The 284,102-nt window shown below is 53.0% G+C and overlaps 6 protein-coding genes and 1 long non-coding RNA gene across 8 annotated transcripts; 4 read left to right on the top strand and 3 right to left on the bottom strand.

Moving 5' to 3' along the window:
- Positions 1 to 41,399: 41,399 nt before the first annotated feature.
- LOC309446770 (coiled-coil domain-containing protein 42-like) lies at positions 41,400 to 46,058 on the top strand (the record flags this gene model as incomplete). The annotated part of the gene is made up of 7 exons (XM_082066816.1): positions 41,400 to 41,476; positions 41,790 to 41,895; positions 42,019 to 42,123; positions 43,014 to 43,214; positions 43,970 to 44,191; positions 45,301 to 45,459; positions 45,915 to 46,058. 7 exons carry the CDS (start codon positions 41,400 to 41,402, stop codon positions 46,056 to 46,058), a joined length of 1,014 nt encoding a protein of 337 aa, XP_081922942.1.
- Positions 46,059 to 79,221: 33,163 nt separating this feature from the next.
- On the top strand, positions 79,222 to 85,442 carry LOC309446958 (growth arrest-specific protein 7-like). Its single transcript, XM_082067185.1, has 4 exons — positions 79,222 to 79,348; positions 81,624 to 81,703; positions 84,025 to 84,123; positions 84,824 to 85,442. The coding sequence occupies exons 1-4, from the start codon at positions 79,264 to 79,266 to the stop codon at positions 84,935 to 84,937; spliced, it is 378 nt and encodes a 125-aa protein (XP_081923311.1). The 5' UTR covers positions 79,222 to 79,263; the 3' UTR covers positions 84,938 to 85,442.
- Positions 85,443 to 99,871: 14,429 nt separating this feature from the next.
- Positions 99,872 to 105,179, top strand: LOC309446742 (growth arrest-specific protein 7-like; the record flags this gene model as incomplete). Its single annotated transcript, XM_082066742.1, has 5 exons — positions 99,872 to 99,910; positions 100,092 to 100,215; positions 101,869 to 101,948; positions 104,268 to 104,366; positions 105,066 to 105,179. 5 exons carry the CDS (start codon positions 99,872 to 99,874, stop codon positions 105,177 to 105,179), a joined length of 456 nt encoding a protein of 151 aa, XP_081922868.1.
- Positions 105,180 to 113,665: 8,486 nt separating this feature from the next.
- Positions 113,666 to 116,651, bottom strand: LOC309446741 (coiled-coil domain-containing protein 42-like; the record flags this gene model as incomplete). The annotated part of the gene is made up of 4 exons (XM_082066741.1): positions 116,432 to 116,651; positions 115,455 to 115,676; positions 114,265 to 114,423; positions 113,666 to 113,809 (listed from the first exon to the last, which is right to left on the bottom strand). The coding sequence occupies exons 1-4, from the start codon at positions 116,558 to 116,560 to the stop codon at positions 113,666 to 113,668; spliced, it is 654 nt and encodes a 217-aa protein (XP_081922867.1). The 5' UTR covers positions 116,561 to 116,651.
- Positions 116,652 to 125,570: 8,919 nt separating this feature from the next.
- On the top strand, positions 125,571 to 130,748 carry LOC309446821 (large ribosomal subunit protein mL38-like). The gene is made up of 7 exons (XM_082066942.1): positions 125,571 to 125,652; positions 126,881 to 127,056; positions 127,483 to 127,605; positions 127,687 to 127,879; positions 128,277 to 128,349; positions 129,124 to 129,353; positions 130,614 to 130,748. The coding sequence occupies exons 1-7, from the start codon at positions 125,573 to 125,575 to the stop codon at positions 130,615 to 130,617; spliced, it is 879 nt and encodes a 292-aa protein (XP_081923068.1). The 5' UTR covers positions 125,571 to 125,572; the 3' UTR covers positions 130,618 to 130,748.
- Positions 130,749 to 134,000: 3,252 nt separating this feature from the next.
- MAP2K4 (mitogen-activated protein kinase kinase 4) lies at positions 134,001 to 228,911 on the bottom strand. 2 transcript variants are annotated; one of them, XM_082066939.1, is made up of 11 exons: positions 228,262 to 228,911; positions 197,065 to 197,167; positions 178,381 to 178,555; positions 168,073 to 168,192; positions 159,058 to 159,177; positions 156,138 to 156,189; positions 155,618 to 155,745; positions 140,677 to 140,754; positions 139,535 to 139,683; positions 136,280 to 136,325; positions 134,001 to 134,951 (listed from the first exon to the last, which is right to left on the bottom strand). In XM_082066939.1, the coding sequence occupies exons 1-11, from the start codon at positions 228,455 to 228,457 to the stop codon at positions 134,838 to 134,840; spliced, it is 1,281 nt and encodes a 426-aa protein (XP_081923065.1). In that variant the 5' UTR covers positions 228,458 to 228,911; the 3' UTR covers positions 134,001 to 134,837. The 2 variants fall into 2 exon arrangements, with proteins under 2 accessions (XP_081923065.1, XP_081923066.1); XM_082066940.1 differs by lacking the exon at positions 228,262 to 228,911 and adding an exon at positions 227,753 to 228,135.
- LOC309446822 lies at positions 210,391 to 211,649 on the bottom strand. Its single transcript, XR_014185505.1, has 2 exons — positions 211,342 to 211,649; positions 210,391 to 211,216 (listed from the first exon to the last, which is right to left on the bottom strand). It is a non-coding gene; the product is annotated as an uncharacterized lncRNA (long non-coding RNA).
- Positions 228,912 to 284,102: the final 55,191 nt, after the last annotated feature.

The following is a 284,102-nucleotide window of genomic DNA, read 5'->3' as shown; positions in this document are numbered from 1 at the left end:
TCTCTGAGCCCGGATGGCTGTCTCCTCGAACCAACATCAGTAAACTCTGCCTTGCAGTGTGTTAACAGAGACCTTCTCAGGTTGGCCAGAAGCATCCCCTGCCCAACTAGTAAAGCTAGAACAGTAACTAAAGCTTTGCTACATGAGACCGTACCCCAATTTGGGGTACCCGCTCTGTTGTCCTCTGCTAGGGGCCCCCATTTTGTTGCACAGGTAGTGCTGCAAGTCAGTAAAGCCTTAGAGATCGATTGGCAGTTGCAGACTCCCTACAAGCCTATAGCAAGTGGGCAGGTAGAAAAGGAATCATTTAATGGAACCGCAGATAAACAGAATTTGCCAGGAAACTAAGTGGAAGTAGCATCAAGCACTACCCTTAGCGCTGCTCAGAATGAGAGGGAAGCCTCGAGCCAAGGAAAACTGAAGTCTTTTCTTTCAAGCCAATAGATGAAGGTTCTGTGAAAGCTTTTTCATGTCAGCCTTGAGAAGAGAAGTGGAACGGACTGTTCCAGCTGTTGCTGACGGCCTTTACTGCCATCAAGATTTAAAGAACAACCTGCCTGGATTCACTGTTCAAGGGTGAAGAAAGCAGCAGATAAACAGATGTCGGAACCAGAAGGACCTGCCGCTTTCCAGTTCTCTTAAGGCTGATCTCAGTGACTCTAAAAAGTTATGCTCTTTAGTGCGTAAAGATCCAGTAGAAGCTGCTGTGGCTTGAACTTACCTGTCCTCTATCAGAGGACAGCAGAGCGGGGACCCCAAATCGGGGTACGGTCTCATTTAGCAAAGCTTTAGATACGTTTCCAGCTTCACTGGTTGGGCAGGGGATGCTTCTGGCCAACCTGAGAAGGTCTCTGTTAACACCAGCAAACCCCCTTTTCCAGGGAGTTTGGAGAAATCTAGTTGCAAATGTTGTCCTGCTACATTTCCTGTTGTAATTGTTCGCATTTGTACCATATTTGTTATATTAAGCTTGTTTTCCAGACATAGTTCACATTGCTGGGTCACTTGGTTCCAAATACTACATAAATTCACTCTTTCCTTTTAATCAGATATTGGGATAGAGCATCAGCTCCCCAGTGAGTTTTGCTGTGTTCCGATACGGTTTCCCGTAACGTACTGCAAGACAGAGTTTACTGATGTTGGTTCGATAACATAACCATAATTTGGTTAACAATGTGTAAGGTTTCATTTTATTGACTCCTCTCCAATCCTGCACTAACTCCATAGCTTTACCATCTAGTTTCTTTACTCGCATTCTATCAGCAGTCCAAACTGCAGGAAGTCACTCGTCCTTCTCGGGAGCCTCTGCTTCCTTCAGCTTTCCAGAAGACATCCTGGTGTTTTCCAGCACATCCTCCTTTCACTGCCCTGCAGAAACTCCTTTTGCCTCTGTGCCATCCCCAACACCGACACCGTTCTCTTGGTTAATAGGAACTCAAAGGAGAAGATAGTGATACTGCTCTGAGGACAAAAACAAGTAGTACTAATGAACCACATGCTGACAGTAGATGTTCTGCCCTTCTTTCAACTGCCTCTATTTTTGTAGCACTATCTCAAAGCATTTTGCAACTGTTAATTACGGAGATTTGATGTGGAAGCCAACATGCAGTGGTGGTAGAAACTGGAAATTTGACCTGGAATGATGGAGTTCAGCTTTGAGGGCAGAAATCAGTTGACCAAGGTCGCTGGGTCTTCATCGAGAACATGGAGAACTTGTGCAGTGACCTGCAGACCCGGGGGCGGTTGCTCTGCACGGAATCCTACACGTGCTTATGTGAAAGCACGGGAGGAAAATACACTCGCGGTTGTGCGAGGATTAATTTAAAGTACCCGTGCAAATGTGCACGGAAAATACATGTGCAAATGTGCACGAAAAGTATAAATGTGCTCGCAATCCTGCGAGAAGTTTTACTTACACACGTGGCGGCAGGGCAAGCGGAGTCTCCATCCCGGGGAGCGGGGGGGCCCGTGGCTCCCGGCGGCAGTGGCCAAGCTCGTGCTCCGAGGGACCCGCACAATGGGCCGAGTCACCGACGAGAATCCCGTTTATATACTGGCTGATCAGATCTGACTTGTAGGCATTCTAGAAGCTTCTCTGCACCCCCACACTGGAGTGGGTGCCCCTGAAGCCTCCAAAACATCCCCCACACTGGCCGCAGGCACCCAGCGGCTCAGTGGCGCCTCGGCACTCCCTTCTCCTAATGGCCCTGGCCAGGGTGCTTTGGGGCCAAACAAAAGAAGCTGTTAGCCTCAAGTACCAGAGAAAGAGGGAGATGCGCCCACTCCTTCCAAACTGAAGGGGGGGGAAGGGGAAAGAGGGGGGTTGCATTCCACCACAGGTCAGGGTCAGGATTAGGGTCGGGGTCAGGGTTAGGGTCAGGGTTACGGGAAACTGCGCTTGTACCTGTGTCTCCGGAGGCTTGGGATGCTGGCAGGTGAGCTAAAGCCCGTTTGCCCTGGCTTTGTGGTGTCCCCATCCTGTGCCGTCAGGTCCCCGCTGGGTCTTTCTCCAGGCAGGGACGCTCCTGGAGGCTTCCCCTGCGGGTCTTGCTCAGACTGCGAGGCTCTGGGCTCTGGAGGAGCACGGGGAAGGGTCCCCTTCATGGGGTCGTGGCACGAGTGAGGCTTTGGGATACTTCTCTTGTTGGTGAGCAACACCCTGGACTGTGATGCTGTTTCTGTGGCACTGCCTGGGATCCATCCCACCCATCCTTCCCCTCTTCTCAGGGAGGTGATTACTTAGAAAAGGAGAAGATCCTCTTGGAGTCCCTGAAGAAAGCGCCATACAACACTTCACGTCTGTCAGCATCCATCTGTCCTTCTGCCCTTCTCCGGACCACGATTTCTTTGAGGTTACGCGGTTATTTCTGGAGATCCCGAGGAAAGTGCCCTACTGCACTTCACCTCTACCAGCGTCCCGGCCGTCCTCCCTGCTCCTGGCCACCATTTCTTAGAGGGTTTCTTAGAGAAATGGGTTTAAAAGCCCAAGTCTCTTTTGCCTTGTGTTCCCTCCCCCTGAGAGGCCCCAGCCTGGACTGTTTCTTTGCTGTACCTTTTAAGTTGTTTTTTATCTCATAATTAAAGTATCTTTCTAAAGCGCAAACGTCTGAGACTCTGAGACAGGGAGCCTGGGGTCAAGAACATTTCTGTGACAGTTTGTGCGCATGAATCCACGTGTGGCACTGCTCTGCTGATGGAGCTGGGAAGGAAATACTCGTCCTTCTCTGGAGCCAAAAACCACACGCGGTGGTGGGAGAAACCGCCAGTTTGACCTGGAAGGATGAAGCCAGAACTTGAGGGCAGAAATCAGTTGCCCCAGGTCCTTGGGGCTGGAGATTGTTCCGGGATGTTCTTCTGGTGTTTAAAGGCCTTCTTCCAGAAAACAACAATCCCAGTGAAGTGTCCAGGCTGTTTTTCCTCCCCACGCGTTTCCCTGTGTGATCTGCTCTGTGACCCTGCGTGAGCAGGGGTTGCACTGGGGGATCTGCAGAGGTCCCTTCAGCCCCCACCAGGCCGGGATTCGGTGACTCTGCACTGCGGGTCCCCAGCACCCCCAGGATGTTCCACAGCCCACAGGAACTGCAGCTTTTGCTTTTTGGGCCGGTTTCTGAAAACCCCCCGGCTCTTGTGCTGGGCTTCACCTCCCGCCCGGGTACCCCGGGGTGACAGCGGGGCCGCTCCGGTCACAGAATCACAGAATCACAGAATCGACTGGGTTGGAAAAGCCCTCAGAGATCATCGAGTCCAACCCTTGGTCCAACTCCAGTCCGTTTACTAGATCATGGCACTAAGTGCCATGTCCAATCTCAGTTTAAAAACCTCCAGGGACGGCGAGTCCACCACCTCCCTGGGCAGCCATTCCAATGCCTGACCACTCTCTCTGTAAAGAATTTCTTTCTAATATCCAGCCTAAATTTCCCCTGGCAGAGTTGAAGCCCATGGCCCCTTGTCCTATTGCTGATGCCTGGGAGAAGAGACCAATCCCCACCTGGCTAGAACTGCCCTTCAGGTAGTTCCAGAGAGTGCTGAGCTCAGCTCTAAGCCTCCTCTTCTCCAGACTAAACAAGCCCAGCTCCCTCAGCCTCTCCCCATAGGGCTTGTGTTCAAGTCCCTTCCCCAGTCTTGTTGCTCTTCTCTGGACCCGCTCCAGCACTTCAATCTCTTTCCTGAACTGAGGGGCCCAGAACTGAACACAATACTCCAGGTGTGGCCTCACCAGTGCAGAGCACAGGGGGAGGATCACTGCCCTTGTCCTGCTGACCACGCTAGTTTGGATACAGGACAGGATACCATTGGCCTTCTTGGCCACCTGGGCACACTGTTGGCTCACGTTAAGCTTCCTGTTCATTAGTCCCCCCAGGTCCCTTTCTGCCTGACTGCTCTCCAGCCACTCTGTGCCAGCCCGGAGCGCTGCAGGGGGTTGTTGTGGCCAAAGTGCAGCACCCGGCACTTGGCCTTGTTGAACTTCATCCCATTGGAATCAGCCCATTTTTCCAGTCTGTCCAGATCCCTCTGCAGAGCCCTCCTGCCTTCCAGCAGGTCCACACTCCCTCCCAACTTGGTGTCAGCAGCAAATTTGCTGATGATGGTCTCAATCCCCTCATCTAAATCATCAATAAAGATGTTCAACAGGACTGGACCCAACACTGACCCCTGGGGACACCACTAGTGACTGGCCGCCAGCCGGATGCAGCCCCATTCACCAGCACTCTCTGGGCCCGGCCCTCCAGCCAGTTCTTAACCCAGCGTAGAGTACACTTGTCCAAGCCACGGGCTACCAGCTTTTGCAGGAGTATATTATGGGAGACAGTGTCAAAGGCCTTGCTGAAGTCCAGATAGACCACATCTACAGCTTTCCCCTCATCCACCAGGTGAGTTACCTGATCATAAAAGGAGATCAGGTTGGTCAGACAGGACCTGCCTCTCCTAAACCCATGCTGGCTGGGTCTGATCCCTTGTCCATCCTGAAGGTGCTGTGTGATTCCATTCAGGATGATCTGCTCCATAACCCTGCCAGGCACTGAGGTCAGGCTGACAGGCCTGTAGTTGCCAGGGTCAGCTTTGCAGCCCTTTTTGTGGACTGGGGTAACATTGGCCAATTTCCAATCATATGGGACCTCCCCAGTGAGCCAGGACTGTTGGAAGATGATGGAGAGCGGCTTGGCAAGTTCTTCTGCTAGCTCCCTCATCACCCTAGGATGGATCCTGGTCGGAGCAGCAAGGCCGGCGGTGGGGAGGGGTTCCCGGGGAGGGCAGAGCCCGTCCCGCGGGGCTGCGGGGACGTTTCTAGGCAGGCTCCGCGCTAAACAGCCCCGTTGCTAGGGCAGGGGGGCATTCCCAGCCAGGCGCTGCGGTGGACAGACCCGCGGCTACGGCTGCGGGGCCTTCCAGGCCGGACCCCGCGCGGCGCAGCCCCTGTCGCTATGGGAACGGGCCCTTCCAGTGCGGGCGGCGCGCAGCATGGCGGGGCCCTGGCGAGCGCGGCGCTGTGCGGCGTCCGGAGCGGGCGGCGCTCGGCTCGGCCGGTGAGTCCCGGGCCGGGAGCCCCGGTTCCCCGGGGGCAGCGGGAGCCGCTCGGGGCGGGCGGGGAGAGCGCTCGGGCGGCTGAACTCCTGGCGTGGCCGGCCCGGGGAGCGGGGGCGGCTCCGGCTCTGCCCGGGCTCTCTCGGCCTCGTCTCTTGCGCTCTGGAGAAAGCGGGAACTCTGGAAACGGAGAGATGGACGGAACAGCAGAGGCGATGCTGCTGTTGGGCGGCATTCTTTATTTCATCGGCGCTGGGCAGCACTGGGAGAGTCTGGCATCTGGGCAGGAACAACCCAGGTTGCGGTAGAAGTTGGGGAACGAGCTGTTGGAGAGCAGAGTAGGGGAAAGGGAGCTGGGGGTCCTGGGGACAGCAGGGTGACCATGAGCCAGCACTGGGCCCTTGTGGCCAGGAAGCCAATGGGACCTGGGGTGGGTTAGAAGGGGGTGGTCAGTAGGTCAGAGAGGTTCTCCTGCCCCTCTGCTCTGCCCTGGGGAGACCACACCTGGAATATTGTGTCCAGCTGTGGCCCCTCAGTTCCAGCAGGACAGGGAACAGCGAGTTGAGAGTGCGTGGGTCAGGATCGAGGGGCGGACTGGCAGGGGTGACACTGCTGTAGGTGTCTATTACAGGCCACCGGATCAGGCTGAGGAAGTTGATGAGGCCTCTATGGGCAGCTGAGAGTGGCCTCACAGTCACAGGCCCTGGTTGTTGTGGGGGATTTTAACTTCCCTGATGTTTGCTGGAAGGACCATTCAGCCAGCCAGCCACAGCCCAGGAGGTTCCTCCGGTGCACTGACGAGAACTTCCTCATGCAGATGGTGGAGGAGCCGACCAGGAGAGGAGCTGCTGGATCTCATCCTCACTAACAAGGAGGGTCTGGTCGAAGCGGTAAAGGTTGAGGGCTGCCTGGGTTGCAGTGACCACGAGATGGTGGAGTTCAGCATCTTGTGTGGTAGGACCAGGGCAATAAGTAGAATTGCAACCCTGGACTTTAGCAGGGCAAACTTTGGCCTTTTCAAGCAATTGCTGGGGGAAATCCCAGGGGCAAGGCTGCTTGAAGGAAAAGGGGCCCAAGATAGCTGGGTGGCATTCAGGGATTGCTTCTTCCACGCTCAGGATCAGAGCATCCCCACACGTAGGAAGTCAAGGAAGGGAGCCAGGAGGCCTGCGTGGTTGAATAGGGAGCTGTTGGGTATGCTCAAGCAGAAGAGGAGAGTTTACAGGTCATGGAAGCAGGGGCTGGCCACTTGGGAGGAATATAAGGCTGCTGTCAGAGGATGTAGGAAGGCAGCTAGGATAGCCAAGGCCTCCTTAGAATTACAGCTGGCGAGAGGGGTCAAGGACAGCAAAAAGAGCTTTTTCAAATACATAGCAGATAAAACTAACACCAGAGGCGATGTAGGCCCACTGATGAATGGGGTGGGTGCCCTGGTGGTGGAAGATACAGAGAAGGCAGAATTACTGAATGCCTTCTTTGTCTCTGTCTGCTCTGCCGGAGGCTGTCCTGGGGAGCCCTGTACCCCTGAGACCCCGGATGAAGCCAGGTCAATGGAGGAGTTTGCTTCAGTCTATGAGGACTGGGTGAGGGAGCAATTAAGTAGTCTGGACACCATAAATCCATGGGTCCAGATGGGATGCACCCGCGGGTGCTGAGGGAGCTGGCTGAAGTCATTGGTCGACCGCTCTCCATCATCTTTGCCAAGTCTTGGGAAACGGGAGAGGTACCCGAGGACTGGAGGAAAGCAAATGTCATTTCAGTCTTCAAAAAGGGCAAGAAGGAGGATCCGGGTAATTATAGACCGGTCAGCCTCACCTCCATCCCTGGGAAACTGATGGAACGACTTCTCCTTGGTGCCATCTCAAGGCATATCAGAGATAAGAGGGTTATTAGGGGCAGTCAGCATGGCTTTACCAAGGGTAGGTCATGCTTGACCAACCTCATAGCCTTTTATGAGAATGTAACAAGGTGGATGGATGATGGCAGAGCGGTGGATGTGGTCTACCTTGACTTCAGTAAAGCCTTTGACACAGTCTCCCACAGCATCCTAGTTGCTAACTTGAGGAGGTGTGGTCTGGACAATAGAGTAGTGAGGTGGGTTGCAAACTGGCTTAAGGAGAGAAGCCAGAGAGTGGTGGTCAATGGTGCGGAGTCTAGTTGGAGGCCAGTATCTAGTGGAGTGCCTCGGGTCAGTACTGGGGCCAGTATTATTCAATATATTCATTAACGATTTAGACGAGGGAATAGAGTGCATTATCAGCAGGTTTGCTGATGACACCAAGCTGGGAGGAGTGGCTGACACGCCAGAAGGCTGTGCTGCCATCAGAGACCTGGACAGGCTGGAGAGATGGGCGGGGAGTAACCTGATGAAATTTAACAAAGGAAAGTGTAGAGTCCTGCATCTGGGCAGGAACAACCCCAGGTTCCAGGATAGGTTGGGAAATTACATATTAGAGAGCAGTGTAGGGGAAAGGGACCTGGGGGTCCTGGGGACAGCAGGGTGACCATGAGCCAGCACTGTGCCCTTGTGGCCAGGAAGCCAATGGTACCTGGGGTGGGATAGAAGGGGGTGGTCAGTAGGTCAGAGAGGTTCTCCTTCCCCTCTACTCCGCCCTGGTGAGACCACATCTGGAATATTGTGTCCAGTTTGGCCCCTCAGTTCCAGAAGGACAGGGAACTGCTGGAGAGGGTCCAGCGTACGGCAACAAAGATGATTAAGGGAGTGGAGCACCTCCCTTATGAAGAAAGGCTGAGGGAGCTGGGGCTCTTTAGTTTGGAGAAGAGGAGACTGAGGGGTGACCTTATTAATGTTTATGAATATATAAAGGGTGAGTGCCATGGGGATGGAGCCAGGCTCTTCTCAGTGGCAAACAATGATAGGACAAGGGGTAATGGGATCAAGCTGGAACACAAGAGGTTCCACTTAAATTTTAGAAGAAACTTCTTCTCAATGAGGGTGACAGACACTGGAACAGGCTGCCCAGGGGGTTGTGGAGTCTCCTTCTCTGCAGACATTCAAACCCACCTGGACATGTTCCTGTGCGACCTCACCCGGGCGTTCCTGCTCCAGCAGGGGGATTGGACTGGATGATCTTCTGAGGTCCCTTCCAATCCCAAACATACTGTGATACTGTGATAGCTCCAAGTTTTTTCAGTACTACAGGAAGTAAAAAGCCTTCACAAGGCTCCATTATTCTGATCTTTTAATAAAGAGAAAAAGAACAATATCAGAGAACTCTCTTATGGAAACTTTTTCCGGGTAAATCAAAAATCTTAAGCAAAAACATATGTGAGGACACTTTCAACTCTTTTCTAGTGCAATTTAATTGATGACATCAGAGACGATGTAATATATTTAAGCAGAGTCACCCTTACATTTAAGAAAGTGCTAAAATTGCAAAGACGAGCACTCATAAGTGCAAGTGCAGCCAAGAACATCCAGAGCCGTCCCTGATGTGCAGGGAGGTGCAGGCCCTCAACACGTTTAAACGTCAGCCTGGATATATGGGCGCTGCCGCAAATCCTTGCAAAACGTGACATTTTGTACAACTTTTGTTACAAGCCAGTGACCAACTGTACATCACATCTGGTGAGGACAGGAGATCATCCAACGATCAGCAAGATATTGTTTCAACATTAATTAGCCATTGTTCAGGGGCACTCATTGACTGCTTTTCTTGTGTAAACACTGGCAACTAAATATTTTAAACACTGCACGGGGAATGCTGAGTACAAAATCCTGCTATCAGGAGCAGAAGTGACGCATGTGGGTCCCTGTGTGCTGCTCTGAAAACATATTGTTACATGGAGAACAAGCAGAAATGCCTTAAAGGTACAAGCTGACGGATATTCATGAGTCCATTCAGAGTATAAAGAAACAACACAAGCACACAGTTGCTTAAGTTTCCTTGTAGTTAAATAAAGACTCTTTGTAAAAGGAAATAGGGCCAGGGGTTCTCTCGCTCTGTTCGTTCCTCTCAATAAACCCTTACTTTCCAGCAGTGACAAACATCTCGTCTCTGCAGCTGGAGCACAGGACGACGTTGGCATTGCCGGCGCTGCGCGGCGAGGCCGGGCTCCCGCACACAGCCTCTCTCTTACTGACGTCCCACACCGTCACCCTGCAGGAGAAGAAAGCCTTGAAACAGCTTTGCTTTTTGACATTGCTTGGAAGTCAATTACTAAAAAACAAAGGCAAGACAAAGCCTATTGTCCTGCAGTCTGTTCCTACCAGGACACACAACAGAAGTAACTTTGTAGAGATTCTACCCAAGAAAAAACTTATCACCAAAGTGTGGAATTGCAGTTTACATCCCCTGCTCCTGAAGCAAGGCTACGTGGATTTATCAGATTCCGTCTGCGGAGCACGACTCAAATCATATAGAATCACAGAACAGTTTGGGTTGGAGGGCCCTTCCCAGCTCCCCAGTGCCCCCCTGCCATGAGCAGGGACATCTTCACCAGCTCAGGTTGCTCAGAGCCCCGTCCAGCCTGGCCTGGGATGTCTCCAGGGATGGTTCATCCACCACCTCTCTGGCCAACCCGGGACAGGCTCTCACCACCCTCACTGGAAAACGTCTCAGGCCGCTCATAGAATCCGATTCTTGTCAAAAATCTTGTGCCAAGAAGCGGAAATCCTTACCTGCCATCATCCTGGCCTCCCAGGGACACAAGATAAATGCCTCTGGGCGAGAACGAGAGTCCCTCGACTTTGCCCTCGTGCAGCGAGAGCCGAGCAAGTAACTCCTGCTTTGGGAAATCCCAGAGGATGATGTCTGCCTGCGGGGCAAAGCAGAAGGGGGGATGGCAGAGCATGAGATGTAACTCACAGGATCAGGGAGAACAACGTTCTCTGGCAGGAAAGTTGTTAGAAGGAGCCCAGCCCAAGCTTCTCTGCAGCCCTGGGCACCACTGACACAAAGAGGCTTCAGACTGGGTGCTGTAAGAAGCATTATTCCAGTTGAGCACTTGAGTAGCTCTGCTTCATTTCAGCACCTAAATTTACCCTGAGACATGGAGTATTTGACTTAGATTGTAAAATACTGAAAGCACTAAAACCTGTTTCCTTCCAAGTGTCTTGGGGTCTTTCAGATAGGCAAAAAATGAAACGTAAAGAACTTCAGAGGTCTAAAAATGCAGGTAAGGTACCTGTCAAGGGCTTTTGAAAGTCCTAAGCAGCTCTGGAACTCAGGTCTCACTTGAAATAGAACAGCATTTATTAATTAATGTCTAATGAGATTTCGGCTGCCTCACGCCCACAACACTTTGGATAAAAGGGACTGGAACTAAAAATCCCTCAATCCTAGGGAGACTGCTTAATGTTTTACAAAAACATAAAGGCACATCCAGCACTGGAGTAACTACAATTTCCCATTCCCTTCAACATCTTCCCATTGCAGATATTTGTTTTCCAACAAAAGAAAAAATAAACGAAAGGTGTTCCCACCACTGGCAAGCCAACTCCAGTTTCTTTGGTCAATACTAAGCGGTTAAAATCAGAGCATTATCCACCTTGAACCCAATGCAGGTGACTTGCCCTGAAGCGATGTACATCCCATCCCTGGACACGGCAAAGCAGGACACGTTATCGGTGTGGCCGTGCAAGAAACTCTGTTTCTTAGTGTCCAGGTGCTGAATCACCACCGTACAGCCCAGGGGGTACAGGATGTGCTCCTTGTCGGGGTGGCAGATGAGGCCACTGGGAACATGTCCTGCAAGAGAAACGGGTGAAAGATCCGCTGGCTGCCAACAGTTCAGGGGCTGCAGAAATCACTGTCTAATGAGATTTAGGCTGCCACATGCCCACAACACTTTGGCTACAAAGGACTGGAGGGTTTTCAAATAGCAGGTCTCCCGTTGGGCTGGCCCCAGGCACTCGGGGCGTTGGTCAAAGCTCCTGTGTATTCACTGCTCATCAGCCCTTTGTGGCGAATATAGATCTTCAGTTTAATACAAAATGACACAGCTGGGGGTTCTTGTTGGGTGCAGGTGTCTGAATACCAGATTGGTCTTTGCTAGTTGCGGATGAGCAATTTGAACCGCGAACAAGGAGTCTCTCGCCCTGTGCTGGATGGTGATCAGCAAGTGATCCCAGGGGACTCCTGGTATTCTGCAGAGGCTACAAAATTCTGCATATGGCCTGAAGTGTGTTGCTGGGCTTGGGACCACGGGGAAGCGGGGGCTGAGAGTGTTTCTGCTGAGCTTCGTACCTCGGCGTTGGATGTTGCCTGGGCTCCAAGTCCCTGCGGAGTCTGCTGTGCTGCAGCACCGCTGCTTTGCTGTTGAGCCGCAAGCCACAAACCGGCCAGGGAGGGCTGAGAAATGCTGGCCTGGCTCACGTCCCCTCAGCATCCGCAACTGGGACAGAACAGGTGGAGCGGGCTGGGATCTGCTCTCCCCCTTGCTGCCCCAGCAGGGGCACTGGCCCAGCCCACGAGGTCTCTTGGGACCGTGCCCATGTCTCAGGTTTCTGTGCTTTGGCCACAGCACAGAGCTGGGCTGGGGACGCCCTGAGCTGCTTTCTCTGCTAATTGGGACTCGGCGTGGAGGCCGATCTCCCGGAGAGCTCCGTGCAGGGCGCCTGGTGCGAGAGGTTGCCCCGGCAGCACCAGCTGAATGATTAAAGTGCTCGCAGAGCTGGAGAACAAGGACATCTCGTTGCATCCCCGCAGCCAGACCTGCCGCGATCCCGCTGCCCAGGGCGGGAAGGGAGGCAGGGGCGGCCGTGGGGGCATTGCTGACGTGCTGCCTCCCGGCAGCCGTGTGGCACACAGACTCAGCCCCCTGCCCCAGCCTGAGGGCAGCACCGGCCGGCAGCTGGCGTGTCTGCTGCTGGTGCCTGTGCCCAGGCTGGTCCCCACCTGCATCCCCTCCCCATTGCGCCCAAAGCAGAGGAGGGGGCTGGGAAACGACACCCCGAGGGTGCAAAGCTGGCTGGGGGGTTTGGGTGCTGCTCCCTCTGGCTGGCAGAGCCCCTCTGGGGCGTCCTTGCTCTTGGGTGGCTTTGCACTCCCCTGCTGATTTGAGGAAGACTGTGTGGCCCACGTGGCCCCCAAAATCCCCCCAGACCCAAGGAGATGCCTCCTCCTCCCTCAGCCCTCCCAGCAGCCAAGCCTTGGTCCCCACCAGGGTGGCCCCAGAGCCGCTGTGTACCAGGGCAGCCACCAAACACCCAGGAGGGTATTTAGAATCATAGAAAAGACCCTCTAGATCATCGAGTCCAATAGGTAACCTGTGGGAGATTTGAGTGATTTTCTTGAAGATAATGGACATTGTATGGAATTGAACTGAAGAGGCCTCTCAGGCCTCTGTGTCCAGCAAGAGAGCAAGAGTCGAGCAGCCGACGTGTCTTACGTGACTCTGTACAACCTTGGGTAAAACAAGAGAAAGACTGTCTAGTGAAGAAAAGAGTCAGCAAGTCAGCTATAATACAGATGCATTTTGTATAATATTAGAGCTTGTGCAGAATTGTATAATCCAATCACCTATTTGCAGCGCGTCAACAGCAGCTATTGACCATTACAAGCAGCCTTCTGATGCGTGGACAGCGCATGGACAGGTCAAAAGATATTGAAGGAGAGTTATAACAAGTAATAAATGGCTTCGCTTCAGTTCACATTGGATTGTGTGGAGTCCATGATTCTTTGCCCTCGCAGTAACCCCCCCCGGCACTGCCCCATGTCCTGAGAACCTCATCTCCATCTGTCCAGCCCTGCAGGAACGGTGACTCCAGCGCTGCCCTGGGCAGCCTGTTCCAATGCCCAACAGCCCCTCCTGAACCAGGACGGGCACATGTGTGCCCAGCTCCAGCCAGGCACTTCAGAGCCATTTACTCATGCTCGTGGCCCCCACAGGACACCACATCCCCGTGGACACAAGCACACGGGTGACACTTGGGTGGCACCCCCCAAAAGGGGACAGGACCACGATGAAGGGCTGGGGGAGGCTGAGCCAACCTGCGGATGCTGGGGGGACACAGAGTCCCGTCCCTGGAGCCAGGCGGGCATCTCGGGCATTGCCACGGCACCGCCAGTGGTGTCACACCACAGCCCATGGCAGCTGGTGACACCGCGCATCAAACAAGCTGCTCGCTGCCCGGCTCTCCCTGAGAGCCCAGGGGATCCACACACCCCCAGGGAAAGGCGGGCAGGGCTGAGAACAACTCAGCTCAGGGCACGGACGCTGCAGACCCTGCCCAAGGAGCTCTAGGAGCCACAGGGCTGCCCCAGCCCCAGGGTTTGGGGACGGGCACCGCAGCTGAGCTCTCCCATGGGGACAGAGCCCAGGCGAGGTGGGGTACGGGCAGGGGCTGCCGCGGGGTCCCCGCCCCCGCCCCTCAGCCACAGCCACCGTGCCCCACGCCGGGGACAGGGAGCACAAAGATGGTCCCAGGAGCCCTGTGCCCCAGGGGGGCATCACCCCCAAAACGGGGACAGCACTGCCCAGCACAACCACCCCCAGCACAAACCCATCCGCTGCAACAGGCGATGCCATGCGCGCAGATGGACGGAGGGAGACTTCATTACTGGGTTTGCCAGCAGCAAAGCTGCCCAGCGCTGTAATTACAGCTGAGCTGGAGGTGGGGAAGCACGGGGGTGGATCTCCTCCCAGCCAAGCAACCCCAAGAACTGGGGTGCCCACCGGAACTGGGGCTCACCCGGACAGACCAGCTCCTGCCGACACCCCCGCGCTCCCCCAGCACCCAACCACCCTACCCAGCCCCGCAGCACCCAGATCCCAACTGCCTCCCCCCTCCCACACGGGCCAAACCACATCACCCGCATCCCCATTCCATACCAGTATGGGGGACAACTCCAGCCTGGCCCCTCCCAGCACATCTCGGCTTCCCCAGGCCCAGGCCCAGCGTGGACATCCCCCCCAAAGCCAGGGGGTGCGGCCACCCTGTCAGGGCCACCCACCTCCTCGGGGACGCGAGGGTGCTGGGCGGGGGACGCAGCACCCAGGTCCTCGTGCATGCGGTCCAGCAGCCAGAGCAGGAACTCGAGCGCGTCGTGCTGCGCGTTGCCCCTGAACTGCGCGCTGTGCTTGGAGACGATGTTCTGCAAGAGACGGGCAGGGAGGGCGCTGAGCCCGGCGCTAACGAACGGCAAGTTCATCAGCACCCGTCACAAAAACCCGTCCCTGCTTCCTGCCTCCGCAGGGACACTGCGGCCACCCTGGGGACAGCTGAGCACGCACAGCCAGAATGGCAGCTCTGTGGCCCATCACTGTGGTGTCCCAGCTTTCAGCTGCTGGGACAAGGCCAGGAGGGGACAGCTTGCCACGGGCAAGGGGACACGGCACATCCCAACAAAGCCAGACAAGTCCAGCCCGCGGGGACCCAGCAATGTCACCTGCCCTGCACGCCCTGACGGCCTGAGCTGGGCCAGGGGGGGCCATTCCCAGCGCCGGGTGCCCCAGCGGGCAGCAGCTCTGCCCCAGCCCCTGCCTGCCCTGCCACCCCGGCACCAGCAGCCAGCCCGGTGCCTCCCCGTGCCTCAGTTTCCCCAGCCAGGCGATGCCGGCGCTGCCAGCCCAGCCACCCAAGGCCCTGCAAGAGACAAGGGCTGTTCATACAGCCAAGCAAAAGTGTGGCCCGTGGGCAGGGGAGCTGCCAGCCCTGCCTGCCCTGCCTGCACAGGCAGGAGGAAAGCCCCTGAGCAAACCTCCTGCATCCCGAAGCCGGGGATGCCCAGCCCAGCAGAGCTGGCACCCTGCACTCTCCAACTGAAGCGGAGCAGCTGAGACCGGGGAGTGGACCAGACACGTCCCTGATGGAGCCACGTGCCAGGGGTTCCCACCAGCCCCCCAAGGGCAGTGCTGGGCGCTGCCTGCCCTGCCAAGCTCTGCCCCTCCACCCAAAGCCCTGCCAGCTCCCCCTCCCCGAGGCTGCCCCTCCTTGTCCCCTCTCCGCCTTCCCCCCAGCCCCTCAGGGGGTCCCCAGCTGCTGACAGGGTTCCCCAGAGCATTCTGCCCCCATCTCCCCCATGGAGCTCCCCAAAAGGCAGAGCTTGGGCTCCCCAAGGACCTGTCTCCAAGCCTGGGCTGGCAGCAGCTGCTCAGAGCCAGCAGAGAAAGCACAAACCAGCACGTCAGGGCAGGGGCCAGAGCTCCAGCGCCACCGGGACCCCAGAGCCAAGACCCCTCTGGCCACCCCCTCGCCTGTCCCAGCCCCGCTCCCCTGGCAGCAGGGGGAGCAAGGCCACCCCATGGCCTCCAAACAACATGAGCCACAGACTCGCTTCTGGTTTTTAAAATCTTGTTTAGACAGATTAAATAAAATTAAAATAAGGTGGCAGTTCATGGCAGATGCAGAAAACCACCTGAAGGGAGGAAATTCAAACCAAAGGCTGCAAGTTTGGGGTGTTTTTTTCTGTTTGGTCGGGTTTGTTTGCCTCTCTGTGCCTAAGGAACCTGCGTGTTTGGGAGCAGAGCGCATGGAAATCCTGTGCCCAGTGCTGCAAGAGCTGGTTACTCTGCTACAGGGAAATTAAAGGCAATGAGCTCCCCCCGCAGCACCAGAAACCCTGACCAGGGCAGGTCCAGCCCCTCAGCAGCTCCTCTGAGCGCTCTGCAAAGTTTAATGGCAGCAGCGGTTTAGTTGCAGCAGCAAGTCCCTGGGGAAATGTCACCCACAGGCGTGTGTCCCTGAGCACAGGGGCTGCCACGCCAGGATCAAAGTGCTGTCCTGTCCTTGTCCCTAAAATGGGTGCAGGTCTGCAGCACACTGGCCTGTGCCCTGCAGGGATGTGACATGCACTCAGCCACAGGGCCTGAGGCCACTGCGTTGGGAGATGCAGGTGGGTGCCAGAGCTGGGGGATGCTGGGAGCAGGAGATGCTGGTGGGTCCTGTGAGCTGGGGTGCCAGTGGGTGCTGTGGGGCAGGGGCTTCGAGTAGTGTTATAAATGAAGACGAGTTTTTGAGCTAATCAGTTAATTTTATTAAGCAAGCGAATTTAAAGCAAGCGGTAATTAGGCAAAACAGCGCTGGGTGACCGGGGGAACTCGGTTCCGCCAACGGCACACAAACTCAACTTTTCGTGTGTGCTTATATTTGTTATGCACTCATTCACGCACTGGGACACCCTGACGAATTAGTTCCTGGTTGGCTAGTCGACAATGTCCACACGCTACCGGGCGCTTTGTTATCTGATGCACCATCTGGGCGCTCTGTCATCCGGTGCACTATCCAGGTGCTCTGTCATCCGCTGCAACATCCGGGCGTTCTGTTATTCGGTTTCCTCCAGATGTTGACCTAATTACTATTACAAAGTTCTACAAAACATCATCAATCCTGCACAAGCGTAGTTATTGCTTACAACAATATGCATAATATAACACAACATACATAATACAACTGAGTTCCACTTGATTTGATCAACAATAACAATTTTGATCATTTACTTATTACAATCCCCCCTTTCCTTTTTACTCATTTATTTGTTGATCAAATCGAGTTACCGCTTCTCGGGCTAGTAAGGTAATTTCAGCTTCTTTATCAGTACCATGTTTCTGTAGCAGTATAAGGTGTACCTGCTCTACACGGCTTTTAACTAGTCCAATAAGTCGATTTAGGATACATCACATCTTCTGGATGATATAATATCTTTGGAATAATGGTAACTGACATGCAATACTCTCGGGAACTGTTAAACACCTTTGAAGACACACATGGAGTAAGTTCCGTCCTGGAACATATGCATTTTGTTCCATTCGGGGGAATAACATATCCTGTGGTTTCATTAAGGCTCGGTATGATATTCCCACAAAGTGACCTCTTGGAATTTGGTACTTTACCTATACAAGTCCCTATCCCAGTTACATGTTGCATAGTTATCCCTCTTTTCTGCTTTTCCCAAAGACACTGAATAGGTGCATACTCCTGCAGGTCCCCATCCGACCTTTAAAAACTTATCAGTATTTGCTGGAGGAATTGGCCAGTTTGAGGCAATTGTTTCACACCCCCAGTAAGCGCGGTAATAGTATCCTGGGGTATTACAATATGAGGGCCCTGTGCTAGGGCACATATAAAACCCTATTTTGTTAAGGCATGGCTCAACCTGAACTAATTGGCATAAGGTTGGAGTAGAAGAGGGTGACCCTGATGTGGTCTGTTGTTGTATTATCGTTTGGTCCTCCCATCGATAGAGGGTCCATTTAAAAGGTTGGTGGGAACTCTCCTGATTTATTGTTATTATTACCGGTAAGGTAGGGAGGATTAGGGAGAGCGACCCAGCCCCTGGCTGGCTGAAAATCAGCCAGTGGAGGTTCATTTTGTTGAGGGTTGTTTGCTTAATGGAGCTGCTTTATTTTAGAAGTTTTCGGAGGCACTTGCCAACCCCCACAAGGATACCCCTCTGCCTTACCCTGGGCCTATTCTGTTGCTTCAGAATAGCCGGGTAGGTTATCTTCTCGGCAGCAGTTGTAGTCTTCAGGGGACTGCCTCCTGAATTCTCTCCTTGTTCTGCCACAACCCACTTTCCAATACTCAACCCAATAGGGCTATTTTCAAATACAAGGTTTCGGCCACTGTCCTGAATCCTCGCAGGTTTTGGAACACTTCCTGTATCTTTTCTTACCAACACGCTTCTTTACACTTCCTTTTGGTTATTTCCCAAATGTCTGGACTTACGGTTCATACAGAAAGTACTGAATATTTGTACTACACTCTATGTTCTTAACTATAAGTTCCTCTCCTAACTGTGCAACAGTTTTGTACCAATCTCTTCTATAATGTCTGTATCTAGGCCAATCTTCCCGTCCAGTAATTCTCAATATTTCCACAGTCCTTATGGTTTCTCCCAAACACTCATCACACTATCATTTAACCTGAGAAAAGCTTTTTCCACTGCTGTACCCTGCACCCTCTACACACACGACATACTCAAGGATCACATTGTTTGCATACAGGACACGCGATATGTGACTTCCGTAATTCCTTACAGTTGTCCATACGAAGCTTAGTGTCTATGGTTATACGTCACGTGTCTGTTTCCTCCTGAAGGTCAACTTTAACTCGTCCGGGTTCCCGGCGACTTCCCAGTCTGTATGCAGGATAGGACCTTTTACTCAGCTAGCGTGTGTCCATCCTCTTTCCGCGGTGTGGACTGCGGTATCTGTGGTGAGTAAAACAAGGAAAGGTCCCTCCCAGCGAGGGGTTAACGATGATTCTTTCTAGGTTTTTACGAGCACTTGATCTCCTGGTTTAATTCTATGTATTGCTATATCTAAAGGTGGTCTTTGAACCACCAGGCCTCGCTTTAACAGTTCTTGCCTCCTTTTCATGAGTTCTATAAGATATTCTTGTAACATCTTTTCTTCCACTTTAGGGTGTTCGATTGGTTTCTCCAAATCATAGGGCATTCCATATAACATTTCAAAGGAGGAAAGTCCTGTATCAGCCCTTGGTTGTGTCCTTATGTTCAAGAGGGCTAAGGGGAGGCACTTCACCCAGTTCATTTTGGTTTCTATCATTAATTTGGTCAGGTGCTTTTTAATTTCTCCATTCATCCTTTCAACTTTTCCTGAACTTTGGGGGTGCCAAGGAGTGTGATACTCCCATTTAGTTCCCAGAGCTTCTAACGTTTCTCTAATTATTATGGAAGTGAAATGGGGCCCTCTGTCCGAATCGATAGCTAACATGATCCCATATCTAGGTATGATATGCTCTAATAATATTTTTACTACTGTCCTTGCAGTGGCCCGAGCTACCGGAAAGGCTTCAACAAAGTGAGTTAGGTGGTCTACCATAACTAGAAGGTATTTATATCTGCCCACCTTTGGTAGCTCCGTAAAGTCTACCTGAATCCTTTCGAATGGCTTCTTGGCTATTTGCCTCCCCCCCAGGGACTCTTTCTCTAAGACGCTGTTTATTTATTCTTTGACATGTTAAACATTCTCCAACAATTCTTTTTGCTAAATCGTATACCCCCAGGGTCATGTATTTATTAGCGAACTGATCTACCAGAGCTTGTACTCCCCAATGGGTTTGCCTATGAAACTCTCTCAAAACTCGCTAAGCTACTCCTTTCAGGAGCATTTCCCTCTCATCAGGTAGCCACTACTTTCCTTCTCGTTCAACTACTCCCATTTGTTCCAATTTTCTTTTTTTCCTGATTTGTAAATCTCATAGCATACTTAGTTTGTACAGGATCTTGTTCCACTGCTTTTATTACCAGTAACGCAGCTTTCTTAGCTTCCTCATCTGCTAAATTATTTCCTCTTATTTGCGTGGAGGTTCCCTTCCGATGGCCCTTTACATAAACTACCGCGATTTGTTTGGGCCCTCTTAATGCCTCCAAAGTTTGCTTTATTAAGGTCTCATGTATTAATCCCTTACCTTGAGAATTCATTAGGCCCCTCTCTTCTCAAATTTTTCCGAACGTGTGAACTACCCCAAATGCATATTTAGAATCCGTAAATATTGTTCCTCTCTTATCTTTTAACAATTGTAATGCCCTCAATACTGCGAACAGCTCACAAGCCTGCACCGACCATCCTGAGCTAAGGGAACCCGACTCCTTAGTTGTCCAGCTGTTTCCTTCTATTATGGCATATCCTGATTCCCTTTTTCCGTCCACTACCCGCGATGATCCATCTACAAACAGTTTTTCTCCACATAGCAACTCTTCTTCCTCTAAATCCTCCCTTATCTTGGTTTGATATTCTATTACCCTGATACAGTCATGGGAAAGGGGTTCGCTCGGTTCTCCATACAGAAATTGAGCTGGGTTCTGCAAATTAGTAGTTTTAAGCTCTAACTTGGGAGAGTGCAACAGGATTCCTTCATATTTCAGTAACTTAGCATCCGTAATCCATTTATCAGCTTTCTGCTGTAATACCTCGTATATTATGAGGGGTGTACACTTTTAACTCTCCTCCCATAGTTATTTTCCCAGCTTCTTCGACTAGGAGGGCAGTAGCAACTATAGCCTGTAAACAGGTAGGCCAACCGCAACTGACTGGATCTAATAACTTGGAATAATACCCCACGGGTTTCTTTTTTTTTTTTTTTTCCATTCTTGCATTAGGACCCCGAAGGCTGTTCCACCCTCCGTGTTAACAAATAGATAGAAAGGCCTCCGGGTATTCACTAGACTCAGTACTGGGGCATTTACTAAATCAGTTTTTAAGTTTTCTAATTGCTCGTCATCCTCTGTACTCCATTTCATCAGACCTTCCCCCACTAGCTTCTGATATAAGAACTTAATCTTGTTGCTATAATTTCCAATCCACTGTCTACAGTAGCCGAAAAGACCTAAAAGTTATCGCACTTGCCTTTTATTCTTGGGAGGCTGGAGGGACAAAATAGCGTTTACTCGTTCTGGATCTAGTCTCTTTGTCCCTTTACTCAGCTAGTGCCCTAGATATTTTACTTCTTCCTCAGTAAATTGCAGTTTAGATTTTGATACCTTTAAACCCTTTAGGCTCAAGAAATTTAATAACTTAATGCTGGTGCTTCGCACACTATCTTGGCTTTTGCCAGATATTAATAGGTCATCTACATATTGTACCAAAACTACTCCAGGTTCCAGTTCAAAATCTTCCAGGACTTGTTCTAGGGCCTGCCCAAAGAGGTTTGGTGATTCAGTAAATCCCTGTGGAAGAACTGTCCATCTAAGTTGTTGCTTCTAATGGGTATCAGGGTTCTCCCACTCAAAGGCAAAATAGTCCCGACATTCTTCTCTCAAGGGACAGGCCCAGAAGGCATCCTTTAGGTCTATTACACTATACCAGGTCAATTCTGGGGACACTTGGCTTAATAGGTTATAAGGGTTGGCCACTACCGGAAATCTAGTTACCGTTCTTTTATTTACTTCACGGAGGTCTTGTACTAGACGATAGGACCCATCCGATTTCTTTACGGGCAATATGGGGGTATTATGGGGCGACATGCATGGTTCTAGCAACCTCTGCTGTAATAATCGATCAACTACCGGTTGCAGCCCGTGTCTCCCATCCTGTGATATAGGGTATTGTTTAACACGTATTGGTACTTCTGGATCCATTATTGTCACTGTAATCGGTGAAATATCTAATTTTCCAACCGACTCGGGAGTGTACCATACTTTAGGATTGATCTTAACTTCGTCTTCGGTTGTTAAAGCGTACAGTTTTACCTTCAATTCTTGATCTTTTACCTCTAAATTAATTCCCAATTCAACGATTAAATCCCTTCCTAATAGGTTATATTCGGCTTCAGGTACTAATAAAAAGGACCCTACCCCTGTCTGGGATGGGGATTCTATTTCTACTCCTCTCATTACGGGTACAAAAAAAAAGGTTCTCCTTTTGCCCCTATTACTTGTATTTTCTCCGAGGAGGGGGTGCATCCCCGGGGCACAGTTTGGACAGTAGATCTTTCTGCCCCTGAATCCACCAGGAATTCTATTTCCTGATGCTGGGGACCTAACTTCAATTTTATCAAGGGCTCTGTTGTTTTAGAAGTCCCCAGCAGATAGAGCCCCTGACACCTCTACTCCACGTGATACATCTTTTCATCCTGTATACGTTTCCTACAATTCATACGCATATGTCCCTTCCTCTGGCAGTAAAAACATTCTATTTCTCTCAAATCCTTCGGTCCGACTTGGCTCCCCTGAGGCGGCCCGTTCCCACCTAGGCGTGGTGGCCCCCCCCTTCTGTGGAGCCGTCCTCTGTCCCTCTCGAACTGCCGCTACTAGAATTTTATCTTGTCTCCTCTGGGTCTCTTCCTCTCTTCTCACATAAACCTTCTGCGCTTCCCTTAGCAACTCGTCCAACCCTTTCTCTTGCCAGTCTTCCAACTTCTCTAACTTCTTTCTAATATCCGGCCATGACTTCGCCACGAACTGAGTTTTTAGAAGAGCTTGCCCGACCGGTGTCGCAGGGTCTATCCCGGAGTAAAGCTGCAAGCTCTTTCTTAATCTTTCTAACCATTCTGTGGGAGTCTCATCTTTCTTTTGTTGTTCATTAAAAACTTTATTTATATTCTGCCCCCGAGGGACCGATTCTTTAATCCCTTGTACGATTATAGTGCGGAGATCTCCCATATGGCCCCTGTGTTCCGGGTTTTGATTGTCCCAATTACGGCGCTGCTGGGGCCACTTAATGTCAGCACCCGGCCCTTGCTGGTGTTTCTGGTCCCAGACTCTCATTCCTGCCCTCCTGATCATTTCCCGCTCTTACTGGCGGGGGATCATAGGGAGGGGGAGGGGGTGGAGGTTCCTCAGGGACCCTCTTTTTGCGGCTAGATTTCTTTCCGCCTAAGGCGAAAATCCCAGCGCGAGTGGCAGAAGGTAGCCAACAGCGCGCATACTCGCTCTCTTCAGGATTAAAGGGCTCCTTATCATTTACATAAAGATTTAGGGCCTGACAAATCCAATCTTCAAATGAAACAAAAATTGGCCAAAATAAATGATCTGGTCTAATCTGCTGGTTATCCCAGACATACATATAATAATATACCATTTTCTCTTTACTCTTATTTCTCGTGCAAGATGCACCTTCCCAATTTTTGAGCATAAAGCCCATTGGGGAATCCCGGGGAATATCCGGAAACCTCTCCTTGGGTCCCTTCCCCATGAGATCAGAGGGCTTGCTATTCCTCTGTCCCATCTTCCGGAGTGCCTTCTTTCACACACACACACGCACCCCTCGTTCGTGGCTCACGCCCTCGCGGGCAATGAGAACCGCACTACTAGAAGGTCCCGCTCTGCCTTACGGCAGAGTCCACACTCGCTTCGCTTCCCCCCCACAAGGGGGGGGGGCGTCTCGTTCAAGCACACTCCAGGAAACCCACGCCAACCGAACGGAATCACTTTCTATACTTACCCTCCCTCGGGTCTTCGTCCGGCTCTTTGTGCACAAAATTTACGGGGTTTTTATTCTTTTGCCTAATTACCTGAATTTAGGGTTCGGAGGTTAAGGTTTCAGGGCGAGCCTTCGTCCACTCCAGGGCCGTCTAAAAACGGGACGGGGCGCCTCCCCGAAGTTTAGAAGGCCCTCCTAGAAGTCCTTAATCCGAGTCACGGCACCAAAATTTGTTATAAATGAAGACGAGTTTTTGAGCTAATCAGTTAATTTTATTAAGCAAGCGAATTTAAAGCAAGCGGTAATTAGGCAAAACAGCGCTGGGTGACCGGGGGAACTCGGTTCCGCCAACGGCACACAAACTCAACTTTTCGTGTGTGCTTATATTTGTTATGCACTCATTCACGCACTGGGACACCCTGACGAATTAGTTCCTGGTTGGCTAGTCGACAATGTCCACACGCTACCGGGCGCTTTGTTATCTGATGCACCATCTGGGCGCTCTGTCATCCGGTGCACTATCCAGGTGCTCTGTCATCCGCTGCAACATCCGGGCGTTCTGTTATTCGGTTTCCTCCAGATGTTGACCTAATTACTATTACAAAGTTCTACAAAACATCATCAATCCTGCACAAGCGTAGTTATTGCTTACAACAATATGCATAATATAACACAACATACATAATACAACTGAGTTCCACTTGATTTGATCAACAATAACAATTTTGATCATTTACTTATTACAGTAGGATGCGCAGGGCAGTGGGTGCTGATGGCAGGGGATGCCGGTGGGTGCTGGGACAGGCGATCCGGGCAGGATGCGCAGGGCGGAGGGGGCCGGTGGGTGCGTGGGGCCGGGGATGCCGGTGGGTGCGGGAGGTGCCGGTGGGCGCGGGAGGTGCCGGTGGGCGCGGGAGGTGCCGGTGGGCGCGGGAGGTGCCGGTGGGCGCGCGGGGGTCCCGCCGTGCCGGGCCGTACCTTGAACTCCGCGGAGAGCTGCGGGGTGTAGTCGCGGGTCCAGAGCGCGCGGACCAGCGCCGCCAGCCGGTGCGTGACCTCGGCGCGGGCCCCGCGGGCGCGGTACCGGCCCAGCGCCAGGAACTCGGCCAGCGGCGCCGTGTTGCTCAGGCACTGCACCACCGCGTTCATGAAGCAGGTGTTCCCATGGTTCCGCAGCCCCTGCGCGCCCGGCGGCCGCTCCGCTTCGCCGCTCCCGCCGCCCCACGCCGCCGCCGCCGCTCCCCCGGGCCGCCGCCTCCGGCCCCCCACCCCCGGGCCGCCGCCCCCCCGGAACCCGCCTTCATCGTCCTCCGGCACGGCTCGGCGCCTCCCGCGGCCCCCGGCCAGGCGCGCCCAGGTGCGGAGCAGCCGCCCGGCCAGGCTGCCCAGGGAGCGCAGGGCGCGGCGCCGCCGCCCGCCCCCCGCCCGCCGCCCCGCCGGGCTCCCCCCGCCGCCCCGCCGCCGCCCGGGGCCGCTTCGGCCCCCCGCCGCCGCGCTCATGGCCCCGGGCGGCCGCCGCCCTCCCCCGGCACCTCCGGCCCCGCCGCGGCGCGCATGGCCCCGGGCGGGCGCTGGGCACCCCCCGCCGCCGGTGCCGGTGCCGCTGCGGGGGCCGGAGGGGCCGGCCGGGCGGTTTTGTGCGCGCCCGGCTCCTCCCCCGGCCGGGCTGGGGCTGCGAGCGGGGAGAGGGACGGGAGGAGGAGGACGAGGAGGAGGAGGGAGCGGGAGCTGCTGCTGCCGCTGGCGGCGGGCGGCACCGGCTGCCCCCGTGTCCCCAGCATCACCGCGGGTACCCCAGCCCCCTGTCCCCAGCATCACACCAGGGTGTCACAGCACCGCTGTGGGGTGCCCTGATCCTGCCACCTCGGGGTGCTCTTAGCTGGGACAGTGGCCACCTCTGCACCCACTCTGGTTTTGACAAGCAGTTTTCAACCGGATCAGTCCCATGGTCCAGCTGGATCCGTCCCACAGCACCACACATGAGCACCGGCTGTTTCTGCAGCAACTCGCCCTGGACGGCAACCCGGTGGCAACGTGTGGCTCTTCACACAGCTCTGAGAGACTCGCAGCCCCAACCAAGTCCAGCCATGTGAGGCTGGGACCCACCTGTCTGTGCCAACAACCTGGAGATGAACCCGGCCCGGGTTGCTTTGACAGCTCCCAGCACTGCTGAGATAACAGCCCCAGCGCTGCCCTGTGCCCAGGAGCCTGGGCACATCTCGGGCAGAGCTGTCCTTAACCAGGGCCAAGGGGCTGGAAGGGATGGAGTGGGAAGGAGGTCCCTGTGCCAGGCACGGGTGCCACTGAGTGTCACCTCGCTGCAGGGCAGGGGGTGCTGCAGAGGCCCCATTGCGGCGTGTGGCTCTTCTCTCCCCGGGGAGCTGCAGAGGCTGCTGATGTTGGGGGCGCTCCCAGGGGATCTGAGCTTGGCTGTGGGTGCTGCGGACTCTCCTCCATCCCTGCAGGTCTTGGCAGCATCCGGCAGCATCTGCCTTTCCCCCCGGCAGGGACAGCTGTGCCAGGCAGGCTCTGCACCGCCTTCCCTGCCCCACACACACCCTGGGCACGGGGATGTGCTGCAAGCCTGGCCCTGGATGCAGCCGGAGGTGATGTGGGTTCAGAAGAGATGGGGCAAAATGATGGAGGAAGGGCCAGGTGGTGCTGCTGGATGTCACACTCCCTCCTCCCATGGGGCAGGGTGTTGGTGGCAGGGACACAGTGACCTCCCCGGGGATGCCAGGCTGGTGGCCGCCAGCGGTGAGCATGGAGGAGGGCAGAGAGGCCGCGGGAGGCGCGGGCAGAGGGCTGTGTGCTGCTGCTGGGGCCAGGCGTGATCTCAGACAAAACCCGTCATGGCCCGGCCATGCCGAGCAGATGGAGGGGGCTCAGCTGCCCGCGGATCCTCCAGGGACGGCTCTGCCGCGGGTGCCCAGGGTGCCGGCAGCTCCGGAGCTGCTGAGCCAGGGAGGAGAGAGGCCTGAGCCCAGCTGCAGTTTTTCTCCCCACCGCAGCGAGCCCTGCTGGGTACGGGATGTCCCCTGAGAGCCCGGTGCTGGTGGGGGACACCCCTTGCCTCCCTGCCAGGCGGGCTGGGGGTTGTGGGGCGAGGAGGCCCAGAAGGGGCTGAAGCTCCCGGGGCACAGGCCATGGAGCGATGGGGCTGTTGCTGCTCTGTGGCTCTCGGGGGTTCGCAGCTTGGAGAAGGTGGCCAGAGCGTCGGGGAAGTTGGGCGGCGTGGCCGGCGTGTTGCTGGGGGTGCACATCTGCGGGGGTGTCAGATCGGCCATGGATGGTTTTTGGAGTCCCATCCTGGCAGCCTCCCCATCACTGGAGATCTGGCTGCATCCCGCACCAGGGGATGCTCGAAGCCCAGCTCTGGCGGGTATTGGGGTACCCAGCGCTGCAGGGTCTGGGTGGCACCCCCAGAACGTGGGGGCTGCCTGGGGAGGATCTCCAGCCCAGGAAGGGCCAGCTTGGGCTGCAAAGGACATTTTGGACCATCCAGGGTGCTCAAAGCGCTGGGGTGCAGCGGGTTTGGGGAGGGGACACTGCTCTGATACCAGCTGCCCCATGCAGGGAGCGGCAGGGACGGGGTGATGCAATGAGGACCAGCACGATGGGTGGGGAGAGTTTTGGGGTCCCACAGGACCCTCTTCACCCGGCTCCCTGTCCCCTGCTCCGCTTCGCACCCCATTAGGGCACAGAAAGTCAGGCAGGGCCCCCGGGACACGAGGCGCTGGCCGGGCCCCTCGCGGTTCCCGGTACGGCCCCTGCTTTCTGCGCACTGAGCTGAATTTAGTGCCCTCCCCACCTCCCCCCAGGACAGACTCGGCCCTTTTTGAGGCTGATCTTACAAAAACCCCAGGAGCTCAGGATGAAAAGGAGAAGTTAAATGATTCCTCACAACCCCATTCAACACAAGAACTGAGAGGTTTTTGACACCTGCTTTCTTGTAGGTGTCCTACTGAGCACTAGCAAAAAGCCAAGAGTGTTGCTCAGCAGCACCAACCACGTCTGCCAGGAATGAGTCTTCAACATGAACCAGGGGCAGCAGAAGGCAATCACCAGCGCCACAGACAGCAAAGGAGAAGTCTGCAGGATCCCGTAAGGCTGGAATAGACTGTTGGCATCTGCTCTCCACGGCAAAACCAGAGGAGAGCGTAGAGGGAAAAGAAATGAAAGTCATTGACAGTGAAAAATGCGTGGCGAAACACAGGAGGTTCTGACACAAAAAGACCCTCCCAGGAGCAAGCCATGGCTTCTGGATCCAGCATCTCTGGCCCGGATGAAGGCTTGTCCATTGCAGTCCGGCCACTTGGGGTGCAAAACTGGGGTGTGAGAGGGGCTGTTGCCCCCCAGTGTCTTGCTCTGCCTGGAGATGTCTGTGCAGAGGTCCCTGGACAGGACGCCTCTTCCTCAGTCAGCGCTGGCAAAGACCATCTGGGGACACGCTCTGTCCTCTGGAACTCTTCCTTGTGTGACTCGCAGCTCACGTGTGACAGCGCTGCTCCAAACTTGGCCATCTCTAAGGACCGGCTTTCTTTGGGATGTGGGGTTCACTCTCAGAGGAATCATGGCAGCCCTGCTTTCTGTGTTGGGGTCTCCCTTTCAGCTATGGAGCAACTTCAGTTCTCAGTGCAAAAGGATCCTGCAATGGCTGTGTAGCCAGCAGCACCGTTTCTGAAGCATCAGGGGAGATGTCCGAGCCATCAGGCTGAGGGACGGGAACGCCAGCAAAAGATTGCCCGTGTTTCAAAAGGGGGGCAGCCGTGCCAGCTGGAGAACCTCTCTTGCAGCTTCAGCCCCAGCAAAGAGCTGTCTCTAGAGCAGTTCGTGCTGCTCACAGGCAAGATCAGCCTTTGCATTTGAACCACCTTCTTGCACAGTGACAGGAAACATACTCTGGTTTATGTCGTTATAGCTGCAAAGGCCAGGACAGTGTTGATGAGGGAGCAAGCGATGAGCACATTTCCTGGTCAGCAGCCGCTGGCTCGTGCCAACGGTCAAGAGAGGCAGAAGAAATCCCTTCAGAACAGCTCCCTCTCAAATGACATCCTTCTGCTTGATGAACCGCGGGGAAAGGCATCCTAAACCAGGCACCTTGACCTTGTTTTCAGCCCAGGTTCCCAGGTGCTGGTGCACTCGTGAGCCAGTCACTGCACATCTGCCACCAAGGGGAATCGCCTCCGAGGCCAACTGTGCCATGGGGAAAGGAAAGGGTGAAACGTCGGGAGAGTTTGATTTAGTGCACAACACGGATAAAGCCATTCTCTCTGCAGTTAAAAGTGAGGGTATTTAATTCAGTGAAATGAGATTTCATTCCCCATGACCTGTGCGATTGTATTTTGAATCTGGGCACGGGCTGCAGTGACCTGCCACAACATTTGAGGTGTCACCAGCTGCACTGTAGGTGGTAAAGTGGGAAAGGCAGGAGGGACCCTCAGCATCTCCCAGCCCGTGGATGATTCATCACAAAGGACCAGGGCGGCGCCCGCTGGCTCCTGGGGCGGCTGTTGCCGGGCAACAGAGACACTATATTGTCCCCTGTCACCTGTGCCCCTCGCCCATTTGGTCACTGGCCGTGGTGGGATCACTTGCCGTGGTGGGATCACTGTGGTGGTGGACTCATTTTGGCAGTTGGATCGCTTTCGGTGGTGGGATCGCTCTTGGTGGTTGCATCACTTTTGGTGGTGGGATCGCTTTTGGTGGTTGCATCACTTTTGGTGGTGGGATCGCTACTGGTGGTTGAACCACTTCTGGTGGTGGGATCACTATTGGTGGTTGAACCACTTCTGGTGGTGGGATCGCTACTGGTGGTTGCATCACTTTTGGTGGTGGGATCACTACTGGTGGTTGAACCTCTTCTGGTGCTTTAACTGCTTTTGGTGGTTTGATCACTTTCGGAACTTGGATCTGTTTGGTGACTGGATCACTTTCATCACTTGGATTGATTTTGGAACTTGGATCTGTTTGGTGACTGGATCACTTTCTGTGGCAAGAAGGAGGAGGAGAAAGGCTTCTGGCTGCCCATCCCTCCAACACCATCTCCGGACAGAAAAGCTCCCGTCTTCCCACATCCAGTTCAGTGTTTTCGGGCAGAGCAGCAGCGATGGCCACACTCGGTCTGCTGGAGATGCTGAAGGCCGCCATCGGGACACCCCATTTGGGGGTTGTCGACTTGGTGGCACTGCACAAGTTGCTCGAGGCCATCATCGGGCAGCTGGGCCAGCAGGAGCTGTCTGTCCTGGAGCCAGGGCAGAGCCCGACCCCCAGCCTGGCAACGGACCAGGACAGCAAGGACCAGCCTGGCCAGGAGAAGGAGGAGGAAGGAGCCCTGGGCACGGGGCAGCACCTTTGGAAACCAAAGGAGCATCTAGATGAGAAGGACATGCTGGAGGGGACCGGGAGCAACTCCGAGGTCCCCTCCATGGCCAAGGAGGCCATGCCAAAAAAAACAGAAGAGGAGGAGAGAGCTGTTTCCAAGGTAGATGCTCTTGCTGGTCCCTGGGTGCTCCCCCACGAGATGCCCCCTCCTCCGGGCTCCGCGCTGCCGCCGTGCCGCCCTCAGCCCAAGGGCTGGGTTAAGCCCGAGCTCCCGCAGCAGAGCACAGCGGGGTCCAGGTCCCCAGGGACCCTCCCCTGGGCTCACCCCCCACCCGCTCTCCCAGAAAAGGGCTTCGCTCCAGGACCTGTGGGAGGAGATCAACAAGTTCAAGGAGGCGCAGTCCGGCCTGGCCGAGGACATCCAGGAGATGAAGGAGTCGCATGTCAGCCTGGTAGAGGAGATGCGGGCCATGCAGGAGGCACATTCTGGCCTGGCCGAGGACATCCTGGAGATACAGGAGACACTTGGCCTGGTGAGCATCCCCTGGTGCCCCGGGAGGGAGCTGGGCCCTCGTCCCTCCCCGCTCCTGCTGCCCTGTCACACTGTGCCCGTGTCCCACGGCCATGGGTGTCACCAGCGTGAAGGGCAGCAGGAGGGAAGAGTGGGAAGGGTGTCCCAGGAGTTGCTAAGGCACTTTTGAACTAGAGAGCCCTCAAAACAGAACCATGGGAGGGGAAGGAGGGGAGATAAAGCTCAGCCCGTGCAATTCAGCCACGGCCCCCAGGCACAGCCCTGCCCGGCGTCCCTCTCTCTCCTGCCCCAGTTCACTTGGGGATACTCTTTAACTCCGCTCCCACATCTGAACGGGTGTCCCTCTCCTCGCCCAGCTCCAGGGGAAGCCCCAGGACGCTGCCGGGCTGCGCAGGGACAGGAGGCGGCTGCGTCCCCCGCTCCCTCGGGGACACCAGCCCTCCTGCCTCGGGGCACAGCCTGTGGGTTGGGGTGCTGGGCAGGGATGCTGGGGGTCCCATCCCTGGGGGTCCCATCCCTCTGATTCCATGGCCGGGCTGACCCCGTGATCCCTTTGCATTTGGGCTCTCGTGTTCAACACGAGTTGGGCCCCGCGAGGTGGTGGTTTGGGGACAGGGACTGGGGACATGGCGGGGGGTTCTGGGGTCTGTCCTCATGGCTGCCCAGCTGCCAGTAAACCTGCTGCCCTTTGCCTCTTCTTCCCAGGAAGACGCTTGGAGCCATCCTGCCCCCGCCAAGCCCACCCAGGTGGCCATGGACAGCCAGGCCAGGAAGAGCTCAGCACTGGGGCTGAAGGGACGTGGGACACAGCCTGGGATGGAGACCAGCAAGGGGACTGCAGGGTTTGGCTCCCCGGGGATGCAAGCAGGGACACAGGGGGAACCAGCGACCCCAGTGAAGTTATCAGGCGCTCCCTCTGATCACAGGAGGTCTATTGATGCCGGCGCCACCACCCTGGGGACACAGCCAGGATCCCCGGGTACCCAGGCCGTCACCCACCTGGGGACACAGCCAGGGGCCCCTGATGCCCAGGCCAGCACCTTGGGGATGCAGGCAGGATCCCCTGGGACCCACACCACCACCCCTTGGGTGCAGCCTTGGTCCTTCAGCTCCCAAACCACAATCCCAGGGATTGCCCAGGGGCCGGCCAAGCCCTGGGGCTCCATCAGCACATGCACCTATGAGTCGGAGATGCGGAGGATTTTCTACCAGGCTGAGCAACTCGGCCACCTCTGTGCTGATCTGAAGGAGCAGGTGGAGCAGCTTAAATCCGCAAAAGCAGACCGTGCAGATCTTGAGAACGTGCGCCGGCTGTTCCCGAAGGGAGGTGAGAGCACGGGGCGGCTGGCGGGGGTTGTTTGGTGTGGGGGCACCCTGGGCCAGGGGCTCGTCATGCTCAGAGCCTGGCCCCACGGGTGAGACCCCGTCACCGACAGCACATCCCCTTGCACCATGTCCCTCTAGGCCGGCAGAGCATCACCAGCATCCTGTCCGACCTCAAGAGCCAGGTGTCCTTCCTGCAGGACATGGCCAGGACCCCCCACGGGGAGAAGGAGAAGGTGAGCCGGCAGCAGTCCCCGAGGGGCTGCGGGGACGCCAGTTTGGGCAGGGAGGGGGCAGCCGAAGGGTCCCCGTGCCGGAATGACACAGGGGGCTCTGCCCTCACCGCCCCCACTGCCGTTCCCAGATCAGCGAGGTGGAGGATGCTCCCAGAAAGACGAGTGGGGCTGGAGCCGGCAGGAAAGCAGACGGCAGCGGCCAGATGACCCAACAGCCGCGGTAAAAGGATGGGAGAGGGTTTCCTACCCTGCAGGGCTGCGAGGGAGCCTGGGGTCTGGGAGCATCCCAGTTTGGGGCCGAGGGACACCCCCAGGAAGGCTAAGCCTGCCCCTGCCCCCGTCTCGCTGGCCAGGCCCGAGGGACAGAAGGTCAAGGCAGAGCAGAAGGAGCTGGGGAAGCAGCAGGAGCCGACCCAGGCCGAGCTGGAGCAATTCGCGGACGAGTATGTGAATAAGTTTGTGATGGAGACAGCGCAGCAGCTGCAGGCAGAGGTGAGGCCCGGGGGCAGCGCTCCCAGCCCCCGCTGGCTCGGGGGGAGTCCTGGCGGGGTCTCGGCCACGTCCCCTGGCTGGATGGGGCCATGGAGCCTCCACGGCACCTGGGCTTGTGGGCGGCATCCAGCCCGGCTCAGAGCTGATTCCTCCTCCCCTGCCAGCAGCCGGACGAGCCGAGGGCGACGGCGCAGAGCGGGGGACACGAGCACGCAGGGTGCCCCGTCTGCAACACGGACACCAGGGTGCTGCTGGGGAAGCTCCTCCAGCGCTGCGAGAAGCTCGAGGAGCAGCTGCAGTCCCTGGCCCAGAAGGCGGGCAGCAAGGTGGAGAGTTCTCCAAAGTGGAGGAGACAGGTAAGGAGATGTGGTGTAGGGGGCTTGAGCTGCCAGGACCCCCCAGGCATTTCTGCTTTGCTGTAACGTGGGGGAGCCCCTCGCTGCCCCCCTAATTGGCTTGTCGGAGTCAGCAGCATGGAAGGGAATTAAAGGCTTGGAGCAAATGTCCTGCTTGCACTGAGAGCCCGTGGCCACCAGCCAAAATACCCTGGGTCTGTCCCCGTGGGGCAGCCACCCCCTTGCTCAGCACCGCCTTGTCCTCTTAGTCCCTGCAGCAGGACGAGCAGCTCAAGTGCCTCCAGGCCAGCATCATGCAGCTCCAAAAGGACTATGAGAAGTTGAGCTCGGCCCTTGCAGACCTCCAGCAGGATCGCCAGCAGGAGCAGAATGACATCAAGGTGGGCGGCTGTAACCCGCAGGCAGAGCCCAGGCTGGGACCCCAAGGGGTCTGTCCCCCTGCCACCCTGCTCGCAGCCCTGCACAGCTTCCCGATGCCTTTCCTGGAGGGTTCTGATGGGGTGGGGAGGCAGGGGGTGCTCGGCTGGCCGGGGGGCAGCTCCGACCCTGCCGTGGCATCACGGGCTGCTGTCTGCCTTGGAAGGCTCTGTCCCAGGCCCTGGGGAGGCTCAAGAAGCAGAAAGCAGACAAGGAGGAGCTACTGGTGCTGGGAATCGATGAGGTACGGGCTCGAGGGGCCCTGGTGCCAGCCAAGGGTGTCCCGGGCAGGGTGACAAACACCCCTTGTCCCTTGGGTGCCGGCTGGCAGAACCAGCCAGGGGGAAGGAGGATTTCCAGCCTGGCTGCGGGTCCCTTGCCAGGTCCCTCTGTGGCCCTGAGTCCCTTTGGCTGGTGGGTCCAACCCCACGGGGGTGATGGGGTGAACGGGGCCACGTAGCCACTTCTCCCTCTCCGTTGTCCCTCCATCCTGTCCCCACCCTCTCCTGCCTTTCCCTGTTGCTAGAAAGCAGACAAAGCCGCCCTGGCTGACAAAGTCAGTCGCAGCCAGCTTGAGGCGTGCGAGGAGCGGCTGAACAAGGTGATGGAGGAGGTGACGAGCCGGGTGACGGGCCAGGAGAAGGGCTGGCAGCAGTTCCAGAAAGAGCTGCAGAGACAGATGGACTGCAAGGTGAGGGCTCGTCCCCTCCACGCAGAACTGGCACCTTGGGGGCCTGGCAGCCTAAGGCAGCATCCTTGCGAGGGTCCCCCCTCCCGGCTGTGCCCCCGGGGACCGCCATGTCCCATCCTGGGGTAGATGGCTGAGGGTGTCACCCGTCCACAGCTGGACCGCCGGGAGCTGGGGGCCTTCCGGCAGCAGCAGGAGGAGCGGTGGAAGAGCCTCAGGGGGCAGCTCCGGGAGAAGGCGCTGCAGCCAGAGCGTGACGATGCCGCTGGGATTAGGAAGTGAGTGCGATGGGGACAGTGGTGGCTTTGGCAGTGCTGGCCCTGTCCCTGCTGGCTGTCCCAGCTCGTGCCGGTGTGGTACCCTGGCGTGGGAGCCATGTGGGCAGCGCCCCTGGGGACGCTGAGCAAGTGGCTGTGCCTTGTGCTCCTGCCAGCTGCAGCTTCCCAGCGATAGAGGCGGCACAATGAGGGGGCACGTGTGGGAGGAGCCCTCCTGAACCAGTCTTGGGGGGTGGGTGCAGAGGCTTTTTGTGGCAGGGGATGGTGTGCAGGTGGGGCTGCGCCCCCCAGGAGCTCCCCAGCCCTTTTCTCCCCCCTCCAGGCAGCTGCTGCCTGGTTTCCATTGCCTGTCCTGTGACCGGCCCATCAACATGCTGGCGCCTGGACCGTGAGTAACTCCCCCCTGAACAGGGAGCACCCCCCGACCCCTCCCTGGCGTCGAGTGACACACGGGGTGCCACCTGCCGGGCCCTGAGCACCCCCATGTCCTGTCCCACAGGGAGCGGACGGGCGAGTGCAGGTACCCCACTGTTCCGCGGAGCTGCGGGGGCCCACACACCGTCACGCCCCCGCGCTTCCAGCCCCAGCCGCCCAGCACCCCACGGCCGTCCCCATCCAGCGCCCGCAGCCCCAACAAGGTAGAGATGATGGAGGTGGGGAGGGGGATGCTGAGCCTGCGGGGGGGATCTGTGCCTCAGTTTCCCCAGGGAGAGCTGGCTGGGGGAGGGTTGCTGGGGGATGCGGAACGGGGCCCCGTGTTTGGGTCACACGCTCTCCCCTTCCCAGAAGGACGCGAGGCAGCTCTTGGGCCAGGACGGCACTGATGGGAACCAGCAGGACAAGCAGCTCTCCGTGATGGGGGGCTCTGAGCTGCCCACAACGCCAAGGGCCACCCCGGAGACCTCGACCTCGAGGAGCCGGCCAAGTATGGCCCTGTCAGGGCACCGGGGGGCAGAGGACACCCTGCTGTCTGGGGGGACGGGTCTGTGCCCACAGCTGGGCGGGTGGGACGGGGGTCTGGGGTCTGGGCTGGGCTGTGGGGGCAGCACTGGCTGCTGGGGCAGCCGGTGCTCGTGGTGGAGCTGGAGGGAGCTGGGGGGCCATGGGGGGTGGTGCTGGGCAGTGTGGGACAACAGCCTGTGTGCTTCAGGGTGGGGGCAGGACCCTGTTGGTGGGTGTCTGTGGCTGACCCTGCCCCTCGCCCCCAGGCACCCCCTCCTCGCTGCTCTCAGCTGTGCTGAAGCACCAACCAGCCTCATCTCCCAGACGCTTCACCCTGGCACCGAAGCTGCTGCTGCACATCCAGCCCCCCCGCAGTGATTCAACCCCCTGACAGCCGGGCAGGACGGGGGTCCCGGCCCCGGTCCCACCGCCCCGGGCGCTGAGCAGGCAGCGGCTGCAATAAATGGCGATGGGCAACCAAGTGCCGGTGTGGTCTGAGTGGGGGTCCCTGGGGCAGGATGGCAGAAAGCGCCGCTGTGTTTGCTTTTTCAGGAGAAAAATAAATGCTAAAAAGGTGCTTTGGGGGTGCCCAGGTGGATCCAGTGGTATCCAGGGCCCCCCCAGAGGAAGCACGGGGAGCAAACCAGTGGGCACCAGGGCAGAGCCAGCAAAGGCCCATCCTGCACCTGGGTGGGGTGAGGTGTCCATGGGCTTCAGAAACACCCCCTGGCACTAACTGGGGGGACGGGGTGAGGGGGGAACCAGGGGGCTGTGCAAGAAGCCGGGCTGGCTGTCGGCAGCCGGAGGAGGGGAGCGCTTTGCTCTGGGTCGGGGGATCCAGAACTGGGGGGACGCAGCAGCTTCGTGCCCCCCCGGGGCGCCCACAGCCGCCCTGTCGCAGCACTTTGCGGCCGCAGGAAAGCACCGGGCAGGGCTAGTTGATGGGCGCTCTGGTCGTGCCCACAGCCCTCGGCTGACAGACGGGGCCCTCGTCTAATGAAACGCCTCGGACCAGAGAAGCTTCTAGAGCACTGACCATATACGGGCCCAGCTCGGAGTCCCTTGGGCTTTAAAAGGAGCCCGTGGGAGCTTCTGGCAGTTTGTGTGCGGGGCTGTGGGGTGGAGTGTTGTCTTCAGACAACAGGGAATAGAGAACAGGGAAAATGGTTTACTCACATCTGGGAGTCCTAGAGCAGGGGCTGACATCAAAGCCTTTTTAAGTTCTTAAAGGCTCGTGTGGCTTCCTTATTCCATTGCAGGTGTTTCTGGTCCACAGGGTCGGGGTCATGCACGTCTCCTTGGTTCTAGTAGTGATTAAAATGTCATCCACATATTGTAGCATCTGTCCCTCATCAGACGGGGCTTCCAGGCCAGGTGGCGACTGCCCCCCCGCTTCATCCCCCGCGGGCGGCGCCCGGAGGAGAGGAGCTGCAGCTCCAGCTCCAGCAGCCGCCGCTCTCCCCCCCGACACCTTTTTCCGCCGCTTTGGCAGCCACTCAGCTTTTTACTTCTTTTCTTCTGGCCGCAGCTTATGGAGGGGGAGCTGCCGGGCCTGGACTTCATGTTCAAACTTCACAGCACAGGCTTGGGCTCCTCTTCCCCTTTTTCTCTCTTCATTTAATTCCTGCGACTATAAACTTTATATGCAATTTCAATTAGCTGAGCAATAGTTACATCCCTCAGCTCCTACCTTTTGTAATTTCTTACAGATGTCAATAAACAGCATATTAAGCGTCAATCCCTTCCATTAATTTTAGATCCAAATCAGTCTGTCCACAGAACAACACCAACTGCGATACAGCTAACCCAGAATTTCACATTCAAATCACTTCCCCCACTAATTTACTCGCATGTGTACAGATGCATCTGAAGGGGGAGCAAGGTGGTACTTTAGTAATGGAACCGGTTCTCATTTTGTAATTACCTCCCCAAACAAATTCTTTTGATACCAAATATAAATATACAAACTAAAATACTGAGCTCAGACACGCAAACCAAACACCAAGTTCAAATATGCGAACAGATCACAGTTACACTAATTCAAGACAGTATCTCGATGTTTGCGTCGCACCTTTGAGCCGCTCACTGCTCAGCAGCTGGAGGCACCGCTGGGTCTCTGACAAAACAGGTCAGTGCGGCTGGAGCCCCATCGACACCCACCCCCCCGCCGCAGCGAGCTGGACCGGGCAAGGCTTTTATCAGTGTCCCATCTGGGGTGCAACAACTGTTACCCCAAAACCAGGATTCTTTATCTGGTGCGCATACAAAAGAGCCAAATTCAGTACACTGAGAAGAGACACAGCGTGTCACAGAGCTGCACAAGTCTGGATGCTGGAATAAAGCCAGCGTGCTGGAAAGAAAAGTAACAGCTACTACACACAAAATTTTACCATCACATTAATGTAGTAAAGAACTAAATTACTCGTGGTCTTCTGTATTATCACAAAATGCACATTTTGAGTCAACAGATTGTCATGATTTAACAGTTTGTGAACTTATCATACCATATAACAGGCAAAGACTTATTTAAACTATAATATGCTTAAACAGATACCTAGAAAGAAAACAGGTTAATGAGGAAAACATCGTGCAGACTTCAGCAAGTTTACTGTGACCTGTGTGTTATCAGTTAACTCTCTCTCAGCTTGTTGAAGTTCAAACCGCCCCGCTTGTAAAACTGTCTGAAATGATTTAATGATCTCTTGTAGAGATTTATTTTGTCCTGCTCTTCTTGCCTTAAAAACAACATTAATTGCAACAAAGTGTTCTACTTCAAGAGTCTATTCTCCGGACACTTTTCCCAATCATTTAACTTAAACAGCAGCCAACACTAATTTCGATATTTAACAAGATCGTATTTTCTCCTATTTCCAAGTGCTTTCCTATGTTCTAAAACACCTCCCAATACCAATTACTTAGGAGTGCGACTGAAAAACAGTCATTTCTGACCCCATCTCATAAGTAAAAACCATGAGAATAGGGAGGGAGGGGGGAAGCACAGGGCTGCTGGCAGCGCGAGTGGGAACCGTGGGGAGAAGGTTTTACAGTGCACTTAAAAACAACTAGTGAAACAATTAACTCACATTCCTGACAAGCTGCTTGATTTTCAGAGAGACAACACACAGGAGCACATAATATGTACTGTAAAACTCGCAGATAACATGTTGATAGCAAACATTAGCATTCTCTACTGCAAATTTCAACACCAGTGCTTCCTTAGCTTCTAAGTTTTCAACCTGCTTATTGATGGCCTCTTGAAGATGGTCAATAAATTGCACGTAATTCTCACCGGGACCCTGATAATAGTTGTAAATAATTTGGCTGCTTTGTTGGTTTCAGGCACCTCTTTCATAGCTTGATATGCAAGGTCTGCTGACTGCCTCGGGATTTCAGAAACTAATTGCACCTGTAATTGTGGTGGGTCAATTAGTGTCTGTTCCAAGAGTTGGGGGATACCTGCCCCTTTCAACAAGTCCCCATCGTTCCATCCTAAATGATCGAGAGCTGTTACATTGCACAGGTCTAATTTTGCTTGAGTCTTTAATGTTTTTTATCTGATCTCGGGGCAACACGTACACATACTCCTTTTCCTTTCAACTTTTGAAGAAAATGCTGCAAACCCCCATACCCATCCAAATCATCAGATAACACGGACTTGAGCGGTGCTGGAGAATCGTTGGTATCGGGGTTCGGAACAGTGCACATTCTCGCCAATACTTTCTAGCGTCGTAATTATTCGTATAACCTGAGTCCCCAGGCGCACCCCCTTTCCCGTCACGATCAGCGTGACCGCATTGCCCACTGCTGGATTCACTCGCTATTGGCTGATCTGACCTGTCACACAGTTCGGGTGTCCAGTTCTTACCCAGTGACTCCTGCTCTCTCGTGGAAGTTGGAGGGTTAAAAGGCAGTAGAGGCAGACACAAATTGGTAAAAGGACTGATAGTACACTCGTTTATGACTTCAGCATTCTCAGCTTTCACAGGTTCTTTAGGCAAGTTGTCTGACTCCAATCCTCTGGGCTTGCTGTTGTCACCAGGGTTGGGCAATGGTACAGGAGCCACCCGCTCGGCATTGTTCCTCCCCCGCCCCGGACTGCTGGACCATCGGGGTGCCGAAAGCACGGCAGGGGATGGAGTAGGGAGGGTATCAAAGACACGAACCGGGTAACTTCACAGCGACTTTCAGGATGCTGATCAGGCTGCAATGCTGCTGAAATTCCGGCAGCAGCAGACCGTTCAGTCTTAAGATCTTTTAAGGTGGTAATTAAAACTTCCATGTAGTTGCTAACAATTTAGCTTCTTTATCTCCATTGCTGACCTTATCCCATAATTTCTGCCCTGTATCGTCCCAAAGCTCAAGTTTAAAAGCCTTCCCGGTTTCTGCCAGGTAGCTGTTAGTTCTACACCAAACTAACAGTCTACATATGTTACTTTGTTAATATTTAAGTCCTCTCACAGAGAGAATATCAGGAGGAACTTCACTCTTCCCTCCTCCTGCCCCAGCCGCTCACCTTTTCCGGTGATTTCTTCGACAAACTTGTCCGCGGAACGTCCATACGCCTGCGCCCGGTTCTCAGTCCAGCTGATCCGCCTCCGGCTGGGCCGCTCCAGGCTTTTCCCCGATCGCAGTGATAATGCCGTTCAGGGCATCACGTCGGGGTCACCATTTGTTGGAGTGAGTAAAGGACTCAGCATTCCGATTCAATGTGCATCACGCAAAGCCATTTATTACAGAAACAAGCCTCCTTATATACGCAACTATTTTCTGATCACGCGCCCACGCTCCAAGCACGCATTCACTGATTGGGTATCATCTGTGTTCACGAGCTGTCCACGCGCTGGAGTCTCACTGATGATGGGTCCGTTGATTTACGTCATGTTGGGGCCCTGTTGTTATGGAGTGGCTTCTCTGCCATGGCAGGTCCTGTTTTCAGCCTTTGAGTTGGCCTTGAAATTCCTGGCTGGTTCAGTAACAAATACCCATCTAACAGCAACCCCTGCACAGAAGAGCATCCCACTGCCGCTTCCCAGACAGACTCTGCCCCAGCGCCAGCTCTGCAGCAAGCACTTGAAATTCAGATATGCTGAGAGCTCCCTGTTGCTCATGCGGTGGGTTCCCATGCTCTGCTGGGGACCAGCGTCTCCTCCAGCCCAGGGGAAACAAGGGTGGGCAGGACTGTTCCGGGAGGGGCCCTGTCTGCTGCCGGGAGGGCTGAGCCCTGTTCCCAGGTGAGACTTGTCCCTGCCAAGGTCCAGAAACTGCTCCAGAAGACCAAGTTTAATCTGCCTGACCTGTCAGGGTGGGAATGGCCCCATGAAAACCTCGGGATGGACGGAGAAGAAGTCACCTGCCACAGGCAGGACCAATTTGAACCTCAATAATGAAATGCAGGCACGTTCACTGCTCCGCCTTGGGTCATTTGTCTCTACATGAAGCATCTCAAATAACAAACGGCCCCTTCCTGGCCCATACATCTCCTTGTTGTTTAAAGTGCCAGATGGATCTGGCAGCCCCTCCCCAGCTCCTACTGGTTTATAATGAGCAAGGGGTGACGTCTGCCTGAAAACAATTTCCCTGATGAAAGTCAGGGCTGAACAGACAGGAAGATTTCTCCCCCAGAGTCACACACCCTTTTGCACCGAGGCAGGCGTTTCAGCTTCAGTAGCTCACAGAAACACTCTTGTGTGTTAAGCCAGAGACTGACAGAAGGGAGCATCAAGGGTCAAACGTCCTGTGGAAGGAGCCGAAAGTTACCGTCCTCTGTAGGGTTTCCCCCCCTGGCCCATGAATACCTCCGCTTTATTTTGGGCAATGGACCTTGTTCAAATGCCTTGTTCGGGGGAAAAAATAAAATGAGTTGTTTTAAAAAGAGTTATTGTTTTTTAGTGAATGATAGACCTCAGGGCCACACAGGGAACCGTGGGCAGTACAGTGATCAAACATCCCTGAGGACGTACCTCGGTTTCCGTGTCTTTCCACCTGGTGTTTTGGGAGAGAAGGAGCAGACTCAGCCCTGAGCTCTGAGACCGTGGGACGTGGATGGGGGGAGCGCAGAAATACCTGCCCAAGACAGCAGAGACCACAGGGCACTGGGGCTGGTTTTTAGCAGAGGAAAAATGGGGAAAAATGAGAGGAAGGGAAAGAAATCTGCATTTGTTCAGATTTCCTTCAGTGCTGAAGGGTCCTGGTGCTGGACGCAGTGGTCGGGCCCCCTCGCTGCTGAGTGGGCACCACCCGCTTCGGTTGCCGAGGAACCACCCGAGCGCAATCCAGCTGCTCCTGGCAAACGTTCCGCACCAGCTGGGCACCAGCGGCTGGTGGCCACAGGCAGGACCGGGGCGAGGAAGGTCCTGGAAAGCAGAGGGAAGAGGCACCCAGGGGCCCATCCCCTGCCCGGTGCCGCTCCCCGGCTGGCAGAGCAGCTCCGGGGTGACCCGCCAGAGCAGCAGTGCCGGGAGGGCCTGGGCTTTCTGGGCCCTGCTGGTGGCTGAAGCGATGGCCGCCAAAGGCGAAGAGGACCTGCCGGCCTATTTCCTCAAACAGTACAGGCAGAACCTCCTGCCCTTGCTCAGGTGAGGGGACTCCTCCACCCACCTCCATGCCCTCCATCCTCTTCTCCTGTTTCCTCCATCCCTCCTTCCCCCACGGTGGCAAACTCCCCGATCTCCAGCACTTCAGCCTCCTCTCCTCCCTCCCTTCCCCACCCTGTTCCTCCTGTGCCCCCCTTGCTCTGTCAGAGCGTTCCCTGCTGGGGGTGCCACGCTGCCAGACGGGATCTGAGATGGTGCTGGGTTGCTCTGGCCCGTCATCCCACTCTGGACACAGTCCAGACCCTGCCCAGGCACCAGACCCAACGTGTAACCTTGGTGGAAACTTCTGTGGCAGGAAGCACAGGCTGACAGAGGAGGGCTCCCTGTCTCCATTTATTCGCCTCCAGGAGAAGAGGAAAGAAGCCAAGCAGGTGCAAAAGGCTCTGGAGGAGAAGCAAGAGGTGAGAAAGGTGGGAGGGTGCTGGGGCATGGTAGGGGTGTTGTGGTTTTTTGGAGGGCAGCAATGGGCAGGTGAGTGGCTCCAGGGGCGGGCGGCCACGTCACGCTCGCTCTGGTGCTGCCAGGCCTTCAAGGAGAAGATGGCCGACATGGCCCAGCGGTGGAGGGAACTCCATGCCAAGGAGGACCAGCTGAAAACCTACATGGAGAAATCTATGAGGAGGTTAAAGGTACGCCTGGCCCTGATCAGCTCCTCTGACGTGACCCTGAGCCACAGCGCCACCTTCTCCCCTCCCCTGGGAGACTGTCTCGGGCCAGCACTTGTGTCCAAGCCTCCCCTGAGCCTGGAGGGGTGAGGAACAGGACTGGCAGGGCATGGGGGTTTGTGCTACAGATGCGGAAAGCCCTGATAGCGCTTTGGCAGCAGAGAGCTTGTCCAGTACCAGTGTGATCTCCTGAGGGCCCCAAACATCCCCCAAGGAGGATCTCAGCCTGTCCCCATTGTTGACACGCAGGTGACTCCCAAGGGCAGATCCCAGTAGGTCTGAAAATCAGAGTTCTGTCCCAGGTGCCTGTCTCCAAGAGCAAAGGGTCAGTGCAAGAGGGGTGGCCATGTGGCGTGGGGGAGTAATTTAGGGTTCTGCTTACTGCAGAACAATGCTTAGATTTCCCAAAGAGAAGTGCGACTTGAAAGAGTTCGGTGGCAGGTTCACTCTGTTATTTACTGCCTGGGGAAATATGTCAAGCCGAATGCTGCTGACCTTCTCTCCAGGAGCCTGTACCCTGATAACCGTTCACTGCGGAGTCTGTGTCTTGAGCTCCAGAGGTGAACTTTGAGGCGAGGCCGTATCCGTCACAGTGCAAACTCTCAGGATTCTTCTCTCCCTGATAACAGTTTGCTCCAGAGTCTGCATTTTGGAGCTCTGGAAGCAAAGTTTCAGGGCAGGCCTGTACCACACCACGTTAAACAGGGAGTGAGGATGTTCCCAGGGGTGCTGCAGCACTGGTCTGTCCCCTGTCAGTGTTTCTCCTCCCAGTGCTGCTGGCTGACCCAGCTCCATCTTCCCTTGCCTTCCTTTCCTTCTGTGTGTGTGTGTATTGGTGGGGGAAACATCACTAGGAAGATGATAAGCTGCGAGTCCAAGCTCTGAAGAAAGCCGTGAGAGAAAGAGAGGAGAAAACACAAAAGGAGATGGAGCTTTTGAGGGCTAAGAAGAAACTGGAAGCCCTGAAAAAGGAACACGAGAAGCTGAGCAAGGAAATGCAGAAGTACTCAATCTTCAAAAAATATCTGGAGGATGTGGTGAAGATCTCACCAAAGGTGAGTCTGGACATGAGAGAGACAGATCATGGCCTCAGGGAGGGCTTTATGTGGATGTTAAACCTGGAGGAGATAAGGCAAGTGCAGGGAAATCACGACACTTGGTCAAACCCAGAGACCTCAGGTGGGATGGGAGGAGGTTCCCTGCAAGCGAGGTGAGCCAAGGGGACCAGAGTGAGGGGAGGAAAAGCAGAGAAGGAGATGAAGGCTTGAGAAAAACAAAGAAAAAGTGTTATAAGGGGGAAAGGCACAGAGCTGAGGGGAATGGGGACCCCTTTGTGTCACTGTTTCATGTGACATGGATGGTTTGGGGCAAGTGCAAAGCTGCCCGAGAATGGGAGCCCAGGCAGCTGTCAGAAAAGCTGTGGCTCTCTCAAGGGTGTCCGGGCGTCCCTCCCTGCATCGCTCACACTCCTGCGGTCCGGCTGCCCCACTCCCATGGCTGGGTGACCTGGCGCTGGCAGCTGCAGTTGTGCTTTGTTTCCTCTCAGAGCACTTCTCACCTGGGCAGTGGTTCAACATCTCCCCTTGCTGCTGGCAGTGGCAGCTCTGGGACCGGCACAATGGGGTGTCATCAAACAGGGAATGTGGCAACGCTCACAAACCAGCTGGGGCAACAGGCTCGCCAAGAGGGGAAGATATTTCAGCTGGGGGGGGTGTTGTCCCTGGTCAGGACAGGGTGCCAAACAGCATGAGACTTGCAGTCATGAGGGGAGGGCAGGGGGATTACTAAACCCAGGATCCTTGTGCTGCAGTTTGAGGACATCCAGGACGTCATTTCCCGCTACAAGCTGCTGCTGAGGATGCGCAAGGACCTGCAGCAGTCACAAGAGAAGGACAAGGAAATGATTAAGCAAACCGAGGTGCTCCTGGATCAGTACGAGGCAGAGAAAGAAGCCGAGACCCTGCAGTACCAAAATGAGCTGGAGCAGCTCCAACAATGTTTTGCACAGGCTCAAAGTGATGTCCGCTTCTGGGTGAGGAACTGCGGGATGGGCGGGGGAAGATCTACAAGGCCTGGCTGTGTTAAGCCACAGGGTCATGGCAAGGCACAGTAGCAGACTTTGTAATTGGAGGCGATGCCTCATTTCATCCCTGCAGGGGGCTGCAGAAGGACAAATGACAGACAGGCCTGGAGCAGGTTATGTCAGGGGTTAAAACAAGGCCCTCACAAAACCGCCGGGATCTTTCCCTTCTTGTTTGAACTCACAGTCAAAGGAGATCGGCTACCCAGGCTTGGGGGAGGTTTGCCTTGGCACAAAACCCAAGCATGCTCCATCACATGCCTGTTGGGTTTGTGTAGCCCGGTCAGACTCATTTCCATTCACCATTCCTTGCAGCATCATCCCTGTAATGGGGCTTCAGTGTGGAACATCTCGTGGTCTCCACTGTTCATGGCTCGGGCCTCAGAGTGAAGCTGGTTTTGCTGATTTGTTATTTGTTTTCATCCTTTGCACAGCACCTGCACACCAGGGCTCGGCCCTTCTCCTCCCGCCTTACCAGTCCAAAAATGACCAAACTGGTGGTCATCTGGGCTGTAACAAGGCACATCAATGTGTAGAAATGCCCGCAGCCCTGCTGGCCTCTGTTCCCTCTGCATCACTCTGAGGGGGCCTTGCCAAATTCCCTTCCTGGATACTCCCAGCTGCAGGAGTTGAGTCCCACCAGGCAAAGCTGGAAAGCGCCTGGTCCGGGCGGGTGGTGGTGGGATGTGCTGCCCCCAGGGTGTCAACTATCGGGGTATCTGGAGGACCCGCTAGAATGAGGAGTGCAGGAGCTGGCAGAGAGATGGGGCTGCTCGAGGAGCAGCTGTGGTAGCTCCTGGATCTGCTTCCACCACACCAAGCTGAACCACCTCCAGCATAGCCCTGGGCAAGGACAGGTTCTTCCTAGCAAAACAAAGGAGTGTGGAAGCCAGGGTCTCCAGCACTGAAGCAGCATCTTTGCTGGGATATATCACCATGCTGTGTGTCTCTCCTTCTCCTTCTCCTTCTCCTTCTCCTTCTCCTTCTCCTTCTCCTTCTCCTTCTCCTTCTCCTTCTCCTTCTCCTTCTCCTTCTCCTTCTCCTTCTCCTCCCCTCCTCAGACTGCTCGCTGGGCCGACATCCAGAACAGGAATGCCAGGAATGCCCTCATGCTGACGACTATGAAGATGGCCATCCACAACCTCTTCCAGTGCGTGAACACGGAGCTGAAAGCAAAAGTGAATGTGCCGGAGGATGACAGCCTCAGACAGCTGGACATGGTAGAGCCAAGCCAGACCCCCCTCCCTGCCCAGAAAGAGGAGCAGTAATGACCCTCAGCTGCCCAAAGGGAGGGGAAAGCCCAGAGAAATCAAGGTGCCCAACAGACACTTTCCGTTCCACCTGGGCTGTCTCTTGGGCACGGGGAATGGGCGGAGGACACCAGGCAAACCTGTCTCATCCCGGGAGGCAGAGCAGGGGGTGGGTGCCTGTTGGGAGCTGGGCAGGCTGGGGCAGGGGGTGCAGATCCACCCATGGCCACAGTCTGGCTTCATTCACCCCTCTGACTCACCTGTAAAAGCCCATTCTGGTGGTGCAGATCCAGCAGGGCAATTGCCTTTATCCTCCTGCTCACTTTGGTTGGTGAAATTTGCACTCCAAAAGGGCCAATGGGCTCCTCTCTGCCTCCTGTTCCCACCCCTGCTCTGACCTCTACCATCTCTCTTCCCTACCTTAGATTCAGCAGTCTGTCCTAGGCCTCAAAGACATCGTTACGGAGGTGAAACGAAGGACATGGAGAGCCACTGGCGAGCAGCTAAACACGAGCATTAAGGGCAAGAGGAGGACAGAGAGCCCTATGGGTGTTGTGTTACGTCCGTGAAGGTTCAAAACCTTCCTAGCTCTTTTGTCCTGCCCAGTTGCTGAGTCCCTTTCATACTATTAAAATAACCAAAGATTTTGAAGTGTCTGTCTGTTTCCTGGGAGGGTTGGAAGCATCAGAGCATCTTCACCCCAGAGGCCATGGGGTGCCTTTTCTGGCAGGTGGGATTCTGGTTGCAGGGGACAGTATCCCAGCAAAGCAGGCAAAATAGGGAGAGCAGGCCGGGACAGGAGTAGAGTTTCAAATCAGCATTAGTGCTGGTGTTCACATTCGGACCTTCCACCCAGACTAAGCTCTGAGATGTTTAAGAGGGACGTCACAGCAGGGTGGGGGCTGGTGCTTTGGAAGAGCTTCAGAGATCTTCCACCACCACACCCAGCACATCTACAGATGTGGATTTTGCTGCACAGCCATGTGCTGCGTACTGAAACTCACCTTCCCCCTCAGGATGTTGGAAAGTGTGGAGAATGGATATAGGTGAAGGTTGAACCAGCCAGGCGGGTGTACCAAGCATGTGGCTGTTCATGGTGAGTGCTGACCTGACGAATGCAAAACAAGAGGCCTAAAAACGGCTCTGGAGTCGCACTGTGGAGTTCAGGCTGGGCTCAGAGTCTGTTAGGGAGGACATTTGAATGGACCAAAGACGCAATGACATAAGCTTACAGATTTGTGCATCAAAGAGACCATTGATCACATACTTGCTCCCTTCTCTCCAGTGGTTTTTCCTGTCCTGAGCCCAGAGAAGTGGATTCAGCTAATGCATCCTCCAGGAAAGTCTGAGTGCAGCTGGTCTGTGTTTATAATGCCTGGAGGCTGCTCAGGCACCTGATCCCTTTGAGAGTGAGGAAGACACAGATTAATCCCCTCCCTTCCCCAAATCTGCGCTTTCGTGAGCGACAAGGAAAAGAGATGTACTGCAGGGCTGGTGCTGCTGCTCGGTGGGGCAGCAGAGGAAGGGGGAGTTCAGGGTGGGAGCACTGGGTGCAGAGTCAACTGAGGACATTCCCTCTGTGTCTTTGCTGTCACTTTCTCTACAGGCTCGAATTGATAGGAATAAAGTCAATTAGAAACACGGTACTTTGGTTCAGGCCTCAGCAAGATCTCATCCTGGAAACCCAATTTCCCTCGAGCCTCTTGAGCTCAGCCCCATGTTGGGCCACTGAAGCTCAGCGAGTTACCACCCATCAGCAGAAAAATGACCCTGTGCAGTGTGATGCCCGTGCAGAAGAAAACAATAGTGAAAACCTTTGTTGCAGAGGCAAGGGCAGTAATTGTTTCTCAGCTGCTATATGTGGAAGCGGAGCTCATTTCTTTCTGAAACCTTGACATGTAAGTGCAGTGTGGGCCACGACATGTCTCGTGTTCTTCTGAATAGATCCCCGGAGCAGTGGGAGATGAGTGACAGTTTGCACTTCAGCTGGCCAGGAAAAGTAAAGGCTGATGCAACTTTCTGCAGCCACCATGTGCCTACACTTTAATGATTACACTGTATTCAGTCTGTAAAGCGGGGATAATAACTGCCAGGGAGGGGCAGAGTGGGCTGCTCCTCAAGGGAAGGCGCTGAGGTGCCAGCAAAGCAGGCAGGAGGATGTCCCCGCCGATGGGATGCAGCCCCGTGGTACACGAGCAAGAGCAGAGAGGTTCAGCTGATGCCTCTAGTGACCAGTAACAGAGCCCAGGGAACGGCAGAAGATGGGCCAGCGGAAGGTCAGGTTGAACATGAGGAAAAGGTTCTTCACCCAGAGGTGCTGGACACTGAACAGGCTCCCCAGGAAGGTGTCACGGCCCCAAGAGTGAAAATATTCAAGAAGCGACTGACTGGACAACGCCCTCAGACACGTGGTGTGAATTCTGGAGTTGTCCTGGTCAGGGACAGGAGCTGGACTCAGTGACCCCTGTGGGTCCCTTCCAGCTCAGGGCATTCTACGGTTCTCTGTTTCTATGGCTGTGTCCAGTGATTTCCACGCTGGTCTGCAGGCACAAGGCAGGTCTCAAGGGACCGGCCTCATGAGGAGCGTGTCACCTCCTTGGGGACAGCAGCTCTCTGTGCCAGGGCTGGATCTGAAAGCCTCTGCTCCCCAGCCAGCAGCATCCTCAGATGCCTTCCTTGCTGTTCTGTCAGACCCAACGCACAGCAGCAGAAAAGAGAAACCAAACAAGCAGGAGAGAGCGAACTTTGCTGTGGCCCTCAGGTGTCCCAGAGGTTGGTAAATGTCTCATAGAGGCACCGTTGATGAAACCGAGAGCTGCTGCCTGCGCTGGAAAAGTCAACTCAGGACTCATCCGAGCAGAAAAAATGGGCGTTTGTGCCCTTGCATCTCGTCTCGGCACTGACATATTCAAAGGGACTGGGAGCATTTACACCTGTCCTGAGAGGTGACTCAGCTGCCCCTGCTCCTTCCACCCACAGCTGCCCCTCATTTTGATGCATCTCACTGGTGGCAGCTGATGGGAGCTGATGGGAGCTACTGGGAGAGGAGCAGCTCTGCCCAGTCCCTGAGGAAGACAGGGGCTGCAGCTCTGAGCCTGACGCTTGGTGGGTGATGGCCTGAGGACATGGCTGTCTTCAGGCTGGGCTTATGGAGAGGACACACCGATGGGTCAGGTTTCCTGAAGTCCTTTGGACACTGAGCACTGGCCATTTTGGAGACTTGCCTCTTATCTGGATGCCTGAGCTGAGCTCTTGAGGAACCTTCAGCATGGGACAGAAAGACAATGAGATGCATTGGTCCAACCAGGCAGGCGCTGTGCTGGTCCTGAAGTCCTGCTCCAGAGACGGGACAGCACAGTTGCCAGGGTTTCCCGGACCATCCACCATGCACCCTTCTCCTGCCTGCCGGAGCCATCCTGCTGGCCCAGGGTCCCAGCACCAGCAGAGGAGAGGGCAGGACCTGCTGCTGAGCACGGGGTGCTGAGCACCGCAAAGGTGCAGCTCCTACCAGCTCTATTCGCTTCTTGGGCAAAGAGAGACCGTGTGACTCATGATGCCACTGGATATGGAGAAAAAGACTAAAATTACCTAATCAGGCACCGGGGTTTCAGTTCTGTGATGCTGTGTATAATAATTGGTTTATGTTAATAGCCTGCCTTCTCCTTGGGGAGTTGCAGAGTTTGAATTTGTTTGCATGATATTTTTTGGGCTTGGGTGGGGGGCATTTTTTGCAAGATTTCTTTTTCTTGGCACAGAGAAGAGATGATTAAAGCATTGGCTAAATCTGCAGCCTGTTTTGCCTGTTGATGGAAAATCCCCAGCACATTGAGAGGTTGTTTTTGGTTCAGTCTGGACCCTGTCAGCGTTCCCCGCGAGCAGCCTGCTCTGCCGTGGGTGCGGACACGAGGCAGCGAGGCCGGTGCTCGCTGCTGCGCGCTGCCCTGCCCAGCACCCACCGTGGGATCCCACTGCAGGGGCTTGTGCCCAGAGCAGCCCGAGGGACAGGGACGCGCTCTGCCCCAGCACGGCGGGACGGGGGCACTGCAGCTCCAGAGCCTGTAGGATGGTCCCACCTGCAGCCCTGCCAGTTCCGCTCTTGGGCACGTTGCAAGGGGGCCCGGGGACAACCCTGGGCCAGCACCAACCGCTGTCTTCTGCAGTGACTTGAGGAGACATGGCTGGCTGGCTCACACCATGATCAGCACTTATCCAGGGCTCAGCATGCCAAGAACTATCGGCTGCCAGATGGCAAAGACACGGAAGTCATTAAACTCAAATTAGAGCATTGTTTTTGTACACGCAGCTTCCAGACACCTGATCCAAGGGAGGGTGGGGGTGCCAGAGCTGCCTGGTCCCTCTCAGCAGTGCTGGCGTGACAGCATGTTGCATCTGAGAGCAGCTGCAAGTTTCCCTGGCCCTGCACAGCCAATGAGACCCAGCAGAGCACAGACTTCATCCTACTTCTCTGCCCTTAGCCCATTTCCCTCCTCCTTGTCTTCTCCAGCAGGTCCACCACAAGGTGCTTCTCCTATGTTCTTTAATCACCCACCCTAAGGACAGGAAACACCAAAACCCACCAGACCCAGCAGTTTGCAGGCCTGGCTGTCCTGCTGCTCCACCTGAGAGCACCTGGGGTGGGATACAGGTGGGGGAGAGTCCAGGGGCCAAGATAAGAGATGGTACAGCCCCCTTCAGTGCCCCTTTAAGCAAAGTGCTACATGTAGAAGACACTGGATGTTCCACAACTCCTCTATAAATGGCAGTGTTGAGGCTTGGTGAGGACAGAAGGCTGCTATCAGTGAACAAATACATCAAGATTTCAGGGCTTCGAGCATTAAAGAAGATTAACCCAGGGAGGCGGTTTCTTGCCTTTCCAAAGATTTTTCAGCCGGGCCCAAAAGGGAAACATTAGGTCAAGAGCCAGAATGGAGGGGCTGGATATCTCGCTGCTCTGTACTCTTGCAATACCAGGGAACTCCAGAGGATCTTGTTTCTGTTCCGCTTCACCCACCCTGCTGTGGCACAGCCTGAGACATCTCTCTGCAAAGGTCAGAGGTGCAGAAACCATCCACGAACCAAGCTTCCAACAGACATTTATTTGTTTGGGTTGAAATCAATGCACATGAACAGTGTCGCTCCTGTGTGCTGCGCACCTTTGCCATCAGTTCAAACAGGGGCCAAATAGCATCGTACGAGCAGGACAGCAGCCTGACTCCTTCTCCACAACCAGCCACACAAACACAGCCAGGAAACAGATCAGAACAGGCCAGGACCGTGCCCATCTCCCCTGGCCATCCTCCCTGCCTGCCCAAGCACTGGAGAGAAGGAGACTTAGACCTTATCACTCTCTACCTGAAAGGAGATTGTAGCATGGAGGGTGTTGGTCTCTTCTCCCAAGTAACAAGTGCCAGGAGCAGAGGAAACGGCCTCAAGTTGCATCAGGGGAGGTTGAGGTTGGATTTAGGAACAATTTCTTCCCCAAAGGGCTGTGGGGCATTGGAACAGGCTGCCCAGGGTAGTGCTGGAGTCGCCATCCCTGCAGGGTTGGACAGATGGACATGAGGTTCTCAGGACACGGGGCAGTGCCAGGGGTGGGTTATGGTTGGGCCCAATGATCTTGAGGGTTTCTTCCAACTAAAATGATTCCATGTCTGGCTCTTAGGGCCTTGTGGGGTGGAGGTAGGGATGAATTAGAGGAGCAGGTTTTGAAACATGGGCCCTTCCTCGCCTTTGGCTCCCTCTCAGTCCAACCATATAAACTATTTTAGTTGATCATCCCTCCCAAGGCCCTGGGGAAGGCAGGGACAGTGAGGGGGGGCTTGTAGGTCTCAAGCCTTTGGTCTCTGTGAATCGAAGCAAACACCTGCACTGCACCATGTGTGTGATGCAGACACCAGGCACAGGAGACACCGCACAGTTTCTGGAAGAGCAAGGAGTGAGTGGCCCAACCTGTCCTGTGACTCCAGGCTGGATGCTACTGATGACAGCGTGTCACCCCTGGTGGACAACAGCCTCAACTGTGTGCTGCACCTCACCCCGTTACACAGGGTGGGCAGCGCAGAGAGGAGCTTTATTCGCCTCTGTGATCTACAGGGCACTCCTCCAGCCCACGCTGAAGCCTCTCCCAAGCACGGAGAGCACCAGGAACCGGCAGGTGGTGGTTGTAGGATGCTGTAGGACATTAACAATAAGCAGCACAAATCCGACTGAGACCATTGAAGTCAACTCAGAGCTGACGAGAACCAAAGCACGGTCTGTTTTGCTAGAGATGACCCTCTGAGCCCTGCACCCTGGTCTGTGAGTGCACAGAGGGACTGGTTTAGTTTGTGGACCTTTCTGGCTGCTGGTAAGAGCCATGTGGGAGGAGATTGCTCAGGAAGGATGAGTGGAAACCCCTTTGCAAAGGTTAGAGAGCAGGTTCCCACACACTGGGTTGCTGTGCTGGTAAAGAAATGCAGGAGGGACTTGGATCTGCTTATGATATGGCACTAGGAAGGATCCCACCTGCATTGTGTTTTATAAGGATGAATGTGCTATTAGGTACAGTGGAAAGAGTCAAATGGGTTGTGACCATCTCACTGACATGTGCATGTCGGACAGTGACCCGGGCAGGAACACCATCTCAAGACCCCACAGCAACTGCAGCAACTGAGCTGGAGGAGTCGGCGTTTTGGCCAGAAGGCAGCCAGAGCTCTTGAGCAGCCACCCAGATGGGAGACCACCCCAGGCCACCAGTGAAGCCGTAGCAGCCTACAGGGCGGAAGATGTGAGAGGGCTTCACACCCAGAGAGGGAGTCCCTGTCCTGTCGTGATGGCCTGGCTGTGCCACCTCGGCATGCTCAGAAGGGACAACAGGAACCGAGACAGTGGGTGACCTCAGGGTGCCATGAGTCTTTGCACAGGACTTTATGTCCAGCTCACGGCCCCAAGCCCAGCAGTGCTGGCTGGGGCACTGCAGGGCAGCACCGAGTGCCCTCGTGGCAGTGAGAGTGTCTCTCACCCGCTGTCTCCAGCTTCCCCTGCCACTTTTTGGGTCTCCTGTTCAGTTTTCATTTCCTTCTGCATGATATCTTGTTCTTTTTTTCCTTTTCTCTTTTGCTCTAATTTCCTCCTTTCTCTCGGAGCTGAAAACTAAACCCAGTGAGGTGGGGACGGCAGCTCGTCTGTCTGTAGTAAACCACACCAGGTCTGTGTTCAGGTGGCAACTTCACAAACATCAGCCCTTCACTCAGCCAGCTCTGGGCGCTGCCCTGCATGCCTTGCTCAGCTCCCCCAGTGCCACAGAGCACCTCGCAATAAAACCGACGCAAACACAGCGAAACCCAGACCAGAGACATTCCCCACCAAGAATCCTCTGGAATTATCCCACAGAGACTCACAAGGTGGTGCAGGCCTAAGGATGACACATCGTCTGTGGCCTCAGCACGTCTTGGATGGTGGAGCACAATGTTCTCCAAACATCAGCTCCCTGTGCATTTTTATTACTCTGTGCAGGTGAAGGACCGCACTGCTCCTCTTTGTCATGGACTCGCTGCTGCTGCTGCACACACCTCTTCCAAGCTGAGCTCGGGTGCAATTTGGTGTTCGTTGATGTCATGGGGGAGATGACTGTTGATGTGGCACAAGGACACATGCCATCATTCAAGCTCGCACCAGCCTTCTTGGGAAGTCTCTTTGACGGTGGTGCTGCAGTGGGAAGCATGAACAATGACGGGAAGTTGAACCTCTCGGAGAAGAGCAGGTCGTGGACTCTGGCTGGAGACCTGGGAGAAAAGGCAAGAGATAGGAAACCATGGGTTGCAACCAAGGGATCGCCTTGAGGCCTCCCTCCCGCAGTGGCTGGAGAGCCAGCCCTGCTTTATGGAGCGCCTACTGCCAATGAGACCAACTCGTGTCTGTCAGGCCGCCTGCCACAGCAGAAGTCTCCAGCAATATTACAGATGAGATGCATCTTCCCACAGAGATTACAACCCACCAGACCTCCGTTACCATCATCTTCCTCTCCCGCAGTGCTTGTCGCACGTGCTGTCAGCGGGACCTGGCGCTCGGGTCTGGCCGTGCTCATCACCTGCTGGGTGCAGCCCGGGCATGAGGAAGGGGGCAGCTCAGTGCCAGGGTGGTTTCACCTCCTTGCCAGCTGCCCTCTCATGAGCTATTTGTTCATTATCTTTTCTTGTCCCAATCGATGGGTTTGATTTTTGCTCATTTTATTTGATGCCGTTAGACTGGGTTTTTTGATCTCTTCCTTTTTAATTATTTGAGATACTATTTAGGTATTGATGTTATGAGGATTAGTAAAGCAATATTTATGAGATGAGTAATTCGTTCCTGATTAATTTTCTTCGTCTTATGTATGCTACTTGTTTTGTGTTGGTTTTGGTGTTATCTCAGTTCTTTTCCTGTTTTTCTTTTCCAGTGGATTATTGTTCTGTCTTTTTCCCATGCATTGCTCCTTTTTTTCCCTAATCTATGTTCATGGACATTTTTAAGTTATTATATATCAGCTTTTATTTTGTATTTCATAGGGTCACAGAAAGACTCAGTTTGGAGGGGACCTGGTAAAGATGTCTTATGCAAGAACATCCTTTCTTTTAACCCCACAGGTGTTTTATTTTTTATTTACATGTAAGTGGCATATGCAATAATGATTTTCCTTTATTTTTATACATTTTTGGAACACTTTCTCTCTCCCTGTCCCTCTTTATACAAAACTTCTATTTAAAAAACATTTGATACATATTCATGGAAATGGAAACCAAAAAAAAAAGCAAGAATTGCCTGCAGGTTTTTGAGCCATTCAGTGTGTTCTGTCCGCGTTCTTCTCCCCTTTTCTTCACTTTGTGTAGCACATGAAAGCTTATTTAAGGAGAAGGTTGGTACTGGGACGGCGCAAAGGTGAGGCCTCTCACCAGAACTGTGCAACTGTAAAACTGAAGTCAGAATTCTGAGAGTTATGCCCATTCTTCAATGAAATTCTTGTTATTTAGCTCTTACCAGAGAAATGAAATAAGGTTTATGCCACTATACTCTCTGTTTCTGTCTCAACGGCTGTTTATCATTAGTCGGCCCACTGCTGTTCAGCAGGCTGACGAAGGTGCCTAATTCAGATTCCAGGGATGTACATGTAATTTACAATATAAATCAGTACTTACTACTAATTACATTGATTTTCACTAAATAAGCTCATATTTCCAACTAAACCTGTACTATCAAAGACTATCTAATACTGCACTTAACCAACGCATCTTACTCTCTTTTCCTGCAGAAATACTACTATTACATTTGCCGTGGAATTGATACAGCAAATGTGGTCCCAATGGCTGAATCATGGCCAGACTGTATCTTAGCTTTAATTCCACAATGTCTGAACATCATTATTGATGATTGAGATGAGGGGATTGAGACCATCATCAGCAAATTTGCTGATGACACCACGTTGGGAGGGAGTGTGGACCTGCTGGAAGGCAGGAGGCTCTGCAGAGGGATCTGGATGGGCTGGAAAAATGGGCTGATTCCAATGGGATGAAGTTCAACAAGGCCAAGTGCCAGGTGCTGCACTTTGGCCACAACAACCCCCTGCAGCGCTCCGGGCTGGCACAGAGTGGCTGGAGAGCAGTCAGGCAGAAAGGGACCTGGGGGGACTAATGGACAGGAAGCTTAACGTGAGCCAACAGTGTGTCCAGGTGGCCAAGAAGGCCAATGGTATCCTGTCCTGTATCCAAACTAGCGTGGTCAGCAGGACAAGGGCAGTGATCCTTCCCCTGTGCTCTGCATTGGTGAGGCCACACCTGGAGTACTGTGTTCAGTTCTGGGCCCCTCAGTTCAGGAAAGAGATTGAAGTGCTGGAGCGGGTCCAGAGAAGAGCAACAAGACTGGGGAAGGGACTTGAACACAAACCTATGGGGAGAGGCTGAGGGAGCTGGGCTTGTTTAGTCTGGAGAAGAGGAGGCTTAGAGGTGAGCTCAGCACTCTCTGGAACTACCTGAAGGGCAGTTCTAGCCAGGTGGGGATTGGGCTCTTCTCCCAGGCATCAGCAATAGGACAAGGGGCCATGGGCTTCAACTCTGCCAGGAGAAATTTAGGCTGGAGATTAGAAAGAAATTCTGTGCAGAGAGAGTGGTCAGGCATTGGAATGGCTGCCCAGGGAGGTGCTGGACTCACCGGCCCTGGAGGTTTTTAAACTGAGATTGGACATGCACTTAGTGCCATGATCTAGTAAACGGACTGGAGTTGGACCAAGGGTTGGACTTGATGATCTCTGAGGGCTTTTCCAACCCAGTCGATTCTGTGGTTCTGTGATAAAGTATACAGTCCCCGACTGATGAAACAAAGGACTATCTTCTGAGTGTAAAAACGGCTACAGGTAGATTTCAAGGCATTTACCTGCATTTTCTCCTAAGCTGCTAATATTCAGTAGCATTCATTGTCGAGTGTTTCACTGCTGAGAGCTACCAGTGCGGAAGAGTTATATATAAGGGCTCTCTTGGGTGTTAGAAGCACCATTTAATAAAAGGAATACTCGGGTTTTCTTATCCTTGTAATGACTAAGGGATAGTATTATTCATTGGTTTTGATCTTTCAACACTTTTTAAAATTATTCTTTTTTTAAACCTGTGTTTAGTAGTACAGCTTTCTGCTAAATGCCTTTTTGTGTACACCTCGATAAAACTGTTCATCCCAATGAGCTGTGGGTTTGGTCATTTCGCTCGAGACATCCAGGTGCTGGAGTGTGTCCAAAGAAGAGCAACACAGGATTTAAAAACTCTGCCTCTTTGGGAGATATAAAAATATCTCTCTCTTGATGTTGGAGAATGGCTAAGAGAGAAAGGGCATGAGACCCTCTCTACGAAGAGGATCTTTTCTGGTTAGCATAAGTAGGCCTCAGTTAGCATGAGCTGAGCAAGGGTAAGTGAGAAGGTATTGCATGAGAAAGGCCTGGATAAACAAGTCTCAGGAGGCAGCGCCTGAGAGAGGCCTGGATAAACAAGTCTGAGGGGGCAGCTCCGAGATAACGAGGGAATTCACATACCAGAGAAACCACAGAAGGGGATGGACTCATTATGTATGTTGGGATGGGCTCATTACGTATGCTATCAAAACGGTGTTTGACGAGTAGGCATAATTAATAGAACCGCTATAAAAGTCTGTGCTCTGTATCAATAAATCGAAGTAGTATGCTTATCATTCAAATTGAATTGGCTGCATTTCTTCCTCCGTCGCCGCAGGCCAGAACCCATGCCGGGGTCTCGACCCCCGACATTTGGCGCCCGAACAGGGACTTGAAGGCCTAACAGGGACCTGAAGGACTAACAGGGACTTACAAGGATTAACGGGGACTCACAAGAACTAACAAGGACCATGGAGACCACGCGGGGCCTGAGCGACGGACAGAGGACAAGGCGCCGGGATCAGCGGCCGGCGATCAAGAGCGACCGAACACTGTGCTGCGGTGTGTCATCTCCGACGCCTGAACCGATTGAAGTTCGCCATTGAAGGGCTACAGGCAGGGCTGCACATAAGAGGAAACATAAGAGGAACTGAGGTATTTCAATAGATATTATTTTTTTTTATAAGGAGGAGGAGAAACCTCGGTATTTCAATAGATATTGTTTTTACAAGGAGGAGGAGGAGGAGGAGGAACCGCGGTATAGATTTAAAAGTAGCCCTAAATCCTTTACGGAGCTTTTTAGAAAAGCGGGGGGTTGATAATAGTTGCGTTAAACAGCTAGCTGGTCTAGTAGCAACAGGGAGAGCTAAAGGGTGTTTTCAGGATCCTGATTTATTGTTTGATGAGGGAGAGTGGATCAGCGAAGAACCTCAAAGGACTATTAATTTGGTGTAGAGGACCTGCCAGGAGTTTTTCAAATAGGGACTTGGAAAAAAATGGGAACTGTGTTGTGGAAGGCAATAAGTCACCGTGAAAAATATATTCTCAGCCTTGTAACCGCCTGGAAACTGATAATTACTACAGTGAAGCAATTAAAACCTGAAAAGACTGTTACGAGCATTAGTGACTCAAAACTTGAACTTTGGGACAATATAGAGCAGAGAAAATGGGATAGAGTGAGCAATGGAAATCATGGGACTGTCTTAAAAGACCTTAAGGCTGAACGATCTGCTGCTGCCGGAATTTTTGCAGCGTTGCAGTCCGGGGCGGGGGGAGGAAAAATGCCGAGCGGGTGGCCTCCTGTACCATCATCTAACCCTGGTGAGAACAGCAAGTCCAGAGGATGGGAGTCAGACAACTTGCTCAAAGGACCTGTGACAGCTGAGAATGCTAAAGTCGTAAACAAGTGTACTATCAGTCCTTTTACCAATTTTACCAATCTGCTTTTACTGTCTTTCAACCCTCTAACTCCTACGAAAGAGCAGAAGGAGTCGCCGGATGAGAACTGGGCAAAAGAACTCTGTGAAAGGTAACAGCTATAGATCATTTAGGACAGAACAATGCGGATTCGTTGAAAGGGGCAGGTATCCCACAACTCCTGGAAGAGACACTAATTGACACACCACAATCAGGGTTCCAATGAGAATTACATGCAATTTATTGACTATCTTCAAGAGGCCGTCAGTAAGCAGGTTGAAAACTTAGAAGCTGAGGAAGCACGAGTGTTGAGATTAGCAGTAGAGAATGCTAATGTTTGCCATCAACATGTTATTTGCAAGTTTTACAGTACGTATTGTGTGCTCCTGTGTATTGCCTTTCTGAAAATCAAGCAGCTTGTCAGGAATGTGAGTTAATTGTTTTCAAGCAGATCTGTGCGTTCCCTCTCTCCCTCCCTCCCTCTTCTCGAGGTTTTACTTGCAAGATGGGGTCAGGAATAATTGCTTTCAGTTGTGTTCCTAGAAGATCAGTGTTGGGAGGTGTTTTAAGGCTTGGGAAAACACTCGGAATTGTGAGGAAGGACGATCTTGTTAAATATTGAAATCAGTGTTTGCCGCTGTATAGGTTAGGTGATTGGGAAAAGTGTCCGGAGGATAGAATCTTGTTGCAAGTAATGTTGTTTTTGAGGCCAGCAGAGCAGGACAAAATGAATCCCTACAAGAGATCATTAAATCATTTCAGACAGCTGAGAGGGTTAACTGATAACACACAGGTCACAGCAACCTTGTTAAAGTCTGCAAGATTCTTTCCTTATTAACCTGTTTTCTTTGTGGGTATCTGTTTAAGTATGTTGCAATTTTGGTAGGTCTGTGCTATATGGTATAACAAGTTCACAGTCTGTTAAATCATGAGAATCCGTTGACTCAATATGTGCATTTTGTGATAATTCAGAAGGTCGTGAGTAATTTAGTTCTTTACTGCGTGAATGTGATCGTAAAAATTTTGCGTGTAGTAGCTGTTATTTTTCTCTCCAGCATGCTAGCTTTATTCCAGCATTCAGACTTGTGCAACTCTGTGACAGGCTGTCTCTCATCTCAGTAAGCTAAATTTGGCTTTTTTGTGCACATCAAGTAAAGAATCCAGGTTTTGGACTAACAGTTGTAGCGCACCAGATGAGACACTGAAAACAAAACAAAGCAAAAAGGAAGGCCTTGCGCGGTTCAGCTCATTGCGATGGCGGGGGGGCGAGTGCCGATGGGCTCCGGCGCCACTGACCTGTTTTGTCAGGGAGACCCAGAGGTACCTCCACCTGGCTGAGCAGTGAGCGGTCCAAAGGTGCAATGCAAGAATTGAGGTGTTGTCTTACATTAGTGTGACTGTGATCTATCTGCATATTTGACCTTGGTATTTGGTTTTCACATCTGAGCTCAGTATTTTAATTTGCATATTTTTAGTGGGAACCGGTTCCATTGCTAAAATTCTGCCTTGCTTCACTTTAGGATGCATCCTTACGCGTTAGGGTAACTGTGAGGGAAAATATTCAAAAAAAAAAAAAAAAAGAGAGAGACAAACTCGAATTGATACTTTAAATGCTATAATGGATATGAACTTGGTATTGTATGAAGTTATGAAGTTGTATTTAAAAGTTGCTAGAATATTAACTGATTTAGATTTAGGAAAATAGAGTAATGGATTGAGGTTTATTATACTGGTTTATACTGTTTTTTGACATGTCTAATTGTAAAAGGTCAATGGAACTAAGGAATGTGTAACTGAGAAGTTTCCCAGAGCGTCCCACTTTGTACCAGCCATTATGCCAGCTGCGTGACCTTGGTTATCTCTAAACTGCAGCACGAAGAGAAAGAAAAACAAAATGGAAAAACCTGGCTGCCTGCTTTTAAAGCAGTGAAAGGGGGGTTTTCTCTCCCCCCCACTGCAGCAATGTAATACTGAATGGAGCAGTCCAAGGGTGCAGTTTGAGGTCATGGGAGAAAACGAAAGAAAGGCCGTTTTTTGAGACAAATGGAATGCCAAATTTGGAACAAAGTTTTAATACATGAATACTTATAGTTGCCAGAAAGTCCTATACCTCTCTTAGGTTAAGATTTGTTAAGTAAATTGTAAGCTCAAATAACGTTTTCTAAGAATTCTGTTTAGTTGCATGGCCTACGAGAAGCTGCTGGGATGGCGTAGATCAGCTTGCTGCAAGTGAGAAATCTCCAAGGAAATTTCTAATGCTATTAACAGCCAATGTTTCGATAAAGCAAATTCTACACTGATAGATCTGAAACAGGACTTCGATCCGGTAAGGGAAAACAATATCCAATAACTATGACAGCCGAAATGGAGTTAGAAACTTTGAGGAATAAATTTATGACAACCTTACAGGCTGGCTGCATTCAATTGGACTTGCAGATTTGTCTATTTATAGCTACAACATGGAAACAACCTGTGGCTATTGTGGGACAGTATGATGAGACTGCTAGCAACCTGATATACCGACTGTTATATACCAATTGTCACTCTGATCAAGACAAGCAGGGAATGAATTTAAGTCTTAATAGGCCATGATTCTTTTGTCATATATGTACCATTTGTGAAATGTAATTCTGATTTTCTTAGTTTGTAATCTATGTCTTTATAAATTGCACTAGCTGGTTTTCTTAACACCACAACTTTTGGCATGCCTAAATGTAAATTGCTGCAGAACCTGCAAGTCCTTAACATCAGGTCATAGGCCATACTTGTATTTGGTCTGATCCTACATACTTGCAAAGTTTTTGTTGATGATTCTGGGAGGTGTGAAGATAACAATTGGCATCATTCTGTAAAAATTATTGAAGACTCAACCCAATTAGCAGAACTTGGCACAGCTTTAAATTACTTAGAGCTTTTTAAGGAGGAACCTCTAAATTTGATTTGTGATTCTGAGTACGTAGTCAAGGTCCAACGCACGTATCTGATTCTGAACTGTGCTTTTGTTTTAGTTTTGTTCCTTTTTAAAACAAAAAGGGGGAAGAAGTAGGGAAAACACCACAAAACCAATTGTCAAAAGAATTGTATGTGATGAAATACTTTGCAAGTGTGACCCAAAACCATGCTAAATCAGAAAGAACCTACATTGGTTATGGTCAAATCACTAGTCAATGGAGAAGGCCACATCAATTGATAACCTGGGGGAGAGGTTGTGCTTGTGTCTTTACAGATCAAGGGCCGCAATGGTTGTTGGCATGAAACATGAAACCTGTGTTATCTTCCTGGCAATGATTGTTGCAGCTGCTGTGTTTTGGATGCCTGCACAGACAAAGACTAACATGTGGAGTATTTTAGCCAACACGACTGACCAGGACCTTATATGCCTAACTACGATGTCTCCGGAAGAACCGTTCCACACATGCTTGGTTAGCATCGCCCTTGATGACTACAGCAGCATCACACAACTGTTTCAAAATAGTGGTCGGTGCAGAGGCATTGCAACAAACTGTAATAATACCAACATGGCACTTTGGATTAATTGTCTCCCGGAAATAGACATTGAACCACAGGAACTGGAATTGCTGGGATCTGTGCCCATGGATGCTTGTATCCAGCTGGTTTGTGAAGGGTGCCAGGACAGTGTGCTGGGGCATGAATGGACGAGATTGCAAAATATGGTGTATCCTTGACCTGTGAAGATAGAGCCTAACCAGGAATTCCTTCTAATGCGGTTGGAGGACTGTGTGTTTTGGGACTATTAACTCTCTTAATACCCAATGTATTTATTATAATAGATCACAGAAAAGCAAGATGAGAGGATCGCTTGTATCTGGTGTTGGCACAGCTAAAGCTTTAAATATTTTAGAAAATTAGGATGCTGGCTAGTTAAGCAAACTAACAGAACTTCAAAGGCTTTAATTGGATTTTTGTTAGATGTAGATTCTGTAAGACATGCCACACGGTAGAGTAGAGCTGTGACAGACTTTTGTTATTAGCTCAAGGACATGGCTGTGAAGGATGTGATGGTTTCTGCAGTATGGATCTAAAAGATGAATAGATTTCAATCCATAAGGAAATTCAACAACTTATGGACCACTCCCAAAAGATTCAAAAGCATATGGGGTTTTTCGGCCTAGAAGGTTTGACGAACTGGCTGGGACTGGGAGGATGGGTCAAAGACCTTTTGCAAAGTCTGTTAGCTATTGTGCTTATTGCAGTTATTGGGCTTTTGTGTTTAAGCTATGCTTTATCTTGTATTAAGAGAATATTTGAGCACACGTTAAGACAAACTCTGCTCGTCCGAAAAGAAAAAGGGGGGAATTGTTGGAGAATGGCCAAGAGAGAAAGGGCATGAGACCCTCTCTACGAAGAGGATCTCTTCTAGTTAGCATGAGTAGGCCTCAGTTAGCATGAGCTGAGCAAGGGTAAGTGAGAAGGTATTGCATGAGAAAGGCCTGGATAAACAAGTCTCAGGAGGCAGCGCCTGAGAGAGGCCTGGATAAACAAGTCTGAGGGGGCAGCTCCTGAATAACGAGGGAATTGACATACCAGAGAAACCACAGAAGGGGATGGACTCATTATGTATGTTGGGATGGGCTCATTACGTATGCTATCAAATCGGTGTTTGACGAGTAGGCATAATTAATAGAACCGCTATAAAAGTCTGTGCTCTGTATCAATAAATCGAAGTAGTATGCTTATCATTCAAATTGAATTGGCTGCATTTCTTCCTCCGTCGCCGCAGGCCAGAACCCATGCCGGGGTCTCGACCCCCGACATCTTGAAAGAAAAGATACAAAAGCGCTTTCACAAGCTGCCTCTTCCCCCTTCTCCTTTTGCCACTTTTTCCACCCTGATTTGGGGCCAGTTCCCCCAAATGGGGACTTTCCCCTGCACGGCTGCACATACAGAGTAGGAGCTGCCTCCACGGCACAAAAACACCCCAAACACCCTGAATGTGGGTCTGCAATGGGGAGAGCGGGGGGAAAATAAAACCAACAATTCGGGGCGTCTGGGAAAGCAAAATCTCCCTGGAGTGTGCAGCTGGAAAGCAAAATGAACCACATTTTCATGCACTAAACCAAAAGCATGTAGTGGGAAAGAGCCAAAACCCCTCAAAATTAGATATTTTGCAGAAGCCAAAAAAAATATTTGCGTATTATGGACAGGCGACCCACGGCCAGTCCCCTCTGGTTGAGGAGAACAGGGGGCGAGACGCCAGCGGTCGCAGGGGCATCGCTGGGGATGCTCCGGTGTGCAGTGTCTGCGGGGGTCGGTTCTCCAGAGCGGATTCTCCATTGCGGGTGGTCCCAGGTGACTCGTCTGCTGCGGGTCGTCCCGGGTGGACCCCCCGGTGAGGTCACCCCGCACACGTCCCCCTGTGCACCTTTCCACTTCCACATCCCCACCCCGCGTCTGCCGTCCCCTCCGCGTGTCTCTGCCCTCCCCAAATACTTTCTCTCCAAACGTGCCCCATACAAGCTCTTCCCCCTGTGACACCCCCATCCTTTCCCCTCCGCTCTCGCATCCCCGCTCCCTCCTCTCTCCCCTCCGCACCCCCATTCCGCACCGCCCACCCATACACCTCCGGACCACTGGGGCGCTGCCTGCACTCCCAAACCGCCCGTTGTCTCCCACTTGCTGTCTGTCCTGCCCACACCCCGCGCTCCTCTGCACCCCAGTCCCGCAGCGGTTGTTCTCAATGGGAATTTGTGTTCACAGTATCACAGTATCACAGTATGTTTGGGATTGGAAGGGACCTCAAAAGATCATCCAGTCCAATCCCCCTGCTGGAGCAGGAACACCCAGGTGAGGTCGCACAGGAACATGTCCAGGCGGGTTTTGAATGTCTCCAGAGAAGGAGACTCCACAACTTCCCTGGGCAGCCTGTTCCAGTGTCTGTCACCCTCACTGAGAAGAAGTTTCTTCTCAAATTTAAGTGGAACCTCTTGTGTTCCAGCTTGATCCCATTACCCCTTGTCCTATCATTGTTTGCCACCGAGAAGAGCCTGGCTCCATCCTCATGGCACTCACCCTTTATATATTTATAAACATTAATAAGGTCCCCCCTTAGTCTCCTCTTCTCCAAACTAAAGAGACCCAGCTCCCTCAGCCTTTCTTCATAAGGGAGGTGCTCCACTCCCTTAATCATCTTTGTTGCCCTACGCTGGACCCTCTCCAGCAGTTCCCTGTCCTTCTTGAACTGAGGGGCCCAGAACTGGACACAATATTCCAGATGTGGTCTCACCAGGGTGGAGTAGAGGGGAAGGAGGACCTCTCTCGATCTACTAACCACCCCCCTTCTAATACACCCCAGGATGCCATTGGCCTTCCTGGCCACAAGGGCACAGTGCTGGCTCATGGTCATCCTGTTGTCCACCAGGACCCCCAGGTCCCTTTCCCCTACACTGCTCTCTAATATGTAATCTCCCAACCTATACTGGAACCTGGGGTTGTTCCTGCCCAGATGCAGGACTCTACACTTTCCTTTGTTAAATTTCATTAGGTTATTCCCCGCCCAACTCTCCAGCCTGTCCAGGTCCCGCTGGATGGCAGCACAGCCCTCCGGCGTGTCAGCCACTCCTCCCAGCTTAGTGTCATCAGCAAACTTGCTGATAGTGCACTCTATTCCCTCGTCCAAGTCGTTAATGAATATATTGAATAATATTGGCCCCAGCACTGACCCCTGGGGCACTCCACTAGATACTGGCCTCCAACTAGACTCCGCATCATTGACTACCACTCTCTGGCTTCTCTCCCTAAGCCAGTTTGCAACCCACCTCACTACTCTATTGTCTAGACCACACCTCCTCAACTTAGCTGTGAGGATGCTGTGGGAGACTGTGTCAAAGGCTTTACTGAAGTCAAGGCAGACCACATCCACCGCTCTGCCATCATCCATCCACCTTGTTACATTCTCATAAAAGGCTATGAGGTTGGTCAAGCATGACCTACCCTTGGTAAAGCCATGCTGACTGCCCCTAATAACCCTCTTATCTCTGATATGCCTTGAGATGGCACCAAGGAGAAGTCGTTCCATCAGTTTCCCAGGGATGGAGGTGAGGCTGACCGGTCTATAATTACCCGGGTCCTCCTTCTTGCCCTTTTTGAAGACTGGAGTGACATTTGCTTTCCTCCAATCCTCGGGCACCTCTCCCGTTTCCCAAGACTTGGCAAAGATGATGGAGAGCGGTCCAGCAATGACTTCAGCCAGCTCCCTCAGCACCTGTGGATGCATCCCATCTGGACCCATGGATTTATGGATGTCCAGACTGTTTAATTGCTCCCTAACCCAGTCCTCATCGACTAAAGCCAACTCCTCCATTGACCTGGCTTCATCCAGGGTCTCAGGGGTACGGGGCTCCCCAGGACAGCCCCCGGCAGAGTAGACAGAGACAAAGAAGGCATTCAGTAATTCTGCCTTCTCTGTATCTTCTGCCACCAGGGCACCCACCCCATTCATCAGTGGGCCTACATTGCCTCTGGTATTAGTTTTATCTGCTATGTATTTGAAAAAGTTCTTTTTGCTGTCCTTGACCCCTCCAGCCAGCTGTAATTCTAAGGAGGCCTTGGCTATCCTAGCTGCCTTCCTACATCCTCTAACAGCAGCCTTATATTCCTCCCAAGTGGCCAGCCCCTGCTTCCATGACCTGTAAACTCTCCTCTTCTGCTTGAGCATACCCAACAGCTCCCTATTCAACCACCTAGGCCTCCTGGCTCCCTTCCTTGACTTCCTACGTGTGGGGATGCTCTGATCCTGAGCGTGGAAGAAGCAATCTCTGAATGCCACCCAGCTATCTTGGGCCCCTTTTCCTTCAAGCAGTCTTGCCCATGGGATTTCCCCCAGCAATTGCTTGAAAAGGCCAAAGTTAGCCCTGCTGAAGTCCAGGGTTGCAATTCTACTTGCTATTCTGTACCTGTTCTGCGATCGTTTCCATTTCTGTCCCTTCTCGGGGTATATTTCTCCAGCCCAGGCAGGGCCAGCTCGGGAACATTTTGGACCATCCAGGGCGCTCAAAGCGCTGGGGTGCAGCGGGTTTGGGGAGGGGACACTGCTCTGATACCAGCTGCCCCATGCAGGGAGCGGCAGGGCCGGGGTGATGCAATGAGGACCAGCACGATGGGTGGGGAGAGTTTTGGGGTCCCACAGGACCCTCTTCAGCCGGCTCCCTGTCCCCTGCTCCGCTTCGCACCCCATTAGGGCACAGAAAGTCAGGCAGGGCCCCCGGGACACGAGGCGCTGGCCGGCCCCTCGCGGTTCCCGGTACGGCCCCTGCTTTCTGCGCACTGAGCTGAATTTAGTGCCCTCCCCACCTCCCCCCAGGACAGACCCGGCCCTTTTTGAGGCCAATCTTACAAAAACCCCAGGAGCTCAGGATGAAAAGGAGAAGTTAAATGATTCCTCACAACCCCATTCAACACAAGAACTGAGAGGTTTTTGACACCTGCTTTCTTGTAGGTGTCCTACTGAGCACTAGCAAAAAGCCAAGAGTGTTGCTCAGCAGCACCAACCACGTCTGCCAGGAATGAGTCTTCAACATGAACCAGGGGCAGCAGAAGGCAATCACCAGCACCACAGACAGCAAAGGAGAAGTCTGCAGGATCCCGTAAGGCTGGAATAGACTGTTGGCATCTGCTCTCCACGGCAAAACTGGAGGAGAGCGTAGAGGGAAAAGAAATGAAAGTCATTGACAGTGAAAAATGCGTGGCGAAACCCAGGAGGTTCTGACACAAAAAGACCCTCCCAGGAGCAAGCCATGGCTTCTGGATCCAGCATCTCTGGCCCGGATGAAGGCTTGCCCATTGCAGTGCGGCCACTTGGGGTGCAAAACTGGGGTGTGAGAGGGGCTGTTGCCCCCCAGTGTCTTGCTCTGCCTGGAGATGTCTGTGCAGAGGTCCCTGGACAGGACGCCTCTTCCTCAGTCAGCGCTGGCAAAGACCATCTGGGGACACGCTCCGTCCTCTGGAACTCTTCCTTGTGTGACTCGCAGCTCACGTGTGACAGCGCTGCTCCAAACTTGGCCATCTCTAAGGACCGGCTTGCTTTGGGATGTGGGGTTCACTCTCAGAGGAATCATGGCAGCCCTGCTTTCTGTGTTGGGGTCTCCCTTTCAGCTATGGAGCAACTTCAGTTCTCAGTGCAAAAGGATCTTGCAATGGCTGTGTAGCCAGCAGCACCGTTTCTGAAGCATCAGAGGAGATGCTGGAGATCCTCCCCAGGCAGCCCCCACATTCTGGGGGTGCCACCCAGACCCTGCAGCGCTGGGTACCCCAATACCCGCCAGAGCTGGGCTTCGAGCATCCCCTGGTGCGGGATGCAGCCAGATCTCCAGTGATGGGGAGGTTGCCAGGATGGGACTCCAAAAACCCATCCATGGCCGATCTGACACCCCGCAGATGTGCACCCCCAGCAACACGCCGGCCATGCCGCCCAACTTCCCCGACGCTCTGGCCACGTTCTCCAAGCTGCGAACCCCCGAGAGCCACAGAGCAGCAACAGCCCCATCGCTCCATGGCCTGTGCCCCGGGAGCTTCAGCCCCTTCTGGGCCTCCTCGCCCCACAACCCCCAGCCCGCCTGGCTGCCCCCTCCTCACCCACCGCCCACGGCCTCCAAATCAATCCTGTGGAACTGTGCGGTATCTGCACTCGCCCGTCCGCTCCCCTCCTGTAGTTCTTCATTTTGCTGACTCCTTTCACAGGATGAATCTGACACCCCCAAACATGAGGTCGGGCTGTGACTGAAGATTGGGGAGCCCCGGAGTCCAAGATGAGTCCTCATGGACATTTGATCAATGCTCGTTTTATTGCAATTCTGATTCTATTCTGCAGGGTTAGTCCAGGGTACACGCAGTATGTGACACAACATAATTAGTTACAAAGGAATGTTCACACGTTACAGCAATAGCACGTCTTTGTTCTACAAAATAGCACATCTTTGTTCTGCAAGACAGCATACCTTTGTTCTACATCCTCTTTTCTTGTTTTACTTCTTAGTAAGTTTCTTTCTATTGATTACCCAAGGACAAATCCTTGCTGTCCGACACGTACGCTAGGTTGTGCAAGTAGGACTGGAAAAGCACTGAGTGCCCTGTTTCTTCAAGCATATTCTCTACATGCGACCACACACAACTCCTCATGTGCAGCTCTAGTACCCTTCACGCCAGAACCTGGGCCACATGTGGCAGCGATGGGGGGACTGTAAGACCCTAAAGCCCATGGCAAGCACAGCTGAAGCTGCACGGCTGCCCTGGACAGCTCTTGCTGCTCCCCCATGAGACGCCCCCTCCTCTGGGCTCCGCGCTGCTATTGTGCTGCCCTCAGACCTGCGAGAAGATGAGCAAGTTTAAGGAGGCGCATTCCAGCCGGGCAGAGGACATGCATGCAATGCAGGAGGCGCATTCCAGCCTGGGGAGGACATCCGGGAGATCCAGAAGATGCTTTGCCTGGTGAGGACAGGGCTTCCCTCCAGGATCTGTGGGAGGAGATGAGCAAGTTTAAGGAGGTGCAGTCTGACCTGGCAGAGGACATGCGGGCCATGCAGGAGGCGCATTCTGGCCTGGCCGAGGACATCCTGGAGATACAAGAGACGCTTGGCCTGGTGAGTGTCCCCTGGTGCCCCGGGAGGGAGCTGGGCCCTCGTCCCTCCCCGCTCCTGCTGCCCTGTCACACTGTGCCCGTGTCCCACGGCCATGGGTGTCACCAGCGTGAAGGGCAGCAGGAGGGAAGAGTGGGAAGGGTGTCCCAGGAGTTGCTAAGGCACTTTTGAACTAGAGAGCCCCCAAAACAGAACCATGGGAGGGGAAGGAGGGGAGATAAAGCTCTGCCCGTGCAATTCAGCCTCGGCACACAGCCTGTGGGTTGGGGTGCTGGGCAGTGATGCTGGGGATCCCATCCCTGGGGGTCCCATCCCTCCAGCTCCATGACCAGGCTGACCCCGTGATCCCTTTGCATTTGGGCTCTCGTGTTCAACACGAGTTGGGCCCCACGAGATGGTGGTTTGGGAACGGGGACTGGGGACATGGTGGGGGGTTCTGGGGTCTGTCCTCACAGCTGCCCAGCTGCCGGTAAACCTGCTGCCCTTTCCCTCTTCTTCCCAGGAGGGCCAGTCTGCCCCCGCCGAGCCCACCCAGGTGGCCATGGACAGCCAGGCCAGGAGGAGCTCAGCACTGGGGCCGAAGCGACGTGGGACACAGCCTGGGATGGAGACCAGCAAGGGGACTGCAGGGTTTGGCTCCCCAGGGATGCAAGCAGGGACACAGGGGGAACCAGCGACCCCTGTGAAGTTGTCAGGCGCTGCCTCTGATCACAACGGGTCTTGTGATGCTGGCGCCACCACCCCGGGATTGCAGCCAGGGTCCCCGGGCACCCAGGCCAGAACCTCGGGGCTGGAGACAGGATCTCCTGGAACCCACACCACCACCCCTGGGGTGCAGTCTGGGTCCTCCAGCTCCCAAGCCACCATCCCAGGGTATGCCCAAGAGCCGGCCAAGCCCTGGGGCAACTTGGGCTCCACTAGCACCTCCAGCTATTTCTTGTGATGGGATCCATGCAGGGCTTGCTCATGTCAGAGCTCACTTGTTGCTGGTGACAGCTTTGCTGTTGGGGACACCGCTTTCCAGCAGCCCACGAACCAACCCCACAGGTGCCCAGTGCCGTGAGCTCTGCAAGTGGGAGCCCTCTGTGCACAGGGACCCCCGACCCCCGGGGCGGCCGTGCCAGCACCCCCAGCCCCCTCCAGCCCCAGGAACCCCGAGCGAGCGGAAACCACAGCTCTGCAAATACCAGAAAGAGTCAGAGAGCACAGGTCTAAAAAATATGAAGAAATATATTTACAGAGAAAAACACAAGAGTAAACCTCTTTACAGAAAAAACCCCGAACTACAACAAACTATATACAGCAAGAACCCCAAACTACAACAAACTATATACAGAAAAAAAACCCCAATACAACAAACTAGATACAGAAGAAAACCCGAACGCCAACAAACCAAACATTACGAACACACTAAAATGAACAAACTGCAACACTCCCTCTCCAATAGTCTACCCCACCCCACCAAGCCCATCTTCAACATCCACGTCCAGATCTTCTCCACCTAGCCATCCACCTCCATAGCTTCTCCTAGATCTTCATCAACTTCCATTTCCTCGTCCACCTCCGCGTCTACCTCCATTTCCTCCACCCACTCATCCACTTCCATGTCTTCTTCATCTTTCCAGTCCGGGTCCATCTTCCGTCTCTTGCCTTTCAGAAGGCAGCGCCGTGCGCAGCCTGGTGCAACCTAAGGCAAAGGCCAAGCAGAAATTGCGTTGGTCCTACCCTGGGCAGCCCAGCAGAGCTGTAGGATGGGGGTCTCAGCAGCCCTGAGCCCTTTCAGTGCCCATGGAGAGCTGTGGGGTGATGGGTCCCCTGGGCACGTCCCCGGCAGGAGCTGCCTGGAGTTTGGGCAGCTCCTGGGCCACCAGCACCCACGGGCCAGCACCTTTAGCTTGATGGTCTTTTCCTTGGTGCGCTTTGGCATCTTGTGTTGCAATTAGTTCTGGCAGATCTGTGGGAACAGAGAGGGCAGGTGTGAGCAGCCGTGTCCCTGCCCCGTCGGGGGTCCCAGTCACAGAGCCCGGCCCCAGACCTCTCTCGGAGCCCAGTGGCTCCTTAGCCTGTGCTGGTGGCTTTTTTGGCTGCGCGCTGCTCCCCGGGCAGGGCTGGGCTGCCCTGGCTCCAGCCTGGAAAGGGGCAGAGGAGGCACGGGCTCAGGCTGCGGGCAGCAGCAGCTGCTCCCGCCGAGCATCCCTCCGGCACGAGCCCGGGGTGCCCTGGGCTCCCCTGGGGACGTGTCCCCCGGGCAGGGATGCTGGATTTCAGCAGGGGACGAGCAGCCCAGAAGGGCTTCTCCCAGCCCGTGGCCTTGCAGGGCTGGGTGGAGAGGCCGTGCTGAGCTCCTGGTCCCCGAGCCCCCCAGAGCGGGTTCCCCACCCCACGCCATCCCCGCACTTGCTCCAGCCTGGCTGGGCAGTGGGGGTGCCCAAAGCCGTGGAGCAGGACCGTACCTGGAGTAGTAGTGTTCTCCTCCTAGAAAACACAGCAAGGGAAGAACGAAGGTGCTGGGTGTCGGTGAGAAGGGCTGGGTTGAGTGGCTGGGGCACTGGGAACGGGAGAGAAGGGCTGGACTGGGAGCAGGGCAAGCAGGAACAACTGGAGAAGGGGAGAGCAGGAAGGCTGTGGCGGGTTCTGGAGGGGGGCGCTGTGTTGTGGCCGTTGCCGGGCACCAGCGCTGCAGATGGAACACGGGCCGTGCCATCACACCTGGGTTGCGTGGGCACTCTGGTGTGGGCTGCGCCGCAGGGATGGGGGTGACCCCCTCAGTGGTGGTTATGGATGTACCAACCTGCCTTTTCACCAGTTTCAGAATGCCAACCACTTCTAGTTCCAGGCTGCCTTGAGCGGTTCTTGCCAACCGTCCCGCCATGGCCGGCAGCCACCCTCACCCCTCAGAAAGGTTTTTCTCCACTTGGTCCCTGCGGTAGCTGAAGTTGACCTCAATGTTGATGCCATCCCTTTGCAGGCTCTGATCTCGCTCTGCCCCTGTACAGCACAGCCCCTCTTCCATGTGGGCACGAATGGCAGCGCAAGGCGGAACCTGGCTAGAATCCAGGAAGACTCTCAAGCCCTGGGGGTGCCAGTGAATTCAAGTGGTGCCCAAATCATCTCCTCCTCCCTTCTAGCATTGGGAGGAAAGGGGGCAACCAGAAATGTAGAATGCATCTTAAGTGCGGGCTTGGTGGCTGGTGCCGTCCTGAAGGATGTTGGCTTCTCTGCCAGTGGGACGTTGGTGATGACCAGAAGCAGCTGGGGAGGGATGGGATCCACCTGCCTAGGAGAGGCGAGGGAATGTTTGGCAGCAGGCTGGCCAGCTTGGTGAGGTGGGCTTTCAACTGAAGGGCTTGGGGACAGTGTCCCAAGTGGCAACGCTCACGCCACCACATCCAGCTGGGGAAGAGAAGCCAGGCCAAGCAGAGCAGCGACAAAAGCTCCTGAGCTGCCTCCCAAGATGAGAAGCAGCAGGCCAACCACCTCCAGGGTGTGTATGGAAAGTACCTGAGGTGGAATTCACTGCTAGTTTTTTCTCTTCCATAGCGTTTTGGGACCATCCTCCTCTTGGAAAAAGCTGAAAAGCTGAATTTCCGAAGGAGAGAAATTGGGCTTTTTCTTTCTGAGCTCTGCAGAAACTCAGCAAGTTGAAGGCTGCGATAGGTACTTGCAGCACAGAGACGTTGGCTGTGTCCCTTCCCGCTGTAGAAAGAACAGACTGCTTCGCCAGCCTCGCGTGAAGAATTTTCTCCTGCTATCCAATCTGAACGTCCCCTGGCGCAACGCGAGGCCATTTCCTCTTGTGCTGTCTCTTGCTCCCTGGGGAGAAGTTCTTTATCCAGGGCAGAGTACAGCCCTGCAGGCCAGGAGCTGCCGGCTTCTCCGGCAGAATGCTGTGGGATACGGTCTCAAAGGCTTTACTCAAGTCTAACGACACAACATCCACAGCCTTTCCCCCATCTCCTAGGTGGGTCACCTTGTTGTAGAAGGACATGAGGTTGGTGAAGTGGGACCTGCCTTTTCCAAACCCATGTGGAGTGGCCTGATCACATGGTTTTCTTGCATGTGCTGTGTGATATCACTCAGGACGTTGTGCTCCAGGACCTTCCCTGGCACCGAGACCAGAGTGACAGGTCCCCGGATCCTCCTTCCAGCCTTTCTTGTAGATGGGCGTCACATTAGCCAACTCCCCGTGAAGTGGGACCTCCCCAGTTAGCCAGGATTGCTGATGGATAATGCAAAGTGGCTTAGTGATCACCTTGGCCAGCTCCCTCAGGACCCTTGGGTGTATCCCATCTGACCCCATAGACTTGTGGGTGTGCGAGTGGTGTCGCAGGTCGCTAACCGTTTCCCCGTGGGTTCTTGGGGCTCCATTCTGCAGCCCAAGCCTGTCTCCTGTCTCAGGGGGCTGGGGACCTGGAGCACAACCGCTCTGACTCTGAAAGACTGAGGCAAAGAAGACATTTAGTACCTCGGCCTTTCCCTCGTTATCAGTTCTCCTTTGATTCCCAAGTTGCGGCCGCAGCTCTCTATTCAGCCAGGCCGGAACGTCTTCCCCGCCGGCTCGTCTCTAGGCAGACGGGGCCAGCCTGCTCCTGCGCCTCTAAGATTTCCTTCTGGAAGAGAGACCAGTTTTGCTGGGCTGCTTTGTCCGTCAGGACTGCTTCCCAAGGGACTCTGCCAAGCAGCCTCCTGAACAGCTCCAAGTCTGCCCTTGGGAAGTGCAAGGTGGCAGTTCTGCTGAGCACCCCGCTAACTTCTCCCAGAATGGAATACTCAATCGTTTCATGGTCACTATGCCCAAGGCGACCTCCCCGTTGCCCACGAGTCCTTCTGGATTTCTTGTGATGGGATCCATGCAGGGTTTGCTCATGTCAGAGCTCACTTGTTGCTGGTGACAGCTTTGCTGTTGGGGACACCGCTTTCCAGCAGCCCATGAACCAACCCCACTGGTGCCCAGTGCCCCGAGCTCTGCAAGTGGGAGCCCTCTGTGCACAGGGACCCCCTGTCCCCGGGGCGGCCGTGCCAGCACCCCCAGCCCCCTCCAGCCCCAGGAACCCCGAGCGAGCGGAAACCACAGCTCTGCAAATACCAGAAAAAGTCAGAGAGCACAGGTCTGAAAAAACATGAAGAAATGTATTTATGGAGAAAAACACAAGAGTAAACCTCTTTACAGAAAAAATCCCGAACTACAACAAACTATATACAGCAAGAACCCCAAACTACAACAAACTATATACAGAAAACAGCCCAAATACAACAAACTATATACAGAAAAAACCCGAACACCAACAAACAAAACACTACCAACACACTAAAATGAACAAACTGCAAAACTCCCTCCCCAACAGTCTACTCCACCCCACCAAGTCCATCTTCAGCACCTGTCCAGATCTTCTCCAACTAGCCATCCACCTCCATAGGTTCTCCGAGATCTTCATCCACTTCCATTTCCTCGTCCAGCTCCACGTCAACCTCCATTTCCTCCACCCACTCATCCACTTCCATCTCGTCGTCATCTTTCCAGTCCGGGTCCATCTTCCGTCTCTTCCCTTTCAGAAGGCAGCGCCGTGCGCAGCCTGGTGTAACCTAAGGCAAAAGCCAAGCGGAATTGCATTGGTCCTGCCCTGGGCAGCCCAGCAGAGCTGTAGGATGGGGGTCTCAGCAGCCCTGAGCCCTTTCAGTGCCCATGGAGAGCTGTGGGGTGATGGGTCCCCTGGGCACGTCCCCAGCAGGAGCTGCCTGGAGTTTGGGCAGCTCCTGGGCCACCAGCACCCACGGGCCAGCACCTGTAGCTTGATGGTCTTTTCCTTGGTGCGTTTTGGCATCTCGCCTTGCAAATACTTCCTGTAGATCTGTGGGAACAGAGAGGGCAGGTGTGAGCAGCCGTGTCCCTGCCCCGTCGGGGGTCCCAGGCACAGAGCCCGGCCCCACACCTCCCTCGGAGCCCAGTGGCTCCTTAGCCTGTGCTGGTGGCTTTTTTGGCTGCGCGCTGCTCCCCGGGCAGGGCTGGGCTGCCCTGGCTCCAGCCTGGAAAGGGGCAGAGGAGGCACGGGCTCAGGCTGCGGGCAGCAGCAGCTGCTCCCGCCGAGCATCCCTCCGGCACGAGCCCGGGGTGCCCTGGGCTCCCCTGGGGACGTGTCCCCCGGGCAGGGATGCTGGATTTCAGCAGGGGCCGAGCAGCCCAGAAGGGCTTCTCCCAGCCCGTGGCCTTGCAGGGCTGGGTGGAGAGGCCGAGCTGAGCTCCTGGTCCCCGAGCCCCCCAGAGCGGGTTCCCCACCCCACGCCATCCCCGCGCTGCCTGCTCCAGCCTGGCCGGGCAGTGGGGGTGCCCAAAGCCGTGGAGCGGGACCGTACCTGGAGTAGTAGTGTTCTCCTCCTAGAAAACACAGCGAGGGAAGAACGGAGGGATGAAGGTGCTGGGTGTCGGTGAGAAGGGCTGGGTTGAGTGGCTGGGGCACTGGGAACGGGAGAGAAGGGCTGGACTGGGAGCAGGGCAAGCAGGAACAACTGGAGAAGGGGAGAGCAGGAAGGCTGTGGCGGGTTCTGGAGGGGGGCGCTGTGTTGTGGCCGTTGCCGGGCACCAGCGCTGCAGATGGAACACGGGCCGTGCCATCACACCTGGGTTGCGTGGGCATTCTGGTGTGGGCTGCGCCGCAGGGATGGGGGTGACCCCCTCAGTGGTGGTTATGGATGTACCAACCTGCCTTTTCACCAGTTTCAGAATGCCAACCACTTCTAGTTCCAGGCTGCCTTGAGCGGTTCTTGCCAACCGTCCCGTCATGGCCGGCAGCCACCCTCACCCCTCAGAAAGGTTTTTGTCCACTTGGTTCCTGCGGTAGCTGAAGTTGACCTCAATGTTGATGCCATCCCTTTGCAGGCTCTGATCTCGCTCTGCCCCTGTACAGCACAGCCACTCTTCCATGTGGGCACGAATGGCAGCGCAAGGCGGAACCTGGCTAGAATCCAGGAAGACTCTCAAGCCCTGGGGGTGCCAGTGAATTCAAGTGGTGCCCAAGTCATCTCCTCCTCCTTCTAGCATTGGGAGGAAAGGGGGCAGCCAGAAATGTAGAATGCATCTTAAGTGCGGGCTTGGTGGCTGGTGCCGTCCTGAAGGATGTTGGCTTCTCTGCCAGTGGGACGTTGGTGATGACCAGAAGCAGCTGAGAGGGATGGGATCCACCTGCCTAGGAGAGGCGAGGGAATGTTTGGCAGCAGGCTGGCCAGCTTGGTGAGGTGGGCTTTCAACTGAAGGGCTTGGGGACAGTGTCCCAAGTTGCAACGCTCACGCCACCACATCCAGCTGGGGAAGAGAAGCCAGGCCAAGCAGAGCAGCGACAAAAGCTCCTGAGCTGCCTCCCAAGATGAGAAGCAGCAGGCCAAGCACCTCCAGGGTGTGTATGGAAAGTATCTGAGGTGGAATTCACTGCTAGTTTTTTCTCTTCCATAGCGTTTTGGGACCATCCTCCTCTTGGAAAAAGCTGAAAAGCTGAATTTCCAAAGGAGAGAAATTGGGCTTTTTCTTTCTGAGCTCTGCAGAAACTCAGCAAGTTGAAGGCTGCGATAGGTACTTGCAGCACAGAGACGTTGGCTGTGTCCCTTCCCGCTGTAGAAAGAACAGACTGCTTCGCCAGCCTCGCGTGAAGAATTTTCTCCTGCTATCCAATCTGAACGTCCCCTGGCGCAACGCGAGGCCATTTCCTCTTGTGCTGTCTCTTGCTCCCTGGGGAGAAGTTCTTTATCCAGGGCAGAGTACAGCCCTGCAGGCCAGGAGCTGCCGGCTTCTCCGGCAGAATGCTGTGGGATACGGTCTCAAAGGCTTTACTCAAGTCTAACGACACAACATCCACAGCCTTTCCCCCATCTCCTAGGTGGGTCACCTTGTTGTAGAAGGACGTCAGGTTGGTGAAGTGGGACCTGCCTTTTCCAAACCCATGTGGAGTGGCCTGATCACATGGTTTTCTTGCATGTGCTGTGTGATATCACTTAGGACGTTGTGCTCCAGGACCTTCCCTGGCACCGAGACCAGAGTGACAGGTCCCCAGATCCTCCTTCCAGCCTTTCTTGTAGGTGGGCGTCACATTAGCCAACTCCCCGTGAAGTGGGACCTCCCCAGTTAGCCAGGATTGCTGATGGATAATGCAAAGTGGCTTAGTGATCACCTTGGCCAGCTCCCTCAGGACCCTTGGGTGTATCCCATCTGACCCCATAGACTTGTGGGTGTGCGAGTGGTGTCGCAGGTCGCTAACCGTTTCCCCGTGGGTTCTTGGGGCTCCATTCTGCAGCCCAAGCCTGTCTCCTGTCTCAGGGGGCTGGGGACCTGGAGCACAACCGCTCTGACTCTGAAAGACTGAGGCAAAGAAGACATTTAGTACCTCGCCCTTTCCCTGGTTATCAGTTCTCCTTTGATTCCCAAGTTGCGGCCGCAGCTCTCTATTCAGCCAGGCCGGAACGTCTTCCCCGCCGGCTCGTCTCTAGGCAGACGGGGCCAGCCTGCTCCTGCGCCTCTAAGATTTCCTTCTGGAAGAGAGACCAGTTTTGCTGGGCTGCTTTGTCCGTCAGGACTGCTTCCCAAGGGACTCTGCCAAGCAGCCTCCTGAACAGCTCCAAGTCTGCCCTTGGGAAGTGCAAGGTGGCAGTTCTGCTGAGCACCCCGCTAACTTCTCCCAGAATGGAATACTCAATCGTTTCATAGTCACTATGCCCAAGGCGACCTCCCCGTTGCCCACAAGTCCTTCTGGATTTCTTGTGATGGGATCCATGCAGGGTTTGCTCATGTCAGAGCTCACTTGTTGCTGGTGACAGCTTTGCTGTTGGGGACACCGCTTTCCAGCAGCCCATGAACCAACCCCACTGGTGCCCAGTGCCCTGAGCTCTGCAAGTGGGAGCCCTCTGTGCACAGGGACCCCTGAAGAAATGTATTTATGGAGAAAAACACAAGAGTAAACCTCTTTACAGAAAAAAACCCAAACTACAACAAACTATATACAGAAAAAAAAAACCCAATACAACAAACTAGAGATACAGAAAAAAACCCCAATACAACAGACTAGATACAGAAGTAAACCTGAACACCAACAAACCAAACAGTACGAACACGCTAAAATGAAGAAACTGCAACACTCCCTCTCCAATAGTCTACCCCACCCCACCAAGCCCATCTTCAACATCCACGTCCAGATCTTCTCCAACTAGCCATCCACCTCCATAGCTTCTCCTAGATCTTCATCAACTTCCATTTCCTCGTCCACCTCCGCATCTACCTCCATTTCCTCCACCCACTCATCCACTTCCATGTATTCTTCATCTTTCCAATATATGTCCATGTTCCATCTCTTCCCGCTAAGAAGGCAGCGCCGTGCGCAGTGTGGTGTAACCTAAGGCAAAGGCCAAGCAGAAATTGCATTGGTCTCCACCTCTGGCTTCTCCTGTTTGTAGCTGCACAGTGATTGTAACCCCGGGTCCTCTTTCTCTGTACACGGTCACCTTTGGTCCAGTGTGATGAGTTGGTTGGGTCTCAGACTGCTGAGTTGGTTAAAACTGGCGTATCTCCTGTCCTCTGCCCACGTTTCTGTTATCTAGTTCACCCAAGGATGCACCCAAGGATTATTATCTTTGCAAGGCGTCAGTGAACTCCTGTTTCTCGTACAATAAGTTACTCAGAGCCAAGCAAGGCTGGGCAATAGTGATGTGGGTTAAAGGGTTGGCTCTCTAAGTGTCTTTAGTGACGTGGGGTAGGGTTAGAAATAAGTGTCAAGTGTCAAGAGTTAGTTCTTTAAGTGTTAATTAATTAACTGTCAATTTCCTGTATCACTCCGTAGGGATATTGAAAAGAATGAATTAGAATACCCTTGAGAAGAAGGAATAAGGAAAGGGCAGAGCCCCGTGTGCAGCGTTGCTTTCCTGCAGCTCCCTCTGGCCCCTGCTGGGCCAGGCACAGGCGCTTTAGAACCGCACAGGGAACCAATGCAAGTGATGCCTCAAGAGCCTTGTGACCTGTAGCAAACGGCAAGGTGCTAACAAACTGTAATCATCCAAATTTAGTGTGAAACACTCTAACTGGCTAAAGAACAAATGTGACCTATTTTATAATAGCTGCATACAAAGCAAGTGATTTTTATTTTGTATTTAGGAAACTTCAGCAAATGAGGTGATGCATATGTGATAATGATGTTTATTTGCTAAGACACTTTACTGATTTGCTTGTATAAGTTCAGTAATGATACTGATAAATCAGGTTTTGAAGACCTGAAAGAGTAATTTAAATAATCCGTTGTAACCAGGTCCCAGGTTCTAGATTTCTACAGTATGAACTGCTGCTGTCATGAACCTGAATTAGTTTTTCTGAAATAAGTCTAAAAGTTCCTATTTGTTAGTGTTTCTGGTGAGCGTTTATTGAATCCAGAAGATACTTAAAAATAAATTTTGGAAGAGACCTGAAATTGTTAAACTATTTAGATCCTAAGAGAAGGAAGTGGAAGTGTCTTTGTGATGCTGGTTAACAACATTTGGAAGAAGCTCCAGCTCCCCTTTCTTCCAGCAATAGTGAGAAGGTTACTAAGAAACATGGGAGCCTGATGATGCCTTCCGTACTGTGCCTTTCTAAGGACCTATGAAGAGTGCAAATGCTTTTGCGATCTGTCGATGACAACTTCTGTATGATGGTAGGATGCTGCTTTGAACGCCACAGGATGCCCTAAGAACTTGAGTCCCAGTTAGGACCCAGTTTTATGCAGAGTCTGTGACTCCTGGTTGACAAATACTCTGTGAAGGAGTGAGAGATGGCTGAACGAGCTGGCACCTCTTTTCATCTAAAACACGTGACTCTTCTTTAATTACTCCAAGGCCCGGAAAGCCTTGACAGAGAGACAGAAGGATCTGGAAATGAAGACGCAGCAGCTAGAGGTGAAGCTCAGCAACAAGACAGAGGAGGAGATTAAGAAGGCGAGACGGAAGTCGACTCAGGCCGGTGAGTGCCCGTGTGCGTCAGCGCCCGAGGGGAGCGCAGCCCCCTGGCAGCAGGAACCGGGTGGATGCAGCTGCCCATCCACCTGTGTGTTGTTCATGGTATTGTAGCTGCAAAGTCCAAGTGATCTGTGCTACAAATCCATTGGGTATTAAATCCTCTGAAGAAACAAGTCTGTTTTTTCCAGGTCAGATGTCCCCAAATTATTATTTTGACAGCTGGGGTGAGAACAGTAAAAGCAGGTGAATTACTCCTTTGTTTAATGAAAGTGCTGAGATAACAGAATGTGAAAGTTTCAAAGTCAGGTTCAAAGAAGCTCTGCTAAGGATGTTTCTTCCTTAAGTCATAGTTCCTTCAGTTGTTCTTTCCTAAATCCCAGTCACCCACAGTTACTTCGGTGCTACCTATTACTGTCTTTTTCCTTGAAAGTGAACCTTTTTCTTTTTTTCCCTGCTAGTCAGTGATTAAAACAATTTCTGTTCAAAGGATACTGAGGACAGAGTAGTGTATGCTACACTGTACTGAGTACACAGCTACTTGATGTGACCTATACATGTTTTACAGAGGCTCAAACCACTTCTCTGGCATCCATCAGGAACTGTTTCGATATCTGCAAAGCTGATATGTGCAGCTGTTAGTACCTGTGCTGAAAATGTGTTTTAAGTAGGGCTTCTGTGTTTCATCCCTTCGCAAGTCCATTCCTTGGCAGAGTTCTGAGGCTTTTAAAAACCTCAGGGTAGCCTGTCTTGGTTTTGAGAGGAGCCTTTCACAGTGTGACCGTGTGTAAAGACAACCATTTGAGTAGAAAAAAGTTATGTTTTAATGACAAGAAGCTCCATGAGAGACGCTCCTTATCCATCTGCAAATCCACAGCCTTTCTGTGCGAGTCCTCAGAAGTTGCAATAGATATTTATTGAACGAGCAAGGGAGAGCTGAAGATCACAGAATCACAGAATCCCAGAATGTCAGGGGTTGGAAGGGCCCTGGAAAGCTCACCCAGTGCAATCCCCCCATGGAGCAGGAACACCCAGATGAGGTTACACAGGAAGGTGTCCAGGCGGGTTGGAATGTCTGCACAGAAGGAGACTCCACAACCTCCCTGGGCAGCCTGGGCCAGTGTTCTGTCACCCTTACTGAGAAGTTTCTTCTCAGATTTAAGTGGAACCTCTTGTGTTCCAGTTTGCACCCATCACCCCTTGTCCTGTCACTGGTTGTCACCGAGAAGAGCCTGGCTCCATCCTCCTGACGCTCCCCCTTTCCATATTGATCCCCATGAATGAGTCCCCCCTCAGTCTCCTCTTGTCCAGCTCCAGAGCCCCAGCTCCCTCAGCCTTTCCTCACACGGGAGATGCTCCACTCCCTTCAGCATCTTGGTGGCTGCGCTGGACTCTCTCCAGCAGTTCCTGTCCTGCTGGAACTGAGGGGCCACAACTGGACACAAGATTCCAGGTGTGGTCTCCCCAGGGCAGAGCAGAGGGGAGTTTGGTGTGATTCTCCCCAGCGCTCTCCCCCACTTTGTGCCACTGGTATGATGTGTGGCGGGGGAGGATTTATGCATCAAACTGTTCAGGAAAGAGTAATTGAGCCTCATGTAAAGAAGAAAGAGGTTTTATTAGGCAGAAAGCAGTAATCTCTGAGACATGCCCTGCAGATTTCCCACCCACCTTTCCCTCTCTGTCAGAGTTGTGCAACAAAGGAAAAATCAAAATATTCGCAGCTTATTGTGTCACTGCCCTGAACGCAGGAGGAAGCCGGAGCTCAGCTGGAATCGTGCGTCTCCAGAGGCTGGAGGATGCGTTAGTGTGCGGCTGGGCTGGGGCAAATCAGTGTCCAACCATCTCAGACAGCTGGAACCTGTTTAAAACAGACCCATCGTAGAATGCAGACTCACCTACAGAGCGCTACCCCATAGCTCAATAACTCCTTGATTTCCCATTTTAATGATTTTATTTTTTTTTAATGAAGTAGCTTGCTTTCATAGTTCTGGGCATTTTGTAAAATATTACTCTGTGTTCATATTTCCCTTTTAAAATCTTGTATTTCCCCCTTACTCTTTCTCACTCCAACCCCCTGATCTTTTACCACACCTCATGTGCACGCATTTGGTTGACGTTTTGTTGCACCTGACAAATATGATGTAACAGAACTGCCCCCAGCTCCACCAGATCTGACGTTCAAACTCTCTGTGTCTCTCTATAAAAGCTGAACTGCAGTTTCCTTCTGAGCTCTGTAACACTGGCCAGAGAAGCCTCACGTGTTGCTGTCTTGGACTTTCCAGGGGATGACCTGATGTGCTGCGTGGATCTTTACAATCAAGCCCAGTCCAAGTGGTTTGAGGAAATGGTGACCACCACTCTGGTATGTAACTCTGTGGTGTATCTTACATGTATAACACGGCAAAATCGTAATGGCACAAAACATTCATCACTCGTAGGTAGTGACAGGGCAGAGCAGTGGGAAAAACGGGGTGATAAATCTCCCACTGTATTTCCTTCTTATCAGGTCTAAGAAAAACTCTTATCATTAGGGGAAGGAAGAAATAATTGTTTCTTTGCAGAGGCATTAAACCAGTTCAGGGCTGCTTGGGGGCCAGAACGCTGGAATAGTCCCCAGGAAGGATGAAGTAATGCACGAGAAAGACATGTAAACCATGGTAAATCGCTGAATCCACGTATACATAAGTGAATTTTTGTGTTCTATGATTTTACTATTCCATCACAAGTATTGCCAGCTCAGAAGAGGCATGCTTTAATTGCCTGTTGTTCTGTTTCTCTGAAGATAACACAGCTCACAGTGTTCACCATAAGGGCGTATTCCTTTGGCGTTAGTCACCAAGATGCCAAGGTACAGCTTTGATGTGCTGTATTCCTAGAAATACCTGCACTTCGGCTGTAGGCCTCCTCCCTCATGTCGTTCCTTAGAGCCCTTCTGGACAACAGCCATTTGCTTTCAAAAGCAGGAAATAAAACTGTCTTTTGCCTGTATTTTTCTCATTGGACAAACACAAAACGGTGAACACCTCCTAATGAGAAGCAGGGTAATAAATTGCTCAGCATTTGGAAGTGTGTCAGTGAAATGTTTAAACTGCAGGAAATAAATAAAGGCAGATGGATGAGTGGAAAACCAAGAGGTGGATATCTTCCCAAAAGCAGAACAAGAGAGAAAAGTTGGCATTCCTATACATAAGGAATCTGATTCTCACCTTCACTGGTGGCTTCTCACTGATAAAAATGACACTGACCATCAGTGCCACTGGCGTCTGTTAGCTGCATATTTGCTCCAGGAGAAGTACGACGGAGAAGTGCGCTAGTAAATAGCTTAAGAGAGAGGTCGCAGCCTGCAGGCTGCACAGCGGGTTTGTCAGTTGTGAAACGCAGGCTGACAAGCATTCGAAGGTGAGTCTTGGTAGACGTGAATATGAAGTGTGAATTGAAAAACAGTCTGCATCTGACCAGCTCACATACAGATTGGTCCATATGCAATACAAAGTCGAGAGAGCTACGAGCTGAAGGTGTGTGTTCACTTGCATAACTTCCTCCGTGAGGTTTCTGGTGCAGATACAACACACGTTCTGCATATGGTGTTCTCACCAGCCCTAGCACACTGGGTTCTGCATTCTGGTCCTGTGCATCTGTGCCCTGCAAACGAGACTGAGTTTGCAGAGGGTCATATTTTCCGTGATGACAGTACATCAACTGGCACAGCAATGGGAGCTCAGTCTATTTCAGTCCTGTCCATACAGTCAGCTCCTTTGATTTTCCTCCTCCCCAGGCAGATCATCTGCCACCTGAGATTTTTGTGCTGTCACGAAGCATCTTTTTCCCCAAAGACATTTAACAAATTGCAAATAGCACAGAGAAGGCAATGTAGCCGCCTGCCTGCTCGTACATGCCCAGGTTGCACTCCACCATGGTGGCCAGGAAGTGGACATCAGAAATGCCCTCTGAAGGCAAGGGGTTTTTTAAGATTTGGCCCCATTGGTGTCCCTGTGAATACAGAGCTCTTAGTGATACATCCATGTCCATTACAGCACGTCTTACAGGCAGACTTCCCCAGCATCCTGCTTCCACTGCTGCCGCCCAGATGGACAAGGAGGGACTAAGTGCAGATGTTGGGGTAAAATATCAGAATCCAGGAGAAGAGGGAGGCAAAAAAAATCAGGAGGAAAGTTAGAAATCGCCTGCCTTTTCAACTAAAGCGTTACTGAGGTCTGCTTACTGACAGCTGAGCAAGGGGCAGACTTGTCGCGGCTCATCATCTGGTGAACGGATGAAACTGCTCTGAAGGGGGTCGCGTTAGACCAAGTGCAGTCAGGCCCTCTGAGCGGCACATCGCAGGGCAGTCTCCTGCTCCCTCAGGGCTAGCGACAAAGCATGAAAAGCTTCTCGCAGGAAACAGGCTCCCTCTTGTTTGCAGCATCCCTGAAGACAGGGTAGTCTCAGTCCTGAAAGGTTTCAACCTCCTTTTCTGTCATTAGGCTCTGGCTGAAAAGTGACTTTTGTTGCTTGCTGTCTCTGATTCTCTGCAAATAGAGGGATGTACAACCACAGAGTTCATCTGCAAAGCGTGACCCTGGGGTGTTATCACACTGGCTAGCAACATTTTGTGTGTTATCCTTTCTCTGGGCCTTCAAGCTCAGCTTCCAAGAAAAATAAGGCCTTGTTTTCCTTCATGTCCAGGAGCTTGAGAGACTAGAAGTTGAAAGGGTGGAGATGATTCGGCAGCACCTTTGCCAGTACACACAGCTGCGTCATGAGACAGACATGTTCAACCAAAGTGTAAGTCTGCTTGTCCTTTGGTCTTTACTGCGCTTCAGCTGGGCAGAACGGTCGCTGTCCTGGCCTGATGGATGTGAAAAGTGTATTAGTCAGCTGGTTAGTTTGCAACAATACTGGACTGACACCCTACGGTCCTGCTCCTCTGAGATGCTCTGATCCTGGTTATATTTCATACTGCTGGATCACAGCATTTGCTGGGGCAGACACAGTGAATTGAATGACGTTTGGCCAGCATGAGCCATTATGAGCTCTCCCTGCATGATGCACGACTCTTTGAGGTCCTCTGTTCTTGAAGGAAGACGCTAAATGGTTTCACTGTTGTGGGAGGGAGTATATCTTTATTTTATTACTAAAAAAATGTCTAGTTTTGAAATATTAAAATGCGGGGAATGTATACTGACCTCAATACATGGTTATATTTGGTGTAAGGTGCAGATTGCAGGACAGGAGTCAGAGACCAGCCGGCCAATGCCTGGCATAGGAAGCCTAGCTTTGATGTCCAAAATCTGCCTCCTCTCCCCGCTATGAGGCTTCACGTTCAGATCTGGCTGTTGTCCACCGGGTCTCACATATGTGTGCTTCTCACTTGTATGCAAATACAACGTAGGTGTGCCCAGAGCTGCTCTAGGCTTCTGAGCAATGTCTGTCTCTGCTTGGAAATGCGCCCTTGACATTTTGATTCTTGTTTTGTTCATTTTAGACAGTAGAGCTCGTGGATCAGTTGCTTCGGAAGGTGGATCCTGCCAAAGACAGGGAACTGTGGGTAAAAGAACACAAAACTGGAGATATCCGGCCTGTGGACATGGAAATATAGACTGATCTATAGTTGTATGTGATGAGGCCACTGCATTAACCAGGCTAACGTTGGATTGCTAAGGGTCAGAAGAGCATAGGGAAAAGGTTGTTCCACTACTCGACACCTTGTAATTTATGCCTGTGCAGGCTATCTCTGTTACATTTAGTCATAAAAGTGGTCCTCATTGTGCTGAGCCTTAAGCACCAGACATTCCGGGGTGAAAGAACCAGATGTGTGTTTCCCACCAGGGGTTCCCAGTTGCACGCAGCTTCCAGGAGAAATCTGCTTTCTGGTACGGAGAGAGCTCTGTTCTTCAGTGACTTTGTGCTCCATCCCTTGCATGACTATCTCTATACAGTATGTTAGAACAACCTCGCAGCGAGCCTCTGACTAGTAAGTAGATAACTGTTCAAACATGATGCGGGACGCAAGGAAGTCCTGATCATGAATCCCAGGTCTGTCACTGACTGCTTTCATGGCCATAGGCAAGTCAATTAAGTTTTCTGGCTCCCCCATCTATAAAATACGCGTATCTTGCAGTAATGTTGTGTGCATACATTTATTTCATGTAACAGTTTCCCACCATGGCAATGAAGTGATGGCCCTTCTCCCAAAATCTATGGAGAAGACTCCCATTCTTGCTGTTTTTTACTCCCTCTCAGGGATACATAAACCCATTATCATCATGATTTCTGTTCTAAGCCAATCAATAAGGCTGCAAGAGTTACCATCACCATTATTTATCAGGAAAGACTTGGTTGTGCTATAGCTACCTCATTAGCTGTCTGAGTGCCCTCAATGACAGAAACAGGTTATATACTGTCGGGGGTCGAGACCCCGGCATGGGTTCTGGCCTGCGGCGACGGAGGAAGAAATGCAGCCGACTCGATGTGAGTGATAAGCATACTTCAATTTATTGATACAGAGCACAGACTTTTATAGCGGTTCTATTAATTATGCCTACTCGTCAAACACCGATTTGATAGCATACGTAATGAGCCCATCCCAACATACATAATGAGTCCATCCCCCTCTGTGGTTTCTCTGGTATGTGAATTCCCTCGTTATCTTGGAGCTGTCTCCTGAGACTTGTTTATCCAGGCCTTTCTCATGCAATACCTTCTCACTTACCCTTGCTCAGCTCATGCTAACTGAGGCCTACTCATGCTAACTAGAAAAGATCCTCTTCGTAGAGAGGGTCTCATGCCCTTTCTCTCTTAGCCATTCTCCAACAATTCCCCCCTTTTTCTTTTCGGACGAGCAGAGTTTGTCTCAACGTGTGCTCAAATATTCTCTTAATACAAGATAAAGCACAGCTTAAACACAAAAACCCAGTAACTGCAACAATCACAATAGCTAACAGACTTTGCAAAAGATCTTTGACCCATCCTCCCAGTCCCAGCCAGTTCGTCAAACTTTCTAGGCCGAAAAACCCCATATGCTTTTGAATCTTTTGGGAGTGGTCCATAAGTTGTTGAATTTCCTTATGGATTGAAATCTATTTATCTTTTAGGTCCATACTGCAGAAACCATCACATCCTTCACAGCCATGTCCTTGAGCTAATAACAAAAGTCTGTCACAGCTCTACTCTACCGTGTGGCATGTCTTACAGAATCTAAATCTAACAAAAGTCCACTTAAAGCCTTTGAAGTTCTGTTAGTTTGCTTAACTAGCCAGCATCCTAATTTTTCTAAAATATTTAAAGCTTTAGCTGTGCCAACACCAGATACAAGCAATCCTAAACCCCTTAACCTTGACCCCCAAAAATCTACATTATCATCGCATTTTGACTCATATACACGCAAAAAGTGTTTTTCTCGTCTTGCTCTTCTGTGATCTATTATCATAGATACATTGGGTGTTAAGAGAGTTAATAGTCCCAAAATACACAGTCCTCCAACAGCATTAGAAGGAATTCCTGGTCAGGCTCTATCTTCACAGATCAAGAATACACCATACGGTCTGTCCCAAACTATCAATGACATCCCTCGAATTCTTCTGCGAAGCATTACACCATCGAGTTTCATTTCTATAATCACCAAGGGTAGCATTAACATTTTGCAGTCTTATCCATTCATGCTGTAGCATATTGTCCTGGCACTTTTCACAAACCAGCTGGATACAAACATCCATGGGCACAGATCCCAGCAATTCCAGTTCCTGTGGTTCAATGCCTATTTCTGGGAGACAATTAATCCAAAGTGCCATGTTGGTATTATTACAGTTTGTTGCAATGCCTCTGCACTGACCACTATTTTGAAACAGTTGTGTGATGCTGCTGTAGTCATCTTTGGCTGTGCAGGCATCCAAAACACAGCAGCTGCAGCAATCATCATCAGGAAGATAACACAGGTTTCACATTTCGTGCTGGCAACCATTGCGGCCCTTGATCTGTAAAGACACAAGCACAACCTCTCCCCCAGGTTATCAATAGATGTGGCCTTTTCCATTGACTAGTGATTTGACCATAACTAATGTAGGTTCTTTCTGATTTAGCATGGTTTTGGGTCATACTTGCAAAGTATTTCATCACATACAATGCTTTTGAGAATTGGTTTTGTGGTGTTTTTCCCTTTTTTTTTTTTTTTTTTTTTTTTTTTTTTGATAAAACAAACAAACCAACCAAAAAGTTCAGAATCAGATACGTGTGTTGGATCTTGCACTCAAAATCATAAATCAAATTTAGAGATTCCTCCTTAAAAAGCTCTAAGTAATTTAAAGCTGTGCCAAATTCTGCTACCTGGGTTGAGCCTTCAATAATTTTTTACAGAATGATGGCAATTGTTATCTTCACACCTCCCAGAATCATCAACAAAAACTTTGCAAGTATGTAAGATCAGACCAAATACAAGTATGGCCTATGACCTGATGTTAAAGACTTGCAGGTTCTGCATCAATTTATATTTTACATTTATGCATGCCAAAAGCTATGCTGTTAAGAAAACTAGCTAGTGCAATTTATAAAGACATAGATTACAACTAAAAAAAATCAAAATTAAATTTCACAAATGGTACATATATGACAAAAGAATCATGGCCTATTAAGACTTAAATTCATTTCCTGCATTTTCTTGATCAGAGTGACAATTGGTATATAACAGTCGATATATCAGTTTGCTAGCAATCTCATCATACTGTCCCACAATAGCCACAGGTTGTTTCCATGTTGTAGCTATAAACAGACAAATCTGCAAGTCCAATCGAATGCAGTCAGCCTGTAAGGTTGTCATAAATTCATTCCTCAAAGTTTCTAACTCCATTTTGGCTGTCATATTTATTGGATATTGTTTTCCCTTACCGGATCGAAGTCCTGTTTCAGATCTATCAGTGTAGAATTTGCTTTATCGAAACATTGGCTGTTAATACTAGTGGAAATACAGCATTTGAAATTTCCTTGGAGATTTCTCACTTGCAGCAAGCAGATCTGCACCATCCCAGCAGCTTCTTGTAGGCCATGCAACTAAACAGAATTCTCAGAAAACGTTATTTGAGCTTACAATTTACTTAACAAATCTTAACTTAAGAGAGGTATAGGACTTTCTGGCAAATACAAGAATTCAGGTATTAAAACTTTGTTCCAAATTTGGCATTCCATCGGTCTCAAAAAATGGCCTTTCCTTTGTTTTCTCCCATGACCTCAAACTGCACCCTCGGACTGCTCCATTCAGTATTACATCGCTGCAGTGGGGGGAGAGGACCCCCCTTTCACTGCTTTAAAAGCAGGCAGCCAGGTTTTTCCATTTTTGTTTTTCTTTCTTTTCGTGCTTCAGTTTAGAGATAACCAAGGTCACGCAGCTGGCATAATGGCTGGTACAAAGTGGGACGCTCTGGCAAACTCCTCAGTTACACATTCCTTAGTTCCATTTACCTTTTATAATTAGACATGTCAAAAAACAGTATAAACCAGTATAATAAACCTCAATCCATTACTCTATTTTCCTAAATCTAAATCAGTTAATATTCTAGCAACTTTTAAATACAACTTCATAACTTCATACAATACCAAGTTCACATCCATTATAGCATTTAAAGTATCATTTCAAGTTTGTCTCTCTCTTTTTTTTTTCTTTTTTTTTGTTTGTTTTTGTTTTTGTTTTGTTTTTTTGTTTTTTTTTTGTTTTTGTTTTTTTTGTTTTTGTTTTGGTGATATTTCCCCTCAAAGTTACTCTAACGTGTAAGGGTGCATCCTAAAGTGAAGCAAGGCAGAATTTTAGCAATGGAACCGGTTCCCATTATAAATATGCAAATTAAAATACTGAGCTCAGATGTGAAAACCAAATACCAAGGTCAAATATGCAGATAGATTACAGTCACACTAATGTAAGACAATATCTCAATTTTTGCATTGCACCTTTGAGCCGCTCACTGCTCAGCCAGGTGGAGGCACCTCTGGGTCTCCCTGACAAAACAGGTCAGTGGCGCCGGAGCCCATCGGCACTCGCCGGACTGAGCAAGGCCTTCTTTTATGCTTTGTTTTGTTTTCAGTGTCTCATCTGGTGCGCTACAACCTGGATTCTCTACTCGATGTGCATACGAAAAAGCCAATTTAGTGCACCGACATGAGAGACAGCCTGTCACAGAGTTGCGCAAGTCTGAATGCTGGAATAAAGCTAGCATGCTGGAGAGAAAAATAACAGCTACTACACGCAAAATTTTTACGATCACATTCACGCAGTAAAGAACTAAATTACTCACGACCTTCTGAATTATCACAAAATGCACATATTGAGTCAACGGATTCTCATGATTCAACAGACTGTGAACTTGTTATACCATATAGCACAGACCTACCAAAATTGCAACATACTTAAACAGATACCCACAAAGAAAACAAGTTAATAAGGAAAGCATCTTGCAGACTCTAACAAGTTTGCTGTGACCTGTGTGTTATCAGTTAACCCTCTCTCAGCTGTCTGAAATGATTTAATGATCTCTTGTAGGGATTCATTTTGTCCTGCTCTGCTGGCCTCAAAAACAACAGTAATTGCAACAAGATTCTATTCTCCGGACACTTTTCCCAATCATTTAACTTATACAGCAGCAAACACTGATTTAACAAGATCTTCCTTCCCCATAATTCCGAGCGCTTTCCCAAGTTTTAAAACACCTCCCAATACTGATTTTTCAGGAACACAACAGAAAACAATTATTCCTGACCCCATCTTGCAAGTAAAAACCGTGAGAAGAGGGAGGGAGGGAAGAGGGTGGGGGGAAGGGGGGGGGAACGCACAGGTCTGCTTGAAAACAATTAACTCACATTCCTGACAAGCTGCTTGATTTTCAGAGGCGCAATACACGGAGCACATAATATGTACTGTAAAACTCACAAATAACATGTTGATAGCAAACATTAGCATTCTCTACTGTTAATCTCAACACTCGTGCTTCCTCAGCTTCTAAGTTTTTGACCTGCTTACTGATGGCCTCTTGGAGATAGTCAATAAATTGCATGTAATTCTCACTGGGACACTGATTAACAGTTGCAGATTATTTGGCTGCTTTGTTGGTTTCAGGCACCTCTCTCATAGCTTGATATGCAAGATCTGTTGACTGCCTCAGGATTTCAGAAACTAATCGTGCCTGTAGTTGCGGTGTGTCAATTAGTGTCTCTTCCAGGAGTTGTGGGATACCTGCCCCTTTCAACGAATCCGCATTGTTCTGTCCTAAATGATCTATAGCTGTTACCTTTCACAGAGTTCTTTTGCCCAGTTCTCATCCGGCGACTCCTGCTCTTTCGTAGGAGTTAGAGGGTTGAAAGACAGTAAAAGCAGATTGGTAAAATTGGTAAAAGGACTGATAGTACACTTGTTTACGACTTTAGCATTCTCATCTGTCACAGGTTCTTTGAGCAAGTTGTCTGACTCCCATCCTCTGGACTTGCTGTTCTCACCAGGGTTAGATGATGGTACAGGAGGCCACCCGCTCGGCATTTTTCCTCCCCCCGCCCCAGACTGCTGTATCATTGGGGGTCAAAAGACACGATCCGGGTAAACTTCACAGTCATTTTTAGGTTTGTTATCAGGCTGCAACGCTGGAAAAAATCTGGCAACGGTAGCCCGCTCTGCCTTAAAGTCTTTTAAGGTGGACTTAAGCTTCTATGTAGTCGCTAATGATTTAGTTTCTTTATCATCTCCATTGCTCACCTCATTGCATAATTTCTGCCCTTTATCGTTCTGAAGTTAATGTTTAAAAGCCTTCTTGTTTTCTTTCGGGTAGCCATTAATTCTATACCGAATTAACAGTCTACATATGTTACTCTCTTGTTTTTTTAAGTCCTCTCAGAGAGAGAATAGGTAGGAGGAGTTTAGCTATGGCTTCTTCCTCAGAGGATACATTTTGCCCCATAACTTCACTCTTCCCCATCAAATATTGAATCCGGATCTTGAAAACACCCTTTAGTTCTCCCTGTTGCTACTAGACCAGCTAGCTGTTTAACGCAACTATTATCAACCTCCCGCTTTTCTAAAAAGCTCCGTAAAAGATTTAGGGCTACTTTTAAATCTATACCGCGGCTCCTCCTCCTCCTTGTAAAAACAATATCTATTGAAATACCGAGGTCCCTCCTCCTCTTCGTAAAAAAAAATTAAAATAATATCTATTTAAATACCTCGGTTCCTCCTCCTCCTCCTCTTGTAAAACAATATCCTTGCAGCCCTCAGCCGTAGCCCTTCAATGGCGAACTTCAATCGGTTCAGGCGTTGGAGACGACACACCGCAGCACAGTGTTCGGTCCCTCTTTGCCCGCCGGTCGCTGCTCCCGGCGCCCTGTCCTTTCCGTCGCTCAGGCCCCGCGTTGGTCTCCGTGGTCCTTGTTAGTCCTTGTAAGTCCCCGTTAATCCTTGTAAGTCCCCGTTAGTCCTTCAGGTCCCTGTTCGGGTGCCAAATGTCGGGGATCGAGACCCCGGCCTGGGTTCTGGCCTGCGGCGACGGAGGAAGAAATGCAGCCGTCCCAATATGGGCGATAAGCATACTTCGTTTATTGATGCCAAGCACCGTCTTTTATAGCAATGCAGGGCACAGACCTTTATAACAGTTCTATTTATAGCAATTCTATTTATAGCAGACCTTTATAAAGCAATTCTATTAATGATGCCTACTCGTCGGACACCGATTTGATACCATACATAATGAGCCCATCCCAGCATACATAATGAGCCCATCCCCTTCTGTGGTTTCTCTGGTATGTGACTCCCTCGTTATCTCGGAGCTGCCTCCTGAACTTTGTTTACCCAGGCCTCTCTCGGTCAGTATCTTCCTACTTACCCTTGCTCAGCTCATGCTAACTGAGGCCTACTCATGCTAACTAGAAGAGATCCTCTTCGTAGAGAGGGTCTCATGCCCTTTCTCTCTTGGCCATTCTCCAACAGGTTGGGACTCCAAAAACCATCCATGGCCGATCTGACACCCCCGCAGATGTGCACCCCCAGCAACACGCCGGCCACGCCGCCCAACTTCCCCGACGCTCTGGCCACGTTCTCCAAGCTGCGAACCCCCGAGAGCCACAGAGCAGCAACAGCCCCATCGCTCCATGGCCTGTGCCCCGGGAGCTTCAGCCCCTTCTGGGCCTCCTCGCCCCACAACCCCCAGCCCGCCTGGCTGCCCCCTCCTCACCCACCGCCCACGGCCTCCAAATCAATCCTGTGGAACTGTGCGGTATCTGCACTCGCCCGTCCGCTCCCCTCCTGCAGTTCTTCATTTTGCCGACTCCTTTCACAGGATGAACCTGACTCCCCCAAACATGAGGTCGGGCTGTGACTGAAGATTGGGGAGCCCCGGAGTCCAAGATGAGTCCTCATGGACATTTGATCAATGCTCGTTTTATTGCAATTCTGATTCTATTCTGCAGGGTTAGTCCAGACCTGCGAGAAGATGAGCAACTTTAAGGAGGCGCGTGTCGGCCTGCCAGAGGACATGCATGCAATGCAGGAGGCGCATTCCAGCCGGGCAGAGGACAAGAGGGTAACGCAGGAGGCGCATTCTGGCCTGGCCGAGGACATCCAGGAGATCCAGGAGACGCTTGGCCTGGTGAGCGTCCCCTGGTGCCCCGGGAGGGAGCTGGGCCCTCGTCCCTCCCCGCTCCTGCTGCCCTGTCACACTGTGCCCGTGTCCCACGGCCATGGGTGTCACCAGCGTGAAGGGCAGCAGGAGGGAAGAGTGGGAAGGGTGTCCCAGGAGTTGCTAAGGCACTTTTGAACTAGAGAGCCCTCAAAACAGAACCATGGGAGGGGAAGGAGGGGAGATAAAGCTCTGCCCGTGCAATTCAGCCTCAGTGCACAGCCTGTGGGTTGGGGTGCTGGGCAGTGATGCTGGGGATCTCATCCCTGGGGGTCCCATCCTTCCAGCTCCGTGGCCAGGCTGACCCCGTGATCCCTTTGCATTTGGGCTCTCGTGTTCAACACGAGTTGGGCCCCACGAGATGGTGATTTGGGGACGGGGACTGGGGACATGGTGGGGGGTTCTGGGGTCTGTCCTCACGGCTGCCCAGCTGCCAGTAAACCTGCTGCTCTTTGCCTCTTCTTCCCAGGAGGGCGGTGGGGGCCAGTCTGCCCCCGCCGAGCCCACCCAGGTGGCCATGGACAGCCAGGCCAGGAGGAGCTCAGCACTGGGGCCGAAGCGACGTGGGACACAGCCTGGGATGCAGACCAGCAAGGGACTGCAGGGTCTGGCTCCCCGGGGATGCAAGCAGGGACACAGGGGAAAGCAGCGACCCCTGTGAAGCTGTCAGGCGCTCCCTCTGATCATGCAGGATCTTGTGGTGCCGGCACCACCACCCCGGGGCTGCAGCCAGGATCCCCAGGGCACCCAGGCCAGTACCTCCCTGGGGACACAGCCAGGGGCCCCTGATGCCCAGGCCAGCACCTCGGGGCTGGAGACAAGATCTCCTGGGACCCACACCACCACCCCTGGGGTGCAGTCTGGGTCCTCCAGCTCCCAAGCCACCATCCCAGGGTATGCCCAAGAGCCGGCCAAGCCCTGGGGCTCCTTGGGCTCCACTAGCACCTCCAGCTATTTCTTGTGATGGGATCCATGCAGGGTTTGCTCATGTCAGAGCTCACTTGTTGCTGGTGACAGCTTTGCTGTTGGGGACACCGCTTTCCAGCAGCCCATGAACCAACCCCACTGGTGCCCAGTGCCCTGAGCTCTGCAAGTGGGAGCCCTCTGTGCACAGGGACCCCCTGTCCCCGGGGCGGCCGTGCCAGCACCCCCAGCCCCCTCCAGCCCCAGGAACCCCGAGCGAGCGGAAACCACAGCTCTGCAAATACCAGAAAAAGTCAGAGAGCACCGGTCTGAAAAACATGAATAAATGTATTTATGGAGAAAAACACAAGAGTAAACCTCTTTACAGAAAAAAACCCGAACTACAACAAACTATATACAGCAAGAACCCCAAACTACAACAAACTATATACAGCAAGAACCCCAAACTACAACAAACTATATACAGAAGAAAAACCCCAATACAACAAACTAGATACAGAAGAAAACCCGAACGCCAACAAACCAAACATTACGAACACACTAAAATGAACAAACTGCAACACTCCCTCTCCAATAGTCTACCCCACCCCACCAAGCCCATCTTCAACATCCATGTCCAGATCTTCTCCAACTAGCCATCCACCTCCATAGCTTCTCCTAGATCTTGATCAACTTCCATTTCCTCGTCCACCTCTGCATCTACCTCCATTTCCTCCACCCACTCATCCACTTCCATGTCTTCTTCATCTTTCCAATCTGGGTCCATCCTCTGTCTCTTCCCGTTAAGAAGGCAGCGCCGTGCGCAGCCTGGTGTAACCTAAGGCAAAAGCCAAACAGAATTGCATTGGTCCTGCCCTGGGCAGCCCAGCAGAGCTGTAGGATGGGGGTCTCAGCAGCCCTGAGCCCTTTCAGTGCCCATGGAGAGCTGTGGGGTGATGGGTCCCCTGGGCATGTCCCCAGCAGGAGCTGCCTGGAGTTTGGGCAGCTCCTGGGCCACCAGCACCCACAGGCCAGCACCTTTAGCTTGATGGTCTTTTCCTTGGTGCGCTTTGGCATCTTGTGTTGCAATTAGTTCTTGCAGATCTGTGGGAACAGAGAGGGCAGGTGTGAGCAGCCGTGTCCCTGCCCCGTCGGGGGTCCCAGTCACAGAGCCCGGCCCCACACCTCCCTCGGAGCCCAGTGGCTCCTTAGCCTGTGCTGGTGTTTTTTTTGGCTGCGCGCTGCTCCCCGGGCAGGGCTGGGCTGCCCTGGCTCCAGCCTGGAAAGGGGCAGAGGAGGCACGGGCTCAGGCTGCGGGCAGCAGCAGCTGCTCCCGCCGAGCATCCCTCCGGCACGAGCCCGGGGTGCCCTGGGCTCCCCTGGGGACGTGTCCCCCGGGCAGGGATGCTGGATTTCAGCAGGGGCCGAGCAGCCCAGAAGGGCTTCTCCCAGCCCGTGGCCTTGCAGGGCTGGGTGGAGAGGCCGAGCTGAGCTCCTGGTCCCCGAGCCCCCCAGAGCGGGTTCCCCACCCCACGCCATCCCCGCGCTGCCTGCTCCAGCCTGGCCGGGCAGTGGGGGTGCCCAAAGCCTTGGAGCGGGACCGTACCTGGAGTAGTAGAGTTCTCCTCCTAGAAAACACAGCAAGGGAAGAACGGAGGGATGGAGGTGCTGGGTGTCGGTGAGAAGGGCTGGGTTGAGTGGCTGGGGCACTGGGAACGGGAGAGAAGGGCTGGACTGGGAGCAGGGCAAGCAGGAACAACTGGAGAAGGGGAGAGCAGGAAGGCTGTGGCGGGTTCTGGAGGGGGTCGCTGTGTTGTGGCCGTTGCCGGGCACCAGCGCTGCAGATGGAACACGGGCCGTGCCATCACACCTGGGTTGCGTGGGCACTCTGGTGTGGGCTGCGCCGCAGGGATGGGGGTGACCCCCTCAGTGGTGGTTATGGATGTACCAACCTGCCTTTTCACCAGTTTCAGAATGCCAACCACTTCTAGTTCCAGGCTGCCTTGAGCGGTTCTTGCCAACCGTCCCGCCATGGCCGGCAGCCACCCTCACCCCTCAGAAAGGTTTTTCTCCACTTGGTTCCTGTGGTAGCTGAAGTTGACCTCAATGTTGATGCCATCCCTTTGCAGGCTCTGCTCTCGCTCTGCCCCTGTACAGCACAGCCACTCTTCCATGTGGGCACGAATGGCAGCACAAGGCGGAACCTGGCTAGAATCCAGGAAGACTCTCAAGCCCTGGGGGTGCCAGTGAATTCAAGTGGTGCCCAAGTCATCTCCTCCTCCCTTCTAGCATTGGGAGGAAAGGGGGCCGCCAGAAATGTAGAATGCATCTTAAGTGCGGGCTTGGTGGCTGGTGCCGTCCTGAAGGATGTTGGCTTCTCTGCCAGTGGGACGTTGGTGATGACCAGAAGCAGCTGGGGAGGGATGGGATCCACCTGCCTAGGAGAGGCGAGGGAATGTTTGGCAGCAGGCTGGCCAGCTTGGTGAGGTGGGCTTTCAACTGAAGGGCTGGGGACAGTGTCCCAAGTGGCAACGCTCACGCCACCACATCCAGCTGGGGAAGAGAAGCCAGGCCAAGCAGAGCAGCGACAAAAGCTCCTGAGCTGCCTCCCAAGATGAGAAGCAGCAGGCCAAGCACCTCCAGGGTGTGTATGGAAAGTACCTGAGGTGGAATTCACTGCTAGTTTTTTCTCTTCCATAGCATTTTGGGACCATCCTCCTCTTGGAAAAAGCTGAAAAGCTGAATTTCCAAAGGAGAGAAATTGGGCTTTTTCTTTCTGAGCTCTGCAGAAACTCAGCAAGTTGAAGGCTGCGATAGGTACTTGCAGCACAGAGACGTTGGCTGTGTCCCTTCCCGCTGTAGAAAGAACAGACTGCTTCGCCAGCCTCGCGTGAAGAATTTTCTCCTGCTATCCAATCTGAACGTCCCCTGGCGCAACGCGAGGCCATTTCCTCTTGTGCTGTCTCTTGCTCCTTGGGGAGAATTTCTTTATCCAGGGCAGGGTACAGCCCTGCAGGCCAGGAGCTGCCGGCTTCTCCGGGAGAATGCTGTGGGATACGGTCTCAAAGGCTTTACTCAAGTCTAACGACACAACATCCACAGCCTTTCCCCCATCTCCTAGGTGGGTCACCTTGTTGTAGAAGGACGTCAGGTTGGTGAAGCGGGACCTGCCTTTTCCAAACCCATGTGGAGTGGCCTGATCACATGGTTTTCTTGCATGTGCTGTGTGATATCACTCAGGATGTTGTGCTCCAGGACCTTCCCTGGCACCGAGACCAGAATGACAGGTCCCCGGATCCTCCTTCCAGCCTTTCTTGTAGATGGGCGTCACATTAGCCAACTCCCCGTGAGTGGGACCTCCCCAGTTAGCCAGGATTGCTGATGGATAATGCAAAGTGGCTTAGTGATCACCTTGGCCAGCTCCCTCAGGACCCTTGGGTGTATCCCATCTGACCCCATAGACTTGTGGGTGTGCGAGTGGTGTAGCAGGTCGCTAACCGTTTCCCCTTGGGTTCTTGGGGCTCCATTCTGCAGCCCAAGCCTGTCTCCTGTCTCAGGGGGCTGGGGACCTGGAGCACAACCACTCTGACTCTGAAAGACTGAGGCAAAGAAGACACTTAGTACCTCGCCCTTTCCCTGGTTATCAGTTCTCCTTTGATTCCCAAGTTGCGGCCGCAGCTCTCTATTCAGCCAGGCCGGAACGTCTTCCCCGCCGGCTCGTCTCTAGGCAGACGGGGCCAGCCTGCTCCTGCGCCTCTAAGATTTCCTTCTGGAAGAGAGACCAGTTTTGCTGGGCTGCTTTGTCCGTCAGGACTGCTTCCCAAGGGACTCTGCCAAGCAGCCTCCTGAACAGCTCCAAGTCTGCCCTTGGGAAGTGCAAGGTGGCAGTTCTGCTGAGCACCCCGCTAACTTCTCCCAGAATGGAATACTCAATCGTTTCATGGTCACTATGCCCAAGGCGACCTCCCCGTTGCCCACGAGTCCTTCTGGATTTCTTGTGATGGGATCCATGCAGGGTTTGCTCATGTCAGAGCTCACTTGTTGCTGGTGACAGCTTTGCTGTTGGGGACACCGCTTTCCAGCAGCCCATGAACCAACCCCACTGGTGCCCAGTGCCCTGAGCTCTGCAAGTGGGAGCCCTCTGTGCACAGGGACCCCCTGTCCCCGGGCCGGCCGTGCCAGCACCCCCAGCCCCCTCCAGCCCCAGGAACCCCGAGCGAGCGGAAACCACGGCTCTGCAAATACCAGAAAAAGTCAGAGAGCACCGGTCTGAAAAAACATGAAGAAATGTATTTATGGAGAAAAACACAAGAGTAAACCTCTTTACAGAAAAAAACCCAAACTACAACAAACTAGATACAGAAAAAAACCCAATAGAACAAACTAGATACAGAAAAAAACCCCAATACAACAAACTAGATACAGAAGAAAACCTGAACGCCAACAAACCAAACAGTACGAACACGCTAAAATGAAGAAACTGCAAAACTCCCTCTCCAGTAGTCTACCCCACCCTACCAAGCCCATCTTCAACATCCACGTCCAGATCTTCTCCAACTAGCCATCCACCTCCATAGCTTCTCCTAGATCTTCATCAACCTCCAATTTCTCGTCCACCTCCGCATCTACCTCCATTTCCTCCACCCACTCATCCACTTCCATGTCTTCTTCATCTTTCCAATCCGGGTCCATCCTCTGTCTTTTCCCATTAAGAAGGCAGCGCCGTGCGCAGTGTGGTGTAACCTAAGGCAAAGGCCAAGCAGAAATTGCATTGGTCTCCACCTCTGGCTTCTCCTGTTTGTAGCTGCACAGTGATTGTAACCCCGGGTCCTCTTTCTCTGTACACGGTCACCTTTGGTCCAGTGTGATGAGTTGGTTGGGTCTCAGACTGCTGAGTTGGTTAAAACTGGCGTATCTCCTGTCCTCTGCCCACGTTTCTGTTATCTAGTTCACCCAAGGATGCACCCAAGGATTATCATCTTTGCAAGGCGTCAGTGAAGTCCTGTTTCTCGTACAATAAGTTACACAGAGCTAAGCAAGGCTGGGCAATAGTGATGTGGGTTAAAGGGTTGGCTCTCTAAGTGTCTTTAGTGACGTGGGGTAGGGTTAGAAATAAGTGTCAAGTGTCAAGAGTTAGTTCTTTAAGTGTTAATTAATTAACTGTCAATTTCCTGTATCACTCCGTAGGGATATTGAAAAGAATGAATTAGAATACCCTTGAGGAGAAGGAATAAGGAAAGGGCAGAGCCCCGTGTGCAGCGTTGCTTTCCTGCAGCTCCCTCTGGCCCCTGCTGGGCCAGGCACAGGCGCTTTAGAACCGCACAGGGAACCAATGCAAGTGATGCCTCAAGAGCCTTGTGACCTGTAGCAAACGGCAAGGTGCTAACAAACTATAATCATCCAAATTTAGTGTGAAACACTCTAACTGGCTAAAGAACAAATGTGACCTATTTTATAATAGCTGCATACAAAGCAAGTGATTTTTATTTTGTATTTAGGAAACTTCAGCAAGTGAGGTGATGCACATGTGTTAATGATGTTTATTTGTTAAGACACTTTACTGATTTGCTTGTATAAGTTCAGTAATGATACTGATAAATGAGGGTTTGAAAACCTGAAAGAGTAATTTAAATAATCCGTTGTAACCAGGTCTCAGGTTCTACATTTCTACAGAGTGAACTGCTGCTGCTGTCATGAACCTGAATTAGTTTTTCTGAAATAAGTCTAAAAGTTCCTATTGTTAGTGTTTCTGGTGAGCGTATATTGAATCCAGAAGATACTTAAAAATAAATTTTGGAAGAGACCTGAAATTGTTAAACTATTTAGATCCTAAGAGAAGGAAGTGGAAGTGTCTTTGTGATGCTGGTTAACAACATTTGGAAGAAGCTCCAGCTCCCCTTTCTTCCAGCAATAGTGAGAAGGTTACTAAGAAATGTGGGAGCCTGATGATGCCTTCCGTACTGTGCCTTTCTAAGGACCTATGAAGAGTGCAGATGCTTTTGCGATTTGTCGATGACAACTTCTGTATGATGGTAGGATGCTGCTTTGAACGCCACAGGATGCCCTAAGAACTTGAGTCCCAGTTAGGACCCAGTTTTATACAGAGTCTGTGACTCCTGGTTGACAAATACTCTGTGAAGGAGTGAGAGATGGCTGAACGAGCTGGCACCTCTTTTCATCTAAAACACGTGACTCTTCTTTAATTACTCCAAGGCCCGGAAAGCGTTGACGGAGAGACAGAAGGATCTGGAAATGAAGACGCAGCAGCTAGAGGTGAAGCTCAGCAACAAGACAGAGGAGGAGATTAAGAAGGCGAGGCGGAAGTCGACTCAGGCCGGTGAGTGCCCGTGTGCGTCAGCGCCCGAGGGGAGCGCAGCCCCCTGGCAGCAGGAACCGGGTGGATGCAGCTGCCCATCCACCTGTGTGTTGTTCATGGTATTGTAGCTGCAAAGTCCAAGTGATCTGTGCTACAAATCCGTTGGGTATTAAATCCTCTGAAGAAACAAGTCCGTTTTTTCCAGGTCAGATGTCCCCAAATTATTATTTTGACAGTAAAAGCAGGTGAATTACTCCTTTGTTTAATGAAAGTGCTGAGATAACAGAATATGAAAGTTTCAAAGTCAGGTTCAAAGAAGCTCTGCTAAGGATGGGGTTGGAAGGGACTGAGAAAGCTCATCCAGTGCAATCCCCCCATGGAGCAGGAACACCCAGATGAGGTTACACAGGAAGGTGTCCAGGCGGGTTGGAATGTCTGCACAGAAGGAGACTCCACAACCTCCCTGGGCAGCCTGGGCCAGTGTTCTGTCACCCTTACTGAGAAGTTTCTTCTCAGATTTAAGTGGAACCTCCTGTGTTCCAGTTTGCACCCATCACCCCTTGTCCTGTCGCTGGTTGTCACCGAGAAGAGCCTGGCTCCATCCTCCTGACGCTCCCTCTTTCCATATTGATCCCCATGAATGAGCCCCCCCTCAGTCTCCTCTTGTCCAGCTCCAGAGCCCCAGCTCCCTCAGCCTTTCCTCACACGGGAGATGCTCCACTCCCTGCAGCATCTTGGTGGCTGCGCTGGACTCTCTCCAGCAGTTCCTGTCCTGCTGGAACTGAGGGGCCACAACTGGACACAAGATTCCAGGTGTGGTCTCCCCAGGGCAGAGCAGAGGGGAGTTTGGTGTGATTCTCCCCAGCGCTCTCCCCCACTTTGTGCCACTGGTATGATGTGTGGCGGGGGAGGATTTATGCATCAAACTGTTCAGGAAAGAGTAATTGAGCCTCATGTAAAGAAGAAAGAGATTTTATTAGGCAGAAAGCAGTAATCTCTGAGACATGCCCTGCAGATTTCCCACCCACCTTTCCCTCTCTGTCAGAGTTGTGCAACAAAGGAAAAATCAAAATATTCGCAGCTTATTGTGTCACTGCCCTGAACGCAGGAGGAAGCCGGAGCTCAGCTGGAATCGTGCGTCTCCAGAGGCTGGAGGATGCGTTAGTGTGCGGCTGGGCTGGGGCAAATCAGTGTCCAACCATCTCAGACAGCTGGAACCTGTTTAAAACAGACCCATCGTAGAATGCAGACTCACCTACAGAGCGCTACCCCATAGCTCAATAACTCCTTGATTTCCCATTTTAATGATTTTATTTTTTAGATGTAACTTTCGGTCTATGACCATTTTTTTTTTAATGAAGTAGCTTGCTTTCATAGTTCTGGGCATTTTGTAAAATATTACTCTGTGTTCATATTTCCCTTTTAAAATCTTGTATTTCCCCCTTACTCTTTCTCACTCCAACCCCCTGATCTTTTACCACACCTCATGTGCACGCATTTGGTTGACGTTTTGTTGCACCTGACAAATATGATGTAACAGAACTACCCCCAGCTCCACCAGATCTGACGTTCAAACTCTCTGTGTCTCTCTATAAAAGCTGAACTGCAGTTTCCTTCTGAGCTCTGTAACACTGGCCAGAGAAGCCTCACGTGTTGCTGTCTTGGACTTTCCAGGGGATGACCTGATGCGCTGCGTGGATCTTTACAATCAAGCCCAGTCCAAGTGGTTTGAGGAAATGGTGACCACCACTCTGGTATGTAACTCTGTGTAGCATTTTATGAGTATAACACGGCTAAATCGTAATGGCACAAAACATTCATCACTCGTAGGTGGTGACAGGGCAGAGCAGTGGGAAAAACGGGGTGATAAATCTCCCACTGTATTTCCTTCTTATCAGGTCTAAGAAAAACTCTTATCATTAGGGGAAGGAAGAAATAATTGTTTCTTTGCAGAGGCATTAAACCAGTTCAGGGCTGCTTGGGGGCCAGAACGCTGGAATAGTCCCCAGGAAGGATGAAGTAATGCACAAGAAATACATGTAAAACATGGTAAATCGCTGAATCCACTTACACATCAATGAATTTTTGTGTTCTATGATTTTACTATTCCATCACAAGTATTGCCAGCTCAGAAGAGGCATGCTTTAATTGCCTGTTGTTCTGTTTCTCTGAAGATAACACAGCTCACAGTGTTCACCATAAGGGCGTATTCCTTTGGCGTTAGTCACCAAGATGCCAAGGTACAGCTTTGATGTGCTGTATTCCTAGAAATACCTGCACTTCGGCTGTAGGCCTCCTCCCTCATGTCGTTCCTTAGAGCCCTTCTGGACAACAGCCATTTGCTTTCAAAAGCAGGAAATAAAACTGTCTTTTGCCTGTATTTTTCTCATTGGACAAACACAAAACGGTGAACAGCTCCTAATGAGAAGCAGGGTAATAAATTGCTCAGCATTTGGACGTGTGTCAGTGAACTGTTTAAACTGCAGTAAATAAATAAATGCAGATGGATGAGTGGAAAACCAAGAGGTGGATATCTTCCCAGAAGCAGAACAAGAGAGAAAAGTTGGCATTCCTATACATAAGGAATCTGATTCTCACCTTCACTGGTGGCTTCTCACTGATAAAAATGACACTGACCATCAGTGCCACTGGCGTCTGTTAGCTGCATATTTGCTCCAGGAGAAGTACGACGGAGAAGTGTGCTAGTAAATAGCTCAAGAGAGAGGTCGCAGCCTGCAGGCTGCACAGCGGGTTTGTCAGTTGTGAAACGCAGGCTGACAAGCATTCGAAGGTGAGTCTTGGTAGACGTGAATATGAAGTGTGAATTGAAAAACAGTCTGCATCTGACCAGCTCACATACAGATTGGTCCATATGCAATACAAAGTCGAGAGAGCTACGAGCTGAAGGTGTGTGTTCACTTGCATAACTTCCTCCGTGAGGTTTCTGGTGCAGATACAACACACGTTCTGCATATGGTGTTCTCACCAGCCCTAGCACACTGGGTTCTGCGTTCTGGTCCTGTGCATCTGTGCCCTGCAAACGAGACTGAGTTTGCAGAGGGTCATATTTTCCGTGATGACAGTACATCAACTGGCACAGCAATGGGAGCTCAGTCTATTTCAGTCCTGTCCATACAGTCAGCTCCTTTGATTTTCCTCCTCCCCAGGCAGATCATCTGCCACCTGAGATTTTTGTGCTGTCACGAAGCATCTTTTTCCCCAAAGACATTTAACAAATTGCAAATAGCACAGAGAAGGCAATGTAGCCGCCTGCCTGCTCGTACATGCCCAGGTTGCACTCCACCATGGTGGCCAGGAAGTGGACATCAGAAATGCCCTCTGAAGGCAAGGGGTTTTTTAAGATTTGGCCCCATTGGTGTCCCTGTGAATACAGAGCTCTTAGTGATACATCCATGTCCATTACAGCACGTCTTACAGGCAGACTTCCCCAGCATCCTGCTTCCACTGCTGCCGCCCAGATGGACAAGGAGGGACTAAGTGCAGATGTTGGGGTAAAATATCAGAATCCAGGAGAAGAGGGAGGCAAAAAAAATCAGGAGGAAAGTTAGAAATCACCTGCCTTTTCAACTAAAGCGTTACTGAGGTCTGCTTACTGACAGCTGAGCAAGGGGCAGACTTGTCGCGGCTCATCATCTGGTGAACGGATGAAACTGCTCTGAAGGGGGTCGCGTTAGACCAAGTGCAGTCAGGCCCTCTGAGCGGCACATCGCAGGGCAGTCTCCTGCTCCCTCAGGGCTAGCGACAAAGCATGAAAAGCTTCTCGCAGGAAACAGGTTCCCTCTTGTTTGCAGCATCCCTGAAGACAGGGTAGTCTCAGTCCTGAAAGGTTTCAACCTCCTTTTCTGCCATTAGGCTCTGGCTGAAGTGACTTTTGTTGCTTGCTGTCTCTGATTCTCTGCAAATAGAGGGATGTACAACCATGGAGTTCACCCGCAAAGCGTGACCCTGGGGTGTTATCACACTGACTAACAAGATTTTGTGTGTTATCCTTTCTCTGGGCCTTCAAGCTCAGCTTCCAAGAAAAATAAGGCCTTGTTTTCCTTCATGTCCAGGAGCTTGAGAGACTAGAAGTTGAAAGGGTGGAGGTGATTTGGCAGCACCTTTGCCAGTACACACAGCTGCGTCATGAGACAGACATGTTCAACCAAAGTGTAAGTCTGCTTGTCCTTTGGTCTTTACTGCGCTTCAGCTGGGCAGAACGGTCGCTGTCCTGGCCTGATGGATGTGAAAAGTGTATTAGTCAGCTGGTTAGTTTGCAACAATACTGGACTGACACCCTACAGTCCTGCTCCTCTGAGATGCTCTGATCCTGGTTATATTTCATACTGCTGGATCACAGCATTTGCTGGGGGAGACACAGTGAATTGAATGACGTTTGGCCAGCATGAGCCATTATGAGCTCTCCCTGCATGATGCACGACTCTTTGAGGTCCTCTGTTCTTGAAGGAAGACGCTAAATGGTTTCACTGTTGTGGGAGGGAGTATATCTTTATTTTATTACTAAAAAAAGTCTAGTTTTGAAATATTAAAATATGGGGAATGTATACTGACCTCAATACATGGTTATATTTGGTGTAAGGTGCAGATTGCAGGACAGGAGTCAGAGACCAGCCGGCCAATGCCTGGCATAGGAAGCCTGGCTTTGATGTCCAAAATCTGCCTCCTCTCCCCGCTATGAGGCTTCACGTTCAGATCTGGCTGTTGTCCACCGGGTCTCACATATGTGTGCTTCTCACTTGTATGCGAATACAACGTAGGTGTGCCCAGAGCTGCTCTAGGCTTCTGAGCAATGTCTGTCTCTGCTTGGAAATGTGCCCTTGACATTTTGATTCTTGTTTTGTTCATTTTAGACAGTAGAGCTCGTGGATCAGTTGCTTCGGAAGGTGGATCCTGCGAAAGACAGGGAACTGTGGGTAAAAGAACACAAAACTGGAGATATCCGGCCTGTGGACATGGAAATATAGACTGATTTATAGTTGTATGTGATGAGTCCAGTGCATTAACCAGGCTAATGTTGGATTGCTAAGGGTCAGAAGAGCATAGGGAAAAGTTTGTTCCACTACTCGACACCTTGTAATTTATGCCTGTGCAGGCTATCTCTGTTACATTTAGTCATAAAAGTGGTCCTCATTGTGCTGAGCCTTAAGCACCAGACATTCCGGGGTGAAAGAACCAGATGTGTGTTTCCCACCAGGGGTTCCCAGTTGCACGCAGCTTCCAGGAGAAATCTGCTTTCTGGTACGGAGAGAGCTCTGTTCTTCAGTGACTTTGTGCTCCATCCCTTGCATGACTATCTCTATACAGTATGTTAGAACAACCTCGCAGCGAGCCTCTGACTAGTAAGTAGATAACTGTTCAAACATGATGCGGGACGCAAGGAAGTCCTGATCATGAATCCCAGGTCTGTCACTGACTGCTTTCATGGCCATAGGCAAGTCAATTAAGTTTTCTGGCTCCCCCATCTATAAAATACGCATATCTTGCAGTAATGTTGTGTGCATACATTTATTTCATGTAACAGTTTCCCACCATGGCAATGAAGTGATGGCCCTTCTCCCAAAATCTATGGAGAAGACTCCCATTCTTACTGTTTTTTACTCCCTCTCAGGGATACATAAACCCATTATCATCATGATTTCTGTTCTAAGCCAATCAATAAGGCTGCAAGGGTTACCATCACCATTATTTATCAGGAAAGACTTGGTGGTTGTGCTATACCTACCTCATTAGCTGTCTGGGTGCCCTCAATGACAGAAAGAGGTTCTATACCAAGGAATAAGTGAGATGTTCAAAACCCTTCCTGCTTTTGCCAGAAGTTTTCTCACAGAATCTCCCTAAAGACAGTCCTCTTGTGGCGCGGAATGACCTTATAACCCTTGAGGTTATAAGGAAGGTATGCATTTCTTTACGACGTCGGACACACAGGGAATCATTTCACCTAATGCGTGTGTAAAATTACAGTAGCTGTGAGTTTGGTTAAATGCAGTAAAGTGTTACATATTCATGAAAGTTTTAGGAACGCCTATACATATTCATAACCTGTCCCCGAGAAGGCGGTTCGTATTACAATGAGTTCCATGAGACCATTTCCATAGTCTCCACCTCTGGCTCCTCCTGGTTGCAGCTGCGCAGGGATCGTGACCCCGGGTCCTCTTCTCTGTGCACGGTCACCTTTGGTCCAGTGTGATGAGTTGGTTGGGTCTCAGGCTGCTGAGTTGGTTAAAACTGGCGTATCTCCTGTCCTGTGCCCACGTTTCTGTTCTCTAGTTCACCCAAGGATGCACCAAGGATGCACCCAAGGATTATTATTTTTGCAAGGCGTCAGTGAAGTCCTGTTTTTTGTACAGTAAGTTACACAGAGCTAAGCAAGGCTGGGCAATAATGATGTGGGTTAAAGGGTTAGCTCTTTTAAGTGTCTTTAGTGATGGGGGTAGGGTTAGTTCACATATTCATAACCTTTCCCTGCTTCTCATTAAAATGAGTCCCCGGTAATCATTTCCATAGTCTCCTCCTTGACCCCTCCCTGTTACGCCTGCGCAGTGCCGTCTGGTGGTCTTGAGGAGGGGTCTTTGGATGAAGGCTCCTTCAGCCTCATCACAGTGAACTTTTTACCTTTGGCTCATTATGTTGAATTGACTGGAACCCAAGCTGCCAAGTTGATTGAAACCAGACTGGTTCCCCCCTTTTGCTGTAAATCTTTGTTATCTCCTCTTCTCAAGTTTACAGTCAGGTGCCTTAAGTTTATGTCTAGGTGCTGTAAACTTCTTACCTTGGCATTCGACGAGGTTCTCTTTTTTCTTAACATAATGGGTTACACAAAGCTCTAAAATAGGCACCCTTAAAGTGTTAGTTAGTTAGTTCCCTCTACCAATTCCCCGCTTTTCAGGAAGGTTAGTAAATTCTTCTACTAATATGATGATTCCCCATTTAACATGTTCTCTGACCACAAGTAAGGCTACTTCTACATGAGAAGACTTATCTTTCTCCCTCCAAGAACAAACAAATTCTAATGTTGAACAAAACCTTCGAGTTGCTCTTTTGGGGCAGCTGATGACCAGGTGGCTGGTGCCCCGGCAGAAATGGCATCTGTTGGGCTGCAGCGGGAGCTCGCGCTCTTTGGCGTGGTGACCCCGCTCACTGCAGTTCTAGCGCTTCTCTTTTGGGTTTCTTCTTCCCAATGCGGGAAGCACCACCCAGGCTGGTCCCCCGAAGGACCAAAAGGTGATTGTGAAAAACAGAGATTTCCAGGTTGCACCCGGGTTACCCCCCGTGGTGTTTCACAGGCTTTCTTCACTCTAGAATGGTGAATCCAGGCATTCCGTTCTCTAATGTTGGTAGCAGTGAAGGATATCAGGGAGTCTTGAAATGGACCTTCCTATGATGGTTTCAAAGTTCCCTGAAAGACTTCACATACACATAAATAAATGTGGCCCTCAGTCAGAGGATCTAACAGCTGGAACTCCAAGCCTTGGTATAATTTTGTGTATCAATGTTCTAGTCACCTCCTAAGCTTTTGCTGTCCTGGTAGGGAATGCTTCTGGCCAACCTGAAAAAACATCAGTTAATACCTGTGCCTTAATATGCATGATGCTGTTTTCTTAGGAAGTTGAACGGCTTCCGATAGTTTCAATATCTCCTCCGCATGTTTGATCTGTTTGCCTCGAGAGTTCAAAAGTCCCTTTTCTTTCCAAATTGCTCTGTGCACATGCACAACCCTGAAAGCATCCTTGGAGTCAGTATAGATGCTAACAGTTTTACCTTGAGCTAGTTCCAGAGCAGAGGAAGGGCAATTATTTCTGCCTTTTGCGCGAAAGGATTTTGAGGCAAAGGCCCAGGTCACCTCACGGCTCGCTGCTTCCGTCCATCAACCAGTTTCAGCGTTTTCAGTAGGAATGTCTTTTAGATCTGGTCGACTGGATGATGTTGCTTCGATGGTCTCCAGGCAGTCATGATGAACTGGTTCTCCAAAGTTACCACTGAGGAAAGAAGCTGGGTTGACAATGTTAGTGACAATAATTTCTACAGTATCTTGTTAGACACTGTGGGGGATACTAGCACAGTCATTTTCTGACCCATGGCAGATCTCTGGACCTCCTGTATATTCAGTACCACTGCAGCAACTGCCCGCAGGCATCCAGGCCACCCCTTTGCAGCTGCGTCTAACTGGAGAAATAGGCCACTGCTTGTCGATATGGGCCAAGATCCTGTGCCAATGTACCCAAGGCTATTCCCCATTTCTCATGAGAGAATAGGGAAAATGGTTTACTCACATCTGGGAGTCCTAGAGCAGGGGCTGACATCAAAGTCTTTTTAAGTCCTTAAAGGCTCGTGTGGCTTCCTTATTCCATTGCAGGTGTTTCTGGTCCACAGGGTCCAGCTCATGCACGTCTCCTTGGTTCTAGTAGTGATTAAAATGTCATCCACGTACTGTGGCTGTGTACACATACGCAGGCAAGTCGCAAGAAGAGCCAGAGGCCACGGATGCATTTGCAAAGAGCAAGTTTCACTTTAGTTCCCTCTCTACTGGGGATCTCCGAAGCCGCACCTGAGCTCCCAGCAGAGGTGACAGCAGCGGGGACGCAGGCGCTGGTCAGTCCAGCCCTGCTGGAAGGTCACTGGGCCTGCTGAGCTCGCCTGTATTTCACGGCTTCAGGCAGGTGCAGCCTCCCGCTCTTTCTCACAGCAAAGCAGGAATCTCAGCCATAGTGATGAGGTGCCTGGAGTTTCTCACAGGCCTGTGTTATCTAACACAGAGGTTCTGCTCATCAAGCACACAAGGTCAGTAAAACAATTAGTGTGATGTGTGTGCTTTTTCTACAGACAGGTGCAAGTCACTTGAGCGTATTTGCATTTAAACAACCTCCTTGCCAAATCTTCTGCTAGATCGCCATACATTCCACCCCCTCGCTCGCGTGACTTGCTTCTGCTGGGGCCAACAAAGCCAGAGTTGTTCATTTGGGCTTGTGAGGTGTAGCACAGAGCAGTTTACAGGGGCACACAATAAACACCTACAGAAAAAGGAAAAACCATATTTCTACAATAATCAGGTGTCCCATTCATCTTGTCAAGGAATTAAACTAGTAATTCAGCCAGGCATTAGTTCCAAAGATACAAGATGTTGTCTTCCATGCCGGCTAGTTCATCATCTGTGTCGAAGCAATACAGGACTTCAAAATCAAAGCAGCATTTGCAGCTACTGCCTACTCAGAGAAACAACAATAAGAAACATCAGTGTTAAAATCTCTTAGCATAGCACAATTCTGTAACACAGCGGTGGGGGTTGTCACCTTCCAGTAATACATAGGCTGCTGCTCCAGCTCCTTCAGCTGGTATCACTCTGGGTTTAACAACCTGTTGTGGGCTAATTGCCTACACAGACTGGAAAGTCGTGGCCTGCACTTTTTCATATTGGACTTCAGTTGGATGTTGAGTCTGTGATACCAATAACATTGTTCCGGTGCTGTCTCCTCTAGATAAAACACAGGTGTTCACTGAAGATACCTGACATACAAGAACTCGAGAATCTGATATCAGTAAAGGATGTAACATAAGAGGAGAAGTCAGGGTACAAAACCACACAGCATTCTCTGGAGTCATATGAATTTTTACATCTAGATCAATAGGCTGCAGCCCCACTTCACAATCCATTGGTGTGAATAATTTCATTTCCGCAGTAGTTAGTGCTGACGCTGTATCCACAGAAGTGTATACATATTGCCACCCCCTAGATGGGGGTACGGGGCCAATATAATCAACCTGACAGGTATTCAAGGCCCACTGAGCCCCTTTAACCTTTCCCCATGCTCTTAAATGTAGCTGTGTACAAGCAGCACAATGATGTGAGCATGTTTTACAAGTATATAACAGCAAAGGGGTTTGATTGTGACCAATGTCCCGTGTGTGCAGCATGAGCTGATCCATGTCCACAAGCTATATGCACATTTAGAGCTTGAGCATGCAGCTCAGCAGAGTCATATTATCTGCTTGCTTACTGTTTTGAGACTCAAATGAATCAACTTTATTGTGCTGTGCTATTAACCCTTCACAAGGGGAATCCTCCTCCACGGAAGACGTAGGGATGAAAATTCTCCAATGCCCTAAAAATCCTAAAAAGGCAGGTAATTGTTTTATTGCAGGTGGTACAGAAAACTGCTGGACTCTGTGCTGTGCTTTATCTGGTGTTTCTCTAAGCTGCCTATGCCAAACTATTTCTAAAAATAGTACAGTAACACAAGGGCCCTGTGTTTTCATCAGAGTAATTGCCCAGCCTTGGTCCTGCAAATGCACCTTCAAAAATTCAGCAGCTGCTTCAGTTTCTTGTTGTGACACTGCCATAATCAACAGATTATCAGTATCATGGCAATCAGTAACAGTACCCGACCATAGTGCTATATCAGCTACTATCATCTGGTGGCAAATGGAGGGACCGTGTTTGTATCTCTGAGACAATACTCGGCAAGTATATTGCTTTTGTTGCCAGGTAAAGGCAAACTGGTCTTGCACTGAGGTGGCGGGGGGTGGAGGGTGGGTGCAGTGTTGGCAGGGGGGCTGGGGCTGGTTGGCTTTTCTGCATAAGCATAACTTCTGCAAGCAGCAAAAAAATTGTGATGGTATGATCCCGCTTATTTCTGAGTGTGGGATACCAGCTTGTACTAAATCATTCCACATTAGTGTTCTCATCACCTGTGCTGTAACTCTCTTCAGTTTTGCCAGATTTCCATTATCCACCACCCAAACAGAGGGTCCTGAAATTACAGCCCCAGTTCCCCTCAAGGCATTTGCCAGAGTGCCTGCGTTACCTGTAGCACTTGTCACTGCTACCCTGTCCGAATCGGATCCATAATCAATGCATACGCCACCCCCATCTGCTGCACTAAATCAGTACTTTCCTCCATTGTGCACCAATTTCCGTGGGACAACACAGATTCAACAGGTTCAGCATATGCTGTTAAAACTGCTGCACACGAACACTGATACAGCATAGGTGCAATAATATCTTGCCTGTCCGGACCTCTGACAGCTTGCAGCTGAGCATATCGTTGTTGCATCTGATCATCATAGGCTATAGGGCTTAAGAAATCTTTTTCATCTGCTCCCAGTCCCTTTGAATATGTCAGTGCTGAGACGAGATGCAAGGGCACAAACGCCCATTTTTTCGGCTCGGATGAGTCCTGAGTTGACTTTTCCAGCGCAGGCAGCAGCTCTCGGTTTCATCACCGGTGCCTCTATGAGACATTTACCAACCTCTGGGACCCCTGAGGGCCACAGCAAAGTTCGCTCTCTCCTGCTTGTTTGGTTTCTCTTTTCTGCTGCTGTGCGTTGGGTCTGACAGAACAGCAAGGAAGGCATCTGAGGATGCTGCTGGCTGGGGAGCGAAGGCTTTCAGATCCAGCCCTGGCACAGAGAGCTGCTGTCCCCAAGGAGGTGACATGCTCCTCATGAGGCCGGTCCCTTGAGACCTGCCTCGTGCCTGCAGACCAGCGTGGAAATCACTGGACACAGCCATAGAAACAGAGAATCATAGAACCATAGAATGCCCTGAGCTGGAAGAGACCCACAGGGGTCACTGAGTCCAGCTCCTGTCCCTGCACAGGACAACTCCAGAATTCACGCCACGTGTCTGAGGGCGTTGTCCAGTCGCTTCTTGGATATTTTCACTCTTGGGGCTGTGACACCTCCCTGGGGAGCCTGTTCAGTGTCCAGCACCTCTGGGTGAAGAACCTTTTCCTCATGTCCAACCTGACCTTCCGCTGGCCCATCTTCTGCCGTTCCCTGGGCTCTGTTACTGGTCACTAGAGAGATCAGCTGAACCTCTCTGCTCTTGCTCGTGTACCACGGGGCTGCATCCCATCGGTGGGGGCATCCTCCTGCCTGCTTTGCTGGCACCTCAGCGCCTTCCCTTGAGGAGCAGCCCACTCTGCCCCTCCCTGGCAGTTATTATCCCCGCTTTACAGACTGAATACAGTGTAATCATTAAAGTGTAGGCACATGGTGGCTGCAGAAAGTTGCATCAGCCTTTACTTTTCCTTGCCAGCTGAAATGCAAACTGTCACTCATCTCCCACTGCTCCGGGGATCTATTCAGAAGAACACGAGACATGTCGTGGCCCACACTGCACTTAGATGTCAAGGTTTCAGAAAGAAATGAGCTCCACTTCCACATATAGCAGCTGAGAAACAATTACTGCCCTTGCCTCTGCAACAAAGGTTTTCACTATTGTTTTCTTCTGCACGGGCATCACACTGCACAGGGTCATTTTTCTGCTGATGGGTGGTAACTCGCTGAGCTTCAGTGGCCCAACATGGGGCTGAGCTCAAGAGGCTCGAGGGAAATTGGGTTTCCAGGATGAGATCTTGCTGAGGCCTGAACCAAAGTACCGTGTTTCTAATTGACTTTATTCCTATCAATTCGAGCCTGTAGAGAAAGTGACAGCAAAGACACAGAGGGAATGTCCTCAGTTGACTCTGCACCCAGTGCTCCCACCCTGAACTCCCCCTTCCCCTGCTGCCCCACCGAGCAGCAGCACCAGCCCTGCAGTACATCTCTTTTCCTTGTCGCTCACGAAAGCGCAGATTTGGGGAAGGGAGGGGATTAATCTGTGTCTTCCTCACTCTCAAAGGGATCAGGTGTCTGAGCAGCCTCCAGGCATTATAAACACAGACCAGCTGCACTCAGACTTTCCTGGAGGATGCATTAGCTGAATCCACTTCTCTGGGCTCAGGACAGGAAAAACCACTGGAGAGAAGGGAGCAAGTATGTGATCAATGGTCACTTTGATGCACAAATCTGTAAGCTTATGTCATTGCATCTTTGGTCCATTCAAATGTCCTCCCTAACAGACTCTGAGCCCAGCCTGAACTCCACAGTGCGACTCCAGAGCCGTTTTTAGGCCTCTTGTTTTGCATTCGTCAGGTCAGCACTCACCATGAACAGCCACATGCTTGGTGCACCCGCCTGGCTGGTTCATCCTTCACCTATATCCATTCTCCACACTTTCCAACATCTTGAGGGGGAAGGTGAGTTTCAGTACGCAGCACATGGCTGTGCAGCAAAATCCACATCTGTAGATGTGCTGGGTGTGGTGGTGGAAGATCTCTGAAGCTCTTCCAAAGCACCAGCCCCCACCCTGCTGTGACGTCCCTCTTAAACATCTCAGAGCTTAGTCTGGGTGGAAGGTCCGAATGTGAACACCAGCACTAATGCTGATTTGAAACTCTACTCCTGTCCCGGCCTGCTCTCCCTATTTTGCCTGCTTTGCTGGGATACTGTCCCCTGCAACCAGAATCCCACCTGCCAGAAAAGGCACCCCATGGCCTCTGGGGTGAAGATGCTCTGATGCTTCCAACCCTCCCAGGAAACAGAGAGACACTTCAAAATCTTTGGTTATTTTAATAGTATAAAGGGACTCAGCAACTGGGCAGGACAAAAGAGCTAGGAAGGTTTTGAACCTTCACGGACGTAACACAACACCCATAGGGCTCTCTGTCCTCCTCTTGCCCTTAATGCTCGTGCTTAGCTGCTCGCCGGTGGCTCTCCATGTCCTTCGTTTCACCTCCGTAACGATGTCTTTGAGGTCTAGGACAGACTGCTGAATCTAAGGTAGGGAAGAGAGATGGTAGAGGTCAGAGCAGGGGTGGGAACAGGAGGCAGAGAGGAGCCCATTGGCCCTTTTGGAGTGCAAATTTCACCAACCAAAGTGAGCAGGAGGATAAAGGCAATTGCCCTGCTGGATCTGCACCACCAGAATGGGCTTTTACAGGTGAGTCAGAGGGGTGAATGAAGCCAGACTGTGGCCATGGCTGGATCTGCACCCCCTGCCCCAGCCTGCCCAGCTCCCAACAGGCACCCACCCCCTGCTCTGCCTCCCGGGATGAGACAGGTTTGCCTGGTGTCCTCCGCCCATTCCCCGTGCCCAAGAGACAGCCCAGGTGGAACGGAAAGTGCCTGTTGGGCACCTTGAATTCTCTGGGCTTTCCCCTCCCTTTGGGCAGCTGAGGGTCATTACTGCTCCTTTTTCTGGGCAGGGAGGGGGGTCTGGCTTGGCTCTACCATGTCCAGCTGTCTGAGGCTGTCATCCTCCGGCACATGCACTTTTGCTTTCAGCTCCGTGTTCACGCACTGGAAGAGGCTGTGGATGGCCATCTTAATAGTCGTCAGCATGAGGCCATTCTCGGTATTCCTGTTCTGGATGTCGGCCCAGCGAGCAGTCTGAGGAGGGGAGGAGAAGGAGAAGGAGAAGGAGAGACACACAGCATGGTGATATGTCCCAGCAAAGATGCTGCTTCGGTGCTGGAGACCCTGGCTTCCACACTCCTTTGTTTTGCTAGGAAGAACCTGTCCTTGCCCAGGGCTATGCTGGAGGTGGTTCAGCTTGGTGTGGTGGAAGCAGATCCAGGAGCTACCACAGCTGCTCCTCGAGCAGCCCCATCTCTCTGCCAGCTCCTGCACTCCTCATTCTAGTGGGTGCTCCGGATACCCCGACAGTTGACACCCTGGGGGCAGCACATCCCACCACCACCCGCCCGGACCAGGCGCTTTCCAGCTTTGCCTGGTGGGACTCAACTCCTGCAGCTGGGAGTATCCAGGAAGGGAATTTGGCAAGGCCCCCTCAGAGTGATGCAGAGGGAACAGAGGCCAGCAGGGCTGCGGGCATTTCTACACATTGATGTGCCTTGTTACAGCCCAGATGACCACCAGTTTGGTCATTTTTGGACTGGTAAGGCGGGAGGAGAAGGGCTGAGCCCTGGTGTGCAGATGCTGTGCAAAGGATGAAAACAAATAAAAAATCAGCAAAACCAGCTTCACTCTGAGGCCCGAGCCATGAACAGTGGAGACCACGAGATGTTCCACACTGAAGCCCCATTACAGGGATGATGCTGCAAGGAATGGTGAATGGAAATGAGTCTGACCGGGCTACACAAACCCAACAGGCATGTGATGGAGCATGCTCGGGTTTTGTGCCAAGGCAAACCTCCCCCAAGCCTGGGTAGCAGATCTCCTTTGACTGTGAGTTCAAACAAGAAGGGAAAGATCCCGGTGGTTTTGTGAGGGCCTTGTTTTAACCCCTGACATAACCTGCTCCAGGCCTGTATGTCATTTGTCCTTCTGCAGCCCCCTGCAGGGACGAAATGAGGCATCGCCTCCAATTACAAAGTCTGCTACTGTGCCTTGCCATGACCCTGTGGCTTAACACAGCCAGGCCTTGGAGATCTTCCCCTGCCCATCCCGCAGTTCCTCACCCAGAAGCGGACATCACTTTGAGCCTGCGCAAAACGTTGTTGGAGCTGCTCCAGCTCATTTTGGTACTGCAGGGTCTCGGCTTCTTTCTCTGCCTCGTACTGATCCAGGAGCACCTCGGTTTGCTTAATCATTTCCTTGTCCTTCTCTTGTGACTGCTGCAGGTCCTTGCGCGTCCTCAGCAGCAGCTTGTAGCGGGAAATGACGTCCTGGATGTCCTCAAACTGCAGCACAAGGATCCTGGGTTTAGTAATCCCCCTGCCCTCCCCTCATGACTGCAAGTCTCATGCTGTTTGGCACCCTGTCCTGACCAGGGACAACACCCCCCCCAGCTGAAATATCTTCCCCTCTTGGCGAGCCTGTTGCCCCAGCTGGTTTGTGAGCTTGCCACATTCCCTGTTTGATGACACCCCATTGTGCCGGTCCCAGAGCTGCCACTGCCAGCAGCAAGGGGAGATGTTGAACCACTGCCCAGGTGAGAAGTGCTCTGAGAGGAAACAAAGCACAACTGCAGCTGCCAGCGCCAGGTCACCCAGCCATGGGAGTGGGGCAGCCGGACCGCAGGAGTGTGAGCGATGCAGGGAGGGACGCCCGGACACCCTTGAGAGAGGCCACAGCTTTTCTGACAGCTGCCTGGGCTCCCATTCTCGGGCAGCTTTGCACTTGCCCCAAACCATCCATGTCACATGAAACAGTGACACAAAGGGGTCCCCATTCCCCTCAGCTCTGTGCCTTTCCCCCTTCTAACACTTTTTCTTTGGTTTTCTCAAGCCTTCATCTTCTTCTCTGCTTTTCCTCCCCTCACTCTGGTCCCCTTGGCTCACCTCGCTTGCAGGGAAGCTCCTCCCATCCCACCTGAGGTCTCTGGGTTTGACCAGGTGTCGTGATTTCCCTGCACTTGCCTTATCTCCTCCAGGTTTAACATCCGCATAAAGCCCTCCCTGAGGCCATGATCTGTCTCTCTCATGTCCAGACTCACCTGTGGTGAGATCTTCACCACCTCCTCCAGGTATTTTTTGAAGATGGAGTACTTCTGCATTTCCTTGCTCAGATTCTGGTGTTCCTTTTTCAGGGCTTCCAGTTTCTTCTTAGCCCTCAAAAGCTCCATCTCCTTTTGTGTTTTCTGCTCTCTTTCTCTCACGGCTTTCTTCAGAGCTTGGACTCGCAGCTTATCATCTTCCTAGTGATGTTTCCCCCACCAATACACACACACACAGAAGGAAAGGAAGGCAAGGGAAGATGGAGCTGGGTCAGCCAGCAGCACTGGGAGGAGAAACACTGACAGGGGACAGACCAGTGCTGCAGCACCCCTGCGAACATCCTCACTCCCTGTTTAACGTGGTGTGGTACAGGCCTGCCCTGAAACTTTGCTTCCAGAGCTCCAAAATGCAGACTCTGGAGCAAACTGTTATCAGGGAGAGAAGAATCCTGAGAGTTTGCACTGTGACGGATACGGCCTCGCCTCAAAGTTCACCTCTGGAGCTCAAGACACAGACTCCGCAGTGAACGGTTATCAGGGTACAGGCTCCTGGAGAGAAGGTCAGCAGCATTCGGCTTGACATATTTCCCCAGGCAGTAAATAACAGAGTGAACCTGCCACCGAACTCTTTCAAGTCGCACTTCTCTTTGGGAAATCTAAGCATTGTTCTGCAGTAAGCAGAACCCTAAATTACTCCCCCACGCCACATGGCCACCCCTCTTGCACTGACCCTTTGCTCTTGGAGACAGGCACCTGGGACAGAACTCTGATTTTCAGACCTACTGGGATCTGCCCTTGGGAGTCACCTGCGTGTCAACAGTGGGGACAGGCTGCGATCCTTCTTGGGGGATGTTTGGGGCCCTCAGGAGATCACACTGGTACTGGACAAGCTCTCTGCTGCCCAAGCGCTATCAGGGCTTTCTGCATCTGTAGCACAAACCCCCATGCCCTGCCAGTCCTGTTCCTCACCCCTCCAGGCTCAGGGGAGGCTTGGACACAAGTGCTGGCCCGAGACAGTCTCCCAGGGGAGGGGAGAAGGTGGCGCTGTGGCTCAGGGTCACGTCAGAGGAGCTGATCAGGGCCAGGCGTACCTTTAACCTCCTCATAGATTTCTCCATGTAGGTTTTCAGCTGGTCCTCTTTGGCATGGAGTTCCCTCCACCGTTGGGCCATGTCGGCCATCTTCTCCTTGAAGGCCTGGCAGCACCAGAGCGAGCGTGACGTGGCCGCCCGCACCAGGAGCCACTCACCTGCCCATTGCTGCCCTCCAAAAAACCACAACACCCCTACCATGCCCCAGCACCCTCCCACCTTTCTCACCTCTTGCTTCTCCTCCAGAGCCTTTTGCACCTGCTTGGCTTCTTTCCTCTTCTCCTGGAGGCGAATAAATGGAGACAGGGAGCCCTCCTCTGTCAGCCTGTGCTTCCTGCCACAGAAGTTTCCACCAAGGTTACACGTTGGGTCTGGTGCCTGGGCAGGGTCTGGACTGTGTCCAGAGTGGGATGACGGGCCAGAGCAACCCAGCACCATCTCAGATCCCGTCTGGCAGCGTGGCATCCCCAGCAGGGAACGCTCTGACAGAGCAAGGGGGGCACAGGAGGAACAGGGTGGGGAAGGGAGGGAGGAGAGGAGGCTGAAGTGCTGGAGATCGGGGAGTTTGCCACCGTGGGGGAAGGAGGGATGGAGGAAACAGGAGAAGAGGATGGAGGGCATGGAGGTGGGTGGAGGAGTCCCCTCACCTGAGCAAGGGCAGGAGGTTCTGCCTGTACTGCTTGAGGAAATAGGCTGGCAGGTCCTCTTCGCCTTTGGCGGCCATCGCTTCAGCCACCAGCAGGGCCAGAAAACCCAGGTCGTCCAAAAGCAATCCGAGTGATGAAAGTGATCCAGTCACCAAACAGATCCAAGTTCCGAAAGTGATCAAACCACCAAAAGCGGTTCAACCACCAGGAGAGGTTCAACCACCAAAAGCGATCCCACCACCAAAAGTGATGCAACCACCAGTAGCGATCCCACCACCAGAAGTGGTTCAACCACCAGTAGCGATCCCACCACCAGAAGTGGTTCAACCACCAATAGCGATCCCACCACCAGAAGCGGTTTAACCACCAAAAGCGATCCCACCACCAAAAGTGATGCAACCACCAAAAGCGATCCCACCACCAAAAGTGATGCAACCACCAAGAGCGATCCCACCACCGAAAGCGATCCAACTGCCAAAATGAGTCCACCACCACAGTGATCCCACCACGGCAAGTGATCCCACCACGGCCAGTGACCAAATGGGCGAGGGACACAGGTGACAGGGGACAATATAGTGTCTCTGTTGCCCGGCAACAGCCGCCCCAGCAGCCAGCGGGCGCCGCCCTGGTCCTTTGTGATGAATCATCCACGGGATGGGAGATGATGAGGGTCCCTCCTGCCTTTCCCACTTTACCACCTACAGTGCAGCTGGTGACACCTCAAATGTTGTGGCAGGTCACTGCAGCCCGTGCCCAGATTCAAAATACAATCGCACAGGTCATGGGGAATGAAATCTCATTTCACTGAATTAAATACCCTCACTTTTAACTGCAGAGAGAATGGCTTTATCCGTGTTGTGCACTAAATCAAACTCTCCCGACGTTTCACCCTTTCCTTTCCCCATGGCACAGTTGGCCTCGGAGGCGATTCCCCTTGGTGGCAGATGTGCAGTGACTGGCTCACGAGTGCACCAGCACCTGGGAACCTGGGCTGAAAACAAGGTCAAGGTGCCTGGTTTAGGATGCCTTTCCCTGCGGTTCATCAAGCAGAAGGATGTCATTTGAGAGGGAGCTGTTCTGAAGGGATTTCTTCTGCCTCTCTTGACCGTTGGCACGAGCCAGCGGCTGCTGACCAGGAAATGTGCTCATCGCTTGCTCCCTCATCAACACTGTCCTGGCCTTTGCAGCTATAAAGACATAAACCAGAGTATGTTTCCTGTCACTGTGCAAGAAGGTGGTTCAAATGCAAAGGCTGATCTTGCCTGTGAGCAGCACGAACTGCTCTAGAGACAGCTCTTTGCTGGGGATGAAGCTGCAAGAGAGGTTCTCCAGCTGGCACGGCTGCCCCCCTTTTGAAACACGGGCAATCTTTTGCTGGCATCCCGTCCCTCAGCCTGATGGCTCGGACATCTCCCCTGATGCTTCAGAAACGGTGCTGCTGGCTACACAGCCATTGCAAGATCCTTTTGCACTGAGAACTGAAGTTGCTCCATAGCTGAAAGGGAGACCCCAACTCAGAAAGCAGGGCTGCCATGATTCCTCTGAGAGTGAACCCCACATCCCAAAGAAAGCCGGTCCTTAGAGATGGCCAAGTTTGGAGCAGCGCTGTCACACGTGAGCTGCGAGTCACACAAGGAAGAGTTCCAGAGGACGGAGCGTGTCCCCAGATGGTCTTTGCCAGCGCTGACTGAGGAAGAGGCGTCCTGTCCAGGGACCTCTGCACAGACATCTCCAGGCAGAGCAAGACACTGGGGGGCAACAGCCCCTCTCACACCCCAGTTTTGCACCCCAAGTGGCCGCACGGCAATGGGCAAGCCTTCATCCGGGCCAGAGATGCTGGATCCAGAAGCCATGGCTTGCTCCTGGGAGGGTCTTTTTGTGTCAGAACCTCCTGTGTTTCGCCACGCATTTTTCACTGTCAATGACTTTCATTTCTTTTCCCTCTACGCTCTCCTCCGGTTTTGCCGTGGAGAGCAGATGCCAACAGTCTATTCCAGCCTTACGGGATCCTGCAGACTTCTCCTTTGCTGTCTGTGGTGCTGGTGATTGCCTTCTGCTGCCCCTGGTTCATGTTGAAGACTCATTCCTGGCAGACGTGGTTGGTGCTGCTGAGCAACACTCTTGGCTTTTTGCTAGTGCCCAGTAGGACACCTACAAGAAAGCAGGTGTCAAAAACCTCTCAGTTCTTGTGTTGAATGGGGTTGTGAGGAATCATTTAACTTCTCATTTTCATCCTGAGCTCCTGGGGTTTTTGTAAGATCGGCCTCAAAAAGGGCCGGGTCTGTCCTGGGGGGAGGTGGGGAGGGCACTAAATTCAGCTCAGTGCGCAGAAAGCAGGGGCCGTACCGGGAACCGCGAGGGGCCCGGCCAGCGCCTCGTGTCCCGGGGGCCCTGCCTGACTTTCTGTGCCCTAATGGGGTGCGAAGCGGAGCAGGGGACAGGGAGCCGGGTGAAGAGGGTCCTGTGGGACCCCAAAACCCTCCCCACCCATCGTGCTGGTCCTCATTGCATCACCCCGTCCCTGCCGCTCCCTGCACGGGGCAGCTGGTATCAGAGCAGTGTCCCCTCCCCAAACCTGCTGCACCCCAGCGCTTTGAGCACCCTGGATGGTCCAAAATGTCCTTTGCAGTCTGAGCTGGCCCTGCCTGGGCTGGAGAAATGTACCCCGAGAAGGGACAGAAATGGAAACGATTGCAGAACACAAATTCCCATTGAGAACAACCTGCAGCGCTGGGTACCCCAATACCCGCCAGAGCTGGGCTTCGAGCATCCACTGGTGTGGAATGCAGCCAGATCTCCAGTGATGGGGAGGCTGCCAGGATGGGACTCCAAAAACCATCCATGACCCATCTGACACCCCGCAGATGTGCACCCCCAGCAACACGCCAGCCACGCCGCCCAACTTCCCCGACGCTCTGGCCACGTTCTCCAAGCTGCGAACCCCCGAGAGCTGCAGAGCAGCAACAGCCCCATCGCTCCATGGCCTGTGCCCCCGGGAGCTTCAGCCCCTTCTGGGCCTCCTCGCCCCACAACCCCCAGCCCGCCTGGCTGCCCCCTCCTCACCCACCGCCCACGGCCTCCACCACCCCCTGCCCCCAGAAAGCCACGGCCACCATGGACGGCCAGAGACCAGACTGGGCTGGCGGAGGTGGGGGGGTCAGGGGGTCCCGGGCCAGGGCGTTGGGAGCGGGGGCTCCCCTGAGAATCGCACTGGAAGAATTTTCTAGGTATTGTTTCTAGGGTGGGGGGCACACACTGCTGGGGAGGGCACTGGCCCTTGAGAGCCTCTAGATGGTCTTTTTTCCCCTCATTTTTTAAAAATATGTATCTAATGTACATAAATATCCTAGTGCCGAAAGTGATCAGTCACCAAAAGAGACCAAAGTGATTCCATCACCACAGTGATCCCACCACGGCCGGTGACCAAATGGGCGAGGGGCACAAGTGACAGGGGACAATATCTGTAAAGGGGTGACACAGAGCGTCAGCGAGATGGTGCAGATCTGAACCCCAGGGCCCCCCATCGCTAACAAGGCCCCCCCCACACACCCACCAGGGCTGGTCGAGCACGCCCTGGTGAAGGCTCTCAGTGTTATTTGAAAATGCTCATTCAAAATGGGCTTTTAAGAGGTTGTTTCCTCAGACTGCTGTTAGTTTGGGGGAGGACGGCTCCATAAGCGCCCAGGCTGTGCTGTAACAGCTCCCAGACCAGTGCCGGGACCCAGCAGGAGCCCACGGGCACAGCTCGTTCACCGGCCCTGCGCCTCCCCCCAGGGCTGCGTCACGGCTCCCCAGCCCCCGCACGGGCCATTTCTCACTGAGGAGCTGATGGGAGACCCAGGTGACGGAGCTGTCCCACTGGCACTGGTGAAACGCCAGCCCTGCCGGGGTCATGGCATCCTCGTGCTTTCTGTACAAGTCAAACGTGCTCAAGGTTCGCAGCTTGAGCCTGTGGCTGGAAACAAGACGCAAGCACAAGAGCTGAGGTGATTCTCTTTTCTTGCAGGCAACTACTTCCCCACAGGAGATCACCCAGGGAAATGCGTGGGGAGGAAAAAACAGCCTGGACACTTCACTTGGGATTGTTGTTTTCTGGAAGAAGGCCTTTAAAAACCAGAAGAACATCCCGGAACAATCTCCAGACCCAAGGACCTGGGGCAACTGATTTCTGCCCTCAAGTTCTGGCTTCATCCTTCCAGGTCAAACTGGCAGTTTCTCCAACCACCGTGTGTGGTTTTTGGCTCCAGAGAAGGACGAGTATTTCCTTCCCAGCTCCATCAGCCTCCCTCGTGCCACGACCCCATGAAGGGGACCCCTCCCCGTGCTCCTCCAGAGCCCAGAGCCTCGCAGTCTGAGCAAGACCCGCAGGGGAAGCCTCCAGGAGCGTCCCTGCCTGGGGAAAGAGCCAGCGGGGACCGGACGGCACAGGATGGGGACACCACAAAGCCAGGGCAAACGGGCTTTAGCTCACCTGCCAGCATCCCAAGCCTCCGGAGACACAGGTACAAGCGCAGTTTCCCCTGACCCTGACCCTGACCCCGACCCTGACCCCGACCCTGTGAAGTGTCCAGGCTGTTTTTCCTCCCCACGCGTTTCCCTGGGTGATCTGCTCTGTGACCCTGCGTGAGCAGGGGGTGCACTGGGGGATCTGCAGAGGTCCCTTCGGCCCCCACCAGGCTGGGATTCGGTGACTCTGCACTGCGGGTCCCCAGCACCCCCAGGATGTTCCACAGCCCACAGGAACTGCAGCTTTTCCTTTTGGGGCCGGTTTCTGAAAACCCCCCGGCTCTTGTGCTGGGCTTCACCTCCCGCCCGGGTACCCCGGGGTGACAGCGGGGCCGCTCCGGTCCCTCCCGCGGGCTCTGCCCGGTCGGAGCAGCAAGGCCGGCGGTGGGGAGGGGTTCCCGGGGAGGGCAGAGCCCGTCCCGCGGGGCTGCGGGGACGTTTCTAGGCAGGCTCCGCGCTAAACAGCCCCGTTGCTGCGGCAGCGGGGCCTTCCCAGCCCGGCGCTGCGGTGGACACACCCGCTGCTACGGCTGCGGGGCCTTCCAGGCCGGACCCCGCGCGGCGCAGCCCCTGTCGCTATGGGAACGGGGCCCTTCCAGTGCGGGCGGCGCGCAGCATGGCGGGGCCCTGGCGAGCGCGGCGCTGTGCGGCGTCCGGAGCGGGCGGCGTTCGGCACGGCCGGTGAGTCCCGGGCCGGGAGCCCCGGTTCCCCGGGGGCAGCGGGAGCCGCTCGGGGCGGGCGGGGAGAGCGCTCGGGCGGCTGAACTCCTGGCGTGGCCGCCCGGGGAGCGGGGGCGGCTCCGGCTCTGCCCGGGCTCTCTCGGCCTCGTCTCTTGCGCTCTGGAGAAAGCGGGAACTCTGGAAACGGAGAGATGGACGGAACAGCAGAGGCGATGCTGCTGTTGGGCGGCATTCTTTATTTCATCGGCGCTGGGCAGCACTGGTAGAGTCCTGCATCTGGGCAGGAACAACCCAGGTTGCAGTAGAAGTTGGGGAACGAGCTGTTGGAGAGCAGAGTAGGGCAAAGGGAGCTGGGGGTCCTGGGGACAGCAGGGTGACCATGAGCCAGCACTGGGCCCTTGTGGCCAGGAAGCCAATGGGACCTGGGGTGGGTTAGAAGGGGGTGGTCAGTAGGTCAGAGAGGTTCTCCTGCCCCTCTGCTCTGCCCTGGGGAGACCACACCTGGAATATTGTGTCCAGTTGTGGCCCCTCAGTTCCAGCAGCACAGGGAACAGCGAGTTGAGAGTGCGTGGGTCAGGATCGAGGGGCAGACTGGCAGGGGTGACACTGCTGTAGGTGTCTATTACAGGCCACCGGATCAGGCTGAGGAAGTTGATGAGGCCTCTATGGGCAGCTGAGAGTGGCCTCACCGTCTCAGGCCCTGGTTGTTGTGGGGGATTTTAACTTCCCTGATGTTTGCTGGAAGGACCATTCAGCCAGCCAGCCACAGGCCAGGAGGTTCCTCCGGTGCACTGACGAGAACTTTCTCATGCAGATGGTGGAGGAGCTGACCAGGAGAGGATCTCATTCTCACTAACAAGGAGGGTCTGGTTGAAGCGGTAAAGGTTGAGGGCTGCTTGGGTTGCAGTGACCACAAGATAGTGGAGTTCAGCATCTTGTGTGGTAGGACCAGGGCAATAAGTAGAATTGCAACCCTGGACTTTAGCAGAGCAAACTTTGGCCTTTTCAAGCAATTGCTGGGGGAAATCCCATGGGCAAGACTGCTTGAAGGAAAAGGGGCCCAAGATAGCTGGGTGGCATTCAGGGATTGCTTCTTCCACGCTCAGGATCAGAGCATCCCCACACGTAGGAAGTCAAGGAAGGGAGCCAGGAGGCCTAGGTGGTTGAATAGGGATCTGTTGGGTATGCTCAAGCAGAAGAGGAGAGTTTACAGGTCATGGAAGCAGGGGCTGGCCACTTGGGAAGAATATAAGGCTGCTGTTAGAGGATGTAGGAAGGCAGCTAGGATAGCCAAGGCCTCCTTAGAATTACAGCTGGCGAGAGGGGTCAAGGACAGCAAAAAGAGCTTTTTCAAATACATAGCAGATAAAACTAACAGCAGAGGCAATGTAGGCCCACTGAGGAATGGGGTGGGTGCCCTGGTGGCAGAAGATACAGAGAAGGCAGAATTACTGAATGCCTTCTTTGTCTCTGTCTGCTCTGCCGGAGGCTGTCCTGGGGAGCCCTGTACCCCTGAGACCCCGGATGAAGCCAGGGCAATGGAGGAGTTGGCTTCAGTCTATGAGGACTGGGTGAGGGAGCAATTAAGTAGTCTGGACATCCATAAATCTATGGGTATGGATGGGATGCACCCGCGGGTGCTGAGGGAGCTGGCTGAGGTCATTGCTGGACCGCTCTCCATCATCTTTGCCAAGTCTTGGGAAACGGGAGAGGTGCCCGAGGATTGGAGGAAAGCAAATGTCACTCCAGTCTTCAAAAAGGGCAAGAAGGGGGACCCGGGTAATTATAGACCGGTCAGCATCACCTCCATCCCTGGGAAACTGATGGAACGACTTCTCCTTGGTGCCATCTCAAGGCATATCAGGGATAAGAGGGTTATTAGGGGCAGTCAGCATGGCTTTACCAAGGGTAAGTCATGCTTGACCAACCTCATAGCCTTTTATGAGAATGTAACACGGTGGATGGATGATGGCAGAGCGGTGGATGTGGTCTACCTTGACTTCAGCAAAGCGTTTGACACAGTCTCCCACAGCATCCTAGTTGCTAAGCTGAGGAGGTGCGGTCTGGACAATAGAGTAGTGAGGTGGGTTGCAAACTGGCTTAGGGAGAGAAGCCAGAGAGTGGTAGTCAATGGTGCGGAGTCTAGTTGGAGGCCAGTATCTGGTGCAGTGCCTGTTGCCTCTCAGGAGGCAGTGACGACCTGGTTCAGGGACAGCATGGCGACCACGCTCTGGTCGCTCGGCTCATCAGCACGCAGACACCAATGTGGTGGACGGCAGAAGAGGTTTATTTGCAGGTAACACAGGTTTATATACCTTGAGTCTACAACGTCACTTCCGTTTTGCTTACATCACGCATTCCTACCTGTCTAGGGAGGGGCCACTACCTTCCCGTACATCGCGAGATCTTCCGGCCGCCAGACCCTAACTACCTACAAGTGCCTCAGGGGGCAGTACTGGGGCCAGTATTATTCAATATATTCATTAACGATTTAGACGAGGGAATAGAGTGCACTATCAGCAGGTTTGCTGATGACACTAAGCTGGGAGGAGTGGCTGACACTGGAAGCTGTGCTGCCATCAGAGACCTGGACAGTCTGGAGAGATGGGCGGGGAATAACCTGATGAAATTTAACAAAGGAAAGTGTAGAGTCCTGCATCTGGGCAGGAACAACCCCAGGTTCCAGGATAGGCTGGGGAATGACCTATTAGAGAGCAGTGTAGGGGAAAGGGACCTGGGGGTTGTGGTGGACAACAGGATGACCATGAGCCAGCACTGTGCCCTTGTGGCCAGGAAGGCCAATGGCATCCTGGGGTGTATTACAAGGGGGTGGTCAGTAGATCGAGAGAGGTTCTCCTTCCCCTCTACTCCGCCTGGTGAGACCACATCTGGAATATTGTGTCCAGTTCTGGGCCCCTCAGTTCCAGAAGGACAGGGAACTGCTGGAGAGGGTCCAGCGTAGGGCAACAAAGATGATTAAGGGAGTGGAGCATCTCCCTTATGAAGAAAGGCTGAGGGAGCGGGGTCTCTTTAGTTTGGAGGAGACTGAGGGGTGACCTTATTAATGTTTATGAATATATAAAGGGTGAGTGCCACGAGGATGGAGCCAGGCTCTTCTCGGTGGCAAACAATGATAGGACAAGGGGTAATGGGATCAAGCTGGAACACAGGAGGTTCCACTTAAATTTTAGAAGAATCTTCTTCTCAGTGAGGGTGATGGAGCACTGGAACAGGCTGCCCAGGGGGTTGTGGAGTCTCTTTCTCTGGAGACATTCAAACCCGCCTGGACACTTCCTGTGTAACCTCATCTGGGTGTTCCTGCTCCGGCGGAGGGATTGAACTGAATGACCTTTCCAGGTCCCTTCCAACCCCTGACATTCTGGGATTCTGTGGATCATCCTCCCCTCGTTTTGCAGGTGCTCAGAAAGCATTTACCGTGTCATTGGTTAACGATGGGTGCGTCTCTTGTAAGTGAATCAAGGTGTACATGAATTGAGCAGCTTCTCTTCACTCTCCATTCCCAGCTGCGCTCTCTCGCAGGCAGCCCCGCTGGGGCTGATGCCCAACGAGGATATTGACGTCGGCAACGTAGAAGTGCTGGAAAAATCCCGCAGTTTCAGTCGGTCCTTGAGGCTGGCGGAGAAGGAGCAGGGAGCCGCGCTGGGGGCAGCCGGCCCGGCAGCACAGCAGCCCCAGCCAGGTACTCGCCCAAGGAGCTGCGCCGTGCGGGGTTTTGCTGCTGGAGGTCAAGAAAGCTGTTGCTGGGGCTGCATTTTGCCCCAAACTGCGCCCTGTAAAGAGCTGATGAGGGTTTTGGCACAAGGTTGGCCCTTTCCCGATGTAGAGGTTTGCAGCAAATAACCCAGTTTGGCTGCAGAGCAGCCGCACAGACCAGAGCTGCTTCTCGGCTGGGAAAGCGCAGGGTCTGGGGTGCGATGAGCTGGGGGGGAGGAGGCGGCAGACGCGTGGAGGTGCCGAGGGAAGGCAGAGGTGTAGATTCGAGTCTGTGCTGTCTTGGAGTTTGCGTCTCTTTCACAGCCTCTCTAACGCTCTGCAGGCGTTTTGTGTTTGGGTGTTTGGGTATTGGAATTTATCACGTATGTGATTTTTTCACCCCTGTCTGAAGAGCCAAAGACCGACATCAGCCGTGAGAAGCTGCTGCGGGCAAAGCAAATCAAGGCAAGAAAGAAGATCCTGAGGGAGAAGCGTCAGAATGCGGCGATGGAAAGCGCAGCGCGGCTGTGGACAGGTCTGTGTCCCGCCACCCCCTCCCCACCCCAGCCGCGCTGGGTCCCCCGGTGTCACCTCCAGCGTTTCCCTCTCCTCGCAGCGCTGATCCCCCTCGACGAGGTCAGAGCTGAGTGGGAGAAGAGCAGCGGCCCGTTCCACAAGCAGCGCGTGGCCGAGCACTGCGCGGTGTTTCGTGACTTGTTCCGAGGGGCCACGTTCCCCCCCGGGTCACCTGGAGGGTGCAGTACAGCCAGGAAGACGAGCACGCCGTGCCGGTCTGCTATGGGAACACGGTGACTCCATCAGAGGAGTGTGGGGGGAGCGGGGCACAGCCTTGGCCCCACGGGAAGCCTCTGTGTTTTTCTCAGACGCTCCTGATGGGCATTGTCTGCCCCGGGGGATTTTGTTTGGAAGGGTATTTCCTCTGTGATGATCAAAACTTGTTTCTTGGACGTGATAAAGACAGAGCTTTGCAACAGGATGGCTGTCTGTCAGCAGGCTGATGTTTATTGGGGCTCTGGGGGCTCTCAGGTGGAGCTGGATGACTTGGTGTCGTGGCCATGCCTGGTCTGTGCTGGGTCCTGCCCGTGCCCGTGGCCGGTTCGTGTTCTTTGCCGTGGAAATCATGACCTGGTCTTAATGGAATCTGTAGTTTCAGTGATTGACATTCTGTTTGTGTTCCTCATTCAGGCTTCCAGTTCCCCCGCAGTGTCATCCGAGGCAGATAAAGGCTCCCTGCGGACTGCGCTGCCCACAAATCCAGGTGAGTAGCAGGTTCTTGACAAAGAACGTGTTTAAACAGGATCTTTTCCCTCTGCTGTTGGTTTGCTCCTGTTTCTTTTGGCTGCACAGGCAGAGACAATGCCGTATCATCTGAGTAGGGATGTGTTACGTACGCAGGAAAGATTGTAGCCTCCCCAAAGCTCTAGCAGTTGAGAGATGAGACAGGACCGGTGTCGCAGTGTAGTGGAAGCAATTCCCTGACTCCCGTCTTTATTTCCCCCCCCGACTCCTCTCCCTCAGCAGTCTGCCTGGCAGGTGCATTCGCTGCCACTGCTCGCTCTGGGAAACCGAGGTATGGTGAAGCAGCTGACTGAGAAGTCCCTTTAATCTTGGAATTACATCTGTTGAGTTCTTTGCTCCTCATTTGAAGCTCAGTCCTATAAGAATGAGTTACTCTTCTGCTAGGAAAGGATTGCTGGGTGGTCTTGAGCTGCCCCGTTGGTTCGAAGCGGGTCTGGGGGTTCTCACTTTGGGGTTGATGCAAACACCGGCCTCAAGATGTGCCAGGGGAGGTTCAGATTGGACATTAGGAAACATTTCTTCCTGGAAAGGGTTGTACAGTACTGGAACAGGCTGCCCAGGGCAGTGGTGGAGTCACCATCCCGGAAAGAGTTTAAAAGACGTGTAGATGAGGTTCTTGTGGACAGCGGTTAGTGCCAGAGTTGGGTTGTGGTTGGACTCGATGATCTTGAGTGTCTCTTCCAACCCAAACGATTCTGTGCTCCTCTCATGAAGTCGCCTTTCTCTGTTGCAGATGGACGTTGCAGAGACGCGCGCTCGCAGTACCTGCGCTGGCTGGAGCGAGTACCGCACGGCAGAGCCGGCTGCTGGGCTCGGGGAAAGCCCTGGCGGAGCGGGCAGAAGCTCCTTCAACAGAGCTCGGAATAAGGGTTTGCTGAGACAGTTCTGTGGGTTCTCTGGTGCTCCTGCCAGTGGCTTCTTCACGCCCATGTTCTGGGTCCTGCTAAAGATGCGGGAGTTCAGGTGTTGCTGCAGTTTGGCTTTCAAAACGCTGAGTGTGATGTTTTTTTCCCAGTGAAAGCAGCCTCTGCTGTCTGTTTGCTTGTCAAACAGGGCGTAGGTTACGTCACAACGTAGCCCAGAGTGATGTGCAATCCTGGGGGAATCTGCTGGCCCTAAGAGAGGGAAATGAACGGATATATAGTGAAGTAAACTTGTGTGTGTTCAGGACGAACATCCCAGGCAACGACATGCAGTCAGGTAAGGAGATCTGCCATGACCTGCTCCCCTTTCCCGCCGCGGGCACTGGCTGCCATCGCTTCATCTTCCTGCTCTTCAAGCCAGAACCGCCCCATCGATTCCAGCGAGGATGTTGGGCCCAGGCCCTGGTCACTGAGGCTGTTGCTGGGCGGTTCACGCTCTCTTGGCCAGGCTGTTCTTGCGTGTTCTGATGACAAGGTCATTACTGCTGGAGGAGAGCAAGTTCCTTGGAGTCTGCAGGGTTGTTCAGGGCTGCTCTGAGATTGTGTGTCGCCTGAAGCCACAGCCCCAGCCCTGCAAGCACTGTGCTGTCCTGTTGCTTTAAACCAGGCTGTTAAGAAAGTGGGTTTTTTTCCTGCCTGGAGCAGAAATGTGCAGAGGGCTGGAGAAGCTGGGAGAAGTTTTGATGTGCCTTGGTTTTCCACCTCTGTTTCACAGACTCTGGGGTGCTGTGGGGAAGTAGTTGCCTGCCAGAGTGCTGCAAGAAGAGAGAATCACCTCAGCTCTTGTGCTTGCGTCTTGTTTCCAGCCACAGGCTCAAGCTGTGAACCTTGAGCACGTTTGACTTGTACAGAAAGCACAAGGATGCCGTGACCCCGGCAGGGCTGGCGTTTCACCAGTGCCAGTGGGACAGCTCCGTTACCTGGGTCTCCCATCAGCTCCTCAGTGAGAAATGGCCCGTGCGGGGGCTGGGGAGCCGTGACGCAGCCCTGGGGGGAGGCGCAGGGCCGGTGAATGAGCTGTGCCCGTGGGCTCCTGCTGGCTCCCGGCACTGGTCTGGGAGCTGTTACAGCACAGCCTGGGCGCTTATGGAGCCGTCCTCCCCCAAACTAACAGCAGTCTGAGGAAACAACCTCTTAAAAGCCCATTTTGAATGAGCATTTTCAAATAACACTGAGGGCCTTCACCAGGGCGTGCTCGACCAGCCCTGGTGGGTGGGTCGGGGGGGGCTTGTTAGCGACGGGGGGCCCTGGGTTTCGGATCTGCACCATCTCGCTGACGCTCTGTGTCACCCCTTTACAGATAGGAGAGAGCCCGTCGTTGAATTTGTGTGGCCGCCCGTTTACCATCCTCCCCAGGTGAAGTTCCCGCGCCACCAGCCCCTGAGGACCTGGACAGATAGCGAGACACCAAGGAGCCCACGTACGGCATTTCCTAGGGCCGGGCCTCCCCTCGAGGTGCCCTGCTCTGCGCTGGCGGGAAGGGCTGGGCTTATCCTTCCTGTATTTTGACTCTGGGGACTGTGGCCCCCGCAGGGTGGCGGGACAGGACGATGGACCCTCCTGCCTCGTGCTGGCATCTCGGGGCAGAGGCGCTTTGTGCCGAGCGTCCTCTCCATCACCTGCTTTTTCCTGGGGAGCAGAGCCCGACCCCCCTGGCTCCAACTTTCAGGCAGTTCAGAGATCAGAAGGTCTCCCCTCAGCTCCTGTTCTCCAGCTGAACCCCCCAGGTCCCTCAGCCGCTCCCATCACACTTGTGCTCCAGCCCCTCACCAGCTCCATTCCCTTCTCTCAACTCGCTCCAGCACCTCAAGGCCTTTCTTGGCGTGAGGAGCCCAAAACTGCCCCAGGATTCGAGGTTTTTCCTCCCCAGGTCCCAGCACAGGGATGGTCACTGCCCTGGGCCAACTGGCCACACCAGTGCTGGTACCAGCCAGGATGCTGGTGGCCTCTTGGCCACCTGGCCACACGCTGGCTCATGTTCAGCCACTGTCACCAACACCCCCAGGTCCTTTTTCCACCAGGCACTTTCCAGCCGCTCTTCCCCAGCCTGCAGCGTTCATGGGGTTGTTGTGACCCAGGTGCAGGACCCAGCACTTGGCCTTGTAGAACCTCAGAAAATGGGCCTCAGCTCATTGATCCAGCTGGTCCATATCCCTCTGTATGGCAATCTCACCCCCCAGCAGATCAACTTTCCCACCCAACTTGGTGTTGTCTGCAAACTTACTGAGGGTTCACTCGATCTCCTTGTCCAGATCATTGATAAAGAGATTAAACAGAACCGGCCCCAGTACTGAGCCCTGGGGACACCACTCAAGACCAACCACCAATCCTGCCAGGTTCAAAAACCTGCCTGTGCAGCACACAGGTCTCTCCTGGGCGCAGCCCCTCAGCACGGGGCTCAGCAGCGGCCGGGGAAATAAAATATCCCCAGGTCTCCCTACTCTTTTTTTTTTTTTAAATTTAGCATGAGCAGTTTCCAAAGCTGCTTTTCTCTCATACGGCTGCCCCTGGAAGGGCCTGGAATCCAAGTGTTCCAGCAGCTTTTCATGACTCTTCCCAGTCACATCTGACCTTTTACAAAACAAAAATAACAAGGTGACAGTCGCATCCTAGTTTTATTACAACTGACCTGCAGGCAGGAGACAGAACCATTACAGAAACACTTCGATCCGTGTGTAATGTGTTAAATAGAGGAGGAAGTCAAACCAGGATACCGGATAAAATATTCTGAAGCTCTTTGGAGCAGTTGTGTTCCTGAGCTCCACTTTACAGACAATAAGGCAACATCCCTGCACATCAGCTTTTTTTATAGTTTTTATACATTTTTCTATGGTACAAGAAAAAAATAACCAGAGTTCACAATGTACAGTTCTTACACTATTTTCACAGCTTCTGGACACTATATACCTTTTTTTTTTTTTTTAATAAAGATACATTGCAATAAATGGTGCACCCTTAGTAGTTTATAATAACCTGTGTTTAATAAGCTAAACCTGTCCTTCTGTACTGTCACCCATGCCACAGCACCTCAACCCTGACTTTGTCACTCAGGCTCAAAGCTTCACGTTTCCATTTCCCATCCATCGAAAACAAACGTTGTGCTGGTAACGAGGAGCTCGGGACGGGGCGGGCGGCACAGCACCCCGGCCCTGCCGAAAGAGCGAGTGAGGCAGTTGCTTTGGAGGGACGTTGCTTTTTGGGAGGCTCCATGTCAGTGCCAGCCCCCGAAAAGGGTTTTGGGCTCCCTGTGAGCAGGGAGGTGACTCAGAGCCCCTCCGCACACCTCTCGCTCCTGGATCTGTGTCTCCTCGGTCCCCCAGACAGCGCCCGCGGGACCCGGCGTGGCCCAGGTCCCGTTGTGGTGGCTGAAGGCTGGTGAGATGAATCACAGCTGCAGGGACTTTGCCAAGCCTGAGAAAAGCTGAGTTTCCAAGGCTACAGGGCTTGGGGGGCGGAATTACAGCTTTAGATACGCTATGTATCTTGTTCAACTGATCCACGTGATCCATCAGAGCTGTTGGGAATGACTAGTGACTTCAGCAAGCTCTGCCTTGTCCGTTTGGGGAAGACTTCAGTGGCCGCCTCGCCTGAGGAACACAGTGCACGAGGGCTGCAGAATGGAACCTCCCCGTGCCCAAGCGATGGCAGCGCCGTCGGCCGCGGCGCCGGAGGGACCAGCTCCCGCGGGCAGTGGGACACGCGGAGCTGCCCAGCTGTCACAAACACCGGGTGTCCACAGAACGCGGGCTCGGCTCTCCTGTCCCAGCCCAGCAGCCGGGCAGGGACGCGCTGCGCTCCAGTGCTCCCGCATCAGCCCAGTTTGTGCGCGACAGCTTTGGCTTGACGTGGGAAGCCCCTTCCTCAGGAATCCTGCCAGTCCCGCCGTGTTTTCGCTCCCATTGCACCTTCAGCCCTCTGCATCCCGGGTCCGGTCTCGCCACCGCGCTGTGACAGCAGGTTGCTCTAACAGCGATGCAATCCTACTAAGTGCCTAAACCAGACAACTCAAAATGTAAATCAGCGACTCTGCAGCCTCCATTGTATCCCCAGTATACTACTAAAGTGCCTGAAACTGTGAAGTTTTGAAAAAGGTAAAAGTTTTTAGGAACAATTGATTTTTTTTTTTTTTTTTTTAAATTATGCCAATCATGAAAAAAAAAAACCAACAAACCCAAACTGATCACTTTTTTGCTCAGCAGAACTCCAGAAGACGACAGCTCACCTGGCCTTGCCGGGTCAGCTGAAAGCCCACAAGACATGAGACGCTCTTTCATCTCCACCTCATCTCTACCTGCACCAAACGCTGTCAGTGAGGTTGGCCCTCGGGTGCAGCAACCAGAGGGTCACAAAGAGGCGAAATGCCGCGAAGGTGGCGAACAAGGTCTCCATGAGCTGAGCAGAGCGCGATGCAGCAGCTGGGCGGCACGGACCCTGGGGCGGGGGGGACGTCCCCACCCGCCTGCAGAGAGGAAACGCGGAGGTGACAGCACCGCCAGGCTGGTCAGGGAAAAGGCGCCAGTGTCAGGGCTGGGGACAGGGAGGAACACGAGAGGCACTGGCCAGGAATGACAGACGTTCATTTGCGGCTCATTAAAACAGCTGCAGACTTTGAAAGGTGCTGGTGGAAGTCAAAGCAAAGCCAGCCGGCGGTGAGCGCTGTGCTGCTATAAATCAGGTCACAAGCAGGTTAAATTCAATCGAGTAGTTTAATAATTCTTCAGGTCAAAGGTCTTATCTTACCAGGTAACAATTTACAGGACACCTAGTTAAGAGCGAAGAGTGGCTGGCTTGGTAAAAGGAGAAAGAATACATTATGTCCCATCTCTGAATAGTTTAATGTTAGCCTCTTTCAACGCAACATATTTTTGGTAAAGACATACTCACTATATTTAACATGATCTCTCTTTAACAGAAGTTCAGCTGAGCACACTGTCCCCAGGAAGTACACTGCGACTGTAAAGCAACAGGATTTCATAGCAGTATATCTATTGCACTTTGTGAAGAATAAAATTCTCCTTTGCCTTTCTAGTTCCAGAAGGCAAAGCATCTCGTTGGTTAAGCAAGTTCTTCTCCCTCCAGGCAAAGTCTCTTAATGTTCAGACAGACAACGCCTACATTTTGTTTGTTTGCTTTTTATTATTACTTGAAACAACAATTGGAAGAGTTTGAGAGAAAATTCTTTCCAGTAGCTGCTGAGAAGTCTCCAAGTTTCGAGTCTAGAAATGAATTTTAGGTGCTATCCAATCACAGTCAACAAATAAATGTACTTATTTCCACATTTCATGAATATGTCCACAAAAGAGCAAGATGAGGTCTCTCTTTGACCAACACTAACACTGTGTGATCAGGTATTACAGGGATGCACTTTATATGTGACAACAGTATACAGACAGGATGGAAATAACACCAATATTATTGCACATGGTGTCTGGGCGAGCATTAAAAACACTGCAATATGTGATGAAAATTCTTTACAGCTTGTTTTCTCTCAGCCCTTTTTCTAGAGTTTGATGTAGCAGCAATATCAATCGACGTACATTGGAGAGCTGGGAGTTGCTGGCATTTGATCCAGGATTTTACAAACATAGCATGCAACATCCACTGTGCGTTCCTCATACATCAGGATGAAGGGATGTTTCTGGAATCAGATAAAGAGACAACAAGGTTACGGTCACCCTTCCGACATGCTGGCTACCCCAGATAAAAGCATACGGATTTTCCTGATTCAAGAACCCAGGGCTGTGTGGTGTTTGTGGGACAGCAGGACATCACCGGGTCCATGGCTTTGACATACGGTGAATGCATAAGGTGTAGTACAGAGGTGGGGAGGGACTCTGGGTGCCAGGAGCTGCTGGGCAGGTGGCAGCGAGGGCGCAGCACCAGCAGCAGCACCTGGCTCCTTCGCAGCCTGGACGTGCGCTGAAATACTTTCAAGAGAAGTTTCATCGTCAGTGTTGTCAGCAACAGGGAGGCAGGAGTGACAGGAGACACGGCGTGCAGAGGTCAAACAGACGAGGATGCAAGCCCAGTTCTGAACTCGGACCCTCTGCTCTACCCAGGAGGCCACACACAGAATGACAGAACAGTCTGGGGTGAAGGGACCTCCCCAGCTCCCCCAGTCCCCCCCACCATGAGCAGGGACATCTGCACCAGCTCAGGTTGCTCAGAGCCCCGTCCAGCCTGGCCTGGGATGTCTCCAGGGATGGTTCAGCCACCACCTCTCTGGCCAACCCGGGACAGGCTCTCACCACCCTCAGGGCAACAATTTCTTCCTCACACCCAGCCTGAATCTCCCTCCTTTAGTTTAAAACCATCACCCTTGTTCTATCGCCGCAGGCCCTGCTACTGGTGGGACCCAACTCAGACGGTGACTCTCTCGGTTGGGACTCCAGGCAAACTCCCTTTGTATCCCACCACCACCATCAGGGACCAGGGCACAGCTTCACACATCCCCCGACACCCAGGGCTCCTTGAAGGGGCATGGTTGTCAAGTGTGACTTATCCAACTCAAACCCTCACAGCGTTCCCTGCTTTAGGCCCCCCCATCAGACAGGCTCTGCTGCTGTCTCACTCCAGAGCCGTGCCCTTGCAGGGCTCGCTTTTTTCTGAGCGCTCTCGACCTGGCCGTGCGGCCGGTGCGCTGGAGGCGCTGCAGGTGGCGGTGTCGGTGAGCTGCTCACCGGCCCCAAGCCCGGGCAGAGCGCCTGCCCCCCTCCCGGCTCACCGACCCCTGGCAGCAGGGCACTGCCCCCACGCTGATGTCCTGTATCTATGTACAGGCACTAATGATCTCGGCCATCGCCATGACCACAGGCCAGAGACAGTGACAGGGAGGTGGTGACGTTCTGCAGGCCGTGGAGCTGAACGCCCTGCCTTGGATGGCCCGAGAAGACAAGGAGTGAGACCTTGGATGTGTGACCCAGCTCTGCTGTGTGACCGGCACAGGCAGCCCCGCTTCACACTCACCAGAAGCTCTTTATACTTTGGCCTTTTGGACTCGTCCTTTGTAAGGCTAGAGAAAAGCAGAAAGATAATTAGGAGAAGGTAGGATTGGGGAAATTGTTACAGACATCAAACACACATTTTACAGAACACACCGCTGCATTCACTGCATCCCCCGCCAGCCAAGCCCAGGAATTTGTTTTCTGACCACAGGGACTCCCTCTGTCCCCACATGGGTGAGCAACAAGAGCGGCAACCAACAAATGCTGCTGCGGCAGAGCCCAAGGGAGCCGCGATGGGACCGTCATCCTGACCGCTGCTGCTTCCACATGGAGACGGGTTTGGCGGCAGCACAACCACAAGTTTTGGGAGCAGCAACCAGCCTGTCCTGCAACCAGGAGGGCAGTGGGGAGCCAGCGCTGCCGCCAGGGCGCAGGCAGGGGACACAGGCACCGCGTCACCATCTCTGCAGGCCCGGCTGCAGCAGGCGCCAAACTGCCCCGCAGGGCCGCTCAGGGCTGCTCAGCCCGCCCGGCTCATCCCCGGCACTGGTGGCACACGCAGTGCTGAGCGGGCCACCGCCACCGCAGAGGGACAGGGGAGGTGACAGGGCTGCCCACAGGCCGGGGGGCACGGCCGGAAAGCGTCCCCTCCCGTGGGGCTCCTCAGCACCCAGCCACCCGCCAGCCACCCGGCCCCAGTGCAGAGGGACGGCACGTGACAGCAAAGGCCACCAAAGCCCCTGTGGCAGGGGACATGGCAGGGGACAGGAGAAGCGATGGGGATGGGAGGCAGAGGGGCAGCAGGACAGGGTTTGGTGATGTTCTGAGAGCCAGAGCTGCACCGCTGGGAAGGAAAGTGGGAGATGCAGCATCTTGTCCAAACGAGGTGAGCTCACTCCAGCTGCCAACAGCTGCATTTCCATCCCTGTGGGCTCTGGCTGGACCTTTCTCAAGCTCCAGCACCACTACTGTGTGGCCCCAAATTATCCGGAGAAGCAGAAGGTAATTAACGCTGCTCTTTTCTGCCCCTGCCTGCGGAGCTGCAGGGGCAGAGAGGGCAGGAAATCCCACGGCTGCTGCGCGAACGTGCTCGCTTCAGGCTTTTGCTACCCAACAGCAACTTGGTTTCTAACCTCAGCGAGTCTTGGGGTTCACATATGCTCTCTGCAACTCCTTTAAGGCAACTAGTCAGAACTTAGAGCCCACAGACCGACTTTTGCTCTGAAATTTCCATGCAGGCTTTCATAAAGCAGCCCTAGAAATCTTCCACTTCTTTGGCAGCTGCACGTGGCGCTGCAGGTCAGGACAGGCCGGCTGCAGCACCAGGTGCCTCAGGGCTCGGTCGCAGAACAGCCCGGAGCGCGCGGCTCTGCCTGGGGCACCCGCGGCTCCCAGCGCGGGCTCCGGAACCAGACTGGGCCTGGAGACCCTGCGGGCGCTGGAGCAGGAACCGGAACCGCTGCGAGCGCTGCGGCTGGCGTGACCGCAGACAGGGACCCACACAGGGCTGGAGGGGAAATGTTCCACCCGGGCAGTCGCAGTGCCCTTGGGATCCAAAGCAAATTGCAAAACAGAACAAAAAAACCCAACCCAAAACAAAACAAACCAAAACAAATCCCACGAACTTTAACATTACTGAAAGTATCACTTCCTCACTGGTTCAGCACAGACAGCAGGCAGCGACACTGCAGGACTCGCTCAAATGCACAAACCCAGAAGATTATTAGACTCATGTTTGTAGGATAACACCCAGGACATTTATGCCACCACCTAAAATCACAGCGTTTTGGAGACTCGCCTGCCTGCTTAGCAGCACAAAGATTACTGTTTGCACTTAACTAACGGTTATTCAGAGAAATATTTATTGCAGTGTTGCTATGAAGACATAAATATTCCAGGCAGAATTCAGGTTATTTACAAAGGTTATTTAAACAAAAAACGGGATTAGACTGACAAGAGCCCCGTGCTCTCTGCATGGTGGCAGCAGGCCCTGGGAGGCATAAATGGGCTGGAAATGTGAATTGTCCCAATCAGACCCACAGATGCCCCATGGGCTCTGCTGGGTGATCTGGGGCCCAACTCAGCAGTGCACACAGAGCAAGCTCTGGCTTTGAAAACTCTGCGATGACGAGACGGATAACTATGTGGGAAACAAACCACTGCTTGTACTGTACATCAGGAAAGCAACTCCGACTTTCCAACAAACTACCACATCAGTTTTGACTGAAAAATGGCAACTCCTTTTGAGCAGCAAACCATTTCGCTGCTCTGTTTTCTGCAGCCCAAAGGATGCTCAAGACAACCAGGCCTTCCCTACAGCCAGCTGGAAAGCAGGACCTGCGCTCCATAGAAATTCATAATTCTGAAAGGGAGTAAAATCCAAACCCAAAAAACATCTCCAGCAGATGGAAACCCTGAAAGAAAACCTCTTGAAAGACTGTCTACAGCTGGGTCTTCCTGTGTCACAGAGCTCTGAGATGGACACCCCTGTGCTGGGGATGGCCAGCGCCTGGGGCTGCCCAGGGCAGGAGGTCCCAGAAGAGAAACACAGGTCATGCTGATGGATCTCTTGTGGCTTGGTATTAGGTTAATGACATTATGTTGATCGCCTTTCACATTTTGATAGAAAAATATTTCACAATGAGCCCTTAACCTGAGCAGACCCACGCGGATGTGGCAGACGGCCCCTCCATGCCAGGTGACTGCTGCAGCGGCCCTGCCCTACACAAAACCATCTCTAGTCTTCATCTTGACATACGAACAACCAAGCCAGCAACCCGCTCCAGGCCCTGGCAGCCCCTGTGCTGAGCAGCGCTGGGCGGGACGGCTCCGGGCCTTGCCAGGCAGGACCAGTGCAGACCCTCTGCCCAGCCACGAGACCACACTGCCCGCGTCTCAGGCTTCTGCCTGCAGGACGAGGGACACACAGCAAGTCTGTCACAGCTGTGTCATACCAAGGAATGGGATGCACAGGCCAGGCCCTTCCCTGGTCACACAAACCTCCTGCCATGGGGCTCATCACATCTCTCCCAAGCACAGACTCTCAGAGGTTTTCTCCTCATCCCCTCCCTGAAGGGCAGTTTCCAAATGTCTGCTCTTTAGCCCCCACCCAGCCAAGTGTCCCATCACCTCCTAAAGAGGGAAATGCGAAAGGTCCTTACCGTCACATTAGCACAGGAATGGGAAACCGAGGAAGCGCTTGGCGTGTGACCCCTGCCAAATATTGAGCAACAACAAAACAAGACAACCCAGAATGCTTTCAGTAGGAAACACTTACCACAAGTTGACGAAGTTGATGAAGCTCGGGGAGAACTCCCTTTCCTCTGAGTTGCTCAGCTGTGGTGGGTCTCCTTTTACTACTTGTGTCAACTGGTCAAACACGCTGTTCCACTTGGGGTAGGGGAATCGCCCCGTGGCCAGCTCATACTGCAGAGAGACAGTTCAATCAGGGCAAGGAAATGTCTACAGGGACCCTGAACCTCCCAAAAGGAAGACTAAGACAAAATTCTTCATCCCATTCCCCATGCAGAGCTCAGCTGAGAGAAGCGGAGGGGAAGTTGCACCCATCAGCAGGTTCTACGGCCCGCGTTAGCACCCCCAGGTCTCACCTGGCTGCGCCACTTTCACACTGACAATATGTTCTCCCCCACTGACTGTAAAATGAACCAATGCTCTTACTAAGCTGTTCTAAAGCAGGAGAGTAAACTCCTCCAGTCCCTTCCCAAGCATCCTAACAACCACTAGAGAGAACGCATAATGAGAATCACACAACTGTAGAATGTCTCAAGATCCTCCTGTAAGGATTAACTCCAACCCCCCGCTCCTCGCAGGACAATGAAAATGAGCATTTTAAAACAGCCGTGGGGAAGACAGAAGCTACTGGTTCATACTTATTGCTTCTGCTTCCTCTTCTACTTGACTGCCTTGAAGGGAAGACGTTTCTCCATTTATCAGTGGGTGCACCCAGCAGTGCTGTGGTTAAGCTGGGGAGGAATCAGCAACCAGGACTGAGGATTAACTGAAGTCTTCTGCACAGCCAAAGCACAGCAGGTGCCAGGGCTGCGAGAGGCTGACTGACACAGGCTGGATGCTCTGCTCTGCACCACCACGCTCACCATCCCTTCTCGTTTGAGATTTTGAAGACAAAATTCATGTATGATCCAACATCTCTTCCTGTTCACATCTCTTTCTCTGTAAAACATCGCTCCAGCTCAACGTATCCTCAGGGGTTCAGGAGAGCCATCTGCCTTGAAGGGAGTTCTATAGTGTCTGAGCCAGGAGGTGCCCACTTCCATCACAACATGCAAATGCTTCCCAGCAGAGGAGCATGTTTGACACCCACCAACTCCACCACGCTGCAAAGCCAAGGCCACCCGCTGGGAAGGTCCCGTGCAGCGATGGCTGAACCCACGCACTTACCAATGTAATCCCCAAGCTCCAGACATCTGAGCGGACATCGTAGCCTTGCCTGGACGCGCTCGGATCTATCCTTTCAGGCTGAAATGGGAGGAAGGACCAGTCAAACTCTGTGCCATGCAGGAAGGAATGAGAGGCATCTACCAACTTAGACAAAGCTCTTAAGTTTGTCCCACTGGGCAGAGCCTGGCACAGCTCAGCTTGTGCCCGACACGCTGCTCGGGCAGACGTACCAGCCCAACAGAGAAACATCTGAAGGAATCAAACAGTGATTTTATGGATGTATAGTGCACAAGGTGATCTGAAACAGCAGTTCAGCACAGTCCAATCCTTTTCTATTTTGTTTTGTTTAGTTTTGCTTTGCTTTCCTTTTGTACAAGGAGTTAGAATCATTTTTACTATTTACTTAGTTTGGTTTAACTTTGAGATCTCTTTAATACAAAGTCTTGCTTTCTCTGTTTTTACAGCAAAGTTGTCCCTAGGGATCATAAGAACTGGAATAAACACCATCTCACCCACCAGCCCGGGGAACTGAGGTTTAGCAGCATCCATCAGAACTCTTCCTCCCAACTGTCTGCTGGTTGCTAAACCTCAGGAAGTATTAAAAACAATGGATTTTAAGAACAGCTCTTCTTTACAAGGTTTAGGGCAACTCTTGAAGGCAACTATGTTGTTACGAGGTCTTCAGCATCCAGAAAGTTTTCCACAGAAAACAGTATCAAGACACACGTGTGATTTGCACCTAAGAGCGAGTTATCCAGAAGGTGAACCAGCATAAAACAACTTTATACTTTGCATGTCATCTTTATGAGAAACATCAATTCTGCCTTCTTTTGTTAAAAGTGTAATTAGTAAAATGTCAAAAGAAAGAGGGTCTCCTTCAGTTTTGACTACAACAATAACAGAGACCTGAATTGGCAATAAAACACTAAATTACCAAGTACAGGAAATACTATGACAGCCTTGGTTGCTTTGTAAACTACATTTTAATACCATTTCACACCAGATGCCAGCTGAAGACTGCCACACAATGAATGGAGTCCTGCCCGGCCACCACCCATGCGTGCCCACATAAAGAACAGAGAAGTTTCTTCCACCAAGTTTTAGTGGTTCTTCACGTGGCTTCTCCTACAACTTTCTTGTCTCCACCAGTCCTCAGCAGAGGGTTTATTGCCCTCCCAGTGCCACTGGTGTTCCATCATCCTTACTTCCAGTGACGGCACCTGCCTTCGAACAGGCTGGCTTCAAAGGCCATGGCCCGAACACACTGCCTTCCCACCCTGCGGGGCTGCCCTTTGCTTGCTTTTCTTATCCCCTGTTCGTCATGTGGTTCGCTCATGTATTAATTATTCTTCTCATGACTTGGATGGACTTTTCAACGATTCTGGTGGGAGGGCACTCAAACTAATAAAGTTATCGAAATTAAACTGAAACCTGCCATCAGCCCTTCACATGCTCATCTTGTAGCTCAGTCAAAACCAACCACACACTGCAGGTAAAACCGCGTTTCCAACTGCTCTCAACCAGCATCCTCTTTGCTGGAGGAGTTCAGTCTTTCCAGATTGGGTACACTGTATCAACAGATATCAAATCACAGGATCATAGTACCACAGTATGTTTGGGATTGGAAGGGCCCTGGAAAGCTCATCCAGTGCAATCCCCCCATGGAGCAGGAACACCCAGATGAGGTTACACAGGAAGGTGTCCAGGCGGGTTGGAATGTCTGCACAGAAGGAGACTCCACAACCCCCTGGGCAGCCTGTTCCAGTGCTCTGTCACCCTCACTGAGAAGAAGTTTCTTCTCAAATTTAAGTGGAATCTCCTGTGTTCCAGCTTGATCCCATTACCCCTTGTCCTATCATTGTTTGCCACTGAGAAGAGCCTGGCTCCATCCCCATGGCACTCACCCTTTATATATTCATAAGCATTAATAAGGTCACCCCTCAGTCTCCTCCAAACTAAAGAGCCCCAGCTGCCTCAGCCTTTCTTCATAAGGGAGATGCTCCACCCCCTTAATCATTTTCGTTGCCCTGCGCTGGACCCTCTCCAGCAGTTCCCTGTCCTTCTGGAACTGAGGGGCCAAACTGGACACAATATTCCAGGTGTGGTCTCACCAGGGCAGAGCAGAGGGGCAGGAGAACCTCTCTGACCTACTGACCACCCCCTTCTAACCCACCCCAGGTACCATTGGCTTCCTGGCCACAAGGGCCCAGTGCTGGCTCATGGTCATCCTGTTGTCCACCACAACCCCCAGGTCCCTTTCCCCTACACTGCTCTCTAATAGGTCATTCCCCAACCTATCCTGGAACCTGGGGTTCCAGGACTCTACACTTGCCCTTGTTAAATTTCATCAGGTTATTCCCCGCCCATCTCTCCAGCCTGTCCAGGTCTCTGATGGCAGCACAGCTTCCAGTGTCAGCCACTCCTCCCAGCTTAGTGTCATCAGCAAACCTGCTGATAGTGCACTCTATTCCCTCGTCTAAATCGTTAATGAATATATTGAATAATATTGGCCCCAGTACTGACCTGAGGCACTGCACTAGATACTGGCCTCCAACTAGACTCCGCACCATTGACCACCACTCTCTGGCTTCTCTCCCTAAGCCAGTTTACAACCCACCTCACTACTCTATTGTCCAGACCACACCTCCTCAGCTTAGCAACTAGGATGCTGTGGGAGACTGTGTCAAAGGCTTTGCTGAAGTCAAGGTAGACCACATCCACCGCTCTGCCATCATCCATCCACCGTGTTACATTCTCATAAAAGGCTATGAGGTTGGTCAAGTATGACTTACCCTTGGTAAAGCCATGCTGACTGCCCCTAAGAATCCACTTATCCCTGATATGCCTTGAGATGGCACCAAGGAGAAGTCGTTCCATCAGTTTCCCAGGGATGGAGGTGAGGCTGACCGGTCTATAATTACCCGGGTCCTCCTTCTTGCCCTTTTTGAAGACTGGAGTGACATTTGCTTTCCTCCAATCCTCGGGCACCTCTCCCGTTTCCCAAGACTTGGCAAAGATGATGGAGAGCGGTCCAGCAATGACCTCAGCCAGCTCCCTCAGCACCCGCGGGTGCATCCCATCTGGACCCATGGATTTATGGATGTCCAGACTACTTAATTGCTCCCTCACCCAGTCCTCATCGACTGAAGCAAACTCCTCCATTGACCTGGCTTCATCCGGGGTCTCAGGGGTACAGGGCTCCCCAGGACAGCCTCCGGCAGAGCAGACAGAGACAAAGAAGGCATTCAGTAATTCTGCCTTCTCTGTATCTTCTGCCACCAGGGCACCCACCCCATTCCTCAGTGGGCCTACATCGCCTCTGGTGTTAGTTTTATCTGCTATGTATTTGAAAAAGCTCTTTTTGCTGTCCTTGACCCCTCTCGCCAGCTGTCATTCTAAGGAGGCCTTGGCTATCCTAGCTGCCTTCCTACATCCTCTAACAGCAGCCTTATATTCCTCCCAAGTGGCCAGCCCCTGCTTCCATGACCTGTAAACTCTCCTCTTCTGCTTGAGCATACCCAACAGATCCCTATTCAACCACGCAGGCCTCCTGGCTCCCTTCCTTGACTTCCTACGTGTGGGGATGCTCTGATCCTGAGCGTGGAAGAAGCAATCCCTGAATGCCACCCAGCTATCTTGGGCCCCTTTTCCTTCAAGCAGTCTTGCCCCTGGGATTTCCCCCAGCAATTGCTTGAAAAGGCCAAAGCTAGCCCTGCTAAAGTCCAGGGTTGCAATTCTACTTATTGCCCTGGTCCTACCACACAAGATGCTGAACTCCACCATCTCGTGGTCACTGCAACCCAGGCAGCCCTCAACCTTTACCGCTTCGACCAGACCCTCCTTGTTAGTGAGGATGAGATCCAGCAGCTCCTCTCCTGGTCGGCTCCTCCACCATCTGCATGAGAAAGTTCTCGTCAGTGCGCCGGAGGAACCTCCTGGCCTGTGCCTGGCTGGCTGAATGGTCCTTCCAGCAAACATCAGGGAAGTTAAAATCCCCCACAACAACCAGGGCCTGTGCTAACAGCTAACACCAAATTAATTGCTAATATAACCATACATTTTTTTAAATGCAGGGAAAAGAAATACAATGACAATTTCTGCACAATTTTATAGCTGACATTGGGCAACGTATGTGAAAACAACAAGAGAGGTGAGGATCTGAATGGAAAACGTCTATTCCCAGTCCCTGCTACTTGCTTATTTGAGGGGAGGAAGGACTGATAAGCAGCAAACATGCAGGATCTAGATGCTCTGGGATGTTTCAGGAGGTTACTGGACATTTCAGTAAGAAGCAAAACATCTCAAGGAGGATCCTGTGGATGAGCACTGGCTCACACTTGAGCTCAGGAAGGACAACAGGAGCTCAGACTTCTAAATCAAAGCTGTTCTCGGCTTGGAAGTAACACATGGAATAACATCACCTAATGGGTACAAGAAGACCTCTGAATGCTCTCAGTGATGTATTTCTGTGAACAAAATATGCACGAGAAAGCAAACACAAAATGCCAGCAGTAGGAAGGTGGGTGGAAGAACATGGTGTCAACAACAGATCATCATTAGAGGTGGCCCAGTAGGCACCTCCTCTGTCCCCTTGTCCAGAAGGTTCTGGACTGAAAAGGAGTTCCCAGGGACGCTCAGGAGTGATGCTGTGTCTACCCTGCCCTCTCCCAATGCCACCGGCAGCACGAAGGACGTGTCCCTCCCCAACGGCTGTGTTTGCCTATGGCCCCCACACAGCATCCCCAGCACAGCCGGACTCCAACACCAGCAGCGCCCAGTCCCGCGCTGTGGCTGCGGCACCAGCCCGTCCCGCCGTCCCTCCGTGCAGAGCTCCCCTGGCGCCCTCCTGCTGCTAAACGCTCCTGACGGGCACTGGCGGCTCCTCCTGCCTCCTCGGTTCCCAGCAGCAAGAGTGGATGTGAAGCAGACCAAGACCTTCCCCGTCCCCCAGACACAACAGCATGGTGGCCAGCAGGATGAGGGAGGTGATTCTCCACCTCTGCTCCACTTTTGTGAGATGCCTCCTGGAGCACTGCGTCCAGCTCTGGGGTCCCTAGCACAAGGAAGACATGGAGCTGGTAGAGCAGGTTCAGAGGAGCCCCAAAAATGACCCGAGGCTGGAACAGCTCTGCTGGGAGGGCAGGCTGAGAGAGTTGGGGGGTTCAGCTGGAGAAGAGAAGCTCCAGAGAGACCTCAGTGCAGCCTTTCTGGACTTAAAAGGGACCTGTAAGAAAGACTTTTTACCAGGGCTTGTAGCGACAGGACAAAGGACAATAGCTTTAAACTGAAAAAGGAGCAGTTTAGTCTGGATATAAGGAAGAAATATTTACAGCAGGATAGTGAGACACTGGAACAGGTTGCCCAGAGAAGCTGTGGATGCCCCAACATCAGAAGTGATCAAGGTCAGACTGGACAAGACTTGGAGCAACCTGACCTAGTGAACAGAATGGGTTTTGGATTGCATGATCTTTGAAGGTCCCTTGCAAGCAAAACCATTCTGAGACGTGATGACTGTATCAACGCCACCTGTGCTGCAGGCCACTACAGAGCACTGTCCCACAGCCAGGCAGCTCTCCAGGGCCATGGTCCCTGTCTATGCCAGGCCATAAGCATCTTAGCAATGCAAGACTGATTCCCTTTCTGACACGTACCTTCCCAGCATGAAAATCACAGTCACTTTGCAGGAACAAGGACAACCCTGTGACAACAGACTGGCCCTTTAGTCCCACCATGCTCCACATAAGACGTGCCACCCATGCGACAGACGCTGGTGTGCTGGAACAGCAACGGGTGGCCGGACCCTGCGCGCTGCCGGGGACACATCACGGTGTCTGGAGGCGGCCACCAGCGAACAGCCAGCACCGGGTCACACAAAATGAGGGGACTGCTGGTCTTCCCACGCTGCAGGTCCACAGGGATGTGCCGCAGCAGAGACGCTCACGAGCCGCAGGAGGACTTGCTGTCCGTGCAGCACAATGAATGACAGGACGACATGGAGAGCAGGTTTTGTGGGCAGGACAGAAAGGACTACGTGTGACAGGGACTGGTGACCTGGGTGGCACTGGTGAGACAGAGCACAGGGGGCAGCATGGCAGAGCACGGATGGAGAAACAGGGACTTGGCCCTAGACTGAAAGCAGGATGGACCAAAATAAATCCCATCTAAATGAAGAGCAGAAAGAATCCTGGGAATTTTCCATGTAGTTGACATGGGAGCGATTAACACCACCGAAGGAAGAGTCAGCATGTCACACTCTGGGCACCTGGAATCAGAACTGCAGACAAAGCCCGGCTTGTGCCAGGTATCCTAACGCCAAGTGCAAACGAGGAAGGAGAACGGCTGGGATGGAGACTCAGCTGGGTGTGCTGCTGCAGCGCAGAGGCGGGAGAGATGCGTCAAAGAACGGCGCGGCTGCCACGGGGCTGCTCTCTTTGCACTGCCCGCCTGAGCACCAGCATCCTGACCGAAAAACGAGCAGCAGCGGGCAGCACGGATCCTCCCGCTCCTGCCAATCCCCCGCTGAGCAAACACACGCAATCTGAGCTCTGACACAAGGCACGTGAGTACCTACAGTCTTCAACTGCTTCTTGTTGTATCCCAAAGAGCAAGGTAGCATTTCTGGGAAAACTCAGTTCTTGAAGCCCAGATCTGGATTTTCACTGGTAATATAATCAGGGAATTTTATCCCACATGCACTGCAAATTCCAAACTGCCTACATGGCATTAAAATGTATATAACAAACTCGCATTGGCCCAAGTAGCAAATAAATCCCTAAATGAAAATAAAAGGTTATCAGGAGCAAGGAACAACCAGAAAGGGCTAAATTTTGCAATACAGAAAAGCAGAACAAAATCTACATAACACAAACTCTCCTGCTGCTCCAACCACGGGAATAAACGGATGCGAGATGGAAGCTGCCAGCCTCCATTGGACACTATCTTCTTGCACTAAAAAACGTGTGAAATGAAGTCCAGGGACCTCCCCGAGCCCTGGGTGACGGCAGCAGCAAGGTAAAGCCCTGCACATCTGGAAGCAGAGGGGCTGCAGCCATGGCGTCATCTGTGCCAAGCTCAGCTGCAAACCAGAGCGTGAGCTCTGACAGGACCAGCAAGAGCTGAGAGACCCTCGCTGCTCTGATACGGACTGGATACCAGTCTGGCACCCGAGAGCCGCAGCTCCCTCGCGCGCTGTTCTGCAGCTGTGTCAACCGCAACGCCACACGTGTATTTGTTCAAGGATGCTCAAGACAAAAATACCGTCTCCCCCGCAGTGGTGACCCGGTTACCGTGGCTTTCTCATCTGGTGTCCTGCAAGGGGCTCGGCAGGTGCTCGCAGAGGGGAGAATCCGTTGCTGTGCAAGTGACTCGGCCCTCAGGGCAACTGCAAAGAGAAGCCACAGCAAGGAGGGAGCGACGTATCTGAACAGCTGCCAGAACGGCTGTGGAATGGCCATGGAAACCTTCTTCAAGACCACAAATAACTGGTTTGGGAAATTCTCCTGCTGCTCAGTAAAGGAAAACATTGTCACTCGCTTTGCACAGTGTTGCATTTCTCAAGAATATTTCTACGGTGAAAAGACAGTTGTTCCTTCAGGGCCCTCAGGTGCACAGGCTTCTTGCACGCTCAGCCAGAGGACGGAACGACGGCCAGCGTTGGTGTCACAGCATAGCCCAGGCTGGGACACGACCAACGGGCAGAGAGGGAAGATGAGGAGGCACCAACTCCCTGGGCTCAGATCTGCTGCTCCTGTGCCATCCTCCTCCAGAGCAGCGGGACGCTGTGTGCAGCTCCCTCTCATCTGCTTGCCGAGACCTCCAAACGTTTTGTTCCCACGAGCCCCTTCCTTGACTTCTCTACAGGGCTGGGCCGGCAGTTCAGCCCCTGTAAGGCCGGGGAAGAGCCTGAGTGCTCTCGACGCCAGGAGATGCTCATCACCAGCCCTGCGGACACCACCTCCCAGAAAAGAGGCAGCGCAGCTCTGGGAGGTGACTGTCCTCAGGGGGACTCACCATTCTGTTTCTCAAGGAGACCTCAGTGCCCAAGACTGGCACCTATGGTAGGTGCCAGAGCTACAAAGAGATGTGAACATCCATGCACTCCTCCTGGCCAGTGTTACTGCTCTGCTCCATGGGAAGTTTCAGGGGTTCCCTCTCAGGTGATGACGACCTCTTTTGGTGACACCAAACTCTTCTACTGGCTGCTTCTCCTACTGTACTTGGTGCTGGGAAGGCCAAACCTTGAACCCTGGGGGCAGTTTTAGGCCCCTCACACCAAGAAAGGCCTTGAGGTGCTGGAGCGAGTGGAGAGAAGGGAACGGAGCTGGTGAGGGGCTGGAGCACAAGTGTGATGGAGCGGCTGAGGGACCTGGGGGGTTCAGCTGGAGAACAGGAGCTGAGGGGAGACCTTCTGATCTCTGAACTGCCTGAAAGGAGCTTGGAGCCAGGGGGGGTCGGGCTCTGCTCCCCAGGAACAAGCGCCAGGAGCAGAGGAAACGGCCTCAAGTTGCACCAGGGGAGGTTGAGGTTGGATCTGGGGAACAATTTCTTCCCCAAAGGGCTGTGGGGCATTGGAACAGGCTGCCCAGGGCAGTGCTGGAGTCACCAGCCCTGGAGGGTTGGACAGACAGACATGAGGTTCTCAGGACATGGGGCAGTGCCAGGGGTGGGTTATGGTTGGACTCGATAATCTTGAGGGTCTCTTCCAACCGAAGTGATTCTATGAAATCTTGTGTGTTGCTCAGGCATTAAGGCTGTGGAAAAATTAACTGGGCTCCCTGCAGTTTTTGTAACTCCCGACCTCAAGGACTTGCCCACAGAATTTGCAGGCTCTCAGTGAGGTTCTGTGACAGAGTTACTTAGCAGAGCTGGAACGGTATTTTCCAGCTCTCCAAAACTGCTCCCTCTCCCTGTTAATCTAACCCAGGTCTGGAAACAGTGGTGGGGGTGGCACTGAGGGGCTGGGTCCCAGCTCTGGGGTACTGGAGGGTGTCCTTCCAAAACATGGCCAGATGGAGAAGACCTCCGAAGTCCTACGTGAAAGGTGCCTCTTCAAGTGCTAGAGAATCTACCATAGTGCCCATGAAGTTGTCCTGGTCATTAATTATGCTCCTAATACCGTATTTTTAATACTAGTCTTGTTCTAAGAGATGCCCAGGGGCTCTTGTTTCTACTTTGCAGGATTAAGGAATCCTGTCCTTGCAACAGCCTCTTTCCCCAGTAGGTACTTTCTGACTCCAATGAAGTCACCTCTTAAGGTTTTCTTTGAGATTAGCAACAGAACAGCTTATGCTTTTAAGATTGTTTGGATTCTATTTTATGGCTATGCTATAACCCCCCCAGGTTTTTAGCATCTCTTTACAAACTTAAGAGTCTGAAATGGAACAAACTTGCAGTGTTTCTCTCTCCCGCAAGTACACAGTAAGAGCAGTGGTTCTGGTGCATCCCCCTGGCTGCACACCTGGTTACAACCGGGATGCTGCTTTGGGACTGTGCGCTCTCCTGTCATCTCCAGGAGCCCGTCTGTCACCCCCGAGGGAGTGAGTCGGGGTCCAGGCAGAGCCCAGTTTATCAGACATTTAAATCACACTGTAAACATTTTTATAATACAGAATTTAGCAACACTGATTTTATATTTTCTTGGATATTATTAGATGTAGGCCAAGGAAAAGTAACACTGATGTCCCATTATAAATCCTCTTTCCCATTCAATAAAGTCCTTTAAACAGTTACACTCTGAATTCTATCAGTGGAGCCATTTACTAATGCAAATTTTTGATGCTTGATTTGGTTGCAGCCCAGACTCCACTAGTCCAGGTTTATTACAGCAATACATTTACCTCTTTTAACAAGAGGTATAAGGTCACTGAGAATATGCTGTGCCAGGCCAAATGGGACCTCGTTGCCTTCATTAATGTTCCTGCCAGTCTTTCTGAGCCTGGCAGGCGTCCCCTTGTCCCCCAGCCCACCACTTTCCTGGGATCTTCCTGCTATTGAGACGGAAGAATTGAGATACTGTTGGGAACGGCAGCTGGGAGGGGATGCTAATCCCATGTGAACGGAAACCAGCGTCTCCACCTGGAAAATACTGGAGGAGAAGTTTTTAAATGAAACATTCAGAATAAATATGTAAAGGAAATAGGAGGGGAGGAAAGGCCATTCTCTAGAAACATGATCTCTGCTGATAATCTCCATGCAGCCACGGGTGTCGTGGCTGACCTTGGGGAGGGACAGGAAATCAAAGAACAGGGGATTTTGGAAGGAATATCTGAATGCAAAAGCCCATGCAGGGATGAACGTTTTGGCTGAATTTTGACAATTATAATACTCTGATCTCCTGTGTAGTGTTTTCCTTCAGAAGGTGGAGACGTGGCCGCACACAGGTGGTGTTACTGCTGCTGTGCCAGAGGCGGTGGACTGAGGAGCAGGGGAAGTGGCAGGTCCACCCCGTCTGGGGTTGGACAGACGGAGATGATGTTCTCAGGGACATGGGTTAGTGCCCGAGTTGGGTTATGGTTGGACTCTATGGTCTTTTCCAATCAAAATGGCTCTGTGTGGTTCACCGCCCTGATGACCGCGTCCTGCTCTTTGTGGCTCTCCATCACCCCTGTGCAGCTCCTCAGGGCCGCGGGGGCTGCTCCGGGCCACCCCAGCCCCGCCAGCTGCGCCCCACCAGAGCTAACCCACGGCAAGCAGGAGCAGGCTGCTGCTTCCAGCTCCATCTCCAATGCGTCCCAGGACAACTATCGCCAAACCTGACTTTTAGGCACTTCCCAATGTAAATCTCCGTGTCCAAAATGACTTCTTTACACCTTTTCACATTCACCCCTCCACAAACCTCAAGTCTTGTCCGCAATACTTCTGCCCAAGCAATCTGCTTACACATTTCCCCAGGTTTATATAAACTGCATCTGCAGACAAACTTCTAAATGGGCGTGGAGGAAAATGGCATCTTGCTGTGTCCCCAGCAGGACGGGGTGGAAGCGCCGATGCAGAGACGTGAGCTGAGCCCTGCGGCGGAGCCGCTCAGCACCAGCTCTGTGCCGCGTGATCCACGGAGACTAGTTTGGACACGAGAGTCCCGCACAGGGCAAACCTCATGGACCATTTTAGCAGATGAATGAGCAAACAGAGATGATGTTCTCCGCTGAAACCCCTGAAGCACGTGGGTGACAGCAGCAGCACAGGAGCCGGGAGGGCTGCGCTCAGAGCTCAGGCATCTCCCTGGCCTTTGCTGCGCCGCGGGTGGCAGAGCCAGGAGCCCGTCCTCACAGGAGGACGGTGCCACTTGTCTGCCAGTCTCCTCCCAAATTTGTTTTCTCAGTCATAAAACTGATGTCTGGGTGCCAAGTTTCAGAGGGGGGAGAAAAAAAAAAAAGAAGTCCGACACACAGCAATATTCAGGAGCACCCAAGAGGATTCAGCTGCATGAATGCAAATCCACAGCCTGCCTGTTCAGATAAATAAACGACTCAGCCCAGTGAAAACCTGGGCACTGGGTGAAGAGTGTGAAGCTGAAACAGAGGGTGTTGCTGCAGCTGTGCTGGGGTGAAGGATTTGGAGAGCTCCTGCACCCTGCGGCCTCTCCCCGCACGCGTGGGCAGGCGGGAGCGGGCTCGGAGCCACCACCGGCCCTGGAAATCCTTCCTTTTCCATGCACGAGCCATCCAAGCACGGGGACACAACCTCCACCCCGCGCAACGCTGCTGCCAGCACCAACTGCCCATCTTCGCTGGGGATAAATGAGGAGCAGGAAATGCATCCCGAGCTCCAGTCCGCAGTGGCACCGCAGTGACAGGGCTGTGCTGGCTCTGTGCACCGGCAGGGACGAGCAGGAGGGTGTTTGTGGGGACACGGGTTGTGCATCGGCACCAAGAAGGCACCGCACATCCCCCTGCCCACTCCTCCTCTCGACAGCCCTCAGGGACAGCCCAGGGGAGGAGGGTCCAGGTGCCACAGGGCACTGGGGCACAGCCACAGCTCCCAGGTGACCTGGGAAAAGGACTGGAGGGATCAAGGATGCTTGTGGCACCAAACTCTGCCCCTGGAGAGGTCCCAGAGGGGCAGGGCAGGGGAGGACATCTATCCTCACATGGGCTGCGTCCTCCCTTACCAGGCACTTCCAGTTTCCTCCGTTCTCTTGGACACAGAAACTGGGTTCATCTGAGCATTAAGAAGGCAAAAGCAGTAAAGCCACAGAGAGCACGAGCTCCCGCGTGGCATGCGGGGCCTCCCCTCCCACCCAAATCAGCAGACCCCGCCGCAGCGGGAGGCTGGGAGGGGACGGGGGAGCCGGGGCCGGCCAGGAGCACCCTCACCCCATTGCTGGCTGAGGGCTGCAGGCCGTGGAGCCCCCCAGAGCAGCCCCCAGCGCTGGCACCAGCACGGCCCTGTCTCGGGAGGGCTCAGCAAGCGCTGGGGCTGCGCCGGGGCCGGCTGTGCCCGGGGAGCGCGGCAGCTCAATACGTCCTTTCTTTCTGTCTATAACAGAAGGCAAGGCACCAACACATACACCTTTACTGCAATATAATGATCACAGAGGAATTCAAAACGAAAACAACTTCTCCTGCACTGGCAGCTCCAAGAATGGTAACGCTGCTTTCTGTGACAGCTCTAACAATTTTGGTTAAACCAAACGGCACTTGCTCAGCAGCTGGATGTGGCTCCTGCTGCCTGATCACACTGCTCCCGGTCAAACTGGCCAACAGCCAATGTTATTGTTATCAACAGCTATTTGGGGACCCAGCTCCAGTGAACATGGTGTTATCGGGTTTCTTTGGTGGGCAAGTGCTCATGCTACAAGAATTACTGAAAGTGCCATGGGACAAGTGGGCCTTGGAGGGTAACGCGCTCTCATTGACAGGAGCATCCTCCAGCAGCCTGCCCTGGCTGAACAGTCACAGTATTTTGCACCATAAAGTTGCCTATTTTGCACCAAAAAAAACACTTCCTTTTCAAAGGAATATGACTGGCCTGACTCCCTCCCAGGTACACTCAGGTTTGATCACAGCATCACTACAGCCATGGGCCTCTGCTGGCTCGGAGAAGGAGCTGGCAGATGTGCCTGCGTGCTGCGGACATCTCCCCATTTCCCAGGCTTCTCAGTGCGTGGAAACACTCATGTACTTGGAGCGGAGGCCCTGAGTGTGGAGCGGGGAGGAAGAGGCCAGCTGTCTCCCACAGCGCTTGCCAGCGGCTGCCTCGCCCCGCACACCACGGACTGTGCCAAGGCTCTTCAAATCAGGAACTGAACTGAAACACTTGTGCTCACTTAAAAATGGGACAGTCCGGAGCTGGTGGTGGAGACGCACAAAGAGCAGAGTGGATACGCACAGCCAGGGAGGAAAGACAAGGGGCTGCTGGAAGCTCCCAGCCACCCCAGGCCCAGGAGAGTGAAGCAGCAAAGTGATTTACAGACATACTCGTAACACTCCTGTCGCAACTCAACCAGCAGCCTGTGCAGAGCTGACCATCTACCCCCCTAGTTGTAAGAAAAAGCGGGAACACAAATTCCTGTGATTATAGCCCACTGAACGCGGGAGGGCGCAGGAGTGAGTAATTTTTCAAGAGCCCTATTTACAGACCTGACACCCAGCTCAGAGGACAGGGAAAAGTCAACAGTAACTCCCCGGTGCCTGCGGTCTGGGATGCAAATACCCAGCCTGGGGTCAGCCCAGCCCAGCCTGCGCTGGGCACCTGCGCTCAGCGTCCCAACCACCCGCACCAACGGGGCAGCTGGCCCGACCCTGTGCCCTGCAGGGAGCTCCACGCACATGCCCGAAGCGCTCAAAGCAGACAAGCCTCTGCCGTCTCTCCAGCCTCAAAAGGTCTTTACTGAAGCAAACTGCCTCATTTCACCATGTCACAGAAGTCTAGAGCTTGCACAGACTTTGCTGCACAACACCACCGGTCTCCAGTAACAGATTCCATCTGCACTGTTCTGTCTGGCTCACTGAGCTACTGGCTCTGCTATACGAGGACAGTGAAAAGGTCAAATGCTCTGAAATTCAGACTTTGTGCTGCACAGATCAGGATCGGGCAGACAGGTTTTGCCTTGGACGCCACAGTCAGATAAAAGCCGTATGAGAGCTGTCATCTGGACCACAAGGGCACTGTACCTTAAAAGAGACTTTCCTTTTTTGTTCCCTTGGTGGTAGGTAACACAGCTCAAAACCTGGTATTTTTCACCATGCAGAGCCATAAGATAAGCCACGAGAGTTAAATATGTCACTGAAATTAAAGCTACATCGACAGCCGCAGACACAGAGCTTCCTGTGCAAGGTACCTCAGCTCATGTGAAACCAAGAGGTGCATTTTCAAAGCAATCCAATGCACAGAAAGGTTTAAAACCCTCAGACAGCTTTGACAGTTACCACCACAGCCTGTCTCTTTGGCGGGGAGGGAAGCAAACAAGCGGGACAGACTCCCCGGAGCCACAGCTCAGCCCAAGCGATTTCCACCAGCTGCTCTGCTCCCGTCGCTCTCCAGAATCGCATTCTCCCAGAATTAAGTTATGGCACACTTTGGAGTCGAAGTGGTTTGCAAAAATCACTGTAATGCTGCTCTGTAGTAACTCCTGTGACATTATCTTACCACAGCAAATGGATTTCTTGCATACTAAGAAAACCCTGCGCCCAGACGGCGCTGCCTCTTTGGTTTGGAGCGAGCGGGCGCTGCTGGAAGGCTCGGAGCAGCTCTCCGCTCCAGCGCCGTAGCATGGGAACTCAGCAAAAAAAAAGGGGATTTTGTTCACTTTGCCACAGCCTGGATGCCGTCGCCGGTGCTGCCGGAGCAGTGCTCAGTCCAGAACTCGGTTTCATCTGGGAAGGGGGTGCTGATCCACGGGCAACGGGCTGACACTTGAGCCACGGCCGCACAGAACGGGGCACGGTCCGGCAGAGCCCACAGACGCGGCAGCTCCCGCCGCCCAGCGCATCCCACTCACCGCCATGTACGGCCGGCACCCGGCGTCCCGCGTCTTGGCGATGGAGTCCACAAGCTGTCCACTAATGCCGAAGTCACAGAGTTTAATATTTCCATTTCTGTCCAGAAGAATATTGGAAGGTTTGATGTCTGCAAGGGAAAGAAATTTAAACCCATAAGTCACGGCTGGAGGTTTCAATTTCGAGAGCAGCAGCTGCAGAGAATCGACAGCGGCAGCGCTGGCGATGGCCATCGCCCCTCGGCGTGGGGCAGGCGGCCACGGGACGTGTCCCCATGGCTGCATGGGGACACAGAGCCGACCCCAACGTGCCACATGCCCACGGGCAGAGGCAGACACCCAACCAGCTGGAAATCTCACTGAATGGAAAACCACTGACTGAAGGAGGAATGAAACAGCCGCTGGGGACACACCTGAGCAAAACCTGTACTCACACTCGCGGTAGCGCACATGCTAATTACACTTGGTCGTGAAGCAAAGGTTGCTTGCAATTGCTTTTGTAGGCAAGAAGACACGAACTCACCTCTGTGAATGATTTTCAAGTTTTCTTTTAAGTGGTTTAGTGCTTTCACAGTCTAGGAAAGAAAAACAGATTAAAAATAAGCAAATATCGTAAGATTCTTGTGATTATTGAACTTCTGGACATCCAAGAACTGGGGGAAAAACATATAATATATTGATATCTCAATGTGGTAATCTGTCAGGTAAGGAAAGTATTTTTCTAACAGTCTTTCCTGCAAACAAAAGGTGATACAAGAGGGGTGCTTAAGGGTGCTTAAGTAAACACGTATCACTTGTTACAACCTGGAAAGATCCCACTCTTGGAGACGAGAGCAAGAAGTGAAGTCAAGCGATTTCTGATGTTAGTTATCTTGAATAACAACTTATTTCAAGCACTCTGCTGTACTTTTGCAGTAGGTAACAACCTCCCATTCCACTGGCTGGGCAGCAGCGTGGGGAGCAGCAGAGCAGCCTGTTCCGATTTAACCTCTCACCATCAAATGGAAGAGACACTTAGGGAGCCTGATTTCACAGGGTGGCTTAACAAAAACCTTGAAAATTCACCATTTGAATTAATTTCACTTCTGTTCAAAAGATCATTGAAAACCATGGCCAAAAGACTGCCCTGAACCTGATGGTAAGAGTTCACGCTCCGCTGCAAAGTCCTCTGAAGCTGCACGACTGTGAGAATGAAGTCTGTCACTGGGGAACGCCTCCCGAAACACTGGTGCTTTGTGCTGGCCCAACCCCGCACACCAGGGTTCGGGTAATAAAGCTCTGGCGGGCTCTGGGGCAGCTCAAGTGTCTTCTCCTCGTGCCCACCTTGCTCCTCCAGCGCAGGAGAAACCTGTTGTCTCTGAACAACAGAGCATCGACTGATTTTTAGGCAGGTCCGCAGTGGAATGAGACTGAATGGTCTCCTTAGACTTAAGCTTCAGCAAGAGAAAGTCTGCTGGACTTAATGGTTGAACTTTGGTTTAATTCCCAGCTGACTCTGTCAGAAGCTTCTGTCCCTGCGTCAGGCAGGTGAAGCAGAAGCTCACAGCTCTTTAACCTGGACTCAACCAGGTCTAACATGACACGAAAGGTTGTTGGGACATCAAGCTGCGGGCTGCAGCACAAACCTCACCTGCACACGATGGGGATGCCGGAGCAGGCACACACAGACCTTCTGCACCTGGAGCCAGCAAGGCCTAAGATACTTAGGGTCAGTATTGTCATACCAGAGTTAATACATGTCATTTCTCATTTGTTTTGTAGAAAAAGGTGGACAGAAAGAAACCCCAGACCACAGGATCTAACAAGAACCCGTCTCAGGTCCTACAGCGAGTCTGTGCAGAGGATGTGGCTCAGGAGCTGCTGGGGCCTCCAGCTTGCAATGGGAGGGAAGGACAGCAGTGTTCTGTGAGCAGCCACAGCCTCCCACACCACGCACCTGCTGTGGGTATCAGGTATGGAAAGTTTTACATCACTCAGCACATCCACCCCTCACTCCCAGGTCAGAAACAACCCAAGTGGCCATTTCCCTGGCTAGGACTGGAAGCTTTGGTGCGCTCGCACAGCACGCCGTCTGCACAGGGTAAGGAGAGAAACGCCTTAAACCTCAGCTCAAATCTCTGTCCAAACTGTCTTCATCAGGAAAACACTTCGCAAGATCTGTCTCAGCCAAAATGTGTGTCAGCATGTCTCTAACACCTGCAAACCCTGAAAGAATCTCCTTTTCTTTCTCCTGCAGAATTAAGATATAACTCCAAGCAGACTACTACGGAAGGACAGACCTTATCCAGACGTCTCTTGTCCAGTTCTCAAGACTTGCTTTGGACAGTAACACATTTAGTTCATTTTCATTCTCGGCTATAAACACCTAAATATGTGACAGTACACGAGCCATCAGGGCAGCCTGTTAGCTGTAAGAAGTGGCGACAGGTCCAGGGAGGGCCAACATCTTATAAAGATGCCCCTAAGAAGAGGGAAGATGGTTTTCTCCCAAGATCAGGCACTGAGCGGAATCTGACCACGCACTTCCAAGAGGTCACAGTTTGTGACTTGCTGAGCACCTTCCTGTCACGCTGACAGCTCAGGACACCAGCTCAGTGCCGCCTTCACGTCCTCATGTTCTTCACCGTGAGGCACTGGCACAGGCTGCCCAGAGAGCTGGGGATGCCCCATCCCTGGCCGTGTTCAAGGCCAGGCTGGACAGAATTCTGAGAACCTGGTCTACTGGAAGGTGTCCCTGCCCACGGCAGGGTGCTGGAACTAGATGATCTTTTAAGGTCTCTTCCCACCCAAACCATTGTATGTTTCTATGATTCTGTAGAGAGGCAGTCTGTCCATCTGTCGACAACACGGCACGGCTCCAGCGTTCACTCACGTTTCCCCCCGTTACTCCTGAATGGTGCTTCACTTCTGCAGCCCTCCATTTCCCAGCAGCCTCACTGAACTAATTGATTATTTTTTACTGGGCCAGGACTTCTAGTTAAGTCAAGAAAGCATCAACCAGGTTCCCCACTTGCCAAGACCCACATGTACTTTTGGGAGCCTTTTGCAAAAGGCCACCAGAGGATCCTCTGGACTGGACTGGCACAGCACCCCCAGCTGTGGATCTGACAGCTTTTTATGGGCTTCAGGAACCTTTCAACACCCTTTACAACAAGAAGAGAAACAGCTCATCTGTTTCAGGCACCTTCCTTGGGATTAGACGACCCGCACCCAGCTGCCACTGACACCACCAAGCGATCCCTGAGGAGGGAGTGCAGACCCCAGGACCTGCTTTTCCATCATGCAACATGCTACGAGAAAGTCAGAGCATAGTCAAGGATCGTTAAAACTGTGGGGCAATCCAACAGCAGATCGACCAGCTTTCTCACATGGGAGTGAAGGAGAGTTCAGTTGTCCACATTGGCTTCAAAAACATACAGAAAAATGTTTAACAAAATACTCACAGCTAAAGTGATTTTGCCTAGGATTTCTTCTGGAATAACATCATCTAATACACTATATACATATTTGTAAAACTTATCAAACGAGGTAGACATGAGCTCCATACAGATCCAACAGTCACCCTGAAAAGAGAAAAGAATCTGCGTTACTGTCATGATAAAAACGAGAAAAAAAATACAGAGAGCATGAAGAGATCACTTGAATCCAATAAAATACACTAACAGTAACATGCATTGGACAGGAAGGATGGAGCCATCTTGATTAATTTTAGCAATGGAAGACTTGCCCCCTATGCACTTCTCCCCCACCCCAGCAGAGGAATCTGGATGACCAGCTCAGACCTGATATTACATTTGAGATGCTTGACTCTACAATGAATCCAAGTTCCAAAACCTGTTTGGCTCTCCAGAAGGCGGCAGACACAGTGAAACACCAGCGTGCACAGTAAGACTAAAAAAAACACCTTCATTTTATGAGTGCCCTGCAGGGGACAGAAGATGCTGCACACAATGTTCGGAGATAGCATCTAGGCAAGAGAAAATGAAAATGCACCCAAGCATGTGGGGGGTTTTCTTCTTCTGCATCTTACAGTTAAACAATTTAAATGCAGAAAATTGTAAAACATACTCCTAATCTGCATGAAACCAAGCTAAGCTGAACTATCATAGCAGAATTACATGTCTTTTTATCAAACTCTCTGCTGAGATCTGTAAATTGACCTGCTCACAACAGATTTGCTTGGGATCAGAAATGGATCCCCACAATACAGAAGGACCTCGTGGTGACGGACAGCTCAGCCAGGGACTGATCTTGGTTATTTCTCTTGAACACTTTACCTCCAGTTGATGGTGACAGAAGGCTCTGAGTGAGCCAGTTCTGTAGACTCACGTACTTCAGACAACTCTGCATTGCTAGAAATACAAACCCACTAGTGTTGGGAGCAGGGGCTGCCTGCCTGGTTACACCGGAGCTGCGCGCTTCTGGGATGTGAGAACAACAGAGGAGAAACTCCCCCAAGTAACTGTCCTACAGAAGGCGGATTCTTCCCAATGTCACAAAACACAAACCAGCCAAACTCTACGTTAATACATGGAAATGAAATAAGAGACAAACGGGCACGGACACGCTGGAGGTGTGAAGCCCCGCACTCCCATCCCGCACGCACGCGTCGTTCTGCTTGGAGCAATCTGCGTGAGAGCAGGAACAATTCTCAAGTTAGATTTAGCTGACGGAAAAGCTTGTAGAGCCGCAGATTTTAAGGTCAAAAGGGCTTTTCTGCCTTTCAGAATGACCTCCTGGGAAACACAAGCCAAGGAACTGCATCTGCCAGGATGTCTCCATTCCAAACGCTTGGTTTAGTGGGAAGAGAAGTTCCAGCGAAGGTGCTGTCAAACACTGCGCACCGCTATCCACAGCGACAGCAGAGCCACCCAGCCCACTCTTGAGCTGCTCACACACGTACGTGCCAGGCTGCTTCAGCAAAACACAGGGACCTGGGGGTTCTGGTCAGTGGCAAGTTGAACATGAGCCACCAGTGTCCCTGGAGCCAAGAGGGCCCCGTGTCCCAGCGCACCCAGCACAGCACGGCCAGCGGGCAGGGGCATCGTCCCGCTCTGCTCTGCGCTGGGGCGGCCTCACCTGCAGCATTCACTGTGTGCAGGGCTGGGGACACGGGAGAAAGGAGATAAAGCTACTGGAGAGTGTCCAGAGGAGGGACACCAAGTTGGGGAAGGGTTTGGAGGGGAAGCCGTGTGAGGAGCAGCTGCAGTCCCTGGGTCTGTTCAGCTGGAGCAGAGCAGCCTGAGGGCAGAGCTCATGGGCTGCAGGTTCCTCAGCAGGAGCAGGAGGGGCAGGGTGAGCTCTGCTCTGTGACAGTGACAGAGCCCAGGGAACGGCAGAAGATGTGCCAGGGAGGGTCAGTGGGACATGAGGAAAAGGTTCTTCACTCAGAGGTGCCGGACACTGAACAGGCTCCCCAGGGAGGTGTCACGGCCCAACCTGACAGTGTTCAAGGAGAGACTGGACAACGTGCTCAGACACACGGGGTGACCTGTGGGGTGTCCTGTGCAGGGACAGGAGCTGGACTCCATGATCCTTGGAGGTCCCTTCCAGCTCAGGACATTCTATGAAATGCCACAAAACCAGACTGCAAACTGCCAGAAGTGTCCCACGTACCACCAGCATTACAGGCGCTGCTGCTTTAATGACCGTGAATCCGTCACCGTCTCCCGCCAAGGGAGGGATTCTGCCTCCGAAAGCCTCTCCCTCCTGAGCAGAGGGGATCTGCTCTCCTAGGAAGGACCAAGCCACCTGTGGGCTGGCTGGAGAAGACAACTGTGGGTTCAGAGCCACGGGGAGCCCCATTTCGTGCTGCTCACCTGGCACCAGGGTTTTTACATCAGCACAAGGCAGAGTGGGAGCTCATGTCGCCCACCCAAGGGAAATGGCTGCTAAAAGCCTGAGCCCAGAAAACACACGTGTCACCCAAAACAAAGCAGAAGGGACTGATCCCAGAGGACACAAAAGCAGATACCATAGCAAAAGAGGCAAGCACAGTGCAGCAGGAAAAGGACACGACCAGGGAAAGGGGAGTCCAGGCTGCTGGAGAAGCTGAGACTGGCTGTGGATTGATGTGGCTGAGGACCTGTTCGGATTTGAACTGCACAAGTGAAATTAGGCAACACATGCAGAAAAATTCCCTTTTCAGCACTGGCAACAAAAGCAAAGTGCAGTTGAGGCACTTGTGTAGTACTGAGAGTGGCTCAGAGAAAGCAATGTGGATCCAGCACTAGCGACATGCATACATGAAGTGACACTGGAGACACACCAGACCCTCACAATCTGTAGTAAAAGCAAGCGTGGACTTGTTCTACTGGCTGCAGGATCATTCAAAATGCTGCCTGTTTTTAATAACTTCATATAAAAAATTGGTACTGTACTGTCTGGCTATGTTATTGTAATGAGACCGCAGGAGGCGAGATTCCTCCAAGAACACTCAAATACTTCCGACAGCCTGCAGCCTTGTTTTATGTCCAATCACACCAACGCTGTGAGAGAATCTTCAGTCGCCCAGGTTACAACAGCTCGTGTACAGCAACAGCAAACTGAAGTGAAGCAACAGGCAACCTGATCAGAGCCATTATCGTAACAAAAGCTTCACAATATTCGTTGTGCATCTGTGGGTTGGGAAGTGTGTGTTACTGAACAAGTACAATAAATTGTTATCCATTGTTAATTTAAGCACAAAAAAAAAAGCCTGTACATGATTCTAAGTACCAGGAAAGATGTGGTTTACTTGGTCTCCTGAAGTATATACTATACAGAAATCCTGGATGTCTGCATTTATTGATCTGGCAATATAAAAATCTACCTGACCAACAAGAACTTGGTGTTCCTCCTCTGGACACTCTCCAGTAGCTTTATCTCCTTTCTCCTGTGTCCCAGCCCTGCACACAGTGAATGCTGCAGGTGAGGCTGCCCCAGCGCAGAGCAGAGCGGGACGATGCCCCTGCCCGCTGGCCGTGGGCACAGACACCTTGAATAACGCCAATGCAGCGAAAGATTTGCATAGAAATATAATGTCGTGCCTCAGTAGCAAAGACAGCAAACTCGTTGTGTCATCTGGCCAAGGATATGTTCACAATTCACACCAATGTCAGCACTGTGCTACCAACACATCCCCACCAGCTCTTCTCTCCTCTCGTACCAGCAACAGGTCCCCACCAGCTACTCTACCCACTTGCCCAGGCATGTTTTGCAACTTGCAATGACTTTTTCATGGAATAATTTTATCAACTATTGAGTTTGTTGGTTTAAACTTGGCTTGGCTATGCTTGCACTGGGTAGGAGTCACTGCTGGGATCCCAAGTCAGACAAGGATTTTTTCCTCTTCCCCTCTTGAGAAGAAAAGTAACAGGAACAGTTCTTTGAAAGAGCAATTATTGTGGTTATGATAATGAACCACAGACTCCCAGCCTTACAGGTACTGTCTCAAACTAGATTAGCTGTAAAGTTTCCAGCAGACAAGAAAAGAAGTTTCTATTTTTTCTCAGTCTTAAAACTCCTCCAAACGGCAGCATTCAGAGCAGAAGTCTCAGGGCTGTCCAGCGTGGTCCTGTGGCTCAGCTCAACACTCCTCTTCTCACTAGAACAAAGTGACTTAAGCGATATCTTTGCAGAAATCCTAGCAATTGTCTTTTTTTTTCTCCCCCACTTAGCAAGTAATGCTTGGAGAGGTAACGAAAGGAGCCGAGCGACCGGAGCCTCTTCAACGCGGCATCTCTGGTGGCTGACGTGGAAAGCCCTGCGCGTGTTGGCAGAGTCAGGGCGCTCACTGGCACGGGACAGAGAAACCAACTGGCTTCAAGGGGCCAGGGCAAACCTCACCAAGCCCAACAAGGCCAAGTGCAAGATCCTTCACCTGGGTCGGGGCAGCCAGCAGTATAAATAAGGCCTAGGGGACGAAGGGACTGAGAGCAGCCCTGCAGAGAAGGACTTAGGGGTGCCAGTGGATGAAAAATTGGGCCTGAGCTGGTAACGTGTTTGCAGCCCAAAAAGCCAACTGTATCCTGGGCTGCATCAAAAGGGGCATGGCCAGCAGGTCAAGGGAGGTATAATACATATCCCCCGCTGCTTCCGTCTGGTGAGAGCCCACCTGGAGAACTCACCCAGCTCGGGGCTCCCCAGAACAGGCAGGGAGCTATTGGCCATAGAAACGCTGCAACAGCTGCAACAGCTCTGCAGGGGGGACGGGCTGAGAGAGCTGGCATGCTCAGCTGGAGAAGAGAAGGCTCCAGGGAGATCTTCTCACAGCCTTCCAATGTATGAAGGTGGCTTATAAGGAAGATGGAAAAACACTTTCAATCAGGGTCTGTAGCAACAGGATGAGGGGCAATGGCTTTCAGCTGAAAGAGGGCAGGTTCAGACTGGACATGAGGAAGAAATCTTCTACAATGAGTGTGGTGAAATGCTGGAACAGCTTGTCTGGAAAAGCTGTGGATGGATGTCCCATCACTGGAAGTGTTCAAGGCCAGGCTGGACTAAGCTTTGGGCAACCTGATCTAGTTGAATATGTCCCTGCCCATGGCACAGGCGTTGGATTCAATGATCTTCAAAAGTCCCTTCTAATCCAAACCATTCCGTCACTTGATGATTCATTAGCGAATGAATCCCTCCTATAGCCAGTGTAACCAGGAATACAGACAGGAGCATAACTACTTCTTCTGCTCTTTGCTCCAGGCCTTTCTCTTTCTGATTCTCTTAATCCTCCAGCCTTTACCAGATGCCACTTTCTTCTCTCTTCTGTTCAGAAGTCAGTCCATGGACATGAAAAGCACTTCAACTGCCACACATTGCAACGTCAGTGCTCAGAGATTCTTTCTGTTATTGAAAACAAGGTTGATTTTTTTCCACCTAGGATCATTAGAGAACCAAGTAATAGAGCAGAACCAAGCAATACAGCAGTCTGCTCAACAGCTGCAGCAGCAGAACGCAGGATGCTGTAACATCACGGGGAGGTCCAATGAGAAGGTGACAGCTTCACCGGTGAGAGCAGGAGCAAGCAGGGAACCATCCCGGGGAGGCCCCGACCCCAGCGTGTGCGCTGTCCGGTGTCGGTGCAGCGAAGCCCCTTCCTCCATGCAAGCGCTGTCTTCCACTTCTTCAGCTTTGTTCCCGTTTTGTTAAGCAGGCAATTTAATCTCACCTAGTGGGTACCAATAAACTCGAGCAAAGTCCCACACCCAGCAATCAACTTGTAGTTTTTGCATTGTTACACATGACATTATATACACAGACATACATAATAACAGAAAAAGTCCCATATGATTAAAGAACAAAAAGTAAATAATATGTGTGAAGATGCTGTCTGCTGATGGACAAGCAGGAGCAGTTGCCAGAGAAGACTTTCCCTATCAAAAAACTGTTTGCTGAACAAGTCAGACAGAACAGGACTAGCAGAAAATGTTTCTGTAGTATTTTTTTGCCTTTCAAAATTAAACTTTTCATACTAATAGAGCCTGCCACAGTAACCTGCCTGTTTACAGTTACCTGCCTGACTGAAAGCTCATCTGCCTTCAAAAAAAGTCCCGGACCCAAACTGCTTTAGTACTCGCCTCCTCAGCGGTCAGGGCCCAAGAGCTCAGCTCTGGCTCTGCGCACCAACAGCTCACCCTGCAGAGAGGGGACGCGCCTCCCAGAGCAGCCCCGCTGCTGCGCGGAACCTGCTGGCGCCTCCTGAAATCAGCTGATTGCCAAAGACTCCTACTCAATGTTCAAGCTCCTCTAAAGAGGCTTGGATTGGAGCCTTTCACCTTTGAGGAGCAGACAGAACACCTCCCATCTGTAGCTTCATCCTCCCCTGGACAGCTGGAATCCTGGCTCAGAGCAGGCAGTCCCAAGAGGATCTGCCTTTTTAGACCCAATTTCCTTACTTTTCACCTTAAAATGCTGGAACAAAGAGCTTTTTTTTACACAAGTTTTGTTGTAGGACTTCCTGAGAAAGGTTCAGTCTTTAGAGATGTCCCGTGTGCTCTTACGTTCCAGGTGATGGTGCGGCAGCGACCTCGATCATTCGCAGTTATTTGGGAACACATCTGCTAAGGAGACCGAGCGCGTGGGACGGCTTCAAACATACTGGTGAATTATTTTTTTTTTCCCCTTTCTGTGCTGTCATAGTTTCCTAGCTTTAAAAGATGCAAATAATATTAGAACATGTCATTAATATGACAAGACAGAAAACGTTAACCTTAACCGCTGTGCACCCCCGAGGTACCGTCCCCCTGGCAGGCAGAGACCGGGCGAAGGCTGCTCTCGTCTCAGAAGCAAACAGCACTGCTCTGAGGGAGGGGGAGAAGGGCCTTACAGGGATCGAGATGATGTAACGAGAGTGACCTGACTGAAACCTCTCCCAGAGCCGAGGAGCCCTGCCTGGCTGCAGGACAGGAGCTTTGGAAGAGACAAAGGGCGCACCATAAGCCAGGCTGACAGTTTGGGGCTGATCAAGGTAGGTTTTTATGCTATTTATGTATTTATAGTGCCATTTTGGGACGTGCCCAGAGCTGCACAGCGGTGACAGGCTCACACAGCTCTGAGCACGTTGCTCATCAGCATCTGGCAAGACACTGTCTTGCCCAAAGACTTTTCTTCACACCAGCTGACAGCCTTATCGTTCATGTTTCAGCAAAGCTGGAAATTTTAAGCCAAGGCTGAGGCTCCACACTTGGCAGGAGCCAGCACTGTGTGAACATGGACAACGCCTCCCGGCCCAAAAAGGCTTCGTGTTTAAACAGATAAGAAAAAGCAGAGCATGGGAAAAGAAGAATTATTACCCTTATTTTAGAGACAGACTTAAAGCCAGAGCAGTGACCTGGCAAAATTACAGAGGCAGACACTCTAGAAGCAGGAATTGAAAATTCAGTCCTAGTTTCAGGCTTCAACTACAACACTGACCTTCTTTCTCCAACATTTCACTGGTAAAGCCCCACTAGACACTGCACTGGCTGCTACACCCAATAATATGCAAGGATGACGAGCAGACAGTGGGTCTTTATTCTCCTTCTTCCCTTGAGTAGATCTATTGGATTTGTGCTGCAGCAGTGGAAAACATGCAAGGCTACATGTCCATCCCCCTATACTGTGCCAGCATCACCACCAGCGCAACTACAGCCGGAGGAATTACCCACGCCTGCACAAGAGCTGCAGGAGTCGCTGCTCTCGGGAGAAAGGGATGCAGAATGACTATAAGCAGATGTTACAACAGTCCCAAACATGCAGTGATTAACATCATATTGCTGCCCATGAGCAGCTGAAGTACATCAGGACTAACTGTGGTTGCTTTCACAGTTTCCAGTGCTCAAGCTCTGTTCTCCACTTGGAAGCACTCAAGGAAGCAGCACAGTGAATAACCCACTCCACAGCACACAGTGTCTATGTGCATAAAAGGGCAAAGCAAAATCACAGCCCCTAGGCTGGCAATTGCACATATTGCTCCTTTCAAGAACAGTCATGCTATTTCAGTCTCTGTCCCAAAAAAGATGCAGAGAAAAGCAAGAAAGATGACCAAAGGTCTGGAAGGGGCTCCATGTATGACTAGGTAGGACAAGACAGAGGGGGAATATGGCAACTGTCCATAAAATCCTCACTGGCCTGGAGAGGGTAAATGAAGACGAACCATTTATTGCCTCTTCAAACACAAAAACTAGAGAAACCACTGGGGCTACCACTCAAAACATCAGGATGAAAACTCAAACAAATCAAGCTGATGGGCTTTCAAATGAGGGATGGACAACCAAGGAAAGTGCCTCTCAGGGAGCACCATGGATGAAATAAATGTACATATATTCAGAGGGAAACTGAACACTTTCATGGAAAAGAAATCCAGTAAGAGTCACTCAGCACAAAGACAGCACGTCTAGCACAGGAGACGATCAGGCTGCATGTGACCGAAGGCCATGGTGACGTATCGTACACCCTTCCACAAGCAGATCCCGAGGGCCATGGGCTTTGGGCTGACCCCACACGGTTGCACCTTGTTTCCTTATGTATCTGCAGGTACAAACCACCACAAGGCAGAAGCTCTGACCAGCCTGGCCACGTCCGTGCACCCATCAGACACCCTACGGGGAGCTGTGACCCCATCCCAGCAGCCGCCCTTTTACAGGGACACAGGCTGTCAATGTGGTCGCCTTTTGCAGCCACGCACATAAAGCGCATTTGTACCCAAGCGCTGTGCCAGCCCGGCAGCACGCACGGACCCAGAGTGCGCCGAGAGGGAGGACAAGCAGGAAAGAGGGAGAGACTGGAATCCGCAGAGAGACATAACGAAGGGGAACAGCAGGTGTGTGCTCAGCAGCGCCCGGATGGCTGGGACTCCTGGTTAAATACCCTTGGTTAAAAGTGGAGAGCTAAGAAACCTAACGTAAATTAACCTTCTCCTCCATATTGCAAGTTGGCAACTGCAAAGAAAAAAAGGTAAAAACCAAACTCCGCTACAAATGAAGCAAGTTTGGAGTGCCCACCTCTCTGAAGAGCGCGCCATAAAACTGAACAATATACGGGCAGTCACTGCTTCGCATTACTACATCAAGGTCCATCAGAAGCTGCTTCTGTTCTTTTTCATCCACTGTCGACCGAATTCTCTGAAAGAGGAAGAGTGGCAGAGACTTTATCACTTACAAGCCATGACTGTATCCTCAGACCCACTTCAGAGCACCACGCCAGGGACCCCAACCCACCGCTGAGCAGGCACCCCCACATGCGCAAACACGCCCCAGAGACCTCACCGGTGTCCTCAAACAGGAAACAGAACTGAAAACCCCTACAGCTTAATTCAAACTATAAAATCCCCAGTCTTGTCATGAACATCAACGTTTTCAGATGAAATGTCAGAATGAAATGAAAGAGCAGAGAGTTCATTGAAAACTAGAGCAAAAAAAAAAACCCCAAAACAAACCCAAACAAACCCCAAACATACTCAGGCTTCCATTTCAAACCAAATTCTCACACAGTTCTCAGCCATGTTGGATGGGGCTTGAAGGCTGTTATGAAATTTAATCAAGGAACGTTACGTTTCAAAGTTCTCAGCCCAGCAGGAGCCAAAGCGGCTCCTTCGGCAGGGCTGGGGGGCGGGACGGGACCAGCGCACCCGGGACACCCGCTCTGGCGATGCTGACGGGGGGCAACGGTTCATGAGCTCTTCTCTTAAAACTAGCAATTCTTTACCTCGTGCTTCCCTAGGGAACACGGACACTATATAAAAGATACTATATATATGTAAAAATATATATACTATGTGTACGTAACTATATATGTATCTGGATATAGATACACACACTATACTTTATATATATATTATATATAAAGTCTCATTTGGACTTGGAAGTCTGAAAATAGAAAACTCTACATATACAAATATGAAGCTTGATAAATGAAGGATGGAGAAGACCATCCGGAGTTTTTCATGTGATTTTACAGACATATTTAACATCTTGCACTGATTAATGCATTCCCTAAATCACATAGGAGGAAAACTGTGATCCTGAAGGTGTGACTCACGTGGAAAAATGATTAAAAAAACAAGGTATTTGGCAAGAAGTCCAAAGCAGCAGAGGGAGCCTGGACCTTCCCTGATGAGAAAAAAACATTATTCGAGGCTGTGGGAGAAATCTGCACGACAGCAGGAGCCGCTGCCCTGGGAGCAGCTGCGGGTGGCACCAGGACCACCCACATCAGCAAGCACAAGGCTGGAGCACCTGAAGGTACTTTTGAGGTTGGCCATTCTTAACACGCCATTTGAGAAACAGCACATGATTCTGTACCTTGGGGCTATTTTGGATGACCCACACAAAATGAGGACTCTAATTTTCCTTACCTTTGATGTCTCCTGATATTTTGGTATTTCATCACTTGTTCTTAATGTTCTAGTAGCTCTAGTTTGGCCTAGACCAGTCATTGTCATGTTTGCGCTGCCCCTTTCCCTCCCGCGAGCTCTAGGCCCTGCCCCGCGGGGCCACCCAGCGGCTGGGACTCTGGAGTCACAAGCAGTGAGAAGATGGCTCAATGGACTAATGAAGAAACTAAAATCTTCACCTCTAGGTCACTGGTTCAAGTCTGTGCCACAGAAGTTCAGATACATCACTAAAGCAAGCCTGATGAGTTGGATTGTTTTTTGCCTTGTGTCTACAGGCCACCGAGGTACCAAAGGCTGAGCCAACGGAATGTCTCTGTCTAGGTGGGACACCATCAGCACTGTGTGAAATAATAATGCCATTGCTCTGACCTTGACAGAAGACCTTGACATGCCAAGGCCACCATGGTGGGACCTATAAGAAACAGTTTAGTTTCTCACCAAGAGGCTACCCACTGCTCTGAACAGTTCACCTCTTTGGTGAGGAGCAACACCAGAAGGAGCTTTACTCCACACTGTCACATCTTCCTTCTACACCAAGCCTGGAGCTGTCCCCAAAAAGCCTCTTTCCTGGTGATCCGGGAGCCCCCCCAGCCCAGCTCTGCATCGGGACCATCCTGCCACAGCCACGTGCTCCTCAAGCTCAACACTGTCCCTGACTGCACCTCCTCCCACCTCTGACACTGGCTTCTCTGCTACGACTTCTCTAACGCTGGAAAGTGTGTGAAATAGAACTTGTATGGAGAAGGCAATTTTAACGGCACCCCAGAACAATACTAAACCCAGAGATTCTTCCTCTTCCCAAACACCATCTCCCTAGGGAGAAAGGGCAGGCAGAGGGCGACAGTGGGTCAGCTACAGGACAGAGCATCCAGGTAGACACAGGAGCCACGGGACACCTTGAGAAGCCAGCATGGACCCAACAACCATCGCTTCAGAGCATGAAGGTAACATGGTGCAGGATTGGGAGGTCACACAAGAGCGCTAGAGACTCGGACAGGAGCAGCATCGCAGCACGGTGCTGAGCTGGGGTCGGCCCTGGCTGGAAAAGATGGTTTTGTTAAGCTGGAGCACACCAGCGGCCTCAAAGCACCAGTTATGGAGCGAGTGTTCACCAGCAAAACAAAGGAGAAACAGCAAAAGGTGACTGAAGTCACCAGCAGTCACTACCCAGACAGCACGGGAGCCACAGTGACCATCTGCTACTGAGCTCCAAGGCAGAGCGCGAGACATGGCAGCAGCTACCACAGAGACCTGAGAACAGGGCAGATGGGAGGGAAGGAAGACACAAAGTGAAGTAACAACCTGGAGACACCATTTAAGACAGAGAAGGACAGGTCTGACCTGGCTTCAGGTCTTACTCTCAGCCTGGTCACTCTACTGCACGTAGTCACTGACATGGCCAAACAAGCCACATGCGGAAAAAGTGGGGTTCGTAGTAGAGGCTGCTGGGGAATCTCCTTTTTAATGTTGCTTGTTGGCAGCTAATCCTCCAGGAGAAAATTCTCTGGCTGTTTTAATACAAACAAGGGTTAGGACAAAGCCTTCTGAGATCACAAGCAAGAGATCCCAAAGCTATGCCTTGGGCAGCATCAACAGCAGAAAGATAAACTACACTGCGGACTGGACCACTCTGAAACCTAAAACCAGACAGATCCCAGAAACTGGACCCAAACCAGAAGAGACATCACCCAGCCCCAATATGCACACAAAAGGATTCAGGTGCAGTGGGTGGCGACCAGTTACAAAAGGGAAAGAAACGAAAAAAGCAGCTTTAAACTCCAAACTGAAAACCAAGTCCTTGAGCTGCGAGACACCCCGGGGCTGTCCTGTGTCCCCCACAAAGCACGGCTGTGCCTGGCAGTGTCACCGGGACTGGGGACACTGAACCAGCAGATGGGTTTCCCACCCACTGCCGAGGACAAGAGTATTTACTTCCCCATCTGAAACACATTTAGGGCTGACAGAGGCATGTCGGGTCTTGCAGTGATCACAACCGCTTTCACACCTCCTGTCACCAGTTCTCGCTCCCTCTCCCCATGTCCTTTCAGCCCTCACCCATTCGCTCCCTTCCCAGCGTACTAACTCTAACTCTCAACCAGCTGCCCAAACAGGTAAGTGAAACAGAAAACTCTGCTCGATAAACCATAAGGAAGCAACCCGGGAGAGGGTACCTAATAGTGCGAAGAATGGAAATGACGAGTTGCAATAAAGCCAGATTGCAAGAAGTCCCAAGACTTCTCTTCAGAAGCCATATAGGAAATTCGGAAGGACAGAGAAATTCAACCCTTGGCTGAGCTAAATACACTAATGTGTCATTTTGGTGGGTTTCTATGGGCATCACGGTAAGGATGGAGAGATTATGAGAGCTATAAACAAATGTCAAGTTCTGCTCTCAGGGGTATCTGACACTCAGCAGCCTGTTGGAGCTGTGGGGCTGCCCCGGAGAACACCTGGGCGAGCCAAAGACAGGAACACCTGCGTTAGAGCCGTGATGAGCGAGACTGACTACGAGCACAATTCCGGGAAAGAGGCACCGAGCTCTGAACAAGACACGGCTCCACGGCTCAGGGGCTTCTCCGGGAAGAACTGCGACCTACTCCAGCCACCTCAGAGGCCCGGCATCCTACTGAACTCCACGTCCGGACAGTGCCTCGCTCAGCCTCGCTCCTTGCCCAGCTGATCTCGAGATTGCTCTGATTTTCTTAGGACAAGTTTAGAGCAGAAGTGGAAGAACACCTGTAGTCTGGTCAGACACACTGCCAGACTAAAGAGAATACCAGAAACCAGCAACAATATCGGAGGACACTGGCTGGAACTGGAAGACACAGTACTGCAGAGCGAGACTAAGTCAGCTAGGCTGACCTGTACGGGAGATATAGGAAGATACAGAAAATTCTGGTGTACAGCTGAAAATGACTACACCTTTTGGGATGGGGGAAAACTGAACATGAGGATTGTGGACAAAAATGTGCTCTCCCCAGCTGGCTTACTCTCCCAGCTGTAACTATTTCTGACAAGAAAAGTAATTCAATTAAAAACAGGTGCAAGATGTTCCTATGGGGCTGTGACAGGAAGCCTGGAGGTCAACCGAAGCATGAACCATTCTACTTGTCTCTTGATGGTGTGTTGTTCAGCCAGCTGAACTAGCTGAACAGAAACTGGCAGAAGCTACTAAAGCTGAACCCCAAAAGTTGGGGGTGCTCCCTGCCATGGGGGCCCCGGGAACAGCGGGGCGGGAGGTGGAGGGTCCCCACGAGCCCAGGACATCGCTGCTGCGCTCGAGCTCTCGACCCGCACAGCCAGCACCTAACGCATTAAAGGTTGGCTATTTTAAATAGTCACTCTTCAAACAAGAAACCTTCCTGCTTTCAGGAAACCTATTTAAGTACTCAGGTATTACATGCAGTATTTTAAGTAAAAAGCAGAGCATCCTGCTCCAACAGGGAGAACACTCCCCAGCTTCTGTTCCAGTTTAACCTTTTTCCATTTATCTGTTTTTATACCAGTCTGGAAAAAGTAAGTGTGCCAAAGATCTTTTGAAGAACTTCTTTGTGTGAACTGTCACCGGTGTCAGAGGAAACCTCAGGACAGAAAGAAGCCCCCCGGCTGCTGGGTGAGCTTCTCAAGATTCACCCACATAAAATGGAGCTTCTCAACAGCTCCTCTGATGGGCCCAAGACAGTCCTGTTCCTCCAGTTTATGGTACTGCCATGAAACAAGATGCAGAGCAGCTGGGACAACAACATGTGGTGATGCTGGAGGGTAAGCACAAAGGGGGACTGAGAACAGCAGATGCCGCGAAGCCCCTGGGTTAACACCAGGAGCGATGACAGTGGCGCAGATCCTGAGAAGGGATCGGGGCTCTCTGCAGAGCCAAGAAGCTGGGGAGATTATTCACAGGCCACTTATGAACGGCCACAGACTGGGCCGAAACAGACTAAAGAGAAAACAAGAAACCAGAAGCAAAGGACACTGGGTGGAACCGTGAGGCAGACCAGGCAATGTCGCAGAGAGCTGGTGCTGTAGGGAAATACTGGCCAGGACAGGACTTCATCGAGGAAAGCAAGGAGCCCAGAAGAGAAACCTGCCAAGGAGGTGAGGATTCAACATACAAACGGGTCTTGCAATTGTGAATTTGCACCGACAGAGCTGGCACGGGACAAAACTGGACTGTTCTCTTTCCAATCTGGAAGAGTCTTGATTGACCTCACATGCCGATAAATCCTCAAGAAAATTAACAGGGTTTTTTCAGTCTACTGAGGTAGACTGCAATGCCAACTGACCCAGAGCAAAAAGGGACTTTGCATATCTAGGTCTTGGAGAGGAAGGGACCTAATGAATAAGAGCACCATCTTTTACTAAGATTTGGAAAACATAATGCAACATTTTCCAGGGGGGAAAAATGAGAAAGGTTTGAAAACAAATCCTCAGAGCTGGATTCCTCCTTCCTCTGTCCTTTCCCCCTCTTCCTGACGGCTCCAGGAAGAGGCACGAGGCTCTCCACGGCAGAGCAGGGCAGGGATCCAAACACATCGTGCCCAAGGCACAACCGGCTGCCTGCAAAATCAACCTGCAGCCTCGCAATCGCCAGGTCCTGGCTCCGGCAGCCTGTTCCTGAAGAGCCCTGTGTCTTTTTGTTATTCAAACAGGTATCCATAGAGGCACAGAATGACCCAGGCTGAAGGGCAGGAAGGAGCAAGGCAGGACGGGACAAAAGCTCATGATCCCAGCCTCTCCGCAGCAGCGCTCTGCCAGCCGGAGCCTCGCTGCGCTGATTCCACAGCACCCACACCATGAGGCTCTTTTTCTCCCTTCGCCGCTGATGCTCAAGCACAGATGAAAGCTCTCTGACTCACACAGGGACCCGGCAGCTCTGCCCGCGCGAGCAGCTGGACACCCTCGATAAGGGTACCACAATTATATCTGCCGGGATCCAGGTGTTGGCTGATGAGGACAAAGTGCATAGAATGGAAAAATGTAAGAAATTGGTGCCTCCACTGCAGATCTCAAGTTATTTTGGTGATATTTCAGCACTCAGAAATTATTTTCCTGTGATGGTAAGAAATGCAGAGAGGAAGTGCAGAAAAAGGGCTGCACTCGGAGCCGGGCGCTTTGGGGAACTGAGCAGAGGGTGAAGCTGAACAACACTTCAAGGCAGAGGAGAACCTGATGAAGTTTAACAAGGGCAACTGTAGGGTCCTGCACCTGGGGAGGAATAACCCCAGACACCAGTACAGGTTGGGGGTGGACCTGCTGGAAAGCAGCTCTACAGAGAAAGACTTGGGAGTCCTGGTTGACAACAGGTTGACCATGAGCCAGCACTGTCTCCTGTGGCCGAGAAGGTCGATGGTACCTGGGGTGTGTGAGGAGGAGTGTGGCCAGCAGGTCAAGGGAGGCGAATCCTCCCCCTCTGCTCTGCCCTGGGGAGGCCACATCTGAGTTGTGTGTCCAGTTCTGGGTTCCCCAGTTTAAGAAGGACAAGGAATTACTGGGGAGAGTCCAGCGCTGGTCTACGAAGATGCTGAGGGGTCTGGAGCATTTTTCTTGTGAGGAAAGGCTGAGAGAGCTGGGTCTGTTGAGCTGGAGAAGAGAAGCTGAGAGGGATCTGATCAATGGGATCAATATCTCAGGGTGGGTGTCAGAGGATGGACCAGACTCTGTTCAGTGGTGCCCAACGCCAGGGTGAGGGGCAACGGGCACAGACTGAAACACAGGAGGCTCCATCTGAACATGAGCAGAAACTTGTTTGCTGGGAGGTGCCAGAGCCTGGCCCAGGCTGCCCAGAGCGGGTGTGGAGTCTCCTTCTCTGAGACATTCAAACCCCCTGGACCCACCTGTGTGATCTGCTCTGTGACCCTGCGTGAGCAGGGGTTGCACTGGGGGATCTGCAGAGGGCCCTTCAGCCCAACCAGCCTGGGATCCTGTGATTGTGTGAAACACTGTTCCTTGTGCAAAGGCGTGACAGGCCATAAAAGGCCAGAGGAAGGAGCTGGAAGTAGGACTTGGGGGTGCACTCCAGCAGCTGTGTCTGTGGAGGCCGAGGCGAACAGGACGAGTGTCCGGAGGCTCCTCAGCACTGCAGGATCAGCCAGGGACAGGCTCCAGCTCCAGGGAAACAGCAACGTTTCACTCACTTTACAATATAACTGCAGCACGCTCGTAGAACAAAGAGGATTTGAATCTGTCCATGGCAGAAGGGGCCGACCAGCCTCAAGGGCTGCAGCCTGGTCATGGGAGCTGCAAACAGGACTTGGCCCTTCCAGAAGTGGGATAGGAAGATACCTGAGCATGCAGAAAATTTGCAGCAGTGGTAGTAGAAATTTGGGTAAAGGTGGAGAAAGATGAAGGAGCAGCTAGGGGAGGCCCTTGTACCAATTTTCTTTGCATCTAATTAGCAGCTTCAGGAGCAATCTCTGTGTTTCACTCATCAGTACAGAACAGCCAACGACTTTTGGCTTGCAGCCTCCATAAACCTATTTGCTAGTGCTGAACATGCTTCCAAGGATGACGTGGCTGAGGCACTGATGTGGCTCTCGGGGAAGCACAGGTGAGGGCCAGCAGCACCACCGGTACTCCGTGGTGTCCAGAGACAGGGGATCACAGCCCAGCTGTCACCCTGCCTGCAGCACGATGCCACACCATGGGGCTGCAAGTGTCACTGAGAATGCAGCCAAGACACCAAATCACGAGACCGACACCTTCTCAAACCACCATCCCCCTTCTAAACCTTCTCTTACAGAAGGGCATTATGCTGAAGGAGAAGGAATCAAGTTCCTGCCTGTAGCAGAAGGAGAGGCCACAGGGAGCAGCTGGTTTCCCTGAACGCAAGTGGGGAGCTGGGGCTTCAGAAGGCGAGAGCTCCGCAAGCTGCCAGGACAGCGCGGGCACGGGGACACAGAGCAGGAGGTGGACAGTCCCAAACGCAGGTGGCCCATAGGGCACATCTAGATAGAGCAGGAGAAGGGAGATTAATGCACAGCCCTGGCTGCCCCAAAAGCAACAGCAACCTGAGGAGTAGTTTGGAATGAACTAGTTGCTAGTCCAGGCTCAGCCTTGTCCTGAAATCTCATCTCCAATAACTGCCCCATCCAAGCTGTGGAATAGCTGCTGCTGCCTTGGAGACCTCGCTTACTGTTCCACCCACAGCTCTCATTTGCTCAGTTTTAGAACTGATGTGGTGCCCAGATCGTGCAACGTCCTCCTCCTGCAGGCCCGGCCATGCCCACCCGAGGGGAGTGGGTTCAGAGAAATGAAGGTAGTACCACCTCAGCCCACAACCTCGACGTTTCGGGTTGTGTTTGTTCAAAAGTGAGCCCCCAAGCCCAGCACCCCCCGGGCTCAGACCGCCTCTCCTCCCTGGGCAAAGCCCATCCAACAGGCCACGCAAGTCATCTGTGCACTTCAAGAGCATGGCACTGGTGTCTCCTGCCACCCAGATGGGAGCTGTACCTGCACCACAGACCCTCAGCAGAACAAGATTATCCTGCAATGCTGAACACCCCTTGAGCAAACACGGCCTGGGACAACAGAATTTCTGTGCCAGCAGATGAAGCTGGCTGATCCACCAAAGCGATCTCAGCACAGCTGCACCCGCTGCAGAGCTTCTGTAGCAAAGCCGCTCAGCTATATGGATGCTTTTTTCTTACCCATGGCTATTATGATTATAGGAGCAAAACTACAGTTACCCAGGTCACACACCCTGGGTTTGAGAAGCTGGGGGTGTCCAGGCATCATTTCACTACATCAGCAGTTTGTCATCTGCAAACTCCATCTAGGAGTTCCACCAAAGGCAACCCAGAGACACAAGCCTTTAGCTACAAGTAGCCTTTAGCTACACTGGAGACTTTCAGGGATTCAAAACCAGGCTGAAATACTACTGCATGATGATCCAGAACACTGAGACCTGGCCGGGGATCCCACTGCTGTGAGCAAATCGGTAGTTACTGGAAGAATTACTCCGGTAACCTGACACACTATAGACAAGTATGAATTGTATTCACAGCAGCTAGAGCTGAGGCTGAGACATGTCTGCTTGGCACGTGAGACCAGCAGAAGTGAACATTTCCAAATCAGACCAGGGAATATTCCAAAGAAGACAGAGAGCTGGAAAAACAGGCAACCCAGACTCCTACACAGCTCGCCTGACTCCCTGGTGGGAGCACTGACAGCTAAAGACCCATGTCCTCAGCTACCAGCCAGCAGCAAGCCAAGGGAAGGAGAGAGGGGAACGGCTGCCGCCCGCCCCCCCGGCTCCAGGGCTCCCAGAGACGCCGTGGGCAGCGCCCTGCGCCGAGACCAGCACCGCCCGCGCCGCCCGCTGCGAAACCAGGCTGGTATTAGTGCTGGTCTTCAGGTGAGGTTTTGGGTAGCGTAAGGCAGAAAATAGACAGTTCCGAAAACTGCTAGAGTTTCCATCTCCAGAGCAGGCCCGGCATGGTAAGCACAAAGCAAAGACTCTCCACCATACATCGGAAAGCACAAAACGCTCCTGAGGAGATGTGCGCTCCATTGCAGCTCCTGGTGAGGCTCCACCAAATTTTAAGTCACTACCTTATTTCACAAAAGACACCGGGAAGCTGTGAGCTGTCACCGTGTCCCCACCGCCAACCCAGGCTGTGTCTGAACCAGTGACCCAGAGGTGAACATCCCACGGCCCATTATCCATCTCCAGAGACATGTGATCCCCTCAAAACAGCAGGTTTCTGATATGCATTTTCAAAAGGGCACAAGCAATTACGAGAGCTTCACAAATCACAATATGCCCACGACACAATGCGTTTTCAGCAAATAGCAGCCTTTACACTGGAAACAAATAGAAAAGAGCAGTAGATGGGTGCAAGATGGAGGAACATTAATTCTCCATCGCACTTCATCCCTAATTGACTGAAGTACAAATGTAAGTATGGGCATCACCTACTTTAACTGCCATAATTTGCCCACTTGGTTTGTGGACCATTTTGTTGACAGAACCATAAGCGCCTCGTCCAATTTCTCCAAGGTCTTTCAAGTCCTCTGCTGTAAAATCCCAATGTTGTTCAGGGGAAATCTTCAATTTTCCTGATGATTCAATGCTGTGTGTTCTCAGTCTCTCTCTGTCAAAAATATTGGGAAGCAATTTTTCCACATTTTAAATAGTCTGTAAATTTCTCTTTTCAGCACTTGATTAAACATTAGAAGAGAGGGGTTCACAAAGGCTACAGCAACAATCTGACTCCACAAAGGATTTTGGTTGGGGTAGGGGGTGCAGGGGTGAGGGAAAATGTTAAATCAGAAATGACATACACTTGCCCGCAGCTTCAATCAAGTTTCTCCAGCTGCGGTGTAAAATTCAATGTGTCTCATATAGCAGAGTCATTCTAATCACTCATTTACACAATTCTTTCTGATTTGCACAAAATACATCTGGCTTCAAGCAGGATCTGGTAACATGCAGAACCGAGAGTCTGAAGAGCCCTCCCCAGCCCCATCTCCCCAAAGCTGCTGCTGTGCCCCCCGCGCCCCCCGCCTGCCCCCGCGGCCGCCCCCGGGCAGGGCCGCCCGCGCCACCACGGGCTCGAGAAAGAGCTCGCTCCGAGCGGAAAACTGCAATTAATCAAAATAGATAAATTAGGTAATCATTAGATTTATCCAAAACAAAATGAAGAGCCAATAATTCATCTTTATAAAAAACAACACAAGTTGCTGTGACATATGAAAACAAAACCTGACTGTTCAAGTGTGTCTTTACCAAACACCTACATTAAGGTTCTTGGTTGAACATCGATCCTACCACAGCCACCAGGGTTTGCCCAGGTAAGAAGCAGAATAACGCCCAAAATTTGGACGAGAGAAGAGTTCCACATTGTTCTAAGGTGCCCCCAATTATGTGTTTAAATGCAGCAATGCTATCACTGAATTAGTAGGAAATGCAGAAGTATTTTCAACACTTTTCATCTCAAAATGCCATGCAAATTTTCAGGTTTTCATTAATTGATCAGCTGATTCACACTTCTTGGGTTGCAAAGTAAGCCAAAAGCCTGAGTTCCCCACTTCAAGGAGCATTAACAGCATTACAGACCGTTCCCACTGCAAGGCACACCATTGTTGCGCAGGTATTAAAGCAAACAGGTACTTCTGACCACCCTGGGTACAAGGGAGATCCTGATCACTTCTCTCGGGCATCTGATCGAGTCACCGCTCGCTCATCCAGGGTCCAGCCAAACAAGCAGAACACACATGAAGCATTCGACCAAACACATAAAGCTTATCGAGTTTATCAGCCAGAGAAATAAACACGTTACAGCCGATTCCATGTTGACAGGCACAACCGTTTGTGAACCAGCAGTTGCAAATGCTCCCCTGGGGCTGCGATGGTGGACCCAACCATGACCTCCACCAGGTTCTATCTGGCATCTGGGTTTTGCGAGGGCATTGAGGTCTGCTCCAAAGGTCAACTCGCTGGAGCAGCTACAGTTCAAACGGCTCACCTGCCGCAGCCCAGCGTCTCTGTGACGCTTCAGCTCAGCACTGCCCGGGCTCGGAGCAGCTGCGCGTCCTGAACCCCTGACCCGCTGCAGGAAGAACCTCGCTCACCCCCTGTCCAGCTCTGTGCTCTGCCCGCTCCGGGCCTTCCTCTCTCCAACCTGCCCAGCTCGAGGGTTTCATTTGCTGCGCCACACGCTGTCCCTCCGCTGCCCCGCGACAATGCGGAGAACCTACCGATGTGCTACAACACAGCGCAGACGTGAGGACACGGCGGCCCTTCGCTAGCACTCCTGCTTGTCTGCGAGCTTCTGTGCGTGACAGCGCACTGCACTGAGGGGGCTCTCCGTGGAAGCGGCTTACTAAAAGGCAAGGAATGAAAATAAGGCAGTAAAATGACAAAAAAAGAAAATAACAGAAGAAAAAAAGAAACTAAAAAAATGAAAGGAAAAGAACCGTGACCTCCAGCCTTTCCAGCTGTCCTGCAAATAGCGTGCGTTGGAAGATGCATAAATCTAACTGCTGGACCATCCTATTTTGTCTGTACCACAAAAAGAGGGGTTTTTTGATGGTACAACATAGGTGACAAGCACCATGCCGAGACAGCAGCGGCAAACAGGCATGTCCTGCCTGCCCTGCCGGGACGGACACGCAGCCATCGGGCTCCTTCAGAGAGACGGCAAGAAAAGCCAGAGAGGTGGCACCAGGAGGGCGAAATGTGAGATTTCATTTTCTGAGCAAACCCTTTCCATTTCTTGTTTCAAAACACTATTTCATATTGAAGCTCTCAAAGAGTTAAAAAAATTAAAAGTTGCTGTGGTTTATTCAAATAAAGCAATTAAACCCAGTTCTGCTCTTCCCTCTGTCCGTTTTTCTCCCCAAGAAACTCTGCTTTTCTTGCCCTACATTAGAAGGAAAAGCAAGTCTGAATTCATCGTGTCCCCGTGCCACACGGCGCCCGTTTGTCCCCAGCTGTGCCCGAGCTGGGGCTGATGGGCACGAGCCGCCGCCACCCGCCCCATGGCCACCGTGTGCTCACGGGAACGCAGCCACCGCTCCCGCTGACCTCTGCTTCAAATACCCAGGGAAACGGTCAAACAATCCAATGACAAGTTTGACAGAGTGACAGGCACTTTGATGCAGATATTGCTCATTCAGCTAATTGGTCACAAGTTAGCAATGCAGTTTTCCTTTAAGCAGCACGGCCTATCTTGAGAGTCAGTAACCGGAACACAACGATTACTTTTAGCATCAAAAAAACATGCTTTATATCAGGAATTTTTCCGTCTAAATCAAAATCCCAAAGGATTTCCATGCCAAGAAAGCAGCTAAAAAAAGCCAATCTAGAACACAGACTCTCTGCCTTGAAATAACATGGGAATGTTTTTGATGTAAAACTGAGTCAGGTAATAAGAAGAAATAAATCATCAATGCAGCACGTCTATAACTAGACTGGCACTGCTGCAGCTATATGAGGATGTGAATCTACTGGGCAGATTGCTCCCAAAATACAAAAAAGCCTAAACCCTGCACTACACCTTGCTGCACTGAACGCTACAACAGCTTGCTTCAGAACATAGAAGAAGGGCAACCACGTGGAACAGCGTCTAGTGAAGGTGAGAAGTGATTAGTGCCCCGTCCCTGCTCCTGCAGCCGCTCCGATTTCAGTCCCTGTGTTCAGCGCTCATCAGTTTGCACAAATGTGATCGGACATCTGCCTCCTCCTACCATGTTGGTTTTAAGCTGTAGAAACCAAATGTCTCTAAGGCTGGCAACTGCAGGCAAAATTGGGTATATTTTCTCCAGGTGATCAGGATGTGTAAAGTGGACTTCTGGGGCTTAATGTATGATTTAAAAACAAATAAATAGCTAAAGAGTAGTAGATAGTTCTCAGACAGTTAAAAGTAGAATTTTCAAATGCTCATTGGGAACTCTAGCTCCTGACGTCCAGGAACTGAGTTTCCAACTCTTCATCTTGCTTTCGAAAAGTCTTAAAAGTGCTGGAAAAAGGAAAGAAATAGATGACAGGCGGAGGAGGTTGTTGCGATCCCCACACTGAAAGGCCCCAGTGTGTCGGTCCCGCTGCAGCTGGTCGCTGTGCTTGTCACAGCCGCTCTCCCAGGGGTCGGGAGCACCCAGCAAGACAACAACCCCTCCCAACAGCGGCCCTTTGTCCGCAATGGAAACGGCCGTGGGTGCAGCGGGGGGGGCTGGCGGGGCCAGGCAGGGGCAGGCACCACGGCCCTGTCGGGCCGGGACACGCGTGCGGGACTCGAGCTCCCCACGGCCACAGCTCCGCGACACCCCGGGAGAGTCACGGAGCCGCCGGGAGCTCTCGGCTGAGCCGCCACGGCTCCCTGAGCCCCGCCGCCAGCACCCGGCTGGGAAACAAGCGTTTCCTTGGCATGAAACAGTAGGACCACTGGAAAAAGCAGAGAAAGTTTTGCGACTTTTTAAAGCAAAATGGAAAGTTCCCAGACATGAGGCAAGGCCAGAAAGATGCTGTAGTAGCTACCTGTCACCTCTTTATTTTACTTGTCAGGAGTTCTGCAGGACTCAAAGAACCTGAGGTACTTGACATTACAGCTGACACAAATAAAACAAATGTGCAGAGTCAAAAAGATCCCAGAGAACCAGCGGCGCTCCGCAAGCTGCCTAGTGCTGGGTTCTGCTAGCACATCTACCATTACAGCTCCTGCTTACACTACGCTTCATGAAAATACATTCTGCTTGTCCACGGATTCAGTAAAAAAGCTGCACAACACAACGGGATTTTAGAAACTGATTTGTGGACAACCAGCCAAAGGGATGCTAAAACAGAAATCCTAACTCAAAACCTCCCACGCGAACTGCGGGGTTTTAGTAACACCGCGCACTGTTCGTAACTTCAGAATAGAAACATGGCTTATGGCTTTGGCTAACGCGTTTCTACCAAGACTTTCACATAGCTTGTAGAGGTTGTCATGCTGCTATCTCAATGTCTGTGTTACTTATAGAACAGTTTTCAGACGCTGCAGGTCAAAACTAATAAAACAGCAATCCTAGTTTAAATTTCACTGTAGAGTATCCAAAAGAAATGTTCTATGTTTTTTCTAGAGGGTTGAAAATGTTGGTGCTCTCGCAAATCTTCCAGATTCTTGTGAGAAGAAACCTCTGCTTCCAATAAGTTTATGGGCAACAGCGTCCTGGCAAGAGCGGCAGAATTAAACTGGTTTTGCTCTAACCTATGTAAGGTGTCCTAAGGCTTAGTTATATTCAGTAATAGATTCCCAGACACAAAGAGATACAGAAAATGTGCCAAAGAAGGAGAATTATTTAGTTTTGCACCTCTTACCTACTCAGACTAAAAGCAAAAGCACACGTGCTCTTTTTCATCATGACTAAGTGGCAGAGACTCTCCCCAGCACTGCTCTGCTTTTCCACGCTTCTCCAAAACCTCAGCAACGTGACCAGCGTGCGGAAGATGGCACAGCCCCTTCCACAGCCCGAGACCCGGCCAGCCCGCTCTGGGGGCTGCAGGCTCCCTCACCTCCATGTGGTTTGGTTGAGGCTTGTAAAATATCGATATTTCGTGTTAAACTCCCCTGGCAAACTGCTTAGTTACACTGGATTTTGATTAATCCTGCCCTTGACACGGGGGAAACCTCAATTCACTGCGGTGGAGCCTGTACCCAATTTAACTGAGCACATTAATCTCAAACCCATTTTGATTTGGACCTGGGCCAGACTACAGCACATTTGCTGAACCCATCACGGCTGGGTATTCAAACTCACACTGGATTCAAGCATTTCAGAGTAATACCAGAAAACTCTGAGCTAATTAATTTAAATAACCCCCCCGAGAATGCTGACTCCTCTTCCGAAACACCCCATCCTGAGCGCGGTCAGCTGCCCGGAGAGAGCAGGAGGCAGGGACACGGGCACAGCCGTAAGAAGCAATAAAAAAACTCCAGATTTGTACTTAAAATCCTTTGCAAAATGATACTGAGATGCAATATCATTATCATTACACAAAAATAACTCAATGGAAACACACTATTTCTGAGACAAATTCCATCACTTAAGTAGATGCCATTTTTGTGGGTATGGAAAATATTTGCCAATGGCCAAGAGAGAGTGGAGCGTAGTGTAGCCTGCTGGACAGTTTCTGGATGAGACCTGCTTCTCCCCTTTTGAAACCCAATGGGACACTGCGATTACTACCCAGGGTTGCTCGTGTATCACTCCAGCCAGGAAAAGTTGTAAAAACAACAGGAAAACATGGTGTTGTTGTCACACAACACAATAACGTATGACACAACACTCAGCTTGTCACACCAACGTGAGTGCTTAGCGTAAGAAATTACTGAGCTATATATTACATTTGTCTGCCAAATTTCACCTAAGCCACCTCCCCTTACTGGGAGCAATGCAGCATCTGATGATTCGAGCTGTAGTTTAACACCGTGAGAAATCTGTTTTCTTACAGCAATGGCAATTATTATTTCCAACTATATTCTTACTATGATTAGGAACATGAGTAACTACATTCAACTTACTAACCAACCACTCGCGTGTCGGTGACAAGCTGTTTCCCCGATGCACGCTGACCATCACCGCTCTCCTTGTCTTGTGGCTCTCCTTGTCTTGTGGTCTCTAAAGCAGAACTTTGATTTTTTATTTGTTTTTTTAAATCTAGCTTCCATCCTGAACCCCCACACCAGCACTGGGGGTGTCTCTCAGGTGAGCTCGCCATCCATCTTATCCCCTCTCTGAATGAATAAGTTTGCATGTCTTGCACAACTACATCCTTTCCTATTAGCTCTGGAGCCACACAATTGACAGATCAATGAAGGTCAATCACCACTCCGTGTCACCAGACTTCCCCAGGAACAGAAGTCGGGTTGGTTCTGCATCCGCGAGTCCCTCGAGCTGTCCGGCTCCAGAAACCTCCTTTCCCACTACGAGGAACTGTGACCTCTGAGCTGGATGGGCCCCCGCTCAGCCCCTCATGGGGGCACATGGAAAACAAGCACCAGGACACACGTACAAATAACTGAGGCAGCCAGCTACCCACAGTCAGCAATGTCAACTGATGGGTTTGCTCAGCTCGGTGTTGGAAACACTCGAGGGAGGTAGATAATAGACAGCACTGGATGAAACATTCTTGTTTCAACTACTCTAACAAGCAATTTTTCTAATTTATACTTCAGTATGTCAGAAAGTCCCAGCCCTAGCCTGCGAAAGCTAGAAGCTCTCCAACTTCTCCTTTGGGATTTATTTTCTATTTGGAATTAAAAAAACAAAACAAAACAACACAAAAAAACCAAAATAAAACGCTTCGGGCTGTATCACAGCCTTAAATAACCTGCCATTCAGTGCCACAAATGCACCTGGCAGTATTTTTCTTCCCGTGGCAGACAAGGACAGATGGGAGACAAAGCATTACCGAACCGCAAGACACACATTGCTTTTCCAGGGACATGCGGCTGTCACAAGTGTGGTGACCAGAAAAGAGCTCATACCAAATGTGACCTGTATGTGTAAAGTGTCCCTTCTCTAAGAGATAGGACTCCACAGGCCAGTGAAAGCAGCCGCCTGGTGAAGGTCACCATGCTCCACGACGGTGAGGTGTCCATGCTGCTCTCGGCCCAGATGGCTGCCTGGGGCACAGTTTTCTGCACTGACTCTCAGGAGCCAAGAGGTAGTTTTCTGTGAACTCTGTAAAGGTGTTTACAGAAAATTATGGACGGTGTAAGGAGTTAGGCCAGTGGCCCAAGAGAATCACCTTTCCCAACTTCCACTGGTATGAAATACCCGCCTAGAACATCAGAGAGTCAAAAGAAACTCAGCTGGACTCTAGAGCAGCGCCCCCACTCCTCAGAGAGGAGAGCGCCCCCCCGCTGCTGCCCCAGAGCTCTTTGGAACAATCCCTTCCAACAGATCACACTGATCTCTGCGAAGGCATCGGTTATGTCAGGCATGAAGGACCAATTGCTCATTCAGATTCACGTCAAGCACATTTTACAAAAGAAAATATTAAAACGGGCTCAAAGAGAAGGCTGTGTAGGGTCGCCATAATGCACTGTAGACTGGCTTGGCCATCTGCTCTCACTTTTCTGAGGTTTCCCAAAGTGGACGGACCTTCATGATGGGAGGCAAGAACATCCACCTGGATCTCCAAGACGATGTCTGCAGTTTTCACGGACGCAATGTACTGTGAACCCAGTTAATTTAAGTCCTTTTCAGAAGTCAGTTCCTCAGACAAGCAGAATGGCAAAACCACTTCAGCCCTGCAGGCCAACCCCCACCTCCCTCACATCCATCTCGTCCACCACAACATCCGTCCCACGAGCTCCTTATCTAGTGGCTGTTTTTCTTGGGTGCAGTCTGTTCATTCAGTCCAGATGTCCTCCACAGAACATGTGAGAAGTCACTTGTTTATGCAACGGACAAAACCAGAAGTCGTTGACAATGGCCTGTGTGGGGCAAAGCAGTCTCCAAATCTGCAGCCTCTCCGTTCCTCGATGTGTACAGATGACAAAAGGTCTGAACCCACAAAGCAGAAGAGTTGGCTCACTTCTCTGCAGCTGGGGTAAAATGCGAGATACTTTACTATGAGGTGGTGATTAACGTCTGAAGAGATAAAGGATGTGCTCCTGTTCTGATGATCCCCTGTGACGCCAAGAACGCTGCACAGCAGCAAGCGGCTTGTTCCTACGGCTGGCAATGGCAGCTGCGCACGGGGGCTTCCTGCAGGACTGTGGTTCACAACAGCCTCATCTAGAAACGGAGGGTTCGAGTCCAACTTAAATCACCGACAGGAACAGTGGCGGTCCATATACAAAACCCTTTCTGGCATTTCTGTATGCCACACAACCAGAGAAGTCTGTGCCTGACCATCTCAGATTAATCGGAGTCCAACAGTGACAGGCACTTAGGGTCAGAAATCAGATACACCATCTGTGCAGTAGAGCAGAGACCACTCAGGCACCAAGCTCAGACCAATGTGTAAGCCATGTCCTAACCTGTTTATTATAAATAATTATTGAACAATGTATTTATCAAAAAAAAGGGTAGAGGCCAAACCTCTGTGTGCACAGATATGTATCCAGAGACATTACATGTAATAATCTGCTTCATCCCACTTTCCTCTCTGAACACCAGCAGGGTTTGCATATTAAGGTAGTGCTTTGCTCAAAGAGGGCAGGTGGGGATACAGGCTCTTCCTCAGCCTCAGGACCTCACCCACGTCCCAGGACACCAGTCCCGAGGACAAACAGCACAGGACACTATTGCTCCTGTCGACCTCGGGTCGATCCCCAGCTCAGAAAGGCAGATTCATGGGCCGAGAAGAAAAAAAGCTAAAGGAGAAAGGCCACGAGGGCAGTCCAGGATCTCAGATGTTATATAAAGATGATCAACAGCATCTCCTGCTCCCTCAATAAATTTTAACTGAAATCGGTACCATCTGATAGGTTTCCAGAGCATGCTTTCCAAACTGATGGGTTCAGATATGGGATGCTCAGTGTCCCCTCTTTGGCGGGACAGCAGCAACAGGCACAGCTCGCTGGGACCCTGGGGCACCTTGGGACACAGATAATACACAGGGGCCACAAGATAATTTTGCTCAAAGGGCTCAAGACCTGAAGACTGTTCATTGCTGGAGGGAGGACGGGAGAAGTTTTGGCACCTCCCAGTTCCCAAATGTAATTCTGGATCTCGTCTGTACAGGGTGTTTCAAAAAGGTGGACCCAATCTGAAATCACTGCAACGACAAACCACCAATGAATGAAACCACTTGAAAGGGTGGGGCATAGAGTTTCAAACTATTATTAAAAGGTTACTAAAGCCTGGTAACTCATTAAACAGTTTGTAAATTTTTTGTGTAATTGTAACGCTTTGCTATCTGAAATACACTGCTTGGAAACTGAGTCCATCTTTTTGCAACACCCTGGACTTCTCAACCACAACAGGTTACTGTTGCGTGTAGATAATCAGACCTCCTGAAGGCTCAGAGGTGGCAATGCATCACACCTTCTCTGTGAAGTATGAAATACGAGTTTTAGAATGACTCACAGAATTTACAACCAGTGTGCATACAAGCACGTACACTGCTGACCTCGCTAGGGGATGCAGTATCTAGAAATAAAAGGGACAAAAGAAGATAAAAACTGTGCTTCTGTTATCACAACAGTAAGAAGGGAAGAGAAGAGCTGATGTTGACTCTGAAACTACTTGACCTACTTTCACTTCTCTGAAATAAGCGCTGCGGTAGTTACGACTCCGTGTGAATCAGGCAGCTATGGCAGGACCAGCCGTGTCCCTGCTGCCGTGTGCAGGGGTCGTGACTCAAAACCCCCAGGTGCTGCTGAACACCAACACACCCGCTCTGCTCCTGCCAGGCCCAGCGCCGCCCCGGAACCGCTGGGACTGAAATTCTGAAACCACACTGAACCCTCTGTAGTCTGAAACTGAACTGCTTTCAAACTAAAGCAGCACCAGCCTACAGGCTACGAAGATGCTGAGGGGTCTGGAGCATCTTTCTTCTGAGGAAAGGCTGAGAGAGCTGGGGCTGTTCAGCCTGGAGAAGAGAAGCTGAGAAGGATCTGATCAATGGGATCAATATCTCAGGGGGGGTGTCAGAGGATGGATCAGACTCTGTTCAGTGGTGCCCAATGCCAGGGTGAGGGGCAACGGGCACAGACTGAAACACAGGAGGCTCCATGTGAACATGAGCAGAAACTTGTTTGCTGGGAGGTGCCAGAGCCTGGCCCAGGCTGCCCAGAGCGGGTGTGGAGTCTCCTTCTCTGAGACATTCAGACCCCCTGGACCCACCTGTGTGATCTGCTCTGTGACCCTGCGTGAGCAGGGGTTGCACTGGGGGATCTGCAGAGGGGCCTTCAGCCCAACCAGGCTGGGATTCTGTGATCTCCCATCTCAAACACAGCAAGGAGACTGGGGGAAATTTCCAACTCTCCAATGGGCAGGACAACAGATGTTTCTCAAACATTCTTCCTTGTTAGACCTTACAAAATATTCCTAAAGTGTTGATCTCACACTCAGGTTTATAAACCTGGCCTTTTAAACTACACTGACTAAGCTAAAACCACAGTCACCTCCTGGCTCTCCTCCAGGCTTGAGCCTGACAGGTACCTCCCCAGCAGAAGGCCTGTCCCAAGCAGGCTGCGGGCACCTGGCTTTGCCATGAGAGTGGATGGAGTCAAGGACAATGGCTCTTCACCTGTGTGTCTCAGGGACGGATCTGGCTATCCACAGGTCACCCACAGAGCCACGCTACTCAATAAAGGGTAGGCCGCACAACTCACTGCAAGCCATGCGTGAGAAGGCAAGTCCACAGGATCCTTCTGTCCAAGGCTGACAGCTCTGCTCTTCTGCACGGCCTCTCTGTGTCCCAACATGCAGCTGCACCGATGCAGATTTGATGGTGAATGAAGTCGGATTTGGTTTGAAAATGAACACTTCCACCTCATTGCTCTACTTGAAAATTTCCCAGTTTCCATCCAGCCAGAATGCTTCACCTCCCTCCAAACACCATGCAACTCAGCAGAAAAAAATATGATAGCCAACTCACATCTACTGCTCTTCAGAGACTCTCCTTGGACACCATCTTAGTGTCTCCACAGGAGGAAAACCATGGACAGCATCACTAAAAACAGCCTCACAGCGAACACAGGGCGGCAGCTCTGCCTCTGCCCCAGCCCACCTTCCCTCACCCAACACCATGGTGAAAACAAGCCCAAGGAGGCAGCACGAGCATCGGACATTGCGCCTTGAACAAGGAAATGTTCCACATTCACACCTCGGTGTGTCCTGGGCATGTGTGCGCCAGCTGCCAGGGCCCGCGAGTGACCGAGGACAGTCACGGCCCCGCTGGGGCCTGCAGAGGCAGGGGTGCCATGGGCAGCTCCAACCCGCAGCCTGCCCTGCTCGGGTGACCCTGCTGCCACCACGGGCTCCTCCTCGGCTCCCCCCACCCAGCGCTGCTGTCCCCAGCTGGGCAGGACAAGCCAGGCTTCGGCAGGTAACTGCCACCAAGGACATGACAGCCTCTGACACCTCGGTCGCTCTTCCCCAGGGCAGGAGGGATGGGTCCCCCTCACATATCAGGAAGGGTCACAGCGGCCAGCTCAAAATGCTGCTCCCAAATCCGCGGCTGGGCCCACAGCTGTGTGCACACACCGGCCAGGACAACAGCTCTTACCTGTGCCGGCGATGGGCAACACAGAGCCAACCTGCGGACCACGATCATCAGGAGATCCTTGTCCAACTCTCTGCCCCATCACTAGCTCTGGTATAACCTTCACCTCTTCCAAACTGCAGCACATCCCAGCTTCCCATCTGCAAAATGGGGAATGCATTTGTGCCAACCATTTGGGTTTACAAAGCTAAATCACTCGGCACATGTGAAGGACTCGGAACCCACGGGAGCCAAGTAGCATATAACATCGCTTGTATTTCATTTAGACACCCAAAGGCAGGTAGGTGACCGGGTTTCCCGAAGTCCCGAGGAGCCCAGGTCGCACCAGTGTGGCAGGAAGCGGGGCGCTCAGCACCTCTGAAAAATCAATAGGAATGAGCTTAATGGAGACACATGAGCTCTGAATTCTGGCTCCAGACACAGAAGGCCTAAATTCAACGGCAGAGTGCCAAGATCTCAAAACCCTTGCAGAGTGAACAGTCCCACTAGGGCTGCTCAACGGACATGGAAGTTGTTAGAGAAATTTATTTCGGAGGGAGCAGATACCAAACAGTTCCTCTGCAGAGCAGGATCAGCACCTTAGAGAAACATCAAAACTTAGAAGGAAAAAAAAAAAAAGACCTTTATGCAGCATGTCCAGTCAAAATCTCACACGAACTTTGGGAGCACCTCCTCTGAAGAGGCAACCTGCTCAAAGCCTGAGATACTGAGCACGGGTGTCTCACAAACCGTGTCACCTCTTTGTCACTCAGGCCACAGAGAACGCTGCCCAAACAAACTTGTGAACTTCTGGGAGAAACACAAACATTAAATACAGGGCAAAACTTAGAAATTTGTCAAGAAATCTCCTGAACAAAGTGCACAAGAAACACTGCTCTAGCGCCTAAACACTGGTGATGTTTGTATTAAAGGGAAAGCCTGTTTTCCACAGGCTCACTCAAACTATTAAATATATTTGCCGAGTCCTTGCAGGTATCTGTTTTACTTATGCTTACTTGAAAATATAGTCAAATCTCCCAGTGATTATGTTCAGATACTGCAACTTTCAGGAAACGTTGCAGAAGAGTCACAAAATAAAACTCAAGTTCTGAACTGGTGTGTTTTACACTGAACCCTCTCTCTAAGGCTTCCCGGCATCACAGCCTGCGATGTGACGGCATCACGCGGCAGAAAGGTATCAGAAATCAGTAACATTAAGACATAAAATGACTGCGATAGAAATGGGGAACCGAGAGAGAAACATTTACAGCAAAATTCACACAAGTAATTCTGAATATGCCAATTTAAGATATTCCACTTGTTATTTTAATATTTTTTAGATAAATGGTAGTAACCTCCACAGGTTATTTCCTAGTGAACTCAGCCAGCTGTAGGCTATGCAGCCAGAGCCTGCAACCACATGCCGGAGGGGTTTGGAAAAGAGTAAGAGGAAATCAAAAGAGAAGTGGACACTTGAGAGAGACTCAGGGACAGCCAGAAAAGTCCTTTCCAGGAATAATGACAATCCCTGAAGTATACAGCAAAAAAAGGAAGCACCAGAGTCTGCCATGCAACTGGATCTCCATTTGCTTTTGAGGAATCCAGCCCCAAATGTCTGTTAAACAAACATCTGCCAACACACTCTTGGGGCACCTATCTGGAAAATGTGCGGCTCTCCCAAGTGTCACAAGGAGTAGAAGGTCCATGCAGGGCACCTCTGGAATTTTAAGTCACCATGAATCCACAAAGACACCCACATGCTACAGGGAGGCTACAGAGACCAACAGGCCACCAGACAGCTCAGAAGCTGGGTTTGTGAGCATTAAAAGAGGTCATTTCATTTTGTCACTTTTCCAGATAAGACTGCAATGTTTTGGTCTTCAAGTTCTAGAGAGGTGGCACCTCTGACAGTCAAGAGACTTCCAGCCAGCAGACAGAACACTCGAGCATCAACGCGCTGTGAACCAGATGCTAAACAAAACTGTCCATGCTCATTTCTTAGCTGGTGGATCTAAATTCTGTAGTCTTAAGTCAAGGTCAAGGCACTACTGGACCGGAAGAGTATAACGCTTTCCAGGAAACGAAACAGAAGTAATCTACAGCCAGCTGAACACCTTGGTTCAGTGGATGCCACCGATGGCCAGCACAGCACAGACAGGCGCCAGGCAAACCAGCCCTGCACAGCTCTGCAGCCACATCTCGCCACATCATTCCTGCGCTGGTGTGATTTAAGCTTCGTTTCAGCAAAGGCTGCCAGCTGCAAGTAGCTCTGTAGAGCTTACACACAGATAACGGAGCAGTCTAATTTTGTTTGTGACCTAAATCCTACTTGGACACAGAAGAGATGAGGTAAAAGGTGGGATGCTTTTCAGTTAGTTGGAAATAGCATTTGAAAAACAACGGGTTGGAAGCCTAAGAGCTCACTCTAGCCACGGCTTGTGTCCTCCAGCCTCTGCAATGTCTGCTGCAGGGAAAACAAAGTTAGTGTTTGTTAATCCGGTCTAAGGCAGAAACGCAGCCTGAAGTGCTGAGAAGCGTGTTCTGAGCTGCCGGGCGCTCGGGCCGCGTGTCCCCAGCCCCAGCGGCCGCGCGGGCTCTGCCGGGGCCGGGCGGCACCTGCGGCCCTGCGCTGCGGCACAGCACCCACAACACACACCGCTCCGTGCTGCGGCACAGCACCCACAACACACGCCGCTCCGTGCTGCGGCACAGCACCCACAACACACACTGCTCCGTGCTGCGGCCCTGCGCTGCGGCACAGCACCCACAACACACACCGCTCCGTGCTGCGGCCCTGCGCTGCGGCACAGCACCCACAACACACACCGCTCCGTGCTGCGGCCTTGCCAGCAAGAATTGTACTCCTCAACTGCTCTCTATAACACAGGCGCTATCCTGCCTCTACCCTCTATGGGTCACATGTAAAATTACGTATATCACTGTACTAGATGCCCTACAGATGGGCTGGTAGCAGGTCACACCTAGACACGATCTCTCGCCACCTGATGTGACGGCAGCCGTCACAGCTGAGCTGAAGAAGACACCCGTCCTGCACAGCTCCATCAGCCGCAGAACCGCAACGGACCTTCCTCCCAACGCATCCTGCTGGGGCTCTGCCCACCTGCCCCACGGGACCCACACACAGAAGCCATTCACAGCACCTTTTAGCTGCAATAAGGGACATCTCAACCCTCAACATCACCAGTAGGGGAGATTTCAGGAGCCAGAGCTCAGGTTCCAGCCACGGGAAAGCACCTCTAGTTTCTGATCTCCTTCAAGGCCTCCTTGAAACAGTCTCCTATTTAAAGTGCACTTCGAAACCTCCTGATTTTAACACGTGTTGTAATTCAGAAAAAATATTTAGGGCAAGACCCTGGCAGCACTGGAGACATAAGAGGTTTTGCCACTGGTTCCACTCTGAGCAGTTGTAGTCTCTGCTCTGCAAGTCTCCTCCTCACTTGATTTCCTGGTCATCTGGGACAAAGGTGACGTTCTTCAAGACATCCCGACACAGTTGGCAGCGGATGTACTGGGCAGGGTGAAGAAGGGAGGTGTCCTGGGCACAAGCTCAGGGTGCTGCGGGCTGGGCAGGGACGGGAGCAGACGGGCCGCGCCACCCACTGCCCCTCAGCCACTGTTGTCCTCACCAGCTCCAAGGCCATCACAGAGATGGCACAGCAAAGCTCAGAGGTCTCCACCGCTCACCGGCTCCTCCTGCATGTGGTCTCGTGTTCCTACATGTTCCTCTCCATCCCTCCTGCGCTCCCTGCACACCCACAGCAGGACACTCTCATATCCTGCAGGGATGCAGCCCCAACCCACGAGAAATGGCTAAAACCACTGCAGATGGAAAAGTCAAGGAGGGGTAGGAAAAAGATTTGTAAATCCACATCCCAACTTTCTATACTCAGTAGTGTTTAATCTACGCTCCCTCCTCCTGGAAATAGCACTCCAGGGCACAGCCTATATATTAACGAAAAGTCTCTACCCCTGACAGCAGCAAAGCTGTGGGATCCGCCTCTGGGCAGGAGCACAGCCCACCGGCTACGGGGGGCGTTCTGTCCCACGAGATGTATGGCAACTGGGAGGACTGGTCAGTCTTAACAACAGCACATTTTGCAATTGAGATTCCATGATCTTTGAAAACATTTCTCCAGGTAACACGCCATTATAACCAAGGACCTGGCATGAATGAGCGAAGCCAGAAATCACACAGAGATCACCGGGGAAACCTCCCGGTGGAAACCAGACTGAGTCCCCTGCAGCCCATGTGTGCGTCACTGCTGCCCACGGGAGCTCAGCCCCACTCCTGGCTTACGGTGATGCCCAAAACAGTTTCTCCACACTCCCCAACTTCTTTTCCAACACTCCTGAGATGCCTCAGACTGAGAAACACACTCTAAAAAGAAAGCTGAACTCATACCTTGATGGGGTATATGTGGGGTCCATACCCATTGTACCACCTGATAACCTGACATTTCCAAGGCCACCTTTGGCACAATGTGCCTTCCCTGCTCGGCAGCAGCGTCTTTACTCCAGTGGTAAAGTTTACCCAGAGGTTTCCTCCCTCCTAACACATGCACAGGCACAGGAGCCCCATTTGCTCCTTTTTCTGTCTACATAGTAAGAAACCACGCTCTTACCTGAACATCCACCAAAACAGCCTGATCAGTTCCCCGATCAAAACCTGTTCATCAAGCAAAATACAGCTAATGGGCAATTTACATCTGAAGGCAGCCAGACATCACTGCTGGCTGCTCCTCTTGCAGCCCAGCCAGAGCTCAGTGCGGGTGGCACGTGAGGACAGGACGCTCTGCCCTCCTGGAGGCAGGAGCAGTGGGGCAGCTCCAGATCGGTGGATCCAAATCACAGAAACCCAAATTTCATGTGAGAAATTGACCTCTCTGTATCTTCAGATCCACCCATCTGGACAAAGAGAGGCCACACAGGGAAATCCCCAGCAGTTTGGAGCCAGCGCTCGAGGCACCCAGGCCATTCGGCATCATCCAGCTGGAGAAGTGACTCAGTGAACAGACACACACCTTGCATCAGGAACTCATCTGGGCCAGGCGGTCTGCAATATCCAATGCAAACCTCAAGTCTAGAAAGGATTCTAGACAACAAAGGAAAAAACATTCCAACTTCTCTGGGGAGCAGGCGGGAGATAAAGATACACCACCATAGTCCACCGGCTGTGAGACAAACATTAGAGAGAAGCGCGCAACCAGGAGATGCGAACGTCGCTTTTGAGGAACACCACCTACTACAGACAACACAAAGGCCAAGAGGATGAATGAGCTGTACCCGAGCTGAGTCAGCCTCAACACAGAGAAAACAATCCAACCAACTGCATCCACCTCTTCCCAACAGAAATGGTGGCTCGGTGCCTCCCAAGACTTCTTTAGCACAGACACATTGCCATCATTTTTGACATCACCTAAGCAGCTATCATATCCAACCCAAAACACCTCCAAGCCCTCAGAACCAGTTCCACCGTTACCCAGTCCAGGACCCAAGCCCCACAAACAACTGTAACTCCCATGGAGACAGAGCAGCACCTTCTCAATGGACAAAGCTGACAGTCACTTGCACAAACACGAAACAAGATGTCACTGACTAACAACAAAAGCTCTTCTGTGCTAGGCAGGAGCCATTGTGACTTCCAGTGAAGCCAAGAGAGAAATCTGTGTAGATAAACACAGAAAAGTCAATTCCTATACACGGTTGATGGTGTGAACTCACTAGCTGAGACTAAGCCCTTTATTTAATGGACTAGGGAGGTTTGAGAGAGAAAAGAGCCCCAGATGGGGTTCTACAGAAAACTGTTACAAGGGTGTGATGAGATACAAAAAGTGAATTTATAAATACTAGCTCTACAACCTGTAAGAACACTCTATTTCAGAGAGGAAAAGAGAGAGGAGAGAGGAGGACTTGCTGGAAAGGTCACTTGGGATGGTAACAAGAATCATCTGAAGTACTCTATACAATTTCTAAATGTTGTAATTACCATGGATAACTCATCAGAAACACACTTCTAACTTGACAAAGGCTTGCTTGAAAATCCCCAGCATAAAGAAGCTACCAGAAACAGGAGCAGACCCCAGAGGGTATAACCTGGGGAAGCAGAAGGTGCTGAGCTCAAGGAGAGAGGCAGCGCCATGCAGAGCCAAGCAGACACAGCCCCCAGACAGGGGCACCCGGAGAGCCCCGGCGGGAGGGGCGCTGCAGGGCAGCTCCGGGACCTGCACGGAGCAAAGCCCAGAGCTGCTGGGGAACGCGGAGAGGGAACGCTGGGGTCACCCCGCGCCAGGTGCGTGCTGCACACGCACAGGCTGCGCCACCCGTCGGTCAGATCGGTGGATCTGAGGATACAAAGCTGATATTTTCTGTGACGAGGTACTGCGGTCATTTACCAACACCAGTGCCAGGAACTGCTCTGTGCCACACCTGCACCCAAGCTTTGGACACGATAACCTGTAACTAGAAAACTCAGGGAGAGCTGATCGCTGCGCAACCCCCTGACACCTCCATGTCGGCAGAATGACAATCCTCAAACCTTCACTTTAGTGCTGGAAGAAATCTAACCCAGTTATGTATTTCACAGGTAACACAGAAACGAGAACTCCTCTCTAAGAAAAAGTCGTAAGCACTGAATAAAGATACAGGAAAATGACAGTGAATAGGTCTGGAAATTAATTACAGGCATATCTTGCATTATCAGCTACAATTTCTCTCAATCACTTCTGGAAGGCAGTAGCTCCAGAGTAAAACAGGAAGATCCCAAATTTAACTTTTTTTTTAAATTCTGGGGGCGGGGAAAGTTCTGCAGTGACTCAGACTGACAGATTCGAACAACCTACAAATAACTGAAGTAATCAAACTGCATTAAAAATAACACTGCATGTTGGCTAAGTAATTTCCAAGTTGTTCCACTAGTTGTGCCTTTGGCTTTATACTCACATGTGCGGGTTTTGGAAAGGGACTCCAGACGTGTTTAGAGTAAATCTTGCCGTGGATTTGAAAGGTGGATTTGCAAAATTTAACTTCAGCGCTTTGCGTTTACCTGTGAGACAAGGAACACAGAGTAAACTTGTCAGCAACAAAATATTAAGAGCATCTGGAAATGAACAACAACAAAAAAAGAAATACTGCAAGAAAAGAAAACTGCTTTTCACAACACTAGCAAACCATAGCACGTGTTAGAGACACAGGGATGGAGAAACCGTGTCAGCTCTCACCCGTGTCTTCTCCTGCCTCGTTCCAAGTCATTCCCAAAACAAGGTGTCCAACGCACCCCCTGGGATGGCTGGAGCACCAGCCTCAGCCGCCAGAGCCACCAGCAGTCATGGAAAACCTTCAGACACCTCCACACCACGGCCCTAAGCATCCTCCACGCACCACCGCTCCTCCAACAGACCCCGCTGCAGGCACAACCCGGGCTACAGCTCAGCACCCCTGCAGGCTCAGCACCCCTGCAGGCACAACCCGGGCTGCAGCTCAGCACCCCTGCAGGCACAACCCAGGCCGCGGCTCAGCACCCCTGCAGGCACAACCCGGGCTACAGCTCAGCACCCCTGCAGGCTCAGCACCCCTGCAGGCACAACCCAGGCTGCGGCTCAGCACCCCTGCAGGCACAACCCGGGCCACGGCTCAGCACCGCCGGCAGGCTCAGCACCGCCTGCGCACCTCACCCAAGCAGGGCGAACACAGCGGCCGTGTGGATGGGGCTCCTGACCCCCCTCGGCCCAGCGGCAGGGGGAGGTAAACCAGGCCTGAGCGAGGATGGAGATCTGCCATGCGCTCCTGCTGCCAAGAGCCAAGTTCAGCCCATCCGTGGGGTGCCCCAGCTTTGCTCTGCAGCCCACTGGGAAAGCATGGGGAAAGGGAAAATAAACGAACAGCAGAGTGGGAGGAGTGCCGGTCACCGCTCCAGCCACTAGCTATGTACTTTTGCTTGAAGCTCAAGGAACAGTAGGATCAGGGACTACAAAGGGAAATGTCCCTTCCCCACCCTCCTGCTGGGCTGCAGAAGACCCTGTCTCGTTCCTGCTCAGCCTCAGTGGGGCACCTTCCCTTCAGTAGCATCCTCTTAAGTTTATCTTACAGAAAAAAAAATAAAGAAACAACATAGTTTAGCAAAGAATGCCCAAAATATCCATTAACCGCCTTGTTTGACAAACTGACTTTTAAGCATGAGGTTCCAACCTTGAACAACACTAGTATTTTCAAATCTTTCTTTAATCTTTTTCCTATAAAGACAATTTTCCAGATGTTTATCACACATCATTTTTTCTCCTGAAAGGCACCTAATTGGAGCCGTAGGGTCCCTCCCCAGGCTCAGCACAATGGCCTGGCATCTCTAAACTCTGAGCAACCTCCGTCCATGCCCTTCGCTGCTGCCGCCCAGCGCTCTGTAGGATGAGGAGTATCTTATTTAGATCATTAATACTTACATGTATGCAAAAAATACTCACTTTGTGCAAGATGACACAAAGCACTCATTTACCCACATAGCACTACCATGAGGATAAGCAAGCCTCCTCTCCTGCTTGGGCTTCGCCAATCCGAACTCTCGCAGAGCGGCAGTGTGATGGGACACGGGCACCGACACAGCAACGATGCCATGTTTCAAAGGGCACCAGGTAACAGCAACATTCCATTCTCATTTCAGTACTTGTCCCTCCACTCGTGGCATGTCCTCACATCCACTCCCTCGTTCCTGACCCTCAGCACCCGTACCAGCGTTACACACCGTGCAGAGGAGGAAGGGTCGGCTGCTGGGTGGGCAACAGAAAGAAGAGTTTCCGAGCTCAGGCTCCAGCAGCACATGTGCTCAATGAACTGCAGAGGAATCACTTAAAAGAAGCCGAAGAGATCAGTTTGCCCTTATATATGACCCAGAAACAAAGGAGGAGTTGAACAAATCCAAAAAGATGGCAAAGCCAAAATGAGAGTCTGTGACTTGCTCCAGAACCTATCACCCCTCCACATCTTTGATGTCAATCACCTACAATGTTCTGAAAGACTAGATGTTTGCACGACCAATATTCGCAGAATCACAGAATGGTTTGGGTTGGAAGGGACATTCAAAGACCATCTAGTCCACAGGCAGGGACATCTTCAACTACATCGGGTTGCTCAAAGGCTCATCCAGCCTGACTTTGAGCACTGCCTATGATGGGGAATCTGTTCCAGTGTCTCACCACCCTCACTGTAAAAATCTATTTTAAGCTATCGCTAATGATACGGTTAGCCAACAGACACAGAGCAGCCGGTATCTCGCATCAGTCTCTTGAGAAGTCCTGCAAGGCTCTTCCAAAGCACGTCCGTCACCACCGAGAAACCTGAGGGTTCCGGGCAGGAAACACGGCACGTCCTGCGAGTGCACGACGTGTCACACACGGCCACACGAACACCCCTGGCCAGCCCGGCCGCCCCTGCTGACCGCACCCCCAGCATCTCCCCTCTCGCACAGCAAACCCGACTGAGCCCGTGGCTGCCAAGGGCCCGGGGATGGTGACACCTCCCAGCGCCATGCGGCACCCGGAGCCTCCCCGGCCGGGCGCTGGAGCTGGGCAGGAGCCGGCAGACGCCAGTCTGTGCTGGTTTGACTGAAAATGAGTTAGCTTTCTTCATCAGTTAGAAACCTTTCTTCTTTGTAGCCAGCACCGTCATTGTTTGAGAACAAGGGATAACACCCCAGGACAGAGTTAAAGTTTTTAATTGCTCTGGTCTGGAAGCCAAAGCCTTTTTCTGAGCTCTGCTCACAGGTGTGGGGCAGCTAAGAAGGGGACATGGATGGGACAGACCTTGACTGATATCCAGACTGATCAATAACAATATTCCATCCCATTAGTGTGAGGCTTCATATTTAAGGAGAGTCAGGACCTTCTGGTCTCTTCTCTCTGTCGGAGCCAGGACAGAGACCCGTTCGGGGCAGTCCTGTTTGGGGTTGTCTTTAGTCCAGCCTTTCCCCATCCTGCCCTTTGCAGAGGCCTCTGGGCCCTTCTGCCTTTTTCTCTCTTCTCTCTCCACAATCGGCTGTTTGGGACCAGGTGCTGCTGCCCAGGCTGTTCATGAGAAATTGCATTGAGTATGTTTTATGTGATATTCTATTTTTCATATATATATATATATATATATATATTTACCAGCGGTGTATTAGTATTTTGTTCTTTCACTAAACAGCGTTGATCTCGATCCCAGTTTCTCCCTCACCTGGGGAGGGGGCGAGCGAGCGGCTGTGGCGGTGACGTGTCCAGCTGGGGTCAAACCCCACGGCCACGCGGCCCCCGCTCCCTGCCTGTTCTGGCAGCGTCGCTGCGCTCTCCGACCGGCCGGGGTTTACAGCATTCATCCTTCTCGTAGTTTTGTTCTATTCACTGCTCCTCCTTCAAGGGCAATAATACAGAGTGGTGCGGTTTTCCCTTCTCAACAGCAACGGGGATACAACTTAGAAGAGCGTTCCTCTTTGAAGTGGCTCAACAGTGGAAACAACACAATTAACTACAAACTCCTCTCTCAAAACCTGCTCTTACTCTTACTACTTGCAAACTTCAAACATCGTTTCCTCCTCTTTTTACACTGTGACAGAACATGTTTTTATTCACTGTTAAACATCGGCCTCGTGATTTCTACCTCAGTAAGTTTCAATTATGTCAATCCACCATCTAGAACTACATTTTCTACAAATCCAACAAATACAGATGCATGACCTGCCCCTGGGAAGCAATCAGAACGCTTTGCTCAGGCAATGAACGAGGAAAGAGGCCGGGGACAAACGGGCACCCTGAGAAACGCCAGGAGTTTCCATGTGGCGCAAGGCACGTGGAGACACACGGTAAATTAACCAACAGACCACCGGGAACTGGAGTCTGACGGAAGCCAGAGCAAGCTTCCAAAAATCAAGCACTTGAGCTGCGTACTCTACAGGTCTTGAGTTTCATCCCAAAATAAGACTTTTGACAGCTCCACATCCCTGTTCCTTGTGAAAACACCATCCGAAACTAACTGGAAGCAGAAGGGCCTCTTCAGATGTCAGAGTTTTGGTGGTGATTTTGCTGCACACAGATTTAATTCAGACCACCCTGCTCCACCAGAATAAAGCAGCCCAGGATTAATGTAGCTTCTGAAATTCAGTAACACTCCTACCACCAAAGCTGTGTGTTCAAAACTGTCCTAAAGTGTGCTGCAGAAACAGTCACCTTCTATAAATTAAATGCCCTTTAAAGGTTTTGTTATCCTAATACATAATTCTAATCACTGACCACTATGACATCTACTTTTCCAAGAACTGTAAAAGTAAAGATTACTAGAGAAGTAATGATTTGGAAGAAACCAAAACTAACTTTGGAGTATATTGTTTTTTCATAAATTAGGTTAATCCTCAGAACCAGACCTGGAACTATGAAGTTTCTTGACTCAGGGTATTCCCAGTTTGGCTAGTGGATTTGTTCAGCTGTGTGTTAATGGTTACACTAAGCTCAGACTATATTTGAATCCAGGACAGCCTTGGTTTTCACACACACACACACAGTATCACACAGTATGTTTGGGATTGGAAGGGACCTCAGAAGCTCATCCAGTCCAATCCCCCTGCTGGAGCAGGAACGCCCAGGTGAGGTCGCACAGGAACATGTCCAGGTGGGTTTTGAATGTGTCCAGAGAAGGAGACTCCACAACCCCCTGGGCAGCCTGGGCCAGGCTCTGCCACCCTCACTGAGAAGAAGTTTCTTCTCAAATTTAAGTGGAACCTCTTGTGTTCCAGCTTGGTCCCATTACCCCTTGTCCTATCGTTTGCCACTGAGAAGAGCCTGGCTCCATCCTCGTGGCACTCACCCTTTATATATTCATAAACATTAATAAGGTCACCCCTCAGTCTCCTCCAAACTAAAGAGACCCCGCTCCCTCAGCCTTTCTTCATAAGGGAGATGCTCCACTCCCTTAATCATCTTTGTTGCCCTGCGCTGGACTCTCTCCAGCAGTTCCCTGTCCTGCTGGAACTGAGGGGCCACAACTGGACACAATATTCCAGATGTGGTCTCCCCAGGGCAGAGCAGAGGGGCAGGAGAACCTCTCTGACCTACTGACCACCCCCTTCTAATACACCCCAGGTACCATTGGCTTCCTGGCCACAAGGGCCCAGTGCTGGCTCATGGTCACCCTGCTGTCCCCAGGACCCCCAGGTCCCTTTCCCCTACACTGCTCTCTAATAGGTCATTCCCCAACTTACACTGAACCTGGGGTTGTTCCTGCCCAGATGCAGGACTCTACACTTGCCCTTGTTAAATTTCATCAGGTTATTCCCCGCCCATCTCTCCAGCCTGTCCAGGTCTCTGATGGCAGCACAGCTTCCAGTGTCAGCCACTCCTCCCAGCTTGGTGTCATCAGCAAACCTGCTGATAGTGCACTCTATTCCCTCGTCTAAATCGTTAATGAATATATTGAATAATATTGGCCCCAGTACTGACCTGAGGCACTGCACTAGATACTGGCCTCCAACTAGACTCCGCACCATTGACCACCACTCTCTGGCTTCTCTCCTTAAGCCAGTTTGCAACCCACCTCACTACTCTATTGTCCAGACCACACCTCCTCAAGTTAGCAACTAGGATGCTGTGGGAGACTGTGTCAAAGGCTTTACTGAAGTCAAGGCAGACCACATCCACCGCTCTGCCATCATCCATCCACCGTGTTACATTCTCATAAAAGGCTATGAGGTTGGTCAAGCATGACCTACCCTTGGTAAAGCCATGCTGACTGCCCCTAATAACCCTCTTATCCCTGATATGCCTTGAGATGGCACCAAGGATAAGCTGTTCCATCAGTTTCCCAGGGATGGAGGTGAGGCTGACCGGTCTATAATTACCCGGGTCCTCCTTCTTGCCCTTTTTGAAGACTGGAGTGACATTGGTTTTGGATGAGCTGAAGTGGTAAGGGGAGTATTTGCTTATGTTTTGAGGGAATTTAAACAGGATTGTATCCTAAATTAATCTGTTCTCAGAGAAGAGAAAAACAGCTGAAATAGCTTTCTGATTATAAATCAGTTAATCTTCTGGCCATAAGGATAGCCATCCTTATTTCAAATCACTGCAGCCTCAAAATGCTGTTGTTTGAGCAACGGGCAGTTTCCCGGCTCTGCGGAGGGGAGGACATGATCCCGCCGCTCCACACGCATCCCCCACTGCTCCACGCGCATTCCCCGCCGCCCCACGCGCATTCCCCGCCGCCCCACGCGTGGCCCCCGCTGCCCCACGCACATTCCCCGCCGCCCCACGCGCGGCCCCTGCTGCTCCACGCACATTCCCCGCCGCCCCACGCGCGGCCCCTGCTGCTCCACGCGCCGCAGGCAGAAGCGATGCAGTGAGAAGCACCTGGGCAGCTTTGCCAAGTCCCACTGCGGCCCTGCACCACGGCCACGGATGAAGGATTCAGGTTCACCGCACACATTTGTGTCTTGCTGCGCTGGTGAATGGATGGTTAAGTATATAATTATTTATGTGCTGCTATCCATCACTAGCATTAATCCAAGCACTTGGCTCTGCAATTAGGTTCTCATCACTCTTGTTGAAATCCCTTTATCACAACCACAGGCAACCAGTCCACATGCAAGAAGAAAAAACTCTCTAGCAGATAACGTGCAGTCCAAAGTGCTTGCTCAGAGTTATTTTCTGTATTACTATTTTTACTTTGCCTGGCCATCTAGGATTTCTCCAAACCTCTGAGCCACCTCCCGTTGGAGAAAGCAATCCTAATTTCTTCCTAGAATTTCCTCACCCCCATCCCTGAACACCAGACCTCAGCAACGCTGCTGACAATGTTCAGGTTACATGTAAGAAAGCACTCACTTTGCAAGCAGTAAGATTTTCAAAATGGAAGTAGCTTAATGGATTTTTTCCAAGGTTTCTGTCTTGCCAAAATGCCTTCTACTCGGTGCCAATCTGAAATATCAGCCTCTTGTTGTCACAGTGTGAGCACCATAGTACAAAGGTGAATGTTGTCTCTGGTCGGATGCTGGAGTTTCTGTGCTGCTTGTGGAGCGGCAACACGCCAAGAACTGTGTCTGTGCTCTATTTCCTTTCTCAAGTATAGTCAGAAAAAAAAGAAATACAACCACAGAAAAATGAGTTTTGGCAGCAAAAAGTGGGATGACCGAAGAATTTGCAATGAATTGTGCAACCTTTTTACCTCTCCCTTGTAAAAATAAAACACATCATTGAGAAGACAGAGAAAACGGGGAGCAAGGGCTATCGGGGAGCCAGACGGCTTGGGTGATCTGCTTCTGTTTGGAAAAGCAAGTTGAATGTTTGACTTTATCTTCTTAAGAGAAAACTACAGGTCTGACCTCTTCCAGGGCATCTCAAAGCAAAGCTACTGCAAACTCTCACCTGAGACGGGAAAAAGCCAAACACAACACACAAAATCCACACAGATCTCTCTGCTTTTCCAACAGCTTTTACCATCCAAATTGTTAGATCTTTAAAACAAACCAGGAAGAGCTTCAGCATGCAGCACAATCTGGGGAGAGTGAATGCAAGAAGAGGCTTGGGGGTTAAGTTATTAGTTTTAAGAAGCGTAGCTACAGAAACTCACTTTCAAGAGTGTAAGTATTTTCAGTACGTCTGCCTGTTACTGACATTTTATGCCCTTCAATGAAACCTTCAATTTGGGATAATCCAAGAGTCAGCTTTCAAATCCAAGATGATGATATTTGCACTGCAGGAATGTTCTAAGCATGCTCATTTTTAGAAGTCATCTCATTAGAAAGAATATTTATCTGTAATTCACCTATAGTCCCAACTGTGCTTCCAGTTCAAAAGCACAAACACCCCCAGAAGCCGGTACCAGGCAGGGCTGTGGAAGGGTCACCGGCCGTTCTGAACACCTGTACTGAACAAAACGTCAGCAAGACGTCTGGGCGACTGACGGCTGGGGGGCGGCTCACGCTGCACAGCTGCTCCCCGCACCTCTGCAACCTGCAATACGTGGTTTATGCTACATCCAACAGCACTTTCAACAGCTTCTATAAATACCTGCACTACGGAGCCTGGCTAAAGTAGGTGAGGCTTCAAGCGCAAGAATTTGCAATCAGATTAAGATTAGCTCCCTCAGACTGGAAACTCCCCGCAGCAAAGACCTGGGAATGAAGTCTCCAAAACCTCCAAAATCCACCACTAACCTTTAGCATTTATTACCCCTGATGCTACCCTGCATGGAGATAGCATTTGTATGAATAACCTTGAACAGAGTTAAAACTACCCAAGTCTTGGGAGCAGATCAGCTGTGGTAATAGAGCTCAAAGCTGCACCTTGGTAAGTACTGTGTGCTGAACGCAGCAGCCCGGGGAAGCAGAGCCCTGCTCACGCAGGCTGTGCCGGCAGCTCTGCCCAGAGCTCTCGGGCGCGATGGCAGCTCCGCTCCAACCCACAGCTCAGGCAGTTTCTTGCTGGAAAGCATAATTGAACGTGTGATAGAACCACAGAGCGTCCTGAGCTGGAAGGGACCCCCAAGATTCACTGAGTCCAGCTCCTGTCCCTGCACAGGACACCCCACAGGTCACCCCGTGTGTCTGAGCACGTTGTCCAGTCTCTCCTTGAACACTGTCAGGTTGGGGCCGTGACACCTCCCTGGGGAGCCTGTTCAGTGTCCAGCCCCTCTGGGTGAAGAACCTTTTCCTCATGTCCCACTGACCCTCCCTGGCACATCTCCTGCCGTTCCCTGGGCTCTGTCACTGTCACAGAGCAGAGCTCACCCTGCCCCTCCTGCTCCTGCTGAGGAACCTGCAGCCCATGAGCTCTGCCCTCAGGCTGCTCTGCTCCAGCTCAACAGACCCAGGGACTGCAGCCGCTTGTCATCCAGCTTCCCCTCCAAAGCCTTCAGTCACAGTCAAACACCCAGTCTGGTGAAACACCAACAGAGAACTGGAGGGTCCAGCTGTCCCAGGCACCTTCACCCAGCCCGCACGGGGCAGGTGCTGCCAGCGCCGAGCTCTGTGGACACGGGGCTGCTCTCGAAGCAGCGCTCTGTGTCAGGTGAAAACACTGCCACGTGTTCACGCTGCCTGTGCCCGAGGCGCCCGCAGGACAAGCCTGCAGAGACTGTACCGGAGCGGCTGTCAGAAGGAAACGGTGACACTGCCCTGGGAAACACACTGCGAGGCACCTGGAGCCCTTCCTGATGTCAAACAATAATAAATTATGTAAAGGGATGTGCCAAGTACTTTTTCATTATGAAACAGCACAGCAAGAATTATTAAATCTACAGGAAGGAGGACGACCAGGGAGGGGTTCGGTGGTTTGTGTTTTCTTGGGGGGGACTTGGTTTGCGGTTTTGTTTCTGTTTGTTGTGGGAGTTTGTTTGCTTTGGTTGGTTGGGTTTTTCTGTTTGGGTTTTTTTTCAATTTTAGGAGCCTAGACTAAAGGCAAGGGAAAAACATCTGCCCTTGAGGCCTTTGCTTAAGGTCAACGGAAAGGATTTCATTTCTTTGGATAAAGCAACAAGTACGTTTCCGTCATCCCCAGCTCCCCTATGGCAGAAAAGTGCCAAAGTCACCCACAGCTGAATGCCCCGCTGCAACCAACGGCCCGGACCCAGCGCCACGGAGCAGCGGCACAGGAACCGGAGCACCGCGGGGGCTCCCTCCCTTTCTAGGCACAATTATTCAGGGAGAAACAACCAATTTTGCCCTCCTTTCCGTTAGTATATTGGGTTTTTTAATTCTGAAGACCAAGGGACCACAAGGTGATCCTGCTGAGAGCAAGGAACAGCGCTGGGATTTGGGAACCGCTGCCCTGTGTCTGCAGGGAAGGACGAGGAACGCTGTCGGCCACCAAGCCAGGAGGCACCTCCCGACACAGCGGCTCTGCATTTCCTACGTGTAACTGCTGGTGACAGAAAGGGCCAGGGGCAGCGACTCACTGGTGTCTCAGGTGGGGTCAGCAGAGCAAATCTGGACTCATTTAAGCAAAATGTTCCCCAAGATGCCAACTGAAAGGAGGGAAGCGTCTGCTGACTCTTCCTGCACACGTCGCCCTGTCTCGCCTCTTGCGGCCACGCGGAGGTTTCCAGCCCTTTGCTCACCCCACTGCCATCTGCCACCTCCCAGGAACAGCAAGCTGCGAGCCTCCTGGGAGCTTCCAGGCTCCAGCGCAACAGTCAAACACATCTGTAAGGCCGGTTATTTCTCAGTACCAAAAATGCACTTTTGATGGACACTCAGACGCCTTACTAAACACAAGACCACTAGACTGAAAAAATCAGCTTTTGGATTCACATTTTTCATAGAGAAAAATGTATTAACATCTTCTGTGCTGACAAAAATTCAAGCTTTATGTTGTCTTCTGAAGCCTTCAATATGAATCAGTCACATGCTGATCTCAGCAGATCACCCAGACGGCCTCTAACAGGCCAACAGCTGGCCACTCTCCTAATTTTCAGGGATATTTATGTGGCAGAAATCTTCATTTTTGTTAGCAAAGATAATACAGATGGAAGTGTTACAACATTTAAGTTTCTTCTCAAAGGACTGGAGAGCTGAACACAACCACTGACTGCAAACCAACAGCCAAGGGACCTGCAGCAACGAGCACCACTGACTGTGGCTTGGGGGAATCAGCTGGTGCAGTTCCAAACAAAGAACTCGCATCTGTTTAGTGTAGAGGGGATGGATCTAAGAGGATATAACAAAATATAAGTACTGATTTTAACATAGCCATTCCTAGTGAGATCAAACACTGTGCAGAAAATATAAAGCAATAAAGAGCTGCATCACGCTAACCTGCCAAGCTGGAAGCTGATGGTTTTGTGGTTTCCCTTTCCTGCGTGGTTCCAGATGAGTAAAACCCCAGCGTTTCTGGCTGGGACAAAACCAAGCCTCTGCACATCTTGGCTCCAGCATATGAACCGCAGTCCGAGGTGTAACTTCTGTCAAGAGCTCTGGTCTCCTCCTACCACCCACTTGAAACCATTCTGCTCCTTGACACACAAACCCATTCCTTCCCCAGCGCAGGAACTCCAATTACAAGTTGCCTTTTTACTACTACATCTTTTTATTACTGTAAAAAAAAAGATTTTTAATACCACGTAAATACATCATACTTAAAACAGTAGCATTATCTGCAGTCTCTGACCCTCGGACTCGGGTGTCCCTGTGCTCAGCACGTACCATCCCACCCGAGGAAGACCTGCACAACGGGATGTCCAGCTGCTGCACAGCCGGGTTACCCCAGAAGCAGCGTCCTGCCTCTGCCCACAGCTGCCCGACCCTGACTTTTTGCCCTGGTCCAGTTTTAACCCGGACGTGTCCCTGACCCCCTCCCTGCACCACGAGCTGGAGCGGGGAAGGGTGGGAAAAGCGACACTGCCGCCTCCAGCAGCGCCGCTGCTTTCCAGCCACCTGGAACCGGAGCATTACACCCGGTGCACAAACAGATGGCTGTGACCCACCAAACCAGCTGCCTCTGTGAGAAGTTTCACTTTGCCACGCACCCGAGATCGTTGTTTCTTATGTTTTTTCCTTCGCATTTCCCCAGTGCTGAACTCCTCGTGGGGACCACGCAGCCCATGGCCTTGAAAGCTCGTCCCTACGCGATTTGCTCAGCCTGAGCATGGAAACGCACTCTGTGCAGCTCATCTCAAGACCTCACTGGCATAGCCACCGTTCCCCAGCCGGTCTCACGATGGGCGATGTTACTTTGTCCCACAGACCCTGCGGGCAGCAGGTGCTGCAGGGGCGCCTGAACTGCTGCTCAGTGCCCAGAGCTCCAGCTGCTTCAGAGACGCAGGCGTTCAGCATCCCTGGAGAAACAAAACAGCTCTGGAGCACTTGTCCCACAAGTCACAGCTCCCTCCAGTAAGAGATGCTCAAGTGCGCTTGTGAGTGGAGGTGCTACAGACGCAGGACTGTCACAGCAGTCTCGCCCCCCCATGTTTGGCTGCCCAGGTGTTGTGTGCCTGCAGCTTCTGGCACCGCATCGCTCTACAATAAAGGGAAACTGCCACAGCCAGACCTACCTTTGCCTCTCTCTGCTGAATTTTTCCCCTGTCCATCAGTCCAGGTTGTGCCCCAAGGATACACAAGCCTGCACAAAGGGAGGAACACTGCCCGTGGCTTCCCTCTGCCATAGGGAAACACTTCCCAGGTGTTCCATAAATCCAGATCGGGGGGCACAAGCCATGGCCACACACTCTCTCAAATTTGTATTTACCTAAAAGTCCCATGACCATGAATGATGCCAAGTAGGATCAAACTATCATTCATCTCCCCCTGGTACAATCAGGTTTCTTACACTCCTGGGAGGAGCAGGGGACTGTCTGGCGGTGCGGATCCACTCTGATTTTCACCCTTTCTTTTGTACACTCTCATAAGAAGCAGTCAGCGCCTGTAAGAATTAACATTTACTTATGCAAGTCATGGCCACTCTGGTCATCCCTCTCTCTACTGAAACCTGCCTCAGGGCTTGAGGACCAGGCTCCCTGGACACACCAGCACTGGGCCAGTCCCTCCCAGAACTGGTCCTGGCTCCTCTTCACTACCTGTGACCATTAACACCCACATCACTGTGTCCCAGCCTCCACAGCTTAACCACCCACTGTGCAAAACACCACTGCCCTTTGGGTTGTTTTGCCTTTTTGTCCTTGTTTTTGGTTTCAGGTTTTGGTTGATTGTTGTTGGTTTTTAACCTACTTCCTTGCTGCTTACAGACTGAAACACAGGAGGCTCCATGTGAACAGGAGCAGAAACTCGTTTGCTGGGAGGTGCCAGAGCCTGGCCCAGGCTGCCCAGAGCGGGTGTGGAGTCTCCTTCTCTGAGACATTCAGACCCCCTGGACCCACCTGTGTGATCTGCTCTGTGACCCTGCGTGAGCAGGGGTTGGGCTGGGGGATCTGCAGAGGGCCCTTCAGCCCCACCAGCCTGGGATCCTGTGATACTTCAACCTGCTGAGTATCAAATCTTGCATCAGCAGGCACAGTGAACAATACCAAACTGTTCCACATATTCAAATATTCACATTGTCTCATAGTCAAATGTCCAAAGCACTTTGAAACTTCACCAGGTCTCAATTTATCCACTTTGTTCTTTTTCCTGGGCTATAGCAGACAGTACTGTAATCCAAATTCCTTACTTGGAAAAAAAAAAAAGTTCCGAAAAGTGTGTTATTTTGTTTATAAACAGTCTCAAAATTTAATAAGGTCAGTTTAGCAAAAAAAGTCTTGTTAAAGCAGGCAACTCTCCCCCAAAATATGAAATACATGTCTGAAACGGAAAGGATACCGCATTCAAACAAGTCAGTTTTACCGCTGTTTATTAAGCTCATTAGATAAGACCTTTCTTTGAGTTCTTAATTTTTCTTTAATTTTTGTTTTTACTTCCTCATATATGATTGTTGGACTGCTCCCATTTCTTATTCTGCCCAAATTTATTCCGCCAGGAAGATCCAGTACAGTAATTTCACCAGTAATTAAAAGCATAAAGCAGGTTTGGTTTTTTTTTCTTTTGGAACATCACAGCTTTAGTTTAACATATCAGTTACAAAACAAGAAAAATCATATGTACATTAACTTCTGGTGTCCTATATGTTACAATTAATAGTATAAGAGAAAATTATTGATCTTAAAAAAACATGTCAGTATCCCAAAAAGTCTGTTCTGATCCATACTAGTAAAGAAAATATGCATTAGGAATATCTTATGACAAATGTCTCTGTTAAAGCTATATCTTTCTTCATTCACAGTTTATATAAAAACCTGCCAGTGAGATGATTAAAGCCGAGTTTAGGGCCAGTGGCACTCATGCGTCCCGTGCCAGGTCCTCTCCTTTATCCTCCTCCAAGTTCTCGGGAGCACGTTACCCTCCTCTTCTATTCAGAACACTCCTGAATAAAACATGTAGCACCCACTAGAGCCCCAAGTGTCACCTGCCAGGCACAGGACGGGCAGCGAGCTGTGCTACGGGCACGCTCCTGTTGCTGTTCTGCAACACGACGTTTTAGTCCATGTCTCAGTCTCATGTGTCCCTTGAGGTGCACTTTGTACCCAACACATGATGTGGTAAATAACGGATCAGAAAGATTAGCAAGCTCCAGAGCATGAAAAGTCACACAAAGTTGATTCACTATCAAAAACAAAACCAGAGAAAGTAGCTGAAGTGAAGCCTAAAGAAAGCGTAACTCCCGCTGCCACAGAAATACAACAGTGGGCACTCCAAAAAGGGTCACTGCACACAGGCACAGTACTTACAAACAAGCTCTGATGCAGTAGCCAAAGCGCTGAAACAGCTGTCCTACAAAAATACACTTGTTCATGGCTTTCCTTGAACGCTGCAGAGCTGCTTAGGAGAAGAAATGAAATTACACTGGGAAGTGATCTTATTATCAAAGTCTCGAAAAGGTACTTCAAACAGTTTTGACTTTTGCAACGCTGAAGGAAACAACAAAGAAGTCCGAAAGAAAGAACAGGCCCTGACCCTTTCCTTTCTGCTGTACAGACTTGTCAGCAAAAAATAAATGGGAAAGAAACTGCCCTGGGAACAGCCCTTCCCTGGGACAGGAGCCGCTACACCACAGCCACGGGGCAAGGGGCGCCCCAGAAAGGGAAGGGGATTTCAGCCCCGGGAGGTTCAGTGCTGTGTCCAGCTCGCTCGTGGAGCTGCACCCCAACAGGCACAGCAGACACCTCTAGCAAAAAACTGCTTTTTCAGACAAGCAGCAAGCCGGTTGCACCGCCACCCTTCCCCCTCGTCTCATATTTTATTATAATAATAAACCGACTGCTTACCTGTCATGGTCTCTCAGCCACAGCTCAACAGAAAACCCAGAGGCCGGTGCCTCGCTGCCAGCCGCAGCCCCCTCAGGCTGCGCAGTGAGACAAACAGCATCCTGAACTCAGAACCCTGCTGCTGCTCTTCCGTGAAAGAGCTGTAGAGAGTCGGATCAAATCCTGCCGCTTCTCGACAGCTTACAAGAGAAATTCAGACATCCCAGTTAGATTCACTTACAAGAGAGGATCTGCAGAGCCTCCCCCTCACCGCACACCTTTCCTCTCCCTTCACGGAGAACCACAATGGCTTGTTCCCTTCTCAGCACAAAACACCACCTGCAGATTGAAGCTGGATGGTGCTCCTCCGGCAAAGCGGTGGATCCAGAGCAGAGACCATCCCTTACGGGCAGAGGGCAGGAGGTCCGTGCCGCCCGGCGCCCGGGCCTGCGCCACCCGTCCTGCCCGCTGCACCCGCCACCGGCTCCACCGCCAGCAGACACCGAGCATCGACCGCGGCCTTGAACAATGAACTACTGAAAAACAACAGCTCTTCTCATTCTCCTTAATAGCTGGTAAACGTGACCTACAAAATTTGCCTGTGAAACAGAAAACCATTAAATGGGTAAGAGTATTCACACTTCCATCATCTCTTCCTTGAAAACAAACGCGATGTTTGCACGCGACACGTACAAAGTCAGATAACACGCTCCTGGCACTTCAAAATGTTGTTTAAAGAGAAAACTAAAATTAAAATACACTCTAGGAGGTAACTCAAGCAAACACACTGTCACTATGCAACTGTCAACACTATTTTTAATGGAAAATACTCAACATCAAAATCTGTCTTTGCTGGAAAGTTTTTGCTAGGAAGAAATCAGGTATTGTCTCTAGCAAAAGAATCTTCTTGAGTACTTTACTAATAGGTCCCTTCTTAATTCAACTGGTTACGGTCTGGCCGCGGTTTAACCCCAGCCAGCAACCTCACCACCACGGGCTCTCCCCCAGACGCTGAGCAGCGGCCGCTCGCTGTCACCTCCACCACAGCACCTCACTGCACGCATTTCAGGAGCTCCCAGAAGCAAAAGCACACTATGCACAACACCCTTTTATTCAATCGTTCTTACATATTTTCTCCATTTTTGAAGGTAAACTCCAGTGCTCTGGCATGCAGGGGCTAAAGCATTAGTTTAGGGGTTTTTAATGCCTTTTAGCTTCATGGGTCTGATCTACCTGTATTCCTCCCTGCAGGCACAGAAGTCGGCCAAGCTATTCTAACAAGGTATTTCACAGCCTGACCGGTGAGCCCTGCGCGGGTCGGCGGCTGGTGGCGCCGCGGGGAGCTCGCCGCTCGGACCTGCACCCCCCTGCAAAGTCACAGGAGACCCCCCAGCCCACCCCCCGGGGCGCAGAGGACACGCCGCCCTGCAGCAGCAGAACCTGCGAACACTGCCAAATTTTCACTTCAAAAATTCCACCAGAAGCGCACGGTGACACTGGCGGGTTTTGGCGCCTCCTGCTCCCGAGGGCAGCGGCCCCGGCGCTGCGCTGCCAGCAGACGTGCTGCGCATCTTCTCCCACCAGAAACGCAGGTCACACGTTTTTCCTATGCTTTCAGATAATCGACGCAGTCAACCAAGCTGTTCAGAAAGGATTCGCTGGTTATTTGGTGCTCGGCTAACGGCAGCTCCAGAGCCCGTCTGCTCCTGCCATGGGAGAACAACAAATTCCTGTCCCCAAGAGTCGCCAGTTTGCTTCAGGGGCTACCTACCTACCATCAGACCCAGCTGCTGAGCTGTGGAAAACAACACTATTTTGCAAAACTCTCAGATGACAAAGCCTATTTTTTTCCTTCCTATCATTTACTGAGGATTTTTCTTGTTTTGTAGCAGATTTCAAGCCCTCCAACACACATGGGCTGTCTGTGTCCAGACAGCTGGAGATCCCGGCTTCAGATGGAAAGCACTGCCGAGGGAGTAACTAAAACCCTGCAGCAGCATTGACAGCCTTCTTAATATGCCTGACAACCGGGAACTGGCAAAAAGACTGACACAAAAGCAAGCCATTGTCCTCAATAAATATTAATCAACCCTCTTAAGCTGACAAGGTTCGCACGAACCATCGCACGCCAGCTGCCATCAGCAGCAGGTCCTGTCGAACCCGGTCTCACCTGCGACGCTGCAGCCCAACAGCACAACCTGCATCCCCGGCCCTGCCCGCAGCCAGCCCAGCAGCACACGAGTAACTGCACTTCAGGCCTGCGTACAGACCTGTTGGCTGATGTAACAGGCAGACCCACGGCAAAGCTCACTGAAGCAGAGGACGTCCCGCCAACACTCCCAAAGCCACGTGTGACCCAGCAGGTTGTGGCGGCGCAGGCACTAAAGCACGCGCACAGGGAATTGAGCACCGTTGCGCTCTCGGGAAGCTGCAGGCTGCTATTTCTGACCATTTTACCCTTCAAGCTGACAAGTTAAGGCCAGGGGAAGGCAGGCATTGCTCGCGGGTGATGTGACGCCGCAGCGCCGGGCAGCACAGGCTCCCTGCAGCGACGGGCCTGGAGCAGGGCCGGCCAACGCGTCTCCCTGGGGAGCTGGGGATGGGCAGCGGCCGCCGGGCTCCAGCAGAGCCAGCCCGGCCCGGCCCGCCCCACCACTGACCAACCCAACAGGGACGGACATTCCCGCTGATGTTTTCTAGGACTTTTACACCTGAAGCAGCACTGTCACTTCAGAGCCAGTATGAGCCACATGAAGTTGCTACAACACATTATGGCCATATGGGATGGCAGTAACACTTTGTACCAGAGCATGCACCATCTTCTCCACTTTCTCCAGAGCCTCATCTTATCGTATGGCAAGGAAAGCTACACAGGCACGCACAGAAGGAACCTGGCTGGTGCTTCCTTCCCCATCCGCTGCTCAGAACCGCACAGAGACAGATTTCTGGGCAGGATCTGTCACAGCGCAGGTGAGCACACGGTGGCACGGGCACAGGCTGGGAAGAGCATGAGCACGTCACCGCCAGCCAGCTGGAGTGAGAAACATCACCCGCCACAAAGGCCTGTGCTCACTGTCCAGCCTAAAGGCTCCACACAAGTCACTGGTTTAGCTCTCAAAAACTACCCTACGTGCTACAGACACATTTCAATTTATGCTGCACTACACATGACCTTGGATACAAAAATATGGGACATTTTCGACTCAGTTTGAGTAAGAAGTGAGAAGTGCACAAAAACTATGTAACCCAACACTGTGGAGACAAAAACAAAAAAGAGGAAGAAAACCATCCAGCCTTGCTGTCTCCTGCTCCCGCCCAGCAGCGGCCTGGCCGGCAGGGACACGGAGCCAGCTCCGGGCTGCACCGCGAGTCCCACACGGCCTGGCGTCCCCTCGCACCAGGAGCCACAACCTACACAGTCTGCTAAATGTGACTTGGTTTTAATTGGTTTTCTCTCTATGGTAGCACACAAACACAAAAAAATAACCAAAAAGCTGCCACAGCAGGCTGGCAACATGTTCAGAGGACAAGAATCAAGCTGAAACTGTAACTTTAATTGCCCAAAGAAGTCTACTAATGTCACCAGCAGGGCCATGTCACTGGCAGGAAAACATGAAAATTAAAAAGAAAGATAAAAAAATCCTTATGTCATTCAGCAAGGGGAGCTCCTTCTACTCCGACAAAACCAATCCAGCTTTCTTGCAGGTTCACTGTTTTGCCCTGAAACATCTTCCCGCTGCCCTGAGCCAGCTCTGCATCTGTCTCTCCCCTTGAAACACTTCACCCGGGTCTGGGATGTGGGACACGCACACAGCTGCACCGTGGTTCTTAAAACAGGTTTTAGAATCCAAACAGATACTCTGAGCACACTTAGATTGTCAAAGATGGCGAACGCCATTTTCCTCTACTCTTAATTTTCTTTCTGATCATCTCCTTATTTTCCTTTTCAGTCATGTTATTATAAGCCACTACACCGAACAATTCTTCTGGGGGTTATACAATTTTTTTAATTCTTTCGAAGTCGTGTAACTAGGGGCAAACACAAGGTGTTTCTGCTAAAGAAATAAGCACCACAGAGTCTCTCAACACAAATTCCCAAGTCCACTGGATTCTGACAGTCCTGGGAAAAAGCCGCAGGGCTGCGCAGGGCCGGCGAGCGCTCGGGAGAAGGAGCCTGGGAGTCTGCCCGGCTAATCCCCACGGCCCACGCTGGGTAACACAAGCCTGCTGCAAAAATATCAGCCAGGAGCCCCAGCACAGATCCAGCTATGGTCTTCCTTTGCCTTCACACCCGTTAACTCCTTCTCCTCAAAACTCCCAAAAAAAGGAACTCCTGCACCAGTTCTGCATACAAAATCTGACTGTCCCACACAAAACCACCAAAGGGTCCTCCTGGCTCTCGCGAGGTGTCAGATCACCACAAATGAAAGTTTCCCACACAGCCACCTGGTCTCCAGGCAGAGCCCATGCTGCTCGCTGCCTGCCTTCGCTCTCACCCCACAGAAAATCCACCTGCCACACTTCGGTTTGAGATGCAACTTCTCCACTACAGCAGGACTCGGGATGTTTTGCTGAGAAGGTAGGAGCTGTTTAATGCCACCCACCTATCAGTAGTGCCTCACTTATCTCTGTCCATGGCCGGGGTTGGCTTCTGGCGCTGCTGCCCTGGTAGACACCCCAGGAGAGGGGGAAGCTGGATGGACCAGAGTGGTCCTGCTGCCCACATTTTCTGCCCCATGCAAGGCCATCAGCAAACTCAAGAGACAAAGTCAAGATCTTTCCAAGGGTCTTTGTCTTTGAGTCCTAATATAGACCAGAGCATATAAAACTCATCATCATCTAAAGTAACTGCCATACTTGGGCCTGAGGGAACTCCTCTTCTAGTGTGTACTGGCTACCTTGTTCCTTTGAAGCACCAGGCAAAATTACTTTGCCAACCATGTCCTGAGGTGGCCACCTGTGTCCTGGTGCACCCAGCACAGCACGGCCAGCGGGCAGGGGCATCGTCCCGCTCTGCTCTGCGCTGGGGCGGCCTCACCTGCAGCATTCACTGTGTGCAGGGCTGGGACACAGGAGAAAGGAGATAAAGCTACTGGAGAGTGTCCAGAGGAGGAACACCAAGTTGGGGAAGGGTTTGGAGATGAAGCCGGATGAGGAGCGGCTGCAGTCCCTGGGTTTGTTCAGCTGGAGCAGAGCAGACTGAGGGCAGAGCTCATGGGCTGCAGGTTCCTCAGCAGGAGCAGGAGGGGCAGGGTGAGCTCTGCTCTGTGACAGTGACAGAGCCCAGGGAACGGCAGAAGATGTGCCAGGGGAGGGTCAGTGGGACATGAGGAAAAGGTTCTTCCCCCAGAGGGGCTGGACACTGAACAGGCTCCCCAGGGAGGTGTCACGGCCCCAGCCTGACAGTGTTCAAGAAGAGACTGGACAACGTGCTCAGACACACGGGGTGACCTGTGGGGTGTCCTGTGCAGGGACAGGAGCTGGAACCCATGATCCTTGGGGGTCCCTTCCAACTCAGGACATTCTGTGGTTCTACTTCACAGGACCACTTGCAAGTTCTGTTCACAGTTACTATTTCCGAAATACCCAGGAATAGCCTCTTCCTCCAGCACATCACAGTGGCAGCTTACGGCCTTCAACTATGGGTACAAATTTGGAAGGAACTATTGCTGTGAGATTGCTGCAAATGCAGAGATCGTTGTAACCCATGGTGAATGAGGACACTCAGCTCAGTCATCCCATGGATCCCGTCCCTTGGAAGCAACACTGAGCAGTCGCTTGTTCTTCTGGCACAGGAGTCAATGGTTCTGCTGGGCAGGAAAGCAAAAGCAGCTCCTGCCAGTTTGGACAAGGCCAACTCAACCCTCTTCCTCACCAGCTCAGCTGCCATGGAGCAACCAATATTGGTTGCTAAATCGGTATCTCTTCAACACGATGTCTGAAGAGACAGCGAGATTTTGACCCCAGTATTACTACATTTGCGCATTGCTCCACAGTCTGGACAATGAAGCAGCAGAAGAACGTCACCACAGAGCATTTGTTGTGTTTCGTTTAGGTCTCACAGACTCAGAACACGCCAGCACAGGATTACTCTGAAGACGTGAACACTGGGCAGTCAGAGCTTCACTGCCAAAGAAGTCAAGAGTATTAATCAGGCTTGAGAGGGAAACCCAACACAAACCTTCCCAGAAAGCTTCTGTTTACTAAATGGAAGCAGCGCCATGGACAAGCGGCTCCTGGACTTGGTCCCAGGTGCTGTGAGAGCAGCACGGCCCTGGCACGAGCAGGACGCAGCTCAGACCTTTGGCAGCTCAGCAATGAAGCAGGTTCCCCGCTGCCAGTTCAGTCACGGGCTCCCGGTCAAGCCAGTCATGACTAAGACCCATCTATATTAAAGCAAATGACCAGCCCCAAAAACATTTCATATCTTCACTGGAATAAACCCTGCATTCACACATTCTTCATTTACAGTTTATTTTTGTAGGGCAGGAAAAAAAACAGTCGTATTGACAAATCAGACTTGGAATTTCCAGTTCAAGTTACAGAACTGGCGAGTAACTAAAGTTCCCCTGGCGGGGAAACCAGCAGAGCCGTCCCGCGTGGCCGTACAGACAGACGCCAGCTCCCAGCGCTCCCATCTCAGCCTTGGCCGCTTCCACACTTGCTGAGAAGATCCTGCTCCTGTTTGCTCAGCTGCAGTCCCGGTCGGCAGGATCAGCCGCGATGAGGCCGCACAACAGGCCAGAGTAAGCCCTTGTTCTGCACCCTCAGGGTGGCTGGTGCTGATGCACAGTGGCAAAGCTTAACCTGTCAGAAGTATATTTCGGCCACAACTCTGGCATAACCACCTGGGCAGGTGAGCTCTGGGATGTTACTCCAACTTTTCTCAGATATAAATAGATGAATTAGAAACATATTTTAAAATAAATTTTGCATTTCCAGGAGAACACTGGCAAGCTTGCTCAGATATTCAGCATTTCCCTGGTGCAGCATGAACTCAACTGCTAAGCTGCTGCCTACAGCAGCACATCTCCAAACATTTACATTCATCCCCTTCTTTTTCCAACAGAAGTTCAAGCTCATTCACAACTCCTTTGCATACAGATACCAAAACATTCACACTTTCTAGTTACAACAGTTGGGCTACATTGATCAGAAAGGAGAGGGCTGACCTCTACTTCTCCCCAGATCAGTCACGAAGCCAGCTTTAAAAGCAGACATCCAAAGACGCCGGCTCCCACACGCTGATTGTTCCTGCTACCCCAAGGTGAAAAAATACCTTGAAGAAAGTACAAAACTCCTGTGTCCATTCACAGCTCTGCGCCACCAGTCTTGCCCAGCCCTACAAAGTGGTTCTGATCATCCTACCCTCTGCCCATCCACGTTTGAGTGGGACAGGAGGAAAGGGGACATCAAAGGCGGGGAGAGGTTTCCAGGAAACGAGGTCCTGAACCGACACTGATCAGGAGGGAAACTGGTCTTTACAGGAAAAGTCAGACATGGTCCCATCACTCCCCAGCAGGTATTTCCAAATGCGATCTTTTATCTTAGTCCATAACCCCTCCCAGATCAAAGCAACACAGCCATGTGTTTTTAAAGGAAACTGTTTTATCTCTGTCCACAAACCTCATCCAAGTATACTTTGCTCTCCAGTCCAAAAGCAAAGCAACAGCTAATTCAGTTCAGAGAGCCACTTGGGAGAATCAGGTCCAAAGCAAACCATGAAACCCCCACAGAAAGAAAAATAACAAAGCAAAGCACAGCCAAGACAAAAACTGCTAGAAGGACTGACTTCCTTTGGGCCCAGCTCTGCCTGCTCCCCACGGCTGTCCCTTGCGCCAGAGGGCATCTCCTGGGGCACCTCGGAAAGATCAGATTAATTATTCAAAACACAGACTAGGTCTTGGCACTTGGACCATTTGTTCACTCCAGGATCAGCACGAGCAGTTTTGCTTCCTGGAGGGCTCACTCTGCAAATACGAAGGCTTTGATTTGCAGGAGAGGAAATCAATTTAGCAGCTAATAAATACGCAATTTGTGCAATATACATACTCTCCGTCTCCCTTGATGCTCCCGGGCTGTACTCTGCAAAGCACGAAGTTATTGCACGTGTTCACATGAACAGCAGTTTAGCACATCTGAGAGCAGAAGCGGGAGATGGCACGTGGATGCTTGACAACACCGTGTTGCACTGCCTCACCAACAGCAATAGCACGGATCCCTTCACGGAGGGTTACGGCCCGAGGAATCATGGTCACACACTGTGGAAGATGCTTTGCAGTACCACATGCAGCCCTCAGGCAAACCCAGGGTCTGCGCAGCACCCCACGGGCAGAGCAGAGATCTCCACCAGGACCTTTGCTTACTGGTAGTCTGGTCTCCTCAAAAATTCAGACTCTGCACACAGGAACTTAAATAAAGCCATGACATCTGATAACAGCCATGCTTGCAGCTTTCCACCTTACCTCGGAGAGGCACGAACACGCTGCAGTTGCACAAACTGCAGAACTAACCTTGAAGCAATGACTACCTAAGTATACCAAAAATGCATACAGTGGGTATCTTCTAGATCTAAAGCCTGCCCTCAAACAAAAGGAATCCCAGTAAGATTGCAGATGCCCATAAAGAGACAGCTTAACCTAACCTGAAATAAAACAGAGTGAAAAGTTCAAAACCCATGTCGGCAACACAGCCTGTCCAGAACACCGTCTCCTGACCACAGATGCTTGGGCCAACACGAAGCTTTGTTGCGGAGGCCAAGGTACACGAGAAACTTCTCAATTCTCCCTTCCTCCCTTACTGTCATTTCCAAATGTATTTGGCTGCCAACGTTTATCCATCTTCTTTTCCATCCTTTTAAACTGAATCCTTCCCAACCTCTGGGTGCTCCCTGTTTACCATATCAAATCACACGAATTAGTTCAAGTCTGCCCCACTGCGCATCTCCCTGCAGTCTGTCCGTTCCTTCCACTTGAAGAAGTGACTTGGAAGGAAGACCAATCCAGTCAGGCACACTTACTGAGAAGTAAAAACACTGGCATTACAAGCAGGCAGGAAGCTCATCAGCTCCATTATGGTGCTCTTCTAATTCAGAAGATTATCATACCCCAGAGTGCTGATTTCTTACACTTGTTACTGGCCAGCACAATCCAACTGTGGAAATTTGCTTAATCCCTGACAAGCAAAAATACACACACAAATGAAAGACACAAAAAAAAAGAAGAAAAAGAACAACACACAGAAAAATAGGAGATGGAGGAACTAATGGAGCCCAGTGCCCCCACCAGTGACGTGCCAAAGGCAGCGGCTGGGGAGGCCACCCGAATGATCCTGGCACAGAGTGTCCTGGGAGAGCCCGGGCTGTCCCGCAGCCCAGCGAGCTCCGTCCTGCCGGCACCAAGAGCTGCGGGGCCGCTCCGGCCTCAGACACCGGCACGGGGTCAGTGCCCAACAGGAGTTTGCGAGAGGACCTGCTTCCCAGTGTTAGCAACTGATCAGGCTTAGATTAGCTTAGTGGGCACAGGATTCAGGATAAGCATAAACCCAGTGGTTTGATGAGACAGGGAGCAAAGCCAGTCTGTTCTCCACATGCCCCTGGGAAGGGGGTTCCCCCTCCTGCCACCCCAGCTGCATCGTCCCACCGCCCAGCAGCACCCAGCTCGGGGAGCTCTGCCCCTCGGGGACAGCTGGGCTGGGACGGGGCACAGGGCGAGGGGACGGACACGGCCTCAACAAGGGAGATGCCTACGAGGAGAACAGAAGGGCTACGGTAAAGGTACCTATTTGTTAAAGGTACACGTATGTTCACGGTACATCCGTACCAGCACTCACAGCCACGACAAGGCTCATGACACAGGAACAGCCCTTCCAGAGGCTGCCATCCATGGTGCCTCCTGCAGTAGCAGCTTTCCAGGCATCTTACACATGGTTTATACAAGCCCACCTACTAAACCCCAGCAAGAGATTTGTAACAGAGATAACTTATCCAACAACTCAGCAATCGTGCAAGGAGGTCAAGTGAGGACAGAAAACGGGGCGCAGAGTCACAGTGAAAATCACTTTGTCCTGTTCAGACAATGAGAAGAATCTCAAGTGCAAACCAAAGAGGGCTCCAAGGCTGCGCAAATCCTTCCTGCAGCCCTGACCCAGGAGGAGGAGACGAAACACACCTCCCCTGCAATTTTGTGCTTTCCAGTGACTTCACCCCTAGGCACCTTCAGAATAACTTGGAGTACTCTGTCACTGATTTTGATAATCAAATATTTCGGTGTTTTAACAGCCACCCTAAGCACCCAAGCCAGTTGCCTACCGAGAGGGGTGAAGCTCAGAGCTCTCGTCTCAGACACCCTCCCAACAGAAGTGCCATCGTCACCAGAGAGTCGCGTGTGCGTACGGAGGGAGAACGAACACACGTTAACTGCTCCACTGTCAAAGCCCAGCAGAGATGCGGCATTCAACCTACCCACAGGTTGAAGTGAAGAAACACAGGTGAAGTGTCTCTCACCAGGGATTTAGCATGAGTTAAATACTGCACATTAATTAATCCATGTATAGCAACACACCTTTGTAGAAGGAATAAATTTTTCAGTGCTCAACAATCATTAACCCACTGCTCACACATTTGTGCTGCTATCAAACAAGCCTGCAACATAAAAAGAAATCTGAGGATCTAGAAGGCAAACAAGTCCTTTGCAGGGAACACCAGCAGACTTGAATAACACGGCGCAGGATTCGCATTACTGAGGACATTGGCCAAGGGAGCAGCACAGTGACGGCACAGGGAGGCTGCTGGAGGGCTCCTCTGCCAGCAACCAACGACCAGAAACCGACCCAACTCATATTAAAAAGCAGCTTAAAAATGTAGTAAGTACTGGATCAATCGACTTAAAGACACAGATTCTCCTGAACTGGTGTCTTTACAGGGACTGGGTTTCTCATTGTAGAAGTTGTTACAGCCCAACCAGAAATGACCAGGATCAACACGGGAATCCCCAAAACATATGTTCATCTCTCCAAAGCAGGAGGTCAGACTGTACAATAATAATAATAATACTACTAATAATAACCATCACCATCATCCACTCAGATCAGACTATCCACGAAGAGCCCACGCCCCGAGGTGCCCACCCCTGAGCCACACGGGAAAGGTCCAGCTGCCAAACTCGCACAGGTTTTCTCCATCCTGCTGCTGCAGCACAGCCGTTCCCGCCCCCCGAGACGGGGCTGTCTCAGCACACAGCACCACAGCAGCACCAACACGGCTAAGGAGGCATCTGTAGCGCTGGTCAATACAACACAGCCCGTTTCAAATGAAGTACGTGAGGTCAGGGAACATAACCAGCACCTTTGGAAAGCTGGTCCAGATCAGCACACTCCAGCCTTTGAGGGGACTCCAGAAGTGTCACGGCCATTTCAAGGTTCTTGTACCTTCTTTATAAACACCACTTTGGTGAAACATGGGTGGACATGTGCTGCCGGTTCCTGCCCCGCGGGGCAGAGCGCTGCACAAACACCCAACCACGCAGGTTCTTGCTTTTGTCCGGGTTTTCTTTCCAGCGTCCACCGGTTACAGCAGCTGTTCTTTCCCATTGGGAAGCAGACCTCCAGTTTTTCTCTCTTTCAACTCATATAAAATCTTATCAAACCTAAAACCAACAGAAGACATCTGACTTCAAAGGCAGCAATCACGTCCCGGCCGTACGATGCTAACTAGGTGTTTATGTTTGTTTGATCCAGGCAGAGCTTGCTGTGGTTACACAAGACTCCTGTAAGTACCGCTTCACTGCACACACGCTGAGAACGTGAATACATTTCATCTGAGGACTCCTCGGCAAAATCAAGTTTGGATAATAGAAATTTTCTTTTTTTTTTTTTTATTTTCTTCCTGGCAAAACTCACCTCTCTCTCACTGCATGGTCAGGCAACAGTGCGATTTCCACTGCTGTTGGCTCCATCGAATCAGCATAAAATCACTGAAAAAGCCCTCCAGCCACTAACTAGTATTTTTGGGCTGACCTTTTACCAGGAAAACAGACATATTAAAAATGTCGGTTGATTAGAAGTAAACCAAAACGGAAAGCTGAAATGCAAAAACATATGATTACATATAAATACAGCCCTACACGCACACATGGACATGAAGACTCAAACACAAAGCAGCTATGGTCAGCCGTATCTTGGCACAGATACTATACAGGAATGAACCAGTAGGCACAAACAAACTGAAATATATTTGTTTGGTCACTGCACAACTATCTTTACCTTCCACGATAAATGCAAACGTGTCCAAGTAGAAACACACCCATCAATCTGATCACCCAGTGTCAGCTTGCACCAGCGGCACACGTTAACACACCAGCTTTATAATCCCACTGTGGGCAAGAGTAAGTGCAGTCACCTTCTAATTTCATTCAGTCAGTTCCCACCTGCTGAAGACACGATTCACTTTGCCTACATTAGAACACGTAATTAATACACAGTGACAGATAACACTTATTTTACTGCCAGCTGAGTACAGGGATTAATTCTCCCCTCAGTCCCTCTCTTACCTTCTCTTTTCTATCTTGTTTTCTTATCTACATCACATGTTTCATTTTACCTGGCCATTCATATGCTGCTTCATACCTAATCTGCTGCATGCTTGCTGCTCCCTTTGCTTCACAACCCTTCCACCTCTCCCATCTTCTCGTCCCCCAAACTCCCTTCCCTGGGGCTTCCTAACCAAACTGCCATGTTTACTGGGGCTTTTCTTATTTTCTCCATGCATTATGCCCCTCTGCCCAGAGTGGTAAGTCGAACCACCAGCCTTTTGACAGTGCCCACATTGTGTCCCAGCAGACCCAATGTCTCAACACTGAGGCATCAACACCTCGTTCTTCTCCTCCTGCCGGGTGTGGGTCCAGCAGCACCTCCGGCAGTGAGAGAAGAGCTGCTCAGGTCACTGCTCGCACTCACAGAGGCAGCAACAGAAAGCAGAAGAGGATACAGCAGCCACAGCATCTCTTACCTAATTCCCATACCAAGGATCATACTGGTCACAGTGATGTCCACACATTTCAAGTAATATTCTCCTTCTGACAGTGCTGCCTGAAGTAACTACAGTTACCCCAAAGACACAGCAGAGGTTACACACTGACATCAAATTCAACTGACCACGATGACTGACATGGACCAGTGCTCACCAATTCCGTCATCTGCCAAACATGAAGGATTCCTGACCTCTCTCAAAGCCTCCCAGAAGCTCTCCTCAACCAGGCAGAGAAAGACCCAGGGCAGAGCTTCCTCATACATAGGCAGAAACCCAACTCCGATACGTCACTTGTGTCCTGAATGGCACCCAAGGGCGAGAGCGGGACTCTGCTTCGCCTCTTGATGCTCTCAGACTGCCAGCCCTCGGCAACCTCCCTGCCCAGGTTCCTCACCTCATACCCGCAGAGGACACTAACCAGATACGGACCCTCTCCCTTCTCCGATTGTCGCTGACAGCGATGGACGGCTGTCTGGAGGCGCAGCACGGCCCCTCAGTGGCAGCAGGGGCTGAGGCACAGGAGCCGTCCTGCTCCCACCGCCTCCCTCGCAGCACCAGTTGCATGAGCCAGGTCAGACAGTTTCTGGCTGAAAATTCACTGCGCAAAACTTTTTTTTCTTCTTAATATAATTACCTGTTTCCAGCTTAATGACTTCCCTGCCCCACCTCACCACACTGATCAAATCAACACTGAAGCAGTCCTACCTACTTCTCTTCCCACCCAGAAATGCTTCCCGGCACCTCCCCTGCACCAACGCTTGCCTGACCCCACCACAAGCAAACACTGCGTGCTCAAACTGCGGAAAACTCACCACTTTTTGGTGGGCTTGCTTTGCGACAGCTCGCCTGGCGTCAGCAGGACACACGCTGGGGCAAAGCCACCGTGGACCTGCCCCAGCAACCTGCAGACACCTCCAGCCCTTCCCGTCCCACCCAGACCCCTGGGCTCTGCGCAGGCGGTTGCGCGGCAGCAGCGGATCCCAGCCGAGCGTCGTCCTCCTGCGATGGAGCTTCTCGCTGGCTCCGGGATCCTGCCTCAGCACCACTGCCCACAGCAACCTGCTCACCTGTTGCCTCACAGAAAAGAAACACCTTAACACCAGCTTTCACCACCAGCACTTGTACATCAAGCTGGCCCTACTGCCCTGAATCCATATCTAAATAAGTGCTTTAAACCAACTACAATAGAAACAATGGTCCTTCCTCCGCCTAGAGAAAGGCTGCAGATGCTACATCATCACAAGTTTATAGGGCATCACAGGCTCTTGAATCGGGGCGCAAATCCAACCCTCAGCCCTGAAGATACACAGGATTCAGGGAAACACTTCATAAACGTGAAAAACATGGGCCAGGTGGAAGCATGAGGGGCAAGAGGGAGAGCTGTAACTGCAATGCAACAAGGCTTTTTCTTGTCTTACTGCAACCGCTTTGGCATATCACAGTCAAGTTTTTAATCCATGCACTCGATTTACAAGGTTTGGGATTCTGGTTTTTGAAACACATTCCAAACATGGGTAACACCACCTTCCCAGGCCCAGCAGGTGCCCACTCCTGCATCCAGCAAACACAAGAGCTTCACACGGGAGAAGCTCCAAACTGCAAAACTTCACCTTTTTTTCCAAGCCTACCAAATTCTTAGTTTATATCACCACTGAACAGGTCCCCACCAGCCTCACCAAGTCTGTCCTAGCAGGACAAAACAGAAAGTATAGCAAAGAACTTTGACAAACGTTATTTGCTGTCTCACAGAAAGAGTGACCTTTCCTTCTTCTAATAAAAAAAATAAAGAGTTCCCAAAACCGGGCAAACAGCTTCTTTAGTATTATCACCCCTGTATCAAATGGAAAAAAAAATAAACCAGCACTGGCTCACCTCAGCCTAGTGAAGCCTAAAATGTTGCTCAAGCAGAAAGCATTTTTCAGTGGTCAAACTTTAATTAAAAACTCCAATGGTGTTTGCTGTGGCTTTTCCAAAAAATAAATATCTGCTGCTTTTGCAAGACTGCTCAACCATCAACAAGTGCGGGCGGGAACCCCGGCAACACGACCCCACCGCAACACTGTACGTTTCCATCAGAATAAAAGAAAACTGAACCAGAAGTTCACCGCTGAACTGTTTTCACTTCAACATCTACCTTGAGAAAATCACACCCCCGGCCCCCGCGGGCCCAGAGCCGTCCCGCCGCAGGCCGGGCCCCGCAGCCGCGGCTCCGGCCGGGCCCGCACGGCGCCCCCGGGACGCTGCTGCCCGCGGCCTGCGCGGCACCGGAGAGGCCGCAAACCCGCCGCCGGCTGCAAGAGACCGCGTCCAGCGGCCTTTGTCCCGCCCCGCGGGTCCCCCGGCCGCCCGGGGCAGCGCAGCCCCCGCCGCGGGGAGCGCTCCGGGCAGCCCCGCGGCCCTCGGCAGCGCCGGGGCAGCCCCGCGGCGGGCAGGGCCGCGCTGGCTCCCGGGGAGCGCGGCGGGAGGCGGCCCTGCGGGGAGCGGCGGGCAGGCCCGGAGCGGGGCCCGGCCGAGCGGAGCGCCCCCACCGCCGGCACCGCGGGGGCCGCCCCGAGGGGCCGGGACGCGCGTTTCCCGCGGGCAGCGCCGCTCCGGCCGGCGGGCACGGCCGCGCCCTGGCGGGCTCCCGAGAGCCGAGGCCCGCCCGGGGCCGGGGCCCAGCGCGGGGAGCACGGCCCAGCCGGCCCCGCCAGCCGCCCCCCGGCCGGGGGTTCTCCCCGGGAGCGGCGCCCCGGGCGAGGCGAGCCCCGCGGCGAGCCCCGCGCTCCCGGAGCCCGGCCCGGCCCGCCGCGGCCTAGCGCGGGGCGCGCCGCGCGGCCCGGAAGCGGCGGCCGGGTGGCGGCGGCCCAGCGCGGGGCTGCTGCTTACCCTGCATGCTGCTGGCGGCGGCCTGCGGGCCGCCCGGGCCCGGCCCGCTCCCGCCGGAGCCGCTGTTGGAGCTGGGAGTCGCCATTGTGCGCGGAGAGGGAGCAGCGCGGCGGCTGCAATGCAGCAGGGACCCTCCCAGGCAGGACACCTAGAGCCCCGCCGCCGTATAGCAGCCGCAGCCGCCCCGTCCGCCCCCGGGCTGGGGCCGCCGCTTAACCCCTCCCAGGCGGGGCGCCCGCAGCCCCGCGCCCTGCGGCACCGCTGCGGCGGGACGGGAACCGCGCTGCCGCCCGCGGGGAGGGGGGGCCCGCAGCCCCCCGGGGCCGCGCTCGGCCGGGGCTCCGCCAGAGCCCTGCGCGTCCCCGCAGCCCGCTGCCCGCAGCCCCGCTCCCGCTTCCTCCGGCGGGAGGGGCAGCGCCTGCGCCCGCAGCCCCCGGGCCCCGCGCCGCCGTCTGTGTCCCGCACGTTCTGCCCCGGCAGCCCCCGGGCTGCTCCGCTCCGGCTCCCACCTCCGTGCTCGGGGAGGCGTCCTGGGGGCTCGCAGTTGGTCCGAACAGTTTTCTCGGATTTCTCAGCTGCACCCAAGGCTTTTCCTCCCACACAAGCAGCTACTTGCAAACTTCTCATGCTCTCCCTGAGACCTCTTCCCTGCCCACCACAGGGCACAGCTTCTTCCTGTGTTTTCCTTGATGCCCAGTGCATCATCCCCTTTCTGCCACCATCAGCCTCCTCCAGATTTTCTTTCCTCCCTTAGCCTCTGCTGTTCACTCCAGCACATTGTTTCTGATCCTACCTTTAACTCCAGCAAACTCACAGGCTTAGTTCCAGGAGCAGCACGTGCCGGGAATCAGAGCGCTGAAATGGGTCCCTCAGAGACACGGGCTCTCTGTCGGGCATGACTTGGGCAAGACCCTTCACCTACAAGTCCTTGTTTCCTTGTGTAACAGAAATAATACTGACCTTCCTTATGAATGGAGATGTACTGATGATGGACACCCAAGTGTCAGCAGCACACGGACTCTCTGTGGTCCTCCCTTGCCCAAGCTTCTCACGAAGGTGGTGATACAGCAAACACCTCAAGCCCTGAACATGCATTGGTTGTGTTTTGGGATCTGATCCCTTGAGTTTGAATCAGCTATGTAGTAGTCGAACTCCTAAGTGGTATCCGAACCCGTTTCATAATGTTTTCGGAGTGCTGAATAATTTTGGATAAACCTTGTTTCTAGCTGGTTTTTCTGTCAAACCGTTCTGGTCAGAATAAAGTCTGCTTGGATCTTGTTGCCTGTCTAAACTGACTTTTGGGGTGCCTCTGTGACATTCCCCTTCTTGCCTCCATCTTTTTTCTTCTTTCTCCCCCAGCTCAGCTTGTGTTTATTCATCTCACCTTGTCCTGATGCCAAGATTTTCTTCTTGTGCTTTGACCTTGAGAAAGGATCTCCTCCTGTGTGAAGTGTTCTGGTTTCCCTGCTCAGCTGCCCGTGGGGTCAGGCAGGTGGGCTGAGACCCAAGCAGGAACCCCTGGGCTGCAGCAGGAGCCCAACCTTCCGCCCAAACCTGCTGCCCAGTGCGTACTGCACACTTAGCAGTGCTCGCTTTCGTCAGGAGGCGGGAGAAGGTATAGCTGGTCCTGACCATCTCCCTCTTTCTGCTCTACCCTCCCAGCTCCTACCAGGCCACCAAAGTCATCTTCCTCCCTGTCAGGGGTGCAGCTTTCCTTCGCCTTGGGCAGCAGCGTCACCTCCTCACATGCTCAGGTCAGAATCCAAATAACCTCTTTGCTGGGTATGAGCTTAAGATGCCACTCTACGCTGTCCCACCCTGGCCTGTGCTCTCTCTGGAGACATTGCTGACTCTTTCAAAGCTGCAGACAGTCCATCCCCTCCACCACCTTGGCTGGAGAGGAGTGGGAAGCACTGTCACCCAGAGCTTCCCACAGGAGATGTGGTAAAGTGTGAACATGGTAAGTGTGGCCACCACGGGTGGTAACCACCAGTGCCAGAGCCTGAAACACAGGCCACAACCCCCACGGCAGGCAGCAGCAGAAGCGCACGAGTCCAGGTGAAGGTGCACCGTTATCCTTCCCCGATGCGGGACACCTCACTGCCTGGCACAAAGCAGGATCCCAACCCTATATCTTCACCAAGGACAGCTGCTCCGAAAGGAAAAGGCATCACAGGAGTGGAGCAGAACACGCTGGATGAGCAGTGGCCTCAGCAGCCACTACTGCAATGAGCCAGGTCTAAGGTTAAGTCAAGTTGCCAGTCAGGGTCTGGCTCATGGCCCCAGGACATGCCCAGGCACAGCAGCAACACATCTTAGGTAGGAACCAAAGTAAAATCTTTGGCTAAAAAATATCTCCTACAGACAAGAGTAGAGTGGTTTCTTACCCCCTGCCCCCAGGTTTCTTCCAGCTTTTTTTGAAAGTGCTCCAAAACCACCTGATGCTTATTAAACCACTTGCTCTTACCAGCCAAGTCACTTTAAATACTGAGAGTTAAACTCCTGGGGAGGGGCTGCAGTCCAGGTCCTGACACAAAAGACATTCCTCCTGCTAGTTCCACAACTTTCATTTCTCATCCCTCTCTTGCTTAAGCCTTCTCTTCTGCCTTAAACAGGAGTGCAGGTCCAAAGCTGGTGTCCTGCAGCCTGTGACACAGAAAATGTCCTGGTTTTGTTAAAAAACAAGTTTCTCTTTTAGTGAATTTGCCTGTCAGCTAAAGCTTCATATGAGCTGCGTTTTCCTGGAGAACCAGATACATGTTTTGGTAAACATAGCAATGGAATGCAAACTTATTGATAAGCATGGATGGACATCTTCACAAGAGGGACAACGAGAAACAGGTGACCAAGAAACTGACCAACTGTGTATAACATCCCATTCACATGAATACTTCATATAAAAGTGGGAGATCACGAGGATCTCATCCCTTTTTTTTCCTTGTGGCGACATTAGGAGAGGACCTTGCGAGTCGTCCCTGCGAACTGAGGCCAGTGAGAGACTGAATCCAGCTCCGGTTGGCTGCAGAATCCAGGCCAGGACTTTGGTTGCCAGCTCTGCAGTTGCTGAGACTTTCAAGATTGGTTTTGTGTATTTTGTGTATTTTCTCTATTCTTATAGCAGCATTAGTAAAACATTGCTAATTTTTCCAACTCTCTTCTCTCTGTCCTTCTTTCCCTCCCGATCGCCTGTCCTGAGTGGGAAGGGGGGAGAGGGAGGGGCAAAACGGGTAAGTAGCGGGGAGAGGAGGTGAACAATACATCTGCCAGGGTTTTATTGTCACCCTCCAATCTAAACCCTTGACAGATAATTGGTGCCCAACGTGGAGCGAGAGAAAGGGGTAAATTTGGAGATTTTTGGCTTTTCTACTGCTCTGACGTACCTTTCAATTTTCATGGCACGATGCCAACACATAGAGTTGTGGTACTCGTGCGTCTGTTTGCTTCAGACATTCTTTAGTGGTATTAAGGCAAAGTGAATTACATTGATTTAAAGATGCTATGGCATAAGTTGTATCAGTTATTTTCTACGTTGTGTTCGGTGATTCCTTATCTGTGCTGGGCCTTCTTCCTAAATCAAAGTATTCATTATATAACAACAAGGAGCTGGACAATGGTCATGATGATACTGTGTGGTTTGGCACTGGTTTATTTCATTATACTGCAGCCGCTAATGAATTTCCATTCATTTTTGCTTTACCTTGAAAAGCCTCCAGGAGAGATTAAAGAGCAGTACGGCTCTGTGTTTGCTAATTGGTCAAGCGAATCTTTAGAAAGGCTGACTAACAATACTTTTGGTTTTTCGCTAGGACAGTTCGCAAATGTTTTAGAGAGCTTTGAATATCCTTGGAGCTTTGATAGAACTGTGGTGGTGGTATCTGGTTTGCTGAATGTGTGTCAGTTTGTGTTACTGTTAAGAGAAATGAGGTTCAACAGGAGGTTTTTTAGTCCTGAGATTTGCGGTGCGTCTTCGGAAGCTTTAGCAAAACCACTCCTGGCCGCTCGAGAAAAAGCAAAACAGCAAAAGCTGCCGCTGCAGCCGCTGCCCCCCCAACGGCGGCTTCGCAGGCTGAAGCTACAGCTCCTACGCAGAGTTCCTCTGCCAAGACCGCTGCAGATAACATTACTTCTCCAGCCTCAAAGGCTAACAAGGCAGCCCCCCCTTCTTCACACACTGGGCACTGTTGCTGCTGTAACCACAGTAACCACTGTGACAGTCATTCAGACTCTGGAAATGAATCAAATGATGGTGAACCCATATCAGCATCAGTTGCCGGTTGTAAGAAAGTCACTAGAAAGACTACCCGTGCAGCAGATGATGGCACAGGGCCAACATCAACCCAAGGGGCATCATCAGGACAGGGAGGAGATGAAGTGACCACCACTCGGTCCTTCTCTCCAGGTGAGCTGAGAGATCTGCGAAAAGACTTCAGTCGTCGTGAAGGAGAGAATATTTTAACCTGGCTGCTCCGATGCTGGGACAATGGGGCAGAAACAATTGAATTGGAAGGTGGTGAAGCCAGGCAGCTGGGATCTCTGTCAAGAGACTCCACCATTGATAGGGCAATTTCAAGAGAGTCTAATGCCACTACTCTCTGGACCCAACTCCTGGCAGCTATGAAAGTAAGATTTCCCTACAAGGAAGATTGTATATCCAAGTTAGGGAAACTGAATACTATGGAGAGAGGTGTTCAGTTCCTGAGAGAACTAGCTGTGCGAGAGATCATCTATTTTGGACCAAACAGCCAAGAGGGGACAGACCCAGATAGAATCAATTGTACATGACCTGTGTGGCGCAGATTTGTACAAAGTGCACCGCCTGCATATGCTAAGTCATTGGCAGGAATGGTCTGGTCAGCTGGAGGTAGACAAGATATTACTGAAGTGATTGAGCAGCTCCGGATCTTTGAGGACAGCCTTGCTGGTTCTCTGTGGGCTTGTGTCTCTGCTGTGGAGAAACTGTGTGAAAAATCTGATGACCGGTTTGAAAAGGTGTTGCAAGAAATCAAAGAACTCAGAGAAGACACATACCATTCACGACCTGCACAAACCTATGTTTCAGCTGTTAGGAAAAGGCGTTTCCAGTCTCGAGAGAGAGGACAGAGGCAGCCCACAAAGAGAGGTTCACTGTGGTTCTTCCTACATGAGCAGGGAGAAAACATGAATAAGTGGCATGGAAGAGCTACCTCAGAACTTCAGGAACGAGTACGTGAGATCAAAGGAAAAACTCCTAGGAAGGTGGCTGCTCCAGTTTACAAAAGGGGCAGAAGAGATTCTGATGCTCTTGAAGGAACCTCTAATTCACACCCAGAGACTGTGCAAAACAGAAATTAGAGGTGCCCTGCCTCCAACCAGGTGGAGGAAAGGGATAACAGAGTTTATTGGACTGTACAAATACGATGGCCTGGTACAACACACCCCCAGGAGTACAAAGCTTTAGTGGACACTGGCGCTCAGTGCACAATAATTCCTTCTAATTATAAAGGAACGCAATCCATCAATATTGTTGGAGTGACTGGGGGATCCCAGGAACTGACTGTTGTAGAGGCTGAAATGAGCCTGACTGGAAAAAACTGGCAAAAGCATCCCATTGTGACTGGTCCAGATGCTCCGTGCATCCTTGGCATAGACTACCTCAAGAGAGGGTATTTTAAGGACCCAAAAGGGTATAGGTGGGCATTTGGTATAGCAGCTGTGGACACTGAGGAAATTGAACAGCTGTCTGATTTACCTGGTCTTTCAGATGATCCTTCTGTTGTAGGACTGCTGATGGTTGACGATCAGCGGGTGCCAATTGCTACCACGACGGTGCATCGCCGGCAATGTCGCACCAATCGAGACTCTTTGATTCCTATCCAGAAGTTGATCTGTCAATTGGAAGGCCAGGGTGTGATCAGTAAGACTCGCTCACCTTTTAACAGCCCAATCTGGCCAGTGCGTAAGTCTAGTGACGAGTGGAGACTAACTGTGGACTATCGTGGCCTGAATGAAGTTACGCCACCACTGAGTGCTGCTGTGCCTGACATGCTAGAACTGCAATTTGAACTGGAGTCAAAGGCAGCTCAGTGGTATGCTACAATTGACATTGCTAATGCATTTTTCTCTATTCCTGTAGCAGCAGAGTGCAGGCCGCAGTTTGCTTTCACCTGGAGAGGCATCCAGTACACGTGGAATCGCTTGCCCCAGGGGTGGAAACACAGTCCTACCATCTGCCATGGACTGATCCAGACCACGCTGGAGCAAGGTAAAGCTCCAGAACACTTGCAGTATATTGATGACATCATCGTATGGGGCGACACAGCGAAAGAAGTCTTCGAGAGAGGTGAGAGAATAATTCAGATTCTTTTGGATGCTGGTTTTGCCATAAAACGAAGCAAGGTCAAGGGACCTGCACGAGAGATCCAGTTTTTAGGAATAAAATGGCAAGATGGGCGTCGTCAGATCCCAATGGATGTGATCAACAAAATTGCAGCAATGTCTCCACCTACTAATAAAAAGGAGACACAGACCTTCTTGGGTGTTGTAGGTTTTTGGAGAATGCATATTCCTGACTACAGCCACATTGTGAGCCCTCTCTATCGAGTGACTCGTAAAAAGAACCAATTTGAGTGGGGCCCTGAACAACGACAAGCCTTTGAACAAATTAAGCGTGAGATAACTCATGCGGTGGCCCTTGGACCAGTTTGGACTGGACTAGATGTTAAAAATGTGCTCTACACCGCAGCCGGAGATAATGGACTTACCTGGAGCCTCTGGCAGAAAGCACCAGGAGAAACCCGAGGTCGACCCTTAGGTTTTTGGAGTCGAGGATACAAAGGATCTGAGGCCAACTATACTCCAACTGAAAAAGAGATACTAGCAGCATATGAAGGAATTCGAGCTGCTTCAGAAGTGATCGGTACTGAAGCACAGCTCCTCCTGGCACCGCGACTGCCGGTGCTGAGCTGGATGTTCAAAGGGATGGTTCCCTCTCCACATCATGCAACCGAAGTTACGTGGAGTAAATGGATTGCATTGATCACGCAACGAGCTCGAATTGGAAATCCCAATCGCCCAGGGATCTTAGAAGTGATTACAGACTGGCCAGAAAGCAAAGACTTTGGAATGTCTCCAGATGAGGAGGAAGTAAAACGTGCTGAAGAAGCACCACCGTATAATACTCTTTCAGAGACTGATAAGCAGTATGCACTGTTCACAGATGGATCCTGTCGTCTTGTAGGGAAACATCGAAGGTGGAAAGCTGCTGTGTGGAGTCCCACATGACAAGTTACAGAAGCCACTGAAGGACAAGGTGAATCTAGTCAGTTTGCAGAAGTGAAAGCCATCCAGCTGGCTTTGGACATTGCTGAACGAGAGAAGTGGCCAATACTTTATCTCTATACTGACTCATGGATGGTAGCAAATGCCTTGTGGGGGTGGCTACAGCAATGGAAGAAAAGCAACTGGCAGCGCAGAGGTAAACCCATTTGGGCTGCCACACTGTGGCAAGACATTGCTGCTCGGCTAGAGAGCCTGCCTGTGAGAGTTCGGCATGTGGATGCTCATGTGCCTAAAAGTCGAGCCACCGAGGAACATCTAAACAACCAACACACGGATCAAGCTGCTAAGATTAAAGTAGCTGAGGTGGACTTGGACTGGCAACATAAAGGTGAACTTTTCCTAGCTCGGTGGGCCCATGATGCTTCAGGGCATCAAGGTAGAGATGCAACATATAAATGGGCTCGCGATCGAGGGGTGGATTTAACTATGGACACTATTTCACAGGTTATTCATGAATGTGAAACTTGCGCCAAAATCAAACAAGTGAAACAGTTAAAACCTGTATGGTATGTGGGGCGATGGTTAAAGTATAAGAAGCTTGGCAGATTGATCATATTACACTTCCACAAACACGTCAAGGTAAGCGTTATGTACTTACAATGGTGGAAGCAACCACTGGATGGTTGGAAACATATGCTGTACCTCATGCTACAGCCCGAAATACTATCTTGGGCCTTGAAAAGCAAGTCCTTTGGTGACACGGTACGCCAGAAAGAATTGAATCAGACAATGGTACTCATTTCAAAAACAGTATTATAGACAATTGGGCCAAAGAACATGGTATCGAGTGGGTATATCATATTCCATATCATGCACCAGCCTCTGGGAAAATTGAAAGGTACAATGGTTTGTTAAAAACTACACTAAAGGCACTTGGTGGTGGAACCTTTAAAAACTGGGATTCACATTTAGCAAAAGCCGCTTGGTTGGTCAACACCAGGGGATCAACCAACCGAGCCGGGCCTGCCCAATCAGAAATTCTACGGACTGTAGATAAAGTCCCTGTAGTACACATGAAAAATATGCTAGGAAAGGCAGTCTGGGTTCCTCCTGCCTCAGGCAAAGGCAAGCCCATTCGTGGGATTGTTTTTGCCCAGGGACCTGGCAGCACCTGGTGGGTGATGCTTAAGGATGGAGGAGTTCGGTGTGTACCTCAAGGGGATTTGATTCTAGGTGAAAATATTCAATACTGAACTGCAGGATGTGAATTGCCATACCAACAGTGTTTAATAAGTGTCTTCCAGATCAAGACAGTGATGATGAAACCAGAGCCAGCTTCTTCGAGTGGCGCCTGACAGCTCCTTCCAAGCTGATGTCTTTAACCCACAAACAGTGGTCATGAGATGCACTTGCACCATTTTTCCTGCCCTGGGAGACTGTTGTGACAAAATGACCTTAATGAACTTTTCAAAGGATGGTCCACTGATTAAGATTAATTACTCCTGCATATAAATGTACATATGTATTAGTAGTGATTAATTAGATTGTATTGATAAGGTTTAAGTATTCAGTGAATGGCATATTATAAGGGGTGGAATGTCCTGGTTTTGTTAAAAATCAAGCTTCTCTTTTCGTGAATTTGCCTGTCAGCTAAAGCTTCATATCAGCTGCATTTTCCTGGAGAACCAGATACATGTTTTGGTAAACCTAGCAATGGAATGCAAACTTATTGATAAGCATGGATGGACATCTCGCAAGAGGGGTGACGAGAAACAGGTGACCAAGAAACTGACCAACTGTGTATAACATTCCATTCACGTGAATACTGCATATAAAAGTGGGAGATCACAAGGATCTCGTCCCTTTTTTTTCCTTATGGTGACATTAGCAAAACCCTTTTGGTGATGCCAGCTCTGTAACTACGTATTTATCTCCAGGTGTCCCTATTTGATTGGCAGCCAAGGTCCTGGGGCCAGGAACACACCAAAGTTCCTAAGCCCTTCACCTGTCCAACTGGAGCACCTGAACCAGTTTTCCAGTTTTCGTCTGATCAAAACCAATCTGTGGTCATTCATGGCAGCATCATCAGTATCCATCAGGATGAGTGCTGTGATGGAGTAGGTCACTGGGACAGGTGACTGCGGCAAGATTTCAGTAACATCTCTGCTACAGGCTCTTGGGAAACAGCCTGGCTCTCCTGATATCACAGCCTGGCTGCTGGGTCTGTCTCTGCAGCACTCATTCGGAAGCCTCTGCCCTTTACAGTCGCTGAACTGAAGACAAGCTTGTTTTTCTGTGTGCTAAGTAGCAAACTGCAGAGAGGTTAAGGATCTGCTGGAGGGCAGGAAGGCTCTGCAGAGGGATCTGACAGACTGGATCAATGAGCTGAGGCCCATTTTCTGAGGTTCTACAAGGCCAAGTGCTGGGTCCTGCACCTGGGTCACAACAACCCCATGAACGCTGCAGGCTGGGGAAGAGCGGCTGGAAAGTGCCTGGTGGAAAAAGGACCTGGGGGTGTTGGTGACAGTGGCTGAACATGAGCCAGCGTGTGGCCAAGTGGCCAAGAGGCCACCAGCATCCTGGCTGGTACCAGCACTGGTGTGGCCAGTTGGCCCAGGGCAGCGACCGTCCCTGTGCTGGATGTGGGGAACAATTTCTTCCCCAAAGGGCTGTGGGGCATTGGAACAGGCTGCCCAGGGCAGTGCTGGAGTCACCATCCCTGGAGGGTTTAAAAGACATGTAGATGAGACTGTTAGGGACATGGGTTAGTGCCAGAGTTAGTTTATGGCTGGACTCGATGATCCTGAGGGTCTCTTCTAAACAAAATGATAATATGATAAATTTTACTCAAGGACAGTAAATGTTCTTGGCCTCCCCCCCATGGGAGAAAGCAGTACTGCTGGAGACTCAGGCAGAGTCTCCTCTGCCCATGGACAGGGGGTCATTGTAGGAAATGCTCATGATAGTTGGTAAATCTTACAAGTGAACAGCCTCCACCTTTTCTTTGCAGTAGGCACGGCAAACACTAAAAATCCTTTCTCTTTTTAAAACACACACTACAGCCACGTTGCTTTTGAATTTGAGCAGCAAAGAACAAGACAGATTCAGGTGCCACAGCTGGTAAAGCCAATCCTCTCTTTCCCGTCCTGTCCTCAAAAGAGGCAGGCAAGCCTTTCGCCCTCTCCTGCTCTTGTGTCACTGAACTTTGCTCACTCTCAGGGTTGCCAAACTGCCATCTCTCCCCAGTGCCCCAGAGATGCTGCTTTCTGCCCTCCTCAGAAGTCCTGTCTGCCCTGTGCCTGCCCGGCTGTCCCGCTGCCTCTCTCCCTGCCGCCACCAGTCTCTCCCAGCTGCTCTCCACAAGCCGCAGTCTCCTCCAGCCCGGCAGCCGTGTTGTGGCAAACAGCAGCACAGGAGCCACGTGAGCTGCACAGGTGGCCTGGTGGCCATGGCTGCAGCGTCCTGGTCCCCCGGGCTCACGGCAGCCCCGGCTCTGCCCGCAGCAGCCCTTCCCTTCCCTTCCCTTCCCTTCCCTTCCCTTCCCTTCCCTTCCCTTCCCTTCCCTTCCCTTCCCTTCCCTTCCCTTCCCTTCCCTTCCCTTCCCTTCCCTTCCCTTCCCTTCCCTTCCCTTCCCTTCCCTTCCCTTCCCTTCCCTTCCCTTCCCTTCCCTTCCCTTCCCCTCTCGCTGGTGCTGGGAAATGGTGCTGGGCTCCGCTGCCCCCAGGCGAGTTTCAAACCTCTTTGCAAAGCCCACAGGCCTCATGGCTTAAAACACCGAAACCTTCTGCATGGGCTTTGTCAAGGCTGAATTTCACTTCGGCTTGAGAACAAGTCAGAGAAATCACAGGATCCCAGGCTGGTTGGGCTGAAGGGCCCTCTGCAGATCCCCCAGTGCAACCCCTGCTCACGCAGGGTCACAGAGCAGATCACACAGGTGGGTCCAGGGGGTTTGAATGTCTCAGAGAAGGAGACTCCACACCCGCTCTGGGCAGCCTGGGCCAGGCTCTGGCACCTCCCAGCAAATGAGTTTCTGCTCATGTTCACATGGAGCCTCCTGTGTTTCAGTCTGTGCCCGTTGCCCCTCACCCTGGCGTTGGGCACCACTGAACAGAGTCTGGTCCATCCTCTGACACCCACCCTGAGATATTGATCCCATTGATCAGATCCCTCTCAGCTTCTCTTCTCCAGCTCAACAGCCCCAGCTCTCTCAGCCTTTCCTCACAAGAAAAATGCTCCAGACCCTCAGCATCTTCGTAGCCCAGCGCTGGACTCTCTCCAGTAATTCCTTGTCCTTCTTAAACTGGGGAACCCAGAACTGGACACACAACTCAGATGTGGCCTCACGAGTGCAGAGCAGAGGGGGAGGATTCACCTCCCTTGACCTGCTGGCCACACTCCTCCTCACACACCCCAGGTACCATCGACCTTCTCGGCCACAGGAGACAGTGCTGGCTCATGGTCAACCTGTTGTCAACCAGAACTCCTGTGACAGCGCGGCCTTGCCCGGCCTTGCAACTCGGCACCTGCTGCTGCTCCTCCGGCTGCCGACAGCCAGCCCGGCTTCTTGCACAGCCCCCTGGTTCCCCCCTCACCCCGTCCCCCCAGTTAGTGCCAGGGGGTGTTTCTGAAGCCCATGGACACCTCACCCCACCCGGGTGCAGGATGGGCCTTTGCTGGCTCTGCCCTGGTGCCCACTGGTTTGCTCCCCGTGCTTCCTCTGGGGGGCCCTGGATACCAACTGGATCCACCTGGGCACCCCCAAAGCGCCTTTTTAGCACTTATTTTTCTCCTGAAAAAGCAAACACAGCGGGGCTTTCTGCCATCCTGCCCCAGGGACCCCCACTCAGACCACACCGGCGCTTGGTTGCCCATCGCCATTTATTGCAGCCGCTGCCTGCTCAGCGCCCGGGGCGGTGGGACCGGGGCCGGGACCCCCGTCCTGCCCGGCTGTCAGGGGGTTGAATCACTGCGGGGGGGCTGGATGTGCGGCAGCAGCTTCGGTGCCAGGGTGAAGCGTCTGGGAGATGAGGCTGGTCGGTGCTGCAGCACGGCTGAGAGCAGCGAGGAGGGGGTGCCTGGGGGCGAGGGGCAGGGTCAGCCACAGACACCCACCAACAGGGTCCTGCCCCCACCCTGAAGCACACAGGCTGTTGTCCCACACTGCCCAGCACCACCCCCCATGTCCCCCCAGCTCCCTCCAGCTCCACCACGAGCACCGGCTGCCCCAGCAGCCAGTGCTGCCCCCACAGCCCAGCCCAGAGCCCAGACCCCCGTCCCACCCGCCCAGCTGTGGGCACAGACCCGTCCCCCCAGACAGCAGGGTGTCCTCTGCCCCCCGGTGCCCTGACAGGGCCATACTTGGCCGGCTCCTCGAGGTCGAGGTCTCCGGGGTGGCCCTTGGTGTTGTGGGCAGCTCAGAGCCCCCCATCATGGAGAGCTGCTTGTCCTGCTGGTTCCCATCAGTGCCGTCCTGGCCCGACAGCTGCCTCGCGTCCTTCTGGGAAGGGGAGAGCGTGTGACCCAAACACGGGGCCCCGTTCTGCATCCCCCAGCAACCCTCCCCCAGCCAGCTCTCCCTGGGGAAACTGAGGCACAGATCCCCCCCGCAGGCTCAGCATCCCCCTCCCCACCTCTGTCATCCCTACCTTGTTGGGGCTGCGGGCGCTGGATGGGGGCGGCCGTGGGGTGCTGGGCGGTTGGGGCTGGAAGCGCGGGGGCGTGACGGTGTGTGGGCCCCCGCAGCTCCGCGGAACAGTGGGGTACCTGCACTCGCCCGTCCGCTCCCTGTGGGACAGGACATGGGGGTGCTCAGTGCCCGGCAGGTGGCACCCCGTGTGTCACTCGATGCCAGGGAGGGGTCGGGGGGTGCTCCCTGTTCAGGGGGGAGTTACTCACGGTCCAGGTGCCAGCATGTTGATGGGCCGGTCACAGGACAGGCAATGGAAACCAGGCAGCAGCTGCCTGGAGGGGGGAGAAAAGGGCTGGGGAGCTCCTGGGGGGCACAGCCCCACCTGCACACCTGCCACAAAAAGCCTCTGCACCCACCCCCCAAGACTGGTTCAGGAGGGCTCCTCCCACACGTGCCCCCTCATTGTGCCGCCTCTATCGCTGGGAAGCTGCAGCTGGCAGGAGCACAAGGCACAGCCACTTGCTCAGCGTCCCCAGGGGCGCTGCCCACATGGCTCCCACGCCAGGGTACCACACCGGCACGAGCTGGGACAGCCAGCAGGGACAGGGCCAGCACTGCCAAAGCCACCACTGTCCCCATCGCACTCACTTCCTAATCCCAGCGGCATCGTCACGCTCTGGCTGCAGCGCCTTCTCCCGGAGCTGCCCCCTGAGGCTCTTCCACCGCTCCTCCTGCTGCTGCCGGAACGCCCCCAGCTCCCGGCGGTCCAGCTGTGGACGGGTGACACCCTCAGCCATCTACCCCAGGATGGGACATGGCGGTCCCCGGGGGCACAGCCGGGAGGGGGGACCCTCGCAAGGATGCTGCCTTAGGCTGCCAGGCCCCCAAGGTGCCAGTTCTGCGTGGAGGGGACGAGCCCTCACCTTGCAGTCCATCTGTCTCTGCAGCTCTTTCTGGAACTGCTGCCAGCCCTTCTCCTGGCCCGTCACCCGGCTCGTCACCTCCTCCATCACCTTGTTCAGCCGCTCCTCGCACGCCTCAAGCTGGCTGCGACTGACTTTGTCAGCCAGGGCGGCTTTGTCTGCTTTCTAGCAACGGGGAAAGGCAGGAGAGTGGTGGGGACAGGATGGAGGGACAACGGAGAGGGAGAAGTGGCTACGTGGCCCCGTTCACCCCATCACCCCCGTGGGGTTGGTCCCACCAGCCAAAGGGACTCAGGGCCACAGAGGGACCTGGCAAGGGACCCGCAGCCGGGCTGGAAATCCTCCCTCCCCCTGGCTGGTTCTGCCAGCCGGCACCCAAGGGACAAGGGGTGTTTGTCACCCTGCCCGGGACACCCTTGGCTGGCACCAGGGCCCCTCGAGCCCGTACCTCATCGATTCCCAGCACCAGCAGCTCCTCCTTGTCTGCTTTCTGCTTCTTGAGCCTCCCCAGGGCCTGGGACAGAGCCTTCCAAGGCAGACAGCAGCCCGTGATGCCACGGCAGGGTCGGAGCTGCCCCCCGGCCAGCCGAGCACCCCCTGCCTCCCCACCCCATCAGAACCCTCCAGGAAAGGCATCGGGAAGCTGTGCAGGGCTGCGAGCAGGGTGGCAGGGGGACAGACCCCTTGGGGTCCCAGCCTGGGCTCTGCCTGCGGGTTACAGCCGCCCACCTTGATGTCATTCTGCTCCTGCTGGCGATCCTGCTGGAGGTCTGCAAGGGCCGAGCTCAACTTCTCATAGTCCTTTTGGAGCTGCATGATGCTGGCCTGGAGGCACTTGAGCTGCTCGTCCTGCTGCAGGGACTAAGAGGACAAGGCGGTGCTGGGCAAGGGGGTGGCTGCCCCGCGGGGACAGACCCAGGGTGTTTTGGCTGGTGGGCCCTCAGTGCAAACAGGACATTTGCTCCAAGGCTTTAATTCCCTTCCGTGCTGCTGACTCCGACAAGCCAATTAGGGGGGCAGCGAGGGGCTCCCCCACGTTACAGCAAAGCAGAAATGCCTGGGGGGTCCTGGCAGCTCAAGCCCCCTACACCACATCTCCTTACCTGTCTCCTCCACTTTGGATGACTCTCCACCTTGCCACCCGCCTTCTGGGCCAGGGACTGCAGCTGCTCCTCGAGCTTCTCGCAGCGCTGGAGGAGCTTCCCCAGCAGCACCCTGGTGTCCGTGTTGCAGACGGGGCACCCTGCGTGCTCGTGTCCCCCGCTCTGCGCCGTCGCCCTCGGCTCGTCCGGCTGCTGGCAGGGGAGGAGGAATCAGCTCTGAGCCGGGCTGGATGCCGCCCACAAGCCCAGGTGCCGTGGAGGCTCCATGACCCCGTCCAGCCAGGGGACGTGGCCGAGACCCCGCCAGGACTCCCCCCGAGCCAGCGGGGGCTGGGAGCGCTGCCCCCGGGCCTCACCTCTGCCTGCAGCTGCTGCGCTGTCTCCATCACCAACTTATTCACGTATTCGGCCGCAAGCTGTTCCAGCTCGGCCTGGGTCGGCTCCTGCTGCTTCCCCAGCTCCTTCCGCTCTGCCTTGACCTTCTGTCCCTTGGGCCTGGCCAGCGAGATGGGGGCAAGGGCAGGCTTAGCCTTCCTGGGGGTGTCCCTCGGCCCCCAAACTGGGATGCTCCCAGACCCCAGGCTCCCTCGCAGCCCTGCGGGGTAGGAAACCCTCTCCCATCCTTTTACCGCGGCTGTTGGGTCATCTGGCCGCTGCCGTCTGCTTTCCTGCCGGCTCCAGCCCCCCTCATCTTTCTGGGAGCATCCTCCACCTTCCTGACCTGGGAACGGCAGTGGGGGCGGTGAGGGCACAGCCCCCTGTGTCATTCCGGCACGGGGACCCTTCGGCTGCCCCCTCCCTGCCCAAACTGGTGTCCCCGCAGCCCCTCGGGGACTGCTGCCAGCTCACCTTCTCCTCCTCCCTGTGGAGGGTCCTGGCCAGGTCTTGCAGGAAGGACACCTGGCTCTTGAGGTCGGCCAGGATACTGGTGATGCTCTGCCGGCCTAGAGGGACATGGTGCAAGGGGATGTGCTGTCGGTGAGGGGGTCTCTGAGCATGACGAGCCCCTGACCCAGGGTGACCCCACACCAAACAACCCCCGCCAGCCCCCCCGTGCTCTCACCTCCCTTCGGGAACAGCCGGCGCACGTTCTCAAGATCTGCATGCTCTGCTTTTGTAGATTTAAGCTGCTCTACCTGCTCCTTTAGACCAGCGCAGAGGTGGCCGAGCTGCCCAACCTGGGAGAGAACCTCCCGCATCTCCGACTCATAGCTGGAGGTGCTGGTGGAGCCCCGGGGCTTGGCCGACTCTTGGGCATCCCCTGGGATGGTGGCTTGGGAGCTGGAGGACCCAGGCTGCACCCCAGGGGTGGTGGTGTGGGTCCCGGGTGATCCTGCCTGCATCCCCGAGGTGCTGGCCTGGGTGTCAGGGGCCCCTGGCTGTGTCCCCAGATGGGTGGTGGCCTGGGTGCCCGGGGATCCTGGTTCCAGCCCCGAGGTGCTGGCCTGGGCAACAGGGGCCCCTGGTTGTGTCCCCAGGGAGGTTCTGGCCTGGGTGCCCGGGGATCCTGGCTGTGTCCCCGGGGTGGTGGCACCAGCATCAATAGACCTCCTGTGATCAGAGGGAGCGCCTGATAACTTCACAGGGGTCGCTGCTTCCCCCTGTGTCCCTGCTTGCATCCCCGGGGAGCCAAACCCTGCAGTCCCCTTGCTGGTCTGCATCCCAGGCTGTGTCCCACGTCGCTTCGGCCCCAGTGCTGAGCTCCTCCTGGCCTGGCTGTCCATGGCCACCTGGGTGGGCTCGGAGGGGGCAGACTGGCCCTCCTGGGAAGAAGAGGCAAAGGGCAGCAGGTTTACCGGCAGCTGGGCAGCCGTGAGGACAGACCCCAGAACCCCCCGCCATGTCCCCAGTCCCTGTCCCCAAATCACCATCTCGCGGGGCCCAACTCATGTTCAACACGAGAGCCCAAATGCAAAGGGATCACGGGGTCAGCCCGGCCATGGAATCAGAGGGATGGGACCCCCAGGGATGGGACCCCCAGCATCACTGCCCAGCACCCCAACCCACAGGCTGTGCCCCGAGGCAGGAGGGCTGGTGTCCCCGAGGGAGCGGGGGACACAGCCGCCTCCTGTCCCTGCGCAGACCGGCAGCGTCCTGGGGCTTCCCCTGGAGCTGGGCGAGGAGAGGGACACCCGTTCAGGTGTGGGAGCGGAGTTAAAGAGTATCCCCAAGTGAACTGGGGCAGGAGAGAGAGGGACGCTGGGCAGGGCTGTGCCTGGGGGCTGCGGCTGAATTGCACGGGCAGAGCTTTATCTCCCCTCCTTCCCCTCCCATGGTTCTGTTTTGAGGGCTCTCTAGTTCAAAAGTGCCTTAGCAACTGCTGGGACACCCTTCCCACTCTTCCCTCCTGCTGCCCTTCACGCTGGTGACACCCATGGCCGTGGGACACGGGCACAGTGTGACAGGGCAGCAGGAGCGGGGAGGGACGAGGGCCCAGCTCCCTCCCGGGGCACCAGGGGACGCTCACCAGGCCAAGCGTCTCCTGGATCTCCTGGATGTCCTCGGCCAGGCCGGAATGTGCCTCCTGCAGGGCATGCATGTCCTCTGCCAGGCCGACATGCGCCTCCTTCATCTCCTGGATGTCTTGTTCCAGGCCAGAATGCGCCTCCTGCATGGCCTGCTGCATGGCCCGCATGTCCTGTTCCAGGCCGGAATGCGCCTCCTGCATCGCCTCCTTCATCTCCCGCATGTCCTCGGCCAGGCCGGACTGCGCCTCCTTGAACTTGTTGAGCTCCTCCCACAGGTCCTGGAGCGAAGCCCTTTTCTGGGAGAGCGGGTGGGGGGTGAGCCCAGGGGAGGGTCCCTGGGGACCTGGACCCCGCTGTGCTCTGCTGCGGGAGCTCGGGCTTAACCCAGCCCTTGGGCTGAGGGCGGCACGACGGCAGCGCGGAGCCCGGAGGAGGGGGCGTCTCGTGGGGGAGCACCCAGGGACCAGCAAGAGCATCTACCTTGGAAACGGCTCTCTCCTCCTCTTCTGTTGTTTTTGGCATGGCCTCCTTGGCCATGGAGGAGACCTCGGAGTTGCTCCCGGTCCCCTCCAGCGTGTCCTTCTCATCCAGCTGCTCCTTTGGTTTCCAAAGGTGCTGCCCCGTGCCCAGGGCTCCGTCCTCCTCCTTCTCCTGGCCAGGCTGGTCCTTGCTGTCCTGGTCCGTTGCCAGGCCGGGGGTCGGGCTCTGCCCTGGCTCCAGGACAGACAGCTCCTGCTGGCCCAGCTGCCCGATGATGGCCTCGAGCAACTTGTGCAGTGCCACCAAGTCGACAACCCCCAAATGGGGTGTCCCGATGGCGGCCTTCAGCATCTCCAGCAGACCGAGTGTGGCCATCGCTGCTGCTCTGCCCGAAAACACTGAACTGGATGTGGGAAGACGGGAGCTTTTCTGTCCGGAGATGGTGTTGGAGGGATGGGCAGCCAGCAGCCTTTCTCCTCCTCCTTCTTGCCACAGAAAGTGATCCAGTCACCAAACCGATCCAAGTGCCAAAAGCAATCCAAGTGATGAAAGTGATCCAGTCGCCAAACAGGTCCAAATTCCGAAAGTGATCAAACCAGCGAAAGCGGTTCAACCACCAGAAGCGGTTCAACCACCAGAAGTGGTTCAACCACCAATAGCGATCCCACCACCAAAAGTGATGCAACCACCAACAGCGATCCCACCACGAAAAGTGATGCAACCACCAAGAGTGATCCCACCACCGAAAGCGATCCAACTGCCAAAATGAGTCCACCACCACAGTGATCCCACCACGGCAAGTGATCCCACCACGGCCAGTGACCAAATGGGCGAGGGGCACAGGTGACAGGGGACAATATAGTGTCTCTGTTGCCCGGCAACAGCCGCCCCAGCAGCCAGCGGGTGCCGCCCTGGTCCTTTGTGATGAATCATCCACGGGCTGGGAGATGCTGAGGGTCCCTCCTGCCTTTCCCACTTTACCACCTACAGTGCAGCTGGTGACACCTCAAATGTTGTGGCAGGTCACTGCAGCCCGTGCCCAGATTCAAAATACAATCGCACAGGTCATGGGGAATGAAATCTCATTTCACTGAATTAAATACCCTCAGTTTTAACTGCAGAGAGAATGGCTTTATCCGTGTTGTGCACTAAATCAAACTCTCCCGACGTTTCACCCTTTCCTTTCCCCATGGCACAGTTGGCCTCGGAGGCGATTCCCCTTGGTGGCAGATGTGCAGTGACTGGCTCACGAGTGCACCAGCACCTGGGAACCTGGGCTGAAAACAAGGTCAAGGTGCCTGGTTTAGGATGCCTTTCCCTGCGGTTCATCAAGCAGAAGGATGTCATTTGAGAGGGAGCTGTTCTGAAGGGATTTCTTCTGCCTCTCTTGACCGTTGGCACGAGCCAGCGGCTGCTGACCAGGAAATGTGCTCATCGCTTGCTCCCTCATGAACACTGTCCTGGCCTTTGCAGCTATAACGACATAAACCAGAGTATGTTTCCTGTCACTGTGCAAGAAGGTGGTTCAAATGCAAAGGCTGATCTTGCCTGTGAGCAGCACGAACTGCTCTAGAGACAGCTCTTTGCTGGGGCTGGAGCTGCGAGAGAGGTTCTCCAGCTGGCACGGCTGCCCCCCTTTTGAAACACGGGCAATCTTTTGCTGGCATCCCGTCCCTCAGCCTGATGGCTCTGACATCTCCCCTGATGCTTCAGAAACGGTGCTGCTGGCTACACAGCCATTGCAAGATCCTTTTGCACTGAGAACTGAAGTTGCTCCATAGCTGAAAGGGAGACCCCAACACAGAAAGCAGGGCTGCCATGATTCCTCTGAGAGTGAACCCCACATCCCAAAGCAAGCCGGTCCTTAGAGATGGCCAAGTTTGGAGCAGCGCTGTCACACGTGAGCTGCGAGTCACACAAGGAAGAGTTCCAGAGGACGGAGCGTGTCCCCAGATGGTCTTTGCCAGCGCTGACTGAGGAAGAGGCGTCCTGTCCAGGGACCTCTGCACAGACATCTCCAGGCAGAGCAAGACACTGGGGGGCAACAGCCCCTCTCACACCCCAGTTTTGCACCCCAAGTGGCTGCACTGCAATGGGCAAGCCTTCATCCGGGCCAGAGATGCTGGATCCAGAAGCCATGGCTTGCTCCTGGGAGGGTCTTTTTGTGTCAGAACCTCCTGTGTTTCGCCACGCATTTTTCACTGTCAATGACTTTCATTTCTCTTCCCTCTACGCTCTCCTCCGGTTTTGCCGTGGAGAGCAGATGCCAACAGTCTATTCCAGCCTTACGGGATCCTGCAGACTTCTCCTTTGCTGTCTGTGGTGCTGGTGATTGCCTTCTGCTGCCCCTGGTTCATGTTGAAGACTCATTCCTGGCAGACGTGGTTGGTGCTGCTGAGCAACACTCTTGGCTTTTTGCTAGTGCTCAGTAGGACACCTACAAGAAAGCAGGTGTCAAAAACCTCTCGGTTCTTGTGTTCAATGGTGATGTGAGGAATCCTTTAACTTCTCCTTTTCATCCTGAGCTCCTGGGGTTTTTGTAAGATCGGCCTCAAAAAGGGCCGGGTCTGTCCTGGGGGGAGGTGGGGAGGGCACTAAATTCAGCTCAGTGCGCAGAAAGCAGGGGCCGTACCGGGAACCGCGAGGGCCCGGCCAGCGCCTCGTGTCCCGGGGGCCCTGCCTGACTTTCTGTGCCCTAATGGGGTGCGAAGCGGAGCAGGGGACAGGGAGCCGGGTGAAGAGGGTCCTGTGGGACCCCAAAACTCTCCCCACCCATCGTGCTGGTCCTCATTGCATCACCCCGTCCCTGCCGCTCCCTGCACGGGGCAGCTGGCATCAGAGCAGTGTCCCCTCCCCAAACCCGCTGCACCCCAGTGCTTTGAGCACCCTGGATGGTCCAAAATGTCCTTTGCAGCCCAAGCTGGCCCTTCCTGGGCTGGAGATCCTCCCCAGGCAGCCCCCACGTTCTGGGGGCGCCACCCAGACCCTGCAGCGCTGGGTACCCCAATACCCGCCAGAGCTGGGCTTCGAGCATCCCCTGGTGCGGGATGCAGCCAGATCTCCAGTGATGGGGAGGCTGCCAGGATGGGACTCCAAAAACCATCCATGGCCGATCTGACACCCCCGCAGATGTGCACCCCCAGCAACACGCCGGCCACGCCGCCCAACTTCCCCGACGCTCTGGCCACGTTCTCCAAGCTGCGAACCCCCGAGAGCCACAGAGCAGCAACAGCCCCATCGCTCCATGGCCTGTGCCCCCGGGAGCTTCAGCCCCTTCTGGGCCTCCTCGCCCCACAACCCCCAGCCCGCCTGGCTGCCCCCTCCTCACCCACCGCCCACGGCCTCCACCACCCCCTGCCCCCCAGAAAGCCACGGCCACCATGGATGGCCAGAGACCAGACTGGGCTGGCGGAGGTGGGGGGGTCAGGGGGTCCCGGGCCAGGGCGTTGGGAGCGGGGGCTCCCCTGAGAATCGCCCTGGAAGAATTTTCTAGGTATTGTTTCTAGGGTGGGGGACACACACTGCTGGGGAGGGCACTGGCCCTTGAGAGCCTCTAGATGGTCTTTTCTCCCCTCATTTTTTAAAAATATATATCTGACGTATATAAATCCAGAGAGAAGGAGCTGCAGCACAGGGGTGGGTGCTGGGTGGGGGGGTTTCTTAATGCCCCCTCCCACTAGCATCGCTGCAGCGGGGCGGGAGAGCAAAGGGGAGGCAAATAACAAAGAAATCAATGGCTGGAGGCAGCTGTCGGCACCGGGATCATGGCTATGGGGGCACCCTGGACTGCGGGCACACAGCCGCTGGGCCCCCTGCCTCTGCATGTCCCAGACCCCTGATGAAGCCCCCAACGCGCTCCCCTCCTCCACCTCCCAAAATCAGCCCGGCTTCTTGCACAGCCCCCCCGGGGCCCCCTCACCCCGTCCTCCCTCCCTCGGCACCCCCGGGGCCCAGGGGGATTCTACAAGGTGATGTCCCCCCTGTCACTGCCACTGCCACTCACGGCCCTTCCCAGGGGAGGGGGGAGCTGGGGGGGTTTTTTAGTCTTCAAATCAATCTTGCTTAAAAAAAGAAAACAAAAATACAACCAAGACAGGTTGAAGGTTTATTATTAATGCAAAAATAAGAAAAATAATTTAAAGAAACCCCCACTTTTTGAACCCCAGCTGCCCCACGCTCCGTACACAGCACGGGGACTGATCCCCTCCCCAGCTCATGCGGTTCTGACTGGGCAGGCCGGGCTCCATTGATGGATCCTCTGCTGTGCACCAACCAACAACTGCTCAAGGGAAACCCCATTGTTCAGGGTTCCACCACCCACTGTCCTTCATGTGTATTTTAGCAGCCCAGTTTACGGCTCCATTCCCCAGAGGCTGGTGCACGGCAGGGGACGTGATCCACCCCCGCGGTGCCGCGCTCTGGCCCACGTGTCTGAGCCTGTTTCAGAAATGAGTCGCACCGTGAGACTCAGCTCTTTCTGGGTGCTGTGTCAGCACAGCCTTGCTGTCCACGGCCCAGGACAGTGCTCCGGGCAGCGGCATCGGGCACCGGGCATCTTTCCAGCCATCCGGTGGTTGCTTCCACCATCGTCAGCACATCGTGTTTACCTTGGCAGGTTTGCGGGAGTGTGATCCAGTCACTCTGCCAGGCCTGCCCAGATTTGTATCGAAACCACCACCCTCCATCCCACAGCAGCTTTAACCGTTTGTCTTGTTTAATTGCAGCACAACAGTGTCCGTAGTGCCCACCCCTCGATCTCAAGCCCGTGTATGTGTTTTGGCTCTGATGACCTGAGCCACCAGGGCTCACCGGGCTACCAACAGCTGCTACTTCGCATCCACCTCAGCCACTTTCATTTTAGCAGCCGCATCCCCCTGCTGGTTGTTTTCATGTTCCTCAGTGGCCACATTTTTTGGCCCATGAGCACCTGCATGATGGACTTTTCCAAGCAGGCTCTCTAGCCCGGCAGCCAGAGAGGCTGTTGCAAAAAGATGGACCCAATTTGAAATTATTATACCTCTGCAACCAGAAACCGCCCATTAACGCACCTCTTAGCACTTCAAAAGGGCACGACATAATTCAGAGTGATGAGGGTTAGACACCTCTCCCAGTGCACAAACAGCCCCCGGCCTCGGTCATTGGCAAGACAGCGACCCTGCAACACAAGGCGTTTTGCAGTCTGCAATTCAGCAAGACGGAACCCGTAACTGCGGTGCAGTGCAGATTTCGAGGGCGCTTTGGCGTTGATCTGTCCATGCCAAAGAACATTCATCGTCGCTACCGAGAATTTGAGGCACAGGCTGTATCTAAGGGGAAGAGCACAGTGCAACCACGCACTTGAGAAGAAAATGTGAGACGAGCTCAAGAGTTTTCCGTGGAACATGCACCGGTCCCCTCGTCTTGCCAGCCCAGAACTCGGTGATCCCCCATTTGACTGTCCAGTGTGTATTAAGGCGACGTTCAATCGTGAGGCCACACGGGTTGAACTCAGACCGGCCGTTCGTGCAGGTGACAAAGCGTGCAGAATTTAGGGATGCGATGTTACAGAACGGGGAGGACGCAGCTTCTGCCGCGTTTGATTTTTAGTGGTGAAGCGACGTTTCGTCCAAGTGGTCGTGTTGCCTGTCACAACGTGCACATACGACGCTCGGAGAATCCACACGGAGCTGCAGAGCACAAGCATAATTCTTCAGAAGTGAACGTCTTGTGCTGTTTCCCAAAGAAAGGTTTATGGCCTTTTTCAGACAAAAACACAGTTACGGGGCAAAGGTATCTGGAAATGCTGCAGAACTGGCTCTTTCCACAACTTAACGAAGATTCCGATTCATTCCTTTTTCGCCGGGAGGGAGCACCGCCACACTGGCGCCTGCAGGTCCGACGTTCTCTAAATGCCTCACCCTTGGACAGGTCGCACGGACTCCCGGACTTGGCGCTACGCTCCTGGCTCCCGAGATCCCCCGACGTCACACCCCGTGACTTGTTCTTGTAGGGGACGTCAAAGACAGTCTTTTCGTGCCACCATCAGCCACTCACCCAGATGACCTCAAGAACAGAACCACGGCAGCGGGGACCTCAGCCCAAGACGACACTTGGAGAGGGATTAGGGAGTTCAACTTGGGAATTCAACTAGCGCCTCCGTGTTGTCCATATGGCAGGTGAAGGGAACATAGAGCATTTATGAAGATGTTACTAAAACTTGCTAATTCCTTAAACCCTGGCAATTTTTGTGTAACTGTAGTGTATTGCCATTGTGAACTCTACTGCATTGAAACTGGGGCCATCTTTTTGAAACGCCCGCTAAATACACCATCAGCTCAAGCCTGACTACGCAGACCAGTGCTACACAACCCAACAAAGCGATGACTTCAGAGCATCTTCTGTAGGTGATGAACCGCACATCAACACTAACAAAAGCATCCACCCCGCAGAAGGCATCATGGAACACGTTTCCCAGACTAAGTAACTCAAGGTTTGCATCAGCATCTTTCAAGCCGATGTAACAAGTGCCGTTTGCTTTCACGCTGCTAGATGGCCCCCAAAGCACAGAAATCTGACATGATCTAAACCCTTTGGAGCTGCTCCATCCTGCAGCATCACGGGAGGTGCTGTTCATCTCAACACCTTGTGATCTTGGGGAGTTTTTGATGCCTTGAGGTGCTGGAGCATGTCCAGAGAAGAGCAAGAGAGCTGGTGAGGGGCTGGAGCACAAGTGTGATGGAGCGGCTGAGGGACCTGAGGGTTCAGCTGGAGAACAGGAGCTGAGGGGAGACCTTCTGATCTCTGAACTGCCTGAAAGGAGCTTGGAGCCAGGGGGGGTCGGGCTCTGCTCCCCAGGAGCAAGCGCCAGGAGCAGAGGAAACGGCCTCAAGTTGCGCCAGGGGAGGTTGAGGTTGGATCTGGGAACAATTCCTTCCCCAAAGGGCTGTGGGGCATTGGAACAGGCTGCCCAGGGCAGTAGAGGAGTCACCAGCCCTGGAGGGGTTTGAAAGATGCAGAGATGAGGTTCTCAGGACATGGGGCAGTGCCGGGGGTGGGTTATGGTTGGACTCAATCTTGAAATGATTCTATGATTTTTGAATCAGGGTTATATTATCTACACTTCGTGGATGACACAAGTACTACACAACTGGCACCTGTTTACAGCAAAACTCTCTTGCCAGCTCTCTGGTTTCATCTCTGTGTGTGGCCGCATCATGCCCTGCACACACCAGTGTCCCTCTGTCACCTCTGCTCACCCACGGACTGGGTGCACAGAAAGGTCAATTTAATTCAGAATTTAATTGCAAAGATAGTAAAACAACCTCCTTATAGTTACCTTCATAAGTGATTTCACATATCATGTATGCCATCTTCCCATATGTTAATTCCCTTCCAAGGCATCTCAAATGCCCATGTCCCAGCTTCACATCGTGTGCTGAGCTACAGCCGAGGGCAGGACTCGCTCCAGCGCTGCCTTTTTGCTCATTTCTTGCTGTCTCTGTTGGCTGCAGCATCTTAGAAGTGCCGGAGCAACCACACCCGCAGGGAGATGCTGATTTGTTGGCTCCAAATAGGAAGACAACACTAATCCTTCTCACTTCAGCACAACTAAGAAGTCATCAGTCTTTCTGTGACGTTTTTCCACCAGGCTCCCTTTATTAGATTTCTCCCCAGGGGCTGTGCCAAAGGCCGTGCTGGGATTGAGCCCGATTGCTTTTCAGAAGGTGCCATCCTGTGGCCAAGTGTGAAATCCTTGCTGCTTCCTATTCTAAAACTAAAGTCAGGCAAAGCCACCTCAGACGCCGTAATCCCTGTAGCACAGCACGGATGTGCTGCAATGAGGCAAATAACCCACCTCTCAGCCTTGCTCATCCCCAACCTGCACAGTCCTTCATCAAATTAAGCGTGAGATAACTCATGCGGTGGCCCTTGGACCAGTTTGGACTGGACTAGATGTTAAAAATGTGCTCTACACCGCAGCCGGAGATAATGGACTTACCTGGAGCCTCTGGCAGAAAGCACCAGGAGAAACCCGAGGTCGACCCTTAGGTTTTTGGAGTCGAGGATACAAAGGATCTGAGGCCAACTATACTCCAACTGAAAAAGAGCATATGAAGGAGTTCGAGCTGCTTCAGAAGTGATCGGTACTGAAGCACAGCTCCTCCTGGCACCGCGACTGCCGGTGCTGAGCTGGATGTTCAAAGGGACGGTTCCCTCTCCACATCATGCAACCGAAGTTACGTGGAGTAAATGGATTGCATTGATCACGCAACGAGCTCGAATTGGAAATCCCAATCGCCCAGGGATCTTAGAAGTGATTACAGACTGGCCAGAAAGCAAAGACTTTGGAATGTCTCCAGATGAGGAGGAAGTAACACGGGCTGAAGAAGCACCACCGTATAATACTCTTTCAGAGACTGATAAGCAGTATGCACTGTTCACAGATGGATCCTGTCGTCTTGTAGGGAAACATCGAAGGTGGAAAGCTGCTGTGTGGAGTCCCACATGACAAGTTACAGAAGCCACTGAAGGACAAGGTGAATCTAGTCAGTTTGCAGAAGTGAAAGCCATCCAGCTGGCTTTGGACATTGCTGAACGAGAGAAGTGGCCAATACTTTATCTCTATACTGACTCATGGATGGTAGCAAATGCCTTGTGGGGGTGGCTACAGCAATGGAAGAAAAGCAACTGGCAGCGCAGAGGTAAACCCATTTGGGCTGCCACACTGTGGCAAGACATTGCTGCTCGGCTAGAGAGCCTGCCTGTGAGAGTTCGGCATGTGGATGCTCATGTGCCTAAAAGTCGAGCCACCGAGGAACATCTAAACAACCAACACACGGATCAAGCTGCTAAGATTAAAGTAGCTGAGGTGGACTTGGACTGGCAACATAAAGGTGAACTTTTCCTAGCTCGGTGGGCCCATGATGCTTCAGGGCATCAAGGTAGAGATGCAACATATAAATGGGCTCGCGATCGAGGGGTGGATTTAACTATGGACACTATTTCACAGGTTATTCATTAATGTGAAACTTGCGCCAAAATCAAACAAGTGAAACAGTTAAAACCTGTATGGTATGTGGGGCGATGGTTAAAGTGTAAGTATGGAGAAGCTTGGCAGATTGATCATATTACACTTCCACAAACACGTCAAGGTAAGCGTTATGTACTTACAATGGTGGAAGCAACCACTGGATGGTTGGAAACATATGCTGTACCTCATGCTACAGCCCGAAATACTATCTTGGGCCTTGAAAAGCAAGTCCTTTGGTGACACGGTACGCCAGAAAGAATTGAATCAGACAATGGTACTCATTTCAAAAACAGTATTATAGACAATTGGGCCAAAGAACATGGTATCGAGTGGGTATATCATATTCCATATCATGCACCAGCCTCTGGGAAAATTGAAAGGTACAATGGTTTGTTAAAAACTACACTAAAGGCACTTGGTGGTGGAACCTTTAAAAACTGGGATTCACATTTAGCAAAAGCCGCTTGGTTGGTCAACACCAGGGGATCAACCAACCGAGCCGGGCCTGCCCAATCAGAAATTCTACGGACTGTAGATAAAGTCCCTGTAGTACACATGAAAAATATGCTAGGAAAGGCAGTCTGGGTTCCTCCTGCCTCAGGCAAAGGCAAGCCCATTCGTGGGATTGTTTTTGCCCAGGGACCTGGCAGCACCTGGTGGGTGATGCTTAAGGATGGAGGAGTTCGGTGTGTACCTCAAGGGGATTTGATTCTAGGTGAAAATATTCAATACTGAACTGCAGGATGTGAATTGCCATACCAACAGTGTTTAATAAGTGTCTTCCAGATCAAGACAGTGATGATGAAACCAGAGCCAGCTTCTTCGAGTGGCGCCTGACAGCTCCTTCCAAGCTGATGTCTTTAACCCACAAACAGTGGTCATGAGATGCACTTGCACCATTTTTCCTGCCCTGGGAGACTGTTGTGACAAAATGACCTTAATGAACTTTTCAAAGGATGGTCCACTGATTAAGATTAATTACTCCTGCATATAAATGTACATATGTATTAGTAGTGATTAATTAGATTGTATTGATAAGGTTTAAGTATTCAGTGAATGGCATATTATAAGGGGTGGAATGTCCTGGTTTTGTTAAAAATCAAGCTTCTCTTTTCGTGAATTTGCCTGTCAGCTAAAGCTTCATATCAGCTGCATTTTCCTGGAGAACCAGATACATGTTTTGGTAAACCTAGCAATGGAATGCAAACTTATTGATAAGCATGGATGGACATCTCGCAAGAGGGGTGACGAGAAACAGGTGACCAAGAAACTGACCAACTGTGTATAACATTCCATTCACGTGAATACTGCATATAAAAGTGGGAGATCACAAGGATCTCGTCCCTTTTTTTTCCTTATGGTGACATTAGCAAAACCCTTTTGGTGATGCCAGCTCTGTAACTACGTATTTATCTCCAGGTGTCCCTATTTGATTGGCAGCCAAGGTCCTGGGGCCAGGAACACACCAAAGTTCCTAAGCCCTTCACCTGTCCAACTGGAGCACCTGAACCAGTTTTCCAGTTTTCGTCTGATCAAAACCAATCTGTGGTCATTCATGGCAGCATCATCAGTATCCATCAGGATGAGTGCTGTGATGGAGTAGGTCACTGGGACAGGTGACTGCGGCAAGATTTCAGTAACATCTCTGCTACAGGCTCTTGGGAAACAGCCTGGCTCTCCTGATATCACAGCCTGGCTGCTGGGTCTGTCTCTGCAGCACTCATTCGGAAGCCTCTGCCCTTTACAGTCGCTGAACTGAAGACAAGCTTGTTTTTCTGTGTGCTAAGTAGCAAACTGCAGAGAGGTTAAGGATCTGCTGGAGGGCAGGAAGGCTCTGCAGAGGGATCTGACAGACTGGATCAATGAGCTGAGGCCCATTTTCTGAGGTTCTACAAGGCCAAGTGCTGGGTCCTGCACCTGGGTCACAACAACCCCATGAACGCTGCAGGCTGGGGAAGAGCGGCTGGAAAGTGCCTGGTGGAAAAAGGACCTGGGGGTGTTGGTGACAGTGGCTGAACATGAGCCAGCGTGTGGCCAAGTGGCCAAGAGGCCACCAGCATCCTGGCTGGTACCAGCACTGGTGTGGCCAGTTGGCCCAGGGCAGCGACCGTCCCTGTGCTGGATGTGGGGAACAATTTCTTCCCCAAAGGGCTGTGGGGCATTGGAACAGGCTGCCCAGGGCAGTGCTGGAGTCACCATCCCTGGAGGGTTTAAAAGACATGTAGATGAGACTGTTAGGGACATGGGTTAGTGCCAGAGTTAGTTTATGGCTGGACTCGATGATCCTGAGGGTCTCTTCTAAACAAAATGATAATATGATAAATTTTACTCAAGGACAGTAAATGTTCTTGGCCTCCCCCCCATGGGAGAAAGCAGTACTGCTGGAGACTCAGGCAGAGTCTCCTCTGCCCATGGACAGGGGGTCATTGTAGGAAATGCTCATGATAGTTGGTAAATCTTACAAGTGAACAGCCTCCACCTTTTCTTTGCAGTAGGCACGGCAAACACTAAAAATCCTTTCTCTTTTTAAAACACACACTACAGCCACGTTGCTTTTGAATTTGAGCAGCAAAGAACAAGACAGATTCAGGTGCCACAGCTGGTAAAGCCAATCCTCTCTTTCCCGTCCTGTCCTCAAAAGAGGCAGGCAAGCCTTTCGCCCTCTCCTGCTCTTGTGTCACTGAACTTTGCTCACTCTCAGGGTTGCCAAACTGCCATCTCTCCCCAGTGCCCCAGAGATGCTGCTTTCTGCCCTCCTCAGAAGTCCTGTCTGCCCTGTGCCTGCCCGGCTGTCCCGCTGCCTCTCTCCCTGCCGCCACCAGTCTCTCCCAGCTGCTCTCCACAAGCCGCAGTCTCCTCCAGCCCGGCAGCCGTGTTGTGGCAAACAGCAGCACAGGAGCCACGTGAGCTGCACAGGTGGCCTGGTGGCCATGGCTGCAGCGTCCTGGTCCCCCGGGCTCACGGCAGCCCCGGCTCTGCCCGCAGCAGCCCTTCCCTTCCCTTCCCTTCCCTTCCCTTCCCTTCCCTTCCCTTCCCTTCCCTTCCCTTCCCTTCCCTTCCCTTCCCTTCCCTTCCCTTCCCTTCCCTTCCCTTCCCTTCCCTTCCCTTCCCTTCCCTTCCCTTCCCTTCCCTTCCCTTCCCTTCCCTTCCCTTCCCTTCCCTTCCCTTCCCTTCCCCTCTCGCTGGTGCTGGGAAATGGTGCTGGGCTCCGCTGCCCCCAGGCGAGTTTCAAACCTCTTTGCAAAGCCCACAGGCCTCATGGCTTAAAACACCGAAACCTTCTGCATGGGCTTTGTCAAGGCTGAATTTCACTTCGGCTTGAGAACAAGTCAGAGAAATCACAGGATCCCAGGCTGGTTGGGCTGAAGGGCCCTCTGCAGATCCCCCAGTGCAACCCCTGCTCACGCAGGGTCACAGAGCAGATCACACAGGTGGGTCCAGGGGGTTTGAATGTCTCAGAGAAGGAGACTCCACACCCGCTCTGGGCAGCCTGGGCCAGGCTCTGGCACCTCCCAGCAAATGAGTTTCTGCTCATGTTCACATGGAGCCTCCTGTGTTTCAGTCTGTGCCCGTTGCCCCTCACCCTGGCGTTGGGCACCACTGAACAGAGTCTGGTCCATCCTCTGACACCCACCCTGAGATATTGATCCCATTGATCAGATCCCTCTCAGCTTCTCTTCTCCAGCTCAACAGCCCCAGCTCTCTCAGCCTTTCCTCACAAGAAAAATGCTCCAGACCCTCAGCATCTTCGTAGCCCAGCGCTGGACTCTCTCCAGTAATTCCTTGTCCTTCTTAAACTGGGGAACCCAGAACTGGACACACAACTCAGATGTGGCCTCACGAGTGCAGAGCAGAGGGGGAGGATTCACCTCCCTTGACCTGCTGGCCACACTCCTCCTCACACACCCCAGGTACCATCGACCTTCTCGGCCACAGGAGACAGTGCTGGCTCATGGTCAACCTGTTGTCAACCAGAACTCCTGTGACAGCGCGGCCTTGCCCGGCCTTGCAACTCGGCACCTGCTGCTGCTCCTCCGGCTGCCGACAGCCAGCCCGGCTTCTTGCACAGCCCCCTGGTTCCCCCCTCACCCCGTCCCCCCAGTTAGTGCCAGGGGGTGCTTCTGAAGCCCATGGACACCTCACCCCACCCGGGTGCAGGATGGGCCTTTGCTGGCTCTGCCCTGGTGCCCACTGGTTTGCTCCCCGTGCTTCCTCTGGGGGGCCCTGGATACCAACTGGATCCACCTGGGCACCCCCAAAGCGCCTTTTTAGCACTTATTTTTCTCCTGAAAAAGCAAACACAGCGGGGCTTTCTGCCATCCTGCCCCAGGGACCCCCACTCAGACCACACTGGCGCTTGGTTGCCCATCGCCATTTATTGCAGCCGCTGCCTGCTCAGCGCCCGGGGCGGTGGGACCGGGGCCGGGACCCCCGTCCTGCCCGGCTGTCAGGGGGTTGAATCACTGCGGGGGGGCTGGATGTGCGGCAGCAGCTTCGGTGCCAGGGTGAAGCGTCTGGGAGATGAGGCTGGTCGGTGCTGCAGCACGGCTGAGAGCAGCGAGGAGGGGGTGCCTGGGGGCGAGGGGCAGGGTCAGCCACAGACACCCACCAACAGGGTCCTGCCCCCACCCTGAAGCACACAGGCTGTTGTCCCACACTGCCCAGCACCACCCCCCATGTCCCCCCAGCTCCCTCCAGCTCCACCACGAGCACCGGCTGCCCCAGCAGCCAGTGCTGCCCCCACAGCCCAGCCCAGAGCCCAGACCCCCGTCCCACCCGCCCAGCTGTGGGCACAGACCCGTCCCCCCAGACAGCAGGGTGTCCTCTGCCCCCCGGTGCCCTGACAGGGCCATACTTGGCCGGCTCCTCGAGGTCGAGGTCTCCGGGGTGGCCCTTGGTGTTGTGGGCAGCTCAGAGCCCCCCATCATGGAGAGCTGCTTGTCCTGCTGGTTCCCATCAGTGCCGTCCTGGCCCGACAGCTGCCTCGCGTCCTTCTGGGAAGGGGAGAGCGTGTGACCCAAACACGGGGCCCCGTTCTGCATCCCCCAGCAACCCTCCCCCAGCCAGCTCTCCCTGGGGAAACTGAGGCACAGATCCCCCCCGCAGGCTCAGCATCCCCCTCCCCACCTCCGTCATCCCTACCTTGTTGGGGCTGCGGGCGCTGGATGGGGACGGCCGTGGGGTGCTGGGCGGTTGGGGCTGGAAGCGCGGGGGCGTGAGGGTGTGTGGGCCCCCGCAGCTCCGCGGAACCGTGGGGTACCTGCACTCGCCCGTCCGCTCCCTGTGGGACAGGACATGGGGGTGCTCAGTGCCCGGCAGGTGGCACCCCGTGTGTCACTCGACGCCAGGGAGGGGTCGGGGGGTGCTCCCTGTTCGGGGGGCAGTTACTCACGGTCCAGGCGCCAGCATGTTGAGGGGCCGGTCACAGGACAGGCAATGGAAACCAGGCAGCAGCTGCCTGGAGGGGGGAGAAAAGGGCTGGGGAGCTCCTGGGGGGCACAGCCCCACCTGCACACCTGCCACAAAAAGCCTCTGCACCCACCCCCCAAGACTGGTTCAGGAGGGCTCCTCCCACACGTGCCCCCTCATTGTGCCGCCTCTATCGCTGGGAAGCTGCAGCTGGCAGGAGCACAAGGCACAGCCACTTGCTCAGCGTCCCCAGGGGCGCTGCCCACATGGCTCCCACGCCAGGGTACCACACCGGCACGAGCTGGGACAGCCAGCAGGGACAGGGCCAGCACTGCCAAAGCCACCACTGTCCCCATCGCACTCACTTCCTAATCCCAGCGGCATCGTCACGCTCTGGCTGCAGCGCCTTCTCCCGGAGCTGCCCCCTGAGGCTCTTCCACCGCTCCTCCTGCTGCTGCCGGAACGCCCCCAGCTCCCGGCGGTCCAGCTGTGGACGGGTGACACCCTCAGCCATCTACCCCAGGATGGGACATGGCGGTCCCCGGGGGCACAGCCGGGAGGGGGGACCCTCGCAAGGATGCTGCCTTAGGCTGCCAGGCCCCCAAGGTGCCAGTTCTGCGTGGAGGGGACGAGCCCTCACCTTGCAGTCCATCTGTCTCTGCAGCTCTTTCTGGAACTGCTGCCAGCCCTTCTCCTGGCCCGTCACCCGGCTCGTCACCTCCTCCATCACCTTGTTCAGCCGCTCCTCGCACGCCTCAAGCTGGCTGCGACTGACTTTGTCAGCCAGGGCGGCTTTGTCTGCTTTCTAGCAACGGGGAAAGGCAGGAGAGTGGTGGGGACAGGATGGAGGGACAACGGAGAGGGAGAAGTGGCTACGTGGCCCTGTTCACCCCATCACCCCCGTGGGGTTGGACCCACCAGCCAAAGGGACTCGGGGTCACAGAGAGACCTGGCAAGGGACCCGCAGCCGGGCTGGAAATCCTCCCTCCCCCTGGCTGGTTCTGCCAGCCGGCACCCAAGGGACAAGGGGTGTTTGTCACCCTGCCCGGGACACCCTTGGCTGGCACCAGGGCCCCTCGAGCCCGTACCTCGTCGATTCCCAGCACCAGCAGCTCCTCCTTGTCTGCTTTCTGCTTCTTGAGCCTCCCCAGGGCCTGGGACAGAGCCTTCCAAGGCAGACAGCAGCCCGTGATGCCACGGCAGGGTCGGAGCTGCCCCCCGGCCAGCCGAGCACCCCCTGCCTCCCCACCCCATCAGAACCCTCCAGGAAAGGCATCGGGAAGCTGTGCAGGGCTGCGAGCAGGGTGGCAGGGGGACAGACCCCTTGGGGTCCCAGCCTGGGCTCTGCCTGCGGGTTACAGCCGCCCACCTTGATGTCATTCTGCTCCTGCTGGCGATCCTGCTGGAGGTCTGCAAGGGCCGAGCTCAACTTCTCATAGTCCTTTTGGAGCTGCATGATGCTGGCCTGGAGGCACTTGAGCTGCTCGTCCTGCTGCAGGGACTAAGAGGACAAGGCGGTGCTGAGCAAGGGGGTGGCTGCCCCGCGGGGACAGACCCAGGGTGTTTTGGCTGGTGGGCCCTCAGTGCAAACAGGACATTTGCTCCAAGGCTTTAATTCCCTTCCGTGCTGCTGACTCCGACAAGCCAATTAGGGGGGCAGCGAGGGGCTCCCCCACGTTACAGCAAAGCAGAAATGCCTGGGGGGTCCTGGCAGCTCAAGCCCCCTACACCACATCTCCTTACCTGTCTCCTCCACTTTGGAGAACTCTCCACCTTGCCACCCGCCTTCTGGGCCAGGGACTGCAGCTGCTCCTCGAGCTTCTCGCAGCGCTGGAGGAGCTTCCCCAGCAGCACCCTGGTGTCCGTGTTGCAGACGGGGCACCCTGCGTGCTCGTGTCCCCCGCTCTGCGCCGTCGCCCTCGGCTCGTCCGGCTGCTGGCAGGGGAGGAGGAATCAGCTCTGAGCCGGGCTGGATGCCGCCCACAAGCCCAGGTGCCGTGGAGGCTCCATGGCCCCATCCAGCCAGGGGACGTGGCCGGGACCCCACCAGGACTCCCCCCGAGCCAGCGGGGGCTGGGAGCGCTGCCCCCGGGCCTCACCTCTGCCTGCAGCTGCTGCGCTGTCTCCATCACCAACTTATTCACGTATTCGGCCGCAAGCTGTTCCAGCTCGGCCTGGGTCGGCTCCTGCTGCTTCCCCAGCTCCTTCCGCTCTGCCTTGACCTTCTGTCCCTTGGGCCTGGCCAGCGAGATGGGGGCAAGGGCAGGCTTAGCCTTCCTGGGGGTGTCCCTCGGCCCCCAAACTGGGATGCTCCCAGACCCCAGGCTCCCTCGCAGCCCTGCGGGGTAGGAAACCCTCTCCCATCCTTTTACCGCGGCTGTTGGGTCATGTGGCTGCTGCCGTCTGCTTTCCTGCCGGCTCCAGCCCCCCTCATCTTTCTGGGAGCATCCTCCACCTTCCTGACCTGGGAACGGCAGTGGGGGCGGTGAGGGCACAGCCCCCTGTGTCATTCCGGCACGGGGACCCTTCGGCTGCCCCCTCCCTGCCCAAACTGGCGTCCCCGCAGCCCCTCGGGGACTGCTGCCAGCTCACCTTCTCCTCCTCCCTGTGGAGGGTCCTGGCCAGGTCTTGCAGGAAGGACACCTGGCTCTTGAGGTCGGCCAGGATACTGGTGATGCTCTGCCGGCCTAGAGGGACATGGTGCAAGGGGATGTGCTGTCGGTGAGGGGGTCTCTGAGCATGACGAGCCCCTGACCCAGGGTGACCCCACACCAAACAACCCCCGCCAGCCCCCCCGTGCTCTCACCTCCCTTCGGGAACAGCCGGCGCACGTTCTCAAGATCTGCATGCTCTGCTTTTGTAGATTTAAGCTGCTCTACCTGCTCCTTTAGACCAGCGCAGAGGTGGCCGAGCTGCCCAACCTGGGAGAGAACCTCCCGCATCTCCGACTCATAGCTGGAGGTGCTGGTGGAGCCCCGGGGCTTGGCCGACTCTTGGGCATCCCCTGGGATGGTGGCTTGGGAGCTGGAGGACCCAGGCTGCACCCCAGGGGTGGTGGTGTGGGTCCCGGGTGATCCTGCCTGCATCCCCGAGGTGCTGGCCTGGGTGTCAGGGGCCCCTGGCTGTGTCCCCAGATGGGTGGTGGCCTGGGTGCCCGGGGATCCTGGTTCCAGCCCCGAGGTGCTGGCCTGGGCAACAGGGGCCCCTGGTTGTGTCCCCAGGGAGGTTCTGGCCTGGGTGCCCGGGGATCCTGGCTGTGTCCCTGGGGTGGTGGCACCAGCATCAATAGACCTCCTGTGATCAGAGGGAGCGCCTGATAACTTCACAGGGGTCGCTGGTTCCCCCTGTGTCCCTGCTTGCATCCCCGGGGAGCCAAACCCTGCAGTCCCCTTGCTGGTCTGCATCCCAGGCTGTGTCCCACGTCGCTTCGGCCCCAGTGCTGAGCTCCTCCTGGCCTGGCTGTCCATGGCCACCTGGGTGGGCTCGGAGCGGGCAGACTGGCCCTCCTGGGAAGAAGAGGCAAAGGGCAGCAGGTTTACCGGCAGCTGGGCAGCCGTGAGGACAGACCCCAGAACCCCCCGCCATGTCCCCAGTCCCTGTCCCCAAATCACCATCTCGCGGGGCCCAACTCATGTTCAACACGAGAGCCCAAATGCAAAGGGATCACGGGGTCAGCCCGGCCATGGAATCAGAGGGATGGGACCCCCAGGGATGGGACCCCCAGCATCACTGCCCAGCACCCCAACCCACAGGCTGTGCCCCGAGGCAGGAGGGCTGGTGTCCCCGAGGGAGCGGGGGACACAGCCGCCTCCTGTCCCTGCGCAGCCCGGCAGCGTCCTGGGGCTTCCCCTGGAGCTGGGCGAGGAGAGGGACACCCGTTCAGGTGTGGGAGCGGAGTTAAAGAGTATCCCCAAGTGAACTGGGGCAGGAGAGAGAGGGACGCTGGGCAGGGCTGTGCCTGGGGGCTGCGGCTGAATTGCACGGGCAGAGCTTTATCTCCCCTCCTTCCCCTCCCATGGTTCTGTTTTGAGGGCTCTCTAGTTCAAAAGTGCCTTAGCAACTGCTGGGACACCCTTCCCACTCTTCCCTCCTGCTGCCCTTCACGCTGGTGACACCCATGGCCGTGGGACACGGGCACAGTGTGACAGGGCAGCAGGAGCGGGGAGGGACGAGGGCCCAGCTCCCTCCCGGGGCACCAGGGGACGCTCACCAGGCCAAGCGTCTCCTGGATCTCCTGGATGTCCTCGGCCAGGCCGGAATGTGCCTCCTGCAGGGCATGCATGTCCTCTGCCAGGCCGACATGCGCCTCCTTCATCTCCTGGATGTCTTGTTCCAGGCCAGAATGCGCCTCCTGCATGGCCTGCTGCATGGCCCGCATGTCCTGTTCCAGGCCGGAATGCGCCTCCTGCATCGCCTCCTTCATCTCCCGCATGTCCTCGGCCAGGCCGGACTGCGCCTCCTTGAACTTGTTGAGCTCCTCCCACAGGTCCTGGAGCGAAGCCCTTTTCTGGGAGAGCGGGTGGGGGGTGAGCCCAGGGGAGGGTCCCTGGGGACCTGGACCCCGCTGTGCTCTGCTGCGGGAGCTCGGGCTTAACCCAGCCCTTGGGCTGAGGGCGGCACGACGGCAGCGCGGAGCCCGGAGGAGGGGGCGTCTCGTGGGGGAGCACCCAGGGACCAGCAAGAGCATCTACCTTGGAAACGGCTCTCTCCTCCTCTTCTGTTGTTTTTGGAATGGCCTCCTTGGCCATGGAGGAGACCTCGGAGTTGCTCCCGGTCCCCTCCAGCGTGTCCTTCTCATCCAGCTGCTCCTTTGGTTTCCAAAGGTGCTGCCCCGTGCCCAGGGCTCCGTCCTCCTCCTTCTCCTGGCCAGGCTGGTCCTTGCTGTCCTGGTCCGTTGCCAGGCTGGGGGTCGGGCTCTGCCCTGGCTCCAGGACAGACAGCTCCTGCTGGCCCAGCTGCCCGATGATGGCCTCGAGCAACTTGTGCAGTGCCACCAAGTCGACAACCCCCAAATGGGGTGTCCCGATGGCGGCCTTCAGCATCTCCAGCAGACCGAGTGTGGCCATCGCTGCTGCTCTGCCCGAAAACACTGAACTGGATGTGGGAAGACGGGAGCTTTTCTGTCCGGAGATGGTGTTGGAGGGATAGGCAGCCAGCAGCCTTTCTCCTCCTCCTTCTTGCCACAGAAAGTGATCCAGTCACCAAACCGATCCAAGTGCCAAAAGCAATCCAAGTGATGAAAGTGATCCAGTCGCCAAACAGGTCCAAATTCCGAAAGTGATCAAACCAGCGAAAGCGGTTCAACCACCAGAAGCGGTTCAACCACCAGAAGTGGTTCAACCACCAATAGCGATCCCACCACCAAAAGTGATGCAACCACCAACAGCGATCCCACCACGAAAAGTGATGCAACCACCAAGAGTGATCCCACCACCGAAAGCGATCCAACTGCCAAAATGAGTCCACCACCACAGTGATCCCACCACGGCAAGTGATCCCACCACGGCCAGTGACCAAATGGGCGAGGGGCACAGGTGACAGGGGACAATATAGTGTCTCTGTTGCCCGGCAACAGCCGCCCCAGCAGCCAGCGGGCGCCGCCCTGGTCCTTTGTGATGAATCATCCACGGGCTGGGAGATGCTGAGGGTCCCTCCTGCCTTTCCCACTTTACCACCTACAGTGCAGCTGGTGACACCTCAAATGTTGTGGCAGGTCACTGCAGCCCGTGCCCAGATTCAAAATACAATCGCACAGGTCATGGGGAATGAAATCTCATTTCACTGAATTAAATACCCTCAGTTTTAACTGCAGAGAGAATGGCTTTATCCGTGTTGTGCACTAAATCAAACTCTCCCGACGTTTCACCCTTTCCTTTCCCCATGGCACAGTTGGCCTCGGAGGCGATTCCCCTTGGTGGCAGATGTGCAGTGACTGGCTCACGAGTGCACCAGCACCTGGGAACCTGGGCTGAAAACAAGGTCAAGGTGCCTGGTTTAGGATGCCTTTCCCTGCGGTTCATCAAGCAGAAGGATGTCATTTGAGAGGGAGCTGTTCTGAAGGGATTTCTTCTGCCTCTCTTGACCGTTGGCACGAGCCAGCGGCTGCTGACCAGGAAATGTGCTCATCGCTTGCTCCCTCATCAACACTGTCCTGGCCTTTGCAGCTATAACGACATAAACCAGAGTATGTTTCCTGTCACTGTGCAAGAAGGTGGTTCAAATGCAAAGGCTGATCTTGCCTGTGAGCAGCACGAACTGCTCTAGAGACAGCTCTTTGCTGGGGCTGGAGCTGCGAGAGAGGTTCTCCAGCTGGCACGGCTGCCCCCCTTTTGAAACACGGGCAATCTTTTGCTGGCATCCCGTCCCTCAGCCTGATGGCTCTGACATCTCCTCTGATGCTTCAGAAACGGTGCTGCTGGCTACACAGCCATTGCAAGATCCTTTTGCACTGAGAACTGAAGTTGCTCCATAGCTGAAAGGGAGACCCCAACACAGAAAGCAGGGCTGCCATGATTCCTCTGAGAGTGAACCCCACATCCCAAAGCAAGCCGGTCCTTAGAGATGGCCAAGTTTGGAGCAGCGCTGTCACACGTGAGCTGCGAGTCACACAAGGAAGAGTTCCAGAGGACGGAGCGTGTCCCCAGATGGTCTTTGCCAGCGCTGACTGAGGAAGAGGCGTCCTGTCCAGGGACCTCTGCACAGACATCTCCAGGCAGAGCAAGACACTGGGGGGCAACAGCCCCTCTCACACCCCAGTTTTGCACCCCAAGTGGCTGCACTGCAATGGGCAAGCCTTCATCCGGGCCAGAGATGCTGGATCCAGAAGCCATGGCTTGCTCCTGGGAGGGTCTTTTTGTGTCAGAACCTCCTGTGTTTCGCCACGCATTTTTCACTGTCAATGACTTTCATTTCTCTTCCCTCTACGCTCTCCTCCGGTTTTGCCGTGGAGAGCAGATGCCAACAGTCTATTCCAGCCTTACGGGATCCTGCAGACTTCTCCTTTGCTGTCTGTGGTGCTGGTGATTGCCTTCTGCTGCCCCTGGTTCACGTTGAAGACTCATTCCTGGCAGACGTGGTTGGTGCTGCTGAGCAACACTCTTGGCTTTTTGCTAGTGCTCAGTAGGACACCTACAAGAAAGCAGGTGTCAAAAACCTCTCGGTTCTTGTGTTCAATGGTGATGTGAGGAATCCTTTAACTTCTCCTTTTCATCCTGAGCTCCTGGGGTTTTTGTAAGATCGGCCTCAAAAAGGGCCGGGTCTGTCCTGGGGGGAGGTGGGGAGGGCACTAAATTCAGCTCAGTGCGCAGAAAGCAGGGGCCGTACCGGGAACCGCGAGGGCCCGGCCAGCGCCTCGTGTCCCGGGGGCCCTGCCTGACTTTCTGTGCCCTAATGGGGTGCGAAGCGGAGCAGGGGACAGGGAGCCGGGTGAAGAGGGTCCTGTGGGACCCCAAAACTCTCCCCACCCATCGTGCTGGTCCTCATTGCATCACCCCGTCCCTGCCGCTCCCTGCACGGGGCAGCTGGCATCAGAGCAGTGTCCCCTCCCCAAACCCGCTGCACCCCAGCGCTTTGAGCACCCTGGATGGTCCAAAATGTCCTTTGCAGCCCAAGCTGGCCCTTCCTGGGCTGGAGATCCTCCCCAGGCAGCCCCCACGTTCTGGGGGCGCCACCCAGACCCTGCAGCGCTGGGTACCCCAATACCCGCCAGAGCTGGGCTTCGAGCATCCCCTGGTGCGGGATGCAGCCAGATCTCCAGTGATGGGGAGGCTGCCAGGATGGGACTCCAAAAACCATCCATGGCCGATCTGACACCCCCGCAGATGTGCACCCCCAGCAACACGCCGGCCACGCCGCCCAACTTCCCCGACGCTCTGGCCACGTTCTCCAAGCTGCGAACCCCCGAGAGCCACAGAGCAGCAACAGCCCCATCGCTCCATGGCCTGTGCCCCGGGAGCTTCAGCCCCTTCTGGGCCTCCTCGCCCCACAACCCCCAGCCCGCCTGGCTGCCCCCTCCTCACCCACCGCCCACGGCCTCCACCACCCCCTGCCCCCCAGAAAGCCACGGCCACCATGGACGGCCAGAGACCAGACTGGGCTGGCGGAGGTGGGGGGGTCAGGGGGTCCCGGGCCAGGGCGTTGGGAGCGGGGGCTCCCCTGAGAATCGCCCTGGAAGAATTTTCTAGGTATTGTTTCTAGGGTGGGGGACACACACTGCTGGGGAGGGCACTGGCCCTTGAGAGCCTCTAGATGGTCTTTTCTCCCCTCATTTTTTAAAAATATATATCTGACGTATATAAATCCAGAGAGAAGGAGCTGCAGCACAGGGGTGGGTGCTGGGTGGGGGGGTTTCTTAATGCCCCCTCCCACTAGCATCGCTGCAGCGGGGCGGGAGAGCAAAGGGGAGGCAAATAACAAAGAAATCAATGGCTGGAGGCAGCTGTCGGCACCGGGATCATGGCTATGGGGGCACCCTGGACTGCGGGCACACAGCCGCTGGGCCCCCTGCCTCTGCATGTCCCAGACCCCTGATGAAGCCCCCAACGCGCTCCCCTCCTCCACCTCCCAAAATCAGCCCGGCTTCTTGCACAGCCCCCCCGGGGCCCCCTCACCCCGTCCTCCCTCCCTCGGCACCCCCGGGGCCCAGGGGGATTCTACAAGGTGATGTCCCCCCTGTCACTGCCACTGCCACTCACGGCCCTTCCCAGGGGAGGGGGGAGCTGGGGGGGTTTTTTAGTCTTCAAATCAATCTTGCTTAAAAAAAGAAAACAAAAATACAACCAAGACAGGTTGAAGGTTTATTATTAATGCAAAAATAAGAAAAATAATTTAAAGAAACCCCCACTTTTTGAACCCCAGCTGCCCCACGCTCCGTACACAGCACGGGGACTGATCCCCTCCCCAGCTCATGCGGTTCTGACTGGGCAGGCCGGGCTCCATTGATGGATCCTCTGCTGTGCACCAACCAACAACTGCTCAAGGGAAACCCCATTGTTCAGGGTTCCACCACCCACTGTCCTTCATGTGTATTTTAGCAGCCCAGTTTACGGCTCCATTCCCCAGAGGCTGGTGCACGGCAGGGGACGTGATCCACCCCCGCGGTGCCGCGCTCTGGCCCACGTGTCTGAGCCTGTTTCAGAAATGAGTCGCACCGTGAGACTCAGCTCTTTCTGGGTGCTGTGTCAGCACAGCCTTGCTGTCCACGGCCCAGGACAGTGCTCCGGGCAGCGGCATCGGGCACCGGGCATCTTTCCAGCCATCCGGTGGTTGCTTCCACCATCGTCAGCACATCGTGTTTACCTTGGCAGGTTTGCGGGAGTGTGATCCAGTCACTCTGCCAGGCCTGCCCAGATTTGTATCGAAACCACCACCCTCCATCCCACAGCAGCTTTAACCGTTTGTCTTGTTTAATTGCAGCACAACAGTGTCCGTAGTGCCCACCCCTCGATCTCAAGCCCGTGTATGTGTTTTGGCTCTGATGACCTGAGCCACCAGGGCTCACCGGGCTACCAACAGCTGCTACTTCGCATCCACCTCAGCCACTTTCATTTTAGCAGCCGCATCCCCCTGCTGGTTGTTTTCATGTTCCTCAGTGGCCACATTTTTTGGCCCATGAGCACCTGCATGATGGACTTTTCCAAGCAGGCTCTCTAGCCCGGCAGCCAGAGAGGCTGTTGCAAAAAGATGGACCCAATTTGAAATTATTATACCTCTGCAACCAGAAACCGCCCATTAACGCACCTCTTAGCACTTCAAAAGGGCACGACATAATTCAGAGTGATGAGGGTTAGACACCTCTCCCAGTGCACAAACAGCCCCCGGCCTCGGTCATTGGCAAGACAGCGACCCTGCAACACAAGGCGTTTTGCAGTCTGCAATTCAGCAAGACGGAACCCGTAACTGCGGTGCAGTGCAGATTTCGAGGGCGCTTTGGCGTTGATCTGTCCATGCCAAAGAACATTCATCGTCGCTACCGAGAATTTGAGGCACAGGCTGTATCTAAGGGGAAGAGCACAGTGCAACCACGCACTTGAGAAGAAAATGTGAGACGAGCTCAAGAGTTTTCCGTGGAACATGCACCGGTCCCCTCGTCTTGCCAGCCCAGAACTCGGTGATCCCCCATTTGACTGTCCAGTGTGTATTAAGGCGACGTTCAATCGTGAGGCCACACGGGTTGAACTCAGACCGGCCGTTCGTGCAGGTGACAAAGCGTGCAGAATTTAGGGATGCGATGTTACAGAACGGGGAGGACGCAGCTTCTGCCGCGTTTGATTTTTAGTGGTGAAGCGACGTTTCGTCCAAGTGGTCGTGTTGCCTGTCACAACGTGCACATACGACGCTCGGAGAATCCACACGGAGCTGCAGAGCACAAGCATAATTCTTCAGAAGTGAACGTCTTGTGCTGTTTCCCAAAGAAAGGTTTATGGCCTTTTTCAGACAAAAACACAGTTACGGGGCAAAGGTATCTGGAAATGCTGCAGAACTGGCTCTTTCCACAACTTAACGAAGATTCCGATTCATTCCTTTTTCGCCGGGAGGGAGCACCGCCACACTGGCGCCTGCAGGTCCGACGTTCTCTAAATGCCTCACCCTTGGACAGGTCGCACGGACTCCCGGACTTGGCGCTACGCTCCTGGCTCCCGAGATCCCCCGACGTCACACCCCGTGACTTGTTCTTGTAGGGGACGTCAAAGACAGTCTTTTCGTGCCACCATCAGCCACTCACCCAGATGACCTCAAGAACAGAACCACGGCAGCGGGGACCTCAGCCCAAGACGACACTTGGAGAGGGATTAGGGAGTTCAACTTGGGAATTCAACTAGCGCCTCCGTGTTGTCCATATGGCAGGTGAAGGGAACATAGAGCATTTATGAAGATGTTACTAAAACTTGCTAATTCCTTAAACCCTGGCAATTTTTGTGTAACTGTAGTGTATTGCCATTGTGAACTCTACTGCATTGAAACTGGGGCCATCTTTTTGAAACGCCCGCTAAATACACCATCAGCTCAAGCCTGACTACGCAGACCAGTGCTACACAACCCAACAAAGCGATGACTTCAGAGCATCTTCTGTAGGTGATGAACCGCACATCAACACTAACAAAAGCATCCACCCCGCAGAAGGCATCATGGAACACGTTTCCCAGACTAAGTAACTCAAGGTTTGCATCAGCATCTTTCAAGCCGATGTAACAAGTGCCGTTTGCTTTCACGCTGCTAGATGGCCCCCAAAGCACAGAAATCTGACATGATCTAAACCCTTTGGAGCTGCTCCATCCTGCAGCATCACGGGAGGTGCTGTTCATCTCAACACCTTGTGATCTTGGGGAGTTTTTGATGCCTTGAGGTGCTGGAGCATGTCCAGAGAAGAGCAAGAGAGCTGGTGAGGGGCTGGAGCACAAGTGTGATGGAGCGGCTGAGGGACCTGAGGGTTCAGCTGGAGAACAGGAGCTGAGGGGAGACCTTCTGATCTCTGAACTGCCTGAAAGGAGCTTGGAGCCAGGGGGGTCGGGCTCTGCTCCCCAGGAGCAAGCGCCAGGAGCAGAGGAAACGGCCTCAAGTTGTGCCAGGGGAGGTTGAGGTTGGATTTGGGGAACAATTCCTTCCCCAAAGGGCTGTGGGGCATTGGAACAGGCTGCCCAGGGCAGTAGAGGAGTCACCAGCCCTGGAGGGGTTTGAAAGATGCAGAGATGAGGTTCTCAGGACATGGGGCAGTGCCGGGGGTGGGTTATGGTTGGACTCAATCTTGAAATGATTCTATGATTTTTGAATCAGGGTTATATTATCTACACTTCGTGGATGACACAAGTACTACACAACTGGCACCTGTTTACAGCAAAACTCTCTTGCCAGCTCTCTGGTTTCATCTCTGTGTGTGGCCGCATCATGCCCTGCACACACCAGTGTCCCTCTGTCACCTCTGCTCACCCACGGACTGGGTGCACAGAAAGGTCAATTTAATTCAGAATTTAATTGCAAAGATAGTAAAACAACCTCCTTATAGTTACCTTCATAAGTGATTTCACATATCATGTATGCCATCTTCCCATATGTTAATTCCCTTCCAAGGCATCTCAAATGCCCATGTCCCAGCTTTACATCGTGTGCTGAGCTACAGCCGAGGGCAGGACTCGCTCCAGCGCTGCCTTTTTGCTCATTTCTTGCTGTCTCTGTTGGCTGCAGCATCTTAGAAGTGCCGGAGCAACCACACCCGCAGGGAGATGCTGATTTGTTGGCTCCAAATAGGAAGACAACACTAATCCTTCTCACTTCAGCACAACTAAGAAGTCATCAGTCTTTCTGTGACGTTTTTCCACCAGGCTCCCTTTATTAGATTTCTCCCCAGGGGCTGTGCCAAAGGCCGTGCTGGGATTGAGCCCGATTGCTTTTCAGAAGGTGCCATCCTGTGGCCAAGTGTGAAATCCTTGCTGCTTCCTATTCTAAAACTAAAGTCAGGCAAAGCCACCTCAGACACCGTAATCCCTGTAGCACAGCACGGATGTGCTGCAATGAGGCAAATAACCCACCTCTCAGCCTTGCTCATCCCCAACCTGCACAGTCCTTCATCAAATTAAGCGTGAGATAACTCATGCGGTGGCCCTTGGACCAGTTTGGACTGGACTAGATGTTAAAAATGTGCTCTACACCGCAGCCGGAGATAATGGACTTACCTGGAGCCTCTGGCAGAAAGCACCAGGAGAAACCCGAGGTCGACCCTTAGGTTTTTGGAGTCGAGGATACAAAGGATCTGAGGCCAACTATACTCCAACTGAAAAAGAGCATATGAAGGAGTTCGAGCTGCTTCAGAAGTGATCGGTACTGAAGCACAGCTCCTCCTGGCACCGCGACTGCCGGTGCTGAGCTGGATGTTCAAAGGGACGGTTCCCTCTCCACATCATGCAACCGAAGTTACGTGGAGTAAATGGATTGCATTGATCACGCAACGAGCTCGAATTGGAAATCCCAATCACCCAGGGATCTTAGAAGTGATTACAGACTGGCCAGAAAGCAAAGACTTTGGAATGTCTCCAGATGAGGAGGAAGTAACACGGGCTGAAGAAGCACCACCGTATAATACTCTTTCAGAGACTGATAAGCAGTATGCACTGTTCACAGATGGATCCTGTCGTCTTGTAGGGAAACATCAAAGGTGGAAAGCTGCTGTGTGGAGTCCCACATGACAAGTTACAGAAGCCACTGAAGGACAAGGTGAATCTAGTCAGTTTGCAGAAGTGAAAGCCATCCAGCTGGCTTTGGACATTGCTGAACGAGAGAAGTGGCCAATACTTTATCTCTATACTGACTCATGGATGGTAGCAAATGCCTTGTGGGGGTGGCTACAGCAATGGAAGAAAAGCAACTGGCAGCGCAGAGGTAAACCCATTTGGGCTGCCACACTGTGGCAAGACATTGCTGCTCGGCTAGAGAGCCTGCCTGTGAGAGTTCGGCATGTGGATGCTCATGTGCCTAAAAGTCGAGCCACCGAGGAACATCTAAACAACCAACACACGGATCAAGCTGCTAAGATTAAAGTAGCTGAGGTGGACTTGGACTGGCAACATAAAGGTGAACTTTTCCTAGCTCGGTGGGCCCATGATGCTTCAGGGCATCAAGGTAGAGATGCAACATATAAATGGGCTCGCGATCGAGGGGTGGATTTAACTATGGACACTATTTCACAGGTTATTCATTAATGTGAAACTTGCGCCAAAATCAAACAAGTGAAACAGTTAAAACCTGTATGGTATGTGGGGCGATGGTTAAAGTGTAAGTATGGAGAAGCTTGGCAGATTGATCATATTACACTTCCACAAACACGTCAAGGTAAGCGTTATGTACTTACAATGGTGGAAGCAACCACTGGATGGTTGGAAACATATGCTGTACCTCATGCTACAGCCCGAAATACTATCTTGGGCCTTGAAAAGCAAGTCCTTTGGTGACACGGTACGCCAGAAAGAATTGAATCAGACAATGGTACTCATTTCAAAAACAGTATTATAGACAATTGGGCCAAAGAACATGGTATCGAGTGGGTATATCATATTCCATATCATGCACCAGCCTCTGGGAAAATTGAAAGGTACAATGGTTTGTTAAAAACTACACTAAAGGCACTTGGTGGTGGAACCTTTAAAAACTGGGATTCACATTTAGCAAAAGCCGCTTGGTTGGTCAACACCAGGGGATCAACCAACCGAGCCGGGCCTGCCCAATCAGAAATTCTACGGACTGTAGATAAAGTCCCTGTAGTACACATGAAAAATATGCTAGGAAAGGCAGTCTGGGTTCCTCCTGCCTCAGGCAAAGGCAAGCCCATTCGTGGGATTGTTTTTGCCCAGGGACCTGGCAGCACCTGGTGGGTGATGCTTAAGGATGGAGGAGTTCGGTGTGTACCTCAAGGGGATTTGATTCTAGGTGAAAATATTCAATACTGAACTGCAGGATGTGAATTGCCATACCAACAGTGTTTAATAAGTGTCTTCCAGATCAAGACAGTGATGATGAAACCAGAGCCAGCTTCTTCGAGTGGCGCCTGACAGCTCCTTCCAAGCTGATGTCTTTAACCCACAAACAGTGGTCATGAGATGCACTTGCACCATTTTTCCTGCCCTGGGAGACTGTTGTGACAAAATGACCTTAATGAACTTTTCAAAGGATGGTCCACTGATTAAGATTAATTACTCCTGCATATAAATGTACATATGTATTAGTAGTGATTAATTAGATTGTATTGATAAGGTTTAAGTATTCAGTGAATGGCATATTATAAGGGGTGGAATGTCCTGGTTTTGTTAAAAATCAAGCTTCTCTTTTCGTGAATTTGCCTGTCAGCTAAAGCTTCATATCAGCTGCATTTTCCTGGAGAACCAGATACATGTTTTGGTAAACCTAGCAATGGAATGCAAACTTATTGATAAGCATGGATGGACATCTCGCAAGAGGGGTGACGAGAAACAGGTGACCAAGAAACTGACCAACTGTGTATAACATTCCATTCACGTGAATACTGCATATAAAAGTGGGAGATCACAAGGATCTCGTCCCTTTTTTTTCCTTATGGTGACATTAGCAAAACCCTTTTGGTGATGCCAGCTCTGTAACTACGTATTTATCTCCAGGTGTCCCTATTTGATTGGCAGCCAAGGTCCTGGGGCCAGGAACACACCAAAGTTCCTAAGCCCTTCACCTGTCCAACTGGAGCACCTGAACCAGTTTTCCAGTTTTCGTCTGATCAAAACCAATCTGTGGTCATTCATGGCAGCATCATCAGTATCCATCAGGATGAGTGCTGTGATGGAGTAGGTCACTGGGACAGGTGACTGCGGCAAGATTTCAGTAACATCTCTGCTACAGGCTCTTGGGAAACAGCCTGGCTCTCCTGATATCACAGCCTGGCTGCTGGGTCTGTCTCTGCAGCACTCATTCGGAAGCCTCTGCCCTTTACAGTCGCTGAACTGAAGACAAGCTTGTTTTTCTGTGTGCTAAGTAGCAAACTGCAGAGAGGTTAAGGATCTGCTGGAGGGCAGGAAGGCTCTGCAGAGGGATCTGACAGACTGGATCAATGAGCTGAGGCCCATTTTCTGAGGTTCTACAAGGCCAAGTGCTGGGTCCTGCACCTGGGTCACAACAACCCCATGAACGCTGCAGGCTGGGGAAGAGCGGCTGGAAAGTGCCTGGTGGAAAAAGGACCTGGGGGTGTTGGTGACAGTGGCTGAACATGAGCCAGCGTGTGGCCAAGTGGCCAAGAGGCCACCAGCATCCTGGCTGGTACCAGCACTGGTGTGGCCAGTTGGCCCAGGGCAGCGACCGTCCCTGTGCTGGATGTGGGGAACAATTTCTTCCCCAAAGGGCTGTGGGGCATTGGAACAGGCTGCCCAGGGCAGTGCTGGAGTCACCATCCCTGGAGGGTTTAAAAGACATGTAGATGAGACTGTTAGGGACATGGGTTAGTGCCAGAGTTAGTTTATGGCTGGACTCGATGATCCTGAGGGTCTCTTCTAAACAAAATGATAATATGATAAATTTTACTCAAGGACAGTAAATGTTCTTGGCCTCCCCCCCATGGGAGAAAGCAGTACTGCTGGAGACTCAGGCAGAGTCTCCTCTGCCCATGGACAGGGGGTCATTGTAGGAAATGCTCATGATAGTTGGTAAATCTTACAAGTGAACAGCCTCCACCTTTTCTTTGCAGTAGGCACGGCAAACACTAAAAATCCTTTCTCTTTTTAAAACACACACTACAGCCACGTTGCTTTTGAATTTGAGCAGCAAAGAACAAGACAGATTCAGGTGCCACAGCTGGTAAAGCCAATCCTCTCTTTCCCGTCCTGTCCTCAAAAGAGGCAGGCAAGCCTTTCGCCCTCTCCTGCTCTTGTGTCACTGAACTTTGCTCACTCTCAGGGTTGCCAAACTGCCATCTCTCCCCAGTGCCCCAGAGATGCTGCTTTCTGCCCTCCTCAGAAGTCCTGTCTGCCCTGTGCCTGCCCGGCTGTCCCGCTGCCTCTCTCCCTGCCGCCACCAGTCTCTCCCAGCTGCTCTCCACAAGCCGCAGTCTCCTCCAGCCCGGCAGCCGTGTTGTGGCAAACAGCAGCACAGGAGCCACGTGAGCTGCACAGGTGGCCTGGTGGCCATGGCTGCAGCGTCCTGGTCCCCCGGGCTCACGGCAGCCCCGGCTCTGCCCGCAGCAGCCCTTCCCTTCCCTTCCCTTCCCTTCCCTTCCCTTCCCTTCCCTTCCCTTCCCTTCCCTTCCCTTCCCTTCCCTTCCCTTCCCTTCCCTTCCCTTCCCTTCCCTTCCCTTCCCTTCCCTTCCCTTCCCTTCCCTTCCCTTCCCTTCCCTTCCCTTCCCTTCCCCTCTCGCTGGTGCTGGGAAATGGTGCTGGGCTCCGCTGCCCCCAGGCGAGTTTCAAACCTCTTTGCAAAGCCCACAGGCCTCATGGCTTAAAACACCGAAACCTTCTGCATGGGCTTTGTCAAGGCTGAATTTCACTTCGGCTTGAGAACAAGTCAGAGAAATCACAGGATCCCAGGCTGGTTGGGCTGAAGGGCCCTCTGCAGATCCCCCAGTGCAACCCCTGCTCACGCAGGGTCACAGAGCAGATCACACAGGTGGGTCCAGGGGGTTTGAATGTCTCAGAGAAGGAGACTCCACACCCGCTCTGGGCAGCCTGGGCCAGGCTCTGGCACCTCCCAGCAAATGAGTTTCTGCTCATGTTCACATGGAGCCTCCTGTGTTTCAGTCTGTGCCTGTTGCCCCTCACCCTGGCGTTGGGCACCACTGAACAGAGTCTGGTCCATCCTCTGACACCCACCCTGAGATATTGATCCCATTGATCAGATCCCTCTCAGCTTCTCTTCTCCAGCTCAACAGCCCCAGCTCTCTCAGCCTTTCCTCACAAGAAAAATGCTCCAGACCCTCAGCATCTTCGTAGCCCAGCGCTGGACTCTCCCCAGTAATTCCTTGTCCTTCTTAAACTGGGGAACCCAGAACTGGACACACAACTCAGATGTGGCCTCCCCAGGGCAGAGCAGAGGGGGAGGATTCACCTCCCTTGACCTGCTGGCCACACTCCTCCTCACACACCCCAGGTACCATCGACCTTCTCGGCCACAGGAGACAGTGCTGGCTCATGGTCAACCTGTTGTCAACCAGAACTCCTGTGACAGCGCGGCCTTGCCCGGCCTTGCAACTCGGCACCTGCTGCTGCTCCTCCGGCTGCCGACAGCCAGCCCGGCTTCTTGCACAGCCCCCTGGTTCCCCCCTCACCCCGTCCCCCCAGTTAGTGCCAGGGGGTGCTTCTGAAGCCCATGGACACCTCACCCCACCCGGGTGCAGGATGGGCCTTTGCTGGCTCTGCCCTGGTGCCCACTGGTTTGCTCCCAGTGCTCCCTCTTGGGGGGGGCCTGGATAGCACTGGATCCACCTGGGCACCCCCAAAGCACCTTTTTAGCACTATTCTCCTGAAAAGAGCAAACACAGCGGCGCTTTCTGCCATCCTGCCCCGGGGACCCCCACTCAGACCACACCGGTGCTTGGTTGCCCATCGCCATTTATTGCAGCCGCTGCCTGCTCATCGCCCGGGGCGGTGGGACCGGGGCCGGGACCCCCGTCCTGCCCGGCTGTCAGGGGGTTGAATCACTGCGGGGGGGCTGGATGTGCGGCAGCAGCTTCGGTGCCAGGGTGAAGCGTCTGGGAGATGAGGCTGGTCGGTGCTGCAGCACGGCCGATAGCAGCGAGGAGGGGGTGCCTGGGGGCGAGGGGCAGGGTCAGCCACAGACACCCACCAACAGGGTCCTGCCCCCACCCTGAAGCACACAGGCTGTTGTCCCACACTGCCCAGCACCACCCCCCATGGCCCCCCAGCTCCCTCCAGCTCCACCACGAGCACCGGCTGCCCCAGCAGCCAGTGCTGCCCCCACAGCCCAGCCCAGACCCCAGACCCCGTCCCACCCGCCCAGCTGTGGGCACAGACCCGTCCCCCCAGACAGCAGGGTGTCCTCTGCCCCCCGGTGCCCTGACAGGGCCATACTTGGCCGGCTCCTCGAGGTCGAGGTCTCCGGGGTGGCCCTTGGTGTTGTGGGCAGCTCAGAGCCCCCCATCACGGAGAGCTGCTTGTCCTGCTGGTTCCCATCAGTGCCGTCCTGGCCCGACAGCTGCCTCGCGTCCTTCTGGGAAGGGGAGAGCGTGTGACCCAAACACGGGGCCCCGTTCCGCATCCCCCAGCAACCCTCCCCCAGCCAGCTCTCCCTGGGGAAACTGAGGCACAGATCCCCCCCGCAGGCTCAGCATCACCCTCCCCACCTCCGTCATCCCTACCTTGTTGGGGCTGCGGGCGCTGGATGGGGACGGCCGTGGGGTGCTGGGCGGCTGGGGCTGGAAGCGCGGGGGCGTGAGGGTGTGTGGGCCCCCGCAGCTCCGCGGAACAGTGGGGTACCTGCACTCGCCCGTCCGCTCCCTGTGGGACAGGACATGGGGGTGCTCAGTGCCCGGCAGGTGGCACCCCGTGTGTCACTCGACGCCAGGGAGGGGTCGGGGGGTGCTCCCTGTTCAGGAGGGAGTTACTCACGGTCCAGGTGCCAGCATGTTGATGGGCCGGTCACAGGACAGGCAATGGAAACCAGGCAGCAGCTGCCTGGAGGGGGGAGAAAAGGGCTGGGGAGCTCCTGGGGGGCACAGCCCCACCTGCACACCATCCCCTGCCACAAAAAGCCTCTGCACCCACCCCCCAAGACTGGTTCAGGAGGGCTCCTCCCACACGTGCCCCCTCATTGTGCCGCCTCTATCGCTGGGAAGCTGCAGCTGGCAGGAGCACAAGGCACAGCCACTTGCTCAGCGTCCCCAGGGGCGCTGCCCACATGGCTCCCACGCCAGGGTACCACACCGGCACGAGCTGGGACAGCCAGCAGGGACAGGGCCAGCACTGCCAAAGCCACCACTGTCCCCATCGCACTCACTTCCTAATCCCAGCGGCATCGTCACGCTCTGGCTGCAGCGCCTTCTCCCGGAGCTGCCCCCTGAGGCTCTTCCACCGCTCCTCCTGCTGCTGCCGGAACGCCCCCAGCTCCCGGCGGTCCAGCTGTGGACGGGTGACACCCTCAGCCATCTACCCCAGGATGGGACATGGCGGTCCCCGGGGGCACAGCCGGGAGGGGGGACCCTCGCAAGGATGCTGCCTTAGGCTGCCAGGCCCCCAAGGTGCCAGTTCTGCGTGGAGGGGACGAGCCCTCACCTTGCAGTCCATCTGTCTCTGCAGCTCTTTCTGGAACTGCTGCCAGCCCTTCTCCTGGCCCGTCACCCGGCTCGTCACCTCCTCCATCACCTTGTTCAGCCGCTCCTCGCACGCCTCAAGCTGGCTGCGACTGACTTTGTCAGCCAGGGCGGCTTTGTCTGCTTTCTAGCAACAGGGAAAGGCAGGAGAGTGGTGGGGACAGGATGGAGGGACAACGGAGAGGGAGAAGTGGCTACGTGGCCCTGTTCACCCCATCACCCCCGTGGGGTTGGTCCCACCAGCCAAAGGGACTCGGGGTCACAGAGAGACCTGGCAAGGGACCCGCAGCCGGGCTGGAAATCCTCCCTCCCCCTGGCTGGTTCTGCCAGCCGGCACCCAAGGGACAAGGGGTGTTTGTCACCCTGCCCGGGACACCCTTGGCTGGCACCAGGGCCCCTCGAGCCCGTACCTCGTCGATTCCCAGCACCAGCAGCTCCTCCTTGTCTGCTTTCTGCTTCTTGAGCCTCCCCAGGGCCTGGGACAGAGCCTTCCAAGGCAGACAGCAGCCCGTGATGCCACGGCAGGGTCGGAGCTGCCCCCCGGCCAGCCGAGCACCCCCTGCCTCCCCACCCCATCAGAACCCTCCAGGAAAGGCATCGGGAAGCTGTGCAGGGCTGCGAGCAGGGTGGCAGGGGGACAGACCCCTTGGGGTCCCAGCCTGGGCTCTGCCTGCGGGTTACAGCCGCCCACCTTGATGTCATTCTGCTCCTGCTGGCGATCCTGCTGGAGGTCTGCAAGGGCCGAGCTCAACTTCTCATAGTCCTTTTGGAGCTGCATGATGCTGGCCTGGAGGCACTTGAGCTGCTCGTCCTGCTGCAGGGACTAAGAGGACAAGGCAGTGCTGAGCAAGGGGGTGGCTGCCCCGCGGGGACAGACCAAGGGTGTTTTGGCTGGTGGGCCCTCAGTGCAAACAGGACATTTGCTCCAAGGCTTTAATTCCCTTCCGTGCTGCTGACTCCGACAAGCCAATTAGGGGGGCAGCGAGGGGCTCCCCCACGTTACAGCAAAGCAGAAATGCCTGGGGGGTCCTGGCAGCTCAAGCCCCCTACACCACATCTCCTTACCTGTCTCCTCCACTTTGGAGAACTCTCCACCTTGCCACCCGCCTTCTGGGCCAGGGACTGCAGCTGCTCCTCGAGCTTCTCGCAGCGCTGGAGGAGCTTCCCCAGCAGCACCCTGGTGTCCGTGTTGCAGACGGGGCACCCTGCGTGCTCGTGTCCCCCGCTCTGCGCCGTCGCCCTCGGCTCGTCCGGCTGCTGGCAGGGGAGGAGGAATCAGCTCTGAGCCGGGCTGGATGCCGCCCACAAGCCCAGGTGCCGTGGAGGCTCCATGGCCCCGTCCAGCCAGGGGACGTGGCCGAGACCCCGCCAGGACTCCCCCCGAGCCAGCGGGGGCTGGGAGCGCTGCCCCGGGCCTCACCTCTGCCTGCAGCTGCTGCGCTGTCTCCATCACCAACTTATTCACGTATTCGGCCGCAAGCTGTTCCAGCTCGGCCTGGGTCGGCTCCTGCTGCTTCCCCAGCTCCTTCCGCTCTGCCTTGACCTTCTGTCCCTTGGGCCTGGCCAGCGAGATGGGGGCAAGGGCAGGCTTAGCCTTCCTGGGGGTGTCCCTCGGCCCCCAAACTGGGATGCTCCCAGACCCCAGGCTCCCTCGCAGCCCTGCGGGGTAGGAAACCCTCTCCCATCCTTTTACCGCGGCTGTTGGGTCATGTGGCTGCTGCCGTCTGCTTTCCTGCCGGCTCCAGCCCCCCTCATCTTTCTGGGAGCATCCTCCACCTTCCTGACCTGGGAACGGCAGTGGGGGCGGTGAGGGCACAGCCCCCTGTGTCATTCCGGCACGGGGACCCTTCAGCTGCCCCCTCCCTGCCCAAACTGGCGTCCCCGCAGCCCCTCGGGGACTGCTGCCAGCTCACCTTCTCCTCCTCCCTGTGGAGGGTCCTGGCCAGGTCTTGCAGGAAGGACACCTGGCTCTTGAGGTCGGCCAGGATACTGGTGATGCTCTGCCGGCCTAGAGGGACATGGTGCAAGGGGATGTGCTGTCGGTGAGGGGGTCTCTGAGCATGACGAGCCCCTGACCCAGGGTGACCCCACACCAAACAACCCCCGCCAGCCCCCCCGTGCTCTCACCTCCCTTCGGGAACAGCCGGCGCACGTTCTCAAGATCTGCATGCTCTGCTTTTGTAGATTTAAGCTGCTCTACCTGCTCCTTTAGACCAGCGCAGAGGTGGCCGAGCTGCCCAACCTGGGAGAGAACCTCCCGCATCTCCGACTCATAGCTGGAGGTGCTGGTGGAGCCCCGGGGCTTGGCCGACTCTTGGGCATCCCCTGGGATGGTGGCTTGGGAGCTGGAGGACCCAGGCTGCACCCCAGGGGTGGTGGTGTGGGTCCCGGGTGATCCTGCCTGCATCCCCGAGGTGCTGGCCTGGGTGTCAGGGGCCCCTGGCTGTGTCCCCAGATGGGTGGTGGCCTGGGTGCCCGGGGATCCTGGTTCCAGCCCCGAGGTGCTGGCCTGGGCAACAGGGGCCCCTGGTTGTGTCCCCAGGGAGGTTCTGGCCTGGGTGCCCGGGGATCCTGGCTGTGTCCCCGGGGTGGTGGCACCAGCATCAATAGACCTCCTGTGATCAGAGGGAGCGCCTGATAACTTCACAGGGGTCGCTGGTTCCCCCTGTGTCCCTGCTTGCATCCCCGGGGAGCCAAACCCTGCAGTCCCCTTGCTGGTCTGCATCCCAGGCTGTGTCCCACGTCGCTTCGGCCCCAGTGCTGAGCTCCTCCTGGCCTGGCTGTCCATGGCCACCTGGGTGGGCTCGGAGGGGGCAGACTGGCCCTCCTGGGAAGAAGAGGCAAAGGGCAGCAGGTTTACCGGCAGCTGGGCAGCCGTGAGGACAGACCCCAGAACCCCCCGCCATGTCCCCAGTCCCTGTCCCCAAATCACCATCTCGCGGGGCCCAACTCATGTTCAACACGAGAGCCCAAATGCAAAGGGATCACGGGGTCAGCCCGGCCATGGAATCAGAGGGATGGGACCCCCAGGGATGGGACCCCCAGCATCACTGCCCAGCACCCCAACCCACAGGCTGTGCCCCGAGGCAGGAGGGCTGGTGTCCCCGAGGGAGCGGGGGACACAGCCGCCTCCTGTCCCTGCGCAGACCGGCAGCGTCCTGGGGCTTCCCCTGGAGCTGGGCGAGGAGAGGGACACCCGTTCAGGTGTGGGAGCGGAGTTAAAGAGTATCCCCAAGTGAACTGGGGCAGGAGAGAGAGGGACGCTGGGCAGGGCTGTGCCTGGGGGCTGCGGCTGAATTGCACGGGCAGAGCTTTATCTCCCCTCCTTCCCCTCCCATGGTTCTGTTTTGAGGGCTCTCTAGTTCAAAAGTGCCTTAGCAACTGCTGGGACACCCTTCCCACTCTTCCCTCCTGCTGCCCTTCACGCTGGTGACACCCATGGCCGTGGGACACGGGCACAGTGTGACAGGGCAGCAGGAGCGGGGAGGGACGAGGGCCCAGCTCCCTCCCGGGGCACCAGGGGACGCTCACCAGGCCAAGCGTCTCCTGGATCTCCTGGATGTCCTCGGCCAGGCCGGAATGTGCCTCCTGCAGGGCATGCATGTCCTCTGCCAGGCCGACATGCGCCTCCTTCATCTCCTGGATGTCTTGTTCCAGGCCAGAATGCGCCTCCTGCATGGCCTGCTGCATGGCCCGCATGTCCTGTTCCAGGCCGGAATGCGCCTCCTGCATGGCCTGCTGCATGGCCCGCATGTCCTGTTCCAGGCCGGAATGCGCCTCCTGCATCGCCTCCTTCATCTCCCGCATGTCCTCGGCCAGGCCGGACTGCGCCTCCTTGAACTTGTTGATCTCCTCCCACAGGTCCTGGAGCGAAGCCCTTTTCTGGGAGAGCGGGTGGGGGGTGAGCCCAGGGGAGGGTCCCTGGGGACCTGGACCCCGCTGTGCTCTGCTGCGGGAGCTCGGGCTTAACCCAGCCCTTGGGCTGAGGGCGGCACGACGGCAGCGCGGAGCCCGGAGGAGGGGGCGTCTCGTGGGGGAGCACCCAGGGACCAGCAAGAGCATCTACCTTGGAAACGGCTCTCTCCTCCTCTTCTGTTGTTTTTGGAATGGCCTCCTTGGCCATGGAGGAGACCTCGGAGTTGCTCCCGGTCCCCTCCAGCGTGTCCTTCTCATCCAGCTGCTCCTTTGGTTTCCAAAGGTGCTGCCCCGTGCCCAGGGCTCCGTCCTCCTCCTTCTCCTGGCCAGGCTGGTCCTTGCTGTCCTGGTCCGTTGCCAGGCCGGGGGTCGGGCTCTGCCCTGGCTCCAG

Source organism: Streptopelia decaocto (assembly GCF_964273445.1).
Source record: "Streptopelia decaocto genome assembly, chromosome: 16".
Classification (NCBI taxonomy): Eukaryota; Metazoa; Chordata; class Aves; order Columbiformes; family Columbidae; genus Streptopelia; species Streptopelia decaocto.
The sequence above is the reverse complement of the archived record's forward strand: the minus strand, read 5'-3'. Positions and strand labels throughout refer to the sequence as shown.

Bases quoted from the DNA above. Each gene is read 5' to 3' on its own strand.
- LOC309446958 (XM_082067185.1), top strand. From the start codon at position 79,264: ATGAAGACGCAGCAGCTAGAGGTGAAGCTCAGCAACAAGACAGAGGAG. The intron at 79,349-81,623 runs GTGAGTGCCCGT...TGGACTTTCCAG, and splicing joins ACGGAAGTCGACTCAGGCCG to GGGATGACCTGATGTGCTGC. The intron at 81,704-84,024 runs GTATGTAACTCT...CTTCATGTCCAG, and splicing joins AAATGGTGACCACCACTCTG to GAGCTTGAGAGACTAGAAGT.
- LOC309446821 (XM_082066942.1), top strand. From the start codon at position 125,573: ATGGCGACCACGCTCTGGTCGCTCGGCTCATCAGCACGCAGACACCAA. The intron at 127,057-127,482 runs GTACTCGCCCAA...CCCTGTCTGAAG, and splicing joins AGCACAGCAGCCCCAGCCAG to AGCCAAAGACCGACATCAGC. The intron at 127,880-128,276 runs GTGACTCCATCA...TTCCTCATTCAG, and splicing joins CGGTCTGCTATGGGAACACG to GCTTCCAGTTCCCCCGCAGT.
- MAP2K4 (XM_082066939.1), bottom strand. From the start codon at position 228,457: ATGATGCACTGGGCATCAAGGAAAACACAGGAAGAAGCTGTGCCCTGT. The intron at 159,178-168,072 runs GTGGGCACTCCA...TTCTCTTTTCAG, and splicing joins ATGGCGCGCTCTTCAGAGAG to GGTGACTGTTGGATCTGTAT. The intron at 139,684-140,676 runs GTAAGTGCGTGG...GTCTCTCTGCAG, and splicing joins GGAGCTTGGGGATTACATTG to TATGAGCTGGCCACGGGGCG.